The 288,358-nt window shown below is 32.1% G+C and overlaps 6 protein-coding genes and 2 long non-coding RNA genes across 22 annotated transcripts; 3 read left to right on the top strand and 5 right to left on the bottom strand.

Moving 5' to 3' along the window:
• Positions 1-46,447: 46,447 nt before the first annotated feature.
• On the top strand, positions 46,448-93,381 carry LOC127698553 (uncharacterized). 11 transcript variants are annotated; one of them, XM_052202048.1, is made up of 16 exons: positions 46,448-46,510; positions 54,978-55,126; positions 60,772-60,812; positions 67,572-67,736; positions 72,411-72,556; positions 72,845-72,951; positions 73,424-73,563; positions 74,276-74,312; positions 74,977-75,042; positions 79,102-79,370; positions 79,871-79,978; positions 81,029-81,112; positions 81,387-81,535; positions 82,099-82,245; positions 83,033-84,883; positions 89,194-93,381. In XM_052202048.1, the coding sequence occupies exons 2-16, from the start codon at positions 55,072-55,074 to the stop codon at positions 89,405-89,407; spliced, it is 3,579 nt and encodes a 1,192-aa protein (XP_052058008.1). In that variant the 5' UTR covers positions 46,448-46,510; positions 54,978-55,071; the 3' UTR covers positions 89,408-93,381. The 11 variants fall into 11 exon arrangements, with proteins under 11 accessions (XP_052058008.1, XP_052058007.1, XP_052058006.1 ...); XM_052202047.1 differs by lacking the exon at positions 46,448-46,510 and adding an exon at positions 47,561-47,691; XM_052202046.1 differs by lacking the exon at positions 46,448-46,510 and adding an exon at positions 85,849-85,885 and having other exon boundaries at positions 54,537-55,126; positions 89,194-89,354.
• Positions 76,965-77,848, bottom strand: LOC127698592 (uncharacterized). The gene is made up of 2 exons (XR_007980897.1): positions 77,803-77,848; positions 76,965-77,655 (listed from the first exon to the last, which is right to left on the bottom strand). It is a non-coding gene; the product is annotated as an uncharacterized LOC127698592 (long non-coding RNA).
• A 6,230-nt stretch (positions 93,382-99,611) lies between the features above and the next one.
• Positions 99,612-156,828, bottom strand: LOC127698551 (uncharacterized). 4 transcript variants are annotated; one of them, XM_052202036.1, is made up of 23 exons: positions 156,725-156,828; positions 150,674-151,348; positions 149,756-149,981; positions 138,442-138,862; positions 133,947-134,204; positions 130,150-130,352; positions 128,987-129,089; positions 128,209-128,353; positions 127,547-127,671; positions 124,610-124,789; positions 122,487-122,945; positions 121,928-122,161; positions 118,892-120,302; positions 118,152-118,236; positions 117,300-117,349; positions 115,657-115,743; positions 114,025-114,128; positions 109,724-109,799; positions 108,553-108,641; positions 107,421-107,672; positions 106,601-106,735; positions 105,782-105,960; positions 99,612-105,207 (listed from the first exon to the last, which is right to left on the bottom strand). In XM_052202036.1, the coding sequence occupies exons 2-23, from the start codon at positions 151,296-151,298 to the stop codon at positions 105,066-105,068; spliced, it is 5,589 nt and encodes a 1,862-aa protein (XP_052057996.1). In that variant the 5' UTR covers positions 151,299-151,348; positions 156,725-156,828; the 3' UTR covers positions 99,612-105,065. The 4 variants fall into 4 exon arrangements, with proteins under 4 accessions (XP_052057996.1, XP_052057997.1, XP_052057998.1 ...); XM_052202037.1 differs by having other exon boundaries at positions 121,928-122,158; XM_052202038.1 differs by having other exon boundaries at positions 124,625-124,789.
• LOC127698589 (uncharacterized) lies at positions 112,009-113,981 on the bottom strand. Its single transcript, XR_007980894.1, has 2 exons — positions 113,414-113,981; positions 112,009-112,417 (listed from the first exon to the last, which is right to left on the bottom strand). It is a non-coding gene; the product is annotated as an uncharacterized LOC127698589 (long non-coding RNA).
• Positions 156,829-157,126: 298 nt separating the features above from the next.
• Positions 157,127-196,183, top strand: LOC127698564 (atlastin-2-like). 2 transcript variants are annotated; one of them, XM_052202070.1, is made up of 13 exons: positions 157,127-157,243; positions 161,470-161,681; positions 169,121-169,255; positions 170,164-170,268; positions 176,656-176,706; positions 182,249-182,311; positions 182,935-183,027; positions 184,559-184,697; positions 186,234-186,361; positions 186,736-186,792; positions 187,496-187,567; positions 188,106-188,537; positions 191,493-196,183. In XM_052202070.1, exons 1-13 carry the CDS (start codon positions 157,219-157,221, stop codon positions 191,586-191,588), a joined length of 1,608 nt encoding a protein of 535 aa, XP_052058030.1. In that variant the 5' UTR covers positions 157,127-157,218; the 3' UTR covers positions 191,589-196,183. The 2 variants fall into 2 exon arrangements, with proteins under 2 accessions (XP_052058030.1, XP_052058031.1); XM_052202071.1 differs by lacking the exons at positions 157,127-157,243; positions 161,470-161,681 and adding an exon at positions 164,134-164,187.
• A 3,777-nt stretch (positions 196,184-199,960) lies between these two features.
• LOC127698562 (WD repeat-containing protein 25-like) lies at positions 199,961-213,151 on the bottom strand. The gene is made up of 6 exons (XM_052202069.1): positions 213,003-213,151; positions 203,428-204,373; positions 202,932-203,101; positions 202,150-202,287; positions 201,077-201,217; positions 199,961-200,196 (listed from the first exon to the last, which is right to left on the bottom strand). The coding sequence occupies exons 2-6, from the start codon at positions 204,371-204,373 to the stop codon at positions 199,975-199,977; spliced, it is 1,617 nt and encodes a 538-aa protein (XP_052058029.1). The 5' UTR covers positions 213,003-213,151; the 3' UTR covers positions 199,961-199,974.
• An 83-nt stretch (positions 213,152-213,234) lies between these two features.
• On the top strand, positions 213,235-229,029 carry LOC127698574 (tryptophan--tRNA ligase, cytoplasmic-like). The gene is made up of 8 exons (XM_052202085.1): positions 213,235-213,438; positions 219,602-219,710; positions 220,294-220,413; positions 223,038-223,220; positions 225,244-225,457; positions 225,923-226,096; positions 227,007-227,147; positions 228,353-229,029. The coding sequence occupies exons 1-8, from the start codon at positions 213,306-213,308 to the stop codon at positions 228,509-228,511; spliced, it is 1,233 nt and encodes a 410-aa protein (XP_052058045.1). The 5' UTR covers positions 213,235-213,305; the 3' UTR covers positions 228,512-229,029.
• Positions 229,030-234,188: 5,159 nt separating this feature from the next.
• Positions 234,189-238,757, bottom strand: LOC127698575 (leucine-rich repeat-containing protein 73-like). Its single transcript, XM_052202086.1, has 4 exons — positions 238,413-238,757; positions 237,390-237,550; positions 236,970-237,193; positions 234,189-236,137 (listed from the first exon to the last, which is right to left on the bottom strand). Exons 1-4 carry the CDS (start codon positions 238,679-238,681, stop codon positions 235,622-235,624), a joined length of 1,170 nt encoding a protein of 389 aa, XP_052058046.1. The 5' UTR covers positions 238,682-238,757; the 3' UTR covers positions 234,189-235,621.
• Positions 238,758-288,358: the final 49,601 nt, after the last annotated feature.

Below are 288,358 nucleotides of genomic sequence, written 5' to 3'. Positions count from 1 at the left end.
GTATATTTCTATTTCTTATCAGTATCATTACAAATCTTTAAACCTTTATATTTTTATTTCCGTTTGAACAGCATCTTCATTTCCTTATACAAATATTCTTTTAATTTCAACAGAATAGAAAATTCTATAAACTAGATTAAAATTGGCACCGTTTAATGCTATAACTAACAGAATGTTGATACCTCTACTGGTGGACAGTTAGTGCTCATGCGTATCATAAGTCCAGTAGCTAAGTACATCGGTACTTCGATGAAAATACACCCTCGTGCTTAACTCTTGTCCGTGTTTGTCGGAACTTTTGGTTATGTTTGTATCAAGTTTTTATTTGTCGAAATGAACATCTGGTACCGTAAAATTGATATAATTTAATCTTATAAAATCAAATGTTCTTAGGAAGCAACCAACATTTTAGGTAACAGTAACAATTGATATTTCTTATCATACTTCTGTTCAAAGAGACCAAACAAAGTAAAGATATCAGAAGAAAGGTACGATAACGGAGGAGGAGAACATCCAACTACTCCAGAGGTGATTCAACCAGTTATGGAAAAACTCATACAGAGCTGAATCCAACAGATGTTGAAAGACCACTACAGATGTGTGTCAACCAGCCATAGGACGACTACTACAAAGCTGAATCAACCAGCTTTAGGAAGACTACTGCAGCCGAATCAACCAGCTGTAGGATGGCTTCTGCATCCGAATCAACCAGCTGTAGGATGACTACTGCAGCCGAATCAACCAGCTGTAGGAAGACTACTACAGAGCTGAATCAATCAACTGTAGGAAGACTACTACAGGCCTGAATCATCCATCTTTAGGAGGACTACTGCAGCCCAAGACATCATCGTTTTTATGTGTAAATCACATCAAATAAACTGTTTGGTAAATGAATTATCGGTATAGGCAATTCGCTATAACACTTACCAAGGAGAAAATCCTGCATAATCATAGATGTGTTCTATGTCCCTTTGGAATTTCAACCAAAGATTAAGAACTGGATCTTCCTTCACTGTGTTGGATACCTAAGTTCCATTAATTTCCTTACTAACAAGGTTATATTATTGGGTCTTACAGGCGCTCCACAAAACCTCTTTCTAAATTATTAATATCAATTTTATCAACAACCAAAGCCGGGCTTCGAAGTTATTGTGAAACTATATATTCCAGGGGCGGTGTAAATCAGATGTAGATACTACAAAATCTAACAGTAATATAACCTTGTTTGTAAGGACATTTATGAAATTTGTGAATTGCCAATATCTATAATTCTTTTATCAAGCAGTTTATTTAATGCAATTTACACAAAAAGGTCTGTTAGAGTACATACAATCAAAGTCTCTTTCATCTTGCAATAGTATTAAAATTTTTACTTTTTACCCTTACACAATTATTCCCAATTCAAAACTAAAAGAAAATTTGAAAAATATTGTCCTACTTTGTTTCATAAAAAAAGAATGGCCAACGAAGATACATGTATCTTCTCTACGGGAGGGATAAAAATAATATAAAAGTGTTAGCCTACTATTTGTGTTGTATTTAAAAATGCACATCTTTTGTGTGGGTATCCTATCAATTACTTACTATGTTGAAGTTCGGGTATAGAGTTAGATGCTTCTAACATCATGTGGATATATTTTTTAAACTAATTGTAAATCTAAGGTAAAAAGTGGACTACATTTCTAGCCTTCTATTATCCCTGGACATATGGCTCACTTTGTAAACATGGACCCTTGGTCTGTTACCTGGACGACTAAGGTAATTGTATCCAGGAAATATTTAGGAATAAAACGTTTGTATGTGTTAAAAAAATAGATGCTTGATTTCTTGGCACCATATTTTTTACGTCTGAAGGATTCTCGACAAACAATCTGCATTCATATGGTAACTAATTGTGCTCCTCTTCTTGCCGACTTGTTCCTTTATTCATACGAGACTGACTTCATACAGGTGCTTGTTATGAAGAATACAAAAAAAAAAGCATTATCCTTTAACTTCACTTTCCACTACATAGATGATGTCCTATCACTAAATCATTCAAAGTTTGGTGACTATGTTTAACGCATCTATCCCATCGAACTTGAAATATAGGATACAACAGATACAGCTATGTCTGCCTCATGTCTTGACTTATATCTAGAAATTGATAATCAGGGTCGGTTGAAAACAAAACAAAACTTGAAAACGACAAAAGAGATGATTTCAGCTTTCCATTTCTATACAACAACATTCCAGCAACGCCTGTTTTCATTTCCCATCATGATTTCCTTGATAGAGGCTTGCTGTTCACATGGAAGCTATTAAAACCAAGAGTTCAAAGTGGTGATTATCAAATCATCCCTTCGAATATTTTACTGACGCAATCACTAGTTGGTTGACCGTTATGGAATATCTGTTTCACAGGTTACGACGGATATGTGCAACATATGGAGCAGGATCTGCTCACCCTCCCGGAACACCTGAGATCAACCCAACTTTTGGTTGGGTTCGTGTTGCTCATTTTTTAGTTTTCCTTGTTGTATTTTGTATACTGTTGTTTGTCTTTTGGTCGTTTTTCGTTTTTTTTCCATGGGTTTGTCAGTTTGTTTGAATGTCCCTTTGGTATCTTTTGTCTCTCTTCTAAAAACCTGAATCAACCAGCTTTATGAATAATATTACAGAGCTGAATCAAACAGCTGTGGGAAGACTAAATCAGAGCTGAAACAATATGCTGTCGAAAAACTACTACATATTTGAATCAACCAGCTGTGAAAAGAAAACCACAAAATCAGCATTTACAAGCTGTCGAAGAGATGTGGAACAATATACGGCGGATCGATACACGACGGACAGTAACTAGTCACATTATTATGCAGAAAGAATATGATTTATTTGGACTTTTAACCTAGTGCTGATATGTTCATATTGGTTTCACTTAACTGTTATGGATTTTAATTAGTGCTATTAAAAATGCACTCAGTATTATTTTATTTTTTATGTTTAGTTTATACATAAGGAACCAAATCAGGAATATGACAGTTGTTTTCGATTCGTTTGATGTGTTTGAGCTTTTGATTTTGCCATTTGATAAGGGACTGTCCGTTTTGAATTTTTTCCTTGGAGTTCGGTATATTTGTTATTTCACTTTTTATAAACAAATTTATAGTTAAATATACTACAAAAGTAGTGTATAGAAAATCATACTCAAATTGATTTCGGTTCAACAATGTTTATGAATATCATTTGACAAAATTGAGAAAAGTTCATCACGATCAATACGCAAATAACTGTCATGACTTGCTACAGGTCTTCAAGAGAGTGGTGGGGATAAACAGGTTTTCACACCTTACTTTATTGCTTTCTAATTATAAAATATTTCAAAGTTGATAAATTCGTCAGGCTTTATCCAACGAATGGTCACAGGAATGCCTATTGTTTTGTTGAACTTGCAATAAAAACCAGATTATTTATGATCTCAATCCAAATAAAGGTTTTTACACAGGTCCAACTTATCCCTTTATATACCGTATAAGTCTTGAATAATTTACAATATTCCACCAGTATCAGCATCAGCATATGGAGTATATGACGATATAGCTTGCTAAATATGTGAATAATTTAATTATTACAAGATATTACTCAACTATATTACCAACCTGCAAATATAATATGCATCTTGGAGGTTTCCACGCAACAGATTAAACATTTTAAGAGTTTTTATGCCCCACCTACGATAGTAGAGGGGCATTATGTTTTTCGGTCTGTGCGTCCGTTCGTTCGTCCGTTCGTCCGTCTGTTCCGCTTCAGGTTAAAGTTTTTGGTCAGGTTGTTTTTGATGAAGTTGAATTCCAATCAACTTGAAATTTAGTACACATGTTCCCTATGATATGATCTTTCTAATTTTATGCCAAATAAGAGTTTTGACCCCAATTTCACGGTCCACTGAACATAAAAAATGATAGTGCGAGTGGGGCATCCGTGTACTATGGATACATTCTTATTTATATCATTATTTGCACTTAAAACATTTTTTATATGGTTATAGATTGGTGCAATATGTGCTTTATATAGCATCTCATAATTCTTTTAAGCATGTTGCATAAATCAATATGTATGTTTCTAGTTTTATACAGGTGTGCTGTATATCTTGTTTTAATGCTTGATGAATGTGATGAAACTTTAATAAATTATCTAATCAAATTATCAGTGATTGATATCAAAACTGTTTAACTCCTGTACTATACATTTTGTATTTTTGTACTATAAATTATGCATAGATGTATATATAATCACACTGCATGATAAATGGCTTCGGAAACTTGAATAGTACGTTTCTATAACGCAAGCGTGAAAGATCATGTTTAACTAACTATAACCAGGAGAGAACAAAATGAAGTGGATTGTCTGTATTTGTTTTAACTTATAGGACCTTTTTAACATTTTCACTGAACTTCATTTAAAACACAAAAATTCTTCTAACATGTCTTACCATCTTAACAAGTAGAGAAAAAGAAAAGAAAGGAATGTATTATCATATGTTTTGTAATTGCTATCCAAAGACACTTCTGCTGACATGGGCTTTTTAGCTGAAATCTTAGCATCTCGACTCAACATTCGGCTTCTTTGCTACTGCTCGGACCGAAGAGTTCTGTAATTACCCGAATAAGGTTAATGCAGTTTTGGCTAATTATGCTAAAAGTAGAATATCTTGAGCTAACCTTTGGCGCGTGTCATTCTAGTTTGTAGATTTGTCGGGCGATTTAGCAATCAAGGTAAATCAATCGTATTCTAAAAAACATACTTTGAAATAAGTGTAGGTAAATGTCCTGTGATGACATAACGATAGGACATCCATCCAAAACATCAGAAAAAGGACTTTTATCTAAATTGTATTAGTTGATTACATCACACAGCCGATTTCAGATCTCAGATACCTGTGTTCACATGCCTTGGTGTATTATTACATCTAGGGGAGTAAACAAACATTCCACAGAGGTGCGCCACTCTGAACTGAATGTAATCCTTCCCTGGCTCACACTAAGTTTCCATTATATAAAGTTTCCCATTGGAAGTTCAGATGCCTGATACAAATCAAGTGACCTTAATTATAAAACATGGCGCAATAATGCATTATGCTGAGTATAGCAGCCTGTTATAAAAAGCTAGCAACTCTAATCTCTGTTTTACAGTCCAAGTTCATTTCTCATGTTTACCTGTCCTTTTAACACCAAATTCATTAACTTTAATAATAGTTTTTACGGTTTAATAAGGTTTTATCGGGCAAATTAATACACGAGGAGAACATTGTCGATTACGTATGTTTTTTTAATTGCTAGTATATGAGGTGATTGATAATAGATAGGCTTGTTGGTTTTAAAACTATTTAAAATAAGAGGAAAATTGGAAAGACTTTAAAATTTTATAAAAGCATGTAAAACGTACAACATAGTTGGAATTACTTTTTCACACTAAGGGTCGATCAGAAATTTTCTGTCGTGCGTGTACTTATGACACGTGCACTTAATCGTGTCACGTCGATAAGTTTGTTTACGTTATTTTTAAACTACAGAATTCTTAGCACGCTTATCTAAGAGTTCAAAACCGAACAAGTCAGAGACGAACCCTAAAGTGCTTAAAATTACTGGTATGACGATAGACACATTCCTGTATGAGCTGTCAAGTGCAAATTCAAGTCCATTTTTAAAAAGTCGTATACAAGACAATAATATTAATATCAATTGCATATAACCACAACTCAAGAATAGAATGGTTAATGATCTGTTTAAAAAACATTTCCTTGTCAATCACATTACCTTGAACGCGCCAACTGCAAAACAGTTTGTTAAAGAATTAGGTATTGTCATGCTTGTTGATATTTCATCAAAGTGAAAAGACACAATGAATTATCCAGAAATTTATTTGATGGTATTTAAGAATACCTATACACAGCAATCTAACAAAAACGGGAAAATATAATACAATATAAGGCAGTGGCGGATTTATAGGGTCCAGCCCACCCCTCCAATATGGAGCTAAATATATGTGTAATGCATAGACTCTTAACCTAATTCCACTCAAAACGTTGTTTTGTTTTGCCGGTGCCCCTTCAAAAAAGGGCATACATTTTCCCTCTTTAACTTGACATTTGAAGCGAACAATCTGCGAAAATAAACGTTAGCTCCGAATTCAGAAACAGATGTCATCCAGAAATACTTATTGGAGTATTTCCTCGAAAGATCCTTGAATTTCAGACCAAAACTTTTACTAATACGTAACTAGAATATTTTTTTGGTCAGCCAAAATTATACAAATCTCTAAGAGTGAATCCGATTTCGAGATTCTTGTTGGTAAATATTATCAAGGTCTGTGTATCAAGGGGGAGGTATCATAGAAGCCATTATCTGACCCCTCAAATTGCAGAAATTGTAAAACCATTCAACCTTAAAAAAAGCCCTGTTATTCTCATTGATTTAGCTACTACAATCTTGTCTTTTTCATGCTGAATTTTCACTTGAGATGCCCAGATAATGTTTTTCACATTTTGAAATGACATATCTTTCATAAAATAGCCACTGACTTATAGTTTTTGGAAAAAATAATAATATAAAACCCAAAAAGACATTTAAGTAATAGTATTATAATAATAGTATTACAATAGTATTAAAACATTTGACTTTTCTACACTTAACACAAGTATTCCCCATTCAAAACTAAAAGACATATTGAAAGAGTTGGTCATGCTTTGTTTCATAAAATAGAATGGCGTACGTAGATACAAGTTTCTTGTCTTAGGGAGGCATAAATCGTACTTTGTAAAATATTAAAAAATTCTCTGAAACTGACATTTTCAGTATTCTTGATTTCTTTATTGACAACAAATTTCTAACATTTGGAGAACTTGTTTTCAACAAACAATCGGCATTCACATGAGAACCAACTGTGATCCTCTTCTTGCCGACTTGTTCCTTTATTCATAATGAGGCTGACTTCATACAGGAACTTCGTAGGAAGAAAGAAAAGAAGTTAGCAGTATCATTTAATTTCACCTTCCGCTATATAGATGATGTTCTCTCACTAAATAATCAAAATTTGGTGACAATGTTGAACGCATCTATCCCATCGTACTTGAGATAAAGGATACAGTTAAGTCGGCCGCATATTTTAAATAACATCTAGAAATTGACAATGATGGTCGGTTGAAAACAAAACTTTACGACAAAAGGGATAATTTCAGCTTCCCAATTGTAAACTTCCCATTTCTAAGTAGCAACATTCCAGCAGCACCTGCATACGCAGTGTATATCTCCCAGTTGATACGATATTCCAGGGCTAATACTTCCTATCATGATTTCCTTGGTAGAGGGTTGCTGCTCACAAGGAAGCTATTAAACCAAGAGTTCCAAGTGGTGAAGTTGAAATCGTCAAAAGACATGATTTCAGCTTCCCAACTGTGAACTTTCTATTTCTATGTAGCAACATTCCAGCAGCGCCTGCATTCGGAGTATATATATCTCCCAGATGGTTTTTCCAGGGCTTGATGTTTCCTATCATGATTTCCATGATGGAGGGTTGCTGCTCACATGGAAGCTTTTAAACCAAGACTTCCAAGTGGTGAAGTTTAAATCATCCCTTCGTAAAGTTACGGACTCCATCACGAGTTGGTTGACCGTTATGGAAAATCTGTTTCACAGATGACGACGGATATGTTTTAATTGTCGTAACTACAATCTCGTCACATCACCCGAATGTGACCTACAGAATTAGACATATCACCGGGTTTGTACTAACATGAGCAACACGACGGGTGCCACATGTGGGGCAGGATCTGCTTACCCCGCCGGAGCACCTGAGATCTTTTTCTTTTTTAGCCATGGCGTTGTCAGTTTATTTTCGTCTTTTCGATATCACAAACTAGTCAAAACATTTACTAAATTTTATCATATGTACAAGGAAATCATTCGTAAATATAAATCAACATACAGAATGTCGGCATTCACCTCAAAAGCTAACCAAACCTTTAAACAGACTTATTCGGAAAGGATATAGTTACGATACTGTTGTCAAGTCATTAAGGATAGCATATTTTGGTATTAATATTGATTCATTTATAGGATCTCTGCATTGGAAATAAACACATTTATTCTCAAACCAGTTGTTGGCATGATACGGGTTTTGTTCTTCTCATATATTTTATAATGGTATGATACTAAACCCCTAACTGGAGGGATTGTACTTGATTTTCATATGATGAAGACATAATCTTTCAATCAGTTTAATTGAGGTCTGGAGCTGGCATGTCAGTAACTGCTAGTAGTCCTTTGTTCATTTATGTATCATTGTCATTTTGCTTTGTTTCTTTTGTTACCTATTCTGTTATCGGACTCGGACTTCTTTTGAACTGAATTTTTACTGTGCGTATTGCTATGTGTTTCTTTATTCTACATTGTCTAGAGGTATAGGGGGAGGGTTGAGATCTCACAAAACATGTTTAACCCCGCCGCATTTTTGCGCCTGTCCCAAGTCAGGAACCTCTGGCCTTTGTTTGTCTTGTATGTTTTTTAATTTTAGTTCGTTTATATGTTTTGGAGTTTAGTGTGACGTCCATTTTCACTGAACTAGTACACAATTTTATTTAGGGGCCAGCTGAGGACCACCTCCGGGTGCGGGATTTTCTCGCTGCGTTGAAGACCCATTGGTGGCCTTCGGCTGTTGTCTGCTCTTTGGTCGGGTTGTTGTCTCTTTGACATATTCCCCATTTTCATTTTCAATTTTATTGTAGAAATTTTCGTATTTACTGCATACGTTTTAAGATTGTGAATATCAATACATAACAAAAAGTTGTCATGGTAACCAACGTTAGGACTACCTGCCTAGATACAAAAATTAAAAAAATAGAACTCTCCCAAAGGAGTAGGTATGATGGAACCATTTTAGCACCTGAAATAAAGAAAATAAGAACTACATCTGTATTGTAAAAATTAGCAATGTTTCAATATTAATCCTTTTTTTTTGCTCATGAATGTATACATGGACACACACGTGTAAGCTTGATACATCTATAACTTGACGAACAAATGTCTCTGTTATTTAGTCGATCCATACGACACTTGCAATTGCGAACGGTCATTGTTTAATTCTTCATTTATTGGAACAGGCTCAGATAACACGAGTATTGATCTGTATTGAAACACCTACTTGTGGTTAACATATTTAAGTACCAAGGATTCTATGATACCACTTTATTCATATTTCTAGTACTTCCGGCTGGATCATATCCAAAAGTTGTCACTATTCTATTAAGAACAAGCAAAAAAGGCAATCGTGTCATTGTTGATTAATATGAGTCGCTTGATAATTAAAATGCATAATACTGAAATCAAAATTATGTCAAGATAATCGCAAAAAATTAAGATTCTTTATGTTTATGAGTGTGATGCATATATGATTCCTCTAAATGTTTTCAAGTGCACGAAATTTGCAGTGTACTGAGTCCAATACACATAATGTCTAAGATAGAAAGAAATGTGAATGATTTGAAAGTTTTACAAATTTAGGATTGTTTAAATTGTTACTGATATAAATTAATCTATTAGCAAAATATAGTTGCATTTTAACATATGCATTTACTAAAAGTAATTGACAAATCCACATGAAAAGCGGACAAGAAGGCCATTTTCCTGCCCCTTAAATTCAACATTATGAAAACTCTATGAGATATATCATCCATTATACATTTGAGTATGTAAGATAGCATTACAAATATTTCCGAACTTTGTCTTTCATATTTTCTTAAAGGCTCAACACTTCATACACTTACAAAAGGGCAAAAAATTGCCGACTTTGAGATATTGTCATTAATATTTTAATAACCAAAAAAAGATATTTCGCAACGGGATGCCTTATAAACAAAGATATCAAAGTTCGGTTAAAAGAGAGGCGAAGGATACCAAAGGGACATTCAAAATTATAACTCTCCCAAAGGAGTAGGTATGATGGAACCATTTTAGCACCTGAAATAAAGAAAATAAGAACTACATCTGTATTGTAAAAATTAGCAATGAAAACCCTGTTGTAATAATATTTCAGTAATACAGAGATTTTTTCGTTGAAATCAAATACGTTGTTACATGCACGAGCGAATCGAACAAGTTGAGATATATAAACACCATAAGGTGGCGACATGGGAACGTCACCATCTAAAAATGGATAACTAACAATAGGAAATGAAAAATCATCTCTTTTATCATAAATTTTATTATTAAGCTTCCCGTTAAAGATAAAGATATCAAGATCCAGGAAAGGGCAGTGTTCATTGTTAGTATTAGCTTTATTTAAAGTCAGTTCGGCAGGATAAATCTCTTTAGTGTACATACTGAAGTCGTCATTATTGAGAGCCAATATATCATCTAAATATCTAAAAGTGTTATTAAATTTTTGAATCAGATGTTGTTTCGATGGGTCTTTGCTGATTTTAATCATAAATTGTAACTCATAACAATACAGAAACAGGTCCGCAATAAGTGGTGCACAGTTAGTCCCCATTGGGAATTCCGATAACCTGACGATAAACGGAATCTCCATAGCGAACAAAAATGTTATCTAGTAAAAATTCAAGGGCAATTATAGTATCAAAGCAGGTCCAATTGACATAGTTCTTTTGTTTGTTGTTACTAAAAAATGACCTGAAAAAGTTTGAACATATATATTCGCATTCCGACTTTTTTAATGCCCATTCAATTAGGTGTGTGAATTTTTTCTTAATAAGATTATGAGGCAACGTGGTGTATAAAGTAGAAAAATCAAAACTTTGAACAGATTCGAAATCACCAATATAAGCATGCAATTTATCAAGTACTTCCAACGAATTTTTGACACTCCAAAAGTAATTAATTCCACTATTTTCAAAGGCCTTATTTGAACAATTTATTACCAAGTTTTTGATTGTACCAAGTGTACTAGTAAGTAGAATAGATAGTTTAGTAGTGGAAAAATGGCTTATAGGAACTTATAACCTTCTCTTTTCATTTGTCTTACCAATTAGTGACCCCTAAATTTTCTCAAGCTCATTAAATTCTTTATCAAGGTAAGAGATAATTTCCAAATGCTTGTAGAGTAAGACTTTCTGCTTCCTTTTTTAGTACAAACGTTTGCTCAAGCATTGTAATTAAGATTGACATCTGCAAACAATATACATAGGCGGAATTAAACCTGTATACATTATATTCAAATTTGATTGGAGTTTATCCTGGAGGTAAGGAGCACCCAATTGTACATGTAAACATTACATGACAAATATTGTTCACACACAATATAATTCGTCTAAACAACAGCCCAACAATGTTAGATCTGTAAATTTGCGGAAGCAAATTTTTTGTTCTTCCCTGGCCGGGATTCGAACTCATGCTATTGAGATATCATGGCACCAAATCGCCTTGCACTATGCCCGACGCGCTAGACCACTCGACCACCTAGGCTCTATATAATAAAGCTTTCGGTGGCTGGGTGTTACCTTTATATTTAATAAGCTGGATCTTATAACATTACAAAAGTTATCATTTAAATGGGAAATTGATACAGCCTGTGTGTATACTTATTTAATAGGGTATAGACAAGCGCTCCTTTGTTGCCCCTTCATTGCTAAAATGTGAATTGGTATTTGACCAAGTTCATGGCATGAGTAAATTGTGCAATTCAAACCAACTTGTATGAGGATTTGGGTGTGGTTTACAGAATAGACAACAATGGGCAAAAGGTGCAGAATACAGGGCAAATAAAATAAAGAGAAGAGAAAAATAGGCAAAAATAATTAAGAATAGAGAATGATGGGGTGCTAAAATATAATGAATAGAGAATATTGGGCAAAATAAATAAGTAATTGAGAAAATGGTCTGAAAATTAAAGAATACAGAAATAAAGGACACCCATCCAGGCCCATCATATAGTTTGGTGTAGCTTCCTTATGATTGGTTAATGTAATTATCAACACAAATGTATTGTTGTTTTGTAAATTTGTGTAGGATTTTTTTATTCATAAGACCAAAATTATTTCCTTCTCAAAATTGGTTCACAAACGATAATTTATCTAAAACATTATATTTGGTGCATTTATTATTGGTAAGAATATAAGCCAACCAAATAATCATTCAGTTTTAACTTTTTATTAACTTAAAACAAGGTTCAGAACTTACTGGAGATTCAATTACAAATAATAAGAATGATGATTTATGTAATGCTTTAAAATCCAGCTTATTAAATATGTGTGAATAATATTTGTCCTGTAATGTTTACATGTACGATTGAGTGTTTCTAACCTCCAGAATAACTTCCAATCAAATTTAAGAATAATGTATCAGGTTTAACTCCGCCTATTTATATTGTTTGAGGATGTCAATCTTAATAACAGTGCTTGAGCAAGCGTTTATGCAAAAAAAACTGCAAGCAGGCTAACCAAAGTCTTAATCTTCAAGAATTGGGAAATTATTTCTAAATGCTATAAATATTTTAGCATTCAGCACCGCTCTTCTTCAGTATATATCACTATTTAAATACTGTGAGTTACCTTTTTATACATTATGTAACCAGTCCTTTTTTATGAAAACTATAAAATAAAAAGATGTGGTATGCTTGCTAATGAGACAACTATTCACCAGATAACAAATGACTTAGCTGTTAGCTATTGTTGGTCGCTGCGCATCCTTCAACAATTAGCAAGCTACAAAAGGCTCCGATATCACAAAATGTAAAACAATTCAAATGAGAAAACTATCTGTCTGGTTTATGTAAATACAACAATCGAAAAGAAATATATACTATACAGTAACAATCGACAACCACTTAATTACAGGCTCCAGACTTGGGACAGGCACATACAGATTGTGTATTAGTATATTATATTAGTTGCAGACATGTGTCTGGGTTTTAATAAGTGCGGAATATCAAGGGATTTGATATTCAAGATTTCGCATTCCGTATGTTTTCCTATGCACTTCATGTATATTTAATTCTTATTTTGAACATTTCTATTAACATGATCAAATGCTCAAGTAGAATACAAATTGTGAATTTGTAGTGTTCTTCATTAGAGTTTCCAAAAGAAAAGAAGACACTAAGGTTCAATCGCAAATCACAAGTCCAATAAAAAAAAGACAACACAACCTAAAAGTATAAGCGACGAAAGGACGCATAAAAAGAAGCATTACACAGAAAACAAATGATTGAACAACACGACGACCCCCTTCTAATCCTCTAAAAAACTCTAAAAATAACAACCAAAATGGTTAGTAGTTCCTGCTCCACATGTAACATCTGTCATGTTACTCTAACAACACATTGATAAGTCATGTCATGAGTATCTTACAATAACGGATTGACAAATGTCTCTTGTTTATTCCTGATACATCACCAAATACAAAAACCATCGATATACACTAAGACTTAATCGAAAGTGAAAATGGAAATTACACTTAATAAATATTTCCCAGGAATTGTTTTAACTTTTGGCAACCTTTATCAGGAATGCTCAAAGCCAATGATGTATTTGTACTTGAAAATAGGAGTAGCTATATAACCAAAAGGGACCTAGGTAAGCAGATCCTGCTCCCCATGTGGCACCCGTCGAATTGCGCATGTTAGTACAAACCCTGTGAAAAGTCTAATTCGGTAGGTCACATTCAGGGAAAACGGGACGGGACTGTAGTTACGACAATAGAAACATATCTGTTGTCATCTGTGAAACAGATATTCCATAACGGTCAACCAACTCGTGATGGCGTCCGTAAAATTTACGAAAGGACGATTTCAACTTCACCACTTGGAACTCTTGGTTTAATAGCTTTATTGTGAGCAGCAACACTCTATCAAGGAAATCATGATACGAAGTATTAGCCCTGGAATATCGTTTCAACTGGGAGATATACACTCCGTATGCAGGCGCTGCTGGAATGTTGCTACATAGAAATGGGAAGTTTACAATTGGGAATCTGAAATCATCTCTTTTGTCGTAAAGTTTTGTATTCAACCGACCATCATTGTCAATTTCTAGATGTAATTCAAAATATGCGGCCGACTTAACTGTATCTTGTGTATCCTTTATCTCAAGTTCGATGGGATAGATGCGTTCAACATAGTCACCAAATTTTGAATTATTTAGTGAAAGAACTTCATCTATATATCGGAAAGTGAGGTTAAAGAATACTGCTTTCTTCTTTCCTTTCTTCGTAAAAAGTTCCTGCATGAAGTCAGCATCATACGAATATAGGAACTAGTCGCCAAGAAGAGGAGCATAGTTGGTTCCCATGTAAACGCCGATTGTTTGATGAAAAACAAGTCCTCCAAACGTGACAAATATGTTGTCAATCAAGAAATCAAGCATCTTGATAATGTCAGTTTCAGGGAATTTTTTGTTTGATTCAGAGGTGATTTTTTTACACAGTACGATTATCCCTCCCTAAGACAAGAAACTACGGAGGTCATTCTTTTTTTATGAAACAAAGCAGGAACAATTCTTTCAATTTGTCCTTTATTTTGGAATGGGGAATATTTGTGTAATGTGTAGAAAAGTCAAAAGTTTTAATACTATTGCAAGAGGAAAGAGTCTTAGATTGTATGTACTCTTAAAGATCTTATGATGTTTTTTAGTATCCTCATCTGATTCACGTCCCCTCAATAACTTTGAAGCCCGGCTTTGATTGCTGATAAAATTGATTTCAATAATTTGGAAAAAGGTTTCGTGAAGCACTTGGAAGACCCAGCAATATAACTTTGTTTGTAAGGACACTAAAAACCGAACAATCCGAAAAGTTGTGCAAAATACGGCAAAGGCAATCTATGCATGGAAAAAATACGTAATCGTTCCGAATAATTTAACATTTTATAAACAGTAAAATTACAGAAAATGGGCATATGAATGATATTTCATGTCAACACAAAAGTGCTGCTTACTGGGCTGGTGATACCCTTGCGAACGAAACGTCGGCCCAGTGAAAAAAATCAAATTTTCCATGGAACTAAATATTGCCAAATAAAATAGCAAAAAGGAATTTGGAAAATACCGATTTTGGTCATAATATGGATGTCACCTATTTAGACGGCACCGTGACATTACAAGTAGGTCTAAAATCGATGGTTAGTATACTGTTGTTCCGTTCGGTCAAATGCACTATTCCTGGTAAAAAAAAAAAACAGACCAAACAATAGAAACGACATGAACTCTAAAAGACAGAGTGCAATATATCAGTACAAATGGAAGTCGGTAAGCATGGGTACACAGTCAGTACAAATCGCAATATTATACCGGCAACCTATTGGAATATCACTCTGCAAAATTCAGTAAATAAGTTGCCCATTCAAAAAACAACTATATTTTGATAAATTCTATTTCGGTATATTTGCTATCGAAACCAGTGTGGTAATTTACAGTTTATTTACCTAAAACTGTTGTTGCGTTTGTCATTTTAAAGAAACTAAATTGCTATTTAATAAGAAATTGTTGACAATCTTCAAATCTAAAATGCAGAAAAGTGATGAATAGTGTAGAAAAGTGGAACGTTGTTTGAAAATACTGTTTACAGTGAAGCTTAATCATTACAACCATGAGAATAAGTTTTTCAATGGCAACAAATAACTTTAAGATTTGAAATTTACAATACCCATGATACCGATGAGCAACACCCAATTGTCGTATTTGTCTTTCGCTTGTCATTGTATAACAACATAGAGAGGAATTTCATAACGAAACTTAATTTAGTAAAATTACCAATACTAGTGTTTCTGGTGGGAAATGGTTAAAACTTTGAAACGACGTTTTGGAACAGATGGATTTGAGTAAGCTACATCATACTTATTAAAAGAACGACAACTAGCGAAGGAATTTCTTAATGCATGCTGTATGTATGCTGTTCATACAGCATTTATAACCGTGCAACTTATCGATTTATCCAATACTTATAAGCTGCTGTAATCAAACTAAATGATCCCAAAGGAAGACTGTGGAATAGAAATACAGTCACGTTGATCTTCTTCCGACCATTAGTAAAAATCTAGCCAGAGTGGGGCCTCCGTTTAAATGTACGGGATGTATAAGTACACAGCCACGTCCGGTAAGAATGGGGATGTTAAATTCGATCACTCGTGTAGAGAGAGTGCCACGCTCTCTGCACATTACGGACCCTTGCAACAACTATTTGAGGGGTCCGTAAGTTGTCTGTTGCAAGGCGAAACTTCTGTCCATATCCAATATATCCTCATTTTCCTGTGGCAGTCCAAATTCCCCCCGACCTTCATTCCGGACAGCCTCTATTACCTATCTATCGTAATTATTGTTAATTTGTTCTCGTTCTGAACATGCCGATGGCATACTTGCCACTGGACGTTTAGCAAACAAATTAAATGAATTTCGAATAATTTTACTCATAAAATTCTAAGAAAAGAAGTATCTACATATACACAGCTAATTGTCTACTTTCGATCATTTTTGTAGTGCAAACCATTTTTTCATTGAATAATAATAAACATTATTTTTGTATATATCGCACTAAACCATGCTCATATAACAAAGATCAACATAGGAAATCTTGGCCAAATATTTCATCCATCTTTAGACCAGTCACATCATATTAATAAATGTCGTAATATTAACACATGAGACTCAGCTTGCTGTAGTAACAAACCAAATTACAAACAAAAATGCTAAATACAAAGTTATCAATATTGGCAAAGTTATTATGACATATGTTAATATTAATGCTATCAGTTCCCTTTTTATTCGAACTCTTCTTCGTAGTACATCCTGTTCTGTTTTCTCGGTACGCAAGTCCATACAATCATCATACATAAACATTATCATCCGCCATTTTTCTTGTAAAGCTTCAAGAGTCTTCTGCACACCAGTATCGGCCATTACTTTTTCACATATTTTGTCGTATTCTTCTGCTTTGTTCCCATATTGTTTATTTTCAGACAAATCATCTTTAGATACTCTCCTCTGCAAAAGAGGTGTAAACTTGGACATGTAAATTATATTTATTAAATACTTATTTGAAAAAAAAAGATGAAAGATTTAGTCAACAATAACATAACACTCATAGAACCATCATTTAGTTTAACAGTTGCAGAAAGACTTAAACTAGCAAACTGTATATCAACGTCTGACATTCTAAAATTGAGGTCTGATTTTGACTAATTTCAATAGATAGTGTGTAGAGTTTCATAATAACATGTGCATTCGGTCAACTACATCTTGCAAGTGTTTATGACTGGAGACAGCAATAAAATAAATTATTTATAATTACTCTTAAAAGTTTTGGGATAAAACGGGACTCATGCATCCGTTGTCACGTTGGATACCAGCTCTATATGTATTTGTGTTTAATTTATTCAGAAGAAGAGAGGCGAAAGAAACCAGAAGGACATTCAAACTCATAAGTTGAAAATAAACTAACAAAGCCATGGCTAAAATGAAAAAGACCAACATACAAACAATAGTACACAAAATACAACATAGGAAACTAAAGATTGAGCAACACGTACTCCACCAAAAAACTGGTGGTGATCTCAGGTGCTCCGGAAGGGTAAGCAGATCCTGCTCCACAATGTGGCACCCGTCGTGTTGCTATTGTTAGTACGCACCCGGTAATGAGTTTAATTCGGTAGGTCACATACGGGAAAAGAGGGACAGGATTGCATAGTTACGACATAAGAAACATATCCGCTATATGAAACGAATATTCCATACCGGTCAACCAACTCGTGATGGCGTCCGTAAAAATTACGAAGGGATGATTTCAACTTCACAACTTGGAACTCTTGGTTTGATAGCTTCATTGTGAGCAGCAACCCTCTATCGAGGAAATAATGATAGGAAATACAAGCCCTGGAATATCGTATCAACTGGGAGATATATACTCCGTGTGCAGACGCTGCTGGAATGTTGCTACATAGAAATGGAAAGTTCACAACTGGGAATCTGAAATCATCTATTTTGTCGTAAAGTTTTGTTTTCAACCGACCCTCATTGTCAATTTCTAGAAGTTAATGCTCAGTGTATATGTTGCTTACCTACGTGCAGTCATGAAACTTTTTGGCACAAACCGTTGAATTGTTGTTTTGGGGAGATGCAGCATGTTTTTAAAAAAAAATATGTTAGATTCAAAATTTCTTGAAAAAAAAAATTTCAGAATGGAAGATTAAAAATAGTTTTTCTAAGACTAGCTTTTAAATCCATCCACTTTAGAATCTTCTTTCCCTTTTTCTTATATTAATAGGAAGTAATAGGCAGTGTATGGACAATTTATTCCTTATTGAATCACGGCTTTTTACCCCTTCTTTTTTCAAGAGTCAAATTTTTCAGTTCTTCTGATAAATTATAATAATTTTATGATAGCAGCATGAGCCACCAAAAAAACAGGAAAATCGCATCCATAAGGCAAGATAAAAAAATATTGCTATAATCGAAACAACCATTCACTTTTTAAATTAGAACGCATTGTGGTTGTTAACACATAGAAGTTTGCTTTGACAGACAGCCAGAGACTCTGGCAATTCGATCAGTTTTAGTATTGAAAGAAACTATATTATGTTGCGTAAATGTTTCCCCATCTCAACTTAGAATAAGGAATGGCAGTGTAGAAAATTGTTTAAAATTTACAGCAAACATACTAGGGCGTGTACAACGAACAATGAAGTTAAGTTTGCTTGATGGTAGGTGGACCTTCACATCCTAAAATTTACGGTAATATTGTACTAAAAGCGCGGAAATCACTATGTGATCATCGAACCTTTAAACAAACTTATTTGTAAAGGTTATCTTACCAATGTTGTAATTAGATCTTTGGATATAGTTTACATTGGCAAAAATATCGGTTTTGTCATCAGCAAATTAAAACATGATAACTAAATTTGTATTCTTTTCAAACGGTTTTTTGGGACGTATAAATACACATCTACGTTCATTTTCTATATAGAGATTACTTTATCTATATATTACATTATACATAGTTATCAACAGGTTAACTCCTAACTATCCTACTTCCTGTCGATACTTTTATTTTGGCATTGCACAAGTCATGTCTTCTTGGGCTTCCGTACTTCTTTGACTGTCCATGACTTTAAAACACTAAATCCCTGAGATGTGTTTTAATTGATTTTAGTCTCTGATGCATGATTTTTTTTATTATTAATTGTTTTTGGCTTTTAACTAGCTTTCAGTAACTGGGAGTACTCTCAAATCGTACTTTCGTGTTAATTTAACCTGTTGATACAATTTGTAATGTATTTTTTTTATTTAATGTTTACTTATTCAGTGTTATATCTAGCTCACTATTTTTAATATATACCACCTTTGATAAGTGTTTAGTGTAACGATAAATTTTCACTTATGTTCTCGTACTAGGAACAACAAAATTATTTATTTTGTAAAAATTATTTCCGTACTCCATGTATACATTACAACAAAATTATTTTTATTTACCTGTGGACGTTATTTTATTTGGCTGCATTTTATCCAAGGTTATGGTTGTCTTTCTGATATTGTTTTACATCTAACCCCCTTGTTTTATTAATTTTGTATTTACATTGTGTCATAGATCAAATTTATTCGTTCAGTGTATGTTCACTTGTTTTTGTTAATAAGTCTTTTGATTGAGTTAAGCCATTTCAATTGATATTTTATAGTGTTTCTTTCTATGTTGTGATGTTACACTACTGTTTCAGGTAGGGTAAATGTTGGCGCCTTTTAAAACGTTTAAACCCGCTGCATTTGTTTGCAACTGTCCTAAGTCAGGAATCTGAAGTTCAGTGGTTGTCGTTTGTTGATGTGGTTCATAAGTGTTTCTCGTTTCTCGTTTTTTATATAGATTAGACATTTGGTTTTCCTGTTTGAATGATTTTACACTAGTTATTTTTGGGGCCCTTCATAGCTTGCTGTTCGGTGTGAGCCAAGGCTCCGTGTTGAAGACCGTACTTTGACCTATAATGGTTACTTTTACAAATTGTGACTTGGATGGAGAGTCGTCTCATTGGCACTCATACCCAACTTCTTACATCCATTAAATCAATATTGTCTCTGTTAACTACCAATTAAAAATGTATCTCAATGTACTCAACCGGCTGTTTAAACAAACATAAAGTAAGTTTACAGTCCAAATCCAACTTTGAGTTAAAGGATATTAACTCTAGTTTATCGTGGATTTTTTTTATTGACAATACATATAACAGAAGTCCAAAAATACCAACATGCGGAAAACACCTTATAAATGAGTATTTATTCAAACCTACTATACATAATTATACTAGCGGAAAAAATAAATACTACATCATAAACAACTGGTAAAATTTACATACCTAAAAATCATAATGTATCAAAATATTGGTAAAACAATACTTTTGGTGGGGTTCGTGTTGCTTAGTCTTTAGTTTTCTATGTTGTGTCATCTGTACTATTATTTGTCTGTTTGTCTTTTTATTTTTGGCCATGGCGTTGTCGGTTTGTTTTCGATCTATGAGTTTGACTGTCCCTCTGGTATCTTTCGTTCCTCTCTTTTTGAAGTTATCCGATGATACTCAACACCACACGACGGATTGTTTGCATGGTTTTGAAAAAAGGGTTAAAAATTTCTTTAATCGGTTATTAAAGGGTTACACATTTTTTGTTTCAATGAACAGACAGCCACGAACAAACGAAAATCAGTGTTTCTATGCTCACATAGATCTGATGTATAGTATTGCCCCAAACTCTGCGGACGGACACTGCAGAAATAACCAAACATTAATCCGTCTTTGTGGTGATGTGTTTCTTAAATTTGGGTTGAGAGTCCGCAAACAATGGTTTTACACTAGTAATTTTTGGGGCCCTTTATAGCTTACTGTTCGGTGTGAGCCAGGGCTCCGTGTTGAAGACCGTACTTTGACCTATAATGGTTTACTTTTTTAAATTGTGAATTGGATGGAGAGTTGTCTCATTGGCACTCATACCACATCGTCTTATATCTATTAGTCAGCCACATTCTGTATCTGACTGTCCCAAGTCAGGAGCCTGTAATTCAGTGGTTGTCGTTTAAAATTAACATTATATATCACATTTGTTTTGTACATAATCAGGTCGTTAGTTTTCTCGTTTGAATTGTTTTACATTTGTCATTTCGGGGCCTTTTATAGATTGCTATACGGTATGGATTTTGCTCATTGTTGATGGCGTAAGGTGACCTATATTTGATCATTTCTATGTCATTTAGTCTCGTTGTCTCATTGGCAATTATACCACATCTTCTTATTTTTATATCAAAATCTGCATTTCATGTTTCAAAGTATTAGACAGTCAAATGCAATAATATAAATTCACAAACCACTTCCAGTAGCAAGTAAAACGTACGAAAAGCCGTAGAGAGTATCAAACGTCCGACGCAAAAACTATAAACATACGAACTAATGGACTGGTGGAAAGAATAATAAAAAGATGACAGTCATATTCTATCCTGGCTTTAATCATTCAATTAAAACGTTTGAGATAAAATAAAACGTAACTGAACCAAACAAATGTGAATCCTGTAAAATAATAAGTATTAGCACAGAAATATCTTATACATGAAAATTAAATATATAGGCTGCGCAGTTCAAGCTCAAAATCTAGTTTTTCGACAAGTTTTAGCATTTTAACTACATATTTGTTATATAAATACTGTTTGAAAATTATTAGCAGTGTGATCGGACATAAGTGGTGTTAAACAGCACTGTGTCATATACATTTATAAATATATTCTAGTTTTCATACTTACCCGAATTGATGTTTTTCTTATTAGTACACCTGATTCAGCAACCCCGGTGGCTCTTTTCTCCTTTTGTAATTCTGTTGTTGATTTATCCATCTCGTTATGAAAAAAACTTCCAAAAATGATCAGAAGACAACCCCTCCAACAACAACAAAAAACAATAAAAAGCTGATACAAATTCAATTAATTATCTATCCATCATGTATGTACGTACACGAGCACTGCATCTGGTAACACGCATCGAAACTATTAGTTACATGCAATATATAATAAAAGAAAATGGTACTGCCCGCAGCCAAATGCTGTAAATGTTACACTGCTGTTGCTATTTATACTACTCTATCCTCATCAAACTTTTCTACTATATATCATACTCTAATGAATTATATGTATGAAGATTTAAACAACTTGGTAGTAATGCTTTTGGAATAGATAACAAAATTGAATTACAAGTGCGTTTGGGGTTAATGAAGGGTAATTAGAGAATGACCGTAATGAAAAATATATTACATTTTCTATCGAATTACCAAGAATTGTCTGAAATGGATAAAAATAAATGGAGTATGAGTGATTCTAGATCGATCAAATACTAATCAACAGCTGTTTGTAGCAGCTTATTTAAATCAAGTGTCTTGTCATATTAAATCAATAGAGTACCTAGCATTTTTTTCAACTAAGTACTCTGTGTTTTCTTTTTAAACTGCGGTCGTCGGGTAAAGATGTGTATCAAATTCTAGTTGAAACAATATGAAACATTTTATGTGTTGATATTTAATAATAAACTATTACATTAATACCACAGTGCTCTTAACTATGATATTAAACCAGAGCAAACTATATATTTTGTTGACCCCCTTCCCCCATTATCATTAAATTGATCTTATAATCAATTGATTCAGATGCGATAACATTGTTCATGTTGGATCTAAATATACATACTGTAATTCATTAAAAGAAATAAGTGCTGATAAAATCCGAACAATTGTAATTACATATGCATAGTTTTAAAGGCAGAGTGGTGATCGTCGTCACTCCCAGGTTAAATAGGATATACCTGACTATAGCGTACCCAATGAGTTTTATTTTCTTATTTGTATAATCGATTTTCAATACACCATTTTTTGTAGGTGATTTTTATCAAAGAAAGAGGAATAGGGTACAGGAGTAGGGCATATTTCACCTGTATCTGTTTCACTCACGTAAAGGATGATTGTCTAAAAACTGTCAAATTCTCCTGGAAATTATCGAATAGTTTTTTTGCTATAAACATTTTTGTAACAATTTTACATATTTTGATAATACTGCAAGCTGATATTGAAGGCATAATTTTGATACAAAAAAAAATAATTAAATTTTACATGTTTTTGTAAAATTTATCATCAAAAGACATCCCTATTAACCAACATGAAATAATGTGCATCAGAAAGACAACAAAAGCTTTACCTCCTACATATTTTTTTTCTGGTTCATAGACTTTTTATATTTATATTCAAAATGTGCTAATAATGTGTCATAATTGCAGTTTTTAGCTACATTTAGACATTAATTTTTTGGTCATCTATTTGGAAATTAGAACCATAATTTTTATAACATAAGAGTTTACATATTAGGGCAGTTATACAATGAATTTACGTAAATATTGAAGGACTTTTGAAAAAGACTCTGTTGTGAACTAGGTGGTGTTAATTGGCCCGACCTCTTTCGCATTATTGTTTACCAGAAGAGTCGTTTTCAAACAGCCTTTTAATCTTTACTATATATGTATGTTCTTTTATATAACAGTTGTATTATCCATTTGCTAAAACCTAGAACTGTCTATATAACGAAGTCCGTTTAATGTTCACATGCTTAATCATATATATAATCTTCATATAACAGTACATGTATAATAAATATTCACAATTATAATTTCCAATTAACGTTCGTACATACAACTTGGTACTTCAAGCTACTACTGACCAATATAATATTTCTCACAAGATCGTGCTATAAACATCTGTTCTTAATTTAGATTAAACATTTCTTTATGGTCTTAGAGTATTTTGAAAAACTTATAAATGTTATTGCAACTCTACTGTGCAACTCATGTAACGTATAAACTGTCACATTAATCAAGATGAAAGATCATTAAACTGATTAAGTATTGACCACGCCACATTAGCCTTGCTACATTCTACATGTGCCGGTTGCAAGTCAGTAGTCTATAATTCAATTGTTGTCGTAGTTTGCTGTCTGTTCAGATAAGTATTTTTTTTTATTGCTTAAGCCTAAATCAGGCCTTTGGTTTAGTCTTTTAAAAGAATTCACTTTTTGTCATCGTTCTTTAAAAGATTACAATATAGAGTTTGTTTGCAATTGAAAACCCATGAAAGCATATGATAACCTACAGTTGTTTACATTCTCGTCCTTTGGTCCTGCTTTGTTTCATAAAAAAGAATGGCCAACGTAGATAAAAGTCTCTTGTCTTAGGGATGGATAAATCCTACTTTGTAAAAAATCACTCGGATTCTAACAAAAAAATCATTCTCTGAAACTGACATTATCAAGATGCTTGATTTCTTGATTGACAAAATATTTGTTACGTTTGAAGGACGTGTTTTTTTTCAACAAACAATTGGCATTCCCATGGGAACTAACGGTGCCCCTCTTCTTGCCGACTTTTTCCTTTGTTCATAAGAGGCTGACTCCATACAGGAACTTCTTATGAAGAAAGAAAAGAAGTTAGCAGTATCCTTTAACTTTACTTTCCGCTTCATAGATGATGTTCAAAATTTGGTGACTATGTTGAACGCATCTATCCCTGGTCCTGTGATTATCCCATCGAACTTGAGATAAAGAATACAGCAGATACAGTTAAGTCTGCCTCATATCTCAACTTACATCTAGAAATTGAAGACGAGGGTCGGTTGAAAACAAAACTTTATGACAAAAGAGATGATTTCAGCTTCCCAATTGTGAACTTTCCATTTCTATGTAGCAGCATTCCGGCATACGGAATATATATCTCCCAGTTGATACGATACTCCAGGGCTTGCATTTCCTATCTTGATTTCCTTGATAGAGGGCTGCTGCTCAATCCTGTCCCCTTTTCCCGAATGTGACCTACCGAATTAGACTTATTACCGGGTTTTGTACTAACATGAGCAACACGACGGTTGCCACATTTGGAGCAGGGTCTGCTTACCTTTCCGGAGCACTTGAAATCACCCCCAATTTTTGTTGGGGTTCGTGTTGCTCAGTCTTTAGTTTTCTATGTTGTGTTTTGTGTACTATTGTTTGTCTGTTGGTCTTTTTCTTTTTTAGCCAGGGCGTTGACAGTTTATTTTCGACTTATGAGTTTGAATGTCCCTTTGGTATCTTTCGCCTCTCTTTTTGGTCTTCAGTGGATAGTTGTTTTGTAGGATTAAAGTACAATTACGAAAAAGCACTATTTTGTATGCAACAAATCGAAATGTTTAATAAATGACGTCGCAATTGACAGTTTACTTGTAAAAAGCGGAAAAATTCGACATTAGACATTCTTGCAAGACATTTGCCAGAAGCCGTTGTATTTTTATTTGTGGTGTGAGTGCTGTAAAAATTTCGTTTTGAAATGGTCCATCTATATATATATGTACTATTGTGAGCATAATTTATGAAAACGAAATTTCACATAATCCTATATTTTAAAAACCTATAAATTTCGATAACTTCCATTTTCCCGAAATCTGACCATTTATTTTTGCAAAAAATCAGCTTTGCCATTGCATCAACGCAAATTCCATGATGACGTAATACATGATATAATGTGATGCATATCATTCATGCGAATTTTCGGGGATTTTACACTGTTTCGAAGAGCAGAAACACCCCTATAAAAGATATTATGCGTATAGTCTGTTACGTCTGACACGCATATTTTTGACGTTTTGCCAATATTTTTGTCTTTATTTTAGACTATTGTAAAAAATTATAAAACAATTTGTTGATTTTTCAGAATTAGTAACACCTGCCTAGTCTATGGACATAAATTTTATATAGCTTGCCTGTTTTGATTTTATAGAAAAGCTGTGTATCAGTGTGGACTGGTTGATTTCACGGAATTGACGCAATAACGTGCGTAACTTTAGTTATCCGTACTTAGTCTCGTATTCAATACTTGTCATCATGTCACACCTATCAATTCGATCAAGGACGACCCATAGAACAGCACAAGTCTTTACACCCTCAATGCTTTAACCATGTATAGAAAATAAAAGTGAAAACACACTGAACAAAAAGAAAGCATTAAAAAAAATTGAAGCTTCTGAAAGTGAATTTTCAGTAGTTGCGATTTTAAAAAGGGGCAATTTAGTTATTGAACGTGATACCGGATTATTTGAGGTCTTCAAAGCAGAACTTTATAAACATTTTAACGACCCGTCTTGCTCAAAAGTTCACTCTACTACTAAAACTATAGATGAAGAAGGTCTGACAGTGGAAGAAAATATCTCTGTAAAACTAGCCAACCAAAAAAGACAATTGTATAAAATCAATCTCTATAACACCAGTTCTTGGAATTCGTGAAGGTGGACCTACCAAAAGTGCTAGAGGCTCCTGATAAAAATCCACTACTTAAGGAAATAAATGAGAGCATCAATTAGAAACATCATCAAACCCCAATATTGTTCATGATACACAGCCCGAGGGAAATTGGGGAATTACTACACCAAAATTAAACAAACTGTTAATCTCTGATATGTCTTATAATGAACTAACTAAAGAACTCAAAGGTGATCAGATTCGAGTACCCCCACTATCAGTATCTGAAATTCAAGATGTCAGCAGTGTAAAATCAAAGTACTGAAGTACTGAACATCGGATGACCGCAAGTTTTTGTGGATGGTCACAACCACTTGTCTCAGAAAAATAAATCACATCTCTATACCTGAAATTGAGGTTTAAGGTACATAGATATATTTTTTTCTGAGACAAGTTAGTGCGTGGATGATTAATTAATGACAGGGAATTCAACCTCACCGTAATAACTATTATATTGTAGTGATACAAATCAGTATACTCTGGTTTGTTGTTATATATTATATTAATATTTGTATGTAACAGTTACATGTATATATAATTTTCATCCATTTGTATATCATTCTATTCTACTATTCTAATAATAGTGCAGTGCAAGTGCATGGTGGGCACTCTTCTGTAATAATTCAATTTTTCTAATAGATTGGATTGGAGTAGGCATTCATATTTTCCGGCAAAACGTTCTTGAGATATTTTTCCGCATGCGTTAATACAAGTTTTCTGTATTCTTGATTTGTTATTGATATATATATTTCTCACGACAAAACATTTTCATATCAATTATCTATGTTCTTAAAAATTATTTTCATGAATATTTATTGATGAAATTGATATATAACAAGCGATAAGGAATGTTATTTTGCGTTCGGTTATCAGTCAAAAACGAAAGTCACGTGGGTAGAAATGTCTGTTGCAACAATAGACCGGAAAGCCTTCACGGTCATCCGATGTAAAAATTGGTTCCCTATCTGTTAACACGTCGCCTATGGACATAGATTTACTACAAGGTACAAACTCTGACATTATGTATTCTGAGGACAATCATGTACTGCCTTCTCCAATAATCTCTGAACTAGCAAAGGATAATGATGATACAATTTTTTTACGAAAGTCGTGATACTGATGTTACTATATCTGGGCCTAATGTAAGACCAAGTCATTGTAATGTCATTCAACATATTGCGTCACCAACGCCAACCTTTGTAAACTCTGAACTAACTATTCTCGAACAACAGCTAAAAAAGAAGGAAAAATAAGTTAGACAAGTGGGAAAAAGAACTAAAGGAACGCGAATATGACCAAAAAGCTGTAGCAAAACAATGAGCTCTATCTCGTTCAAAAATCTTAGCATTGGAAAGAACTTTGACTGATCTAGTTCATTCAAATAGATTACTTAAATCCCGTTTTCTAATAGAACAGAACAAAAACCAAGAAAATCAAAGCAATGAAACGTCTATATTCTAGTCCGTTGTTAAATCCAGATCATACTTGCATGTCATCTCAATATTCTGCAAGTCATAATTTTAATAACTCAAACATTCAAACTCAAAAGTTACTTGACACTCAAATGGAATACATGAGAATGCAAGCTACTCAGTCCAAAAGGTTGTATGAATTTATGTCCAGAATTTGCTCTTTGGAAGTAGAGAAGGTTACAATGAAGCACGAAATTGAAAAGATAAACAATAAACTTATAGTATCTAGTAGCTCAACAAAATATACATCAAGCTTACCCCAATATGAGCCAGCATTTTAACATTGGGAACTTGACTACCTACTACTGTACCAGTAATTCATCATCAGTAGTTTGCACCTACTCAAGGCACTTCTGTTGTACGACCATATTGTAAATGTTCCTACAGCTCAGCCTAGACCAGAGCAAGTCTTCCAAATGCACACAAACCCAAATTTTTACCCTATAACAAGGAACCATTTACAATTCAACTCGACGCATAACAACAAAAACATAGGACCACAGGGAGTTCATGTGGGGGCAAAAGCCAAAAGTAAGAAGCATTTTACTAACTAAAAAATCACTAAGAACTTACCCATGAAAACGGAATTCGTATCAAATAATAACACTCCAAACAACACGATAGCGAGTGCAGTAGACGTCGAATGTAAAACTTTACCCACAAATCATTTTTTAGAGAAAGGCCAAACATCAAATCATCCGCCGAGAACCCAAGGAACACACATGAACAACTGAGTTTTGTAACACTGAACATTGAGTGCTTTAGAAATTTAGAAATTGTTTTATCTATACATAACATCATACATATTTATTGTAAGGTTAAATCCTAACTATCCTTCTGCCTCTCGTTACTTTTATTTTGGCATTGCACAAGTCATGTCTTCTTTGGCTGTCCATGGCGTTAAAACACTTTATTCTTGCCTGGGATGTGTTTTAATTGATTTTAATCTCTGATGCATGATTTTTTTATTATTAATTGTTTTTGGTTATAAACTAGCTTTCAGTAACTGCAACTACTCTCAAATCGTACTTTCGTGTTAATTTGACCTGTTGACACAATTTGTAATGCATTTCTGTTTTTCAATGTTTACTTATTTTGTGTTATATCTCGTCTTACTATTTTCAATATGTACCACCTTTGACCAGTATTAAGTATGACGAAAAAGAATTTCACTTCTGTAAACGTACTATGAATAACAAATTTATTTTGTAAAAAATGTGTCTGTGCTCCCAACAACAAATATATCATATTTAAATTTACCTGCGTACGTTACTTTATTTAACGCCATTTTATCCTAGGTTAAAGTTGTCTTTTTGACATTGAAACATATTTTTTATTTATATTGTGTCATAGATCAAACTTATTCGTTTAATGTATATTTATGTGTCTTTATGATCGAGTTAAGCCATTTCTATTGATATTTTAGTGTGTGTCTTTTTTTTGTAATGTTATACTACTGTTTCGGGTTAGGATGAAGGTTGCGGCGCCTGTTAAAACGTTTAAACCCGCTGCATTTTTATGCACCTGTCTAAAGTCAGGAGCCTGTTTTTCAGTGGTTGTCGTTAGTTGGTGTGGTTCATAAGTATTTCTCATTTCTCGTTTTTTATATAGATTTGACCGTTGTTTTTCCTGTTTGAATTGTTTTACACTAGTCTTTTTGGGGTCTTTTATAGCTTGCTGTTCGGTGTGAGCCAAGGCTCCGTGTTGAAGGCCGTATTTTGACCAATAATTGTTTACTTTTTACACCTTGTGAATTGGATGGATAGTTGTCTCATTAGCACTCATACCACATTTTTTTTATTTATCTTTACATCCAATAAGGCATATTTATTAACTTTAATGAAAACCCATTCAATAATTGCCATTCAGGAACATTTTCTGTATAATTGTGAAAAACCTAAATTGAAGAGATTTTGTGCTAAAAATAACTGGAGTTGTCTTCTTAAGTGTATTGATGATACAGATCCCATTTCAAATTATGCAAAACCGCGAGGTATGGCAGGTACAGCAATTTTATGGTCAAATCAAATAGCAGAGAAAATGTTTGTTTTGTTCACACATCGTTATCAATATAATGGAATTTTATGCGACTGTCATACAAGTGAGAGCTAGCTACAAAACCAGGTTTAATCCACCATTTTCTACATAAGAAAATGCCTGTACCAAGTCAAGAATATGACAGTTGTTATCCATTCGTTTGATGTGTTTGAGCTTTTGATTTTGCCATTTGATTACGGACTTTCCGTTTTGAATTTTCCTCGGAGTTCGGTATTTTTGTTATTTTACTTTTTACTGTTCTGAATGATGGGAGTCATAGAGTTAGTGCAGTGACACTTAGAACTGATATTTTAGAGTTTTAACTTGTATTGTGTTTATATACCATGTCAAAATTATTCAATGGATTTATTTGAAAGTACTTTGGACGAACTAGGTGAAATTATGACAAAGTATAGTAACTCAGCAACTATACTCTTAGGTGACAAAGTCAAAGTCAAAGTCAAAGTCAAAGTCAAAGATTTTATTGATATAAAATCCAAAATATGGATTGTCATCAACACACAAAGAACAATCATTAAACATTACAATCAATTATATAACAATACAGAACATAAAAAAAAAAAAAAGAAGAAAGAGGTGTATATATAATTATATAATGAGTATTTTTATTTTCCCCTTCTATCTATTTGACTGAGGAGGTACAGTTTTAGATACTAGTATTACAATTTATATAATATAAACATAAAATAACTTAAGTTAGTGAACTTCTGAACGTGTACATCTCATTAATACCTTTAATGCAACATTTACTGACATCATAATCATTACTTCGAAATATGAAATAGAATTTTTCAATGTCTGAAAGATTATTGAAAGATGGTAAAATATCAGAAATATTCTGAAAAAATTTATTCCTCAGATCATTGAGTTTGGTACATTTTATGGTAAAGTGTAATTCATCTTCAACTTCAAATTTACATAGGGGGCATAATCTGATTTCTAAATCAATCTTTTTATGTCTGCCTTTTTCAATCATAAGGATACTATTACTTATCCTTATTCTTACAAAGTTTGAAATATCAGCTCTGTCTATATCTAATTTTAAAAAGTTCTCCATATCAAATTTCGTCTTCAAGTCCTTGTAGGTTCTTAATTTGTTTCCTCTTTTATCATTAACACTTTTTGAAATGGAATTCTCCCAAAATTTTATGAAATCATTTTTCAGTTTTTTATTTATAGCAAAAGTTAAACGATTTTTACTAAGTGAATTTTGATTTTCCCAGACATGTTTAAATCCAACTTTTTCAAATAACAATTTAATTTTTGTTCTATACATGAATGCCAGTGTGAATAGGTCAAAGGGTTATCGCCAAGATAAAATTTTAAAAACATTTTTGGAAGAGAAACTTCTGTCTGTGCTAAAGGACTACCCAGAAGACCATACTTATTACCACCATAACGGGAAACAACCTTCCCATATTGATTATATATTCATATCCTCTACTCAAATAGATAACCTCTCAGATATAAAAGTCTTGACAGATGAACCGTTAACACCTCATCTCATAGGTCAGTGCAGGCAAACTTGTCATGTTTCTTTTCTACTAAAACTGTTAAGTCTGGAAAATCGATTGCAACATTGAAGAAAGTGAACTGGAAAAACTTGACTATGAAAAATATGAACAACTACTTCAACAGAGATTAAGCTATATTTTTATCGATAACAGTATTTTTTCAACTATCGAAATGAGCTGTGAAGAACTTTTAAGTATTTTTACTATAACCGCCCTTGAATGTGCACCAACAATTTCTTTTGGAAAAAACGGAAACTCTCATGGAACTCTGCGCTACAACAACTCTGTAAACAAAGCAAGGATGCACATTGGAAATGGAAAGCCCTTGGATGTCCGTCTGACAAAAACGACCCTTCAAATAAAAAACGTTTAGACATGAAAAGAGAACTTAGAAAATTTCAAAGACAACTGAATGCCGAAGAACGACGGTCTCTTTATGAGAACATTATGAACGCTCATTCTGGTGACAATGCCACATTTTATAAAATTATTCGCCATCAGAGGCAGAGTGGAAAACGCTTACTCGACTCTCTGATCATTGATGACTTTCACTTTGATACGCCTGATCTTTTCCGTGAGGCATGGACAAATTATTTCACTGACTTATCTACTCCTTATGAAAATTGCCGAATCAACAGTACCGTTCTCAAGTTGAGCTAGACCGTATTTTGTTTCAAGACATATTTGAGCATGAAGATGAAAAAACTATTGAATTTGATATTGAAACTATTAAAAAATGTATTTCTAAAATGAAAACTGGAAAAGCTGCTGACCAATTTGGAATTTCTGCTGAACATTTTAAATTTAGAGGGGAAAAACAGCCAACATACTTACAAACTTGATAAATGAAAGTTAGCATTCAAATTTAAGCGTGTACCGCAGTGTTTCAAAAAAGGTATTGTTTCACCGTTGTTGAAAGGTCATGGAAAACCTAGTTACCTACCAAAATCTTATCAAGGTATAACAGCTTCTCCTGTAATTGGAAAACTTATGGAATCGGTGCATTTTTCTTTAGAGGAACCTTAACTACTAGAGGTTCAGAGCAGACTTCAACGTGGTTTTACTGCCGGAGTCAATCCTACTTTTGCGGCACTTCCCCTTACTGAGGCAATCATATAGAAGGTAAAGAATTAGGACATACGTTATATACTACTTTTGTTGATGCGTCATCGGCTTTTGATGTTGTTTGGCATGCCTCTCTGCTAAAAAGGATATTTCAAAGTGGAATTTCTGGACAAAGTTGGCAAATTTTAAATGATTGGTACACAAATATGAACTCCGCACTCCGTTGGAAAGGCAAGTTATCTGCACCGTTCTCTGAACTTCAAGGTGTCCGTCAAGGCAGCTTATGGTCACCTTCCGTCTACAAACTTTCCGTTGATCCACTAATAAAGAAGTTAGAAAGTGACAGTTTAGGTTTTAAAATTGGAAATGTTTTTGTGGGTACTCCAATGTGTGCAGACGATCTGCTACTTGTCTCTTTCGAACCTGATGAACTTCAGACTATGATAAATTATACTTCCCATTTTGCAGATACAGAAGAATACAAGATAAGGAAAAAACTAAAATTATGATTTGGAACTCATCTTTAAATTGTAACCGTTGGTATCAAATGGAAAAGTTCCAATTCGGCTCAGAAGCATTAGAAACTGTAGAAAATTATACACATATAGGAATTAATAGAGACTCTCGTGAAGTAGAGGCAACAAGGACAATTGTTGGAAATCGTCTAAAAACTGCAAGGCAGACTTCTTACGCACTGATGGGCTCAGAAATACATGGTTTAAACGGACTTAACCCAGAGGTGTCATGTTAACTCTGGTCAACGTATGTGGTTCCACGTTTGTTATTTGGACTTGAAATGGTCAATCTTAGTGCTAAAGATATTTCCCGTCTGGACATTTCCTGTAATAACTTTCTGAAACAAATTCAAAATCTTCCAGCTAGAGCCTCCAACGCTGGAGCTTATCTACTTCTAGGTCAACTACCTATCACTGCACTTCTACATAATAAGATTCTGATAAAGTTTGGTACCCTAGCTAGAAGCGACTCAGTTGAAAACAATCTTGCTAAACGTCAACTGTGTACAAAAGGAAAAAATTCAAAAATCTGGTTTATTAGGGCTGACAAGATTTTGAAACAGTATAATCTACCATGTGCCTCAGAGGTTTTACTTAAATCAGAGTCCAAATTCATGTGGAAAATGAAAGTGAAAAAGTCTGTTGATGCCTTCTGGTCTGAAAAGCTGTTTACTGAAGCCAAATCGAAATCGTCACTGCGGTACTAAAACATCAAAAACTGTAAAATTGGTGCTGTCAATTCTATATGGCAGAGTGCAGGTTCAGAACAAATGTGTATACGTAAAGCCTGTTATAAAACCATAATGCTTTTGGATACATACGTTATACAGTTCCACCACTCAAAATTTTCGAATGGTCATAAACTTCAAATTGTCCACTGTGTGAGGAAGGAATTGAAAATTTAGAACATTTCCTAGTCTTATGCTCTGCTTTAACAAGTATAAGAGTCATTTTTTATCACAAAACTTTATATATACAGATTGGAACCGCTGCGTGGTCAGACATATGTGTTAGCAACTCTAAAATGTTACAATTAATCTTGGACTGTAGTCTTTTTGAATGGTACTCTGTGTTACAGAAAAATGACGTTACTTTGGTGGAATCAATTACAAGAAGTCTGTGCTACTCTCTTCATGAAAAACGAAGTGCTCTACTTGAAAGTAAATAAAACATTTATATGTTCTAAGGTCTACCAAACTCATAGGTTGTACATAGAAAAATTGTTAACTGTAGAGTGACTGGAAACAGACTGTAAATATAGAGAAAAAAAATACTGGATGAACTCCAGGTTCTCCTGATAGAGGAGGAAATTACAGAAGGTAACCTGATTGGAAGATATTACTGACTCTTTCATAGTTTTAAAAAGTCTGTTGATTGGTTGGGGCAATTCGAAACCTAGTAAATGTCCTTCAATCCCGCAGAGTGTCTGGTTTGAACTCTTTATTTTAGTTATTAAAGTTGCATCGTGATCAATCATTCATATCGGTACACAGGAACAGGATTCTATATATAGCCGAAACTCCTTGCAATTTTGTATTGTATAAAAACACACACGTGATCATTCCACATTTTATCCTGAGTCGCTCGTTGTTATGAATGTTTAGAGTCATTATAGTTGAAACGTATATGAAAACCTCAGGACACACCGCGCGTGCTTTTTATGCCCCCACAACTAATGTTGGGACATATTGTTTTACCCCTGTCCGTCCGTCCGTCTGTCCGAACGGACTGACGGACGGGCGCCTGGGGTTTCTATGTCCCTCGAACCGCGTTGCGCCGGGAATAATACAAGAATTTTTCTTCGGAAAAACGGTTAAAATTAAAACGGAAAAAACACTTTTAAAATCAAATCCTCAGCATTCAGGTATATATGATGAAAATTCGTAAAGAGTACCATATGTTTCCAGCAACATTATTCGAAGTGGTACTTTGATATACTCATGCAGTCAGGTATTTACCGTTATATATAACTGGCCACAAGAAATCATATATAATAAATTGATGTCGGAAGAGTACATGGCTTCAGGAACAATGAGCAACTCACGATGATGTGAATATGTTTTTAATTCTATTTAATCTACAATGCAGGAAAGAGCTAGATGTTAAATTATAAACATAATGCGATCTAACATGTGTCTATAGACTATGGATATATGGTTCAACACTACCGTCACCTATATTAAAGTACGACTCATTTAAATGACAATATCTCTTCATCATTGTTATATTGAAACACATTAGCCAGTCACAATTATTCCTTTGCTTTTATTTTATTCAAATAAGTTTTCCACATAAAAATTATTCAGTACAGTCAGTTTTGCTACACTGTTCCTGGTCAGAGTTCTCTCTCTTTGTCTGTCGACCATTACGAACTTGTTGCTAAAACAATACTTTCCCTGTTCTTCTGTAATTTACTTAAAAGTCTCTCTTCTTTACTTTTCAGATATCTTATCCTAAGTCCTTTTAATTTATAGCCAACAATAACACCAAGGATAAATGTTATTCCACCAAAAATAAGCGCACTTTTACCAGATACTCTACCCGGCGTATCCGACATGTTTCAGCTAAGGGGAGGTAAGCAAAACAATAAATAAGAGAGGCTCCTTCAGTTTAAACTTCAGTAGAGATTATGCTTTCTAAAGTTGAAGAAAATAAACAAATACTTATAATAATTGTTCTACAACAAATCTTGCAGTGCTTTTAACTATTTCCTGTAAAACTACCAAAGAATTTATCATAAACTTTTGTAATAAAGCACAATAATTATTTTTGGATAGTAAACAATTCTTTGTATATTTTACTAGTATATCAATTACGTGTTTTTGATGTTCCTTTTAATTCGGCTGAAAGTAATGACTTTTCTGATCTTTGCACTACACTCTCAAAAAATGTGATTACAAACTTATCTGCAGCAACTCATATAAATTCTTCTTCTGAAATGATAAGGGTAAATATGCTACATTTTCTTAGGCCACAGACCACAATTAAATTCCTCTATTAGTTCTTTATAACGTTTTGTTTCATTAAAAAAATTGCACCATGCACTTTTGTCAAATCTTTTGTGTGTGTAATGTATAGTACTAGTCCAAAAATATATCAAAAATTCAGAAAGATTGAACCAATCACTCTTACAAATTTAGCCAATACACATCCATACCCCTATGGACAAGTCAAGAGATGTTCCAAAAACTGTAAATATCACCTTTTTGCACCTAGCTTAATCACTCTTTCCATATCAAAATCAGTTAAAATATAACATCCAAAAGTTTATTTCACCTCTCTTCTTTCATTTCCACCCCAAAAAACCTTAGAAATGAGTGAGGAAGGGAAAGAAAAAAAAATAAGAAAAAATACACTCTAATTAAAAGGAACTATATGGACAACGAAAAGCGGGGTCATTAATTGTGGTCTTGGGCCTATACTTACTGGACGGTGGATGAGATGATTAAAGAAGTGAATTGTATCCTTGACATCTTCCATGTACGTTTTGGCAATGGTGTTTGTCGTTTGTCGACATGCCCCTTGTTGTGGGTATTCCAATGGGAACTAATCGCGCCCATACACTGACGCACTTGTTCCTACGCCGGTCCTATTGATTGTAGTTTCTTTCCAAGCTCGGTAGAGATCCGTCCCCTCATGTAATATTGGTTTGCCGCTGCTTTGGTGGTGTTTTTGAATAATCGGGTTCTCTGAATGTACTGCCTATAACCGTAATTTTTGAATACCACAAGGTAGTATTCTTTTTCCTTTCTCATATCTTTCTAGTTCTGTGTCTGGTTTTATGCAGATGATACTACTGTTCATTATTCATCTACTGTTCATTATTCGTCTAGATCAGTAAATGAAATTAATTTCATGTTATGTAAAGACATGCAAACTATTAGAGAATAGTGTACAGATAATGATGTGGTTATAGATTATCGTTGGTTATCTCAACGAGATTGATTTTCTCGCTTGAGCCGGTACGGCGAAAGCGAGAAAAGCAATCGAGTTGAGATGACCAATGATAATCTGTTTATCGCTATTTTACGTATGAAAACGTTGTTAATTCCATTGACAACCGATTCTAACATTGAAAAACTATATAAATTACAAAAGCGTGAATCAAGAATTATTCTTACTGCTTAACATGGTGCGCCATTATTACAGCTATTTCAACCACTAGGTTGGTATACAATTCATCGTAGAATGTAATATCACAAGGGGGTTTTTAATGTTTAAGTTTATAATGCATATTAATGTAATATCTTTACACCATTTGCTTATTTTACAAAATATTCTTTGAGATCGTCAACTAATGGAATTTTTTTTTCCAAGACCCGATTTAAAGTGTATTAGAAAAAAAATACTTCCATTAATTAGTCTTCAGGCAACATATATTATGAAATAATTCACCACCTGAATTAAAGTGTGGATACTATTCATTTAAAGAAAGAATGGAGAATATTTCTTGGACAAGCAAGAAAATCATTAAAATATTTTATTTCACAAGATGTATGTTATAGTTTGGATTTGTACAGTTACATTATTTATTTCAGAGTAATTGTTTGAGGGCCTCAGTGAAGCCTTATTGTTGCTAACTGTGCTAACCTCTTAAAATAAAGTATTGACATACTTACTTCCTTCCTAACATACTAGAAATTTCAAACCAAAGGGAATAAAGGGTGCTTAGGTATGATCCCTATGGTGGACTTATATATTACAATTTTATAATAAAATATATAATATCGAAATTTTACTGTTATATATTTTTTTTAAGTTTTCAAAATATTACACAATTCTTGACTTGTAAAACAGTGTACTAATAGATAAAAGTTGTACCTTGCACTGTACTTATGGCAGTTCAAACTTCATCATATCAGTACTCGTCTCTTATTAAAATCAGATAACATGATCCTAGGTATACTAAATTATCACTGTTAATTGAACTAACACTAGTGTATCTAAAATGCATCCACAAGGAAGACATGTTCCTGCTTTTGATTTTGAAGTTGGAAAGAGAGGCATTGAAATGCAGGTGAAAGGTCGTGCACTATTCTGGATTGTAACAATAACCTTCGGCATTGGAGTTTGTGCGGGAATATATATTTACAGAAAAAAAGATTTATTGAAAAAGAAATAAGAATATTTTTGTGCGTGTACATTGTTTGGGACTTATAAAGAGTTTGTTTTCTTATTTCTTTTTGGCTCCCCTTTTGATCCTCATATGTTTATGATCTTATTCTATATGATTATTTCCGTTTGTTGTGTTTGTAAACAAATCGATCTCCATTTACATTAGATTCATCTTGTATACAGAAATGTCTGACTTGGATATTGAATTCGGGAAGCATGGACTAGAGGTAGAAGCTAAAGGAAAAGCAATATTTTGGATAGCGACATTATCATTCTTAGCTGGATTAGTTATAGGAGGCGTGATAGGATTTAAAGTGAGGGACAAAGGTGGAAAAATAGCTAAGAAGTTTAAATAATAACGGAGAAACGCTGACTAATCAAGTGTTTTATGCTACTACACACTCATGTATATATGCAAAACCTTTAACGAGTGTAAAATTCTTCAGACCATAGGACCATTATTCCAGTGATTATGTGTGCGTATAAACTTCCGTTTACAGATATTTCTACTTACCATACTTACATTTAATGCAATAAGTACTTTTGTAATTAATATTTTTTATATATGCTTAACAAATATACATTGTGCATATTGTAATTATTGTATACTAGTATATATACAGACACAAATCCTGTAAAACTTAAGTTCTCTGCACAATGTTAACTGAAATCTGAATTTATCCAACATCTTTGTATCAATATATCCATCAGCCAACAGGGTTTTATTTTATATTAACATTAAACGAATGAACAAGAGGTATTGCATGAAATGTAGAACATAAATGTCAATGAAACAGCCACCCAACAACCAAATAAGATCATTTTAGATAAACCTCCATCCTGGTTTTCAGAAGTGAGCAAGTGGTCGTAATATTAATTCAGCTTTTAAAAAAAGTAGATGATCTCGAAAAGTGACAAATAAAAGATGAAAATTCTTAAGAGAGTCGAAGGATACCAAAGGGACATTCAAACTCATAAGTCGAAAATAAACTGACAACGACATTGCTAAAAAGAAAATGACAGATAAACAACAGTACACAAAACACAACATAGAAAACTAAAAGATCGACTGAGCAACACGAACCCCACCAAAAACTGGGGGTGATCTCTGGTGCTCCGGAAGGATAAGCAGATCCTGCTCCACATGTGTCACCCGTCGTGTTGCTCATGTTAGTACAAACCCGGTGATAAGTATAATTCGTTAGGAGTCACATTCGAGGAAAAGGGAGAAGTCCTTATAATAATCATGCAAAATCCGAATTTTGTGATACACTTCATGAAAGGCTACAAATGTATAATTTTATCAAGCATTTGCAATATCGGTGAAGATGAAAGGAATAAGTAATATTTTCCATTTATTGCCTAACCAGAACAGATCATTGGCATACATTTTACAATAGATTGTATACGATATTATTAAAGTTATCTCCCCGAAAAAATAAGTTTTGTAACTCTATAAATAAGATGTGGTATGATTGCCAATGAGACAACTCTTCACAAGAGACCAAAATGACACATAAATTAACAACTATAGGTCACCTTTCAGCTTTCAACAATGAGCAAAGCATTCTATAGAATTTTAGAATTTTATATTTCACATGGTAAAGGTCCAAATAAAAAACTAAACTAAGTATATGAATTTCAACATGATTTTATATCCTAAATAAGATTAAAAAAAAAAGTTTGTAGGCTTTCCACCCATGAATCACATTTTGCATGATTCTTATATGTACTGGTCCGAACACTTAAATCTGTCGTCGGGAAAAAAAACGAAACAAATATTCCACTAATGTGTTTGGTTCCCGACTTTAGCCAGACATTCATCTTGTGGCAGGTTTGTCTAGTTTAACTTTTGTGAATTCAACTACGGGCTTAGTCAGTGACAGAAGTAAATACAAAAAAAGGAAAAACGTTCTAGAAGAGGCATAATCAGCGCAAGGCAAAACAAATCAACAAAACCTTTCATAAACTAGGCATTATAAAGAGGTTAAAAAGTTAACATCAGCTATCAGTTATTGAAGCCATCTGCTATTAAGGATATTAAAGATAATTGGCAAGGTTTAAATGTCCAGCTTTAATGACACAATCTCTATTTTTATAGGTACTAAAATCTAGGTCTAAATACACAAAATACTCCAAGACTATCATGAACTTGCATGCCACCTCAAAGGATATGTACAAAATATCAGCCAAGAGCTACAATGTGAACCTTTTCGGCGAGCGCAGGGAACGAGCGAAAAAGCTTCACATCGTGTCGAAACTATTTCATAAAATTACAATGATTATAACTAAAATATATAAATATATATCCGCTAACAAAAAGGCGAGTTCCTGTGTTTTTGACCTCTGACTAGAACTCAAGGAACGTCAAATTGACTGGTACAAAACTATATCTTTTGTATTTTCTATGGAGCTTTACTTAATTAATACACGGTGATATAAAAAGGAGAGACCATGTTTACATTCTATTTTGCAAATGTCAAATAATTAATATTCACTCCCTTTAAATAGTAATTTAATAGGTAAATGCTTTTATACATATACGGATGTGTTTTCGTCAAAATTTGTACAGGATTTATTCAATTGAAAAATTAAAATTAAAATGTCTTTTCATTTGCAAATTCCGGTTGAATTTAGATAACTGATTTAATTTCACTTGTCATTTCTGAAATACCTGCTAACACAGTTAGTTCACATTTTGACATACGGATTTCAACAATTGCAAACATGTGAGTATTGTGAATAATTAACATTTATATCATCTTAAAAAACTGTAATCAGTCTATTTCATAAAACCGTCACATTTATGTCCTGTATGGTTCTTCGAGCCGAAAACTAGGGTAAGCCGAGGTTGTTCTGCATACCAGTAAACATTATAGCAAACTCGTATATATGTCATATAAATTGGCTTACAAGTTTACAGAACAAACTCATCAGGCTCCTGTGGAGTCGAGCACACGACATGTATATAACAAAACGAATACTAGGGTATCGTATATTCAGGAGTTTGATTTTTTCTGTCTTATACCAATATCGGACATGACGGCAGGCATGCTTGGGGGAAGGGGGAGAGGTCAAGGTCAATTTCATGATGGGTCATCATGACTAATTGACCGAAAAAAAACCTGAAAAAAAAATATATTTCTGTCCCTTTACATTTAAAAAATCCCATAGGCAAACTGGTTTGGATTTCAAATATAAGTGTTTTTAATTCGAGTACGTTGCACGCGACTCCTAACACATGCAGACCACTTATAAACCTAGTATTTACAACAGTGGCCTCACTTATCAACTTTTTCATCAACACATCCGACGTATTTATAGACTCGCTCGAAAGCATAAAAATCATTTGTCTTTCTTTGGATTTATTCCAGTTTGCATTCACAAAGACGTATATAGTATTTATGATCTGGAGATTTCTGTGTGTTGTACTGTGATATTTATGCTTTCGAGCGAGTCTATATATATATAAATATGGCGGATGTGTTGATGAAAAAGTTGATAACTGAGGCCACTGTGATGTAAGGACATGTAACAGCACAACATAAGAACAAACTATAAAAATCAGTTGAAAAGGGCTTATCAGATCGATAAAAAATCACAAAAACAAATCTCAAAAACACAAAAGACACACATTATAGATAAGAGAGTACTCGCATTTACTGAGAGCTAGTTTGTCAATGAGACAATTAAATATCCATTGGAGACCAAATGACATGGATGTTGGCAACTGTATAGGTCAACGTATGGCCTTAATGCAGGCGTCAAACTGTCCCGAAATTGACACCAGATGGCCATACGAATATGGAATTTTGAATTTCGTGCGAAGATGGTCCCGAACTTGGTCAACAGCCAATAATCAGCCGATGCAAGTACGATGCCTACAGAAGGTCACGCGATGGCACCCGAACCACACACGAAGGCAACACAAAAATGTGAATTTTTTACAATGTTTATCCGCAGGACACACGAGGGCAACACGATGGCTATACGATGTCGTATTGAGAGTACGATGCGTTCGAACTCGGCGTCACGAGACCTCTCGATCGTATAAAATTTTCGGCCGACCGTGGAAATTTGATTTTGTTACCTAATTTTTGGGAACTTTATCCTTATTTTACAAGTTATTTTAATTTCTATATTAAAGTAATTTTCAACCAAACTTTCAGAAATAATATTTATTATTTCATACACAGTTTGCTTGATTTGAAAATTACAATGCAATATGAGAAAATAATTTGTTCAAATCTGAAAACTGGCTGCTAGCGAGTTGCTGCTAGCTTGGGCCCAGCTCATCATCACAATGTTAGTGATTTTACTGTCACTGCATTGTGGGAATAGTTACTGGATCATCTTGTCCTGCCATGACACCGAGCAAACCTTTGAGGTAAAGTAGTTACCCAGGTATATTCTAATTTGCCTCATCTCCTGGGTTCTAGTGTTCCTTGCCCTCTAATTGTAAACATCAAGAAGTTCTTTGTCATTTCTCCAAGCCCCTGGAATGACATTCTGGTTCTGGTCCTCCAAGTCCATCAGGTTGTTGTCGGTGGCTGAATATCTGTCTGATCAGATTGTGAAGGCTCACACAAGTTGTGATGATTTTTCTGCATGTCTCTGGCCTCTGGTTTATGATCCAGTGCAAAACTCAGAACTCGTGTGCCAGAATACCAAAGACATTCTCAACTACACGCCTGTCTCTGGAGAGTCTATAGTTAAATATTCTCTCATGGTGCTCCCTTTTTGTTGATGGAAAACGGGTTCATCAGGCGCTTGTTGATTCCAAAAGCATTGTCCCCTACTATGTAGTATAGGACAGTAACGTCATCACCAGGTAGGGACTTCTATTCAGGGAAACTGAATATGTTGTTCGGGCTTTCAAGGCAATTCCTTTAGTTCTGAACCATTGTAGATACTGACAACGTTGCTGGAACCATCAGAGCCGGTATCAATCCATAGAAACGTGTAGTCTACGTCGACCAGGACCATGAGAACAATAGAGACGAAGCCCTTGTAGTTTCTGTACACAGAGCCAGTATTCCAACAACAGGTGACCGCCATATGCTTGCCATCCAGAGCACCACAGCAGTGTGGAAATTTCCATTTCTCAAACTGCTCAGCGATGGCGGTCAACTCCTCGGCTGTAGTAGGACAACGGATCCCCTCAACAGCAAACTCGGCTTTGGTGGCTTCGCAGACATCATTGATGATTAGGGAGATTGTGTTACGGGCAACTCTGAAGTTGAATGACAAACTTGGATACTAGTACTAGTAATTGTCATCACAGGCCAGGTGTCGTTGATTGATGGACAGCTTGAGACGAGGAGGGAGAAAATTTCTGTACCATGTGTCCTTCTCTATTCTGCATTATGCCCTTCGTAGGACCTCATCGTAGACGCCCCTGTGAAGTCTTGTGTAGTTGTAAAAGGCCTTCTCATCTTCTGCCTTATGCCCTTCGTAGGACCTCATCGTAGACGCCCCTGTGAAGTCTTGTGTAGTTGTAAAAGGCCTTCTCATCTTCTGTCTTCAGCTCCTTTATATATATATAGTAGAGTGCTATAGTGGCCATAGTGTTCTCTTCTTTTGTCAGACAGCCATTTTGTGACCCACATATACCTCGGTTTTTTCCTTCGTTTCAGTTTGTCCCTGCACTGGAAAATAAAAAGCAAAACAAGATAAGGACATTGTCGAATATAAGAAAGGCAAATAGCAAAATGCAAGATATGACAAAGTGAAATAAGACAATTTTGACCTGTAAGAGGAGTTGCTGGGCATGTAAGAGTTGTTCATCATTTTCTCTGAGATGCATCAAAAGAAGTTGCCTTTTTCTTCTTGATTGTCTCATCAAAATATGCCATTCTGCATGAACTGAATTTGTAATTAATTGTGATTGAAGCTTTGTGAGTTAGACACGCCTCTGTTCTGAAGAGATGCTCAGGACTGTCTGCGCAAGATGCTCCGAAGCTTGCCTTTTAAATGTTTGCGTTACCATGACACATGTGAAACGTGAGCTACTCGAATTCGGCTGTCTTCCTCGACACCGTTGTCCCATCTCGCTGTCTTCGTAGTTGAGAAGAGTCTTAAGAAGGCATCACGATCACGTGAAGCCCTCGCAATGCCGTCGTATAGTCATCGTAATATATGACTATACGACGGCATTGCGAGGGCTTCACGTGATCGTGTTGCCTTCTTAAGACAATCGGGCAGCTTCTTGTTTCTTTCGTACTGTCTTCGTGAGACAAAAAAAACCCGATGGCACCACTGATCATACAAGGTAAAGACGAAGATGACACGACTTGACAAGATGCCTTCACGATGGCCTTTCGAAGGGCAAAATGGACATACGAATTCAACACGAAAATTAACCTTCGCAAGGTCTTTCGGAAATTTTTTGGCATACCAAAGATTTTGCCACCGCTCACGAAGTTGCTGCCGTAGCCTGAAAACTCAACTGGCGGTCATACGATGTCTTAAGATGCCATCACGAATGGCCCGATGTTTTTACGATCGCTCTCGAATTTGAACATTTCCTCTACCGTGTGTCCATCTGATGTCAATTTCGGGACAGTGTAACGCCTGCATAAGCAATGGGAAAATTACCAGTAATAAATAAATTATGATTCCCAAGACTAAAATAACAATCAGTACATCTCCTGCAATGATAACGAAATTTTATGGTCAGCGTTCAAAACAACCCTATTTAATATCATAGATGACCAATGTCCATTGAAAACATTCAAACAGGAACTCCAGTAGCCTTGGGTAAATCATACAAGCACTCATGAAATTTCTTCGTATTTAACACAATATCAGCAATCTCGCAAAAGAAAAAAAAAATGGTCATCCTGTATGAGGGTGTGGATAGGGGTTTACAGAATAGAGAAAAAAGGGCAAAAAAAAAATAAAGAACAGAGAAAATTGGACAAAAAAATAAAGAATAGAGAACAATGAGGTCCTAGAATATAAAAAATAGAGAATAATGGGCAAAACGTATAAAGAATAGAGAAAAGTGGCATAAAATATTAAAGAATACAGAATTTATCTGTTATAATATAAGATTTCCTTATTTTGAGCATCCTTCATTTCTTCTATCAGTATTAAATTACCCAATTCTTTTATTTTCCACAGTTATTCTTTATACTTTTGCACCCCATTAGTTCTTTATTTTTATTTTTTGCTTATTTTTCTGTATTCATTATATTTTTATGGTCCTTATTCTCTATTCCGTATTTTAGATGGGGTATCTAGACCCTCATAAGTATTATGGTTAATAGAAAGTCCAATTTTATTATTAAATGCATGTAATACATGAAGTTTACATTGTACATTGTAATTCAAACACTGCTGAAAATGCAAGAAGCCCACTTTAATTGCCCTCGGGTTAGGGTAATCTTTGGGGTCTGCACTTGTCTCCAAAAACTTATCACCCGAAAAATTGCAAACCTGATTTTTTTTTAATTCAGTTTCAAAATAGTTGCGCTACAGTTACATGTATCCCCCTTTTTTAATAATGGCCGTTAAAAAAGAAATGAAGACGGCTAATGTTCTTCAGATACCTACAAGAATAGCTTAATGTGCATGTAACTCTGAACACACTAAACATACTTCATGATTGCCTATCTTTAATCAGAAATATACATTAAAGGTCCACCTTAAGAATAACTGGCATAATTGTAACAAAAACATACCTTTTTGTTCATTGCTGCTATTAAATAAGATGCACATTTCTTAAAGAGTGGCAACATTCGTGATTTAGCATATTGAGGTTTAATTTTTGAAAATATCTTTAAACATGGCCGATTTAGTAAGAAGATAGAAAAAAAACTAAAAATTAAAATTTATCTAAAAACAGTCTAAATAATACTGAAAAGATTTTGCGACAAGCATGCCTCATTTATAATGTACATGCCTTAAGACAGGGGCCTGTAATGCAGTAGTTGCCGATGGTTGTTGTCAGTCATATTTGTTTTTCCTTCATTGTTGTCGTATAAATGAAAATAAAATCAAGCCATTTGCTTTTATTTTTTAATTCTTTCCGTGACATTTTGCCGATTATAGCTTACAGTACTGATACCGAATCCGTTATATTCATTATTTAAGGTCGCACAGAGACATGTACATCTTAGTCATTATTTAAGTCCGTACAGTGACATGTAAATCTTAGTCATTATTTAAGGCCGTAAAGTAACATGTAAATCTTAGTCCTTATCTAAGGCCGTACAGTAACATGTAAATCTTAGTCATTATTTAAGGCCGTACACTGACATTTAAATCTTAGTCCTGTTTTTAATGCATGAATAGTCGTCTCATTGGTATTTCATCATAACACAATTATTGTAATATAAAATAGCTAATAAAAAGTGCATAAATGGTAGAAAGGTCAACGTTCTTCAAAATACTACATATAGGAACCTAAAGACTGAGCAACACGAACTTAACAAAGTGTGACACGGGTGACCAGTTGTTTTGCTCTGGTAAGTGATACGTCTCAATCAAAGATGTTACTATTGACGGAAAGAGGAAATTATTGATTAATTGTAGGATAATTGGAACATATCCGAGAGCATAAGTCAGATATTTTCCCCCCATTTGTATATATTTGTATTTAGATATTATAGCCTGTATCACTTTATATCAATATTTTAGGTGTATTATATGAATGTCATGTAAAAAACTGTATGTTGAAAAGATTTTAATTGTTATATGTGTATGCCCCACTGGGGACCTAATTTGGCATAATAAAATATCTTACCTTATCTGTATATCTGACAGCCAAACAATATGAATGATTGATTGTTGTGTGTTTAACTAACGCCTTTTCAGCACACTTTTTTATATCACAGCAGTCAGTTTTTATTATTATTTGTTGGAGGAAGCAAGGATTTGTATAGTAAGTACTTACTATACAAATTCTTGGAGGAAGCGGGAGTTCTGGGAGAGAACCAGGACATTCTGCCGAAAAAACTGGCAATCATAATCAATTAAAATCAATCGCACGCACCTTGCCTAAAACAGTGTTTCGAACTCATAACATCGGTGTTGACAAGCAATTATAAAAATAAGAATATGTGCTATGATTTCCAACGAGACAACTCCACTACAGACCAAATGACACAGAAATTAACAACTATAGGTCACCGTACGGCCTTCAACGATGAGTAAAACCCATACCGCATAGTCAGCTATAAAATGCTATTTTTCACTGAAGATGACCACTAAGTTCACTCAGTCATTAATGCCCCTCCTGAAAGTATGGTGATAAGTAAACAATCATGCAATCTAAACCATTTCAAGCATTTATACCATTAAGCTTCCGAAACAATATGTAAATGGATTGCCCCAAGTCAGGTAGAACCTGTCTTATTTAGCTTATCATTTGGTAAGCAATTATTGGATTCAAACAAATAAGATTAATTGTTTAAATAATCGCAACATAGGTTTTGCTTAATAACATATTATGTTAATAAAAATCGAAAGAAAAGCAACACTTTATCAAAGCAGTTTTAAATCACGTGGTTTAAAAATGTTTACATTAGTTATCGGAAATGAACTATAGTGTCAACAAGTCTCGTGTCATTCGAGAATAAAGAAGTTTTCAAGTTTCCAGTTTCTCCAAAAAGTTTACAACTTGCTAATTTATGTGATTGGAATTATGGTAAGACATTTGAGATTTCAAAATTTACAGTCAAAACAAGATCATACTGACAATTGACATTGTTGTTTCTGGAAGACCACATGGTTTTGTCTTCGTTCAGGTTCTCATATGATTTTATTGTCTCTGGCTGTAAAAAAATGAACTTCAACAGTTCAACGATAGGCTTACTGAATTATTTCCCGTCTTGCAGTTTACAGTTGGTGCAACCTATCCCTACCTGGTTTGAGAGGACGTGACAGAATGATTGTTAGTTGTCTGGTTTTCACTTTCAGATAATAATAGCCCAACAAATGGGGAGGGGGGTGTATATTTTTTTTAGATTAGAGTCCACATTTTGGTTATATAATATATATAATGGGAATATTTTCACTGGCACGACACAAGAATTTGAAGATCATAAAATTTACAGATGGTCATGGGGAGGGGTTAGTCCAAATAATTATGACATCTTGAAAGGCTATTTTAATTTTTTGCTGTGACGCCTACTGCTGCAGTAAGGCGTCACAGCTAAAATTTAAAATAGCCTTTCAAGATGTCATAATTATTTGGACTAGGGGAGGGGTATGATATCGCAGACCTGTCAACTATCCCGATTTTGGCGGATCATCATGATATCAGGATTGTAAGAAAGCCAAAATCTACCCGAAAATATTGTTGGTTACCGATTTTGAAGTTTTTCTGATCAATTTCTATATATCTATAATTTTACTTGGCAAAATATTTATGATAAGTTTACGACCCCAAGTTAATCAATGGTCACAACAGGTGTCATAATTTGTTGTTACAGGTAATCTGCTTATCCGATGGGTCATAATGATCCTAAAAAATTAATTAATTTGTAAATAGAATCGGTTAGTCTGCATTTCAATTTTAATCAATGTATCATACGATCACTATTTGCAACGCTTACCGTAGTATCATGAAAAAAATGGAATTAACTGAAAGGCATAAACTATAATGAACTCATTATGAAACATCGTTTATCTTGAAATCCGTGAAAATTTTTGAAATCAGACGTGTTTCTGTTCAGTTCTGATTTAAAATCGACACCATATTGTATACACTTCTACCTTGTATAATCCTCTGCCGGTAGGAGCACCTTGGAATACCAAGAAAGATATCTCAAATGTTATCCATTTTCTTACTACTGATAACCTAACTTAAGATCTGTCTCCATCCTTCTAACTTTAGGACATTTAGGTTTAGGTTGCAAGGATAAAAAAAGTCTTCTGAGGGGGAAAAGAGGGTTTTCATTTTGTATCCTTTATTTTTTAAGGCCATTTTTCTCTATTAAGTTATTTTGTCAATTAATAAGTACAAGAATCATGCAAGTAAAAGAAATCAAGGTGTATTAGCTCATCATCAGTTTACTTAAAGAAAAAAAAGAAGAGATATGAGACTATTTCAAGACTATAAAACAGTGCACGCAGAAACACCGCAAATATGTTAACCCTTAAAATTCTGGTCACACACTAAATCCCCCATGGGGATTTTCAAAAGTTAGCAGGTTTGTATTGCTCATTAATGACCTTAATTTTTATCAATAAGTGATCTAAATTTAGGAAAAAAATAACGTACAATATAATTTTACCCAGATTTTTGAATCATATGATTTTGTGTGTGGAAAAGAACAGGTAATTTCTCCCATATTCAAGTTTGTCCTGGGTCTATTTGCCATGAGACACACACACTAGACGTCTGGTGCCTGTGCATGAGAGTCCTTTTGCCACAGTTTGTTAATATGATGAAGTGTATGAGTCCCCGAAATAAGAAAGTTTTATAAGTACATGAACCTGTACAAAAAAGTAGAATTTTGTTTTAAAATATTTTCAAATCAAGTTTTGATATTGAAAAAGTTTAGTCTTAATTCCTAAACTTATTTAACTTATTATGAATAAAGTAAATAGAACCGATTGAGTCAATGTGTTTGTTGCTACAATTGTGTTGGGACTTCTCTATTGATATTTGATTTCGGTATTGAAACAATAAGTTAAAAATGCTTTATTTTATATTTGGACCCAAGGGACAAATAGAATATCCAATCAACAAAAAATTCTGAGGATTAGTGTATTTTGGTTTGTATCAATTTTGTAGATTGAGGAAAGATTGTATTTTCATGGGTACTTGATTTTGTGTTTTTTTGCCGAAGTTTGTTATATTGTACAAGCCTATAGAAAATGTGTACAATGTACTTAGTTGAACATTTAAGTTTGTGGTTTACCTATACCCACAAAATACATAAAAAGTGTATCGTACAATTATAATGAATCCACACTACTTTAATCACTTATTACCTATATTTACTTGACCAATTTTGACCAATTACTAATTTAGAGCAAACAAATTGCAATTTCAATAATTCCTATGGAATTAAAAATGAAAGACAGTCTATAATGTACATAAGCAGGAACATATATATTGACGGGACTTGACACTACCTGATTGTAGTCGATTTTATCGTCGTGCCATAGTTAATAAAGATACGATACAGAAACGGACATGTGTTAAAAACGGACTCGCTATTATCCTAATAATTTCTGATATTATCAATAAAATGTCATTCAAACTAGTTTTACAGTAATGCTAGTGTATCAAACTTGTATTCTGTCACTTCAAATTTGTTAAAATCGAAAGCATTTCATCACAGAATTGTGCAGAATGCAAACCAGGTAATAAAAAAATGGCGGCCATTGCCGCGATGATTTACAAATTCCCAAACTATTGTAAAACACTTCACATCAAATAAATCAAACTTATTTTGGTAATTTTATATAACAAAATATATCTACTAAATGATAAAACTTGTATTTATTTACAAGTAGAGTTATGTGGTTTATTAGTTGAGCAGTTCTGATAGTTTTTCAGTCAGACGCTACCAAAATCCGTAAATCTCGGGAAGTCTCGGGGAGTCCGAGATTTTATCAATTTTATACTGAAAAGCGTATCAGATTCATTTCCCGTTAGATATACTGTTCCCAGACATAAGTAACAATAAATAAAGATCAGTTAACTATATAGCTTTATTTCTCAACAAATCAGATTACATTGGTATAGAGATTCACACAATATATATTACATGTACATAAAGCATATGTACAGACATACATGTACAAAAGACATATAAAAGTAAGATCAAGCCAATTACGTTTGTAACAGTTGTTGTTAACATGAAACAGGTACAGTACATTGTTTACCCAGGAGAGTCTACATGATTATTATAAATCAATCTTATCAATTTGCACAAGTTGTTTCGATCAGATAGGTTTTTGCAGTTTATCAGTATTAATTTGTTTGGGTTTCCAATTTTATATTTACTAAATAATAACTGTTAATGGTCATCTCAGCATTAAATACAGAACATGTGAAAATATAATGAAATTCATCCAAGATGTCTCTAGAGTTACAAAGTAAACATTTTCCATTTTCGCTTGCAATATTTTGGTATCTATAAGTCTCAATATGGAATTTATGATTTCCTGTTTTAAACCTAAACAAAATAATAATTTTTTGATTTCTTAAATCTTAAAATATTATTCAAATTCGCTGTTTTCTTTATACATAGGATAGCTGATGAGGGTCTGGATGGGGTTTACAGAATAGAGAATAATGGCCAAACAAAATAATGGGTAGAGAAAAATGAGCAAAATAATTAAAGAAAAGAAAAATTCAGAATGATAGAGTGCGAAAGTATAAAGAATAACAACATAAAATAAAACAATTGTGTAAAGAAATATTGATTACATAAATGAGCGATGTGCAGAATAAAGAAATCATATAATTACAGAAAAAGTAATTGCAAAATCATTTTCATAAGAATTTTACAGATTAAGAGTTATTTTTAGAAATGAAGAAAAATACCCTGAATTTAAAGAATATAGAAATTAAGACCCCTCATAGCTCATTGCTTTTGGTGATTATTGTACTGTCTGTTTAAACTGGTCAACTAGATTTGATTTAACCAATCATAGTTTAAAGCCATGTTACAAGGCCCATGTATAACTTATAAAATGTTGGGTTATCCCACACAAACATGTCAAATGCAGTGTTCTCCCCAGGATTTTTAGATAGCACCAGGGTAATTAAGGCAAATTAGATACATGTGTTGAACATAATTTGGATCGCGTCGCAACACATTTCCTCTAAAAGACTATCCTCCTTAGGGTTAGCTCCCATAGAGTTAATCCTTCTTTCTTATTACCTTTTATCTGTTTTGATTGATTGATTGATTTTTGGTGTTTTAGCGCCACTTTTAAGCACCGGTTTTGGGCTATTTCGTGGCGACCAGTTTTTATTGGTGGAGGAAGCCGGAGAAAACCACCTACCTTTGATAGGAAAACTGACAATCCTAGTCAATTAAGATTGGAGTCTAGTGCACCCGCATGAGCGGTGTTCGAACTCACAACCTCAGTGTTGAATAGCTAGTGATTACAGTATTAACTACTTACACCACTCGGCCACCGAGGCCCCCTTTATCTCTTTTAAGGTTTTCTTTTCTTTTGTACTGTTTTGAAGGTTTATGCAGTAACTTAACTAAATAGTAAGAATTTCTACTGAAGGGATGAAGCCTTCAATATGTATGTTACCAGCACCAGGTCCTTCCATGAAATAGTTACATTTTCATATTCTCTTTTTATTAAGACAGTACAGTAGTGATGGAGAATGTGTGTCCAAATTAAGATTTCTGATTAGATCTAAAGTGTTACTTGGCCTGTCTCGCTGGGCTCTACGGTTACCACTGGTCAGCGCTTGGGTGGTAAGTGAAGCCATAAAATTGTTGTCAGAAGTCATTAATTATCTCCATATCAATTAAAACACAAAACTCGATTAAACCCAATCAACAAGGTTAACCTCATAAGGTAAATCGATCACGTGGTGTAAACAATCAACATACTGGTTAATTTTCAACAGGAATTTTATACCGCACGGAAAAGATTTAACAAGTTTAAAATTTTACTGATTTTTTAAATGAAAATTATACCACTGCGCTAAGACCGATAGAACCATGCTAAAAAATTATACCACCGCAGACCCACGGGCCTGGGGAGAACACTGAAATTGCAAACCATAATCATCAAGTATGGATTTTACATTTTCTATATTTACACAATAGATACTTATATGAAATTTCAGGAAGTTTTTCTTGTTTTCCAGTTAACAATTTTGTCCAGTAATTTATCATACAGAGTTTCATATCAATTATCCAATAATATCTGCCCAAATTACTTAAATATCTGATTTGGTATACAGACGTTTCTTTTTGTAAAAAAAAATGTTTATTTTGCAACTTTCAGTAAATAAAAATTTGTGACCAAACAACACTGATAATAAACTCATCTGGTCGTTTAAGGTTTATGACCCCTTCTGTAGCCTTGTATTACAAAATTTTTTAAGTGCAATAATAACAAAACAATAAAAATAATGAATATTTAGAGTGCAATTTTGTACATACATGTATACCAAAGGGAAACTTTGTTCAAAGCAATATTATTTATTGTTTTATTGCATTTGATAGAAAATGGGGACTTTGTGGCAATTAAGCCAAGATTTTTGCTGAAAATCCACAGACTTAAATACAGAGATTTTCGTTGTAAAATTTTATAGATTATTCACGTTTGTCCATGATGTTACATCAACTTACAACTCCCGTTATTGCCATGTGTCGCATTTGGCGCGAATGGTTCCATTTCGCGTTTCTGTAACTTTTTAGTTTTTACGAGGATAGGTTGTTGGCCTATCGCTCAATCCCCATTTTGAGAGCCAGAGAATCTTTACTCAAGGTTTCTTTCCTTTAGATCAGTTGCCGACCAAGGCTGACGAGTCAAATCTACCAGGAATTTTATATCAGAGTTATCTTCTCCTAGATGAATTGCCTTCCAAGGCTGACGACCTTCATCCAGCCGGCTATTAACCCATAACTCGGGCAAGGTTGATGAGTGCTAGGGCATGTCCACACGTCGATGGGCCTACACACTTCATCTCTAGGGTCCTTGCTACTCCGAGATCCTCTACAGTTAAGCCTAGGACACTAGATCCTAGTTACCATGTGCTGTAGTGAGAAGGCACTATAGAAGTCTTGTTAGTGCAGAGGCTATGTACTGGCAGGAAAGACTTACGCACTCAGCTTTCTTTTCACTTATGTATATAAGCTATCCAGCGGCAGTGTAAGAGTCTATGACTCCCAACCGCACTAGACGCATACACAAACCTGCGGTAACACCACAAGCACATTTGTCCATGATGTGCTAGCGTTTATTGTTTACAAAAAGTCCAAAACAACCTTTACATTCCAAAAAGCCTCGTGCTGAGTCACTAAAGTGGAGCACACCCTAGAAGGTGTGCTTGAATTGGTCCATATTTATATTTGTTTTAACCAATATCTTAATTTATAATTATAAACTTGTTTTAAGGAAACCATTGCTAGCACTGCATGCAATAATCCTCTATCTATCGAGCACCAAATTGTCAAATATAAGAGTACAAGGGGAAAGGCTGTGGATTTTCTATAAAATTTCCATATGTTTAGCATTGAAACAACAAAAGGGTACATAATCCTTAATATTTTTTTTATGAATTCTATATTAAATTTAAGTTATTTTTAATTCACAAAATTAAATATCAAAACATTACAACACTCTGTTAGATATTTACATTACTTCTCTTTACTATCACAAAGATATAATGGGGAGAAATATGAAGAATAACTGTAATATGCAGTTGTTTAATGATAATAAAATCTGGGAGAAGTTCTACAGATTGGCAAGATTGTTTGTATAATGCAAAAGAAAGCTAATAAATACTCTCACACCCTGGCCTTTTTCCAATGATGATCTAATATGCTATATTATTAGAAATCATAAGAATACCACAGAAACTGGAAGACATTATACACCTTACAATACATGAAATATATCTGGTTTTCTAAGGAAATGTGATATTGCATCTTATAAATATTTCAAGGAAATGGATATTCATATTATTGGAAAAATTTGAAACGGTGTTCAAAACATTAAGATGAAACTTGTGTAATGTCAAGGAAAGAGTGAACACATATAGCCAGAAGATTGACTGTCATAAATAGAATCTAAACTTTGGAAAATTATTAAATTATAAAATTCAATTATGAGAACTGATTTGATTATCCGCAAAACTATTACAAAAATGATGTGCTAGTTTGATTCTAGAAAAGACTAATTCATTTCAATTTAACTAACTGGCAAAAATATAGCAATGGGTGTAAAAGGGATTCATGAAAGAAGTGGTTCTACAGAAATATGGTGTATTTTCAGAGCTCCAGATGTAAAGAGAACTTGTAAATGTCAGACTGGGCCAAACAGCGACCCTGACACAGAAGACTTTGGTTGTCAGGTAGAGTTTGAAGATATGGATGAAAGTTTCCAATTGGCAGATACTAGTTTTTGTTCCATGAAAAGTACAGGTAAATTAAGACTTCCTAGAAAAACTTGAAACATTTTTACTCCTATATAAAGTAGGCTTTGTTGAATTGCTTTCTTTCAATGAGAAAGGGCTGTATCTGGATTGGAAATTGAATAGCAATTTCTTATATGTTAGATTATACAGCCAAATTGTAATCCTTACTTACAAAGAATTATCAAATCATCTACCTAGCACTCATTTCTAGATTTACTTCTTAGGATAAAAAGAAGAAATATAGCTCTTCTCTTGTTATTGAAAATGCTTCTAGTTTCCTTCAGGCATTGCATCCACACATTTCAGGCACATTATCTTGTTTTAGTATATATATATGTACAAAGGCTAACCTAAATATCACATGGAATGTCAGATTGAAGTGAAAACATATATTCACAAGTCTGTCTATTTACCAATTATCGATTTGATTCTGTTATTAGAATTTAAACACTTTAAACACAAGTGGCTTACGTTTGCCAATTGTAGGCTGGTTCTCTACCTGATAAAAAAGGCTGCAGTATATGCAAAGCATGATAAGTAAAAGTGATATATATATATAGGTGGTTCAGTTTCTCTCAACTAATGAGCTTTGAATGTCACTTTGGTACATTTTTGTATCTTCTGCCTCATTTTTTAAACCAATTTTTGACACAAAAAAATAACTATTGATGTTAAATTTTTTTTGATAACTTTATGAAAGATTAAATGTAAAATTTTAATTAACAGTTTTGAAAAAAAATTAACACATTATGTACAGATTAATTTATTCTTTCTAAAAGCTCTTCATTGTCAATGAAAAATTATGTTCCTCCTAAGGGAAACAACTCACAAAATGGATATTTAATTACAGGGTCAATTACAGAAAAGGCAAATAAACTATTGTGAAATAATTTGTTGTTCACATTCACTTAAGGACATATTTGTTGCCTCTAATCTGGTTTTTAGTTTGATTGTTTTACAATTGTCATTACCAGGCATTTTATAGCTTACTATGAGGTATTGGTTTTGCTCATTGGTGAATGCCATATGTTGACTTATAGTTGTTAACTTCTTTGTCATTTGGTCTGTGGTGGAGAGTTGTCTCATTGGCAATCATACCATATCTTCTTATATTTACATTTAAACCTAACCATAAACCATTTAAAAACTGAAATGTAAACTAAATCTAGTTCGACAGCGACAAATATGCCCTAACATTGAATTTTTAAATCTTTGAACTAAAGCAAAAACGAATGTATCGGAATGCTCTTTACATTTAATTTACTGTGAAGCTTCCATTATAATTGATCCTTTGATTTTGCTAAAAGACTCTTAGGGCAAAAATGTGTTACAAACAGTAGGTATATGGTGTCAGACCTAGGTCTCAGATTATCACATACTGGTTCATATATTGATATGAATGATTAGAAAATTTTGAGGTAGTCATCTTATTTTAGGGAAAAAATTCAAACACTTACTACTTCTTAATGGCCAACAGCCAAGTATACATATGATGGAACAGTTAGAAAAGGTTTTCACATCAATAGAATTGATAAAAAAAAGTTATTGATAATATAAGAAACAGTTAAATTATGTTTTTAAATAACTAATATTGAAACAAAATGGTTGGTGTCAAAATATTATGTATTTACATGGGCCTTGGCACATCTTACTGAAATTGAAACTGTTATGTTACCGTTGGATGCTATTAGTCATGCCTTTTCCAAAGTTAAATATTACATAACTTCACGTCTTATGTAATTGCATTATATATAAACATGTGGAAATTAGATTTTTGCAGAAATGGCAAAAACAAATGATGATTTAATCAAATAATTCATGAACATTCATTTACATGTAACTTTCTGTCTGCATGTAAAAACTATAAGAAACAATTTTATGTGTAACCGGTATTTTTAATCATGCATTATTGTTTAGGCATCATTTTTTATGATCTTTATACACTACAGATGTAGGATGTGCTAATCTTTTTCAATGACCAAAAGTGGTAAACTTGGACAATAAATTGGTTATTGATACAAGATAATCAAACAAAAATTGTATTGTGTCAATATCTGATATCTTAAGTGGTGATCTACATTGGACTTAATAGAGTGTTTTTTTTAGTTGATCCTCTTTGCTTCAGGCAATATAGTTATCCTTTCACAAATTTGTAAGAAGGTCAGACTAATTGATTGGTTTATTTTGATGACATTTCTATTAGAAGTTACATTTTGCAGTGGGTTTTTTTTTCTGCACTGGTATTTTGGGAGGAAATGCATGAAATAATTTGTTTATATAACCAGACATTTATAACAGTAGTATCAAGTGTTAAGTGTATTTCTGTGATTCACACATGTTGAAAAGTGTCTAAAAACACATGTAAGTTTTTCTTTTTCACTTATTTAAATATAATTTATACTTATACTAAAGAAATTCAGTGTTTCAGAAGTGTCTATAATAATGATTTACATTTGCTTCATTAAGAGAATAATTTTGATATGTTATTGGCTAAAGGAGTATCAAAAATAAACCTTATTGAAAATGCCATGCTCATAATTGTGTACGCCTGACACACGTTTTGTCTACAAAAGACTCAATACAATTCTTGCTCTAGCAGTAATCTGCTTGTTAAATATATATGACCAGCATATTTTTTTAAAAGTATAGTTAACAATCCTTTGATATAAAGATCATGAAATTATTTTTTCTCATCTATTTATCAAGCACCATATATCATCTATTCTAAATCCAGTTAATCCTTTGGCCTCAAGGTAGGGATGAATGTAAAAAATCTTCCAATTGCATTAACTTGTCTTGCCAAATGTATGAGTAATGGTAAAAAGTGTACACATAAAAACATGTTTCAAAATAAGGATTAAAATATAAAATACTGTTTAGAAATTTCCCAATGTGGGATTTTAATCTGGTTTAATTAGGAAAAATTCCAAAGGACATGTATAGTCATCTGTTGAATGTTACAATAGAAATTAGCAAAATTAGGTCAGTCAATAACTATTAAGTCAAAGGTTTCATCTGTTAATAATACACAGTCATGCCTTATAATATGTAGTAGTATGATGATGTACGACAACACAGGAACAATCCATATATTCTTCCTGCTTATTGGGATTTGAGAATTAACATAACTTCTGCATCAAAACATCTATTTTGACCGAATATTTGTGGGATATAAATAATTTTTCCTGTCTGTGATGATGGTTGAAGTGTTATAAAAATCGGGACTTGGCAAATATACAGTATACAGTAATAGGATGGATCTTTCAGATGAAGACAGTTTGAGCGATCTTATTTGTAAGTTGTTGATGGGATATCTGTCATTCAAGTATATCTAATGAGTACTAAGTAATTATTTTATAATGAGATACTGGGAGCTGTCTTGTTATCATTTATCATCTGTCTTCTCATCATTTTTTGTAAAGATGAAAGTAAAGAAAAGGAATAAGTAGAAGATAAGTTATACTTCAGTATACTTTTCATACTGTGCTGCAAAAAAAGCTTAAACTAAGGCAATGAGAAAAACTAATCCAATATCTCTTTAGAGTTGCTAGTTCTAGGACCTTTCCTTTTCATTGGTAGCATTACTTTGCTTGAGAGTAGATTTTGTAGTGTTATTAAAACATCTGCATCGCTAGTAAAGTGAATTTCATGAAAAAAATTTAAAACAGAATTTTGAATTGAATGTAAATACCCTATTTGTTTTTTCTGTTATGACATATTAATGATTTTATTGATTTGAAGGTTAAGTTGAATAGTATACCCTTTAGAACATAAAAACATTGAAGATGTCACTTGAACTGTTTTTGTGGAAAAACATAAAATTTATGTAAGATTTGAAGTATTTTATGAGCAATATTATTGAGAGCAATTGTTTTATTTATTAAATACTTCACATACATATTCTAACCAGGAAATTTGTTTACATAACACAATAGGTATTAAAATCTAATATTGATTTAAACTTATGTTTACAAGATTCCTCTTTTCATTCTGGTTTACATTATCCATTAAAAATTTATGGAAGTTATTAAAGGGGAGATGTAAAAAGCTGGGAAAGTCTGTCAATCTACCAGTATATATAACACATTTCTAAAATCATAACATTCTGAGCCTTGTGTTTATACTAAGGTAGGTATCCTTTAAAATTATAATACAATATATAAAACAGTTATTACAAGTATTATCATAATATAAATTGGAGTAAAGATATTTCAAATGACAGATGTTCAGTCACAAATGTAAAATTTTTAACCTTGAAAGAAAGTCATTATAGAATAAGACAGTGTTATATATTGGGAAGTTTTTTGTTCTTTAAAATATTGGCATTTCAAATTGTGTCTTCTTTTAACAAAAGACAAACGCTATTTAAATTTGCCAGCTTTTTGAAACTTTAAACAAACAATAAATGAATTCAGTATTAATATTTGCTTTTCCATATTGAATTTGCATGAAAATTGATTACACGGCATTTAAAATCCATTCATATGTACATCTTAACACACGTCACATTCCTAACTAACTTACACAACTGTTTACAACATGAGTAATCTCAGTTTTTCTAATCCACTTGAATGACAGAGATTTAGTTTATCATGCATTTCTAATGGTGATTTCAACTTTAGTCTGTGGAACAAAAAATTAGAATAAACAGATCAATGGAACAAATGTTTGGAATTTACATGTGTAAACATTGATATAGATAAAATGTAAGATAAACTGTGACACAAAGTAGATATTAAATTAAAGTGGAATTTAAATCCATAAAAAATAAAAATGTCATGCTATACTTGTTGATAAAGATTGAAATTCAAGGGAATATTATTTCTGCCACTACAGTAAGTCTGTATATATTGTTATACATGTGTATAATGTATATATATATTGATAAAATTTTGTAAAATGTCAAGTGAAATGAATAAAAATTTAAATCCATTTTCGGTGCTATATATGTCCAGGACTAGGAGTGTAGTGTTTATATTTCATGACTTGGAAATTTGCTTCTCACCTCATTAACTTTGTACTGCATCACACATTCAGCTTTTGAATTAAATTGTTTTTCGGCACATCTTTGAAGAAATCCATAAATTTACTTGGAATATATTTATTTATTTTCATCATAGACCCACTGAAATTTGTACTATATTTGGGATTTACAAATCTAGAAAAGATGGTCCAAGAAGTTCTTTCGAAATAAGTCCAATCATGGCATCAGTAATATTTTGAAAACCAGCAATTACCTTTAAAAATCTTTGTCTTCACCTTAGCTCCTGACTTACTGTATAAAAAGTGTGTATGGGAATAGGTATAACAATGTGAAGTAGAAGTAGTTATAAATCTTGAACAGCAATAACTGCTACAGCAAAAATGTACTTATGATATGAAATTACACATAGGAAGTGAAATAGACAATATCAGATGAAAAAAAATTCAAACTAGGACATTTTTACTGATTCCTAATCCGATATGTTTTATATGATTTTTGATTATTTTATCCAGTTTATATCAATGACCTTATTCTTGCATTTTAAACTGATTGTTAAATTTATATCACAGAAATTAGCCATACAATAATAAAGATGTCATGTTGTCATTTTTAATTGCCAGTTAGTGTATAATGAATATATGATATTGAGGTTTATGTTTATTTTTCAGCCAATATGGACCAGGGAGAACTTGCCGAACAGCTGGCTTTGGTAAGCTTATATTGAGATCATTTTTAATATCTTAAAAAATCCCCATGTAAAACTTTGGGTAGATTATTTATAACAGTGTTTCTTCTCAGTTTTATTAAGTCCTTTCCATGGTTTATCCATATATCATTCAGCTAAATGTTGATAACTGCTCTCTGACCAATACAATTTTGAAGTTTTTATTTACTATTGAAGGTCAATATATATTTGTTTAGGGCAAGTAATTGATAGCTTTGAAATGTGCCACTTTTAAGAAAGTTTATACTTTCCTTGTCATCTAAATGAATTTAAAATTTGGGCTGACTCTGGAAATTGAGGGTATCTTTGATAGAAGCATTAGGTCACCTTATTACCTCCTAAAAGAGTTGCAAGGTTTGGTTTGTGCAGAGAGAGTACTGCTTGCCCAAACTTTCTACCTACTTCAACAGGATATGGCTCATTAATTATTCATTCCACACAAGTTCAAGAAAAATGATCTCTCAGCTTTCAAAAAGTTTCTGTTGGACATGGTTTATGGTAATTTTTTCTTGACCACAACAGGAACTTGATTTCCTATCTTATCTGGGAACTGATATTAAAGTGTTACATGTCTTTATGTTTAGTGACAATAAAGACATTAATAATGTATATTAATGTGGGAAATTGTGTTTGACAAGAACAAGCTTGTTTTTTAAGGTTGTAACATGGGAAAGACTTTTTCTTCAATTTATAATTGAGGTTGTAAAATGGATTTCAGCCTACATTGTAATTAATATAATAATATCCTTAATCAATTAAAATCTTCAGCAAAAACATGACAGTAACACATACATTTCATTAGTTTACAAGCTCAGCTAGATCTAGCTTGTTTTACAGTTTTTCTGCCAAAGGTTGGTGGTTATCTCTAGGAAATCTGGCTTTCTTCACCAATAAAAACTGACTGCAACAATATAACCAATAGTGCTGAAAGTGGTGTTAAACATCTACAACAAATAAATGAATCAGATCTAGCTTTTTAAAAGGGAGAGTAAAGTGGTTTGTAAAATAATTTTGAGAGCTCAACCTTCCTCCATTATTAAGACAGCAGCAGCAAAATAAAAAAAAAATTACCTGTAGTAGAGGATTAGTACACTGTAGGAGGCATAGATTGATAGTGGATTTTATTGGTCTTCCATGTGCCAGTAACACCCTCATCAGCTCATGGTAAAATCCTATATATCACAGCTATAATCACATCATATGTATTTGATCAGTCTTGATAACCAACAACATAATACTTGACCCGAACTTATCATCAAGTCTACTTCCAGTTAGATAGTAAAAGAAAGAACAACTATTGTTTGATCATGAAAACCATTCAAATGCACAAAAAAATATGATAAATCGATTGACAGGTTTTCCTTACAGCTGCTGTGAGTCACAATTATGAAAGTTTTTTTTTTAATCTTTTTTGCTGTGGTAACAGTAACCTCCCCAAAAAAAACTTCATCAGTGGCGGATCAAGAACTATTCATAAGGGGGGCCCGCTGACTGACCTAAGGGGGGGCCGCGCTCCAGTCATGCTTCAGTGATTCCCTATATAATCAACCAAATTTTTCCCACAAAAGGGGGGGCCTGGGCCCCCCAGGGCCCCCCCTGAATCCGCATATGTTCATATTGTGACTTTCAGAGATAAGTATGAAAACACCTTATAAGCTATAATTATTTGATGGTCTACAAACTGTTGTTTCATACTTTGCAGCAATAATGACTTCTATAATAAGAAACGGTTATTTAGCTTCACAGTAGGTGCAAGTAAACCAATGTTCACACCAAAACAGTTATAATGAAAAACCTGATTTGTCTTTAGAGTTTGGACTGTGATAAAATAGTTGACAATGTGAAATTATTCAAATACAATGCAGGTCAAACATGCTTGTTTTGTTTGAATATGCAGCTGTTACATGTAGTTCATGAAATTGTGGGGGTGGCATAGTGTATTAATGAAGAAAATGAAATAATACTTTAATCAATAACATACATTATTAAAGATTTTTGAGATTTACATATTTGACAATTGTCGGCAGGGTTGAGTCATACAGAAAATGGCAGGTAAACTCATATTTGCAATTTATCATTTATTTTGTTGATATGGTTTTCCGTTGGCTAATGAAAAAATGTTTCAAAAGTACTTTTACTCATTCTGTGGTTTTGCTGAAGATTTCTGTGGTTAGCATTACCATCAAAATCAACATAAATCAATCAGTATCAATTTAATACTGATTCCACCTGGAGCGAAATGTTTTTTTCTTCTTTTTATGATCAGTTAACATATGTTTATGTTTAGTGACAAATTAATAAAATTAGGACTAGGCTTTGACTATTTTGTTGTAGGAATTTATTCCTTACTAATCCATAATTTAAGCCTTGTTGGTACATGTATTGAATAAGGGTGCTATTATTAAAAAATAATTAGGTTGGGGCTAATTTAATTTAAAAACTAGTTGCATGATTTTGAAGAAAATGTGATTTGGCTTGAAAGGTACCAAAACATATCCGACTTTGAAATTTTCCTGAATCAGCACCATTCAAAACTTAACTTAAAATATAATTCTATGTGCATCAGAAGATTAAAAAAATAAATTGCGGAATAAAGTTTAAGGTTGAAAATTAAAAAAATAATTATTGAGTTCAAAGGGAAAACATGACCACGAGTCCTCCTCCCGTAAAAAAGAAGCTTTGTCATTTAACATTAAATAACTTTCTGTACAGATCACCCCTGTCTATTACAACTAAGAGTATTATGTTGAACTGTGGTTCATTAGTTTGAAAAAAAGGGAAGAGATAGGGATATACCTGAGACTGGATATACTGGTTTGTGGTAGAATAAGTCAGTTATCAAATGTTGATTTCTTTTTAGTACTCCAGGAAAACTACCAATTTTCTTTAATTCTCTGAGAAAATTTGGGGAATTAAAATGTTTTGATGTATAACATAAGTGAAACAGCAACCCAAAAACACAATAAAACCCTAAAAAAACCTAGAGGTTGTTATATGGTATATAAGGATTTTTTTTAGGTTCAATGTTTAATATTTTTTTCATGTATAGTTGAAAAAATTGAAAAAATTGATTGGTCAGAATCAGTAAAAGATTATAAAAAAAAAGAAATGGAAATTATTCAACTGTCAGTCAAATGAAATAGGAATGATACAAACATTAGATTGTAAATACTAGTAAAATATTTGACTGATTTAAGATTAGGTCATGTATATTATAATACATTTCATAATCTCCCAATAATAAAGGGGCTATTAAAGTTAATCAACGAGTAATAAGAGAACATAACTTGTACAATAGTCACACTCTGGTATTATACTTTTCTTCCTAATTCGGCTTTATAACCTTGATAAGTCCAGTATTTAATCATATTAGTCACGCTGCATAGTTATTTTAATACCCAACACAACAATTATGAAATTATCTGTCACTTTGTCTGTAGGCATTGGAAAATTGTTTCCATTATAAGTTTTGGTCATCTAGTGCAAGGCTGTCTTTATTCAATTTAAGACAGATTTGGTAATTCTTTGAAGTAATATAATGTTTCTCCCTGAAAACGTTCAATAGTCTACTAATTTGAAGTCTATACATGAACAAATGTAAAGACATTACACTCCTGTTACTTGCCACTAAAAGAAACACTGTACCCCTGGTAATTTTATAAAACTTCTTCATAGTTTTGCTTTTGATTATATAAGCTCAAGGTCATGAAAAATGACATTTCTTTACAAAATATATAAGTGATCAATTGAAGCACTATAAGAAATTGTAAACACAATACATATATATATGTTTAAAAGTCTTTAAATTTTTCCTGTTTGTGTAGCATTGTCTACCCTAGACAAATCCGATCGGCGATGCCTTTGCTGGTTAGTTGTTTTTATGGACTTGAATGTTAAATCTTTTTGCACTTTTTCATTCTAAATATGGAAGTATTTTTTGTATTTTTTATTGCATTAGATACTTATGTCTACCATGTCCGACGTTAACTTAATTGACATTTCAGCTCTTAAACTGATGGGTTTATATGTGATACTTACAGAAAAAAAACAAGAGTGTATAATAAAATAGAGGCTTTTGTTGCTTGGTTTGATTATGAAATATATTTTCCTTATAATACCAGGATTACAATTTAAAAAATATTAGAGCACTGCTACAGAGTTATTGACTTGTACTAAACCATGTTTATGAAAAATACACCAAGTTACTAGACTATTAATTCAGCTGTACATATATTGATTAATGTTATCATAAATTATACTAAATCTTCTTTTTAAAGTAAGGAGTTTGATTTTTTTAGTTCAATAGACCTGAAGCAATTTAACCAAGTAAGACCAGCTAATTTAACCACATAACCCCATCTAATTTAAATGAAAATTTGACATGGTGCTTAGGGAGGCCTAGACTATTATACTTGAGATATATCATAAGTAGTCATCTATCACCCAATACATGAGTAGTTTGGTAATGTCACTAATTGGGAAGAAATTAAAATTCTGACACTGTTGTCCTCTTTAATGTAGGAAAGTAAATGTGACCTTATTACAAAATTTTAATTTACATGCTAGAAGTTTAAGACCTTGAAATTTATGTTCTATTGATTGTAAAGTTTATACATTTGTACCTCATGTGATTAAAACTTTATTATAGGAATAAAAAGAGAACTAAGTGGTATCAATGTATGTCAGTGGGAGAGCAACCCAACAAAAATACCATGAAAAAAAAGATAGGTCAACATATTGATCTTACATGATTTACAACCGTTCATTCAAAATTTGATTTTTTATATGACCTCAAAAAAATTTTGCGGTCGTGTATTGGTATGATGTTGGCGTCGTCGTCCGGTGTCGTCGTCATCCGAAGACACATTGGTTTTTCGCACTCTAACTTTAGTTTAAGTGAGTAGATCTCTATGAAATTTTAAGATAAGGTTCAATACCACAAAAGAAAGGTTGGGATTGATTTTGGGGGTTATGGTACCAACAGTTAAGGAATTAGGGGCCAAAAAGGGGCCAAAAATAAGCATTTTTGTAACTTCCAGACATAACTTGTGTGTTAGTGTATGGATCTCTCTGACATTGTACCACAAGGTTCAATATCACAAAGGGAATGCTGGGATTGATTTTGGGGGTAATTGCCTCAAAATTTTAGGAAATAGGGGCCAAAAAAGGGGCAAAAAACAAGCATTTTTCTAGTTTCATGACAATAACTTGTGTTTAAGTATATGGATCTTTCTGAAATTGTACTACAAGGTTCCATATCACAAAGGGAAAGCTGGGTTTGAGTTTTGGGGTAATTGCCCTAAACGTTTAGGAATTTGGGGCCAAAAAGGGGTCTAAAAACAAGCATTTTTCTAGTTTCCAGACAATAACTTGTGTAAGGATCTCTTTGAAATTGTACTGCAAGGTACCATAACACAAAGGGAAGGCTGGGATTGATTTTGGGGGTGATGAATCATAAGGGGGTTCAAAACATTTGGGGGAGGGATTTTTTTTTTTTCCTTTTTTTTTCTTTAAAATTTTCCATTTTAAATTGGTTATTTCTGATTTATATATATATAAGCAAATAATTTAATTTTGGATGTAACATGTCTTCCGATTGGCTGACGTTGTTTTGTTTATCAGATCATAGACATAATTTTGTCATGTGACCTTGACGTCATCAACGTTTTTTCATGATTTACACCGGTTTAAAATGGAATTAGGAAATAAATTATAAGAAATGACTAATATTTTATCTGTCTATTCGAAATAACACATAAAAAATGTGGTGCACACTTTAAAATAACCCGCTACGCGGGTTATTCAGTGTGCACCACATTTTTGATGTTATTTCTTCATAGACAGAAAAAATATTACAGTCATTCCTTAAATAATAATGAAATGGTTTGAATAGGTAAATTAAAATTTTTTAAGTTCTTAGACCACATTCATTCTGTGTCAGAAACCTATGCTGTGTCAAATACCTAATCACAATCCAAATTCAGTGCTGTATCAAGCTTGAATGTTGTGTCCATACTTGCCCCAACTGTTCAGGGTTCGACCTCTGCGGTCGTATCAAGCTGCGCCCGGCGGAGCATTTTATTAGCATTTAATATAATTGACTAAGTTTTGTAGATTTAAGGCAAAAAATAATATTTACATTTCAATAGATTCAAACAGGTTTGAAATGAGTTTTTGGAAATCAAATGTAACTGTGAAAAGGTCCACTAATATTGCCGCAGTAGGAAAGAGGGGGTATTTGGGGGTGGGGGGGTCAATCCTATAACAGCACAGTTAAAGTAAATGTATATCAAAGTGCAGGAGTGAACTAGTAATCCAAGTTGTTGTAGAATTTGTTTGAATTACAAAATTCAGTCCTTCAGAGTAGTTCTTCTTAGATAACTGAACCTAAAATTTACCTGTATGAAAATAGAAAACATGGCAGGTGTAAGGACCTAGTCTCCACTGCTATGGTTAGATATGCTAAGGTGTTAAACACGATGTAAATATTGCAGGTGCTCAAGATGAACCAAACCAGTGCAATGGATGGCTTTAAAGGAAATTTTATATTTTTCATTGGGATTTATCAGGTTTCAGAAATGGTACAGAAAAGGCTCTCCAGTTGTATTGAGAACATAGCAAAGATACAGCTTATGTTCCCCTTTCCTATCATATTTCAATTTCAAATAATAAAGCATAGGTTTCCAAATTCCATGAAGGATCATGCAGAAATAAAGTATCCATTCAAAATTTTGTGTATTTCAGGTCCAAGAAATGGTACAAGAAATGAAGCATGGGTTCTCCAGTGCCATGGAGGAGCTCGCTAAGATACAGTTTGGGGATCAAAAGCTACAACAACAAATGACCAGTGAACGAGACCAACATGAACTGGAAGTCAAAGATTTAACTGGTGCTGTCAATCTGTTAAGAGTAAGTTTCTCAGTGGCTTACAGCTGTTATCATAATGCTAAGAGCAAGTTAAAGGTTTGGTTGGTTTGCTTGCCTTGTTTGTGTTAATGTTTGCTCAAGCATTGTAATTAAGATTGACATCTGAATACAATATATAAAGGCAGAGTTAAACTTGTATACTTTATACTTAAATTTGATTGGACACTATCAAATAATCAAATTTAGCTAAAAATAAAGCAAGCAAGGCAAGCAAGCCAACCAAACTCTTACTCTGCATGCATTAGGAAATTGACTGTAAGTGAATTGCATTTAAATAATTACCAGAATCAGAACATAGATTATGAAAAAAATGAAGGTTCTTGATGATGAAAGTGAAAGTAATTGCAATCATCAATTCTGTTTACTATTGAAATACAAAACTGTTATGATTATTCTAATGCAACTTTGAAAATGTTGGCTTATATCCAGTCATTCCATCAGTATACCTAAAAAATATTTATATTTATATCAGAATCTGAATTACAATTTAAAAGAAAACAGTTACCTTATGAACAGTACCCTTAATGAAATGTTATACTCCTCTTGTAATAATGAAAAAGACTAAACAATGGAAAAGTCAAACACCACTGATGTGGACCAAAATGAAATAGAAAAGTTAAACTATTTCTTCTGCCTGTGTGGTCTTTAAGCATTTTGATGAATTGGTACAATGTTTCATATCTGACTTCATATACATATACTTTACTTGTTATTGCACATTATATGTTGTATCTTTCTGTGGTGGATCTAGGAGTTTTAATGAAAACGAGACCAATGTTTTTATATCTTAACAAATTGAAACATTTGTTAATTTATATTGGTAATTTCTTAGTTTTCACTTTGACTCTTTTTATTCTTTATGAGGAAGGGGATAGAGCTCTTATTCTGCCCCTGTTTATTAGTCCCCTACCGATGAAGTCCAAGGGAACTTTAGGTTTGCACTCTGTCTGTCTGTCTGTCTGTCCATCCGTCAGTCTGGCTAATCAGTTTTCCACAATTTTTTCTTAGTGCTTGAAGATATTGATTTGATATTTGGTGTATTGTTTTATCATGACAAGTTACCAGGGATGGGGTAATCGTAATCTGTAATCGTAATCGATTGTAATTGATTACATTTTTTCCAGTAATCTACAGTAATCTGTAATCGAAGACATTTTCGATTACATGTAATCGTAATTTAATCGATTACAGCAAAAATCATGATGTAATCATCGATTACTTTCGATTACATTTCGATTACTTTAGTAAAATAGTTTGATGAAATATAACCTATTTTAAATGAAAACATGTATGTATTCATCACTTTGAAGTACTGATATGACTTAAAGATTTTATCAACTGCCTTTATATTTCTATCTATTGTCTCAAGCTGCATTATGATCAACCAGATCCCCTACCATAATTTACTTTATATCTAGCTTTTGAAACAAATGGATTTATGTGCTTGTCAATAAGTCAACACCTTTTATATTAAAATAAGAAAATAGATTTAAAATAAGAAATGTGTCTTAAGTTCTGTACTTCCTTAAAGTAGTAAGCTTATTTGTATTAAATTTCCTAAAAGCATAATTTTCAATAAGATTTAAGCTTAGAATAGATAAACAGTTGATTTCTCATAATGTTATGATATACATGTATATAAAAGATAAGAAAGTACACAAAATCCTTTTAACAATGAACCAATGCCTATGCATTGAAATTCTTTTCAGAAAAAGATACATGTATCCCTCGTTGACACTATAAATATATACTGTTTATAATTTTATTAGAGAGTAAAAAAATCTTAACAAACTTCTTGTCTTTACTAATCAGATGATCAAAGTCTTCTAATCACTATATAAGACACATACTTTGTTTTTATTTCAATTACTGTTTGTCTAATTAAGATGGAGATTTACATTATTTTGCCCCAGGTTATAAATTGTACTCCATTGGCAGTTTTATAACCTATAATTAAGGTGGTTATCCAACAAAAGGATTAAATCATGTCTGTCATTATAATTATAAATTTTGATCTTTAAAATTAGCTGAACTAATTAATAACTCTACTTTTTATATTTTCTTCAGAGAAAACTTCCTACATTGTAAATAACCATGCTAAAATATACCTGCTTTTAATGAATAAAAACAAAAAAGCTAACTTAAGTCAGTACGAAAGCAAAATTATTAAAAAAACTTTAAACATATATATATAAGTGATTGATGGAATGCGATGTCATCTCTAATTCATGTTGAAAGTCAAAATTTCAAGATCTTTTTAATAATTCTGATCCTCAATAAGAGATTCCATCTAGATAACAACTGTCAACTCATAATTTGGAATCAATGCTTTAAATGCTGTTTTTTGGTAAAGTTCTAAATTTCCACTATACAAACGTTGATCAACATAATTGTGTTTAACTTACTTTATTTTTTTTTTAAATTTTGATTCAAGTAATTGACAGTAACCGAAAAGTAATGTAATTACTTTTGATAAAGTAATCGATTGCAATCGATTACATAAAAAAATCTGAGTAATCGATTATTAATCGATTGCACAAAATACCTTCATGTAATCGATTATTAATCGATTACATTTGTCAGTAATCGTGCCCATCCCTGCAAGTTACAGATCAAGTTCGAATTTTGTTCTGGTCTGACGATTTTGTGCAGAGTTATGGTCCTTGAACTAAGAAAATCCACTCAAATAATCAGTTTTCCACACTTTTTTTTGTCATGCTTGAAGATATTGATTTGATGATTGATATACAGTTATATCATGACAAGTTACAGATCAAGTTCAAATTTTGGTCCGGTCTAATGATTTTGTGCAGAGTTATGGTCCTTGGACTAATGATTTTGTGCAGAGTTATGGTCCTTGAACCAATGTATTTGTTTACACATCAAGTTAAATAACTTACTGCCACAGATCAAGTTCGAATTTTGTTCTGGTCTGATAATTTTGTGCAGAGTTATGGTCCTTGGACTTAGAAAATTCACTCAAATAATCAGTCTTCCTCACTTTTTTTCGTCATGCTTGAAGATATTGCTTTGATAAATGGTGTATAGTTTTATCATGACAAGTTACAGATCAAGTTCAAATTTGGTTCAGGTCTGAAGTTTTTGTGCAGAGTTATGGTCCTTGGACATTTTCCACATAATTTTTCGTCATGTTTGAAGATATTGACTTGATATTTGTTATTTAGTTTACACCATGACAAGTTATAGATCAAGTTAGCATTTTATTCCAGTACAATGAATTTTTAACCGGTTGGGGACTATGTATTGCCAGGCAATACTCACAGAATGCTTGTTATTTTATGTGTGGAAAATAAGTTAAAAGAAACCATTTTATACATGATTGTACAATTAGATATTGATGGTTAAAATGGTAATTTTGATTTATTGATAATTTTCTGAACTATTTATGAACCTTTGTATCGATCAACTAAAGGATGAAAACAATCTTTTCATGGGTGAAAAGCCTTAAGAATTACAAATAGTTCTGAGTGATTAGAAAACTTAGCAGTTGAAGGATTTTCTTTAAGTGTAAAAGGATAAGCAAGCTATGAAAAGAAACCAATTAATTCATAATAACCTCATAATCAGGTTTAATATGTTGGATCAAATTTTTTTTAAATATATTTGTTGCTGAGAAATACAAGATTAACTTGAGGAATCCTAAAGGCATGATGAATATATTTATTTTATTGATAAGTAAATGTGAAATGCATATTTGCATATTTAAATCACGTTTTATGATAGACCATTTACCCTCAACAAAAGCATAATGGTTTCCTGAGCTATGTCTATACCGGAAAATAAAAAAAAAAAAAATACTGTAAAAGTTTTTTTTTGTCATAATTTTTCATAGTTAGTTGAAAAATCATTGGTTCATGGGTTTCAAAATTTACAAATGAATAAAATTAGTGGAAAGTATGTACTTGGTTTTTTTACCAATTGCATATCAGTAATCCATGACAATTGACATTCAATGTACAACAGAACAGTCACAATACTTATGTATATGTTGACCCGTCTGTTTAAAAGGTTTTTAATGTTAAGTCAAAACATTTTTATGGACATTGTAAGTTTGAATACTGCAAAGTAAGAAAAAAATATCACAGTTTTTAATACATTTCTTTAGTTAAAATTTTAAAAGGCCTATTTGAAATCCAAAGTAGACTTTTACCTTTGAACCTGAGTGTATGTCATAGACTGTTACTTCTACATTTATTTCTGTAAAGCATGTACATTAGACTAACATCCAATTACATTTATATCTGTAAAGCATGTACATCTGACTAACATCCAATTACATTTATTTCTGTAAAGCATGTACACCTGACTAACATCCAATTACATTTATTTCTGTAAAGCATGTACATCTGACTAACATCCAATTACATTTATTTCTGTAAAGCATGTACATCTGACTAACATCCAATTACATTTATTTCTGTAAAGCATGTGCATCTGACTAACATCCAATTACATTTATTTCTGTAAAGCATGTACATTAGACTAACATCCAATTGTCCCCATGAATTGTTTCCATTTGAGAAATAGACTTGATATTAAACAGTAATCTGCATGTAAATATATTTCTGGTTACTGAAACATAATATGCATAGTATTCGAAGATATTTCTATACCTTTTTACCTCTTTCATTGTAGGAAGACATCAAATCTTTTTCATCTCAGTTGAATGAAGTGAGTGACACCCAGAAGAATTTAGAAGAAAAAGTAAACAGTATGGAGTGGAATAGTAAAAACTTTATTAAGGAAGAACTTGAAAGACGTGGAATTTCTGATAAAAACAGGTAATGTACAAATAAATCAACTTCGCTTTAATCATCATTCTTTCCAGGACGTAAATCTAATCATGGCTGCTGCTACTATAAACAAAACATTAAGAATGATAAGATGAAATTAATTCATAGGAGTGCAGATTGAGGAGGTTTTATTTTTTCTGTCTATCCTGTTCCAAATATTTTCTAATGTGCATCTGGGTTGTTTTATGCAAATTTCCAGTATGAAAATATACTGATAATATTAATTTGACAATTGTTTTAGTATTTTTATAATGATGGTACTTTTTTGTCTTCTAGGTCATCCCCAGCACCAGGTCGTAGTAAGCGGTCTCCTAGTCCAACAAAAGATGTATCCCCAATGGTTCATCCATACCTAGCAAGCTTACAGCAACAGCAACAGAAAAGTTTGTGTGTTTATAAATATGGTTGTATTTGAACAGAAGGGATGTGGTGTAATATATATAAATAAGGCAAATTATTGTGATAGACAGCATAACATATAGATATATATATTGATTCAATTATATTTTCTATACATTAACAAAAAAAAGTATCTGTGACCACAAATTAATTTAGAGATTTTGAAATTGCATTATGCCTTCTCCCAACAAAAAAATATAAATGATAAACTCAGATTGTATGTTGAAAATTATTTATGCCACAACTCTAGTTCTTGTATAAAACTTTACAGCTCATTACATTTAACTGTATAGTTGCCTTGCTTTTTATGAGGAAGGTTTTATCATGAGAACAAAAAAACAACAACAAACAAACAAAACAACCCAGTATCTGTCACAAAAGCTTGTAGCCTCTACTAAAAATCAATAAAGTTTACAAAACTACTTATGTATCCATGATGCTTCTATAATTATACAGATATTGAAGAAGATAACCAATCCATAACAGCATTAGCTTGTAAGAGTTTGAATTTGTCTCAGGCTCTACATGAGAAGTGTTTACATCTAGACATGTCAGTATCTACCAGTGATGAGGAGGAAGCTGTCAGAATGTCCAAGGTAGGTCAGGGTAGATAACTCAGCTTAACTTTATCACATTCCCACCAATTTAATGTGTAAAGCCTGATTTTACAGTTTCATGATTTATTATCTTTCTTTTAGCATATTTTTAATGCACACACATTTATGGATATATTTTGCATATATATATATGTATAAATTTTATTGGGCAATTTTATTCCTGTTGTTAATAAAACCATAACAGTAGTTATTTTTGATTTCCACAATAACTATAAATTGGTATGGTAAAACTTCTTGATGCTGTACTAGAAAAATAGTTATTTTAATGTGTCTTTATTTAAAACTGCAATTTATAATATTGAATACAGTCCAACTAGACTAAACCTGACTTGATGCAAAGTCCCTGTACATACCAACATTAATATATTTTTAACCTGTAAAAGCAGAACCCGGGTCTAAAACAAACATGATCCGCTGACCTTTAAGAAGTTTGGAATAGACAGGTTTAGGTTTCACTGTATAACATTATGATTATTTTAAATAAGTATTGAAAAGTGAAAAACAAAATATTAAAACAGAAATATTATTAAAAAATGTTTAGTTTTCCCTCTTACAGTTGCTTTTCTGAGGTTTAAACTAATGGTCAAGTTTCTGTCAAATAAATATTTTTGGATTGTGAAAATTTGCAGCTGTCAAAACAGGACATATATAATTACAACTTCTTGATAGTTTTATGGCATTACAATTTCAGATGCCTCCATTTCCTGTAGCAGTGAAAGAATCAAGCTGTAAGTTGCAAAGAAATCAGAAAAGATTCATATATATATATATATATATATATATATATATATATATATACATAAGATATAGAATATATTTATCTAAAATTATAACTAATTTGATTTCGTTGTGAAAAATGTGTGGAAATAAATGAAAAAGTATTCAGGTGGATTTAAATAATGGAATTTTAATCTGTATACATACATATTTTGATTAGGAGTTTAAAATCCTTTTGATTGAAATATAAATATTTTACATCACATATTTGTTAGCTTGTTTAGTGTTTAAATGTTCATATCAGTTTCTTTATTTTAAGTTAATGGTTAAAATGCACAGATTAGAATTAAAGGACAAATGGCATTACGGAACATATTTGACCCAAATATGGCTAAATAAACAAAAAATTTCCTTCATACTTTCTTCGTATGTCCTTGACAGATGTAAGAGAATTTAATCAACTATCTTGTTTCTTCATTTTAAGTCCTACTAGTGCAGATAATTATTTTGGGTTAGATACAGATATTAATGCCCCTTGTCCTATTTATCACAACAGGGAACATCACCACTATCTTACCTTAATAGCCATCATGTTGTTATACTTATATTCCAATGCATGCTTTTAATGTTGGTTTGCTAATTAACACCTGTTCAGTTTCACCTTCATTGTCACAGATTATCAGGAGACACGCCCATTTGCACAACAGAAAATCCCACCACACGAACAGCTTATGGAAGAAGGTAATACTCTTGCATGTTTTTCATATATAGTTTAGTTTTCATGCATGATGCTTCTATTTGTATTATACCATGATACCATGAATTGGATATCCTGTATCTGTAATGCCTTACCAAAAAAATCAAATTGCTCAAAGACCCCTCCTAAATTATTGGAAGCTATCGTATAAAACTGATTATTATATCTTGGTATGAAACCGATACACCCATCAGGTGTCCGCTTTTCAATACGCTTTACAGTTAAAATCAGAAATACAAAATATGTTTTTTATTCAAAACCTATACATTTAAGGTTGTGTGGGTTTTAATGGTTTAATTTTGCGAGATTATTATTATTATTCCAGGACACATGTCTTATTTACAATTATACACATTGTTGTTCAAGGTTACTTAATATGGTTGATGGTTCTATCTTTATCTAAATACATAACAGCAGAAGTATTTCTTATATTACAAAATAATATCCATGAATTTTTATTAATTAGTAATAATGATTGCCTGTTTTAACAGTCGTCAATATGATGAGCTATCTTAAAAATTCTCTAATTTATGGCTAAAATTCAAAATTAAAACTTAGCATTTCCAAGCACTAACTGTGTCACCTTATATGCATTGCCTATTCCATAGGACTTGACCTTTAACACACCATTGCTAATGGCTTCAAGATATCATAGAAGTTATAAAGTATTGAATATGTACTAACTTTCCTTTCACATTTCATTGCAGTTCTTAAATTGATACCATTACATCTCTCTAAGTATGAAAACACTTAGTGGAAGTTTTCCAGTAATTGTTTTCATCAATTTTCCATGTTTCGTATGCAACATAAGATAACAGTTTTTCAATGTGTGTGTTTTTACGTGCAATTGTAGAATGACAAACTCTAATAAAATTTGAACAAATGCCAATTCTGCAAACTAAGAATGCAAGTTTCATTAATTATTTACATTTGCAATATCCTACCATCAACATGTGAACAGAAGTTAAAATAATGAAATAACTTATAGAATAGGAGCTACAACCTTGAGTATACAATGACAACAAAATACTTCCATAGAACTTTATAAAAAAACTTCATTTTTATATGCCCGTTTATTATATACTTAGTAGTAAATACAGATAAATTGTATGTGTAATACAATCATTGGCAATCGTGCTGTATCAACCACCCGTGATGATATCGATATCAGCACGGTTGCAAAGGCTTTATCACACCTTTAATCTGTATGACATCACGTCATCGATTGCAGTGAAAAGGCTTTATCAAACCCCTAATCTGTATGACGTAATTTCAAACCTCCTTATCTGTATGACGTCATGTCCCATAAAAAACATCTACGTGAGGTATATGTATATAATAAAGTGTATATGATATGGCGTTTTCAATATCACACACCGTATCAACCCTCAACCAATATAATCCCTCGAGCAGAGCTCTTGGGTTGATACGGATGTGATATTGAAAAAGCCATATGATATTACTTATTTACGGGACGTATTATGGTATACTGTCGTCCGTCGTCAACATGTCGGACAATAACTCAAAAACGCTTGAACCAATTCGCATGAAACTTTGGTGAATTATTTATATCTATTGATGTGAGCTCCCTTTCATTTTTTATAAATTTAAGATTTTAAGTTTCCGAGTTTTGGGTTTTTTTGTCGAGCCTGCGACTTTTGTCGCAGAAAGCTCGACATAGGGATAGCGATCCGGCGGCGGTGGCGGCGGCGGCTACGGCGGCGGCGGCGGCGTTAGCTAACTTCTTAAAAGCTTTATATTTTAGAAGATGGAAGACCTGGATGCTTCATACTTTGTATATGGATGCCTCATGTTACGAAGTTTCCGTCAGTCACATGTCCAATGTCCTTGACCTCGTTTTCATGGTTCAGTGACTACTTGAAAAAAAAGTTCAGATTTTTTGTAATGTTAAATTCTCTCTTATTATAAGTAATAGGATAACTATATTTGGTATGTGCGTACCTTGCAAGGTCCTCATGCCCGTCAGACAGTTTTCACTTGACCTCGACCTCATTTCATGGATCAGTGAACAAGGTTAAGTTTTCGTGGTCAAGTCCATATCTCAGATACTATAAGCAATAGGTCTAGTATATTCGGTGTATGGAAGGACTGTAAGGTGTACATGTCCAACTGGCAGGTGTCATCTGACCTTGACCTCATTTTCATGGTTCAGTGGTTATAGTTAAGTTTTTGTGTTTTGGTCTGTTTTTCTTATACTGTATGCAATAGGTCTTCTATATTTGGTGTATGGAATGATTGTAAGGTGTACATGTCTAGCTGGCAGGTGTCATCTGACCTTGACCTCATTTTCATGGTTCAGTGGTTATAGTTAAGTTTTTGTGTTTTGGTCTGTTTTTTCTTATACTGTATGCAATAGGTCTTCTATATTTGGTGTATGGAATGATTGTAAGGTGTACATGTCTAGCTGGCAGGTGTCATCTGACCTTGACCTCATTTTCATGGTTCAGTGGTCAAAGTTAAGTTTTTGAGTTTTTGTCTTTTTTTCTAATACTATATGCAATAGTTCAACTATATTTGGTGTATGGAATGATTGTAAGGTGTACATGTCTAGCTGGCAGGTGTCATCTGACCTTGACCTCATTTTCATGGTTCAGTGGTCAAAGTAAAGTTTTTGAGTTTTTGTCTTTTTTTCTAATACTATATGCAATAGTTCAACTATATTTGGTGTATGGAAATATTTTATGATCTATATGTCAGTCACGCAGGTTTTATTTGACCTTGACCTCATTTTCAAGGTTCATTGCTCAGTGTTAAGTTTTTGTGTTTTTGTCTGTTTTTCTTAAACTATAAGCAATAGGTCAACTATATTTGTTGTATGGAAGAATTGTTAGCTGTACATGCCTGCCTAGCATGGTTCAACTGACCTTGACCTTATTTTCATGGTTCATTGGTCAATGTTTAGTTTACTTGGTTAATGTTAAGTTTATGTGACAGTTGTAATAAAGCTTTATATTTAGGACTATCAACATAATATCAATGATTAGTAAAGAAGGCGAGACATTTCAGCGTGTGCAGTCTTGTTTCATTAACATAGGGGGATTTTCTAGTTTTCGGACAATAACTCAAAAAGGCTTTCACCAATTTGCAAGAAACTTTGGTGAATTGTTTATATCTATTGCCATGAGCTCCCTTTCGATTTTTATAAATTTTAGATTTTATGTTTCCGAGTTATGGGGTTTTATTCATTAAAAAAAGGGGGGTTTTCCAGTTTTCAGACAATAACTCAAAAATGCTTTCAGCAGTTTTCATGAAATTTGGTGACTGGTTTATATCTATTAAGATAACCTCCCTTTAGTTATCATGAATTTATGATATGACAATTAGAAGTTATTGAACTTTATTCTTTGAAAAAGTGTTGGGCGTATCATGCACTCATGGCGCAGCTGTTTATTAAAAGTAGCTGATCAATGGTAACTCATTTGCATCAAGTTTAATATGAATTCAATTTGTTAGTTGGTATTCTTTTCCAGTACTGTATAGATTATGTACATTGTATCTTACTTAGATGTATGTCTGTTTATGTGATTATAAACAATTACTGTCTTTTGATGAGGCATATAAGTGGTCTTATTGATAAAAATAATTTTATTGAGGTCAATGTTTGTTTTAAACAATTTTTGAAGGCTGTTGTCAATACTTTAAAAAAAAGTTATACCAAGTTGAATGAAACTATAGTTCAAAAATAGGTTGAAAAGTTATATTTTGATGAATAAAGAATTTTACTTTTAATTGGTGATTTGTTGTGTATATCATGTATATCACTTCTGCTCTATCTTTGCACACCATTACAGATTTTATAAGAATATAGTTCAAAAATGTACTAGTGAACCTGAAGTTTTTCTTGTAATGGATACATAAACAGTTTTATTTGAAAAAAAAATGTCATGTACTTTTATTTTGCCCAGCTCTAAAAAAAATTCCAATTGAATTGATGTTTGAAACACAAACAATTGGCTAGATGTTTCTTGAAAAAAACCAATGTCATGTCTCATAAATGAAATCCATAGTATTTATTGTTTCAGTACAAAGGGAGAAGATAGCACAAGAAATGGTGGATGCTGAAAAAAGTTACTGTTCACACTTATGGACAATTATAGATGGCTACATGAACACTTTACGACAAGAAGAATTAATGAGTTCTAGAGAACTATCTGAAATGTTTCCTCCAGTCATTCCACATATTTATGAACAACATTGTATAATGCTCAGGAAAATGGAAGAACGTTTGTTAAAATGGAAATACAGTGGGATTATGGGAGATTTGTATGTTAGATTAACCGATCCACAAAATGTAAGAAAAACAAATATCATCAAAAGCATTAACTATTTTAAAATCTATTTTTAAAAAACTTTGAGTAGTTGGTTTTTTACATTGTTTTTTTAAGCCTGTATGAGTGGACATCGATAAAACTATAAATTTCATTGGACATTAAAATTCATGGTTTTGATGAATCTTATAATAGACAAAAATAAGTTCCCCAAGTGTTTTTCATTAGACTGGAAGTTTGTGACCGAGTTTTTATTTAGCTGGTTAACATCCAACTGTTCAGACTACACTAACTTGTCACTATTTTGATATGGATTGTCAAGTTGTTTGCAAAATCAACAGAATGCATTATCTTTGTACAGCCATATGATAGATTGTTTCAACTTATTATGAACTCTGGCTTTTTTTCCTAAGTTAAACACATCAGATGTTATTTATAATAAAGTCACATGTCTCAGTAAAGGGGAGATAACCCATAATTACAGATCACTTGACTTCAAGTATTATTAATTTTGTATTTACAGATAGATGGTTTAGCTTTGTATAAAGATTATATCACAGAATTCCCATCAGTTATCAACAGTATGAACCTATGGTTTGCTCAGTCAGCAAGATTCAGGGATATTATGAGGGTAACTAGTTTTATATTTCTTTTAACTAGCTCATTGTCCCATTCACAGTTTTTATAAAATGAACATTGGATTTACAAACAGAAAATAAAAAGGTGAGGATTCATTTATTTTTGTGTTTATCAATTTTTGGGGGATCTTGGATACTTGTTTTCAAGGATTTGCCAAAAATTGCATACAATCCTATAAGGAATGTTTACCTCATTGAACACTTATATTCCCCATGAATTCCAGGAAAATTGGTACTCCACAAATAATAATGAATCCGCAGAACACGAAAATAGGTTCAATTTGTTTATCAATAAACGTTGCACTAAAAGGTATACAACAAATTGGAGCTGAAGACCATTTTTAGAAATATTGTACGTGTCATGTATCAATTAAATACATGTGTATGTTCAATTTTGTTCAGAATTTTACATTATACTGCAGTAAACTTTTAAGATACTTTTCTCAAGTTTACAGAATAAAATCAACCTTTACCCAAGTCAGTGCTTTACTTTTTGTCTTTAAAGTAATCACAAGATATATAATTTTAAGAAAAAGCATTTGATCAGGATAATGATGATATTTGATAACTAAACTAAAATCTTAAGTATGATTTCTTATCAATAAAATAGTTTACACCCTATTTACATAAGAGAGATCAGTCTGTACATCCATCTGTTTGTTCTTTTCTTCTTTCTGTCTGTCCATGTACCTTGTTAGCAAACTCCTCCTAATGGTCTTTGTAGATACTGATAGAATTTTACACAGTTGTAGAACACTATCCCAGTTCAGCATGTTCATGGGGGAGATAATCAGATTTACTTACTTCAATATTGTTGTTAACTGTGCTACCCTCTTAAAACAAAAGTATTTATTAACTTACTAAGGTGCAGAAATCTTGAAGGGTAATTATAAGATTGTTACTAAGAGTATGTTACGTATGTTTTTAGTATTGTACTTTAGTATTATATATTGACTGATATAATTCGTATACAAGATTTATATTCAGGTTTATCTTTTAAGGGAAATTAAATATGTTCAGTAATTGAATATTTATATTTTCAGAGTTCATGTTTAGCCTCATCCAGTATAGTACCATTGTTATTAGCTCCATTGCAACAGATACCTAAATACTCACTGCTTATAAAGGTTTGTTTTATAGTACCATTGTTATTAGCCCCATTGCAACAGATTTATCAATTTCATCTTTTAGCATTTTTTGATAGAATTTCTGTGAATTCATAAGGTCAGAAATAGTCTATTTAAACCCTGTTATTCAAATATTTAAAGGAAAAAAAGAAGTATAACCGGTATTTGATACCATATAGATATAGGAAGATGTGGTATGAGTCATATGTCTTGTAGCAAACAACTGATCATAATATTGTATGCTGATAAGAGCAATAATATTTTTGTTTTTCAGAATATGTTAAAGTTCACCAGTTCAGACCACCCAGACAGATATTATTTAGAATCATCATTATCAAGGTTAAAGAACTTCCTTAATACAATGAATGATGACCTTGAAGGTGCCATGCAGTTTCTTAACATCGGTAAACCCCCAATATCTCGGTAAGTGATAACATACTTTTATACCTTCTTAAACCATTGTATGACCTTCTGGTATTTCTGTATTTAGACAAACTTTCATTTATCACTACTGCCAATAGCAAATGCTGTAAATTCAGAATATAGTTAGCAAATTATTGAATTTATTATCTTTGAAATCATGTAGATACATAATGTAAGGTTTATTATTGTGACACCTGTAAAGTAGTAGAATATTCCAACCATATATTTAAATGCAAGCTGTAATTATTGTTGGTTCTTTTCTTCTGCATTTTCTGCATTAGCAAAAACATCACCTTAATTTCTGAATTTGCAGTGTATATATCTAAACTACATATCCAATAATAAACTACTCACTTGAGATTGTGGTTTATATAAATATTTCAGGTAAATGTTTTTCAGAGGAAATCTGTCAGTCAAGATGGAAATATTTTTCATGCTATGTGCATAGCCTCAAATGAAAGGGACTGCTGTAGATATTCCTGTTTCAGGTCAAAAGTTAGTGATATCTGTATCATATTAAAGAATGGCAGTGACACTTATAATGTATTTAATTCTATTGTTAGGTCTAGAGATAGTGGGAACTCTGTGAGATCACAGTCTAGTGGTAGTAGTTGTGAAGCTAATCGAGTGTCTAGTGCCAGAGATAGTGGGATCCATTCTAATGGTGAAGATATGGGAAGACATGCAGCATCTCCTGCTACTACTAGGAGGTCAATTTCTTATAAAATACATTTTTTAATTGGATAGATGACACTGATGTTATTATAGATAAATTTGCATGAAGATATGTGTTATAAAACTCAAGATTACAGCTGTACCTGATTAAAACACCTGCTTAACATAAAAAAAACATTCATTTTTCCTTTGTAAATGACGAAACAAGCTGAAATTGATTTAATGATTTTCACTTTTCACACTTGGAAAAAGTAGGGGTAAAAAATGTTAAGAGATCAGTTTAAATTCTTCATCCAGTTTCATAGAAGATGTACAAATATTTTGGTCATCTTGCATGAAGTGTTAAACTGGCATATAGTATGGTAAATGTTTGGGGAGTGCAGAGGGGTAAATGTGTTGTGTAATCTACTCCTTCTTTATTTTTCAACCCAGAACATTCAAACTTTTTTGGATATTTGCATATACATTTTTTATACGTTGAGATGTGAACATCACATCTATACATTTAAATATTTTTTTGTAGATTTTCCAGATGGTAAAATTTGGTCCATTTTAGCAGCATCCTTTATTGAGGTTATCCATTTTGTGTTATTAACTCATTCAAATACATTTAGATGCTCCCTCAAGCATTTCAAATACTATTAACCATTTATATAGCTTTTCAAATTACAAATATAAGTATTACAACCCAGACATTTGTGTTTTGAATCCAATTTAATTTTACTTTGAAATTTCAAGCCATTCACAATAGTTTACAGGCTGTTTGTATATTTTTGTCTTGATAATAAAGAAAGTAAAGTCCATCATTTATCTATTTGACAGGTATGTCCTACAGGTGCTAAGAGACCGAAGGGAAAGAGAACAGACCGGTGAACATTTTCATAATGGACCTGCAGTGAATCCAATGAGGCCTAATGTTCATGCATTTGGAAGTCATCCTGATCTAAGTGTACCAGAGTACCATGATTACTTTGGTAACGTTCGTCATGTACCTGCATACATGCCATATCAAAATGGACAGAAAATGTACTCAAGTTTAACAAAAATTCCAACAAAAAGTCCTGAAAGGAGTCAAGATAAGCCAGCACGTAAGATTAAGATACGTAAGAGACCAGATAGTCAGAAAAGTCTACCACTGCCAAATTCAAACTATCTTAGACCTCTTACCCCTCATTTACCTATTGGTGGTTTATCAAGTCATGATAGTTTTGATGATCAAGCTGTTCCTAGAAAGAAACAACCTAGCAGACGACAGATGCGACCAGCATCCTCCATTGATTTCTCACATGCAGATATTGAAAGACGTGAAATGTTTGCAAAAAGTTTCACAAATTCTGGAAATTTTAATCAGGAAGACTCTTATCAGAGAGGGCGTAATGAATTTTCTCCAGATATTTATGAAAGAAAGGAAAGCCACCAAGAAAGACTTTATCGTCAGAGTCAACTGAATTCACCACGAGGGCAGCCTGGAGAAGGTAGAGCAAGGAATGATTTACACATGTCTCTTCAGAAACTGTTAGCTGAACGACAAAAAGCAGATTTAGATAAACAGAGACAAGATAATTATGAGGAAAACCATCCATATGCAAACGATCCTCCATTCAGGCCTCTGGCATCAAGTTCTGTAGAGGAAAACATAGACATTAAAAATGAACCACCAAAACTTCCTCCAAAAAATACAGATCAAGTAGAAGATTATGGAATATTTGGAGATGATGATGAGGAGGAGGAGGATGAAGATGATTATGAATATGATGATGATTATCGTGACAGGAAACCAGTATCAGAAAACCAAAATGTATCAAGAATGCAAGAAGTATTAGAAAATTCAGATACATCGTCACCAGAGCCAGTGACAATTGAAAGTGAAGCAAGTGTTTCTCAATCACGATCAAAAGTTTATCAAATGGATTCTGATCATGAAGAACAGTCACTAACAGAGTCTTTGTCTCTTGATCATACCATTAGTGGTAGTTCAACACATGATCAGAATCTTAGTGCAAAAGGTGAAGAAAGTGAAAAATTGTCAAGTGAAGAAAAAAGTACAAAAAGAGACAGAAAAATGAGACCTGAAAATTTAGTCCCTATGAAACCTGAAAGGAGAAAAACTGTGGCTAGCACTAATCCTACTGAGGTAAAAAGTGAAGAGATTGACAGTGGAAGTGAAAGAAGGCATTCTTTTGTTCAAGGTCAAAAGCCTCCAGAAGAATTTAGAAAACCAGAAACAATTAATTCTGAATCTGATAAAAATCAGTTAAGTATTTTTACAGGAGAATCAGACAAGAGAATGACTAAACCATTGTCACTTAAAGCAAGACAAATGGATGCATTTAACATTGCACCTCCAAAGGAGGCAACTTTTTCTGCTTCTCAATTGAGGAGTCGTGAAGGAACAGCTAGAAAATTGCCACAAGTCAATGGACGATTTAGTGTTCCAGTGTTTGATTCGTCATATAAATCCAAAATTCCTACACCTCCACAGAGTCCTACAGACAGTAAATCTTCAAAAACAGGAAGTGTTAAAGAAACAAAAATCCCCGTTTACTCTCCATTAAAAAAGAAAGGAGAAAAATCTTCAATTGAAAATATATCCCGGTCAACAGAAGATGTGTCCAAGTTAAAAAAGAAAAGTCACTTCAAGGATTCAATCAAAAGCTTTTTTGGGAGGAAAAGGTATGATACAATTTAGATTTTATTACCGGTACATCAAAATGTGGCATGAGGTAAAATGGCAATGCTTCCTCAACTTTATGTTTAGTCTTAAATCTGCTTGCATGTCCTGTCTACACATTTTATAAAGAATGGTAGTATTAAAAGTGAACATTTTTCTTGTTCACAGTTTAAACTACAGATTCTGTTGACAAGAAGGAGCGTTAGATTATGTTTGTTGTTGTTATTGATAACATCTATAGGATAAATTTAACACCTTTGATAAAAAAACTATTTATTGAAAAGATATCTCTTATGAAAACAGATCCAAATATATATTTATTTCAATTAATGTTACAAAAAGTGCAGACATCTTTGTTCACAGATTTTGGGTGTTTTTCCATATCACATGCACAGTTATTAAGGTATGCGGACTATAATTAAAATGGTGATAAGATTTTCATTTTTTTTTAAAGACTAAATCAAAACTTGAGTTACACATGTATTAACTTTAGTTTGGAAAAAATGTGTTGTTCAAAGTAATGGGAAAACTTTATTAAGATCATTTTAAAGAATAAAAGTTTCCAAAGAATTAATATAAGTGTTTTCAGATGTTTGTCAAAGTAACGATGATTGCTTCTCATAGAAAAAATAGGTCTTTTCAAATAATCACATGGTCAATTGAATTCTGGATGCTTTAGAATACTGTTGCAAATTTACAAGGTGTATATTACTTCATGAAGGTAAATTTTAAATCAAGATGTCACCAATACAGTTCTATGAAGATATGATTTTGTTTTAGGTCGTCAATATCAAAAGAAATGGATATCTAGGTACAGCATGATTCTATTTTCAGTTCTTTGGTTCAGGATTTTTGTTCTGATTCCTGATTAATCATTTCAGATTCCACACATCACTTACTAACCTGTTTTGTTACATTTGTTTTATTTAATTTTCCAAAATTGCTTACATTTATTTTATTTTTGAAGACCGGGGAATGCAGAGGACTCAGGAAATTTTGAATTTGTATGTATAGCCTTTTTCTCCGGAGCTTAGGTCTTTAGCTTTGCTATGTTAGTTATATCAGTTATTTAGAATGTATCCAAGTAGTTTTCTGTAATTTTCAAATCTGTTTACTTTGTTATATTATTCCATTTATTTAGAAATTCTTGTAAGTAATTTTTATTTTACAAATCCATTTTAAAAGTGTTTTATAATTTACTGAGCTTTAAAATGACTATTAAATTTAGATATGAGAATAAATTTGATGTTCTTACACAACCCTTAGTGATCTTCATTGTAAGGCATGACTTATTATTTATTTAGCCATTGCTTAATGCATTTGAAGTCAGAATTACCAATGGATTTGTGTAAATGATTTTCCTATTTCAGTAAATCATGGTTGCAGTTATTTGATATATCGTCCTTGAATTAGCATTCTCACTTTGCATGTATCTATAATACACTTTATTTCACTTCCCTTTATAACATTATGTTGCACAATCTAATACATTTTATCATATACTTAAAAGTAAATACAAGTAAGTTATTGGTGTAATACAGTTAATGGCAATCGTTCTGTATCAGCCATACAGCCATACATGATGATATCAATATAAGTTGCAGTTGCATAGGCTTTTTTACCTACCTAATCTGTGTAACGTGTAAAGTGTATAAGATATGACTTTTTCAATATCACACACTGTTTCAACCCTCAACCAATATAAAACCAAGAGCAGAGCTTTATCAGTAAGATTATATTGGTGCCTCATGTTGATACTGCTCTGATATTGAAAAAAAAACATATAATATTTTCTAACCATAAAATCATAAATGCATTATAAAAATAGCTTGTATGATAAAGATCAAAATATATTTTATAAACATCTTCTTTCTTAGAATAATGAATGTGCTACTCAAATAAAATACAAATGCTAAAATACGCTAAATGTTTTTTTTACTAAAATATGCACTACTGTACAGATAAAATACTTAATTGATATGCTGAAATACAAATATTTAGATATGTCATACACATTGAATTAAGATGTTTATATATATTTAATGTTCACAAAATATACAGCTGACAGGTGGGCTGTACACAAGAAATACAAATGTTAAAGGAATAAAGTAGGTTGGTCTTTGAAAAACAACTATTTTAAAAAATATTATTCACAATTTTTGGATGGAATCCTAAGCTTCTGATTAGTGGTGACTTAGTAAGAAAAACAGAAAAAATTTAATTAATTATTTAGAAACTCTAGCAATAGCATGATTGTTAAACCAAGTAGGTCAACCAATATCAGTGATGACAAAAGCTTTCAATTAACACTGACTTTATCATGTAAACAAAATTTAAGAGGGGGATGGGTGGTTGTGGGTAAAATAATGGTATATTATATAGAAAATATTGCAATTATTTGTGGGTAAAATAATAATATACCATTATTTTACCCACAAATAATTGCAATATTTTCTATAAAAATCGCAACTGACATGCCTTAAACAGAGAGTTTGCATAGGAATTTCTTTCATTGATTCATTGCTTCATCAGTGCAGAAAATGTCAGAATTTTACAGCTTTCTGCAACATAATACCATTATGTGTTTTACATGTTTTATCTGTTTTCGCCATCTTGAAGCATTTATACTATTTGCTTGAACTGCAAAACATGGCCTGATCTTGAGAATAGATTCAAATTGTTTAAAGGGACACCTAATTTACTGCATTAAAGATATTAGTTATGACTGAAAAATTGCCAAATCGCCAATTGAGTTTTGAAAAGTAGAAAAAAGAAAAAAAAAAGGTGAAAATTATTGCCAAAGCAGGAGATATGATTAGAGATATTATTTGATTTTTGTCGAGCCTGTGACTTTTGTCGCAGAAAGCTCGACATAGGGATAGTGATCGGGCAGCGGCGTTAGCTGACTTCTTAAAAGCTTTATATTTTAGAAGCTAGAAGACCTGGATGCTTCAAACTTTATATATAGATGCCTTATGTTACGAAGTTTCCGTCTGTCATATGTCCATTGTCCTTGACCTCATTTTGATGGTTCAGTGACTACTATATTTGGTATATGGAATGATTGTAAGGTGTACCTGTCCAACTGGTAGGTGTCATTTTCATGGTTCAGTGGTCAAAGTAAGTTTTTGAATTTTGGTCTTTTTTTCTAATACTATATGCAATAGGTCAACTATATTTGGTGTATGGAAATATTTTATGATGTACATGTCAGTCTTGCAGGTTTTATTTGACCTTGACCTCATTTTCATGGTCCATTTCTTAGTGTGAAGTTTTTGTGTTTTGGTCTTTTTTTCTTCAACTATAAGCAATAGATCAACTATATTTTTTGTATGGAAAGATTGTAAGGTGTATATGTCTGTCTGGCAGGTATCATCTGACCTTGACCTCATTTTCATGGTTCATTGGTCAATGTTAAGTTTTCATGGTTAAGTTTGTTTCTTAGATACTATAAGCAATAGGTCAACTATATTAAATGCATACATTGATTGTAAGGTGTACATGTCTGGCATGGTAAATCTGACCTCGACCTCATTTTCATGGTTCAGACTGTTTTCTTAGAAACTATAAGCAATAGGTCAGCTATGTTCGGTTTATTGAATGATTGTAAGGTGTACATGTATTTCTCGTTTTGACCTCATTTTCTTGGATCATGTTAAGTTTATATGTTACTTGTAGTAAAGCTTTATATTTAGGACTATCAACATAAAATCAATGGTTAGTAAAGAAGGCGAGACATTTCACTCTTGTTAAATGATTGCTACAATCTAAAATTCTACAACAATTTAATTAAAATTATGTTAATTTTGTTTATTACATGTTAAAGAGAAGGATATTATAGTCTTATCACTTTAGTGCAGAAGTGTTTATGTTATGTCACTGTGAAGTCATAAACATGTTATCATTGAAATATTTGACAAACTTATGTCTTGTGAAAAGTCTGAGATATTTTATTTGATAGATTAATACTTTTAGGTTTTGATGTAGAATATTGAAATTTCTTTGACTATCATACAAAATTTTAAAACAGTTGTTTGAAATTAATTTGCTTTCAATACCTACATGTACATCCTTCACAAACTTTTCCTGTTTGTTTGTAACAATTTATTAATCCTCCACACCTGTACCGAGTTAGTTAGTTACAATTATTGAAAGAATATAATTTACGATTAATCTATTTGAACTAATGCAATCATGATTATTTGGGCAGACTTAGAACAATAGATGCTTTATTATGTTTAATTTGAAGATATCCTTTGAAAAAGGTAAATGTATGCAGTCTTTTATGAAGTATATTCATTTATATTTACAGGAAGACAGGCAAATACAAGTTTAAAGATCTTTCGGCATCAACAAATGACTTGTGGATGGGAGGATTTGATAATGTGATAGATATTGATATTTCAGATGATACTAACTCTATATACCATGAAGAATTTCTATCCACCTTTCCACGTACAGCATCAGCAAACAGAAATCCACCTCCTTACAATTATTTCGTTGAAGAACCTTGTAGTGCTGTCTGAATCTTGTACTAATAGATTTACATCTTGCATGATAGGGTATCCATGTGTTTGGGAAGAACAAGACTATTCATAATTATATAATTTTGATCCACCCATAGAATACAAAATTCAATTTTTTTATGCCCTTGCTGTAGCAGAGGGGTATTAAGTTTTACCCTTGTCCGTCCGTCCGTACATCCCAAAGTTGGTTTCCGTTCTCTAACTTAAGTTTGCCTCCTCCAAATTTTATGAAACTTATACACAATGCTCATTACCACAAAACACAGATCAAGTTTGAATTTTGGTGGTGTCACTTTAACCGTTCTAGAGTTATGCCCCTTTACAAATGGAAAAATTACTGAATTTTTCGTTTCTGTTCTCTAACTTAAGTTAGCCTCAACCAAATGTTATGAACTTACACACAACGCTTATTACCACAAAATACAGATCAAGTTTGAATTTTGGTGGTGTCACTTTTACTGTTCTAGGGTTGTGCCCCTTTACAAATGGAAAATTTGCTGAATTTATCGTTTCTGTTCTCTAACTTAAGTTTGCCTCAACCAAATTTTATGAAACTTATACACAATACTTATTACCACAAAACTCAGATCAAGTACAAATTTGGGTAGCGTCACTTTTACCGTTCTTCAGTTATGTCCCTTTATAACTTTATATGATATGCAAGCGGGGGCATCATCTGTGTCCCATGGACACATTCCCCATTTTTTTTACTTAAACTGTTTATGATGAAAAATACAAACAAAGTTTTACATTCTTAATGAGTCTAAACATTTTGAAATTAAATTAATTCTTTACTTTTTTTCTTGTTATAATACATAGTTTTGGCCTTCCTAAACACAATACATAATCGTCATTTATAAACATTTGTTTGCATGGGTCAACTGCATTCATCTCTCATGAGGTCACAATGATTATAATAAACTTCCAGGGGGGCATCTTGTTATTATTAATCGGTTGTTATACAACCATTTCAGCTGACATAATTTACATTCTTTTGAAGTTGAAAGACTTATCAAAAGTACAGTAAAGTAAACAATTTATGTCACCTGTATGGATAACACAGATTCGTGATATTAACCAGTAACATATTAAGAATTTTGTTAGAATTGAAGTAGAAGACTTTATTCCTTTAAAAAAATCTTAAAAATATTTTATTTGGTTATGAAAACAAAATCAGTGACCTCTTAGCTAGGGTTGATTTGCATAGGTTTCAAAAATAAACCTAAGGAGAGGAAATGGTTTCTATAAAGATGTAAACAAACTGCTTGTTCTTTCGAAATCTTATGCAACATAGTCTTCAAATGCTCAGTGTATTGATGCAGATCTTTGGGGTGATGATATGCTGTCTTGTATCTATTTTTGCTGAAACAAGCCCTGTGTATGTTTGCCATTATTAAAGTTTGTAAAGTTATGTCAGAACCTTTCCTCTCCTTGCACATTTTACCTTTCGTTATTTCATTATTTTGCATTAAAAAAGCATAATAAGCCTCTTGCATGTATTTCCAATTTCACATGCTGTTAAGGAAATCACAATTGTTCCATTAATGTGCTACATAAGAGAGAAAAACTCACATTATAAACTGAAATGTTTATCTGAACAAATCTTTGCAAAGTATAAGATTCTTGGAACAAATGAACTATAGCTAATTTTGTGAATTTTTTTCACATATATATACATATTGTTATGTATTTTTTGGATAAGGAGAGATAAGCACCTGAAGCAAATTGAATCATGTACAATTTATGCTATATACATTTAATCAACAATTTTATTTTTTCTGTAAAAATAAAGCATTTGTAATAACTATGCATTTAGAACAGACTTAAATCATCAACCCTGTTAGTAAAAGACACCAAATTGTATACATGTTTATAGTGCAATATTTATCATTGTTTACCAGTATTTGTTTATCATCATCCGTCCACATTGGAATCTTGTTTTAATATTAATTTGATTGCAAAATCATACATTTATTCATGTAAATTCTTTTATTCATTATAAGATTTATTGAAATTCCTTGAGAATGAATAGTAATTTATGGAACAATTTCTTCATAGAGGAAACAAGATTTATGTATACTTGATATACATCTATTTTTATAGTAAAGATATTATTGTTTGCTATATTTGATATTGTACTTTAGTCTATTCTGAGATAGTGGATTCTTTTTTAAATTCAAGGTTGAAACTATAAATAAAATAAAATCAGGTATTGAACAACATTTACATAGTTCAATTTAAAACAATTAGAATGCAAAATAACTACTTCTTGCCTAAATCTTAAGTGCCAAATCTAAAAATATGTGTATAGGTTTTTGTTATGATGTGTGTACTGTAGTTTGTTTCTTATTTGTAGGGGTCAGGGTCTTTGAAAGCTTTCAGAAGAATTATTTCAGTCATTGCACACTATAAAAGCCATTCTAGTTACTGTATGGCCTTTTTGTTAATCTCTCCATTTTAAAGGGTTCCAACTTGTTACACAGTTTATACAATTTGTAATTTAACATGTGTAATATAAAAATAAGAAGATGTGGTGTGATTGCTAATGAGATAACTCTCCAGCAGAGACCAAATGACATAGAACTTAACAACTATAGGTCACCGTACGGCCTTCAACAATAAGCAAAACCCATACCACATAGTAAGCTATAAACGGCCCCGAAATGAAGAATATATAACAATTCAGACAAGAAAATGAATGACGTGATTTATGTACAAAAAAATTACTATGATATACAGCAAAAAACGACAACCACTGACTAACATAAGTTTAGTTGCGATGCACTATTACATTTCAGTCATTTATGAATTTTAAATTAGTTAAAATTTCACCACAATGTTAAAAGAAACAAATGCAAAAGACAATTTTGACAAAAGAAAAAACCGAAAGGGCCATATAAATCATTAGTCTATGGACAAATGAATTCATGGCCAAAATAATTAAGACGAAAACAGCAGTCAAATACACGAAATAGAAAACTAGAGATTGTGGAACACAAAGACTACCACTGACTTGGGGGTTAAAATACAATTATTATATATAAAGAAATATTTTGTTTGCAATGCAGCAGAATGTCTTGTCATCTGTTATATGCAAGCGGGGGCATCAACCTCCATTTATTTAATAAAAATGATACCAGCAATTGTAACGGTAGCACTTAAATAGGTCTTGCCTATTTGGCAACTCTTTATTGTCTCAATACTCTTCTTGTCCAGTTTACCTAAAATTTAATACTAGTGTATTGGGTTCTGTTTTTGTGTATGTATTGGTGGGGGGGGGGGGGGGAATTCATTTGCATACTATTAAAGCTACTGTCTTTTGGTGTGCATAAAATGCATTCATGAATATTACACACACCTATTTTGGCCTTTGAAACTTGAGAAAAAATTACTTCTTTTGCATAACACTCAGGGACTTTCTTGAAAATCCCAACTTGAAACTCAATAATATGTCCATCGAAAAGTGATTTTACACAAATATTAAGAATTGTTAGGTATAATAAATTTTAAGATTAAAACTAAAGATAGATCTGTTATCAAGATTCTCAAAACTTATTACTGAACATGAATTATTTTCCTCAGTAAATATGTTGTTTAAAAATCTTTCATTAAGAATATACATGGCACTGATTCACATTTATGCATTTATACATTTTCTAACTGAATTATCATTGTGAAGTATATATGTACATATATCATTGGACCAGGTCATTAAAATTTTTAAGCAAATAAAGTCACATGTAGGAAGAAATAACTGATCTTTTCTACATACAGTGCGGTATTGATATTTTTATATTTATACATTCTTGTCTTCCATATTTATTTTTAGAATGCTATGTCATCAAATTTTTAACATCGAATTATAAATTAGATTTGTATTTATATTTTACAAAATATACAAATTATGTATAAAAATAATGTCATTATTTCAATATATATGTAAACCAATGAATTGATAAAAAGACTGAAATGATGATGTTGTTGAGTTGTGTAACCCCCTAAAATTAGTTTCATGTGGTTGTCTCTTGAATCACATGCTCATTTTGTTTTCTGATTTTTTGCACCTCCTATGTGGAAGAGTTAGTAAATGAGTGTTGTTGGTTCAAAATTTACAATGAAAAATTAATGAGTGAAGTTAGGGATTTCGAAATTATGTGGCAAGAAATATACCTTGTTGGATAAAATAATATGATGCTCACCTTTAGCTCTTATTCATTAATCAGTCTACAATCATACTGAAATAGACCATTACAACATTACTTCACAAGTACATTGTATAAATCTCAGTAGACTCTGTTAAATCATGGAATGGGCAAGAGTCTCTACACACACTTGAGAAACAAAATAAATGCACATATTTGTTGTTCATCGCACAGTGAGGGTTCAAATGCTAAGCAAAAGCTATCACCTCTCTGTAAGTTCAAACTGTCATCAGCACTGGTTTCAGTGGAATATTTAGCTCTACATCAAATTACACCTATCCTAGGTAAAAACAACAAATTGTAGGCTATAAATGGCAAAGAAGTCCGTCAAATACAAATGTATCATCATAATTTGCTTGACAGTCTTATTATAAATTACAGAGACAATACAAATATTAGACAACCATGATCACACTAAGATAGTTGTTAAGGTAATTACATATTTTAATTGGGCCAAATAATTTCACTACATAAGATTTTGGTTTCTCATTTACAATCCATGTTCAATGGTTGGTGGTTAAATTGCCAAGAAGGAAATCCCAAGGATGATATAAGGCTGTTCAAATGAGTGAGAAGTGATTTGATTGTAAAATTGGACCTTTGAAACATTTTGGTAAAAAAAATTCCAAATGGAAAATAAATATTTTCTATATTTCTATGCTGTCAGGAAATTTTGAACAGAGTGACTTCATATTTGTTCAGCAGCCTGACAGTAGCGAGTTGTAATGTGTGAGCACTTTTCCAATCTGTCAGACATCTTGTTCCTGTTTTTTAAGTCATTGAAAATGCCAATTGACTTCCAAGGTATGAAACATTCTGCAGTAGTATTGGGTAGTAGTATGTTGGAAATAATCATATTGATAATATGTATCAATGAGAATATGATCTCTATGTTACATTAGCAGCACAGACCTAGGGTATGCATTGTTGAAGCATGTTTGTGACCTTAACCTTCAAAAGTAGAAGTTTATTCACAACAAGCTATAATAGTGCTGAACTAAAATCAACATATAATTTAAGATGCACAGTGGTAACAATTTGTAAACATAAAACTATAGTCTACTATACTAAACCAAGATTGTGACAGCCCTTCCAGCCAGAAATTTTCCAAGATAATAACAGATAGATGAATTTGAATACACATCACACAGTATGGCATGCTCACATATAGTCTTGATACCAAAATTCAGGAAGCTTTGATTTTTAGTTCCTGAGAAAAATGATGGAAATTTCATGAGTAGGACAGACAGACAGATGGGTAAAACAGGTCATTTCTGGGGTATTATAACAAGTATATTAAGCACACACAATTAACTCAAGGTAGCACTATAATTGTAGACAGAAACATGTAAACTATGTTTGACATGTAGTTTCATACTTGTTCATGGCAGAAATTAAAGACCTGCTCTGTCATCATTATGGCAGACAGCTAACTACTGAAAAAATGAGTCCGTGTGTGCTTTTAGTTCTTACAATAAATTTATTATGAATACTTATTATTTCCATGGCAGAAATGAAAAAATGTTTAAGCACTTTTACAATGTATAATATTAAGATGCACACCACCTACCAATGGCGGATCCAGAAAATTTCACAAGGGAGGGGGACCCACTGACTGCCTAAGAGGGGCCCGCTCCAGTCATGATTCAGTGATTCCCTAAATAATCAACCAAATTTTTCCCACAAAAGGGGGGCCTAGGCCCCCTGGTATAAACCCTCTAAATCCGCCTCTGCCTACCCTTGACCCCCATTCTTATCCACGTTCAATTTTCACTTTCAAACATTTATGTGGAGCAGGATTAATATACCATTATTTTATACACATCAGACCATACTGGTTATCGTAACTTTGGATACACCAAACCAGGTACTCCATATCTGAGAAACAGGCAATATATGCCCTCATTTTTAGAATTCATTCATACATTTTTGTACTTTTCAAAATTATCAGTTAAAAGTGTTCTACAAGGACCACCAGTCCTTCACCTTTCATCTGATACCTAAATTACCAAAATATATTATACATTATTTGATATTTACACCCATATGTAGGAACTATTTGTTTTAAATATGTACTACTTTCCAGTATGTTCTTTTTTGACCGGACCAAATTTGGTGGTATTACATCTTACAAAGTCTATCTGAATTATTTTTGCAAAGAACTCCCCCAAGTTGGTGCTTAAGGATCCATCTTGAACTTGCAGTGATGTGTCAAGGATGGATACCCCATATCCTTTGTTTTTCTATCGGATGACAAGGACAAGTCGTCCTATTGTTTTACTTGATGGAGAGGTCTCTATCCACATTCAGCCTGAAGGAAGATTTTCAATCAATTAGATGCTTCTTCAGCATTTATTTGTATGGATGTCAAGCATTTGTGAAATTTAGAAAAAAGGCAGTAAATTTCCATACAAAATCCTCATTTGCATTCTTTAAATATCTAATTCTTTTGCAGATATTTGGAATTTTAATTTTCCAATTTGAGAAATTGCACTAGAGTGCATCATTCAATAGAATTTAGTGGTACTTTTGCTCACTGATAACATCGTAATTTAGAACTATAGGGTCTCATTGATAGAAGGTAAAGAGAGAGCTACAATGAAAAGTTTTAGTCAATAAAAATGACACAATTCGTCCTGCAGGCTCATGGTTTATTTTTCATAAACTAATGATTTGGTCCTAGTTTTATTTTTTGTCTCTAGTATGCAAGACATAGGTATTACTATCCTGCAGCAGCATAAACTATTTGTATAAAGCTTTATAATTCAGAATGTTGAAGACCTGGATGCTTCATACCTTGTATGTAGATACCTTATGTTACGAAGTTTCCGTCTGACATATGTCCATTGTCCTTGACTTCATTTTCATGGTTCATTTACTGCTTGAAATTTTTTTAAAGTTTTTTTGTCATGTGAATTTCTCACTTATTATGAGTAATAGGATAACAATATTTAGTATATGGGTTTCTTGCAACATCTACATGTCCGTCAGACAGGGTTCACCTGACCTCGACCTCAGGAGGTCAACTATATGTGGTGTATGGAATGATTGTAAGGGTACATGTCAGTCTGGCAGGTTTCATCTGACCTTGACCTCATTTTCATGGTTCATTGGTCAATGTTAAGTTTTTAAGTTTGTGTTTTGGTCGGTTTTTCAAGGACAATAAGCAATAAGTCAACTTTATTTGGTGTATGGAATGATTGGAAGAAGTACATGTAGGTCTAGCTGGTATCATCTGACCATGACCTCATTTTCATGGTTCATTGATCAGTGTTTTTATGTTTTGATCTGTTTTTTCAAATACTTATAGCAATAGATCAACTATATTTGAATTTCTCACTTATTATGAGTAATAGGATAACAATATTTGATATATTTGTTTCTTGCAATGTCTACATATCCGTCAGACAGAGTTCACCTGACCTTGACCTCATTTCATTGACCAGTGATCAAGGTTAAAGTTACATGATTAGGTCTGTTTTTCAGATACTATAAGCAGTAGGTAAACTATATGTGGTGTAACAGTATGGAATGATTATAAGGGTACATGTCAGTCTGGCAGGTTTCATCTGACCTTGACCACATTTTCATTGTTCATTGGTCAGTGTTAAGTTGTTATGTTTTTGATCTGTTTTTCAAATACTTATACCAATAGATCAGCTATATTTGGTGTATGGAATAATTGTCAAGTGTACATGTCTGTCTAGCAGATATCATCTGACCTTGACCTCATTTTCATGGTTCATTGGTCAATAATTAGTTTTTGTGTTTTTCAATTACCTTAAGCAATAGATCAACTATATTTGCTGTATAGAATATATTGTTAGGTGTACATGTCTGTCTGATAGGATTTATCTGACCTTGACCTCATTGTCATGGATCTTTAAAAATGTTAAGTTTATATGATACTTTTAGTTAAACCTTTATCTTTAAGACTTTAAACATAAAATCAATGGTCAGTAAAGCAGGGGAGACATTTCAGCGTGTGCACTCTTGTTTGTGATTTCCAATAAAAATAACTGTAACACAGTATAAATCAACAACAAACTTGGGTGCTTTCAGTCAGGATTCTACTTCGTCAAAATTATCTCCCCATTACGCCAGTCAATTTTTACAATCGTAATAAAATGCTCTGCTGGGCGCAGCTTGATACGACCGTAGAGGTCGAACCCTGAACAGTTGGGGCAAGTATGGACACAACATTCAAGCTTGATACAGCACTGAATTTGGATTGTGATTCAATATTTGACACAGCATAGGTTTCTGACACAGAATGAATGTGGTCTAAAAACTTAAAAAATTTTAATTTACCTATTCAAACCATATCATTATTATTTGCTTTTATATATAAATCAGAAATAACCAATTTAAAATGGAAAATTTTAAAGAAAAAAAAGGAAAAAAAAAAAATCCCCCCCCCACAAATTTTTTGAACACCCTTATGATTCATCACCCCCAAACTCAATCCCAGCCTTCCCTTTGTGGTATGGTATCTTGCAGTACAATTTCAAAGAGATCCATACACTTGAACACAAGTTATTGTCTGGAAACTAGAAAAATGCTTGTTTTTTGGTCCAAAATTCCTAGCTGTTTAGGGCAATTACCCCCAAACTCAATTCCAGCTTTCCCTTTGTGATATGGAACCTTGTGGTACAATTTCATAAAGATCCATACACTTACACACAAGTTATTGTCCTGAAACTAGGAAAATGCTTGTTTTTTTTGCCCCTTTTTTGCCCCTAATTCCTAAAATTTTGAGGCAATTACCCCAAAAATCAATCCCAGCCTTCCCTTTGTGGTATGGTACCTTGTGGTACAATTTCAGAGAGATCCATACACTTGAACACAAGTTATTGTCTGGAAACTAGAAAAATGCTTATTTTTGGCCCCTTTTTGGCCCCTTATTCCTAAACGTTTTGGGCAATTACCCCCAAACTCAATTCCAGCTTTCCCTTTGTGATATGGAACCTTGTAGTACAATTTCAAAAAGATCCATACACTTACACACAAGTTATTGTCATGAAACTAGAAAAAATGCTTGTTTTTTGCCCCTTTTTTGGCCCCTATTTCCTTAAATTTGGAGGCAATTACCCCCAAAATCAACCCCTGCATTCCCTTTGTGATATGGAACCTTGTGGTACAATGTCAGAGACTTTTAAAAAAATTCTAATTAAATATTTCGTGGAAGGGCAGACTAAAATTTTTCAGAGGTTTAAGACTAATAACCATAGATAACACACACAAAAAATGAAGTTTTTTTGAAGATATGCATTTTTAAGATCCAACTGTAAAGTCGGTCGTCAAGTACATTTCGTTAAAAATTGTTATTCGAACACACCTACTCTGTTATGACTCATTAGAAAGATATTTCACTTGACTCATATATTTCATTCTTTAGTACTGTGAATTTTTAATGTTATCCTATCAACATGTAGCCTTAATATATAAAAATAATAGAATCTGAAGCGAGATGATGTTTCAAATATTTTTGCTTTCTACGTTTTCAAGACAGAATAGTCAACTAAAACACGCCCGAACATGAAAAGGTGCACTCGACTTTCTCTTTTCGGTGTAATTATTGCCCATTTTGGGAATTTTTTCCCAAAAAACTATCGCCCGGGGCAGAGGTGCAAATCAATGCTTCACAAAGATCAATCTATTTTCTATCTATGGAATTTTTACCGGCGGAATTGATGCCTATGCACAAAAAAGATCCAACTGGATTTGAACCTGCAATAATCGACTGTTTTATAAAAATTTGTCTTTAATTTCAAAGTTTACAAATATCTGGAAGCTCTTTACTACAATTCAAGTAAAAACATGTATATAAGATGCAAAAATCCTAAATTATGCAACTTTATTAAACTTTTCAAGCCCATAGAAACAGAAGTAAACAATTCAAATATACCAATTTGGCTTTTTTACCTTCTCTAACAAAGAGTTCCATTTCTTTTGTTTAATTTCAACTGGGTTTCCGCCTGTTTATTAATAACAAAACTTCATTATATTTGCTCATCTGAGCATTTATTCAGTAAAAATATGTTTTTAAATTTGGTTCCAATAGTGAAATGACAATAATGAAACAGACTATGAAATAAACTCTTTTGTAGGCATATATATAAATGACAATGACATGTAATGTACTTTTTGAAACAATGATGAAATGATGTGCACAATTGTACATTACAATTAATTTCAGTGCTAAATATAATTTTATTGTCATTTTCACAGTTAAATTCTTAAGTGAAAAAACATATAAGTATTCAAATCAAATTCTGAATAGTTTTAAGAAAACATATATTGAGATTTTAATTTGTTAGGTGGAGTTTACACGCCACTTTCAGCGACCTTGGCTTCATCATGGCAGCCGCTTTTTAATGTAGAGAAAGCTGGTGTTACCAGGAACAAGTACTGACCTATTGCAGGAAAACTGGCAATCCTGGTCACATAATCTGTGTTGAACACACCTTGGCACTAGCAAGGTTCAACCTCATGTTAGAATATCCCCCTCCCCCCAAAAAAGGGAAGAATTACAATAAATACTATTTTTTTTATCTAATGCACCAGTATTGCATATATCCATGTCATTTGGACTCTGTTGGATAGTTACTCATTAGCAATCATACCACATATCCTTATTTTATATTGTTCATCTGGATGTATGCCCATTGTTAACAATGCTCTCTCCAGTCCTATAAAACCTATTCAATTGAGTTTTTAGTCAAATTGTCTACTTGTGTTGCTGTCAAGAAAATGGGGTAATCAACCATAGCTCTTAAAGGGATCTAAGTTTGATAACAAATGGTCCATTACAGGATTTTTCTTTTATTCAACCCTTATGTGCTATTTTTTTAGCTGTAACAGCCATGTTGGTTTGATGATGGAGTCATCAGACATAACTTTAAAGACACCATTTGGTGTGCTAAAAATTAAAAAGAAATATTTCTACATATTCTATATAATTATGTGAAAAAATTAATGAACTGGTGTAAAATAGAAATATTTATGCTGTATCTATGGGTTGTGTGTGACCTAAGAGCTGTGTTGAAGTAACCAATTACAAACCACACATACAATATCATATGATGTTTGTACTCACTGTCAATTAAAACAAGTCAATCAAAATTTAGGATATTTTCAAGGTACAATCACCTGAATTCAGCTATACAGAAATATATCTATATATCAATAGAAACAAGGCAGACATGGTTGTAAGGAGATCTCTAATTTTTCATATCTTTGTCTCATTGGTAAACATACCACATCTCTTTATTTTTTTATATGTGGTTTTGTAATAGTATCTTCAAACATTTATCACATTTATTTTGTCCATCATCTAAAAATGTGCATCACCGAAAATATAGAACTTGTCCCTAAAATTCCCAGAAAGCACCATACCATATAAATTGTAAATCATAATGCCCAATTCAAATTATGCTCATATTATAAAGATTCTGGTAAAGATTGATTGTTGGTTGCTTAACATCCAGTGGCAAATATTTCATGAATTTCAAGACGATTCTGATGTAGAAAAAGATTTTTTTTTCTCAATTACTATTCACTATAAAAGTGTGTATTTTTTATTGATTTAATTTCCCCTAATTATTTATTATTATTCAATGTATATTGTAAATATACAAATAATCATGACAAACAAAATTGTTTTTGTTACGGCTATACCTCTCAGTTAAAGATTTATTTTACACCCTGCTTTGTTATCTAGGTAATATTACTTCTTCTACCCATTATAATATCAATTTCATAAATAAATCAAAGCTGTGGAAATTGTGAAGCATCAATTTGTTCATAAAAATACATGAGAATGTATAAAATTCTGTTGCTAATATAAATTTTTTGTAATTCACTTTCCCTGATGAGATTTTTAAAATACACATTTCTACTACTGAACATATTCTAATTTCTAAAAGTATATTGACATAAGGAAGATAAAAGTATCTTACTATTATTTCAATACACTAATAGAAAAACCTTTCAATTTCTTATAAATGCAGGAGACAGTATAGCCCTAACAAAACGGCACCTCCGCACCAAAATGTTAAAACAAATAATTGGAGTTACACAACCTAATATCCTTCGATGAGAATTTGACATAAAATAATAGGACGATACATGAATATTCTACAATGCAATTTTTGCAATATATTTAACAACCTTTTAACCGGTATTCTGAAAACGACCCATAATGTCATTCATGATTTAGTACATTTTATGTTCCTATACAGAAATGAGCATATACAACAATACAAGATCATCATAGCTATATAAATTCTTCATACATATATTCTATCATCCACAAAAAAAATTAATCAAGTTAGTTTAAATATATTTTTCATGATTACCTATTCTGACAGAGAGTTCACATTTAATTTAAATATAATTTTCTTCACAATTATCTTGTAATTAGAGAAATCTCTGCATGATTAAGAAAATCGTTACATAGTGACTTGCAAGTTATGTAAATTTTATATCCCTTATAGGGCATTATATAAAATATCATTCTAGGTATAGAGGCTATGTTAACTTTATATCCCTGTTAAGTCCCTAAAGATTTCATCCTAGGTAAAATCCTTTACTCGTCTGTTGCAAACTTTTCCGAAACTGCTGGGAGAACTTTTAATAAAATCTGAAAATGTCAAAGTTCGGAAATGTTTATTCTTCATTTTGGTAATTTACATGAGACTGGTCTTTAAAACTGCTGAATCAGTACAATATTAACAAATGGGCACAATTTTCAATCGTATTGCGTCAATAGTCAGTTTGATTTTAAACATGCAATATCAATATAAAGCATATACCTAAAAGAGAAATCATAATGGAATCATACATAGGGTTTCTCTCAAGTTATTAAATTGTTATATTTTTGTTAAATTTTATAAAAAAAAGAGTTATATAAGAATAAACTGCACTAAGATTATTAAAGGGTGACTCAGAATATCTTATAAAAAGTCCAACTTGGAATACCCAAAAGTGGTCAACGGCTCAACAAGGTTTGAACACCTTTCTATACTTGTCAACCACTGAGAGAGAAAAATCCAAATTTCCCCTAAAATTTGGTCTTAACATTCAAAAGAACTTTTGTGACTGGCTTTATATTTAACAACACAAATTGTATCATAAAGCTGGATCAGACCAGCAAATGAGCAAATCCAAAACGAAATATTTCATCTTTCTTTGACAGGGACTACATCCTCCTACTTCAATCCAAATTTACAAATCACAATTGATAACAGTTGGCATTTATTATTTAGCCTCTTTTCATGACATGACAGGCAATTAGATTCACATTGGTCAAGGGTTGAAATCCTGAGTATATCATGTAGCGTGAATTCATATGCAGGTCTCCAAAATGCTTCATAAGAAAATGTATTTTGTGCTTTACTGATTTATCAATGACTAAGATGACCATATTCCATTAACATATACATTAATTGTATATTGAAACAGACAAACAAAAGTAATTTCATGGTGTTAGTACTTTCCTCATAGCACTAGTTTCAATACATTTAGTTATCAAATGTAATAAGAATTTTCTTCAAATTGATCAAGCAGCATTGCATGATAATAATACAATGTTCAATTTTCAATCTATTTCTTTTTATTTACTACAATATAAGTACTGATGCAATTAAATTTTAAAGCCCAACACAGAATTTTAGATTATTTGAGAAAAAAGATGTGTGCCTACTAATTAATCATTAATGCAGACCTTCCACATAAAATGTTTATAATTTGAAGGTAAAGAAAATAGAAGAGGAGTAAAAGTTTCAACTGATTTTGCTTTAATTCATGACATCTGATTGTCTTATGAAAGATGATAGTTTATCTGTGCTCAAAGCTTCAATTTCTGTACATTTTGTGAATAGAAATGTAAGTATAACAGATGTAGATGATAAAAATTTGTAAACAATCTCGATGTAAATACACTAAACATCAATAGTTCTTCATTATAAAATATGATTATTTTCTTAATAACAAAATTGGGTTTTTTTACATCAATATAAAATTTTGACTACATAAAATGAAAACCATTTATAAAATTTTGTTCATGAATCACAATTAATACTAAGCCATTATATCACAAGCAAAAAAATGAGAATTTACAACAATATTTACAATATAAGTATTAATATATAATCTACATATCTTAGTATGAACAAATGATATAGTTTTAAGACCAGTATTTGAGCACTGTCTGATAGTAATTTACACAGAAGTAACAATTTTTACACATTTATAACAAATGATTGCACATTGTATAATAATAGGGTAAAATATAAATCTTAAAACAAAACAAAGGACGTCTCATCTAGATTCTGTCATAACTAGTCCATTCAGAACATTAAGATTTGCACCATTAAAAGAATAAAGAAGAGAAACTGAATTTTCTCAAGTCCTGATCCCATTTCTATAAAACATCATACGACTTACAACAAGTTGCAATTTCTTGATAAACTATATGAATCTATTTGTATTTTTTTTTTCAAAAGAAAGAGAATAACTGTTGTCTGTTTATTAAATTAAATTCACTGTAATTCAAATACATGCTAATTATTATTTTTCCATACAACATTGAAAAACAGTGTTTTAACATTCAGTTTTGTGTGGCTGGTCATTGATAAGATTAAGTAACACATGCTTGATAATCCATATAAGTAGGTCCTCATGCATGTCAGGCATCTGTTGTCATTGTATTAAATCAATTTTCACCAGACTGCTGGTACCTTCTCTAATTCATGGATTGAGCTGATAAGGTAAAACAATGTTAAAAACTACCATCTTATCTTGGAATGAATCTTTTATTTAAGGTATATAGCATAGACATAAGTACCTTAGCTGCCTGAATGAGTAACTGAATACAATTATTGTATATTACTTAAAATTTTCATTCATTTCAGCTTTTCTTTGTTTGAGTAGAGCATAAACTCATTAAATCTTTAAAATCTACAACACTGAAACAACTGAAAGTAAGCACTTTAGAAGAAAACAACGAGTTCATCTTAAAAAGGAAAAATAAAATTTTTGATTAAAAAAAAAGAAGAAAAAAAGCAATAACATATCTTGCTTAAATCAACAAACATAACAAGAAGAGGTAACAGTCATTCATAAACATCTTAGTTTCAGTATTTTATGTAAAACTGGAAATGGCAAATGAATTAAGTTAGAATGTGAACAGGTATAAATCTGGCTATTATGACCATAAAGAAGTTTTATGTAATTAAGAGGTATTTGATGCAAAACTGAGATCTGGAAGATTGCTGAATGGACTCCCTCAAACATTACATTAAAACAATCAAATTCTATTTACAACATCACAGATTCTTTCTTCTTTAGAAGTCACGACTAATAAGCTGCCTTATAAATACAAATATATTTCTGCCTTCTAAGAAAGCCCTAATACAGAATATAGTTAAGCACCAATCGTCACCCATTAGGTGTCACCCATTAGGTGACATTTTAGGCATGATATTGTCTAACACTGGTACTGGAACTGGTTTCTTGTTCACTGGTTTTTTATCAGATTCATTCATTCGATGACTCTTCATATGAGCACTTCTACTACGTACTTTTGCAAAAACCCTGAAAAGAATTGAAGATTACAAAAATGAATCTCTACTTCGTCTTATATAAATTTTGTACACATTACCAATTAAGTTAAAACATTTATGGATTTTTTGCACTTGTCACTGTGACCTATTTTACCAGTGCTCCCAATTAAAACTACCTAAGAATTAACTTCCACTAAATAGATCTATATAAAACTGAATCTATACGTCCCATTATCTATGACTTTAATATCTTTCTCAGTGGTTTAAAACTTAGAAAATAAAAGAAGAATGTGTCTATGTTCCCCATGTCACAAATAAACAAATATCTTTTTCACAGTTATTAATGGCATAGAATATTTTGCTATCTTAAGTTTCCTCATGTATTAAAGAAAGATGGTGTGTTAAATACAGATGACAACACTTCAAATGAGCAAGACAGTATTAACTGTTTATGAAAATTATATTGTAATATATAACTTTTAAACATAAACATTGCAACCTAAATAAATGTGCATTTCATTAAAAATCACTTTCTTAGATATTAGTAGGATATACTGTAACATGGTTTCATGTCGTCAATAAACATAGTCTAATGGATCACTAACCTGCCACAAAGTTTACATGGGAAGCCCTCTCCATTCAGATCCTCTGAACTTGCAGGTGATCCTTGTGGTTTAGGAAGTCTTGCTGCTGGAGGTCTGTATTCTCTAGCAGGGGAACTGCTTTTTGAACCTCCCCCATGTACTCTTATATGACCATTTAATGCTTGCTTGGAATTAAACGACTAAAACATAAAAATCAAACTGAACTTTTAAATAATGAAATACTTTTCAAAATTCATTTTATGTTCCAGACATTTACCATTCCGAAAGACATCAGCTGACTACCTTTTTCCCCCTGGAGAAACTGATGTACTTGAGTTTGTAATTATGTTCTGTTGACCTACTTTAAACAGAATGATACTTCTTTTTCAAAAGTTACTATTAGATGACATTGAGGACAAACCAAGACTGTGCAGCTAACTTTTTTTTTAATACTTTTGTAGTAACACAGAGTACATGTATGTAGTTTAACTTGGATTTATCTGTATTCTTGCCTTAAAACCTATCAAAATTACATTCTATTAACAGAAACACTATCAGTCTGTGATTTAAAATATACTTTCAAGAACAAAAATATTTAAATAAATAATATTTTGGTTTAATCACCAGTTTATGTATGGAATTTGAACTGTATCAGCATTGTCATACAACTTACTACTTTTAATAACAGTTTTATTTGTAAGAAGAACTAAAAAACAGACATATCAGTTCTGTAAAGCATGTAACCAACAAAAATTACGTCTGTGCTGTTCTGTGTCAAGTCTGTATCATTTAATACATATTTTTGGCTATAAGACATGCATGGTAAACAATTTTACTTACAGCATTGCATTCTGGGTAATCACATGTAAACATAGGAGCAGGCGATGTAGCTACAGAAGCTGGGGATGATGTAACTACAGACTTTACAGACTTTGTAGATTTTACAGATGAGGTATCATCCTCTTTATTATTTAACTACAATATAAAAGATGATGTATCAGTGAAATGCCACATTCCAAATTTGTTTGGTAAAATAGAAAAAATAAAATGAAATAAAGAAATCAACACATGATGATAAACTATGAACATTGCAATTGAATATGGCAAAATAAATAGATTTTAGGTTATCTGACCACAAGCTTATTGATTTTGACTGTTTTTTTCATTGTGGATCTTAACTTTATTTTGAATCTTCTAAACTACATCTCTTTTATCTATTACAACTTCATGTTTACATGTCTGAACTTTTGTGTCCTACTCAATGGTAGCATTGTGTTCTGACTTTTTTGTATGTATTTTATTTGATGAATAGGATGATAAACATTACACAGAAAATCTATAACAATGAAAACACATTTTTTTTGCTTTAATCAAATTCTCAGAATAAAAAAAAAGAAAAATGAATTAAAAACATATGTCAGTATAAAAACAGACATAGAAGATATTTTTCGTTTTAAGTGGTTATATAACCTTTCTGCTTAATAGATTTTAACAGACGAGGGAATATTAATAAATGAGTCATGAAATAAGCGATAAAGAAACTATAAAATTTATTAACCAATTACACCCCCAAAAAAGGTCAGAAATACCAGTCATTTATTTCATGATGGTATCCTGGAATAAGACGCTTTTAATATTATTCAATGCTAGTAGGATATACCATTATGTCAGTAGTATCCTCCATGTCAGTAGAACTACTAGAGTCTTCATCGAAATCGTTTATCTCCATCTCATTTTCTGGCTGCTCTGGAAGTGTTGCCGGCTGCTGTTGTTGCTGCTGGGATCTTAAGTTGTACAATCTTTCACGTTCTCTTTTATTACGAATAATACGCAGACGTTTGTGTTCATCTGGACACACTTTCTTCCATAAATAATAAAACTGAATACATTCTTTCACAGATTTACTTCCAATCTACAAAGTAAAATTTGGTTAAGATATACCAGACCATGTAAACTGATATTTTGATTTCAATTTTTTAATAATTACTTGATACTGATATCATGCTATTATGATTTATGAACAGAAACTGCAATTTTGGTAGTTCCTTTGCACACCTATATTACTACTTACTGTGGATTCATTTTATTTCGTAGGTACCAATTTTTACGCGGATTGAGGAAAATTTAATACATTTTTGTGGATATCTGATTTCACGGTTTTGCAAATGTCTACAATGCATACAAGCCTTTAGAAAATTTGTAATCCATTGAATATTTAAATTCATGGTTCACCTGTACCTACGAATTCTATGAAAATTGGTATCCCAAGAATAATAAAGAATCCACAGTATATGTTTTTTTATTATGATAATAAAAAATAATTTAATTTTGGATGTAACGCATCTTCTGATTGGCTGACAGTGTTTTGTCTATCAGCTTATAGACATAATTTTGTCATGTGACCGTGACGTCATCAACGTTTTTTCATAACTTACTCCGGCTTAAAATGGAATTAAGAATTAAATTATAAGGAATGTAGCGGGTTATTGAGTGTGCACCACATTTTTGATGTTATTTCGAATAGACAGAAAAAATATTACAGTCATTCCTTAAATGGAAAAAATTACATTGATGGAAAATAACCAAATAGCTTTTCTCCAGTAACGAATAAACGGTATATAATATTGGTGTACTGAGTGAGCATAGCAACTTCCTGCAAATAACCAGAATACAGGCCAAAAAAAAATGTAATAAGTAGCAGCAACCATTCTAACTATTTTCTAGATCACTTGTTCACTTATTTTTGGGGTCAAAATCTGACAATTTTGGTAAATAATATATCAAATACTTACTTCTTTGGAAACAGAGAAGAAGTCTTTATCACATTTCAATAAAGCATTTAGGTATTTTTCAGCTTCCTCTGTGGTCCAAACATCATTTTCTGTGAAACAATTACAGTGAAATGAATTTTTATATGAGATTATTCCTGCTGACAGTCATAAAAACCAAGAGAAATCTCTATACTGACAATAGTATCTTTTGCTTTTTCTAAAAATCACTCTTTAATAAATAAATCAACAACATTGTACCTTTAGAACATTTCTGAACGAAAAAAAAAAATTTGTTCAAGATGCTTCCAAGCATAAATTATTTTAAAAATTCTAATGCTGTTAAATATAAATTCAAGTTTAAACACTCCAATTTCCTTTTCACTGAGAAAAAAAAGTCAGATTTCTCTTTTTTTTAAAAAGGGATTTATATATATATTGCAATAAATTATTCAGAAGGAGGTACATTCAGTTTAAATTACATTTCTGATTCTGTGAGCACTTAAGAGTTTTATCAAAATTCTCCCAACGTACTGCTTTTGTATATTTTATAAATAAATTCAAACCATTTGAATTTTAAGGGCATCTAATTTACATTACAAAGAAAGACAATGAATAAAGACAAAAATTTATTAAGAAATAGTTCCTTTTATGAAGTAAAAACAAAATTTTCTTGTCTGCAAGATTGTAATTGCGTAACTTCAAGGTCCATTTCCTGTCAGAACAAGAATGTGTCCATAGTACACGGATGCCCCACTCGCACTATCATTTTCTATGTTCAGTGGACTGTGAAATTGGAGTCAAAACTCTAATTTGGCATTAAAATTAGAACAATCATATCATAGGGAACATGTGTACTAAGTTTCAAGTTGATTGGACTTCAACTTCATCAAAAACTTTAACCTGAAGCAGGACAGACTATCGTAGGTGGGGCATAAAAACATTGAAAATTCCGATTGTGCATGGTTTTGACAAAATTTTCCTGAATATTCTTACCCTATTTGTCAATTTATTTTTATATCAGATATTCGATTACACGATAAAATCAACATTAAACATATAGGGAAGGGTTTGGTGTTTTGAAATAATATTACAATAGCCAATATATTTGTTTAGCTGATATCCGATTAGGTGGAGTCTACTGTACTTAGAATAAATCTCCCAATATAAATTGTATATGACAATATATTTATACCTTGATATGTAAAAGATAGTAATGTATGGTGAGCAGGCAATTCCTTAGAAGTTTCCATTAACATCAGCATGGCTTTCTACAGAAAAAAAAACATATACTGTAAATTAAGAAGTTTTTGCATGCATTTATTATAGCCAATGTTGAATAATTGACAAAAGATAAAATAAAGCCATTTCAGAAAATTTAGAATGAACGTTTTTATGTTTGTGAAACCTATCCCATCACCACTTTCATAATAAAAACATTACAAAGATATCTGAATTTACTGTATACAATAAAGCATTCAACATATCTCTATGCTTACCAGAGTATTTATTTTAAAGAAAAAAATATCAACTATTAAATATGAATAATGCTGTTCCATTAAATTTATGTTGAAAGTGTATTGGTTGAGGAGGATTTATCTTCCTACCCTTCAACATCCATTTTAATGGAATAGCAGGTCTTTCTTGCAACTGTTTATTTTTGAATTTTTATTTAATTATAATCTACTATTGTTATCACCATTACCAACAATGAAAAGGAGAAAAGATACATTTGATTTTGTCTACATTTCATAAAAAATATGGTTTTCAAAATTTTCAATTTTTGTTATTCATCATAGACAGAAAATGGTATTGTTACTATACATTTTGAAAGTCATTATTTTCATGTTTTCTATTAATATTCCCTTTTCAAGTTTTAAAGTGCAGAGTGTGCCTTTTCTTAAATGTTGACTTAGATAATTGTATTGTATTTTAGGCTTGGCCCTCATAAAATGTAGATTTTACTGTAGCAAATTGAGTTTACCTAGCGATGTGTAGCGGAGCTAGGTAAACGAAAATTTGTGACAGTAAATCCAAGTTTACCAATGCCAAGCTTAAAATACAATACAGTTATCTCCATTTTGATGCCACAATTTGAAATAAATTCCATTTTAGTAAATAATTTGACTTAAAAATGATACAGCACTGAATTTGGATTGTGATTAAATATTTGACACAGCATAGGTTTCTGACACAGAATGAATGTGGTCTAAGAACTTAAAATTTTTTAATTTACCTATTTAAACCATATCATTATTGTTTGCTTTTATATATAAATCAGAAATAACCAATTTAAAATGGAAAATTTTAAAGAAAAATAAAATGCTCCGCAGGGCGCAGCTTGATACGACAGCAGAGGTCGAACCCTGAACAGTTGGGGCAAGTATGGACACAACATTCAAGCTTGATACAGCTCTGAATTTGGATTGTGATTAAATATTTGACACAGCATAGGTTTCTGACACAGAATGAATGTGGTCTAAGAACTTAAAAATTTTGAATTGGACATTCACCTATTATGGTCCAATATCCAAAATCTAAATACATGGTTACATTCAGCATATCAAAGAACCCTAAGAATTCAATTTTTGATGAAATCAAACAAAGTTTAATTTTGGACCCTTTTGACCTCAATGTGGACAAAGTTGATAACGGGGCCCAAAAATCAAAAATCTAAATACATGGTTAGATTCAGCATATCAAAGAACCCCATATATTCAATTTTTGTTGAAATCAAACAAAGTTTAATTTTGGACCCCGATTTGGACCAACTTGAAAACTGGGCCCATAATCAAAAAGCTAAATACATGTTTAGATTCAGCATATCAAAGAACCCTAAAAATTCAATTTTTGTTAAAATCAAACTAAGTTTAATTTTGGACCCTTTGGACCTTAATGGTGACCAATTTGAAAACGGAACCAAAAATTAAGAATCTAAATACACGGTTAGATTCGGCATATCAAAGAACCCCAATAATTCAATTTTTGACAAAATCAAACAAAGTTAAATTTTGGACCCTTTGAACCTCAATGTGGACCAATTTAAAAACGGGGCCCAAAATCCAAAAACTTAATACACGGTTAGATTCAGCATATTAAAGAACCCCAAGAATTCAAGAATAAAACCCCATTGAAATTGATCAAGAAATAAGCAATTTATACGAAGTATCTTCTTTTGCACAATACTGTGCAATTGAATATTTCTTGCTATTGTGCAATACTGCACAATTGACAATTTCTTGCTATTGCGCAATATTGTGCTATTGGATATTTCTTGCTATTGCGCAATACTGTGCAATTGAAGATTTCTTGCTATTGTGCAATACTGTGCAATTGAAAATTTCTTGCTATTGCACAATACTTATTATATAATTATTTACACATCCTGTTTGGTGTGTATCTCCTACCATATCATTATTATTTGCTTTTAAATATAAATCAGAAATAACCAACTTAAAATGGAAAATTTTAAAAGAAAAAAAAAAATCCCCCCCCCAAATTTTTTGAACCCCTTATGATTCATCACCCCCAAACTCAATCCCAGCCTTCCCTTTGTGGTATGGTACCTTGCAGTACAATTTCAGAGAGATCCATACACTTGAACACAAGTTATTGTCTGGAAACTAGAAAAATGCTTATTTTTGGCCCCTTTTTGGCCCCCAATTCCTAAACGTTTCGGGCAATTACCCCCAAACTCAATTCCAGCTTTCCCTTTGTGATATGGAACCTTGTAGTACAATTTCAGAAATATCCAAACACTTACACACAAGTTATTGTCATGAAACTAGAAAAATGCTTGTTTTTTGCCCCTTTTTTGGCCCCTAATTCCTTAAATTTTGAGGCAATTACCCCCAAAATCAATTACAGCCTTCCCTTTGTGATATGGAACCTTGTGGTACAATGTCAGCGAGATCCTTACACTTACACACAAGTTATTGTCTGGAAGTTACAAAAATGATTATTTTTGGCCCCTAATTCCTGAACTGTTGGTACCATAACCCCCAAAATCAATCCCAACCTTCCTTTCGTGGTATTGAACCTTATGGTAAAATTTCATGGGGATCCATTCACTTAAACTAAAGTTAGAGTGCGAAAACCAATGTGTCTTCGGACGACGCAGGACAACGACGACGCCAACATCATACCAATATACGACCAAAAAATTTTTAATTTTTGCGGTCGTATAAAAAAAGGAAAAAAAAATCCCTCCCCCAAATTTTTTGAACCCCCTTCTGATTCATCATCCCCAAACTCAATGCCAGCCTTCTCTTTATGGTATGGTACCTTGCAGTACAATTTCAGAGAGATCCATACACTTGAACACAAGTTATTGTCTGGAAACTGGAAAAATGCTTGTTTTTAGGCCCCAAATTCCTAAACATTTAGGGCAATTACCCCCAAACTCAAACCCAGCTTTCCCTTTGTGATATGGAACCTTGTAGTACAATTTCATAAAGATCCATACACTTACACACAAGTTATTGTCCCGAAACTAGAAAAGTGCTTATTTTTTGCCCCTAATTCCTAAAATTTTGAGGTAATTACCCCCAAAGTCAATCCCAGCCTTCCCTTTGTGGTATGGTACCTTGCAGTACAATTTCAGAGAGATCCATACACTTCAACACAAGTTATTGTCTGGAAACTAGAAAAATGCTTATTTTTGGCCCCTTATTCCAGAACATTTTGGGCAATTACCCCCAAACTCAATTCCAGCTTTCCCTTTGTGATATGGAACCTTGTAGTACAATTTCAGAAAGATCCATACACTTACACACAAGTTATTGTCATGAAACTAGAAAAATGCTTGTTTTTTGCCCCTAATTCCTAAAATTTTGAGGCAATTACCCCCAAAATCAATCCCAGCATTCCCTTTGTGGTATCAAACCTTGTGGTACAATGTCAGAGATATCCATACACTTACACACAAGTTATGTCTGGAAGTTACAAAAATGCTTATTTTTGGCCCCTTATTCCTTAACTGTTGGTACCATAACCCCCAAAATCAATCCCAACCTTCCTTTTGTGGTATTGAACCTTATGGTAAAATTTCATAGAGATTCATTCACTTAAACTAAAGTTATCGTGCGATAACCAATGTGTCTTCGGACGACGACGACAACGTCATACCAATATACGACCACAAAATTTGTTTGCGGTCGTATAAAAAGTAAGTGAAACTTACATCGTCTTTGGCATATAAACAATGTGACGTCATAGGTATGCTCCAGTGGTCAAACATAAACACTAGACGTATTATTCTTCTGATACAATTCAGAACAATTCAAATATAATTTGACAAAAAGAAGATTTTGAGGCACAAAATGAGATTTTTTTTTGAGAAATTACATACATGGCTTTCCTTAATTCTGGACTGGTAGAAGGTGGAATCTCACCCTTCAAAATATTTGTCAATGTCCAATGAAAATTATCATTATTAATGAATTACATTAGCATAACAAATATTACATTGAAAACCAATGCTCTGAATGTAAGTACCTGTATATTGCCCTTTGCCAAGTGAAGTAAATGGAGAGCATATTCTGTATTACAACCATTACCCCTAACTGCTGCACTGTTAGCAAACTCTTGAAAATATTGCACTGAAAGTAAAAGTAAAGTAAATATTAAACTTTCTACAAAACTATAAGTATTGAGCAACTGATTTGAGTTTAAAAGTGTTGGAAGGTGCTTTTTCCACTCAAGAACTTAAACAGTATATTTTTTGATATAATCAGAAATTTTATGCATTATTGTGTGAAAATTGTTTTGAATCCAAATACCCCATTATCATTAATATTAGGTGCCTTCCAAACTGCCATCCCCATACAATGAATTTTAATATATAACATAATTCAGTTTATTAAATCATTTGAGCAAATCAGCCCTTAAACGGATAAATCAGCATGTGCAATACAATTGATGTCGCCCTGTTGATATAAATCACGAGTTTATATTGCTTTTCGGCCTGGTCCAATAACTAAAAAGACCATATTAGCCCATCGTCTTATACGAGACATTCACTTCTGGTTTCAATTTTTTTACACTTCGCCTAACTTTGGACCTATCATTAAGCATAAGATATATTCATTTCACATTTTGAAACTTAAAATAACATAAAAAAAAGTTAAATGATGTTCTGTGATTTGTAACGATTTGAAACACAAATATTCCACAGCCTTTCCAAGTAAAACTTTTATAATCACTGTTTCATTTCCTTTGATCAATCATCAGAACGACGATGACTGAAGAGTAAGAATGCTTAAAATGAATTGAATAAGTATAAATTAAGTATTTGGACGAGAAAATATAAATTTCATCCATAATGACAAAAATGCATCATGACTGCTGAAAGACAAATTCAAATATGAATTCCTGTATCTTCTTCAGAGTAAGTTTCTTAGTTTAATAGAAGAATTTGAATCATTTAAAAAAGTGTTATGAACTGGCTGTTTCTGTATACACCTTATCGCTATTTGTCCGCCATTAATGGACATCACACAAGTTCCCGTAAAATTTTGACGTCATAATAGAAAATGTCTGACGCCACAATGGAAAAGTGATTGTTGTATGACGTCAAAAGTTCGAGCGGGACAGATTCTCGGGTCAAGCGGGAATAGCGATAAGGTGTATTGGTCCTGTTATAGATTCTCTATCAGATGTATTGGCCCTGGAATCTACCGAGTCACAGGGCCAGTACACTAACCTCGCATCTATAACAGGGCCAGAAACAGTCAGTTAATAGCACTATAATATTATATCTCATTTAAAAACTGTATGAATTATGTTACCAATAATCCAGTAACAAAACACATTTATACAAAATAGAATGGAAGTACAAGAATGTATTTCACTACAGCACTATCATTTCGTTTATCATACATTTAAATCAATGGATTGATAGGTAGTTGTTTGCTTAATATCAAGCAGAAAATATTTCCTGTATTCAAGATAATTGTTACTAGTGGACTGCCTGTGATGACATTGCACTTTATTATATCATTAATCAAGCCTAACATTGTCCAACAACAGTAGTATTTGGTCATACTGATTTGACTGAATTAAGAATTTGGATGTAATTTCAAAACAGATCCAATTTGCTATGACAATAAATCCTTCTACTTCACTTACCTTCATTATCAGAACAGTCCTTAATTCTTTCATGATCAAACACCAAATCTTCTTTGGATACACAAGTTAATGCCTCTTTTTTACGACCTGTATGTACATGATATATTTTAAAATATCCAATATTATTGCCAATCGTCTAGAGACATGCTAAATTTTAAAAATCTATGATTCTTTGAGTCATTGTCTCATTGAATATTTCCTACATATTTGACTTTTAACAAGCCAGCAATTTATATCTTGTTTTTCATTTATCTCTCAAAATATTTAGGTAATGAAGGATGTTTGCTCCTCCGTTTCAAAATAAAAAGCTTTTAAAAAGACTGTAATAAATTGATAGAATATTAATAAGGGAACATAAAAAGTAGTATGATTTAAGTCTGTGTCCTTGTTTTTGAGATATAATCAGTTGAATATTTGGCAGGAAATGATTCTCTCTAGATCTTTCATACTTCTAACAATGGTACCTTTTCCCTTTCAAAAACTATGAAAAAATAACAAGGATTTTATAAGATTTTCAAAGATGACATTTTAAACTATATGTAATCAAATTATGGAAAGAAAAATTCTGAATATTTGGCAAAAATTCAAAAGCAAGAGTAGCGAACATCCTTAATATAAAGTATAACAGCTTGTGAACAAGAAATTCAATGACTTATTTAGAGAAAAAAACTTAATACCGTAATCGGGCTTGTATAGTTAGCACTGGTACATAGTCCACACCCCCTTCTCCCCACGAAATTTCAGGTGAAAAAACTTTTTGTAACTGTTAGAAAAGGTTTAATGAAACTCCGGTAATTTTAAATCGTGTGTGGTTGTTTGCGGTATTTTCTTGGAAAAACCTATTTTCCATCACCAAACAGAAGCTGAAACTGCTTGTAAATGGTTCTAAAATTCTTCACGCTGGTTAAAATAAGTCTAAATCATACAAAAAACAATTTAGAAACTTGTGTATGTTTAAACCGGAAGTTTGAAAAGCACGTGTAAAAAAAGATGAAAAAACCCGGTGAGAGTCCAAATCCGTACATAATAGAAATCACTATAATACAACTTTGAAAGTAAAACAGTTCCCTCCTTATGTAAAACAGTGTTTAATATATCTATCACATTAATATTTGAAGGGTCTTAATCTAATTCAAAACATATTTGTCAATAGGAAACACCAAAACGGAACGAATAATAACCGATTACGTTTTGTAGTTTACACATCGTAAGCTGGTTTACGGTTGTCTTTTATTACTTTTTTGTAAGATTTCATTCAAGTAGATACCAGTTTATATTTAGCAATGCATTGAAAAGAAACAAGAATTTTGTAATGAAGCATTTAATTTTTAAATTTATCAGTATTAATTTGATATTGAATAAAAATAAACTATTAATATGGATTGGGTAAAATTATTGGTTTGAAAAATGATGAGCCCCCTCTACAATGTCAATAACAAACATGGCGGAACGTAAACAAACCACATCGCGAAATTGAAATTTTCTCTCTTATTTCTTGCTTATTGTACTCTATAGTCTGCACCCCTGCTGTCAGGGTCAATTTTGGAGAATAAAACCGTGGACTATACAAGCCTTTTAATGTAATTGAATGAATTGATAAGTACTGTTGCAGGTGCCAAATGACATTCTGAATACAAACTTACAGTTAAATGGTGGAATCTCTGCTTGGTACTGAGATCCAATATTTACATGTCTACAATAAACATAGAATGTATGTGTATCTTAACAAGTAAATGATTTTCTTATAAACAAACTTGACTTATAATTACACTAAATCCAATGGAAGTTGGATGTTTACAGATTGATATTTCAGTCTAAGATACATGATTTTATTTATATTAGTTGTTATTAGTTTTGAACTAGATTTCAGTAGCTGTGAGTACTCTCAGATCTGTACTTTGTTTTGTATAGATCTGATGAGCCATTTTTAACTGATTTGTAGTTTGTTCTTATGCTGTGCTTTTACACCACTGTCCCAGGTTAGGGGAGGGTTGGCACACCTGCATAAGTGTTTAACTCCATCACATTCTGTATACGTCCAAAGTCAGAAGCCTGTAATTCTGTGGTTGTCTTTTGTTGCTGTATATCACATTTGCTTTTCATTATTGTTTTGTACATAAATTGTTTTACATTTGCTATTTTAGTGGCCTTTTGTAGTTTACTATGTGGTATCGGTTTTGCTCATTGTTGAAGGCTGTACAGTGACCTACAGTTGCCTACTTCTACATTATTTGGTCTCTGGTGGAGAGTTGTCTCATTGGTAATGATACCCCATCTTAATTTTTTAATGACTGAGAATACTATGATTTATACTTAAACCTCACTTATCTAGAATTGTCTGGAAGTACTGAAAATGAAAATAAGGACTAAAAATATTTTCTTTTACACACATTTATATGCAAGTATATTTTGGTTCTATTAGCTTATTTTATGAAATCTTTTTAAGTATAGTTAACATGCCTTTACAAAGTATTCCTTTAATATATATAACTTACGGTAGAATATCAGTTTCTGGTGGTTCTTCATCATCTGGCAACTCTGGCTTGGAAACATCTGGTTGAGCACTCCCAATACTGCCATCTATTACATAAACATTTCGTAAATTTCTGTTTATTTGCTTCTGTATATATATTTACTAAACATTCTTGTAACATTTTCATTAAAACCTTAAACCCCAGAATGGTACTAGTTAGGTAATGGTTTGAGGGATTACCTTATCAAATCATCATTGGAAAATGTGAAAACCTGACAGAAAATCAGGCTGCAATATAATCAATTGAGGGTGGTAATACAGTTTTTAGTGTAATTCTATACTTCTTTGCCCAAGTAGAAAGTTAACTATATAAAGTGACTGTCTGTTTTTCATAGCAGAGATAATTGTTCAATTTGATAGCCAGGTGTTGTTTGGTTAATGTCGAATGTATAACCTGAACCCCATTTCCTGTTTAAACATTTTCTTCTACTTGTAATAATTTGCACATCCATAAATACATGTACTGTTATTAAATTTGAAAACATTTTCTAAGTAATGCAAGTTATTTTCAGCTCCTGGTATAAAAAATACTCATATGACTGCTAGTTGTTGAATGTTCAGTAGCAAATATTTCAAGCATATTCAGGACAATCATTTGAAGGTCACCTTCATAGTGTATAAATGTGGATTATCTAAAGTAGAGGTATCTAGTTACATATATAAATATATATTCCTTAGTATTGAATGTAAAATTTTACTTACTTCTGGACATTGATAAAATGCTAGTCCTAGGTGTGATAGGAGCTGTCATGGGTGTCATTGGAGGTTTCTGTATCGTCCAAAACAGTCCAGAACCACTACGTATAGGACTCAACATTGGTGGTGGAGTGTATGGAGGAGGCGTATTACCCTTGTGTTCACTAGCTGTTAATACTCGTGGAGATCTTAATCTACTTTGGAATCCACCATGTAGTGACCCATGTCTCGGAATGAATAATGGTGCTGGTCGATGCTTACGTTTCATTCGTAAATGAAGAGGAGTTGTGAGTGAATTAGGATTTCTGAACAGTCCAGCACCATCTGATTTTGATAAAGCCTGATCCCATGAATCTTCAGATTTTTGTTTATATTTCCATAAACATTCCTCAGTTTGACTTCTGGGTCTCATGAATGTATGATCCTCACTTTTAGATCTAAAGTATTTAAAATCATCACCAGATTTACTTCTCATCCGCGGTTTGACAGATAATATATTCTGAGCACTATTTGAAGGAAATTTAGCACTATAGCCCTTATTATTATTATTGATCATTCCTGGTAAAACACTAGAATTAAGATCACATTCACTACCTACAGACAGCCTTCGCTTCAATTCTGTATGTTGATTAGCGATAGGTTTGTGTCTGTGGTGTTTAGGATTTTTTATAGTGTCAGGATGTGCGAAGTCATTTTGAGCCCCATTCCCAACAGGGAATGCAAAAGGGTTTTGATCAGCTGCCTTCTCAGGTTTTATGGCCTCAGGTTTATGCAATGGGGGATCAGTTCCCATTTTATGTAAAGCAGAATCTAAAAATGGCACATTTTTAGGTCCAAAGAACATTTCTGCTCCATGTACCTTTTCATTAAATATCTGAGAATAGTTCACAGTTGATTTTCTTGCATCAGTCAAATGTCCATGATTAGTTTTAGGTAGGGTAGTCCATAAATTATCTTGATTTGGCTGTGAATGTTGAGGTAAAGTTTTAGCACTTGACAATGACGTCTTTTGATCATTATCGATTGTTTCCAAGATAAGAGACAAGTCCGGACTTTCAGCAGAAGTTGTTACAATTTTTGACTGTGGTAGTTGGTTGAATTGTCCCATACTTCCTATTTCAGTTGGAGTTTTCAATGCAAACAGAGGTATCTGAGCTATAGCTGTCTGTAGATTTGATTGAATTGATGTTGGAGTTAGGGAAGGTGGTGGAGATAAGTCCATATGTTGCATGCCATGAGAATCTGATAAATTATTTGGAGGCTGCTGACTATTAAGAGTGTCATTCCTTTGTTGCAGTAATTGTTGAAGTTGTTGATGAGTTATTTGTTGAGGACTTGTTAATTCAATACTGTGTTGTGGCTGATTTTGCATTTCTTCAAAAGACACCTGTCTTTGTAAATGCAATGGCCTGGGTACCTGAAAATGAAAAGACAAATATTAAAACATTATTACTTCAGTGTAAATACCTTAAGTGAATGATTTATACCTTATGTAGACTACATGTATAGAGCCATTCTAAATAACTCCAGTACTTTTCATAATTTTGTCACAAGTATTAAGCGATTTTAGATCAACAACAATGTATGTGTTGTCATGCTAAGCATGTCCCCACATGTATTTCAAAGTATCTGAAAACAGGAAGAAGGTGTCCAACAGATCCAAAAGCTTCACACATAATACAATAACAATAACAATTAAAAACCAATTGTTCAGAGAACAATTGAAGGTCTTTCCCCCTGAAACAATATATTTTGATGTGAAAAATATTAAAACTCGGTTAGAAATGTAATTTTCAGCGCCAAATGATAGCTTATTATACGCTGAATTTAAAAATATATGGTTTCTATACATTTTTGTTTGAAATAAGGGAGATAATTTGTTACTTCCTGTTTGAAAAAGGTCACTTCCGGTATCATTTGATAGTTTACTTGACACTGATTCCAAAAATATATGGTTCTATGTACTTTTACATTAAATATGGACAAGAAATAGCTACTTCCGGTTTACAAAAGGTCATTTCCGGTAGATTTTTTCAAGGTCATATGACTTGCAACTTAATGCACAAAGTACCATAGCTTTATCAGGCATACATTAAAAGTTAATGCAAGGGTCAAAATCTAGAACGTCAAATCTAACTTTGACCTTGACCCCAATTTCAAGGTCATGAAACAAGGGCCTCAAATCAAAACACTCTAGGTCTCTACTATATATTGTTAATGAGTTATATTACCATACAGCTAATATTAGATATAAAAGAGGCGAAAACTCCCATTAAATGTACACGTACCCTTTCAACTAAAATTTACGTGTTACAACATGTCGCAACTAACAATTCTGTAAAAATATTTTGTCGATATCTTATACAATCTCTGAAAATAAGTGATAACAAGCCGAAATCAAAATTTGGAATATGACCTTGACCTTTGACCTTGACCTTATTTTCTTTTTTTTTGGACAGAGGACCTCAAATCAAAAGACCTCAGGTCTATATAAATTATTGTTTTTCAGTTACAAATGCACATCACTTATATCAAATGCATAAGGGGAAATAACTCTCATATGGAGTCTCCGGATAGCTTTGGTCAAAATTAATCAAATCATCCTGAGCATATAATGAGCAATTTCGTAAAATAAATTAGTCGGTTTCTTATGCGGTTGCGACGTATAAGTAATAACAAGAAAAACAGTGTTTGGAGAGGTAACTCTTACATCGAAAAGTTTTTGGTTACGCGGTGTCAGTTTCAAAAGCGTATTAACTGTTCGATATCATATACCATGTCTAAGCGACATCTTGCGAAACCAAAAAACAGTGAAGGAAAAAAAATTAGGCGGAAGAAAAAAAAAAAAATAATAATAATAATAATAATCAGAACAAAACCAATAGGTCTTTCCACGGAAAAGTGGAAAGACCTTATAATCAGAAGAAAACCAATAGGTCTTTCCACGGAAAAGTGGAAAGACCTAATAAAACAAACAGTGATGCAAAAATCTAATAAAAGTACAGGAAACATACCTTCGAAGTGTAAGGACAGGAAACTCACCTGAGAAGTAGGGACGGAAGCAGTATCAAGTTTGGTTTCTTCTTTCACCTGAGGATGATGATGTATGAGAGTTGGTAATTGTCCAGGGTTATATGGCTGTTGTATCGTCTTTAACATCTGTTGCTGCTGTCTCTCTTGCTGTTGTTTCTGTTTCATCTTTTCCAAAAGTATACTATTTACATGCTGTGGCTGAGATGTAGGTGGAAGACTGGCTTTCTGTTGCTCAATCTGCTGCTGGTCAAATATCAAATAATAAAGATCAAGCATCAGATTTCAGCACAACAATAAAAATGTATTATATACAACAGAAATTGTACAAAGTTTTGTGTTTTGTGTTTTTTTAAGACAAAAGTATTTGCAGTATTAAAAAAAAAAAGTGTTTATTTAACCTGAAAAAAATGTAGATGTAAACAGGTCTGTAATAAATTTGTGTATACATCCATTTATTAGTCAGAAAGAAATTTTAATTCTCTTTCTTGTGTGTACAAAACTGATTTCTGTTATAAACTAGCAAGAAGTAAGCAGCCCACTACTGAAAGTATTTGAAGAGTCAAAGTACCTGTAAAGAGACAGCTGCCTCTGCAGAAGGATTGCCACCTTGTAAGAACAGTCTTTGTATCAAATGTTTTTCCATATCTTCTTTACTGATTGGCTGTTTTCTATTTTGTTGAGTATTTGTCTGATTTTCTGCTTCCTGTTTTAAAATAGCTTGTATATCATATAACTGCCTATCAGCTTCCTGTTTGGCTGCAAGGTTATGTTGAAAGGCTTGTAATAATTGTGTCCCTGTAGGGTGTTGTAGATTATGGAGAATTGATATGTCTGTATCCTGTGGCTTTGCCATTTTTTTATCCTGTAAGTGGTGTTCCTGTTTCATATTGTGGCTTTCCTGGGTTAATCCCAGAAGAATATTCTGTGCCTCCTGTTGCTTGAGTTGTTGTGTGTTCTGTAGTTGTAGCTGTTGTATCTGTTGTTGAAGTGCTGACTGGAGTTGTAATTCCTGTTGCATGGTCTGTTCCTTTTAAAAACAAATTGTCTATTAACATAATACTGTAAACCAACCATTTTTTGGCAAATACTTTTTTGTTTTGTTTAGCCCTAGCTGACTTGGTAAATACTATTTGCTCTACTGTGGATTCATTTATTTTCGTGGGTACCAATTTTCGTGGATTAGGGAAAATTGGCATGTTCATGGATATTTAATTTCGTGGTTTTACCGAAAGTCTGCGTACAAGCCTATACAAAATATGTCATTCGTTGAACATTTAATTTCGTGGTTCACTTGTACCCACGAAATTCACGAAAATTGGTATCCAACGAATAATAATGAATCCACAGTATTTTCCAATTTTGTTGATGTATTAGTATAAGAGAAGTTCCACGTATGACATATTTAAGGACTTATAACAGATGAAAAATCTAGTTTCTGATACTAGCATTCCTTTCTGTGTCAGAACATTTTTTTTAAAGATCTTAACATAAAAAGTGACGATGTAATAGGTTGTCGTCTTTTTATATCAAAAATAGTCTGAATTGATGTTTATGCATTTACATGGATTATTGATGCTTTTCTGACATGTTTAAATTGTCATTTTAATCTTCACATTGCCTTAGGACATTCTTTTTATTATTGCCTTATTCTTTGTTTTTTTTGTTGTTGTAGCTACTGCTCAACAAAATTTTGTATCTAAAAATTCGTAAGGGTTCCGCGGAACCCAGTGTCTCGCCTACTTTTGCCATTAGTCGTAGGCTCAACAAAAATAGGGAAAAAATTATTAAAAATTTTCCTCTAGATACTATCTTTTGATTGTAAGAAGCTTCTGTCCAAGTTTGGTAAAAATCCAGGATGGTTTATGAATCTTATAAATGTTTTAAAAACTTTAACTGCAGACTGTATGTAATGTTAACGTGAAGAACAAGTGAAACTGCTAGCTACTGCTCACTGATGATACCCCCAGCCCAAATATGCATTTGTTGTTGAGTGATGAATCTGAAAACGCATCACACAGTATAGCTGACTTATATTAACCCTGAAACCAAGTTTCAGAAATCCTTATGATGTAGTTCCTGAGAAAGATGCGACGAAAAATGGGACGGACGGACGGATGGATGGATGGATTGACGGACGGAAGGATGGACAGACAGAGGTAAAACAGTATACCCCCACTTTTTTAAAGCGGGGGTATAAAAACTAAGTCCATTTATAAGAAATATACGGAAAATCAGGAAATAAATTTTTACAAAATTTCCTTCTAGATACTATCTTATGATCATAAACAAGCTTCTGTCCAAGTTTGGTAGAAATCCAGGATATTTTAAGAAAGTTATTAAAATTTTAAAAACTTTAACCACAGAGTGAATGTAATGTTAACTGGCAGAAAAACTAAGTCCATTTATAAGTAAAATATGGATAAACAGGATTTTTTTTTACAAAATTTACTTCTGGATACTATCTTATGATCATAAACAAGCTTTGGTCCAAGTTTGGTAGAAATCCAGGATATTTTAAGAAAGTTATTAAAATTTCAAAAACTTTAACCACAGTGAATATTTGTGGACGCCAACGACGGAATGTAGGATCGCTATGTCTCGCTTTTGCGAAAAAAGTTGCAGGCTCGACAAACATGTTGTACTTGTCAACTGCCTGAAATAATAAGATTTATTTGTTTAGTAGTGGATTACCATTTGCTGTCTGACCTGTTTCTGTGTAAGCTGTTGATTCTGTTGTTGTAGTTGATCTTTCAATTGTTGTATCTTCACCTCTACATTTGTCTGTTCCATCTGAAGTACCTGTAACTGTTGTTGAAGTTGCTGCTGCAGTTGTTCCCCTTGAATCTGTTGCTGATGTATCTGAATTTGTTGCTAAATATATATAGATATATACATTAAATAAATAACAAATTCAAAAATACAATAAACTGTTGACACAGAGATAAGTCAAACTTTTGTGTAATTTTGATAGTATAATGCAAATGTTGAAATCAAAATGATAATACTTCAACATGTAAACTATATAAAGCATCCAAAGTCAATGAACCATGAATGAAGGTGCAGGGCCAAATAACCTCTTAATACAACTGCATACCAAATACCATTTACATTCCATCAGTAGTTCCATTAAAACTGACCTAAAGGTGTAACACCACTAATTCGGTCCCGGCCAGAAAGCACATACCAGAAAGTAGTACATATTTAACACAAAATAGTTCCTACGCATGGGTGTAACTTTCAAAATATGTAAAATATTTTGGTAATTTTGTTATCAAATGAAAGCTGAATGACTGGTGATCATTGTAGAACACTTTTTGACTTATAATTTTGAAGAATAAAAAAAATGCTTGAAATTTAATAAGGAGGGTACATTAGTGGTGTACTTCCTAAACACTCACTTTAACACTTGACTGATGTAAACTATGTGAAAGTTTCAAAGTCTATGAACCATGATGAGGGTGTAGGGAAATATAATCCAGGGCTTCCAAAACGATCATATTTTCCGGACAAGTCCGATAAATTATATAAATGACTTGTTGTGTCGAAGATGAAACGGACATTTTAATAACAACGTTCATTGCGAGTTTTTCCTGTAGAAATAAAGTGGAAAGAGCTACTTTAATAACTCAATTGTGCTTTGTAAACCTACACGGATTTTACTTGACTGATGTAAACTATGTGAAAGTTTCAAAGTCTATGAACCATGATGAGGGTGTAGGGAAATATAATCCAGGGCTTCCAAAACGGTCATATTTTCCGGACAAGTCCGATAAATTATATAAATGACTTGTTGTGTCGAAGATGAAATGGACATTTTAATAACATAGTTCAGGCAAAAAAATTGAAGTTCATGCGATCTTTTCAGTTTTGACCTGAACATTTGCCTTAAACAGCCACACATTTCCGGTCATAAAAGTGACATGATGAATAATTACTATCAAAACAAACCCTACTTTAATACCTTCTCATTACAATCAAGGCTAATTAGTTCTCTGACAGCTTATTTTACCTGTTCAGGCGACAGGTAAACTATTTAGTACCGGACATTGACCGGTCTATTGAAAGTTATTTTTTGAATTTCAGCCGTTTCCACTAAATAATTTAGTCAACAAGAATCAGATTACCAGAAAACATATATAATTATTATTTGATGAAAATTTAAAAAGGTAGTAGTAAAGGTCTTAAGTGAAAAATCGTCAGAACCATGTTGTTTAAACTAGTACACTCGTGTGTATGTGTGCATGTGCGAGATTTAATTATGCATCCGATTTTTCAAAAATGCAAAAAAAATCATTGATACCTTTATCTAACGTTCATTGCAAGTTTTTCCTGTAGAAATAAAGTGGAAAGAGCTACTTTAATAACTCAATTGTGCTTTGTAAACCTACACAGATTTTACGTATCCGTCTCTGGACCGTGTTTTACCATTGTCAAGTCAACATCCAGTACTTTTCAAAAACGAAAGTGAAGTTATTGACAGCGTCATTTTGCACAAATAAAGAGTCTTAAGCAGATATTAGTAAGCTGATGTTGCACACTTCAAATGGTGCACTGTCAATTTAACAGTTTACGTCAGAACATCAGAATAAGGAAATTTATATTAAAAAATCAAGTCAAATACCGTTTTTGTGTCAATCATAATTTATATGATGCTGAAATGATTACTATGGTTTCCTTTTGTTTCTGAGTCTTAAGGGATAGAAATCGGGGTGAGACAAAAAAAAATGTCCGGCTGGCTCAAATATTTTTTGGAAGCCCTGATATAATCTCCATGGAAATGAGACCTGCAACGGCCAATACAACTGCATACCAAATATCATTGACTTAACATTAGCGTTTCATCTTAATTTGACCTCACCACAAACTTTACATGTAAACTGTGGAAAAGATTCAAAGTCAATAGATCATGACCGAGAAGGCAATATCATTGAACTTCCACTAGTGTTTCCGCTTAAACTGACCTAATCACAAACTTATTCATTGTTAATGCCACAGCCTCCAGAAACAGCACATCCAAATCTAACCTTTTTCACTCTGTTGAGGCAAACAAAAAAATAGTGTCTATTGTTTGCCTCAAATTCATTGAAATACTGAAATGTGCATTTTACAGTATTACAGATATGTAATGTGGTTGTCTTTGTCATTAATAATCAACTGAAGTAAAAGGTTCCATTACAGCTAGCTCTTGACCAGATCTCCACACATTTTATGTTATACTAAATGAAAATATTAGTTTGTGGGTATCTTGTCTGGTATGCAATTTTACAGGATGCATAAAGGATGATTTACTCAAAAATTCTGTGATTTTAGAGAGGATATTAAAATATCAATAAAGAATTATGATGGGTGTAAAGTAACAACAATGTCTAGAACTATTTGAGCAAAGCCAGATATAACAATTCAGGTCAATTCAGATTGTATAATCTAATTTGACCCTTAATATACAAATAAGGAAAGTAATAAAGATCTACAGCTCTAAGAGAAAAGCATCATTATTCAGGAATCAATAAATTTCCATATAGATACAAGTAAAAGTTGAAAATGATAAGTGAATGAAAACAGATGAATAAGTAATGTGTAAGTATATCAGTGTTAGATGATGTCAATGAATGTAAATAGGATGACTACCCAGAATGGTTCTCCAACCTGTAACTGATCCAATCCAAACTGTTGTAGGACCATAGCTGACCCATCAATCCCTACTGGTGAATCTCCTGATACAGGGGACTGTAACTGGCTTCCATATGCAGAACCTTTAAAATTCACCATTAATGTTATTGTTAAATAATATGAACAATTCAGGTCAATTCAGATTGTATAGTCTAATTTGACCATAAATATACATATAAAGAAAGTAATACAGATCTACAGCATAAAATTTAACATTAATGTTGCCGTTAAATAATATGAATACTTTTAAATATTGCCTAGCCTCACTATTTTCATTGGACAGAAATGTTGACCAGTGGTCTGTAGGTGTGATAATATTAACCAAATCTAATGTAACACAAACATTGGATTTGTCTATTGCTGAAGTTAATCATATCTTTTGTATAAACATTTCCGATTATGGTTGTAAAACCATAGCTGATTAATATTCCTCCCAATGTCCTTGTATTGAAGTTCAAAACATGTAGCAAATCAAATGTTCTTCTGATTTAACTCTGCTGCTTTAATCGAAATCATTTTTTTTGTGGAGTTGATGATTCCTTTATTTCACAAAAATTTCAATGATTGCCTCAGAATAATTGTGCATCAGGTTCATTCTATAATATTCATATGATAATAACCTTGTCCTGACTGTGGTGATCCTACTTTGTCTAATGGTGAAGGATGAGGCATACTGGCTATCAATTTATTTCCCTTTGGTGCCACTGATTTGGGAGGTGCCATCTCCTTGGAATTCTTTTTGGTCTTTTTATCTTCCTTTGGTTCCTATGAAATAAAATCAGGTAATGGTTTTGATTGGCTTGACATTGGATACTGCCATTCATAAAAAAACAAAGTATTTTTTGAATATCTAATTTGCTTTTTCATGCTTTCATCTTAAACAATATTTTTTAGTAGTCTTTAATTTTTAAATAGGTTTTATAATTCCTACTTTCAATTATTAACCAATAAAACTTCCTCCAAGATAACACAATTGCATTTCCATAACTAAAGGTTTTAAATATGTATTTAAAATGGCAAGAAAGTCTGAAATTACACAAAGGTCCATTTGTTTGATATTTTAATTTTTCATCACTGTTCTGCATAACCATTTTCAAGGGTACATACGATAATTTCAGTTATATATATCCCAATAGAATATCTGTTCATTTTCATCAACTGTACTGCACTATCACATAAAAATTAACATGTTATAAAATAATTGATTAGTGAATTTCATAAGCATCAATTTCATAAAAACATTAGATTTTACAAGTTGGGGGGAAAAGGAGGTCTAATCATGTGAAAATGTTTGTATCAAATATAACTCAGAAATGTACTTGAGATAAATCTATATTTCTGCATTTTAAAAATTCGAATGATTCTTCACAAACGAGTTTCAACATCATGCATTCATACTTTCTTGAAATATCCTCCATGACATCGCATGTGACCATTTAAAGCTTGTACATTTTTAAATGTTCTTTCACATATTGTGCATTCTGCTGGTTTAACTTCCTCCCTGTAAAGAAAAGTTATAGATTGAATAAAACATTTATAACAAAAGAAATCCTGCCATCATTTATTTCTGTGTAGTAATATAATTGTGTATTTTACATTTTATAGAATGATTAAAATAAGTCCTAAACATCAAATTCTCTAAAAACGAAAATTTTCTTAATTTTCAAATACAATAAACCCAATTTCAACCCCAAAAATGACAAATGTAGCCTAATTTGTGAGACTGGAGTTTTAATTATATACCTGTAATCAAGGAAAATGACTTTGATGTTCAGTTTCTTATTCAGTTTTTTTTTCTAATGGCCAATTTGAAATTGACTAATCTCAGACTTTTTATCTTTTATTTTTTTGGATGAAATTCCCATTGTCACCACTAAAACACAAATTTCTCTGTAAACCCTGGATTAATTTCAGTGACAAATACAAGTTACTTAATATGTACTAATTAGCCTTGATAAAACATTACATAACTACCTGCTGATCAAAAAAATCAATAGAATCTTATCTGAGCAAATAACGTTGTATCTTTTTCTTTCTATGAATGGTGGCTGTATTGATTTTTCCCATATGTTACAATTGATATAGTTTATTAAATAGACCTTTATTTTGACCTCATTTTTTTTTTTAAGTAAATCATAGGTATTGAATAAATATGAAAGTGTTTGTTAAGGTGCTTGGTAGACGGGTTATACAAGATATATAGTTGTGAGTTATTTCCCACTAATTACACAATGCTCAATGTTGTTGATTAAATGTGAAGAAAGTTTCAAATATATGCATGACATTGTATCGAAATAAGCTTTCAACATATAGGAAGAAAAATATTGAAGGAAAATTAAAAAAACATGTCACACAGTATGCCATAACCAGATGAAGCTTTGTGCCATATATCAATGTGGTATGACCTGCACCTGCTTTGAAGAAATGTGACAGAAATGTGTTATGGACAGTCAGCTTCGTGGACAGAGGTAAACCAGTATACCCCCTCCTGAAGTGTTTGGGAATAAATAGCAAAACCCAAACTAACTGCAGTGTATCTAAACAATTACTAAAGACCATACCCATTTTTATCCACATTTGCAGGAGAAACAGTTGTATTCCATGACCTTTGTTGAGGGTGTGGCTGCATCACCGGACTTGAAGGTGTCAACTGTGTATTAGGGACAGGACTAATTGGGCTAACTTGCTGCAGATAACCTGGTGAGGGTTCTCCACTTCTTGGAGAGCTTGAATGGGCACTTTGAACACTGTTTACTTTAACATTCTGAAATAAAATAGACATGAAAGAATTATCTTTTACTACGTTTATCAATTTTATAAAAAATTATCCAAGATACAATATGAAATATGAATGTAAATTTTAAACTATATTTATACATAATTTCTTCTCTATAATTAGAATTTGATGCCGTATCTATTTTTAATTATGAATCAACTTACATGTCTTACAATTTCTATTAATTATGCAATACAGCTCTTGAATTTGGATTGTGATTAAACATTTGACATAGCATAGGTTTCGTACACAATGAGTGTGGTCCAACTTAAAAATTTGAAATTGGACATTTACCTATTATGGTCTTATATCCAAAATCTAAATACATGGTTAGATTCAGCATATCAAAGAACCCAAAAAATTCAATTTTTTATGAAATCGAACAAAGTTTATTTTTGGACCTTTTGGACCTCAATGTGGACCAATATGATAATGGGCCCCAAAAGCCAAAATCTAAATACACGATGACAACAATGTCATACCATTATACGACGGCAGAAATTTTGCAGTCCTATATAACACTTCTGGCAATCAAATACACTGAGATTTTTATGTGTAAAATGAATAACAGATACAATTCTCTGTATGTTTTACTTATCATTTCCATGTTAAACACCTAGTAGCAGTGTTCTCCCCAGGCCCTTAAAGGACCGCGGGCCCGCGATGTATAATTTTTTACCGTGGTGGTATCGTTCTTACCGCGATGTATAATTTTTCTCCGTGGTGCTAAAATTTTCAGTTAAAAAATCGTAAATCGGTAAAGTTTTAAACGACTTGTTAAATCTTTTCCGTGCGGTGTAAAATTCAAGGTGAAATTTGACCAGTTCAAACCAGTTCAACACGGATTGTTTACACCACGTGATCGATTTACCTTTATGAGGTTAACCTTTGTTGATTGGATTTAATCGATGTAATTAACACTTTTTACATGATTCTTTTGTGTTTTAATTTAGATATCATAACTTTATGATCAAAGATAACTATTTTAAGGCTTCACTCACCACCTGACAAGTCGGCAAATACTTTGTACACAAACCGTGTTGACCCGATAGTTGTACACACGACGGTACATATTTTGTACATTATAAAGTTAAAAGTTAGCTCAATACTTATATTATAGTTTTATATGTCTCTGATTAAACCATGGCCAAAATTATCTTTAATTATGACATAGTTATTGCATGATATTCCGGTTTCAAACTGTCAACAAGTAATTCAAAGGGGAAGGATCACATGACCCAGTTAGTTCACGTAAATATTCAAGATTATTTACAATTAACTGCAATCTATTCAATTTTATAAATAAAATGCATGACTGTACCTTCAAACTGGATATCTATATCCATATGATCATTAATGAATAACAGAAGTGATCTTGCAATTTTAATCCATAAGCACATGTTAAATCTATTTATATCTACTTCCTGTCATTTAGGCGGGAAAATAGGGAGAATTTGTTTTTGACATTCAAATATGGTTATACAGTCGATTCCGGTTATTTGCATAGCCTATTTGTCAGACAAAATTATGCAATTAAGCGGAGTATGCTTATATCCGAAATGCCAAATTACGGAGTCAAATAACATCGATAGTACAGATCAGTAAAGGAAATCCCTGAAGAAAGATGAACGTCCATAATCCACTTACAACATATTGAATGCTTATTTATTCTAATAAAAGTTATGTGTCTAGTGTTATACATGTTATTTTATTTTGTATTCTTTCAATAAAGTTTATAAACACATTTTGATTTAGTTTATTTGCGTGCCGACTTTTCCTTTACCTGAGATACGAAAATAAAACTAATTGTTCTAAAAATAGATTTGTTTCTATGACCCGGATGTACAATGTACATTGTTACGCTTTGATTAAATTAACTGTTTAACAATACTACACAGTTTATGATCATTTTAAACAATAAATGTGTACTAAACTGCCTTTGATATGCAGTATTTACCGCTTGCACAGTGATGTAACACTGTTTCTTTAACCTCGTTAGTTTCGTATATGCAAAGCAGTTTAAAACAGGTAATGGGGCCCTGTACGGGTTATTTGCAGGACACGAGTGTTGAAAGAGAGAAAATATAATAATTAGAAGTTGATTTTCTTTTCAAAGAATATTTAAAATTATAGATTGATGTATAAAATTCTTCAACTATATATAAATGCCCTGTAATATTTAACATAAGTGTAGATCACCCCAAGCCGAATTACGAGAGTACACATTGGATAATGATCGATAATTAACAGGGGTTATTGTTTTTAAAATTCACCCCACATGTAATCTATGAACAATGTTTGAAATCCAATCAATAATTAACGCCTTTTGAGATAGATTGGACGTGTTTTTACAACAATCACCTGTTTGACATTTTTTTTACCTCGAGGCTTAAAATAGAACATGGGAAACTTTACCTGTGTACACATCGAGGCTTATTTTATAATCATATAAACACGAAAGAAACTGTTTTAAAACTTTATTTAGATAACACAAAAGTAAATATGAAATAATAACGAAAATTATGATGCATTCAAGAAAAATATACTTACCAAATTGCCGTTTCCGGTAAAAAATCTCGTCCGTTTTAACTAAGCATATCTAGCTGGCGAATATTTTCTATGCAATTAACCGAAAGGCCACTTGTAAGGCTATGCATATAACCGGACAATTTAACATTAGATGAATGGGGAATGGTTTTGTGCAGGAGAAAAGTATGCAATTAACCGAATTATGCTATTAAGCGGTATGCAATTAAGTGGAATCGACTGTATATAGATCTATAGACCTAAGATAAATTTATAGATTTAGGAATTCTTTTTAAATGGATCACATGACAAATAAAGATTTAGATTTTAGTGCAGTATTAAGTCTGTATCTATGTTTGATAATCACCAAAGACAAGAAAGGTTAATATTTACATGTACATGAAATCTATGGCAAAATGTTTTAAAATTTATGAAAAATTTCTTTTTATTAAAATTTAAGATAGAAACTGGTTCAAATTATAACACAATTTTGTTCTTGTTAATTTTATATCTCCTTATGACAGGAATCCTTTCACATTCAACAACTTTCTTTCTAGAAACTAGAAAGTTTTTTAAATTGAACATTTTTGTTCACTTTTGAATCTGGGAACAGTATATCTAACAATATATATATTCCTGTTTAAATGATATTTTATTTTTTATTGATCATGGATTTTATAAAAGATTTAATTACTTTAAATTTAGATGAATATTATGTAATGAATCATGTTTTGTTTATTTTTAAAAAATATTAAAAGTATACAAACTGCTTATTGATCTTTTTAACCAATAATATTCAGACATAACACATTCCACAGTACTGTATTAAAACAAAACAAGAGACATAAAAACTGCAGTAACTAGAAATATAGTGACGCCATGCGACACAACTGATTGTATGAATCATTTCACCAAGCTGTTCACACGCGTTACCCTGGTGCTATCCAAAAATCCTGGGGAGAACACTGAGTAGCATAGCTATGGTTTATTGATGTATTCTTGTCACAATCTGCATTAAGGAACAAGGCAGTTTTAGTATGATTCACGCATGTTTACCTGGTCTTGCCACTGTCTTCCTGGCTGTATATGTTTCATTAACACATTACTTGACTCTATGGCTATGGTTTGTGGTAAATTGTCAGCTGATATAGTAACTGTCTGATTGCCCTGAGCACTGTGAAGTGTGATGGTCTCATCAGTGTTGGTCTGTGAAGCAGCAGCAGCCTGGTCTAGTAACATTTGTACTTTTTGTCCTACTGATTCTTCTTCTGATAAGGACCGCAATTTAGCAGTAGCTGTCTGTTTTGAATTAATCTTTAAAAGAACAAGTAAGTGAATAAATCAAATGATACAAATATTCACAGTATGAGAAAATAGTGCTATTGTATATATCCCCCCCCACCACCCCTCAAAAAAAAACCCTGTGCCTTAATGAGCTCACAAAATCTCCTACTAAATCAAATGTAACAGAACCCTTCTAATTTTTCATCAATCCTTATACTGATGAGTATGTCAGATGAATATGTGATAGTAAACAACTTATTGTCTGAAATCCTATTTTATGAAGATTGAAAAATTAGGGGTTCAGCAGAGACAATAAAATGCTCCGCTGGGCGCAGCTTGATACAACCTCAGAGGTCGAACCCTGAACAGTTGGGGCAAGTATGGACACAACATTCAAGCTTGATACAGCACTGAATTTGGATTGTGATTAAATATTTGACACAGCATAGGTTTCTGACACAGAATGAATGTGGTCTAAGAACTCAAAAATTTTTAATTTACCTATTCAAACCATATCATTATTACTTGCTTTTATATATAAATCAGAAAAAACCAATTTTAAATGGAAAATTTTAAAGAAAAAAAATGAAAAAAAAATCCCCCCTCAAATTTTTTGAACCCCCTTATGATTCATCACCCCCAAACTCAATCCCAGCCTTCCCTTTGTGGTATGGTACCTTGCAGTACAATTTCAGAGAGATCCGTACACTTGAACACAAGTTATTGTCTGGAAACTAGAAAAATGCTTGTTTTTTGGCCCCAAATTCCTAAACGTTTAGGGCAATTACCCCCAAACTCAAACCCAGCTTTCCCTTTGTGATATGGAACCTTGTAGTACAATTTCATAAAGATCCATACACTTACACACAAGTTATTGTCCTGAAACTAGAAAAATGCTTGTTTTTTTGCCCCTTTTTGGCCCCTAATTCCTAAAATTTTGAGGCAATTACCCCCAAAATCAATCCCAGCCTTCCCTTTGTGGTATGTTACCTTGCAGTACAATTTCAGAGAGATCCATACACTTGAACACAAGTTATTGTCTGGAAACTAGAAAAATGCTTATTTTGGCCCCTTATTCCTAAACGTTTTGGGCAATTACCCCCAAACTCAATTCCAGCATTCCCTTTGTGATATGGAACCTTGTAGTACAATTTCAGAAAGATCCATACACTTACACACAAGTTATTGTCATGAAACTAGAAAAATGCTTGTTTTTTGCCTCTTTTTTGGCCCCTAATTCCTAAAATTTTGAGGCAATTACCCCCAAAATCAATCCCAGCATTCCCTTTGTGATATGAAACCTTGTGGTACAATGTCAGAGAGATCCATACACTAACACATAAGTTATGTCTGGAAGTTACAAAAATGCTTATTTTTGGCCCCTTTTTGGCCCCTAATTCCTTAACTGTTGGTACCATAACCCCCAAAATCAATCCCAACCTTCCTTTTGTGGTATTGAACCTTATGGTAAAATTTCATAGAGATCCATTCACTTAAACTAAAGTTAGAATGCGAAAACCAATGTGTCTTTGGACGACAATGACAACAACGACGACGACGCCAATGTCAACGTCATACCAATATACGACCGCAAAATTTTTTTGTGGTCGTATAAAAATTGTCAAAATCAACACGAGCTTACTAAGTCAATGCAACCATCGATATTATGACCATTGTGCTTAATAATGAGATTCAAGTTACTAACTTATTACATAGGTATAAAACCACCAATTCATAGCCCTATTTCTTTCTATCTTAAAGTCTTATGATCCTTCAAAATTAACAAAACAAATGAATATGTTATAAATATAGTTTAACTATAAAAACAGAGATTTTCTTTTGAAAGAAAATCCTTTATTTTATCCAAATCTCCAGAAATGTACTGCTATTGAATTATTGTCTTCCAGTTCCCCAATACATCAAATTATTTAACAACTGTTATCAGGTTATGAAAATGCTTAATCAACAAATTGGAAAACATGGAAAATAAATGTGGATAGTGTCCACATGTGGACACAGATGATGCCCCCGCTTGCATATGATATAGTTATAAAGGGACATAACTGAAGAACGGTAAAAGTGATGCTACCCAAATTTGAACTTGATCTGAGTTTTGTGGTAAATTATATTAACATTGTGTGTAAGTCTCATAACATTTGGTTGAGGCTAACTAAAGTAGAGAATAGAAACTAAAAATTCAGCAATTTTTCTATTTGTAAACACGCATAACTCTAGAACGGTTGTGTATAAGTTTTATAACATTTGGTTGAGACAAACTAAAGTTAGAGAATGGAACATAAAATTCAGCAATTTTTATGTTTATAAAGGGACATAACTCAAGAATGGTAAAAGTGTTGCCATCAAATTATGTACTTAATCTGTATTATGTAGTAATAAGCATTGTGTATGAGTTTCATAACATTTGGTTGAGGCAAACTAAAGTTAGAAAATGGAAACAAAAAATTTGTACTTGATCTTAGTTTTGTGGTAATGAATATTGTGTATAGGTTTCATAATGTTTGGTTGGGGCAAACTTAAGTTACAGAATGGAAACTAAAAATTTTGCAATCTTTCGATTTATAAAGGGGCATAACTCAATAATGATTAAAGTGACACTACCCAAATTAAACTTGATCTGTGTTTTATCAGTGGAAGTCAAAATTAAACATTGCATTGTATAAAGCATTGATTGTAGTTGATTCAACTATAATCATGGACAAAAGAAGATAGCTCCAATTTTAATAAAATTACTTGATATTTAGAAGAAATACAATTTTGCAATTTTTCCTTTTCTAAAAGGGCCTTAACTCTAGAATGGTTAAAGTTACGCCACCAAAATTCAAACTTGATCTGTGTTTTGTGGTAATAAGCATTGTGTATAAGTTTCATAACATTTTGTTGAGGCAAACTTAAGTTAGAGATTGGAAATGAAAAATTCAGCATTTTTTCCATTTGTAAAGGGACATAACTCTAGAACGGTAAAAGTGACGCCACCAAAATTCAAACTTGATCTGTGTTTTGTGGTAATAAGCATTGTGTATAAGTTTCATAACATTTGGTTGAGGCAAACTAAAGTTAGAGAACGGAAACCAATTTTGGGACGTACGTACATACGTACGTACAGACGGACAAGGGTAAAACTTAATGCCCCCTCCGCTACGTCGGGGGCATAATAAACATTGCTCTAGTATCTTATTTATTTTTCACATGCTCCATGATTCTGTGTTCATTGTTTATCAAGGTTATGATCCCTAAATTTTGGCACCAAAACCTGAAATTAATTAGCAGTCAAAGTTATCGATCAACAATACCTTTTTTTATCCATTATACATTGTGGATTGGTAATCAATGAAGAAAACATACACATGGGTTCAAAGCTATATAGACATGCATTGGGCCTATAATTTCCTTACAATTATCATCCCCAGAAACTCGTTTCATGACTTCAAATTCTACAAATTTCAAGCATTCATAGCTATTTTGTTTAAAGTTTAAATAAAGGGAAAGTCATTTCTTGTCACAATACATTATCCTTGTTTGTGCTGAAAAAATCAACATACCTTTAAAGCTGTTATCCTAATACTAGCAATTTAAAAGTTTGGTTGGCTTGCTTGCTTTGTTGGTATAAATGTTTGCTCAAGCATTGTAATTAAGATTGACATCTGCAAATAATAGATAGGCAGGACTTCAGCTTGTTTACAGTATACATAACACCCAATAACATTTAAGTATCAATAATGTATACAAGCTGAAGCCCCGCCTATCTATTGATTGCAGATGTCAATCTTAATTACAATGCTTGAGCAAACATTTATACAAACAAAGCAGGCAAGCCAACCAAACCTTTAAATTGCTAGCATTAGGATAACAGCTTTAATTGCATTTAAAGGAAAACTGTTTCCCTGAAGTTCAAAAGTAGAAAACAGGTACTTTTGATCTGAGAAAAAGGACAAAATTTGTTGTTCTGTTTCAATTTCATACATTTTATTATTTATACAAATTAAGCATTCAGCATGTGACCCCAAGTCATTAATATGAAAATAACACTTATAACCCTGCTGGCATCCAGATTTTATTACAGTGAAGTCTATAAAAATCATTTTCATCAAAAGTATGCTTGCAAAGTACTAGTACTAAGTTGTCCTGACAATGTTTTGCATAAGTCGTTTTCAAGTCTGCATACAAGACTAAAAGGTACATATATAGATAGCTACATCGAAACTCCTAAATTTTCAGTTTAAAGAATTTGCAAAAAGTACTATAATACCTGGTTTTCCATGCTGCCTGCTGGAGATTGATCTATAGGAAATGATGGCTGATCACCATATACAGGACTAGTAACTGGTGTAGAGTTACCACTGCTGAATGATAATGGTTTGATGTCACTGCCCTGAGAGCTCTCATTAGATACTATAGAACTAGCCATAATGGGAACAGTGTTTGCAGTAGTGGAAACATTGACCTGGGCTGCCTTATTCTGAGCAGAGTTCGTAGCCGCAGCAGCAGCAATAACAGCAGCAGCATTGGAAGCTACCAAAGCAATAGCTCCGTGTATTTGCTCTGGAGTTTGGTTGTGGTGATTTTCTAGGTGACGTCGCAGTGACCTTGCATCACAATAACTCTTTGTGCAATTATCTACTGTACATTCATAAGGTTTCTTTTCTCTATGAGTCATCAAATGACCATTCCTAACAAAATAAAAAATAAACATACTAATTATTTGCACATCAGTATTTTTGTCTATTTTCCCACAAGACAATAAAGACATCACTTAAAAGTTGGTAATCTTCTGAAGATGTCTTAGCAATTTACAAGTTACAACAGGTAGACAAATGACCACAAGGGAAAGATGCTTAAGACTAAAGAATCAGACAGACCGAGGTTTAATAAGATACATCTTTAGGCTGTAGGACAACAGAGCTAGGTCTACATAGAAAACATGGAAATTGCAGTCAGACTTATGGTGGTAAGTTTCTGACTTGAAATCTAAATACATTTATTGTCATGTAAATAAATCATGCGGTCATTCATGCTCCATCCTGTTTGTTAATCTCCAGGAATATGTACTTTTATTCACTGACCAACCCACACCCCATGCCAGATAAGATGAAAACCGCAAATTGCCTCCTTTTAACATATGACTCTCACAATGATCATATACATAAAACCAAACAAAATTTCAAAGCGGTATAAAATAATGCAGTCACATGACAACATTTTCAAAGTGGAAGCATGTATCCAAAAATTGAGGGTTTAGGGGAATAAAACTATCATTTGTGCTACATGGGTATAGTTGGTCAATAAAAGGTACAAATGAGTATACATGTAGCGGTTAAGAAAATGAACTGAAGACTCTAAAGAGCCTGTGTTGCTCACCTATGTCTATGTGAATCGTCAACAATGAACACTCTAGATCTCCAACATTGAGGACTAGAATAGAATTCATGACAAAAATCTCTTTTATGTTGATCTCGAATTGCTTATAATTTTTTTTCTGTTAACAGTTAAAATAAAATGCTCCGCTGGGGCACAGCTTGATATGACCGCAGAGGTCGAACCCTGAACAGTTGGGGCAAGTATGGACACAACATTCAAGCTTGATACAGCACTGAATTTGGATTGTAATTAAATATTTGACACAGCATAGGTTTCTCACACAGAATGAAAGTGGTCTAAGAACTTAAAATTTTTTAATTTACCTATTCAAACCATATCATTATTATTTGCTTTTATATATAAATCAGAAATAACCAATTTAAAATGGAAAATTTTAAAGAAAAAAAGGAAACCCCCCCCAATTTTTTGAACCCCCTTATGATTCATCACCCCCAAACTCAATCCCAGCTTTCCCTTTGTGGTATGGTACATGTACCTTGCAGTACAATTTCAGAGAGATCCATACACTTGTACACAAGTTATTGTCTGGAAACCAGAAAAATGCTTGTTTTTTGGCCCCTTTTTGGCCCCAAATTCCTAAACTTTTAGAGCAATTACCCCCAAATTCAAACCCAGCTTTCCCTTTGTGATATGGAACCTTGCAGTACAATTTCATAAAGATCCATACACTTACACACAAGTTATTGTCCTGAAACTAGAAAAATGCTTGTTTTTTTTGCCCTTTTATGGCCCCTCATTACTAAAATTTTGAGGGAATTACCCCCAAAATCAATCCCAGCCTTCCATTTGTGGTATGTTACCTTGCAGTACAATTTCAGAGAGATCCATACATTTGAACACAAGTTCTTGTCTGGAAACTAGAAAAATGTTTATTTTTGGCCCCTTATTCCTAAACTTTTTGGGCAATTACCCCCAAACTTTATTCCAGCTTTCCCTTTGAGATATGGAACCTTGTAGTATAATTTCATAAAGATCCATACACTTACACACAAGTTATTGTCATGAAACTAGAAAAATGCTTGTTTTTTGCCCCTTTTTGGCCCCTAATTCCTAAAATTTAGAGGCAATTACCCCCAAAATCAATCCCAGCATTCCCTTTGTGATATGGAACCTTGTGATACAATGTCGGAGAGATCCATACACTTACACACAAGTTATTGTCATGAAACTAGACAAATGCTTGTTTTTTGCCCCTTTTTGGCCCCCTAATTCCTAAAATTTGGAGGCAATTACCCCCAAAATCAATCCCAGCATTCCCTTTGTGATATGGAACCTTGTGGTACAATGTCAGAGAGATCCATACACTTACACATAAGTTATGTCTGGAAGTTACAAAAATACTTATTTTTGGCCCCTTATTCCTTAAATGTGGGTACCATAACCCCCAAAATCAATCCCCACCTTCCTTTTGTGGTATTGAACCTTATGGTTAAATTTCATTGAGATCCATTCACTTAAACTAAAGTTAGAGTGCGAAATCTAATGTGTCTTCGGACGACGAGGACGACGACACCAACGTCATACCAATATACGGCCATAAAAAATTTTTTGCGGTCGTATAATAATATAGCATGCAAATCAAGAGTTTAAATGCCTTGCTTGCAAACTTTGTTTGGTTGTTTGCTCAGACATTGTTATCAAGATTGACACCCAAATTCAATGGGTAGGCGGAGTAACAGTCTGTTTACTATATAAAAAGATTTGATTGGACAAAGGATATTATATTGTTTCCAGTCAGGAACCTAAAGGGTATACAGAAAAAAGAATAGTTAGCTAAATGTGAACCAATTTTGAAAACTAATTAATAATAATACAATTATAACAGTAAAGCAAGATTTGATGGTATATGATTGTTTTTATTTGATATGATAATGAAAAGTTTTTTGCACACAATTGCTTTATTCTTCATATTGGAAGATGAAATTTGATCATTTATCATCATCAGATACATATAAAAATAAAATTGAGAATGGAAATGGGGAATGTGTCAAAGAGACAGCAACCCGACCATAGAGCAGACAACAGCCAAAGGCTTATATGTCTCTGTCATCATGTTAATATAAATACTTTTAATTTTTTTAAATTATCAATACAATTAACACGTAAAGATATAAGAGATATTACTGCATGAGCATGGATTATTTTGTTTAATTTGTGTGTGGTGTTTCATTTAGTTTTTTTTTTTGCTTCTTTTGTAGAATCATAAAAAATAAATTTGAATTGTTCACTGTTTCTCCTTCATCTTTCTGCTCATTAAAATGCAACACGCCACAACCCCCAAAAAAATATAAACTGCTGTAGGCAAATAATTTTTAAAGTTTTACTGGTTTTGGATTTCTCACTTCTTTTTGGATCGTAATGACGAAATAATATAGATTTTATTTCTTTCTCGTCAAAATATTTAAAGAATTTGATCGCCATAAAAGTTTAAATGGGAATTGTGAACCATTAATTTTCTAGATGGAAACTTGCATATCAAATAATTAATAATGTGACAGGAATATGGTTTCATTTCTTATTGCATTATTGTCAAATCTTAATGCACTAAGCAAATAAGAGAATGAGTTTTAAATAAATGTGTTACTATTTTTATTTTAAATAATAGCTAGTAAATATACAATTATTGTAATGGTCGAAGAGTGCCATTATAATATTGATGGTCAGATTCCCTTTATTACTACTACTGCATTGACCCTTAGAGCATTGCGAGCCACTGATTTCTCAAACAGTTTTCAACAAAGTGATCTGAAGTTATTTTTTTCTTGTAGAATATAAACAGTTGTTTAAAGTGCAAAATTTCAGATAATTAGCAGTAACAAGAAATAACATTTCATGTCAACATTATAGTTTGAATCAAAATATGACATTAAAACTGCTCATGCTTTACGTTTTTAATCCATTTTAAAATTGGTTAACTTTACCTTTCCTGTACCGCTTTTAGCCCATGCTTCTGTTTATATTTCAAGTGCCTAACTGGAAACAATTTTGATATTCATTGACCAATCAAACCTTTGTATATAGTAAACAGACAGTTATACTCCGCCTACCCATTGAATTTAGGTGTCAATCTTAATTACAATATCTGATTTGATTTGCATGCTATATCATTTAAACTGTAAAGCTTCTCCCTATTTTCTTAAGGTCTAACCAGGACTCACGCTAGCAGGTGACTGGGGCGACAAAGCCGCTTTCCCGTCCGTCACTTCTCTTTGTTCGACCGTCAAAAGCGATATCTAGTCGCCCTGGTGTTCACAATAGTCGCTTGCAATCGCTTTAGTCATCAACGATTTCCCATTTTTACCAAGTCAATGAAACAGCATATTTTTCATTTAAAAGTGAAGAAATTCAAAGATATAAACGATTTATTTCTTTAGAAAAGATGTTAAAGTATTGACTTTACAGATTGCTTGAATGTTATAATTTTCAAACTTTTATGAAGTATTATCTTTCACTTTCGGTACTTGTTACTTGAGATCGTATATCAAAACATTCTGATTTTCAGCAAAATAAGTTTGTTACTTCTTTAGAAAGAGATCAAAATTGCCTTTAGTTAATGTTTGATCCATTTATTGCATTAAAAGCGTCATATTCTCTTCCAAATCGCTTGTCAAACATTGTTTGTTTTCATAAATTTTCTTCGTCCGCCATAGAAATATTTATACAAACCGCCGATCCAGTGATCTGGAAGGATTTTTTCTCTATGGGCCCAGGGCCCCCCAAAAATAAATTCAATGGGCCATTTTTAGAATTAATGGGCCATGTTGTCAAATGAGTGGGCCATTCGTTTACAATAAAAACAAAAATTAAAAAAGTGTTTATTTCACTGTACTTACAAGTATGATTCTAATTAATATCATGGATATTGTTCCTGTGATTTTGTAATTTCAATTTCAATGAATATACAATAACTTCTTCCAAACCGGGAAATATTTACGATAACCTTTATTTACAATGTTAAAACTGGTACTGTTCCCTTGTTCATGTTCATGTTTTTTTTACATTAAATTTGGGTCTTCGTCGATACCATACTTATTCCAGACGTTCCGTATTAGAGGAAGTTTCAGGCATTTCCTCCGCACTTGTATTATTATTGCTTCATCACGATGACAAGAATAACAGTAGAGAGCAACGTTAATTGATAAGACACAACGACAATTCGCTGAAGGCATGTTTACAAAATGTCAAAACGAGCCAAAGACCAAAAAAAATGACAAGAGCAGTTAAGCCCCTTTTATGGAGACAAATACTATGCTATTCATAAAAAGGCTTTTGGGTTTTTCAATCGAAATAATAGCAAGCTTACTTAAAAGATTATAATTAGAGAAGAATTCTCGCCTGTACTAGCCAATTTTCACAAATTTAAAGTTGTTTATAAAAAATTATATCATGAATGATGGTTAATTACGTTTTTTAGGTCATCAGTCATACCGCATGTTGCTATTATTACCCTAGGAAAACACCCGAGACGTACCAAAAATATATAGGTGCTCCTATCATTGGAGTAACTACTAAGCACTACACAGTTGTGTACTCACACATGGCGGCACGAAATACGATCGGAAATCCATTTGACGATATCTCAACGTTTCAAAACGAAGTGAAAAATATCATGTGCCACGCGGGCGCTTACATTTGTCACTCTATGCGCCATTTCTGGTCGATAAGCGCAATTGGCGCAAGGCGCACGTCCTTCCCGATCACTGCGATCGGAGGCAGGATTCATCAGAAGCGGACCAGCTATGAACGAAATCCGTATTCTTACGGTAATAACTACAGACGCCTGAATTGAACAGCTGACAAAAGAATAATGATCCCAAAAGTGAAAATTACGACTTTTGGTTAGATCTCCTTGCTAAATGTATATATTTTCATGTAAATACATTGTTTCAATTTATTGATTAAAGTTGCATTACTTCGTTTAATTTATATATCTTTTATAATGAGAAACAATGAATTTTATTAACATGATAAACAGAATAGTCTTTTAATTGCATTTTAATTGATATATGATACTTTCTTTTCCTTTTTGATAGAAAAAAAGTTTTTTTTAGTGCTAGATATTTAGTTGGTAGATTCTGACAAGAGGACTAATATAACTGTGCAACTATAAATGACTATTAAGGACATAAACTAAAACAACTGTTACTTTAATTGTATGAATTGAACACCTACATGTATATAATAAACTGTTTCACTGAGCGCAGCTGGATACGCCCACAGAGGTCCAACCCTGAACAGTTTGGGCAAAAATGGACACAATATTCAAGCTTGATACAGGTCTAAATTTGGATTGTAATTAAATATTTGACATATTATAGGTTTCTGAATAAATGTAGTCAAAGAACTTGAAAAATTGGTTATATGAATTGAATTCATATTCAATTAAAGATTTCTTGCTGTTTTGCAATTTAATACACTATGCTGTTGCACAATACTTAGTAAATCTGGTGTCAGACTATAAACAAATAAAATTTATAAAACTCTGAAGGGAGCTTTCATCAATAGATATAAACAATTCACCAAAGTTTCATAAGAATTGCTGAAAGCATTTTTGAGTTATTGTCTGAAAACTGGAAAATCCCCCTTTTTTAATGAATAAAACCCCATAACTCGGAAATGTAAAATCTAAAATTTATAAAATTCTAAAGGGAGCTTACATCAATAGATATCAACAATTCATCAAAGTTTCATGAGAACTGCTGAAAGCATTTTTGAGTTATTGTCCGAAAACTGGAAAATCACCCTTTTTTTATGAATAAAACCCCGTAATTTGGAAACGTAAAATCTAAAATTTATAAAAATCTCAAGGGAGCTCATGTCAATAGATATAAACAATTAAACAAAATTTCTTGCAAGTTGGTGAAAGCATTCTTGAGTTATTTTCCGAAAACTGGAAAATCCCCCTTTTTTTAATGAATAAAACCCCATAACTCGGAAACGTAAAATCTAAAATTTATAAAAAACAAAAGGGAGCTCACGTCAATAGATATAAACAATTCACCAAAGTTTTATGCAAATTGGTAAAAGTGTTTTGAGTTATGTCCGACATGTTGACGCCTGACGGACAGAGGTATACCATAATACGTCCCGTAAACAGGCGTATAAAAATAGAAATAGGTTACATATGGCCCTTTATATTATAGTAAAAACCAAACATTGAGGAGCGAACGAGCACTTCTCTTTCAAATCTGACCACTTCTCCCTACCAGTTTCAAAAAGAGAAGTCACTTCTCCCAATGATTTTGAAGTAGTGTGAGCCCTGGGTCTAACCCTGAACAGTTGGGCAAATATGGACACTACATGAATTTGGATTGTGATTAAATATTTGACACAGAATAGGTTTCTGACACAGAAAGAATGTGGTCAAGAACTTAAAAATTTGAAATTGGACTTTTACCTATCATGGTCCAATATCCAAACTCCAAATGCATGGTTAATCAGCATGATCAGCTAATCACATCAAGACAATACAAGAATTCTTTATACATAAATTAAAAGCAGTGTAAGGGAGGTAATCAAAACATAAACAACATTGTACTTTAAATGTGTTTGGATTACCTCCCTTACACTGCTTTTAAATTGTCCATTAACCAGGAAACCTTTGTTTTCCCCCTTTTTTGCCACTACCGTCTTTTGGTATGTATAGTGCGCACATTTATACCCTGGGTCATGTTTCTTGTAAGAGGTGTGCTTATTATACATGCCTACAAACATTTTCTTAGCCTTTTTTCAGGTCTGAACTCCCGACAAAGAAAAAAAACAGGTGAAGTAAAGAGTACGGAATTTTTCGCTAATTCCTCGACTTTTATTATGTTTTACATGTTATATTTGTAATATGTATCTTATTGTACTTGATATGTCATTTTTATTCAAATAAAATATATTTTATATCTCTGTAGTTACGTTCGTTTATCGTGTAAATGTGTCCATCTGTTTGCAATCCGGAAGTTTGCCATGTCTTATTAAAGACACCATGAAGCTTTTGTTGTCGGTTAATTTAGGCTCTGTGTTTCTTGTGGTCATAACTTACTGTTTTGTATGTGTTCATCATGGAGAGTAGAAGATAAGTGTATGAAAATTGAATAAACCACGCTCGTTTTGAAAAGATAAACCAACAAACAACAAATAAAAATTATGAGATTTTAACAATTTATTTCAGCACTAATTCATAACATGAAATTAAATAATACAAGATAATACAATTCCGTATTAATTACATATTCCGTATGGAATTCACCGTCATCGGTGACCATTTAAAAAACTTCCAGTTTAGACTTCCTGTTTGCCAACAAACGACAAACATTAACTTGTGGGTTATAAAAAGAAGATAACTATTAAAATTCTTTCTTCAGCTACAATAAATTCTTTCCATGATATTAATCATGACTTCTCATTAATTCCTTGCAGAAAAAAAATCACGCTCAAGCAACATTTTACCGATTTTGGAGCTGTGACTTTTCTGAAAATGTCTATGTGTATTATACGAAGAAGAAACTTTTTTTCTCAAGTTTCTTGGACCATAAAGGGGGTGCGGTGCGCACAATACACAAATGCGCACTATGCATACCAAAAGACGGTAATTCCTAAACGGTTTGAGCCATAACCCCCCAAAGTCAATCCTAACCATCCCTTTGTGGTATGGAAACTTGTGGTATAATTTCAGAGAGATTCATACACCGTTCCACAAGTTATTGTCTGGAAACTAGAAAAATGCTTATTTGGGCCCTTTTTTGGCCCCTAATTCCTAAACTGTTAGGACCATAACCCCCAAAATCAATCCCAACCTTCCTTTTGTGGTTATAAACCTTGTGTTTAAATTTCATAGATTTCTATTTACTTATACTAAAGTTATTGTCCGGAAACCAAATGTCTTCGGACGACGCTGACGACGTGATACCAATTTACGACCACAAAATTTTTTGCGGTAATATAAAAACTGCATTTGACCCCTATGTTCTATTTTTAGCCATGGCGGCCATGTTTGTTGATGGATACAATTCATAAACTAGATACCCTAAGAAACATTCAGTTAACGTTTGGAAGTATTTGGCCCAGTAGTTTCAGAGGAGAAGATTTTTAAATATTAGCAAACATGATGAACAAATTGTGTAAAATCATCTTTAAAGGGCAATCACTCCTTAAGGGGTCAATTGGCAATTTTGGTCACATTAACTTTTTTGTAGATCTTACTTTGCTTAACATTTTTGCTGTTTACAGTTTTTTAGTATTTATCTTCAATAATATTCAAAATAATAACCAATAAAATGCTTCGCTGAGAGCAGCCTGATATGACGACAGAGGTTGAACCCTGTACAGTTGGGGCAAGTTTGGACACAATATTCAAGCTTGATACTGTCTAAATTTGGATTGTGATCAAATTCTTGACATAATATAGGTTCAGACACAAAATAAATGTGGTCAAAGATCTTAAAAATCTATTGTGCAATACTGTATATGTGCAATTGAAGATTTGTTCTTGAAACTTTTCAAAAAATTTGAAATTTCAAAAATTTTGAAGAAAAAAAATATGAACCCCCAAAAAAATGGAACCCCCCCCCTTGGAGTTATTACCCCCAAACTCAATCCCCGCCTTCCCTTTGTGGTATGGAACCTTGTAGTACAATTTTAGAGATATCCATCCACTTAAACACAAGTTATTGTCTGGAAACTAGAAAAATGTTTGTTTTTTGCCCCTAATTCCTGCATGTTGGGGCAATTACCCCCATACTCAATCCTAGCCTTCCCGGTACAATTTCAGAGAGATCCATACACTTACACACAAGTTATTGTCTGGAAACTACAAAAAAGCTTGTTTTTGGCCCCTGTTGGGTCCATAATTCCTGAACTGTTCGTACCATAATCCCCAAAATCAATCCCAACCTTCCTGTTGTGGTATTGAACCTTCTTGTAAAATTTCATAGAGATCCATACACTATAACTAAAGTTATTGTCCGAAAACCAAATGGGTCTTCGGACGGCGACATCATCATAGCATTATATGAACAAAAAAAAAAATTTTGCGGTCGTATAAAAACTGCAAAATTTCCTTAAAATTTAGTGGCAGCAACCCAACAATGGGTTGTTCAGTTCGTCTGATAGATCTTGACCTATTGAAAATTTCTACCCCATGTCATATTTGCTCTAAATGCTTTAGTTTTTGAGATATAAGCCAAAAACTGCATTTGACCCCTAAGTTCTATTTTTAGCCACAGCGTCTATGTTTGTTGATGGATCAAAACTTCGGATATGATTTATAAACTAAATACCCTAAGGAACATTCAATTAAAGTTTGAAGGTATTTGGCCCAGTAGTTTCAGAGAAGAAGATTCTCGAAATAGTTTACCGGTACATAGACGACAGATGATGGACGCCAAGTGATGGCATAAGCTCAAATGGGGCCCTTTGGGCTAAAAAGATGGTAAAATTCGTCAAATTAAAATAATAAGTCCTTAAAGACAACTTCTGACAGAACTGACTGAAATGGACAGTACAATGTAGGTAAATCTCAACATTTTGAAACATTTGTGTCCCCGTCAAGTTTTCTCTATCTATAGCAGTTTTCAAGATACATGTAATAGACAAAACTTGCATTTTACCTTTTAGCCATGTCGGCAATGTTGATTGGCAGGCGGGGGTTATTGGACAAAATTTTTAATTAATTATCCTTAACATGATTGTGGCAAAGTTTGGTTAAATCTAATCCAGTAGTTTCTTCAGAGAATATTTTTGTAAACGTTGGATGCCAAGTGATGAAAAAAGGTCACTTGACCCTAAAAAGGAAGTGAATGGTGTACGGTTTTACTGCTTGACAATAAACTTTTACCGTTTTTAGACAGAAACTACAAAAGTTTGGGTAGGCAACTTCTAAGTTTTCTTCATGAAATGCTCTCAGACTCCCCAATGCAGCAAGTCCTCAATACAGGTTTCTCTGATTTACTTACAGAGAACATATGATTTTTATTGGATTTTGTCAATAAGAAAAAATAAAATTTCTGAGCTACCGACCCTAAGCATTTGGAATGAGGTAGGAACTTGCATATATATTTCTTTGCCTAAAGGCAACTGAATCCAATGAATAACTGGCTTGCATCTATCTTACATGTATATCTACTTAGTATTTAGAATTGTTTCTTATTATACATATGTAAGTCCTTGCTAAAATAAAATGTCATTTTGTAACTTACAAATGATCCTGTCTTTTAAAGGCTTTCTGGCACAGATTACAAACATATTTCCTTTCATCGCTATGTGTTAATCGGTGTTTGGCCAAGGCACTAGAATTTGTAAAAGTTTTGCTGCAAGTAGGACACTGTAAACTTCCCAGTCTTGCTGGTGAAGTTTGTCCTTTGGCAGGTTTATGTGATTTAGGTTTCTTCTGTTGTTTTAATCCTTCTAAACCTTGACCGGGATCTATAATGAAAATATTTTTTAAGAAGCCATGTACATGTAGCTATTGAATAGTTGAGTATCAAATTTATACTTGTATTTCACTGTAATTTATACTTGTATTTCACTGTAACATCTAATGTGTCATTTCAGTATTGTCTTAGTATCTTCATTATCACCCATACATTATATATTTGTAGTACTGTGTATGTACAAATGTATGTATCATATACTCTACATGTACAAAATGTATGTCTCCTTACATTCCAAACCCTCAGTGTACAATTAACTGTTTCCTTTTACTGAACTGATTATGCAAATCTCAAAACAAACATCTACCAAACAAAGAATTTGAAAATCAATTGATATGAAACTTTTGCTGACCATTATTTTCTATTGCAGCTACTTGTATAAAGTAAAATATAGTTTCAAGAAGCTGAATTTATCATGTATCATCCACTGGAATGATGCAATAATTGAATTGTGTGTGATAGTTTTACACAAGCAAAATATTTTCTTGAAATAGATACGTCATGTACATGTACATTTAGAACACAAATGTCAACTTATAAATATCTAATAGCCAGAATAAATAAACTAAAAAAACCTAAATGTATCCATTTATCGTAAGATGCTCAATCATTATGACCAAATCAACAAAATACTTGTAGTATCCCAGCAATATCATGAATATTGAATAATTTTGAAAGCCTTACCTGCTTGGTTTGAAAGACCGTGGTCAGAATCAATACCACCATAACCATCACTACTAAAGCCACCAAAGTCATGTGATGTCTGGGGAGAATAATCGTCCATTGAATATGGGTCATTCACATTACCTTCACCATCAAACAAATCTCCAGGGGCACCCATGTTTGACAGAATACCATCATCAAGTTGTGGTAACGGTCCAGCCAGATTAACATCTAAAGCTTCTGGTAAAATGTCATTTTCATAGTTTATGGCACTTAACATAGCATCACCTGCTGGTACTGATGACTGTCTGAATGATAAAATTTGCGAAAATTGTGACGGTGTATTTGTAGACGAGTGGTCTGAATCCTGAAACGGCAAGGTGATTGCAAGATTTAACCCTTTAACATCAGGATACAAATCCAATTTAGAATCTTCTTTGGTATCCATGTCTTCATGTGTTGATTTTGGAGAACCGTGTGATCCAATTCCTAGGTCACCAAAAGGGTATCCAGTGTCAGGTATATATGAACTTGACGATGGTGATGATATGTTTCTGTGGCCTGAAAGGCCACCAGAGGTCTGTAGAAAATTGGAGGACATAGTGACAGTGGCTGTGGTGTATGGGGACTGCTTCTCATCTGTCATTGCTATGTTCTACCATCTGTTATAAATTTCTTTAGCTACATTGTTAAGACCTACAAAAGATTAAAAATAAGAATGTGAAGTTTCCATAAAATCATTTGCCATTCGAATTTTCAATACAATAATTCATTCTGAAAACTGTTATTAACATGTTACAATAGAGCGGTCACATTTACACAAAGGACTACTTTAAGATAGATTGATTGATTGTGTTTAACACCACTTTTGGCACTATTGGCTATATTGTGGCAGTCAGTTTTTATTTGTCAAGGGACGGAGTCCTGGATAGAACCACAACCTTTGGCAGAAAACCTGACAATCCTAGTCAATTAAGATTTGAGTCCAACTCACCTGCCACGTGCGGAATTGGAACTCACAACCTCAGTGTTGACAGGCTACTGATACATTAGATGAACTACTTGGATCACATTGCCACCAAGGCCCCAATTCTATTAGACATGTTAGAAGGTATCCTATTTTTAAAAGACTTTTCCTGATTGGGTAGAATGAATCCTTATATGGAACTCTCCTAAATTTTAACATTAAGCCACACTTAAAAATATTTTAGTTTGCCCAAACCCTACCCAACGGTAGAGACAATGGGTAGGTAGGTAGGCATTTTCTTTCTTTTTTTCGTCAAAGAGAAATTGAAGTGTCAGATGTTTTTTTAGTCTTCATTCCTATCTGATTAAAAAAAAACTTTTTCACACCAGGACAATAAAAGATTTTGAGTAGGCTGCTATTTTCTGGGTAGGTAGGGTTAGGACAAACAACCAGATTCTTTTTTATGGCCTTACTTTTCTCTCTTTTTAGTCCATTATCATAATCTACTGTTGTGAAAATTTCATAAGACCCAATCAAAAGTTTCTTTGTAATTTCAAATATGAAAAAAAGTAACATGCTAATTATACAAAATTTAAAAGTCAATAGATCATGACAGAGGGTGCGGGGCAAAATAATCTCCAGGGAAATGAAAAGTGCCAATATTTATACAACTGCATACCAAATACCATAGACTTAGCATCAGTGGTTCATCTTAAACTGACCTAATCACTAATCACAAATGTTAACATGTTAACTAACCAAAAATTTCAGTCAATAGGCCATGACTGAGGGGGTGGGGCCAAATAGTCTGCGTGGAAATGAGGTGTTGCAACAGGGCTTCCAAAATTATTTTTAGCCAGCCGGACATTTTATATATTATCTCGATTTTAATCCCTTAAGACTAAATAAACAAAAGGCAATTATGGTAATCAGTTGCCGAGTTGGCCATCCCAATGATTGACATTAAAAAAAAAAAAAAAACGATATTAAACTTTCTTTGATTCAAATTCGAAGTTCTGACGTAAACTGTTAAATTGGCAGTGCATCATTCGAAGTGTGCAACATCAGCGTACTTATATCTGCCTTAGACTCTTTATTTGTGCAAAATAACGTTGTCAAAAACTTTACTTTCGTTTTTTAAATCTAATACCGGATGTTATCTTGTCAATGGTAAAACATGGACCATGGAGACAGATACGTAAATTCCAGGTACGTTTGCAAAGCATGACCGAGTGTAAGTAGCTCTTTCTACTTTATTTCTTCAAGAAAATATTCGAAATAAACGTGAAATAAAAATATCAATGACAATTTACAATGATTTAAGCATTTTTTGAAGAAATTAGGATGCATAATTAAATTTTTCACCTGCACACATGTGCACACGTGTACTAGTTCAAACAGAGACATGTCTCTGGTTCAAACAACGTGGTTATGACAATTTTTCATTTTCACCTTTTTAATTTTTTCATCAAATCATATTTGTAAACATATTTCTGATAATTTAAATCTTTTTGACTAAATTAATAAGATGCAAACCGCTGAAATGTAAGAAAAACACTTTGAAAAGACCAATCAATCTCCGGTTCAAAATAGTTTACCTGTCACCTGAACAGGTAAATTTCAGCTGTTCGACAACTAATTAGCCTTAATTAAAATGAGAAGGTATTAAAGAAGGGGTTGTTTTGATAGCACTTAATGATCATGTCACTTTTATGACCGGAAATATGTGGCTGTTAAAGGCAAAAGGTTGGGTCAAAAAGATCGCGAATTATGTTAAAATGACCATCTCTCAAGAGAGCCTTGAAAAATAAAAAGTAGATGACCGTTTCATGCTTTGCCCAGCCGGACTTTTACTGAACATTATACAAATGTCCGGAATATATGACTGTTTAGCAGTCAGGGGAATTACTGAAATAAGTGATTTATTAATCACTCATTTAAGTAGCAAATTAGAAATTCTGTGATTTTGTAGTTTTACCAAAATTTTAAACATACAGGTTTAGATTATATCTAATTATTAGTAAAATTGAAAAAAATGAAACTTTTGCTTCTTTTAAGTAGCAAGGTTTATGCCTTTGATGCAATCATTCATCTGTAAATCCTATATTTGTTGAAAAATTTGCTATAATGAAGCTTTACATAATGATCTCATACTTTCCTATCAGATTTTTCACAGCAGTGGGAGTAATTTTTCTTTAAAATTCAAGGTTTCATCTTACAGATTATGTAATAAAATTTTACGGTTCGCGACCAAAATTTCACTGTTCGGGGGTGTTGAAATTAGTGGGGGTAATTAAAATAATAATACTTAAAGAAGTGATTTTTTTAAAGAAACTAGAGGTATGATTCTTAAACAAGTGATTATGTCATTATCTCAGATTCAGTACAAGGTCATCACCTGACATGACCGGTCATCCTATAAACACAGATGTTGGTTCTGATAATTTTAGCAACATGATTAGTCCCTGGATCATTAGTATTATATATTTAAAGCTACAATAAAATTAAATCACTTAGTCTAGTGATTTATTTGTACTACTTAAATAGGTGATTATTAAAGAAAGACAACTCTTACTTCCAACATTTCTGGAAAAATGTTACTTGAATCAGTGATTTCTTAATCACTCGTTTAAGTAAGTCCCCTGGCTTTTTAGGAAGCCTTGTGTTGCAATGCTTTTATATTTGCATACCACATAAAATTGATTTACCTTTACTGGTCCCCACTAAACTGACCTAATCACAAACTTTAACAAATTGTTAATTCCGCCACCTAATCTCTCTTTTTTGACTCCATCAAGACAATTAAGATGATCCCAATAATTTTTTAACGACAAAATAAACAAAATTGTGCATATCTAACATGTTCATTGTAAAGTTATGAAAAGTTGTCCAGAGTAAGCCTCGTTTAGACCCTAGCTCACACACATCTAAGTCTGTTTTGGTTTTTAGACTGGTAGAATTAAAAACTATAAATTTGCCAAAAAATGATGGTACAAACTAATTCTGAAAGTTAGCACATGACTTAGTATTACTCCTCAACATATTTAGCAAGGATATTTTAGCAACACTGTGCCCTGAAAATGCCAAACAAATGATGCCATGACTATTTTTTGTAAGTAATGCAGAACATGATGACTTCTGTTAAGTACAAAATATGTTTATAACTGACAGAAATATAAAATGTTCAATAAATAATCTAAAATCTGACTGCATCATGGCAGGTACTCAAGGAAGATAACCAGTTCCTCTCTGCTATTGGCAGCTTTCATGTTTCCCACAACAAACCAAAACCTGTGATATTGCCTTTGATTAAATGAAATAGAGGAAAAGAGGGAATAATTGTGGAAACAACAAATGAAACATGCACATGGATATATGTGAGTCAGATATTCCATCAACACTCAACCAAGTCATAGTGGAATCTATAATACTTCTCTCAATTTCAGACTTTTCTTTGTTTCTCAACTTATTATTCAAGTTTCAGTTTTTCATAAGTCTAGATGGGTTTGTTTTAAATTACAAAACAGAAATAGCTAAATTCATTTCGTTGTTTTCAATATTAGATTGGGCACAATGTACCATGTAGGGCCTCATTTTTAACTGTAATTAGAACTTTTAATTTTAGAATTCCATCAAGTTTACTTTTCAGAAGACATAATACAAAACTAAAAATACATGTAGGTGGATTAGGACAAGTCTTTACAACGAAACAAAAAGCCCTATGGTCCAGACCAGTAGAAAAGTTATTTAACAAAAAAATTTTCACATGAGGCCTCACAAGCAGGGTTGGCAAATTAAAGTATCACACAGGCAGGAAATCCCAGGATTGGTCAGTACTCCTAGGTTAGCTTATTTTTACACAGAATGGTTAAAAAATATTGTTGTTTTGTAGTATTACTTTTAAACATTGCATACATTTTATATAGATAAACCTTGAGAGTCATTTTCAGAGGATAAAAAAAATACAATTTCTTTCTTTTCTCCAATTCTGAATAGGCAGACCCAGAATGCAAGTTTTTTTAATAAAATGTTGTTTTCCCAACTTTGTTTGAATGAATCAAAAGTTTGATTCAAAAGCTTAACTCAGACTTATTTTGTATTAATACTGGTACAGCTTGTGAATAAGGATTTTTTTACCATTCCATAGCACCCAATTTCACCCCTGGATTTTAGTAAGTGTTGTTCAATCCTAAAAGTTATGTTTTTTGGGGATTGGTGGATTGTTGTTTCATCATTTTTTTTTATACTATCAGGTGCAGTCTTTTTCTTCCAACATATGATTTTTTTATTTTATTTCAAATTTACTTGAGTCTAAAGATTACCCATGATCATCAAATTTACAAATGACAAAACATTAATCTGACCTTGGGGACAGCCTACTTTAGTTCAAATCATCATTAGCATTCTTTTTGTCTTATAAAATGTCTATAATCTGGGGTTAATACAATATCCATTGGTCCCAGGTATAATGTTGACCATAGACATGTTAAAGAGTTGTGTGTAAATATAGGAGCCAAATTATTTCTAAATACATGAACGTGTATATCTTAATTAAGATAAAAGAATTGCTACATGAATTCCAGCATTAAGCAAGCACTGATTAGATTATATTGTCATAAGATAGCATTCATATAGACAGTTTTGATGTGTTTGCAAACATGTCAAAACTGTTAACAGGAATGTGACAGTATGTTCATTTCAACATGATATTATACTGTTGGTTCAAAATAATTATGGAAGTCTGACAATCATGTGAAAAAGCAGTTCGACTTCAAATGAAAGTGTACAGGTGTACCCTTATTCAATATTTCAATCTGAAAACACTTCAATATATCATATCATGTACATGTATATTGTCATCACTTTCAGTAGTATCATGCATGTAGTGCAATGCTCTGTTCATTGTCTTGACCAGAAATTTAGGGATATAACACCTTTTGTGTTCAATACTTGTATATTTATAATTTCCCCTGACACATGTTGTGGGTTTCATTTTGATGGTGTTGCTTGGTTTCTAATCAAATCTATTTGTGTAAACTCAATGCATCTATGCTAACACTGCAACAAACTTCAGGTTAATACATTCATGCTCTGACATACTTCACCTTTTGGGTATCTTAATTGTCAGATATGAAATAAGGCATTGTTGAAAATTGTTTTACACACAGTATTCCAAGTAACTGTACGTATTTACTCGGTGCCTAATTGCATATATTTATTTGCGGAAGGAGGTGGACTATTTTATCTAGAAAGAGCACAACTGTCTTTCATTTATCGCGATGAATTAGCGTGAATATGCTTCAAGTCATTAAAATATAACAGTTAATTTAATCTAATTAAAATTACAATAACCGAACGTTAAAGAATCAAACCGCGTTTGAATATTCTAAATTAGCCGGATGGTAATAAGGGTTAGAAATAGTGCGTGACGTCAGAAAGTGCGCGAGATAGCCGGAAATCTTTTTGGAATACCTTTGAGTTTTACATTCAATGTACATTGAGAGAGCAAACGGAAGCTTCCGAATTTCACATATTCTCTACTTTCACCTTTGAAGTTCACGGTTTTGAACTGCCAACAAACTTCTGAACAAGTAGCCAGATGGATCATGATATTTTGGCACCAGGTAAAAGACCTGTTGTTTTATTGATCATTTGCTTCCACTTTCACATAGCTTATTGAGCATTCTAAATAATAACATCTTGATTTTTATCACTTTTGAATGAATATTATCAGTTCGTTCTGTTTCTTAAATTACAGTTTTCGATACCTATTTTAAACCAGGTCTCTTTAAATTTGTTGTTGTATAGTTTCAATATTTCTTACTTTTGTAATCCTTTGATGGGAGTCTTTTAATGTTTGACCATTAGCCCCAAGAATACCATCTGCCTGGTTTAGTCGTTAATATATGTTAAGATTCCAATAGACGACTTTCAGAATCATGCACTTTCCGGTTAAATTATTTCCTATGTCACAATGTTTCTGTAATTATGTCAAAGTAAGAACCAATTGTTCGATGTCATTGTTTACCCAGATTGACCTCAGGTCAACTTGTGTAATTTATTCATAAAAAAATTCGTAAGGGTTCCGCGGAACCCAGTGTCTCGCCTACTTTTGGTGTTAATCGCAGGCTCAACAAAAATGAAGAAAAAAATTAATAAAAATATTCCCCTCTATACTATGTTTTGATTGTAAGTAGCTTCTGTCCAAGTTTGGTAAAAATCCAGGATAAATTATGAATCTAATAAATGTTTTAAAAACTTAAACTGCAGAATGTATGTAATGTTGACTGGAAGAAAAACTAAGTCCATTTATATGTAAAATACAGAAAAAATGGAACAAAATTTTATCAAAATTTCCTTCTAGATACTATCTTATGATCATAAACAAGCTTCTTTCCAAGTTTGGTATAAATCCAGGATAGTTTAAGAAAGTTATTGAAATTTCAAAAACTTTAACCACAGAGTGAATGTAATGTTTCCTGGCAGAAAAACTAAGTCCATTTATAAGTAAAATACGGAAAAATGGAATTTTTTTTTTACAAAATTTACTTCTGGATACTATCTTATGATCATAAACAAGCTTCTTTCCAAGTTTGGTAGAAATCTAGGATAGTAAGAAAGTTATTGAAATTTTAAAAACTTTAACCACAGAGTGAATGTAATGTTAACTGGCAGAAAAACTAAGTCCACTTATAAGTAAAATAGGGAAAAAATGGAATTTTTTTTTTACAAAATTTACTTTTGAATATAATCTTATGATCATAAACAAGCTTCTGTCCAAGTTTGGTAGAAATCCAGGATAGTTTAAGAAAGTTATTAAAATTTCAAAAACTTTAACCACAAAGTGAATATTTGTGGACGCCGACGACGACGACGCCGACGGAATGTAGGATCGCTATTTCTCGCTTTTTCCACAAAAGTCGAAGGCTCGACAAAAACAACGAGGTTGGTATATAAACAACTTTCAAATTCATGCACTTTCCTGTACATTTCCTATGTCATAAAGCTAATGTTATTACATATCACAGTAAGAACTGATTGTTCAATGATATCATTCATGATGGTGCCGCTCATCACAGACACTTGTCTCTTAAAAAAATACTTTTATACACTAATATATCACAAGGTACCCAACTCACATTTCTAAGAAATAGTGGTTGCGAACTTTTGTCATATTTCAATTCCACAGGTCACCCTTTTCCTTGTTATCTTGATGCCAAATCCTCCCTTTTTCCAACAACAATGTATACGGTTATTGAACCCTGATTCCCTTCCAGTTTGTTAGGCTTTTCAATATCTGACACATTTTAATTCCAACCTGCAAAATTAAGAAATAATGACAAGGGGAATATTGAAGTAAACTATGTGTGTGTACATTATTGTCTAAATTTGTGTGTGTGAGTTGTCTTTGATGTCCATTTGACTTTTTATACGACCGCAAAAAAATTTGCAGTCGTATATTGGTATCACGTCGTTGTCGTCAGCGTCGTCCAAAGACATTTGGTTTCCGGACAATAACTTTAGTATAAGTAAATAGAAATCTAAACACAAGGATTATAACCACAAAAGGAAGGTTGGGATTGATTTAGGGGGTTATGGTCCTAACTGTTTAGGAATTAGGGGCCAAAAAAGGGCCCAAATAAGCATTTTTCTAGTTTCCAGACAATTACTTGTGGAGCGGTGTATGAATCTCTCTGAAATTATACCACAAGTTTCCATACCACAAAGGGATGGTTAGAATTGACTTTGGGGGTTATGGCTCACACCATTTAGGAATTAGGGGAAAAACAAAGGGTTCCTGGTTAATGGACAATTTAAAAGCAGTGTAAGGGAAGTAATCCAAACACATTTAAAGTACAATGGTGTGTATGTTTGGATTTCCTCCCTTACACTGCTTTTAAATTATGTATAAAGAAATGTTGTATTGTCTTGAGGTGATCAGCTGTCAATTTATTCTTAGAAGTTACTATGAAAGGAATATTAATTTTAGCAATGATTATGTATGTCATTTTCTATTTTAAGACTTTTATGATGTATTTAAATTGGTAATTATGGTTGCAAACTCCATTGGAAATTTGAATTGAGATTATGACTATATCTTGAGGGAAAGAATTATTTTTTTGGAAAAAGGGGTGGTGGGGGGGGGGGGGGGGGGGGGTAAAAAAGAAATAGTGGGGGGGGGGGCAATTTTTTTTTCATTTCAGATTTCAGAATTTAAAAAGAAAATTTCAAATATTTTTTTTTTTTTACAAAAAAAAGGGGGAGAGGCAACAGCCTAGTGTATTTCACAAAAGCAAAAAAAAAGGGGGTCAATTCCCAACAGCATAGTGTTTTGCACAAAAGCAAAATTGAATATAAATTCAAAATCATATAACCAATTTTCTTTGACTACAGTTATTCGGTGTCAGAAACCTATTATGTGTCAAATATTTAATTACAATAATAATTCAGACCTGTATCAAGCACGAATATTGTGTCCATTTTTGCCCCAACTGTTCAGGGTTGGACCTCTGCGGTTGTATCCAGCTGCGCTCAACGAAGCATTTTATTCCTGATTATTGTAGATCGATCTGGAGCCTATAGCTAAGAGGTATCATTGTAATGATTTATAGATGAAAGCTTTAAATTTTGACTGATTATCTAAACTTATGGGGAATGAATTATTGAAAAAAAATTGTCCTTTTTTTATCATTCTTGTAGATATAGTTTTACAATAATAAATGGGTGTATTCTGTTTTATAATTTCTCATGTGTGTACAAATGAAAATAGGCAGATGTGGTTATGATTGCCAATGTGACAAATAGCCACCATATTTTCTTGATTATGACTAAAATTTAAAAAAAAAATTTGACCAAACATAATTTTTTAAAGAAATCAAACCCTATTTTTTTTTTCTCTCTAAATAGTAATTTTTCAATTTTTATTTGCATGATGTTAGTAGATGCATGTAGGGACATAATATAAAAGCTTTTGAACAAAGGAAAATTAATATTAAAAATTAATTTCCTAATAATGATAAAAAAAAGGATAACAGGAGATACCAAAAATATTGGAAAGTACAATAGACTACACCAACCACCTACATACACAACTCTTCCAAATAAGACTACAATAAAAGACGAGCAACACATGGTCCAAATAGCCTTGGTACAGGTGGTGAGGTTAAAGTAGTTTTAAGGTCACACAAACCTTCCCATTTGCCTATCTTGACTTTATTTCATAAAAGTAAAACATAACAAAAAAATCCTGCACAGTCCAGCTAAATGTACCAACAGGAATAAGGAAATTACAAAAGTAACATAACTTGGAAAGCAGGGTCCAAATGTGCTTGCTACTACAGTAATATAAGGTTAGGTACATGAAGCTATAGCCACAGCTGTTGGATGAAGAATCAAATTAGATATTTAAAAGCAAAAATTAAACTGGGGCATTCCATTTAAGTAAAAACGTCATATGTTTTAAATGGGTGCAGGCAAATTAAAATGAATAGGAACAATTTTACCTTATCATTGATCATGTTGATATCTTGTTAATATTTATTTGCAAAAGAGTAATGCACCACCCAAATTGAATATGGATCTAAATATTCTAAACCTACATGAATATGTAAAAAAAAAATCCATGCTTTTAAAACCTCATTTTTCAATGCTTGAATCCATAACCATTACATTTATAGCAAACAAAAAACCAGACTACATGTAAGTAAAAAAGTACCTCAAAATATTTTGATATAGAAAAAAGTCAAGTAAATTATTTTCAGTCTAGATCTGAAGTCTCTAGCTTTTGCTACACATGTACATGTTAAAAATTGTTATGGACTACATTGTTGTATTCCTTTTTTTTCTTCAGTGTCTGCTCAGGGTGAGCATTTAAAAGGTCAGCCTATACAGATTGTTGAAGCAGGAGAGCACACTTTTAAGCTAAACGAGGAAGCCTTAGAGAGAGTATTATTAAATCCTGATATCCAGGACAAGAAAGTTGCTGTAGTATCTGTGGCTGGGGCATTTAGGAAAGGAAAGTCTTTTCTCCTAGATTTCTTCCTTAGATACCTAAATGCAAAAGTAAGATATATTTTTTAATGGAATAATTGTCACCTAAAGTTCATTGGAACAGTTTTAAAGTCAAATGTTAATGTAGCCACGCACCATGCAGGTGATTTCCTTGTTGAAGTTAAGTTGATGAAAAAATTGTATATTTAGAAAGGTCTGGTTCTTACTGGCTAAATTGGTTACCAGAGTAAAAATAAATTTATGAAGGTCAGACAAACAATTCCAACCAGACAAGAGTCCAAAGTTATATGATTGTGAGACTATAAAAATACGGAGATGAGGTATGATTGCCAGTGAGACAACTATCCACCAAAGTTCAAATAAAGTGGATGTAAGCAATTATAGGCAACCGTACAGCCTTTAACAATGAGAAAACCAATACTGTATAGTTGGCTATGAAAGGCCCGGATATGAAAAATATGAAACAATTCAATTGAGAAAACTAACGGCCTTATTTATAACAAAACAATTATGACAGACATGAACTAACCATGCTAACGACAACCACTGAACTACAGGCTCTTGACTTGGGACAGGCACATAAAGAATGTGGCGGAGTTAAGCATTTTGTGAGCGTTCAACCCTCCACCTAACCTGGGACAGTGGTGTAACAGCACAACATAAGAACAAACTATAAAAATCAGTTGAAAAAGGCTTAACTCATCAGATCAATACAAAGGAGAAAAACATCAAACATAAACAGAAGGGAAGTGGCAGGATATTTATCCATCCCTCATCACTTACAACAAAAAGGATACTAAGTACAGATCTGAGAGTCCTCGCAGTTACTGACAGCTAGTTCAAAGCCAATAACAACTATAAAAAAAATCATGTATCTAAGACTAAAATATCAATTAGTACACATCCAACACCAATGGAGTTAGTGTAAAGACATCATTAACAGTCAGAGAAAAACATGACCTTGTGCAATGCCAAAATCGACAGATTGTAGACCGGTTAAAGACATATAATGTATAACAAAACTATTTAGTATGGTTTTAATTTACAGATAACAAAATCAATATTTATACCAATAAAAACAATATTCAAAGATCTAATAACCATGATTACAGTGTTGAATTGGTAACCTTTTAGAATAAGTTTATTTAAAGGATTGATAAGTTTACCTGGATCATATATAAATTTCTGGACTTGGTAAAATATGTCACTGTAAAATTTAGGATGTGCGATTCATTCTGAAATAAGTTTTTTACAGGTACACTACAGCCAAACATGCAACCAACTCTTTGTATCTATGGAAGAATTTAGTAAAGGTTTTAAGTAACTTGTGGTAACAAAATCCCTGACTTAATAATTTACCAGTAATACAAAGATTAGGCTCATTGAAATCCAAAACATCACTACAAACACGGGCATAACGAACAAGTTGGGATATATAAACACCGTAAGATGGTGCCAGAGGAACATCACTGTCTAAAACAGAAAAATTAACAATAGGGATAGAAAATCATTGTTTGATAAGATTGGGTGGAAGTGTAGTGTAAAGAGTGGAAAAGTCAAAACTTTCAACTGAATCAAAAGGACCATCAAAAGCACGTTTATTATCTAAAACATCCAAAGAATTTTTTACACTCCAAAAATGGTTAATTAGACCATTTTCCTGACTAACAAAAATAGGTCATGGTCTTACAAGACCTGTTAGACACATGCACCAACATTCCTTACAGCTGATTCAAAAACTACATACTGTGGATCCATTGTTATTCGTTGGATACCAATTTTCGTAGGTACATGTGAACCATGAATTTAAATGTTCAACGAATTACAGATTTTCCATAAGGTTGTATGCAGACATGGGCAAAACCACGAAATTAAATGTCCACAAAAATACAAGTTTTCATCAATCCACGAAAATTGGTACCCACGAAAATAAATGAATCCACAGTATTATTAATCTAATGTTTATGATTTACTAAAAAATGTGAATATTTCATAACCAGATAAGTGGCATACATTGTACCTGATATTTCTCTCTGAACACTAGCATAAATATGAGGGAATGGTAATGTCTGCACACTGTGATGTCCATTTCAAATATTGTTCAGCTGCATAAATTTTTGATAATTATTGAGACACATGCTGAATTTATGATTGAATAAACTCAGTGAAATTATGGATTTTATCAATTGAAAACGACAAGTTCATATCCTGAGATATATTAAATAACAACAACAATATCCTACCACCAAAGACACGAAGCAGAAAAGGCAAAACACAAGCACAAAGATATATAAAGCATGGAAAAAACTGTAATAAAAACATTTGTCTAGTAGGAATCGGCCAATCCCAATAACAATAAAGAGAAGTGCACCTAATGATTTTGCTGTAAAGGAAAGATTACAGATTCATTGCATTCTTGATGGAATGAACAGCCTTTGTCAGAAATTTTGAATGTCTAACATTTGTCTATTATATTGATACTTCAAAGGTAAAAATAACTGTATACAATTTTGATTGTTTTATTTCCTTTAACAAGCAAATGGGAACACTAAAAGTGGTAAGATTCTAAGAAATTCAAAGCCTTAATAAAGTATCCTTTTATGTTTTATTTCAAGTGGTGTCTGGACCGTTTTTATCATTTTACAGATAAAGACTGAACGTGTACAATCTGCTTTTATTTGTTATTTTTTTAAACAAATGGTGAAGGTTATTTTTATTTGTCAGACCTTTCCTGCTTTTTACTGTAGGGCACTCATGGTGGAACAAAGGCTTCCAAAAAATATTTGAGCAAGCCATCCATTTTTTGTCTTGTCCCGATTGTAATCCCTTAAGACTTAGTAACAAAAGGCAATCATGGTAATCAGTTGGGGCATCACTTAAACAATGATTGACATGAAAATGATATTAAATTTGACTTTTGATATAAATTCGATGTTCTGACATTAACTGTTAGATTGACAGTGCATAATTCGAAGTCTTTAACATCTGCATACTAATATCTGCCTAAGACTCTTTATTAGTGCAAAATTATGCTGTCAAAAACTTTACTTTCGCTTTTAAAAATTACATTTTCCTAAAAAAAACTGATGTCGATTTGACAATGTTAAAAAACAGACCAGGGACGGATACATAAAATCCATGTACATTTTCAAAGCACGATTGAGTTTAAGCAGCTTTTTCTACATTATTTCTTCAAGAAAATACTCGAAATGAACGGAAAAAAATAGATATATCAATGATAATTTTAGCATTTTTGAAGAATTTGGATGTATAATTAAATTCCCCTTTAATGATGATTTGTACTAAAAAAGTTGGCATTGTTGAAGATGCAGGTGAGCGACACAGTTTCTTTAGAGCTTCTTTTTTAATTTTTCATCTTTTATTTCTGATAATCTGATTCTTTTTGATTAATTAAATAGATGCAATTCGCTGAAATTTATGGAAATAACTTAAAATAGACCGATCTGATCAATGTATGGATAAATAAATTTACCTGTCGCCTGAACAGGTAAATTTCAGCCGTCAGACAACTAATTAACCTTGATTGTAATCATGGTAATGAGGGTATCAAAGTAGGGTTTGTTTTGATAGTACTTATTCATCATGTCACTTTAATGACCGGAAATGTGTGGCTGTTTTTCGTTTTGCACTCCAACTTTAGTTTGCCTCGTTCAAATTTTATAAAACTCTTACATAATGCTAAGAACCACAACAAGTAGACAGAAGGCCGTATGGTTGCCTTTTATTGCTTAAATCTACTTTATTTGAATTTTGGTGGATAGTTGTCTCATTGGCAATCATATCTCATCTCCTTATTTTTATAGAGTTGAAATTTGGGTAGTGAGTCATTTACTGTTCCAGAGTTATGCCCCTTTTTAACTTAGAAAATTGCAAAGCTTGAGCAGGGGCATTCATATCCACAGACACATTCTTCTTTTATTTTCTGAATTATGTTAAAATTGCAAACCCACGTTATATGTCCAGTTAAGGCTTGGTACAACAAGTCAAGAATATAATTTATAATTTATTTATCGGACAATACGATTGTTTTGGAAGCCCTTGGTGGAACACACTGATTAAATCTTGTCCATCCATGATTCATTCTTCTATTCAGTTAAGTTTTGCAATTTCTTTCAATTTAACAGAAATCTATGAATGAATACAAAAGATATTTCCACATTACAGTCCACTTTATAGTACAATAATAATAATATAGTAGCATTTTCAACACTGTTTTATCAAAATTTGAGTCACTGATACTTTTATTTTATGCTTGAGTATCTTTGTTTAAATTTTGAGTTCACATTTGTAGGTCCATTTTTCATAAAACCGATGGAAAAATTTGCCATTCCAATCAATGCCAATGAAAAAGACACAAAATCATGAAAATCTACAAAATTTCTGAAAAATATATTTAATGCTAACTGGAACTAGATTTGTTAATAAAAAGATTTTCCTTTCTAGATTTCATTGAGATTTATATAGTATGCTTAACACATACTGAAGTTCTTTCCTTTCAACCTTTTCTTTTTTTATTTAAGTAGTAATGGAAAGGTTGGTGAATATTGTACTCTGTATTGCACTTGTATCAATTTCTGTCACTGACTAGATGCAAACCCTTACAAACTTTCAATGGTGTGATATAAATTAGATATTGAAATACCTTACTGTCAACTGTCTATTTGTTACAAATTTACATTTATTGCTGGTTTTGACTACATGGTGTGTTAAGATAAGCATTCTGAATGATTTTAGGCTTCATACTTGATTAATATTATTTAACAATAATTAGTTCTTGAATGGTTAGTATTCAGGGTTCCTGAGGTTATCTTTACAGAGACTGCCAACTATTCCGATTTATGGGAGATATCCCCCATGAGAGGTGTTGACCTGCATTTAGAAATTCTTTATTATATAAACTTAAAACCTTTAATAAAACAGGCATTCAAATGAGTTAAAATGATATTCAAGCACATATATACTCATTCAAACAATATAAAAGTTGATTAAAAGCACTTATGACAATATAAGAGGAACATAAGGTCCTCTTGCGCTTAAAATCCCCATGGAGATTTTAAAAAGTTGGCAGGTATGTCTTTAGGTGACATGGTAGAAAAATATCACACCAATGTCTTATTTGATTCCAAAAAATAGGTAAAAACTAATGTGTCTAAAATTGCAAAACCACCTGAGTGATGTCATAGTAGCATTGCCATAATCATTTAGAGTGTTTGAGGTTGTGAGTTCAATTCCAGGCCAAGTTAAACCATATATAGACAATAGATTAGTATTTGCTGCTTCTCTGCTAAGCACACAGCATTTAGGATTTAGGGTTAAGTATGGTTGGCTAAGAGTCAGAAAGGAGTCCTTGTAGGGTGACATGTCCTCTGCAGATTTTCTTATGTTATTAGCATGTTATCGTTCTGACTATGCGTCTAATATATTAAGCAGCCAGCAATCAATCTGTCAAAAAAAAGATGCTAGAAATTTTCAAATATGTTATATTGTCTAATTGAGGATTTTATTGATATTTAGCCATTTCTGTCCTCTTGTATAGTGCAATATTTTTCAGCAACATCTAAGTCACCATCGCATACACATTTCATGCTTGAGTGACTGATAAACTTTTGCATTTTGATGCAATCCTGAAAAATCTGTAGAAACACTCAAACAAAATTTTTGTCCTACAATCTTCTTTGATATAGCTATAAATATAACCATGAAAATTATTAAGCAACATTTTATTGAATAAAACCTTCATTTCAAGAGTGTCTTTATCAGTCACATGTAGGTCAATTCCTTAGAAACCTTTGGAAACATGTCAATCAAATTTAAGCCCTATAAACGACCAACATTAAGTTAATTATATTGTCACCTGTGGTAACATTATTTAATTAAAGCCCATTGAAGATGTCATTTGCTGCTGATTAAAAAAATATCCATTCTTGGAGCCTCTAGTTTAGATTTGACCTAAACCTAAGTCAAAAGCCTGTACTTAACAGTTTATAGTTATTCTTCAATATTAACTAAGTTGGCTAGACATTTTTGGCATTGAAAATACGATTTAAATTAGATTAACATTTTAATAAGTTGTCCAATACCACATCAACATTCCGGTATAAGATGATATGCATTGTCTGAATCATTGCCAGGGATATTTGTTTTAACATTGAATTTACGTAAATTGTAAAGTCTATAGACCATGTACATGATGTAAAGAATGCACTTTAAATTTATTTTGTTGAAAAAAAGAACAGATTGAAAATGTGTTAGTCATGCATTCGAGAATAATACGTTGCAATATTATATCATATTAGATTTGAATGATCATGTGATATCCAGGTAAAAAGATCAATTTTAAAATGCCAAAATTTTTAAAGTTAAAAAAAAACTAAATCATGTACCAATTTCTCTAACCTTATCACCTTTTTTTATTTTTATTTTTTTTCAATGAATGTATTGGCATAAAGACTTTAGTAATACCGTAATTGGGTAAAATTTACCTGATTTTAGGTTGTTTTACTGTTATCTTATGGAAATATAGCTTATAAATAATTTTGACAACCACATAAACTGTTCTTAATGAGATACTACTGAAATTTATTCCCAATTAAGTTCTGAAATAGTGAAATCTATAGTGTACTAGAGGCAACATTGGAAAAAAAATTCAGTTTTAAACAATAAAACTGTCTCACGTGAAAGCACAAAAGGTAAAATTAAAGAAAATCACAACATTTTCCATAAACATTATAACTAAGTTTGAAAAAGTTAATGTGTGTGTTAAAAAGTTCAAGAAATTTTTTGTAATGTCTCTGATAAAAAGCATTCAAACTTGAAAGATGAATTTTAGAGGCAAATCTTGACTCAGTGATATGTATAAATACAATCTTCATTGACATTAAACATTACTTTTTCCATTTTATATTTAGTCCTTGTCACAACTTTTTGTCCATACTCAAAGACATCGATAAACCAACTAAGGCTGAGAAAGCATGACAATCTGGAATTTGTCCGTAACTGGTAACAAAAAATTCTGAAATATAATTATTTCTTATTTGCCACTAAGCAATAACTGTGCAGGCTAATTTCTTTAAGGGTTCACATTAAGATGAGGCCATGACTGAAAATCTGTCTTGAATCCTCATTTTCTGAACTGGTGAGTCCAAATTTAAAGATACAGAGAAATTGTATCAATTGGCTCAAGTTATCATTTCATAGCAAAATAATAAATTTAATCTTAATTTGATTTCATTTCCTTGCTCTATTTTGTCCTGAAGACCTAAAATACTAAATAAGAAATTGTGGCATTGATATTGTTTTTCTTCCCATTGTTGGATTCTCTATTTCCAATAATAATAAGTTCCTGCATTCACTTACATAAATCCATAGTCAGAGAGAGCTCTGTCACTGCTTACATGTATATATTATTTTTACTTGTAAAATTCTGCAAATTCACATTTATATATACTATACTTTGTGTACATTTTCAGGGTGATCCAAATTGGCTAGGAGATGACGAATCACCTTTAGAAGGATTTTCTTGGAGAGGAGGATCAGAAAGAGAAACAACAGGAATATTATTATGGAGTGAACCCTTTGTCTGTAAAACGTCTTCTGGAGAAGAGGTACAAATTTAGCTTGATGGATATTATGATTTCCTATACTGAAAATGTGATAAAATCATGCAGATGGGACATTTAACTATATTCATAACATAACAAAATTTTGAAAAAACACCGACATACATTATAGTTTTTTCAGTGCCAACTTTATCTCTTTACAAATGAATTCTTATCATTTCCTCAACCAACTGACCCTAAGATTTTTGGTGGCACCACAACAAGAGATGATTGTTCATATCATACTGTGTATTTATATTAATTGTGGGATACTAATTTCTGTTGATTTTGGGGGTAAAGAATGTAAAGGTTAACCACAAATATAAATGTTAAAAAAGTACAAACTTGCTATAGGCTTAAACAAAACTACAAATATCCACAAAAATTGAATGTTTCCTCAATCCACAAAAATCAGTACCCACGAAAATAAATGAATCAATAGTATTTAATAAACTATAAAAAGTAGACAAAATTAATTATTTAAACTCAACTCAGTTTTTGGATGACATTTAAAAAGATTTTTTTTTCAACCCTTTCCTTGTATCCCTCTTGAAATTCAGTTTGTGGTGATTCATGTTGTGTCTAGGAATGCTAAATGTTACTTATAATTTGAAACTCTTATGGTATCTGATTTCAAATAACGAAAGGAAACAGATTAGCAGTATACAAATAAAAGAGAAGGATGTATCTACAATACATAATTTAGATATGATTAAATGTAAATCTGCTAGTCATGGATGTTTGAAAATTTGAATGAGTTAGTCTCAAAAATTAGTTATAAAACTGTTCTGTTAAGCAAATTTTACATGAAGACAAAAGAACAAAAATCATTCACTGAAATATTTTATAGTTAACAAATCTTGAAAATATATGATTGATATGCTTTAATACTAATTATCATGAGTTTTATTTAGATTGTTGTATTACTTATGGATACCCAAGGAGCTTTTGACAGTGAGTCTACAGTTAGAGATTGTGCCACTGTGTTCGCCCTAAGTACCATGATTAGTTCTGTACAGGTTTGTTATTGAACTTTTCAAGGTTTATACTGTGAAATTGGATGTTTAATCACTCATCTGTTCTGACAGGGCTCACACTACTTCAGAATCGTAGGGAGAAGTGACTTCTCTTTTTGAAACTGATAGGGAGAAGTGGTGAGATTTGAAAGAGAAGTGCTCCTTCGCGCGCTGCGCTACAATGTTTTGATTTTACTATAGTATACAGGGTCATATATTAATAATGTTCTTTTTATATTGTTCAATTCATATCTGAGTATGCAATTAAATTAACAGTTCAAGTTCAAAGTTGTTTAAGTTTAGGTTCTTGTGAGAAACTACCAACTAAATATCTAGCAATAAAAAGAATTTTTTTTATGTCAAAAAGGTAAAGAAGTTATAAAATATGAATTACAATTCAATTAAAAACTTGTTTATCATGTTTATAAAATTCAGTGTTTCTCATCAAAAGATATATACAAAGTTAAGCTGGGCCATAATATATTGATATTAGTGGTTAAGCAACTTTAATCAATATTTTGAAACAATCCATATAAATTATATGGAATTATATACATTAATCAATTAGATCTAACCAAAAGTCTCTTAATGCGCGTGGAATGCGTAATTTTTCCTTTTGGGTTCAATATTCTTCAGTCAGCTGTTCCATTCATGCATCGACCGTAGTGATTATTGTAAAAATACGGATTTCCTTCATAGCTGGTCCGGTTCCGATCCGTAGTTAGATAGCGGTTAATGGCGGACGAAGAAAATTTACAAAAATAAACGATGTTTGATAAGCTATTTGGAAAGGAATATGACGTTTTTAATGCAATAAATGGATCAAACATTTACTGGAGGCAACTTTTATCACTTTCAAATGAAGTAACAAACTTATTTTGCTGCCGAAAGTTAGATTGATGTACGCTCTCTGAGTAACAAGTACCGGAAGTGCATGCAGTGATAAAAAGTTGTCTTTTTATTAAATAACCTACAACACACAGTAAATTCAATGCTTAAACCTCGTTTCTTAAGAAAATGAATCGTTTATGTATGCATTTCTTTAATAATCAATAAAAAATTGATGTTTTATCAACTTGGTAAAAATTGAAATTGTCCGATGACGAAAGCGACTGAAAGCGAGTATCGTCAACAACAGGGCGACTTGTTTTCGCTTTTGAGGGTCGGGCAAAGCGAAGTGACGGACGGGAAAGCGACTTCTTCGCCCTAGTCGCCTGGTAGCGTGAGCCCTGTGTTCACCTATATATGATATATGTGTAAATCCTTTTTCCTTCTGAAAAATGGAGTTTTATCCACACACACTAGTCATCTACACTGTGTTCAGTGTATTTGTTCACAATGTAGTAATCTACATTTTTGGTTCACATGAGGAGATAAACTACTGTCAGAAAAAATTTCAGTCAATATTCTATTACCATACACAGTACACAGACATTTCCAGTCTTACAAACATGTTCAAATCCGTAAGTGAATGTCAAATGACACATTTTCTATGATTTTTTAGCTCACCTGGCCCTATGGGCCAAGTGAGCTTTTCTCATCACTTGGCGTCAGTTGTCCGTTAACTTTTACCAAAATCTTCTCCTCTGAAACTACTGGGCCAAATTTAACCAAACTTGGCCACAATCATCATTGGGGTATCTAGTTTACAAATGTGTCCAATGAACCGGCCCGCCAACCAAAATGGCTGCCATGGCTAAAAATAGAACATAGGGGTAAAATATAGATTTTGGCTTATATCTCTGAAACCGAAGCATTTAGAGCAAATATGACATGGTTAAATTATTTTTTTTTTTTAATTTTTATTATTTATAACTTCCAATTTACAACATAATACAGTGTATACACAAATAATAACAATATATAATATATAAATCTATTGATATTATCTTAACAATACATCTTTTTATTAGGAAGCAATTTTTTTTTTAAATATACAAATATAAGATAAAGAGTAAAGCAGTCTGAACACCGGAGAGAGAGAGAAAGAGAGTGAGAGAAAATAGTGTGGTGAGTTTTCAATACAATTCATCTAGACATTGAATTCTATTTTAGCATAGTAAATACAGCATTTTCATTTATAACATGTATAATATTAAATTTAAAGTGTATACATTTTTGTACTTAACTAAGTAATCTATTAAAAATGTTCCATTCTCTGTGAAACTGATGTTCACATTTGTTTTTCATAGCAATATTTTTGTCAATTGCATACACATATTTCATCTTCTCTTTTACTGAGTTTATTGACAGTTTTTTTTTAAAACATCTGGTATTATAAACATATTGCTTTATGGTAAGAAAAAGAGTATTTTCTGCATTGCCTTTTGATATTTTTGCAATGTTACCAAACAAAAAAACTTCTTTTGTAAAAAATACACTAACTCCATTGGTCAGAAACCAATTTTCAATCTGTTCTAATAATATCTGTGTATGTTCACAATCCCAAAATAAATGTTCTAATGTTTCAATTTCTCTATTACAAAATGTACAATTTGGATTATCATAAATCTTAATTTTATGAAGAAATTTGTTTGTAGCTAAGATTCGATGATTGAATCTATACTGCAGCCACTGTAACTTAGTATTATTTGTGACAACAAATGGCATTTTATAAATTTTTTTCCAATGATTTTGATCAAAGCCAAAAATTTCAGTCCATCTTAACTGACTAGTGGGAACACTTTTATTTTTATTTAAAACAATATACATATCTTTAGATCCTTTTGAACTTTTAACAAGTCTTTTAATAGCAGATGGAATTAAAGGTAGTTCTAATTTGTGATTTTTTCCCACAAATGATTTTGATGCTTGATGTATAGCAGATATAATACTATTATATCTCATGAAATTCACATTTATCTGATACATTTCTTCTAATTCTTGATGAGAGAAAAAAGTCCCATCTTCATTTACAATATCATTTATAAATCTTATACCATTTTCAAACCAATCTTTATAAAAAATAGGTTTATTTGCTACCTTTATATTATTGTTAAGCCAGATTGGACTAGCAAGAAAGCATTCCCAACTGTCATATTCATCTTTTTCTCTGAGAAGTTGCCATGCTTTCAGAACATCTTGCCAAAATTTATTTTTTATATTTTGTTGTAATTTTTGTATATAAACACTTCCACAACCATAAAATTTTTCAATTGGTTAAATTATTTATCAGGTCAAGATCTATCTACCCTGAAATTTTCAGACAAATCAGACATTCCGTTGTTGGGTTGCTGCCCCTGAATTGGTAATTTTAAGAAAATTTTGCAGGTTTTATTGGTTATTATCTTCAATACTATTATAGATAGAGATAAACTGTGAACAGCAATAATGTTCAGCAAAGTAAGATCTACAAATAAGGCAACATGACCAAAATGGTCAATTAACCCCTTAAGGAGTTATTGCCCTTCATAGTCAATTTTTAACAACTTTTTGTAAATTTTCTCCTCAAAAATCTTCTCCTCTGAAACTACTGAGACAAATTTAACCAAAGTTTGCCACAATCATCCTAAGGGTATCTAGTTTTAAAATGTGTCCAATGACCTCGCCTACCTACCAACATGGCCGACATGGCTAAAAATAGAACATGGGGGTAAAATGCAAGTTTTGTCTATTATTTTTATACGCCCGTCAAATTTTTGACGGGACGTATTATGGTATACAAATGTCCGGCACCCGTCCGTCTGTCTGTCCGGTGTAAACATGTCGCACCATAACTTGAGAATGACTTATCCAAATTTCATGAAACTTAACATAGTTGTTTCTTATGATGGTCAAACGGTCTGTATACTTTTTGGTGAAAATAAGATTAAAACTTTTTGAGTTACAGGACTTAGTAACTAAAACAGGTGTGTGTTTTTTTTCACATGTCACGCAGTATCTCAAAAACAATTTATGATTATTGCTTAAAACTTTACACACTTCTTAGTTATATTAATCTTAAGATCTGTATACTTTTTGGTGATGATTCAAAATTTTATTTTAGAGATATTGAGTATTTTGTTAAAAAAGGAAGAGGGGTTTTTCACATGTCGCGCCGTATCTCAAAAACAGTTTATGATTATTGCTTAAAACTTTACACACTTCTTAGTTATATTAACCTTAAGATCTGTATACTTTTTGGTGATGATTCAAATTTTTATTTTTGAGTTATTGAGTATTTTGTAAAAAAAGGGGGAGGGGTTTTTCACATGTCGCGCTGTATCTCAAAAACGATTTATGAGTATTGCTTAAAATTTTACACCTTTCTTAGTTATATTAATCTAAAGATCTGTATACTTTTTGGTTTTGATTCAAAATTTTATTTTAGAGATATTGAGTTTTTTGTAAAAAAAATGGGAGGGTTTTCGCATGTCACGCCGTATGTTAGAAACTATTTATGCTTATTGCATAAAAATTCACACACAAGACGACGGGCGTATCATGCGCTCATGGCGCAGCTGTTTATTTGAACCGTTATAAATTTGAGAAAATCTGAAAGGAGCAAAAATTTTCAGAATAATGAGCTCTACCAATTGTCCATATACGTCAAAACTGTCAGACAAATTCTTATAGGAGTTATTGCCCATAAATGACAAATTTGACGGAGTCAAAAAGCGAGACATAGGTATGCTGTTTCCGGCGTCGGCAGCAGCGGTGTCAACAATGTATTAGTTTGTGATAAGGTCTAGTTTGTGGTGATCCACAAGTTGTAGGTCAATCATATTTGGTATACAGTTGTATTGGCACATCTCATTTTCATGGAGATTATTTGGCCCTGCCCTCTCAGTCATGGTCTATTGACTTTGAAACTTTTGTTTATTTTACATGTATTAGTTTGTGATTAGGTCAGTTTATGGGGAACCATTAGTGGTTGGTCAATGATATTTGGTATACAGTTGTATTAGCATTGGCACATCTCATTTCCATGGAGATTATTTGGCCCTGCCCCCTCAGTCATGGTCTATTGACTTTGAAACTTTTGCTTATTTTACATGCATTAGTTTGTGATTAGGTCAGTTTATGAGGAACCATTAGTGGTAGGTCAATCATAGTTGGTATGCAGTTGTATAAGCATTGGCGTATCTCATTTCCATGGAGATTATTTGGCTCAGCCCCCTTAGTCATGGTTTAATGACTTTGAAAATTTTGCTTAGTAAACATGTATTAGTTTGTGATTAGGTCAGTTCAAGGGGAACCATTAGTGCTAGGCCAATGTTAATTGGTATTCAGTTGTATAAGCATTAGCACATCTCATTTCAATGGAGAATATTTGGCCCCATTCCCTCAGTCATGGCCTATTGACTTTGAAACTTTTGCTTAGTTTACATGTATTAGTTTGTGATAAGATCAGTTTAAGATGAACTGCTAATGTTAAGTCAATGATATTTGGTATGCAAATTAATTGGCATTTGTAAGTATCGTTTCCATGGAGATTATATAGCTCCACCCCCTCTTCATGGTTCATTGACCTTGAAATGTTTACATAGTTTACAAGTTAATGTTTGTGTTTAGGTTTGTTTAAAGGGAACAACTTATAATAAGTCAATGATATTTGGTATGCAGTTGTATTAGCATTGGCGCATCTCATTTACATGGAGATGGTTTAGCCATGTACCTCATTCATGGTTCATTGACTTTGAATATTAGCCTAACTTGTTAAGTATTGCCATTTTAATTTCAACATTTGCATAATAAAAATTACAAAAAAGCGAGACATATCTCTGTGATGACAGTTTATTTTCATTTTTGCCTATTATCATGAAAACTATGATATTTAGAGAGAAACATTTTTTTCCATTATGCCTTATATGATTTAAATTATAATAGATAAATAAACACTTTAGATCACAAAAATGATCAGCAAGGCAAGATCTATAAAAAAGTCAAATTTTGCTGATATAGTTAGTAGACTGTCACTCTTCATAGGAGTGATTGCCCTTAAATGAGGATTTTGTTTACCCTCTTTTGTGTTTTGAGCAAAAACTAAAGAAGATAGAGAGAAACTAAACAGACTAAATGATCAGTAATACAAGATCAACAAAATAGAGATTTTTGTCATGAGTCTATTCCCGTCTACAATGTTGGAGAGTGCCCTTTGTTTGATATGCACATAGACCAAGGTGAGTGACACAGGCTCTTTAGAACCCCTAGTTTACATTTACCTTGGTGGATTTGATGAAGTTTTTAAATGTCGTAAATTATATTAAGCTTGACATTCCAAGTTCAGATCTCTTATAAAGATTAACTTGGAATATTGATGTATCTTGGGGACTTGAGTAGCCCTTCAAAATCCAGGTCGCTGTGACCTACATTTTATGCACCACTGACTTTAATCAGTTTAAATCTTAGTTTATATCTTAGTTTCTTAGTGACCTACATGAATGTAATGTTACACTTCAATTATTTTAGGTTTACAATATAACACAGAATATTCAAGAAGATGATTTGCAACATTTACAGGTAAACTTATACTTCAATTTCTTTCATTAGTATGAATAAAATGAGATGTGAAATGTATGCCAATGAGACAGCAATCAAACAAGACAATAAGACCAAAAGAGACATCTATAGGTGAACTAGATGTCTTCAGTAATAGGCAAATGGCATATCATATGTCACAATGTGAATTGCCCAAATTTTCGGACTCGGTAAGAATTATTAAACTGAGACTAAGTTCTGCAATCAACACTTAATTCTTAATTTACAAGGAATGGAGACTGATGAAGATTGTCTAAAGATGATTTTTGACGAAATTTAAAAATATTTATGTGAGCTGTATATGGGATGAGAAAAACAATCTATTTCTAATAGATCTATGAAGTATGACACCTCTTAGGCTGTGTAACATATGTTTTTGAAAAGTGATGATGAATGATAGGGTATTTTATTTTTGTTGGATTCATTCAACAATCTTGTAAAAATTATATATTGATTATAGAATATACAATTTTATGCATTTTTTTGTTTTATTCAATTGAATGACCTTTACAATTTCATATATCTCTATACCTTGATGTCTTTATAATAGAAGGCTGCTTTAAGAATTTGTCAAGATCTGTTGAATGTTTCATAAATTTCAGGACTGCCTCGGTGGTCTCGTGGTAGCATGTTCGCCTCAAGTGCGGGAGGTTGTGAGTTCGAACCCCGGCTGGGTCAAACCAAAGACTTTAAAATTGGTATTTGCTGCTTCTCTGCTAAGCACGCAGCAATAAGGAGTAAGAGCAAAGACTGGTTGGCTCGGAATCAGAATAATGTGTCCGGGTGACGTGACATGTCTTCCTGCAGACTGTTACCTTGTGAACTAGCACGTCAAAAATCCGGCTCAGCGTGTCGGTCTAGTACAAAGCATGGTTAATATTCATATTACATTAACATGTTCTCGTCCTGAATATGCATATTAATTTGCCGCTGGACATTAAGCAGCGATCAATCATCATCATCCTCATAAATTTCACTGTTAAAGTCATTCATTTGGAAGTGTGTAGGGTCATTCAAACAATTTTTAAGTGAATGAAGTATTTGGCATGCCCTTTGCTCTGACTGATGGAGATATAAAGGTATGGAAAATTTTCTCTCACTCCATCTGAATATAGCATTTAGTAAAATGATCTTTTTTGATTTTATGAATAGTGATACATTTTAAGGTTTATTATCCATCATTAAGGTAAGGTAACTAATTTAATTAGTGGTTTCCTGCTTTAGTACATAACACAATGCAGATGTAGCTATGAATACTACTTGCACTGAACTATTGTGAACTTTTAATCTTCTTCAGATTTGTAAATTCAGTGTGAAAATTAAGGCCAAATATAAGCAAGTTTAAATACAGGGGACCAGTAGTTGTTCACTTACTAGTCCTTTGGTGGATAGTTGACTAATTGGAAATCATACGGTCACATTCCTTGTTTTTATATCAATAGTACATTTGTGCTCATTTTTAGCTCACCTGGCCCCGAAGGGCCAAGTGGGCTTTTCTCATTACTTGGCGTCCGTCGTCGTTAGCTTTTTACAAAAATCTTCTCCTCTGAAACCACTGGGCCAAATTTGACCAAACTTAGCCACAGTCATCATTAGGGTATCTAGTTTAAAAAAATGTGTCCGATGATCCCGCCAACCAACCAAGATGGCCACCATGGCTAAAAATAGAACATAGGGGTAAAATGTAGATTTTGGCTTATTTCTTTGAAACCAAAGCATTTAGAGTAAATCTGACATAGGGTAAAACTGATTATCAGGTCAAGATCTATCTGCCCTGAAATTTTCAGACAAATCTGACAACCTGTTGTTGGGTTGCTGCCCCTGAAATGGTAATTTTAAGGAAATTTTGCAGTTTTTGGTTATCTTGAATATTATTATAGATAGAGATAAACTGTAAACAGCAATAATAATCAGCAAAGTAAGATCTACAAATAAGTTTCATGACCAAAATTGTCAGTCGACCCCTTTATGAGTTATTGCCCTTAATAGTCAATTTTGAACAATTTTTCGTAAATTTTTGTAATCTTTTACAAAAATCTTCTTCTCTGAAACTACTGAGACAAATTTAACCATACTTGGCCATAATCATTATTAGGGTATCTAGTTTAAAAATTTGTCCTATGACCCCGCCTACCAACCATCATGGCCAACTTGGTTAAAAATAGAACATAGGGGTAAAATGCAGTTTTTGGTTTATATCTCTGAAACTAAAGCATTTAGAGCAAATCTGACAGGTGGCAAAAATGTTCATTAGATTTAGATTTATCTGCCCTGAAATTTTCAGACAAATCCAACAACCGGTTGTTGGGTTGCTGCCCCTGAGTTAGTAATTTTACAAAAATTTTGCAGTTTTTTGTTATTATCTTAGATATCATTATAATATCTAATATCTAATACTATTAATTATGATTTTAACCTTATTAAGTCTCCCAAACGAAGTTTGGGAGGACTTATTGGTTTTGCTCAGTTCTTATAATTATTATTATTCTTCTTCTTCTTCTTCTTCTTCTTCTTCTTCTTCTTCTTCTTCTTCTTCTTCTTCTTCTTCTTCTTCTTCTAACCGCTTGTCAGATTAACTTAGGGTTTCACAATATGTTAGACTAACATGTCTAGTGGTGCAATCAGGGTTTTGTTTGTGCAATGGGGTTTATAAAGGGGTACTTTGAGGGGCAAAAAGAAAGGAGGGTTTTACTATAGAACCCTATGGGATTTTATTTTTTAAAATTTTCAAATGATTAAAAATTGAAAACCATTTGTGATAGACACAATCTTTTTAATTGAAAATGTTCTAAATGATGAAGCACATTAAATGAAATACAGGGTTAGTCCCCAGGGGTCACCCCTACCCCCTGCCATTTAAGAAAGTTCTAATAACTTGTAAGTGGTCAAGATCCCCACCCCTAAACCATATATATTCTGGTTTGTCATGCTAAGATGGTTTGAATGATATACAGGGTTAGTCCCCAGGGGTCATCCCGACCCCCTGCCATTTGAGAAAGTTCTAATATCTTGTAAATGGTCGAGATCCCCACCCCTAAACCATATACATTCTGGTTTGTCATGATAAAGCACATCAAATGAAATACAGGGTTAGTCCCCAGGGGTCACCCCCACCCCCTGCCATTTAAGAAAGTTCTAATATCTTGTAAATGGTCAAGATCCCCACCCCTAAACCATATATATTCTGGTTTGTCATACCAAGATGGTTTGAATGATATACAGGGTTAGTCCCCAGGGGTCATCCCAACCCCCTGTCATTTGAGAAAGTTCTAATATCTTGTAAATGGTAGAGATCCCCACCCATAAACCATATATATTCCTGTTAATCATGTCTAGAACATTTGAATGACGTATACGGTCAGTCCCCAGGGGTTCCCCCCACCCCCAATGTTCTAATATCTTGTAAATGGTCGTGATCCCCACCCCTAAACCATATATATTCCTGTTCGTCATGTCTCGAACATTTGAATGACATTTAGGGTCAGTCCCCAGGGGTTCCCCCCCACCCCCAATGTTCTTGTATCTTGTAAATGGTCGAGATCCCTACCCCTAAACCATACATATTCTGGTTTGTCATGCCAAGATGATTTGAATGATATACAGGGTTAGTCCCCAGGCATCACTAATGCATATAACTTTACTGGACCAAACCAATTTTCACAGGACTTTGTCCAATGTCAGGTGACCCTGGGAATTACGAATTATGGGAGCTTCGTTTGGGAGACTTCGTAACAGCATCCTGTTACAATCATTTCTTGTTTTACATGATTTCCAAAGCATCAGTAAATACAGGTGAGCGACACAGGCTCTTGAGAGCCTCTAGTTTTCTGAGACACTGTCAATCTGTTTTTTAAGGTTGAGACAGCATCATTGATAATATATTTGAAAGATAGTATAACTATTTCATGTTATTTGCTTAGAACATTATATTCATGTGAGAATAGTTCTTTTTTGAACTCCTTATCATCTAAAACCATTATGAGATTCTGTAATGATTTTTGCTGAAAGTTTTCTTTCCTTGAGCTATCTTATCATTAATGAATGAATCCTCAGAGTTTGAAGAAATACACAGTTAACTGCCTGTTAGTACCTTACTGGCAAAGCTAAAGCTACTTCATCAGTCCAACACACTTTTAGATTTTTGTGGAAGTTGTTGCCCTCAGAAATAGAAAAATGTATGAAAATGAAATTAGCTACATATGGTATTAAGTTATATCATAAGAAGTTGCTGATTAATTTTGAGTTTTGTACTGGCCGAGTTTGGGTGATTGCATTACCATTTAAATGTTTGTTACTGTTAATAAGTTGCTTAAATTTAAAACAGTGTTGTTTACTTGTATATGTTTAGTCGGTAACAATATCTGAGGATGGACAGACAACATAACAGTTAATGCCAGCAGTGGGCTTCTGATTTGATGGCTTGTAGTTGACTTTATCATTAAGTTACCAGGAAAGTCTTTTAAATAAATACAGTAAAGCAATTGAAAGTTTTTATTTCTTTATTCAATATTTTGGACAAGTTAAAAAAAAAGTGTTTTAACAAGCAACTTTTTTGACAGGGCTCTTCTGATGTTGAGAAAAAAATGTTCTTACTTAACCTTTATATCAGTGATATTTTAAAATTTCATTTTCTTTACATAGTAGAATACATTTTTGTAGAAAAAAATATTATTGTAATGAATGTGTAATACTTAGGTTATTTTGTTAAGATTTATGGTGAAAACCATTTCTGACTGAAATCTTGACATAATATTAGTTATATTTTCCAAATAATGTCTTAATACATGTAATACCACAGTTTAGGTTTTGTACTGATATTGTTAGAAAAAAATGTCATTACATGTACCATTATGGGCACTATGACCTACATTTGATGTGTGAATTTATTTTATTAACCAAATTTTCGAAGAAAAAATCAGTTATTGATTTTTATACCACTGCTCTGGAAGTTGGTGCTATGTTCCAATCACCTTGTTCCTCCATCCATTTGTCAGAAGCTTGACAGTGAAAATTTGTAACGTGTGAACACTTTTCAGATCTGTCAAATTCCTACTTCCTGTTTGGCAATACTTTTTTTTTCTCAGTATGTTGAATGAACTTAAAAGTTTTTGTCACTTATTTCTCCAATACTACTGAACAGAATGACTTCATATTTGGTCAGCAAGCTTAACACTGGTGAGTTGTAACATGTGTTTCTTTTTCCAATCTGTCTGGTACCTACTTTCTGTTTTTATCGATACTTTGAATTACAAGTCAGGAAATAGTAATCACCACAACATATTCATTCTTATGTGTTTGACATGAATCTCAATTGTTGACATCAATATAATATTAACTATATGCTATCGTATGATATTGTTCTTTGAAGATTTTAATCATCATCTCTTACATTTAATGTCTGGCCTACTCATATTAAGACATGCTTTTATACCCAAGTTGTAGCTTTTAACATTAATCTTTTAAGTCATTGCATTCTTTTCTTAGAAACATTATTTAATATTACATTTGTTATCTGTGTTGGTAGCTGTTTACTGAGTATGGAAGACTTGCTCTAGAAGCAAACGATAACATATCAAAACCATTTCAGGTATGTACTAAATATTTTACATAATAATAACATCTCCTTAAGAAACTCTGTTGAACGTTATTTTTTTCTGTTTTGTAGTATTATGAATAAGTTTTACCGCTATTTTCTCAAATTTTTCTTTTTTTTCATTGTTCAAAATAACAAATGGATCAGACACCATCAAATAATATCTTTTCATAACTCATGAGAATTGGATATCCCTTGATATCAACTTTGTTGTTTAATTTCAATAATAATAATAAACTCTTGCAATTATTATTAAATTGAAATTAAATAACTCAAGTTGATATCAATAGATATCCAATTTTACTCGTTATGATACCTATGATTATTGATTCAGAAATAAAATCATTACAATTTGATTCTGGAAAATCATAAATAGTAAAAATATTATTGGATTTTAGAGGATGCTGCTTTATAACATTTTATTCCATCACAAGTTTGATTTGAATATGACCACATAGTGAATTTAGTAACAGTTTTTTTTTACAGAACATAATACATTGTTCTTTATGTTGAACAGATACTTTGCTATTGCCTTAATTTTACACCATGTTTATTTACATTGTTTGAATCATTTAGTATGAGTATTTATAGTTTATTGTATGTTTTAAATTTATCAGTGTTTAGAATTTTTGGTGAGGGACTGGAGTTTTCCATATGAGGCAGATTATGGAGCTGCTGGAGGAAGAAAAATACTTGAAAGAAGATTGCAGGTGAGAAATTGATTTATCTTTAGAGCTATTTTCTTAATACTTGTAGTTTATAGGTTTGGTTGGCTTGCTTACTTTGTTTGTATAAATGTTTGCTCAAGCATTGTAATTAAGATTGACATCTGCAATCAATAGATAGGCAGAGCTTCAGCTTGTATACATTATACTTAAATACTTAATTATATTATTTTACACCTCGCTAACTCTCTGTGAAGATGTTGACAAATATAATATCTACCCATGCTAAAATAAGCATAGAGCAAGACATGAAAGAATTATTTATTATATAATACACCACATGGCTAACTAGTAGTGAAAGTATGTTTTCAACCCCGCGCAACGAGTTGCGCAGGGTATAATGTTTTTGACCCTTCCGTTCGTCCGTCAGTACTGTTTCTTGTCATCGCAACTCCTCTCAAACCACACAACAGAATTTCACGATACCTTTTTAGATAATAAGGACATACAATGTAGTTGTGCATATCGACAGGAAATTACGATTCAATTCTTTTTCTAGGAGTTACGCCCCTTTGAACTTATTTACTTTAATGTACTACTGCAACAGTTTGTCATCGCAACTCCTCTCAAACCACACAACAGAATTTCATGAAACCTTTTCAGATAATAAGGACATACTACGTAGATGTGCATATCGACAGGAAATTACGATTCAATTTTTTTTCCAGGAGTTACGCCCCTTTGAACTTATTTGCCCAATATACTACTGCAACCTTTTGTCATTGCAACTCCTCTCAAACCACACAACAGAATTTCATGAAACCTTTTCAGATAATAAGGACATACAACGTAGATGTGCATATCGACAGGAAATTAAGATTCAATTTTTTTTCCAGGAGTTACACCCCTTTGAACTTATTTGCCCAATATACTACTGCAACCTTTTGTCATTGCAACTCCTCTCAAACCACACAACAGAATTTCATGAAACTGTGTAGATAATAAGGACATACTATGTAGATGTGCATATTGACAGGAAATTATGATTCAATTTTTTTTTCTGATACAATTTTTTTTTCTTACACTTATTTTATTTCTCAAATGACAATGTGGGGACGTGGGGTATGTGAGCGCGCTCACTAAGGTTCTTTCATTAAGTTCATAAACGAATATGATAGATGATTTTCGATTACCTTTCAAATTGGCTAACTTTGAAAAACAAATTTTTGTTTTCCTGACCGCTTTAATATTTGCTGGCTGATTGCAAACAAATTTTTAGCTATATTTACACCAAAAACATTATGATTGATGTATTTATTTTAATTATAATTAGTCAGAAACACCACATATTACTAATTCGTGTGGCAGCTAATTCCATTTTCATAACAACTTATATGTGTGTTAAGTTAGAAAACCCAACCATAGAGATATTTTGGATTTATTTTTTTTATATTTACAGAGATTTAAGATTTGATAAACTATAAATTGCTAACAATTTAAAAGTATCTGTCCTTGGTACCTTATGTTTTTATAGAACAATCTAAACAGCTTGACAGTTCAATCTTATCTTTTTCAGATTTCAGATAAGCAACATAATGAGTTGCAACAATTGAGATCACACATAAAATCCTGTTTTGAAAATATTGGTTGTTTTTTAATGCCACATCCTGGTCTTAAAGTTGCCACAAATCCAAAATTTGATGGAAGACTGAAAGGTAAGACAAGAGTACAGATTGATGTCAAATGCTGAAAATGGAAGAAAAACATTTACTAATTCTTGACTTTTCTTATTCATATTGGAGATTATGTAGTGGATGTTTTTAATATTCATATTTGATTTAATGAGATATTTTATGAAATTTTGCAAAACAATTACTGAATGAATGTTGCTCATGATCTAAGGCTATGTTAAAGTCAAAGTCATATCTGTTTTTATGCCCCCGCCATAGCGGAGGGGGCATTAAGTTTTACCCTTGTCTGTCTGTACGTCCGTACGTACCTCTGTCCGTCCGTTCGTCCCAAAGTTAATTTCCATTCTCTTACTTTAGTTTGCCTAAACCAAATGGTATGACACTTATACACAATGCTTATTACCACAAAACACAGATAAAGTTTGAATTTTGGTGGTGTCACTTTAATGGTTCTAGAGTTATGCCCCTTTACAAATGGACAAATTGCTGAATTTTTCGTTTCCTTTGTCTAACTTAAGTTAGTCTCATCCAAATGTTATGAAATTGATACACAATGTTTATTACCACAAAATACAGATCAAGTTTGAATTTTAGGGGTGTCACTTATACTGTTCTAGAGTTATGCCCCTTTTCAAATGAAAAATCAGCATTTTTTCGTTTCCGTTCTCCAACTTAAGTTTGCCTCAACCAAATTTTATCAAACTTATACACAATACTTATTACCACAAAACTCAGATAAAGTACAAATTTGGGTAGCGTCACTTTTATCATTCTTCAGTTATGTCCCTTTATAACTTTATATGATATGCAAGGAGGGGCATCATCTGTGTCCCATGGACACATTCCCCATTTATTTTCAATATAAGAACAAAGCTTTCTGACTGTCCTTCTCACAGTAGGAGGTGCTCTAAGAGCCCCTTGTCGCCTAAGAAAATAAAATACTTTAATATCAGGTGATTAAGATTTAAATGTAACTATTAAGAATGTGCAAAGTTTAAACTGTAAGATCTTTAAATCCTTAATATTAGTAGTGATTTTACAGTTAAAAGATGGGAAAATTTCATTTTTTCAACATAATTTGCAAATTCTGACGTATATATGTTTTGGGAAATAATACGTACAAGCAAGTACCACAAAAAAATTTACATGAATGGTATTGTTCATATAGATAAACATTTTGGGGAATTATTTAGTTGGTATTTTGCATTGGCTCTGTATTTTGAGCCCAAAACTATCTGAAAATGACTAAAATTGATGTATTTTTTTCCAGAATTTTGGTGATGTAGATAGTCACATCTACATATACTTTCACCTCCTGGATTGAAAACTACTCTTTTCTAATTTTGTATTACTTCAACTTTTAAACAGACATTTATGAACACCTCAAATAAGAAGTCAAATTTTTATAGAAAAAAATAGGCCAAAAGAGCCCTTATGGCACTGTCTCATTTAGGAACTAATGGAGAGCACAAAATAGTTTTCATTGATTTATGTTATACATATGTTGAGCTGTCTATTTAATTTAACGTGGTGTTCTCAAATGTTTTTCTTCTGTTATAGATATTGAATCAGATTTTAAAGACAAACTTCAAATATTAGTGCCATTGCTATTGGATGAAGATAACTTGAAAATAAAAGAAATGAATGGATCAAAGATAACCTGTAGAGAACTTGTAGAATATTTCAAGGTAATTTTCAATTCTTGAGGACCTCAGAGTTGAGTGGTTAAAGTAGTTCATCAATAGCAATCACTAGCCTGTCACCACTGAGGTTATTAGTTCAAACTCCGCATGTAGCAGGTGCATTCGACTTCGATCTTAATTGACTAGGATTGTCAGTTTTACTACTGAAGGTCTGTGGTTCTCTCCAGGCACTCCAGCTTCCTCCACCAATAAAAACTGGCCATCATTATGTAGCCAATAGGGCTGAAAGCTTTATATACATAAAAAAAAGACTTATATGAATGGAAAATTGTGAACATGAAAGGAATAGAGAACTAAAGTAGGTTCTTATTGACAACATTGGCAACTTCTATATTATTCCATACTTTCAATTTTTTCAGGCTTACATCAAAATTTATCAAGGAGAAGAATTACCAGAGCCCAAGTCTATGTTGCTTGTAAGTATACAAAGGTGGCAGACAATATAATTATGTAAAGTTCTTCATTAAGTTTCATTTTGGAGCGGTTAATGAAAGCTTTACAGAGTTAATAATTACAATGAGCAATTTCAAATTTGAAAAAAAATATTGAACAATTAAATACCAAATGAAGAAAGACTATGTCTTTGGTTTTTATTTTTTTGGGTTATTGTCTCATTAACATAAACCATACATTTTATTAATATGAAAATGAATATAATTGCATAAAAGGCAATTGGAATTTTCTTGATTCTGTTGATAACATGGATATATTGGTTTAGCAGTACAGCATAAGAACAAACTATAAAAATCTGGTGAAAAGGGCTTAACTATTCCGATCAATACAAAGCATGAAAAACAACAAAAATGCAAAAGACACAAAGTACAGATCTGAACGTACTCAAAGTTACTGAAAGCTAGTTCAAAGCCAAAAACAAAAATCATAAAAAAATCTTGTATCTTAGACAAAGTCTGAATCATATTGTTACTTATCTTCTCTTTGAATGTTGCGGTATGGACTAGCAAACTAAAATTCTGGCACAGATGTTGGTCTAGTACACTACTGTTCATATCACATAATATGTCCTGAATATGGTTGAAAGATTTCTTACTGAATAATCATCATCCATTCATCCTCCAAATATTTATGTAACTATTTTCATATATATCTTTTATTCCTTAGGCAACAGCAGAGGCCAATAATCTAGCAGCTGTTTCAAGTTCAAAGAGTCGGTATACCAAAGAAATGGAAAAGGTAGGAAGAATAATGATTTAACACTTATAAAACTTGATGAAATGTAGAATTTTATACACCCAATCGCAAGGTGGGTGGTACACTGCAATGACCTTGACTACCTGTCTTCCATTACATATTCCTTGTCTTCTGTATAAGGAAAATTTGATATTTGGTCTTGAACTTTACAATGTGCTGTATAAGAGAATTTCAGATCTGCTGGGCAATCAGTTCATGTGTGTTGTGTTAGACTATGCTTCAGTTTAGTTCGAAGATCTTTTTTATTTAGATTTGAAAATATCAACACAATAGTTAAGAACACAGAAAATTTGGGGTAATTTGACACTTTCATTCATATTTTTCATGAAAAAAAAGCTCGGAACAAAAACAATAATATTAAGTTAACGAAACTAAGTTTTACTATCCTATTTCTAAATGAAAAAAACAGCTTAAAATTAAGAAAAAAGTTTTAATTTTTGTGCTGTCCTTATTTTGTAACTCATTTATTATAGGTAAAATGTTTTGTAGCTTTTTGTAATTATGTATTATATTGTTTCAGATATGTGGTGGTGACAAACCTTACTTACATCCAGAGCAGCTAGAACGAGAACATATAAGATGCCTTACCATTGCCATGGATTTGTTTGATGCCACCAGGAAAATGGGTGGGCAGGAATTTAGTTCAATCTATAAAGAACAGTTACAGAAAGACATTGAAGAGACAAATGATAATTTTAAAAGTCATAACGAAGGAAAAAATATTTTCAGTTCTGCACGGACTCCAGCCGTATTGTTCTCTGTGATGGCAATTGCATATTTTTTATCAGGATTTTTCGGAATTATAGGAATGGAATCATTTGCCAGCTTGATGAATTGGGCCCTTGGAATTTTCTTGATTCTGTTGATAACATGGATATATTGTAGATACAGTGGAGATCATGCATCAATAGGACAACATATTGACCAAGTTGCCAATGTTATTTGGGATAAGGTAGACTGTTTTATTTATACATTTTATTTAAACATTTTGTACACATGTAACATAACACTAAGGTAAATAATTTGGACAAAGGATCTGTTATCCCTGTTTTGAGTAAAAAAAAAGTAAATCATCTATCAAATCTACTTATAATTTATGCACTAATGAGTTTGAAGATATTGAATTTTTTATGCCCCCACCTACGATAGTAGTAGGGGCATTATGTTTACTGGTCTGTGCATCCGTTAGTTCGTCCGTCCGTTCGTCCATCTGTCCATCTGTCCCGCTTCAGATTAAAGTTTTTGGTCAAGGTTGTTTTTGATGAAGTTGAAGTCCAATCAACTTGAAACTTAGTACACATGTTCCCTTTGATATATTCTTTCTAATTTTAATGCCAAATTAGAGTTTTGACCCCAATTTCACAGTCCACTGAACATAGAAAATGATAGTGCGAGTTGGGCATCCGTGTACTATGGACACATTCTTGTTTTTTGTGTTTCTAATAGACTTCTTTATGACACTATGTAATCCGTCTTCTGTAGTTACCACTGGTACATTGTCTGTACCCCCTTCTTGCCAGGAGAATTCATGTAAAAAAACTTTTTGTAACTGTTCCCTGCTAACTTATACACTTTTTTCATTCCGTTAAATACAATTGGTTTCCAGTTTATGTTATACAATGCTGTGAAAAGAAACAAGAAATTTGTAATGAAGCATTTAATTTTGAAATTAATCACTTTATAATGGATTTTGAATTAAAATTGCACATTCATATGGATTAGGTAAAATATTAGTTTTGAAAATGATAAGGGCACCCTCTACAATTTCAATAACAAACATGGCTGAACGTAAACAAACCTTGCAAAATCAAATTTTTCTCTTAATTCTTGCTTATCATACTCTATAATCCGCACCCCTGTCTGGCAGGTTTAATTTTGGAGGATAAAATCGCGGACTATACAAGCCTGAATTCGGTTAACACTTTATAGGGGTCACAACTACACCATTGATATTTGATATGCTGTTGCATTAGCACCCTTTCATTTAAGCTATGAGACAATGAGTATGAGGGTTGGCCCCCTTGGCCATGCTTTATTGACTTAAGGGCATACAATACTGTTTTGATCCCACAGTAATTTTTTGACGAAAATTTGCATACAAGCTATTTTTAATTAAGTTAATTCAAATATGCAATAAAAAATATACCTTCATATGCTACTTTTAGAGATAAATGGGGTCGAAATTTTAGACATTTACTCAAAATTTTGGTTTCTATGACATTTCTATCCTTTGAACAGACACATCTAACTTTTTGTTCCCTGCCGTAGCGGAGGGGCCATTAAGTTTTACCCTCGTCTGTATGTACGTACGTCCCAAAGTTGGTTTCCTTTCTCTAACTTTAGTTTGCCTCAACCAAATATTATGAAACTTATACACAATGCTTATTACCGCAAAACACAGATCAAGTTTGAATTTTGGTGGTGTCACTTTAACCGTTCTAGAGTTATGCCCCTTTACAAAAGGAAAAATTGCTGAATTTTTCGTTTCCGTTCTCTAACTTAAGTTTGCCTCAACCAAATGTTATGAAAATTATACACAATGCTTATTACTACAAAACACAGATCAAGTTTGAATTTTGGTGGCGTCACTTTAACCGTTCTAGAGTTATGCCCCTTTGCAAATGGAAATTGCTAAATTTTTCGTTTCTGTTCTCTAACTTTAGTTAGCCTCAACCAAATATTATGAAACTTATACACAATACTTATTACTACAAAACACAGATCAAGTATGAATTTTGGTGGTGTCACTTTTACTGTTCTAGAGTTATGCCCCTTTACAAACGGAAACATTGCTGAATTTTTTGTTTCTGTTCTCTAACTTAGGTTTACTTCAACCAAATGTTATAAAACTTATACACAATACTTATTACCACAAAACTCAGATCAAGTACACATTTGGGTAGTGTCACTTTTACTGTTCTTCAGTTATATGCCTTTATAACTTTATATGATATGCAAGCGGGGGCATCATCTGTGTTCCATGGACACATTCCCCATTTATTTGTTTCAAAAGATAATCATCACCATTGGATTTTTGTAAAAACATTTGGAATATCGTCTTTACATAAGTCTACCCTAAGTTTGTGAAACAATTCTTTGAAAACAATATATTTCTATCATTTTTTCATGATTGTAGAAAAAAACAGCATTTTTTGCTGTATTTTTTTCCCAATTTAAGAAAAATTCATCTGTGATTTTTTTATAAAAATTGGTACAAATAATTGTGATACATAATCTGGCCAAATGTCATTTTAAAAATGAAGGGTCCATGAACATGTTTCAAGCTAATGAATAAAATCAGTCGAAAAATGCATATTTACCCTATATTTCACAGTTTGACCTTTCAAAAAATAACATTTTACATTAGCAACGTCATTACCTCCCCTGTAACTGTATCATATGCCCTCAAGTTTTTAAACTGTTAAGTTTTCTTAGAAACTAAATCAGCATTTTTATTAGACTAATGGTAGTTGGTGTGCTGTTGCATTATTCTCCTCCATGTGATATAACATTTTTGTGCAGAGGCAATGTAAGTCAATCAGTCAATCAATCAAGCATTAACCTCATTTCTTATCAGTTCAGCATATTTTATGCTATGACTTATCATGATTCGTTGACTGAAATTTTTGGAAAAAATCATAAATGTGTTCACTTATTTTCTTGCAAATGTTATGTTATATTTGAATATGATTAAGGAGTATTTTAAACAAATGTCAAATTGTTCTGGTGTAACCTTGGTAAATCTATGGTAAATCCCCATAAACTGGCTGTTTTACATGAGCAGTATTGATTTCAATACCTAATTATTGTTGTCAGAATAGAACCAATCTACCAATCACTCCTAAGAAAATCCTATAACAGATGAAAATACCAATGAATGATCTCATAAATTTATTTTTTATTTCAGGCGTTATTTCAAATTTATACCCAAGCAGTACAGCAAGGTTTTAAACAGACAGCAAAACAAGCAGTACGACAGAATTCAAGACCTAAAAGTGACTAAAATTTGAACAGCTTGTTTTATACAATTCTTTATACTGATGTAATAGATGGTGAATGGTTTTATAATGATAACCGTTGATTAAATTTATAGTACTAATTTTGTCAGAATACTCTCAGGTGTATAATTTCATCAGTTTGATAAAGAGATATTTTCACAAAGTATCATTCAATTCAGTTACCATTATCAGAATTTGTATATGATTTCAGAATCTTTTGAAATGTGGAATGATAAGTTTTGTTGAGTAGTGAGGATATTTTCCAATCTTTGAAGTTGTATTTCAAAGAAAAACTAAACTAAGGAAATATCTCTACAACTTTATAATGAAAAGTTATTGGGATTGCTTAAAGAACAAAAAAATTATAATATGTATATATTATGGGTTGACTTTAAAAGGCATTCTGACACTTCTATTTTTTCTTCTTAATAACCTCACCTACCATAGCTTAATTATTTGTTATATATGTTTAAAACAGCCTAATTATAGGGTTGAAATATGTGATTTAATTCAAATTTTATTTTTGTAAATCACCTATTCATTGTCATTTTTTGTTTCCTTGAAATACAGACTTTTGTGTATTTAAATTGTAAATATTGATTATTGTTATTTATTTAGTATGAAAAAATCACTTAAATTAGCCGAATATTTTCATTTTCTCACATGCATCCCTCTGTAAATGGAAAGTACAGAATGATGAATCAAAATCTGTTCTGGATTATTTGGTAACACTTAATTCATATTGGATAGTACTTATTCAACATGACTAGTATTACTAGGTCAGAATGAAATTGGAAAAATAAATTATTTATGGCCAAGTAAAAAATAGGTTGTGTTTCCTTTTACCAACCTGAGTATGAATAGGGTAGGTAGGAAGATTTTATTATTCCAAAATTTATTCATTTGAATTTTTTTTTTTGTAGATATGAAATGTGAACATATTGATGTTTTTTTCTTTCTGACAGTATATCAGTTGTTGAATTTCTTGGTAGTGTTTTTTTTTATCAAATATAATATATGGGAAAGTGTTGAACATAATATTTTATCTTTGATAATAACCTAATTTCAGACATTAGATATGAGAAAGTTTTGAGAACCAAAAACAGATTAGATATGTCTGTTGATTTTATGTCAAACATGCACATGATTCTTGTTTTAACATTTTATTTGGCTGTATACTGTTCCAAGCCTTAACTATTATGTTTTCCTTTCATATTTTTACAGATATTTATTTGATATTATCGCCAGCAAACTCATATAAAGTGCTTAAAAACTCTCAGCTTATAGCTTCATGATTTGGTGCTATGATTTGTGTGAATAATCATATATATTTCAGCATTTAGAGATTAATAGTTAGATAATAATTTTTTTAAACATAGTGCATCTCTTTCTCACAAACTATAAGCAATCGGTCATCTATATTTGATATATGGAATGTACCAGTCTGTCTAGCAGGGTTCATCTGACCCTGACCTCATTTTAATTGTTAACCATAAATAAAAGTTTACCGGTATGTGGTACCTGTAGTAAAACTCTGATCTTAAAGACTAAACATGAAATTCAGTCATAATCAGTAAAGCAGACAAGACTTTTCAGTGTGTGTCTTGATAAAAAAAAACATGACATATGTTTTAGAATTTATGTCAGAATCCTTGCAGTTGCTGTTGAATGGCCATTACAGTTGAAAAAGATAAACATGTATTGAGAAAAATTCCCATTGGTGTAAACAGTGATTTTATTTCAATTTACAATGAGAATAAGTTAAATATTTGTAATAACTTGGACAGATTGGTTTTTTATCAAGTTGCATGGATGAAAAAAATTTGCCAGTAACGGTTAACCTACCCTTATTAAGGTACTTAAAGGGCAAATAATAATCATGCCTCCTTTACCTTCAATGATCAAGTGCTATTACTGTGAACACCAGTTATCTGTTGTGCAAATATTTAGTGGAAAGAAAATCTCACATTAATTTATTTTCTCAGGTAGATATTACAACCACGACTGTTTATTGCTCACTGTATATTGTATATATAAGGTGCATATTAATGTAAATAAAAAGTAGGAATTTAATAATTAATATGTAAACTGTTGACTTAAAACATTGTTCAAAATAGCAGAAAAGTCATGTTTTATGAACAAATTAATTTAACCAGTAAATAGGAAGGAAATCATAATTTGCATATTTCTATCCAATCATTTTTGCTCTAACATGGAGATCTTGAAGAAAAAGTTTATGTGTCAAACTCTTAAATCTATTTTCACCTAAAAGTACTAACACTCAGTTGAACATAAAATTTGATGTGATATATTTTAATCTTCTTTAACTTATTCAATGGATCATCCAATGTTTTTAGGTACCATTACATAACATTTAGAAACATTTAAATTTTAAAACCTGCATCAAAGGAGTGGAGTTCCTTATCTGTCCTTCATTTCTTCTTGAAATTAAGGTATTGAGGTTTATATGCAAAATTGTATCCTCTATAATAGGTGATCTGTTGCAAAATGTATTGCATTCCTTCAATTGACATGGAAAAGCCTTCATTTGTTTTGTTGGGTAATATTCTAAAAAGTCTTACACATCACTGTAATTCAACTGACAACCAATTTCACATGTGAATCAAAATTACAAGATGCCAAAATTAATATTGAGGGTCTGGATGGGGTATTCATCTCTTTATTCTTTATTTTTTTAGGCCTTATTTCTCTCTTCTTTATAATATTTTGCTCATTACTTGTATTTTCTGTTCTTTATATTTTATCACTCCATTATTCTCTATTCCTGATTTTTTTTTTTAAATATTCTTAAATTTTTATTTCCTGTTCTTCTCTTTTTATTTACCTATTACCGGTATTCTCAATTTTGTAAATCCCGTCTAGATCCTCTTATGATACACCATATTCACTTTTGGTAAATTTATTTTTAAACAGTTGAACCAGTGAAATACATGAATTTTTTTTTTTTCCTTTAGCTTAAGTATGGATGTATGTAATAGTAGGAAACATTATTTGTCTAAATCTGCTTTTCTATTGGAATAAATGGGCATCTTAATATTTTTTATTTTTACAAATGTATTCTTTTGCAGTGTATTTGATTTAAAATTGCTTGTATTCTTATATCTCGATTTATTTGTACACTGCAACCTATAATATATGTGTTCTTTGAATTGAGGACTTGAATGGAAAATTTATTGGTGAATCTATGTAAAATGTCAGACAATTTGTAAGCTTCCAAACCATGTACCACGTTGAAGACCCATTGGTAACCTTGGGCTGTTTTCTGCCCTTTGGTCAGGTTGTTGTCTCTTTGACACACTCCCTGTTTCCATTCTCTACTCTACCATTCATTTATCATTCTAACATGGGCAGTTGGCTTACCGATAGTAATATAATGAAACATTGAATTGTCATACATCTATAGATTTTAAAATATTTATGTATGAAATTATTTAAAATAAAATCATAAATATAATAAATTTTTCAAGTTTAAAATTTTGAGGATTAATATTAGAAATTGTCAAAGAAATTTTGTATTGCTACTCTATTTTGTTTTTAAAAAAAAAACTATAGACTTCATAAGTGACAAAATGAAAAATTGTGGACTTGATAGTTTTAAAATTGGGCTGGTATCTACCTTTAAAATTATGCAAGTAAAATACTCTCAAATGCAAGTTCAAAAAGTATAGGGCAAATATATATATTTGTAAAATTTCGTAGTGATCTGCTTTTTTGGTTAAGCAAACAAGATTGCAATGGGTAAAAGGTTTTTTTTCCCAAGAAATCAAGGATTTGTATAGACAATAGATATTGTGATCACAAAACAAATCCTTGAAGAAGTAGAGAAAAAAAATCTCTGACTGAATAAACATGTCGTGATTTTGTTGTGTGTGTGTGTGTTTTTTTGGTTTTTTTTATATAAATGAAGTATTTTCTTTAGATCCAAAAGGGAACCAAAAAATAAGCTTAAAAAATTTACAAGAGAGCAAATATCATAAGTACAATGTAATATGATAGTCAGATGTAAAGAAATATTGCTAATTCTGTAGGATTGTGGTAAATAAAATTCTTCATTTTGTTAAAATTAAATGAAAAACATAACCATGAAAGAATATTCTTGATTCTGATTTTCTGAGTCTTAATTTATTGGTTAAACCAATTAATGCTACTTTTCTACTGATTGAAAATTCAAAATGGCCTCAGTAATGGATAAATTGTGTTAAGCTTGTACCCTGATGCTTGTTTTTTGGGAAAAAATTACGCATGATCAGTAACAAGCTCATGTAAAACAACAATACTACCCAAACCTATGTGTGGTATTGTATCGTATTAGTGAAGTGGTTTGTGTAGATGATAGATGACAAGATCCTTGTCAATAAGGTTGACTAATGTTGAGAACAATGTTTAGACACTTAAGAATCATAGATTTATATGTTGTGCAGAAAAGAGGTCATTTAATTGTATATGTAAATGAGGTTAATTTATTGACAGGGTTCTTACCTACCCAAATTAATTTGTAATGACCATGTTTTTCATATTTTAATTATATGTATATTTGCATGTTACATTTTGAAGGAAAATAATAAAAAATTAAATTAAATTGGTCTTTTTCATTATTGCTTTGAGCTTTTTATTATTTGATGCATTCTACAGGAACAAATAGAATGGAAAACAAGAGTGCACACGCTGAAATGTCTCGCCTGCTTTGCTGACCATTGATTTTATGTTGATAGTCCTAAATATAAAGTTTTACTACAAGTATCACATAAACTTAACATGATCAAAGAAAATGAGGTCAAGGTCAGATAAACCAAGCTGGAAATACATGTACACCTTAAAATCATTCCATACACCAAATATAGTTGATCTATTGCTTATAGTATACAAGAAACAGACCAAACCATAAAAACTTTATACTGAGCAAAGAACCATGAAAATGAGGTCAAGGTCAGATGAACTCTGCCAGACAGTCATGTACACCTTACAATCATTCTATGCTTTAAATATAGTTGACCTATTGTACATAGTATCTATGAAACAAACTTAACCAGGAAAACTTAACATTGATCAATGAACCATGAAAATGAGGTCAAGAAAAACAGACCAAAACACAATAAAATGCTCCGCTGGGGCACAGCTTGATACGACCGCAGGGGTCGAACCCTGAACAGTTGGGGCAAGTATGGACACAACACTCAAGCTTGATACAGCACTGAATTTGGATTGTAATTAAATATTTGACACAGCATAGGTTTCTGACATAGAATGAAAGTGGTCTAAGAACTTAAAATTTTTTAATTTACCTATTCAAACCATATCATTATTATTTGCTTTTATATATAAATCAGAAATAACCAATTTAAAATGGAATATTTTAAAGAAAAAAAAATCCCCCCCCCCCCCCAAATTTTTTGAACCCCCTTATGATTCATCACCCCCAAACTCAATCTCAGCCTTCACTTTGTGGTATGGTACCTTGCAGTACAATTTCAGAGAGATCCATACACTTGAACACAAGTTATTGTCTGGAAACTAGAAAAATGCTTGTTTTTTTGCCCCTTTTTGGCCCCAAATTCCTAAACGTTTCGGGCAATTACCCCCAAACTCAAACCCAGCTTTCCCTTTGTGATATGGAACCTTGCAGTACAGTTTCATAAAGATCCATACACTTACAAGTTATTGTCATAAAACTAGAAAAATGCTTGTTTTTTGCCCTTTTATGGCCCCTAATTACTAAAATTTTGAGAGAATTACCCCAAAAATCAATCCCAGCCTTCCCTTTGTGGTATGGTACCTTGCAGTACAATTTCAGAGAGATCCATACACTTGAACACAAGTTATTGTCTGGAAACTAGAAAAATGCTAATTTTTGGCCCCATGTTGGCCCCTTATTCCTAAACTTTTTGGGCAATTACCCCAAAACTCAATTCCAGCTTTCCCTTTGTGATATGGAACCTTGTAGTACAATTTCATAAAGATCCATACACTTACACACAAGTTATTGTCATGAATCTAGAAAAATGCTTGTTTTTTGCCCCTTTTTGGCCTCTAATTCCTAAAATTTGGAGGCAATTACCCCCAAAATCAATCCCAGCATTCCCTTTGTGATATGAAACCTTGTGGTACAATGTCAGAGAGATCCATACACTTACACACAAGTTATGTCTGGAAGTTACAAAAATGCTTATTTTTGGCCCCTTTTTGGCCCCTAATTCCTTAAGTGTTGGTACCATAACCCCCAAAATCAATCCCCACCTTCCTTTTGTGGTATTAAACTTATGGTAAACTAATGTGTCTTCGGACGGCGACGCCGGACGACGACTACGATGACGACACCAACGTCATACCAATATACGACCACAAAAAATTTTTTGCGGTCGTATTAAAACTTAACATTGAGACTGACATGTACATCTTAAAATATTTTCATACACCAAATATAGTTGACCTATTGCATACAGTATTAAAAAAACAGATCAAAACACAAAAACTTAACTTGAACCACTCAACCATGAAAATGAGGTCAAGGTCAGATGACACCTGTCAGTTGGACATGTACACCTTACAATCATTCCATACACCAAATATAGTAGACCTATTGCTTATAGTATCTGAGATATGCACTTGACCACGAAAACTTAACCTTGTTCACTGATCCATGAAATGAGGTTAAGGTCAAATCAAAACTGTCCGACAGGCATGAGGACCTTGCAAGGTATGCACATTCAAAATATAGTTATCCTATTACTCATAATAAGAGAGATATCAAGAATACTAAAAACCTTTTTTTTCCAAGTAGTCACTGAACCATGAAAATGAGGTCAAGGACAATGGACATATAACAGATGGAAGTTTCATAACATAAGGCAAATATATACAAAGTATGAAGGATCCAGGTCTTCTACCTTCTGAAATATTAGCTTTAAAGAAGTTTGTTAATGCCGCCACCACATCACTATCCCTCTCTCACTTTCTGACTCGACAAAAATGATTCAAGCAGTTGATCGTATTAATGATTATTATTCATGTCAACTAACTGCAACAAAAACTTTGATCAATTCAAAGTGGAAATAAGAGTAACATAATAGCAGAATATGATCTCTTGACAAGAAAATGATCCGAACTTAATGTTCAAAAATAATGATTGCAAGGACTTTTTATTTATTTCATTTCATTCTGATCCAGCAAAAAAACATGGCATCCAGAGGCAAGTTCTGATTCTCATAGATGAATTTTCAATTTTCTCTTCCATTGAAGCTAAAAATCTAAAGGCTTTATTGATGTTTGTTGTTGACATTCATGGCAGTATTGATGCAACATAGGTTTGCATTGATGCCTATGGAAATCTCAGAAAGACATATGACTAGACAGAACTGAACTTAGCAGATATAATGAAATATATGTGGATTTATCTTAAGAAAAAAATAGGAAGCTCCAATCATAGCCAGAGGTTTTTACAAATTCTGATTGATTATAAAATCACAACACAAAAAACACTGTAAAATGACAGCAAACCTGGTTATCCTTATGTGTATTAAATCAAGTGTCATTGATTTAAAAATTAAGGGCCACAACTTCAATCACATTAGCCTAATAAGAAATAGTCAAAAACACACATGGCCTCATTTAACATCAAAAACAACATTAACATTTGAAAAAAAATTGGTTGAATAAGGCCATGTTCTATAATCAATTCAGTACCTTTACTCCTCAGCAGCAAAGAGAAAATCATCAAAATAGATCTTGACCTCCATTTAGTCATGGGAAGCAGCATATTAAATTTAAAAGGGATTGGTTCAACAGTTTTCAAATTATTATGTAGAAAGGCATAAAGTTGCATTTTACAATTAATCAAAGACCATAACTCCTGAAAGACAAAAGAAAAGTTGGTAATTAATTGAAATTTACCTCAATTTTGTAATGAAAAACAACACATATAAAAGTCTAAAAAGTATGGCTACACAGTTCTCGAGTAATCACACAAAAAACAACACAAAAGCACTATTTTCCATCAATCAAGGACCATAATTCCTGAATACATGTAGTCAAATTGAAAATCAGCAATATCAATCTTAACCTCAATTTTGTCATAAGAAATTAAAAAGGATTGGTTGAACAGTTCTCAAGTTATTGTGGGGAAACAGTTTTAAGCTGTCTGGCTCTAGTACGTTCCAAAATCAATATTCAAATGTTGTCAAACTTAAGAGAAATTGATAAGATTTGATTGCATTAAATTGTGAATTTTGACATTTGGTCAGATAAACAAAACAGCCTCTCAAGAACCTCTATTTATTAGTAATCATTCTTACTGTATAACCAATTTCTCATTTTTTATACACTAACATATTACTTTTGAAATTAAATAAAAAGAAGCTGATAACTAAACATATTTTAATGCCATAATTCTATAAAACCATTCCATCCACAACAAGCCAATGTAGATGGTAATAATGGATGAAAAGCTACATTAAGGTTAACATCTAATTGAGTATGTAAAGTCTGGATTAAATGTCCACTTTTGTAATTGTAACAGTATAATTTCCCTTCAGAATCTCCACTAACAATATATCTTCCATCTGGCGACATATCAAATCCTACTTTGTATCCTCCAAGCTGCAAGACAAAACAAATAATTCATCAGAAATGTAGCATTAATTTTCATCTTTCGAAAGTAGGATATCATTTCTGGTTTCATCAAATTAATAGTTTTAGTACATTTCAAGGTTTATTTTTCTCCACAGAAGATATAAGCCACACTCTTGGATCAAATAACTGATGATACAGAATGATATATATGGGTCAGTAACAAATTTTAACATGAAATCCTGTTGAGCCATGCACATGGCTGGTATATTCTATATAAAAAAATGTGAGAATTTAGGTTGGCTGAAATTATGATGCTATAATGACAACATCATTGATACTAGGAATTTTGTATGGCATAAGTATGTTGGCATTCATTTATGTGACCATTACTTAACTGTAATTTCAATGCTATATTGACCCTTCTTTAAACTATCTTTTAGTACACTAATATTTGGTATGTTTAAAAATACCGCAAGTATTTGCATTCATGCTCTAACATTGTTTTCTTGTCTAAAACATGTAACTCGTGTTGTTGGCCAAAAAAGAAATAAAATCCCTACCTACCTACCCAAACTTGTCAGGCATGGGTAGGCAACATCAAACAAAGAATTTGTTAAGGGTGGCCCTGCTGACAGATGAAATTTCCAAATGAATACCAAGCATAAGGAAAAATAAGATGTTAATATATTGTTGTACATTTGTCATGTCTGTGATTTTTATAGCTAGCTATGCAGTACATGTATGGGATTTACTCATTGTTGAAGGCTGAATGACTACAGTTGCTAACTTCTACGTCATTTGGTCTCTGGTGGAAAGTTGTCTCATTGGCAATCTTTTTGACCATTGACCATTATGGCAATATATGAATGATTTGCAAGTATAATAATGATTATAATAATGTGATTACTTTGTGTCCTTCATATCTTATACTTTTACACATCTTGTATGGTCTAGATGCAGAGAATGATGCTATATAATTTCCATGTGACTGAGCTAGGAAGTTGAACTCTGTTGGATGCATCTTCAGACATGTACAACTGTATCTTTCCTACAACAACAAAATCAAAAATTTTACAAGTTTATAGCTTTATACATGTATAATTATATGAGGTTCGTAATGGGGGTACCTTCATGACGAATAACGTTAAAAAATCTTGCCAAATTTTTGGTGCATGACGGTAAAATGTACATGAAAAATCCACTGATTTTGACGAATCAATTCTTACCAAAAATAACGGTAACGGATAATATTTGAGACCTCTGACGAATCACAATAAAATATTAACCAATTTGACGCTAACGGTAGCAGAAAATGACCGTTTGACACCTGACGGTAGAGGGCGTTCCTACCCTCTAATATGCATATCAACTTATACACATATAAGAGGAGCATTTACTCAAAATATGTATATTGTATAATGCTTCAAAGTTATTTATTTGGTGCTGTTGGAATATACCGGTATATATTTTTTCTATAAAATGTTACAGAAAAAAAAAGAATCAAATTTAAAAGTCTACTAAAAGCCATTTTTCAGGTGGGTTGAGTGTCAAAAAAACAAGGGTGGCAAACTAAAAAGCAACATTATTTTCAATCTCATTTTGAGAAAAGAAAATTACAATCTCAGTGGCAGATCCAGGGGGGGGGGTTCCAGGGGTTGGAACCCCCCTTTTTTAGGATGATCAATGCATTTAAATGGGGACATATGGTTGGAACCCCCCTTTTAAAAATGGCTGGATCCGCCCCTGAATCTAGACAATAATTTTGACTATGGTACAACTATTTCTTGGCCACTGTATTTCCAATGTGTAAACATTAGAAAAAATCTTCTCTGAAACCACTAGAACAAATGAAACCAAAGGAGTAGGTTTCAATAAAGCCCTAATAGGGCCCCTACTATTTGATTTTTTTTTTCATGTTCACTGGTATTTTCATTTTGTGCTTTAATATTTTTTTTTCATGAGAACAATCAACATTCTAACCTGATATATCTGGTTTGATTTTACCACAGCATAATCAAAGTCCCAAGCCATGATATTTCTGTCAGCTGAATCGCGGCTTACAAGGTCTCCTGTAGAAAAAAACTCACTTCCATCAATACTGAAGATAACATCTTGTATCTGAATTAAAAAAGCACATACAATAAATTATTCATTCCTTTTACTTTATGCTATTTCTGAGTATACTTTTGGAATGTTATCTAATGCTAATGCTGTGGTGAAGCATTTAAAGCAATCCTTATGTTTGAGTTATAAGGACTGATCTTGTTTTAGATGTAAGTTCTTGGGCAATATTGTTGAGGACCATAAAGTAACTGTGAAGATGAACAGCAACAACAATAAAAGAGCTCTTCCTTTAATAAATGACTATTTCCAAAAGATCTTCACAATATCGTCTCAGGTGCATTTACCTCATATTACTCTTTCTAGAATGTAAAAGTAATTTTGACATCTATTAGAAAAATGTAGTAAATTGTTTAAATCACCAGTGATACACATACAATTACAAAATAAAAATTAAAAGAAAGTATCCTGTACTTATTTAGTTTAGATATAAATGTATGATATATTGTACCATTTTGAGTGTGTATGAACTACCTCCATTTGGTAGTACACTTAAACACTAGTATGAGAAGCCATGCAAATACATCAAACTTTTGGGAACTTCAAAACCAAAAAGGTATAAGCAGAAAAGAAATAAGTTTCTAACTACATAAATAATTTAAATAATAACTATATGCATTACTTTGTATGTTCTGATATACCTGTCCTATTTTGTCTTTGTAGCTATATCTATGGATTGGTTCATCACCTTGTCTGGTATCCCATGCTGTTAGTTCATCAAGTGAACCAGTAAGGAAAATATTTTCATTGACTGGATGAAACTTTCCACATGTTACAAAATTCCTATGCTTACATTTCACAGTAGATACACCTGCAAAAGAGACAATACTGTAAATTCAGAAATAGTTGCAAGTTTATTAACATGTGATTAATGTGAATAATGTGACTGGGTGATAATCACAATAATAAGAACTCACATTCTGATATCTGATACATACATGTATATCTGTATCCAACTTTTGCTCAAATCACAATAATCAATCTTGCAACTTTGTCCATTTTTCAAAAATCAAAATACTAAATGCATGCAATAATCTATGAATTTACAGTATAACATTTAGAATTTCTTATAATATAAATGTCATGTGAAGATTAAGTGATGTTGTGAAAGAACACTATAGTTTTTATTGTACATGCCTGTTTCAATATCTGTTACAACAGCTGACTTGTCATAACTGCAGGTTAAGATATGTGTTCCAGAATTATTCCAATCACCATCTTGAATACCTTTACTGTGTATGTTCAGTAAGCGAACACAAGGCTCTAGTCGGTTCCAAACATTCCATATTTTAACTGTGGTATCCATAGAAACAGACAACAATAAATGGCTGAATTTTGTAACATTCCATTTTAAAGTGCTGACAGAACCAGTATGAGCTTTCCAAGATTTTTCACATTCCCTTGGAATTTTACAAATAAGGTTTTGTCTTTGTAACCATGGTTTTATTTTTCCATGGATATCAAATAATTTTATAGATGGTTTGTCAGATTTACCAGAATAAATGTTGCAATTTTTATCATCATTATTTAATTTTTGATCTACTTCATTTGCTTCATTGAAATTTTTAATATTATTTCTTCTAGAAGATGTATTAGAATTTTCAGAGTTGTTCCAATTAATTTTGTTTGAATCAGTCTTAATTAATTTTTTATTTTTGTAACTCTTCCTATAATCACTAGCAGACATCTGATCATAAGTATGACTAAAATCTAATTCCCTGTAGCATTCTTTTTCTATAGACTGATTTATATCAAAATCATTTGACTGTTTGACCTCTGTAGGTAAAGGTTCCCAGAAACAGCCTTCTGGAACAGTTATAGTGTCACCACTACTCACAATAATTTCTATATTTTCCTTCTTTCTGATCTTAGATTTTGTTTCAGGTTCATGGTCACTATCCGATTCTTGTAAGTTAAAGAAATCATGTTTGAGTTTTTGTACATATACCCTTGATGAATCTTTTATAATGGATAAGCCATCATCTTTTATCCTTTCCCCACAATTTTTAGTTTGGAAATTATCTTTGTAATCATCAGAATAACTATCATCACTGTCATCATCATAATTTTTTAATGCTTCCATCTACAAAATGTATAATGATACTTTAAGAAATTAAAAAAATAGGAATTGTATATTTTTTGTATTTCTTAAAAACATAAAGTAATCAATAAAGTATGAACAAGGTGTTCTAATGAAAGAGTGAATATCTAAAGCACAGATAGATCTTTTTTACATACTATTTACACCACTAAATAGGCAAAATAAAAGCTGATAGACAGTAAGCAACCATGACCAAGCAAAGATTGATTGAATTTATTAGTTTTATTGAGTTCATATCTAAATTACTTAAAATTTATCACTAATGAATATTGGCTTTGAAAAGTTTGCATAATATCTATTGAAAACTGATAAATAAAGTAATTTAGTGCAGTTACAATTTCCTTACCAATGTGCTCTGTGCAATAATTGGAAGACAAATGTTTTACACATTTTCAAGTATGATTTCTGTAACTTTAATCTATTTTCTCAAGAAAAAACAATATGATGACAATCAGAGAAACTTTTAGTACTGTAAATTCAGAAATTATTGCGTGCATTTATTATTGCGAATTTTGAAGAATGGACTAAAATGTGTTATATGTATCAAATATCAGAATGCGAATTTTTATTATTGCGATACTCATTCATTCGCATTATTCGCATTAATAAAAACCTCGCAATAATTTCTGAATTTACAGTAATATAAATTTGATTTTTAACTTGCTTTTAATCTGGGACATATAATAGAGCAGATCCCAGTATTGAAATAATCTCTGCTGCTAGTTTCTTTTTTTCTAATATTTGTTTTATGGAATTTAATATTGATTTGCAACTTCCACTGTGCCACAGTCAACATTGACCTTAGATAGCTTTAGTTATTCTATATTGTTTTTGTGTTTTCTAAATATTTTGCTGTATCTTTTGCTTAATTATATGTTAGAATTCATTTATTGGTGTTTGCTTTATGCTAATATAAATATAGTATTATATTGCTAAAAGCTTATAGTTATAGTCAAAGACAAAATTACTTTTTTCAGTTCAAAAGAAATTAGAGGAGGAATTCAAAAAATCCTGGAAACAAGCTCTTTTTTGTGACTCTAATAAAGATAGTCATGGTTATAAACATAATTTAGGAACGTATCGCAAAGTTAAAAATAATTACGAATTAGAAAAATATCTCCTACTGGACCTTAACAAAAATTTTAATTTCTAAAATGGTAAAAATTAGAATTAGTAATAGCAAATTACTAATAGAAGTTGGTAGATATACTAGAACGCCTTTAGAACAGAGAATTTGTCCACTTTTGAAGATGAATTCCATTTCCTCATTAAATGTAAAGCGTTAGAATTTAATAGAAATATACTCTTTTGTAATTTAAGTGATATAGATCCATCTTTTGTTAATATGTCTGAACAAGATAAATTTAGTTTTATTTTGAAAAGTAATGACATGAATGATACTGACATTTGTACTGTATGTGTAGCTGGAATAAGCGATATGTATGATTCTAACATTCATTTAAAGCAAACATAATGTTGTTAAGAACTGTTGTAGTATTAAAGCTTATTGTAATAGCTTGAAGTGATAATATAGTATAAATAACACCTACACGCAATGTAGATATAAAATATGTGTCTCTTATCATTGAGAAAATATATCTCTGTATATTTGTTTTTTGTTTATTTTTGTCTGTTTTTGTATTTTGTAAATTTCAGCTGGTATCATTCCTGTATTGGAATTTACACCAATAAAATTGTTTGATTTGATTTTATAGTTACTTTTCATAAGAATTCCATATAATTCAGTTCAGCTAAAATGCTTATCAACTGTTTGGTGTTATTTGACTTGGAAGTTGGATATATCTCATTTTTTCTAGTTTAGGTTCAGCGACTCTTTTCACAAAAAAATCTTAAGAGTAAGAATACTCATAATTAAGCTAAGTCATACACATTTCAGAAGTTATAAATCTCTAGAAATGGTACAGAAGGGCAGTCACAGAACCTTCCCATAAATATATTGTCTTGCAACATGGAAGGAAAAGGGAATTCTCTATTTTTATCAAGTCTTGAAAAAACGTCGGACATCATTTGCATACAAGAACATTGGCTATACGAATGTCAAAAACAATCTTTAGGGGAAATACTTCCAAATATGGATTATGCTATACGATGTAGTGACACCTACGACAACATCCACAACTTTAATTTGCCAAGAGGAAAAGGTGGAGTTGCAATTGCCTGGAAAGAACACTTATCGCACAAGATAAAAGAAATCAACGAGGGAAATGAAAGAATTCTAGCTGTAGAGATTACTTCTCCTTGCAACATCTGCATTATCGGTGCATATATGCCATCTAATAATTCTAAAGACTCGTATATTGAATATATGGAATGCCTGGATATTATAAACTCCATTATCTCAACATATTCTGAATCTCACCAAATTCTATTGTTAGGTGATCTAAATGGAATATTATTGTCACCCCGAAAAAGCAACAAGCACGACAAGCTCTTGCAATCTTTTATTAAGGAAATGAAGCTCAACGTATATCCATCAGACAAGCAAACCTTTTTCCACCACGCTTGGGATGCTACATCTCAAATCGATTACATTCTTGACAACTCCACTGAAGGATCACTTTGCAACTACATAATCCACGACAGATGTATGGAAAACATCTCTAGCCATGTTCCGGTTTCAGCAACTTTCACAGTGGTACTTGAGCGAGATAAACAGTATACTAACCAGAAGAAGTCAGTAACTCAAAAACCAGTTTGGAACAAAATCGATCTAGAAAATTTTCAAAACATTATAGAAGTTAAAATAAATAATTACCAACAACTCTCTAACTCATCTGAAAAAGATGTGGTCTTTTTATGTGAAACTTTAATACAAGCTGCAACATCTGCTGTACCATCTAAAAAATTGAAATTATCCGGACCTAAAAGGAGAGGCTCCCAAGAAGTAATCAACCTTTTGAAAACCGCAAAGGAGAAACACTGGCTATGGAAACAAAATGGAAGTAAAGAAGACTCTTTAAAATCAGATAAAATCATCGCTCAAAGAAACTTGCGACGCCAAATGCGTAGGGAGCAATATACAGAAAAAGAAAACTTTTATAAAGAGCTGATGGATAACCCGGATTCAGAAAAATTTCATAGATTAATTAGAATGAATAGGGCAAACCGCAATAGCCAAGCTTCATATATCTCTTCCAACAATCAAAATTTATACAATACAGATGAGCAAACCAGATGTTTTGCACAGTACTTTGAAGACTTGGCCATCCCTAAGGACAACAATTATGATAATGATTTTCAGGAACTCTGTAATGTGCGCCACTCACTCATACAGCAATACGAGGAACAATCCTGCTCTGAACCTCTGGACATCACGTCAGATGTGATATCTACAGCGATAAAAAAACTCAATTGTAGAAAAGCTGCGGATGAATTTGGAATCTCATCTGAACATCTTAAAAATTCTCCGTACTCTGTTACAACGTTTCTCACAAACCTGTTTGGAAAAATTCTGAAAGAACGAAAAGTCCCTGGCAATCTCAAATCTGGAATTCTTACACCAGTATTGAAAAATGGAAAAGAAGCATCTATTATGGACAATTACAGAGGCATTACAGTGACGCCTATTATCTCCAAGCTCTTTGAAAGTTCCATCCTCCCAGGTCTTTCCAAAATCTTCTTGCTTTCTACTCTCCAATTTGGCTTTACAGAGGGACTTTGCATGCTAATGGCCGCTTTTATCATCAATGAAGCGTGAGCTGAATCCAAACATACAACATTAGATTCATTATTTCTCATGACAGTAGATAGTAAATAAAATGCTCCGCAGGGCGCAGCTTGATACGACCGCAGAGGTCAAACCCTGAACAGTTGGGGCAAGTATGGACACAACATTCAAGCTTGATACAGCTCTGAATTTGGATTGTGATTAAATATTTGACACAGCATAGGTTTCTGACACAGAATGAATGTGGTCTAAGAACTTAAAAATTTTAAATTGGACATTCACCTATTATGGTCCAATATCCAAAATCTAAATACATGGTTAGATTCAGCATATCAAAGAACCCCAAGAATTCAATTTTTGATGAAATCAAACAAAGTTTAATTTTGGACCCTTTTGATCTCAATGTGGACAAAAATGATAACAGGGCCCAAAAATCAAAAATCTAAATACATGGTTAGATTCAGCATATCAAAGAACCCCATATATTCAATTTTTGTTGAAATCAAACAAAGTTTAATTTTGGACCCCGATTTGGACCAACTTGAAAACTGGGCCCATAATCAAAAATCTAAATACATGTTTAGATTCAGCATATCAAAGAACCCTAAAAATTCAATTTTTGTTTAAATCAAACTAAGTTTAATTTTGGACCCTTTGGACCTTTATGTAGACCAATTTGAAAACGGAACCAAAAATTAAGAATCTAAATACACGGTTAGATTCAGCATATCAAAGAACCCCAATAATTCAATTTTTGATGAAATCAAACAAAGTTAAATTTTGGACCCTTTGGACTTCAATGTGGACCAATTTAAAAACGGGGCCCAAAATCCAAAAACTTAATACACGGTTAGATTCAGCATATCAAAGAACCCCATATATTCAATTTTTGTTGAAATCAAACAAAGTTAAATTTTGGACCCCGATTTGGACCAACTTGAAAACTGGGCCCATAATCAAAAATCTAAATACATGGTTAGATTCAGCATATCAAAGAACCCCATATATTCAATTTTTGTTGAAATCAAACAAAGTTTAATTTTGGACCCCGATTTGGACCAACTTGAAAACTGGGCCCATAATCAAAAATCTAAATACATGGTTAGATTCAGCATATCAAAGAACCCCACATATTCAATTTTTGATGAATTCAAACAAAGTTTAATTTTGGACCCTTTTGATCTCAATGTGGACAAAGTTGATAACGGGGCCCAACAATCAAAAATCTAAATACATGGTTAGATTCAGCATATCAAAGAACCCCATATATTCAATTTTTGTTGAAATCAAACAAAGTTTAATTTTGGACCCCGATTTGGACCAACTTGAAAACTGGGCCCATAATCAAAAATCTAAATACATGGTTAGATTCAGCATATCAAAGAACCCCATATATTCAATTTTTGTTGAAATCAAACAAAGTTTAATTTTGGACCCCGATTTGGACCAACTTGAAAACTGGGCCCATAATCAAAAATCTAAATACATGGTTAGATTCATCATATCAAAGAACCCCATATATTCAATTTTTGTTGAAATCAAACTAAGTTTAATTTTGGACCCTTTGGACCTTTATGTAGACCAATTTGAAAACAGAACCAAAAATTAAGAATCTAAATACACGGTTAGATTCGGCATATCAAAGAACCCCAATAATTCAATTTTTGATGAAATCAAACAAAGTTAAATTTTGGACCCTTTGGACCTCAATGTGGACCAATTTAAAAACGGGGCCCAAAATCCAAAAACTTAATACACGGTTAGATTCAGCATATTAAAGAACCCCAAGAATTCAAGAATAAAACCCCATTGAAATTGATCAAGAAATAAGCAATTTATACGAAGTATCTTCTTTTGCACAATACTGTGCAATTGATTATTTCTTGCTATTGCGCAATACTGTACAATTGACAATTTCTTGCTATTGCGCAATATTGTGCTATTGGATATTTCTTGCTATTGCGCAATACTGTGCAATTGAAGATTTCTTGCTATTGCGCAATACTGTGCAATTGAAGATTTCTTGCTATTGTGCAATACTGTGCAATTGAAAATTTCTTGCTATTGCAAAATACTTATTATATAATAATTTACACATCCTGTTTGGTGTGCATCTCCTACCATATCATTATTATTTGCTTTTAAATATAAATCAGAAGTAACCAACTTAAAATGGAAAATTTTAAAAGAAAAAAAAAAGGAAAAAAAGAAAAAAAAAAGAAAAAAAAAAATCCCCCCCCCAAATTTTTTGAACCCCCTTATGATTCATCACCCCCCAACTCAATCTCAGCCTTCCCTTTGTGGTATGGTACCTTGCAGTACAATTTCAGAGAGATCCATACACTTGAACACAAGTTATTGTCTGGAAACTAGAAAAATGCTTATTTTTGGCCCCTTTTTGGCCCCCAATTCCTAAACGTTTCGGGCAATTACCCCCAAACTCAATTCCAGCTTTCCCTTTGTGATATGGAACCTTGTAGTACAATTTCAGAAATATCCAAACACTTACACATAAGTTATTGTCATGAAACTAGAAAAATGCTTGTTTTTTGCCCCTTTTTTGGCCCCTAATTCCTAACATTTTGAGGCAATTACCCCCAAAATCAATTACAGCCTTCCCTTTGTGATATGGAACCTTGTGGTACAATGTCAGAGAGATCCATACACTTACACACAAGTTATTGTCTGGAAGTTACAAAAATGCTTATTGTTGGCCCCTTTTTGGCCCCTAATTCCTTAACTGTTGGTACCATAACCCCCAAAATCAATCCCAACCTTCCTTTCATGGTATTGAACCTTATGGTAAAATTTCATGGAGATTCATTCACTTAAACTAAAGTTAGAGTGCGAAAACCAATGTGTCTTCGGACGACGCCGGACGACGACGACGCCGGACAACGACGACGACGCCAACGTCATACCAATATACGACCAAAAAATTTTCAATTTTTGCGGTCGTATAAAAAGCGTTTGATGTAGTAGACCACATTATAATGATGGACAAATTCTATGAAAATATTCCAAATAGCTCATTATGGACAGTTATCAAGGATTTCTATTTAGGTCTTACAAAATGTACATCAAAAGTCAAATGGAAAGGTATCCTCAGCCACTCTTTTGGCATCAAACAAGGAGTAAGACAAGGAGGAGTACTGTCACCCTTTCTATATAAAATGTATGTGAATGACCTCCTTGAGGACCTAAAAACACATAATATCGGATTAAAAATTGGAACAACCTACGTAGGCTGCCCAACATGTGCAGACGATATTGCTTTCTTGAGTAGCGACCCTGGTAACGCTGCACCCTGAAAAAACTAAAGCTGTCATTCTCAATAAATCCGCAAAAATGGATAGATCAACACTAAGTTGGACATTGGACAACACCACCATATATCCTTCCAAAGAAACAACCCATCTGGGAATCATAAGATCAAAACTAAAAGAAAACGACCTTAATATTGATGCTAGAATGAGCATAGCCAGGAGAACACTTTATTCTCTTATTAAAACCGGAGTACATGGAACTAATGGATTAAACCCGGCAACATCTTATAAAATCTACCAGTGCTATGTTTTACCAAGACTGATTTATGGATTGGAAATTTTACCACTAAACAATTCCCAGATGGACAAATTAAATATATTTCATTTAAAGAACTTGAAAAGCTTCCAATCTCTACCTATCAGGACAGCAAACTGTGCAGTATTATTACTTATCGGAGCATTGCCCCTTGAGGCAGAAATACACAAAAGGCAACTGACATTCCTCCATAATATACTTTCATGCGAAAACAGTACAATTAGGGATCTCTCTGAGCGTCAAATCCTCATGAATATGCAAAATCCAATAAGCTTCTTTAACAGGATCCAACCGCTTCTATCAATATATCAACTACCAGAGATAACTGCTCTCCAACAACGCTTGCCCACTAAACTATCGTGGAAATCTACAGTCAAATCATCTATCCGAGAGTTCTGGACACAAAAATTAAAATCTGATATATCACAAAAATCTACCTTAAAACATTTAAGTCAAAACTGCCTAACCTTTGGATCCACTCACCCATCCTGGAGCAGTCTAAATTCAACTATCTCAGATATAAAAAAAGGCACTGTAAAAGCACGACTAATTACTGGAACATATCTCTTACAAAGTCTAAAATATAAATATTCTGGAGGAAAGGAAGCACCTACTTGTAAATGCTGTGGATTGAGCGATGAAGATGAGATTCATTTCTTGCTAGACTGTCCGGCTCTATTTAAGCAAAGAAAAGAAGCTTTTCAAGAACTGAAAATGTATACAATAAACATCATTGGGCCACAAACTTGGAAAAACACTTTCTCAAAGAAACAAGATATTGTACACCTTGTAATCGACTGTAGCCACTTCTGTGCATTATTCAAGAAGGAGGACATTATCAATATCCATAATCTTTCGGCAAGTCTATGCTATAAACTTCATACACATAGAATCAGACTTTTAAAGTAATAACTCAGATATATAGGATACAAGGAGATGATCATAAACTGACATTGTATATAATGTGGCTACTGAACAGTGCTTTGCCAAATTTTTGTATGTATGTATATAGACAGATAAACAGGGAGAGACAGGGTATTCTTCCCGCTTAACTTATACTGTATAAAGTATCCTTGTAGATTTTAAGTTTATTCCCGTTTAACTTTTACAGTACAAAAGTATCCTCTTAGATTTTAAATTTAGTCGTATATATAAATTTTAAAATTAATTCCCCCTATTTATACTGTTTAAAAGTGTCCTTTTAGATTTTAAATTTATTAGTATAAATAAATTTTAAAATTGTGTGACACATTTCAATACACATACAGAGCTGTATGTGGTGTTTCATGAATGGAAGGATATCCATGCAATAGAAGAAGAAGAAGGTATATACTACACTACCTCGTGAAATATTTATTTCAGAGTTCAAAGTTTGTTATCTTATTCTTAATTGGTATAATTCAACTTGGTGCAATCAAGGATTTGTATAGTAACAAATCCTTGATGCAATCAATTGAAATTTGTCAGTAGAATAGTGTATAATGACTGTTGATGATGCAATCATAACCCGGAAGTAATGTTGCACTAATCAGAATTTTGTTCACATAAATTTGGGGACTTTAAACCAATGGAAATCGTGGTTACTCCGGTATGATGGACTACACGTGGAACTAATGTAAACACATTGGCATTTGACTTGTGAAAATGACAGAAGAAACAAATGGTTTAGAGACAAAAGTAGAAAATATGACTACCAAAAATTTGGAAGAGGATGTTGTCAATCCATGGGAAGTGGCGAGTTCTTCAGACAAAGGAGTAGATTATGATAAACTGATCAGTAGGTCATTTGTACACGTCTGTTACTTTTCTGTTGAAAAATATTGTCAGAAGTTCTTTTTCTGTTAATGAACTTCTGGCAATGTTTGTGTGATGTACATTCAAAATAGTAGTGTCATCATTGTGCAAGAAGATATTAATTGTATAGTCCCTTTTATTTGAGGATAGAAAAAAAACACAATCTAAAAAGTAATATTTCTTAAACTTAAACTCCAACCCATAAATGCCTTCTAAATAAGTTTTTGAAAAATGTGTTATTACAAATGTATATGAAATATCAGACATATATTATTTGTCTCCTGAAATACATGTATATAGCCAAATTCTGTAGGTGATGAATACTTATTGCATAACACTGTACATATAAATTAATGAAATAATTGTAAAGCTTCCAGACGTTGGTTATGTTATAATATTACTTATACATCAAATCATATTCAGTGTTAATTTTGATAGTTTCAGGTAATCTTTTTCTAGCATTAAAGAATAATTTATAAATAATCTAATATTTATTTTGCTAAAAACAGATGTAGGTATATAACTTGGTGTGTTATTAATCTGCATTTACTTAAATTTGCATTATCACATGAATTTTCCTAAATATTCTTTTTATATGTGAATCTGTATTATACGTAAACAAGCAGTGGATATTCAAAAAATTAAATGTTTCAAGAACTTTTGTGATTGTAAGCTCATGCAATCCTGAAAAAAAATGTGCACAGACTGGAAGTGAAAATTTTTTTGGTATATAAAAATAAGATAGCAATTAATTTTAATCTTAACCAAAATAGTATGTCATGGTGTCATGTTCTTTTTTATTGTTGGCATAATTCCCCTTTTCTTTTGTGTTGTGTCTTTTTTTTGATAAGTTTAATGCATTTTCGTAACTTATAAAGCCTCAGTGTGCCTTTTTCCTTTTGTCCCTTCTATTTAAGTTGTCAGTAAGATTCGTGATATTTGTTTTATAAAATAACTTTGTACATTTAATGTTCCTGTCGTCACCTGAGGGGGCATTAAGTGTTACCCTTGTCCGTAAGTCCGTCCGCCCATACTTACGTCCTGAAATTGCTTTCCGTTCTCTATTTTTAGTATGCCTCAACCAAATGATATGAAACATAAACACAATGCTTAATACCACAAAACACAGATCAATTTGAATTTGGGTGGCATCACTTTTACCATTCTCAAGTTATGCTCTATTATGAGGTTTATATGCAAGCGGGGATTTTGTTTTTTAAATCATTTTTATAGAGCCTGCTACAGTTATGTTGCGAAAAACGATACATAGAGATCCTAGATTCCAGCGTCATTATTTAGTTTCAGTCAGCTAAAGCTTTTTAGACATAAATAACTTTGTCAAACTTCGCAGAATTTTATAATATTTGAACAGAAGCTTGTTTATGACCAAAATACAGTATCCAGAGCAAAATTTTGAAAAGTTTTATTTCATTTATTTCATTATTCCGTATTTTATTGATAAATGGACTTAGTTTTATACACTGACTAGGGTTAAGTTTTTTTAAAGTTAACAAGTAGATACTGTCTAGGGTTAAAGTTTCTTACACATCAATTACTTTGTCAAACCTACATTTTGTACCTACAATATTATGAAACTTTGGCAGAAGAGATAAATGTCTGAAGCAAACTTTTGAAAATATATTTTTTTCTTTTTCAGTATTTTTCTGATAGATGGAATTAGTTTTTACAGTAAACATTTACAGACCGTTTGGGATTAATTTTTTTTTATTTGATAAATTTGTAAACCTTCATCATTGTTCATGGATCGTTATGAAACTTGGACAAACTTTGCAGGGGAAACACAGGGTTTCGCAGAACCCCTTACCACTTTTTTGTAGAGCCTGCGACTTTTATCGCAGAAAGCTCGACATAGGGATAGTGATCCGGCGGCGGTGGCGGCGTTAGCTAACTTCTTAAAAGCTTTATATTTTAGAAGGTGGAAGATCTGGATGCTTCATACTTTGTATATGGATGCCTCATGTTACGAAGTTTCCATCAGTCACATGTCCAATGTCCTTGACCTCATTTTCATGGTTCAGTGACTACTTTAAAAAAAAGTTAACATTTTTTTTAATGTTAAATTCTCTCTTATTATAAGTAATAGGATAACTATATTTGGTATGTGCGTACCTTGCAAGGTCCTCATGCCCGTCAGACAGTTTTCACTTGACCTCGACCTCATTTTATGGATCAGTGAACAAGGTTAAGTTTTGGTGGTCAAGTCCATATCTCAGATACTATAAGCAATAGGTCTAGTATATTCGGTGTATGGAAGGACTGTAAGGTGTACATGTCCAACTGGCAGGTGTCATCTGACCTTGACCTCATTTTCATCGGTTCAGTGGTTATAGTTAAGTTTTTGTGTTTTGGTCTGTTTTTCTTATACTGTAAGCAATAGGTCTATTATATTTGGTGTATGGAATGATTGTAAGGTGTACATGTCTAGCTGGCAGGTGTCATCTGACCTTGACCTCATTTTCAAGGTTCATTGCTCAGTGTTAAGTTTTTGTGTTTTGGTCTTTTTTTCTTAAACTATAAGCAATAGGTCAACCATATTTGTTGTATGGAAGAATTGTTAGCTGTACATGCCTGCCTAGCATGGTTCATCTGACCTTGACCTCATTTTCATGGTTCATTGGTCAATGTTTAGTTTACTTGGTTAATGTTAAGTTTATGTGACAGTTGTAATAAAGCTTTATATTTAGGACTATCAACATAATATCAATGATTAGTAAAGGAGGCGAGACATTTCAGTATGTGCACTCTTGTTTTTAATTTTGAGCTATTACATGTATATGAATTACATAAAATATAACTCAGAGAAGGTGGAGAAAACAAGAACTTATCTGGGGAAAATCTGATGAAGTTTTAAAGAAATATAATGGAGTTTTTTCACTTAAAATTTCCTTCCTTATAAAATAAATGATATTTGACGTTCAAAAGCTTTTACATATTTATTTAAAATATAAACTGCTGCTGATAAAAGTTTTTAATTAAATTAAAAGACAGATTATTCTTGTGTAAGAAAACAGATAAAGGGGTTTCTATCATGAAAGTGATGATCATTCAAATAGCATTAATAAGCAGTACATTGGACAGAAGAAGCAAACATTTAGATGTTAAATTTTACTATAATCTGCTCAAAGTTTTTCAAGATATGAATACAAATTTTTAATTGAACATGTGATGTTCATTTCTTACATTTCTAGGAATTTGAAGAAGAAACAATAAGATGCATATATAATTTAACAACCCAAGTCTTTACAAGAAATGTTACATTTGTCTTGAAGATGTATTTTTCTGATGTTTCAGTCTCGTTGAAATCTCGTTCTGGAATTATTTCCAAAACATGTGATACAAGTGGAAAATATCAATGAATTTAAAAAATATTATAATCAAACTAAACTCTGTGAAAAAATTGTGTTTTTACAATTAAATATTTTTTTAGTAATAAAATTTTCAAATTTTATAACCAATCCAGTCAGTCTCATCAGCCAAAATGTTGAGAAAATGGATGAAGGGTACAAGAAAATGATTTTACCAAAAAAATGTACATCCCATATCAATTTTATCTTTTCAAATTTTTCAGATATGAATTTTTTCAATCATTTATAACAAAGAAGTTGAAATGATATGCTATTGGTTCTAAAAAAAGTGAAAAATCCCAAATTTACAAAATTTACAGCATGGTCAATTTGACACGATAAAACCACAAAATTTTATAAAACTTTCTAATATTAACACCTACCTCTATTTTTATGCCCCCGCCGTACCGGAGGGGGCATTAAGTTTTACCCTTGTCCGTCTGTACGTACGTACGTACGTCCGTCCGTACGTCCCGAAATTGGTTTCCGTTCTCTAACTTGAGTTTGGCTCAACCAAATGTTATGAAACTTATACACAATGCTTATTACCACAAAACACAGATCAAGTTTGAATTTTGGTGGCGTCGCTTTAACCGATCTAGAGTTATGCCCCTTTATAAAAGGAAATATTGCAAAATTTTTAGTTTCCGTTCTCTAACTTAAGTTTGCCTCAACCAAATGTTATGAAACTTATACACAATGCTTATTACCACAAAACACAGATCAAGTTTGAATTTTGGTGGTGTCACTTTAACCGATCTAGAGTTATGCCCCTTTATAAAAGGAAAAATTGCAAAATTTTTATTTTCTTCTAAATATCAAGTTTATATAATATATTTTTAAAATTGGAGTTATCTTCCGTTGACCATGATTATAGTTGAATCAACTACAATCAATGCTTTATACAATGCAATGTTTAATTTTGACTACCACTGATAAAACACAGATCAAGTTGAATTTGGGTAGTGTCACTTTATAACCATTATTGAGTTATGCCCCTTTATAAATAGAAAGATTGCAAAATTTTTTAGTTTCCATTCTGTAACTGAAGTTTTCCCCAGCCAAACATTGTGAAACCTATACACAATATTCATTCCAACAAAACTCAGTAAAGATCAAGTATATTTTTTTTGTTTGAGTTCTCTAACTTGAGTTTGCCTCAACCAAATGTTATGAAACTTATACACAATGCTAATTACTACATAATACAGATTAAGTACGAAATTAGGTGGCAACACTTTTTCCATTCTAGAGTTATGTCCCATTATAAACATAAAAATTGCTAAATTTTTTAGTTTGTCTCAACCAAATGTTGTAAAACTTATACACAACCGTTCTAGAGTTATGCGTCATTACAAATAGAAAAATTGCTGAATTTTTAGTTTCTGTTCTCTACTTAAGTTAGCCTCAACCAAATGTTATGAGACTTGCACACAATGCTTATTACCACAAAACTCAGATCAAGTTCAAATTTGGGTAGTGTCACTTTTACCATTCTTCAGTTATGTCCCTTTATAACTATATGATATGCAAGCGGGGGCATCATCTGTGTCCACATGTGGACACTATCCACATTTATTTTTAAGCTAAATTTATTCAGATTGGTCCACTTCATCTGTAGTGAAAGTATGAAAAAAAGTTTAATTGTAGAACTGTGATTTTTTCATGATAATAGCCCAAAAATGGGTAAAAATTGGGAAATCATTAAAATTGTGTACTTTCAAATGGACGTAGCAAAAAAAGAAGTGCACCACTATATGATTTTTTCTCCATCAATTACTTTCTTACAGTCATAGAAACCCAAAAATCAGGTTAAGAAAAAAGATTGATTCTAGAAATTTTTGGTGCAGAAAAATTAATACCGTTAATGTAGTTAGCTCATCAGATAAACATCCTTAAGAAAATTGTTTGTGTCCCTCTGCTGTCAACATCTCCCATAAAGTGTCCCTTTCATGAATAAAAAAAAACATGTAACATGCCCTTTTTAAAAGTAAGTTGAAACACTTTCAGATATACAATTTGTGAGAAATTGTATTCTTCTTTATGTTGTTTTACAAAAAAATGCTGTAAAAAAGGAAAACAGGAATGGGATTACTATAATCTTTTTATTTTTAGGACTCTGGCAGTACAGAAGCATACTTGTACTATTATCTTGAAAACTATAATAAATAGATAGAAACTTGAATAAAATGTTCAGCATTTAGAAAAGATCTAAAACCAAGTTGAATAGCTGAAATCGTCAGTTCAATCATGATTTGAGTTATGGCCCTTTAATGACAATTTTACCAATTTGTGGCGTTTTTGCCTATTAGTTTGAAAATTATAATGGATGGATAGCAAAAATGACCAGGAAGACAAGATATTCAAATAAGTCAGTATTACTGAAATCATCAGTTGTCTTCTTATAGGAGTTATTGTCCCCAAATAACAATATTTTTTTTTACCCTTTTTTGTCTTTTGGGCAAACATATAGAATATGGAAAGAATTAAAGAGAAAAAATTATCAGTAATACAAGATCAACAAAAAAAAGAGATTTTAGTCATGAATAATATCCCAGTCTATAATGTTGAGGAGTGTCTATTGTTGAAGATGCTCATAGACCTACATGTAGGTGAGCAACACTTAAGAGCTCTTTAGAGCCTCTAGTTTCAGTTGTAATACATTTGAAGGTATATTATGTGATTAAAAAAAATCAGTTACTTGTAGATCAAACACAATGATTATTTGCTGTTGTGAAGGATCCTTTGTATAATTTAATTGTGTAATGTATTAATTTTCAGAGAGATTTGGAAGTTCAAAGGTTGATGAGGAACTCATAAAAAGAATAGAAAATGTTACTGGAAAACCAGCTCATCATTTTCTGAAAAGAGGAGTATTTTTCTCTCAGAGGTAAGGTATTATTTTATCACCCACAAGTAAGAAAAACATTTTTTTAGGGGCTTTTATATTTATATTATATATAAATGTAAATATAAATGGCATACCACAGTATACCGTACCATCCATCAACAGCAAAATTGTCCTAGTAAGAAAATTCACAAACAATAGACAGTTGGACGGTCTGACATTTAGACATTTGTATGCATGTCTACAGAATGTTCAAAATTATTTGATTTAATATGTTAATATGAGTTGTTTTGTTATTATTCCACTAAATTATATGTATGAATTTAAAATAGTTAATGAATGTCAGTTTCACGAAAGTATTGGCATTGAAAATTAATCATTCACATATCATTCAATGCAGACAACTTAATACATTCTGACATTTGTTAAAGACTGATGCATTTATTACAAATATATTCAGTGAACAGTGGAAAGAAATGAAATATAATAGTTACAGGGTTTCAATACTGTTATACATAACATCACCAACAACCTTTTTCTATAGTCTATTTGAAACTACTGATTCTTCTAATATTTAATGGAAAAATAGTAGTAATGAGTAAAACATAACAATTTTATATTTCAGAGATATGCACCAGATATTAAATCTTGTTGAACAGAAGAAACCATTTTACCTCTATACAGGTCGTGGGCCTTCATCTGAAGCAATGCATCTTGGACATTTAATACCATTTATCTTTACAAAGTAAGAAATCAATCATTAAATTATGAACATTTTTTAACATAACAAATTAGTTATTATACATGTACAATATTATTGCATTTACACTGTAGAAAATCTATGTTTATGTGTCAGCTTTTATGTAAGTAAGAAGGATTAAAACATTTTCAGAATGCTATCATGTTAATTTTCATATCACATACTCTGCTTTCTACTTAACGAACATGCTGAGTCAAATATTAACATGTTTACTGCAAAAGTACATGCAGCATTGAGGACATGTCTTCCTTCTCAAATACAGTATTTTGTATACTGAGTTTTGCAACAAATTATTTTGATATCTGATTTTAAAAAAATAGTTATACTTCTAAACAAAACAATAAATCAATTAATGTAACGAAAGAAAATAAATCATCAGATGCAAATTTTTAATTGACAAATTCAAATTTTATTTCAAAGATTTTAAATTAGAATGTATGCTGCTTAACCTTTTTTTACTCAGTATATCTGATACAACTCTAATTTGATCTACCACATAAATGAAGTTTGTTGGATGATGAAGATTGATTGTTGTATGGTTTAAGTCCAATGGCAAATATTTCGTGCATGTCCAGAAAGAGATTGAATTAATAATAAAAACCAAATTTAGATCCTGCAATAGAGGGTGAAGTGGCATATTTTACGGGAATTTGGAATGGCACTGAAAGAAAGGGTACTGTGGATTCATTATTATTCGTTGGATTATGTTGGATACCAAATTTTGTTGATTTCATGGTTACCAAAAAACCAGGAATTCCAATGTCCAAGAATTTTCTATAGGAATTTGTGCAGACTTTGGCAAAACCACAAAATCAAATATCCCCGAAAATGTAAGTTTTCCTCAATCCACGAAAATTGGTACCCACGAAAATAAATGAATCCACAGTATATTGGATAGGGTCAGAAATTAACCCTTGCAACAGGTCACTTACAGACTCCTCAAATAGTTGTTGCAAGGGTTCTTAATGTGCAGAGAGCTTGGCACTCTTTCTACCTGAGGCATTGGATTTCAAATCCCAAATCTGACTTAACGTTTCTTGATATATTACATTCTGCACAGCCAAACAGACGCCTCACTTTAGCAAGGGTTTTACTGCTGGTTGGAAGAAGACCACGGGATGCAGATGGAGAAGCATCAATTTCCAATTTCAATGTCTTAATATGGACATCCACGTTAATTATGCCCCCGCTGTAGCAGAGGGGGCATTAAGTTTTACCCTTGTCCGTCTGTCCGTACGTCCCAAAGTTGGTTTCCGTTCTCTAACTTTAGTTTGCCTCAACCATATGTTATGAAACTTATACACAATGCCTATTACCACACAACACAGATCAAGTTTGAATTTTGGTGGTGTCACTTTAACCGTTCTAGAGTTGTGCCCCTTTACAAAAGGAAAAATTGCTGAATTTTTCGTTTCCGTTCTCTAACTTAAGTTTGCCTCAACCAAATGGTATGAAACTTATACACAATGCTTATTACCACAAAATACAGATCAAGTTTGATTTTCGATGGTGTCACTTTTACCGTTCTAGAATTATGCCCCTTTACAAAAGGAAAATTGCTGAATATTTCGTTTCCGTTCGCTAACTTAAGTTTGCCTCAACCAAATGTTATGAAACATATACACAATACATATTACTACAAAACTCAGATTAATAATAAATTTGGGTAGCATCACTTTTACCGTTCTTCAGTTATGTCCCTTAATAACTTTATATGATATGCAAGCGGTGGCATCATCTGTGTCCCATGGACACATCCCCCATTTATTAGTCCCTTACCGACGAAGTCGAAGGGGACTTTAGGATTGCACTCCGTCCGTCTGTCCATCCGTCAGTCCAGCAAATCAGCTTTCCACACTTTTTTTCTTCATTCTTGAAGATATTGATTTGATATTTGGTATATAGTTTTATCATGACAAGTTATAGATTAAGTTTAAATTTTGTTCCGGTCTGATGATTTAGTCCAGAGTTATGGACCATAACTCTGGACCATATCTAATGTTAGAGTACTATGTTAAACCATATTTCTGTACAAAGGGAGATAACTCATTTTTTAAAAGACATTCTTTGTTAAATTTTTGAAGAATTTTTTGTTAGGTTTGTTTGTTATTTAGTATAAACTAATTTTCTATAAAAAAAAATTATGAAGAGAAATCCTTTAATTAGATAATAATCTATTTTTTTAATGAATATATTTCAATACATTACATTGTGTAGATAAAAGTTGTTGACATTTTATGGACAAGTTACAAATCTATATTAGTTTGTGACAAATGAAAGAAAAAATATTTTGAACTATTAATTACATTTGATTATAATTTGAAAATAGATATACACTGTATTACATCATATCTAATTTTAGAGAACTATTAATCATATCTAATGTTTTTTTCACTCATATAATCAGTTTTCCGCTCTGTTTTTAGTCATGCTTGAAGATATTGACATGATATTTACTTTTTGTTTACACCATGACGAGTTATAGAACAAGTTAGCATTTTGTTCCAGTAAAATGAATTTTTACCCGGTAGGGGACTATGTATTGCCATGCAATACTCTCAGAATGCTTGTTTATTCTATAAATTTATTGAATTTAAAATTAATTTTAGATGGCTTCAAGAAGCATTTGATGTTCCATTAGTTGTTCAGTTGACAGATGATGAAAAGTTTTTATGGAAGGATCTTACTTTAGAAGAAGCTAACAGACTTTCCTTTGAAAATGCCAAAGATATAATTGCCTTAGGTTTTGATGTTGAGAAAACCTTTATATTTAGTGATTTAGAATATATAACGTAAGTATGTGAAAACGAATGGTTAAACATAACACAGAGTTTACTATCATAACACAGTAGTTTATCATTACACTAATCTTGAATCCTAACATTCTCTTTCTCGCTAAAATCTTAATCGTTTTATCGCCATTATTACATGCCAAAGTTGACTACAAATATATTACTTTAAAAAAGTTCCCATTTTTTCAAAGTGGCACTTTGCTCTTGTTTGATGATGGCATCTATGTCTGTGGTCATTATAAAAATAAGGCGATGTAGTATGATTGCCAATGAGACAATTATCCACCACAGTTAAAATGAAGTGGATGTAAGCAATTATAGGCAACTGTACAGCCTTCAACAATGAGAAAAACTCATACCGCATAGTTCGCTATAAAAGGCCCTGACATGGACAAGCACATATAGAGTGTGGTGGGGTTACACATGTTTAAAGGGGCCAGCCCTCCTTTTAACCTGGGACAGTGGTGTAACAGTACAACAATAAAAAAATCAGTTGAAAAAGGGCTTAACTCATCAGATCATTACATAGCATAAAACCATCTAACAAAAACACAAACCGAACCTGACGATGTAGTTATACATCCCTAAAACAAAAAAGACACAAAGTACAGATCTGAGAGTACTAGCAGTTACTGACAGCTAGTTCAAAGCTAATAATAACTAATAAAAAAATCATGTCATGTTGACATCAATTATTGTTGTGTAGCCAGAAAGAGATGCTGTAGCAACACATGGGGATCACTTCTGTCTTCTTGTGTTGAAAGAGTCATCTGTATCACTTTTTGTTAATGCCCAATTCCTTGAAAATAGTTTGACAAAATTAAACTAAACTTGCAAATATTCTGTTAAAGGACATAACATTGTTGTGCATCTGCTATTCTGTTGAAAAGCGTTGATTAAGTTTTTAGATTTAAAGAACAGTTTGTTTCAGAAGAGTTACATTTCAGATTTAAACTTTAATTTGTATTGTAATTGTTTAAGAGAACCAACACCTGAGGTGGTGATCATGCGGTAGGGTAAAATAGAGTGGATACCTCTAGGTATTCACAGTTGTTGTCTTTCAAAAAGTAAGAATATATCAACATTAAAGACAACAACACTCATAAATTACCCCAAAGTAATAGTTTTAATGGTCAACATGTTTCGCCAGCAAGCATGGCGTATTCAGGACAAGTATATACATATGAAATAAAACAGTGAAATACAAATTTTAGGGTTATTGCCGTAAATAGGAAGCAATGTTACAATAATGGTTGTTATGAAGACGTTATCCATAAAAAAAGACAGTGAAAGTAAAATAAAAATAAAAATAGTTAACTTGATTAGAAAGTAGAAGTAAGTCAATAAAGTTATAAATTGTGGTTGGCTGCTATTCACACCCGTCTTGTACAGTCTCATTGGAGGTTCCTAGTGGTATTGTTATAGAGATGATGAAAGGGGATGATAAAATGTTCAGTTTAATTTCCCAAATGGAAATCACCTCACTGGTATTTCCGTACCAATTCAACTGGCTTTGCTCTAGGAGGTACTGCTTCCAATTGCATTGTGAATATTATGAGATGTATGATTGCTGCTGGTATTGGAAATTATAAAACTCGTGGTAGATCTGTAAATATTTAATTTGTTAATAAAGTGTCAACGGATCAAATTTGGCATCATAAATATTGTGTGTGGTTCCTGTGGTTCATTCTGTTTTCTTTTCTCTGAATGGGTTGCCTGGTATTCCAATTACATTTGACTACCAGGATTGTGTACTAATGTGTTGTATGTTAATTTTCCGTAATAGAGGGCTCCTTATATGTATTTTCCTATGGTTGCATCTGTTTCCATATCTCTCCTTCTTTCTTCTGGTGGTGTGTAAAATTTTGCGATCATTTCATGCAATGATCGAGAATCTTTCGATAAGGTCTGTGTATTCGTTCATTCTGGTTGGTAGTATTGTACAACGCTAGTGTGGCATAGGTGGATCCTTATGGATGCATGGTTTCATAGATTTTATTTGTATTGTTCATTTGTTTTTCAGACAAAGTCCTGCTTTTTATAGAAATATGTTAAGAACGCAGAAGTTAGTGACATATAATCAAGTGAAGGGTATATTTGGTTTTGATGACAGTACATGTATAGGAAAGATCAGTTTTCCTTCCATTCAGGCAGCACCCAGCTTCAGTTCATCATTTCCACAGATATTCAACAACAAAACTAATATTCCATGTCTCATCCCTTGTGCAATAGATCAGGTAAAAATTATTCTATTTATATTATGAATTGATATATATCTATATCAAGACACTACATTATTTTGATTAAAATTGGTGTTCCCTCACTTGTATAAACATGAGTTCCTCCCATTTCTGTAATATTTGCCGTCATAGAAAAAGAATTTTTGACGCCAAGCATTAAAAATGCAGTACATGAGAGGTATCTCCAAGAAAACATGCTGGATGGGAATAAACAATTCAGTGAAAAAAGAAATCCATTTATAAATGAAAAAGATATTTGATAAATGAAACAGCATTCTTCCAACTTTAGCTGGTGATCATACTACCGGTATATATATCTTTGATTGTAAAAATATAATGGGAGATGGCAAAAGATTGAAGTACTAATGAACCATCTTTAAACCTGAGAAAGTCATGTTTTGATATTACATGATTTAAATTTTTTTTATGATTTCTCATGTAATTAGTGTATTTATTTTCTAGGATCCATACTTCAGAATGACCAGAGATGTAGCACCAAGATTGGGCTATTCAAAGCCAGCTTTAATGCACTCTACTTTCTTCCCAGCCCTACAAGGAGCACAAACTAAAATGAGTGCAAGTGACCCCAATTCATCTATTTTCTTAACAGATACTGACAAGCAAATTAAGACCAAGGTAACTAATATGGATTCAAACCTTTTTAATAACAGATAAAAGATTTTTTATTGATTAAATGTGGAGATTATAACGCACAAAGTTTTAATAACATCTTTTAATTGTAAAAAAAAAATAGCACTGTCATAAAACTTAAAACTTGGCAATGGCATTATTTACAAGTCAGTTAGGGCTTGAAATTTAAATCCTAGGCTTCTGACATAATTTAATATTGATTGATATTTCCTGCTGGCAGTACCGCAAATGCTAGTCCAGGAGATTCTGTTTTCTTCTCCTTGTCTGTTCGGCTCTGAGGTGCATCAATATTCAAACTCCGAATGTTGATGTAAGTCACATATTGTAATTTGACAAATATATTTATTTTAGAAACTTACTCTTTTTTTCTTACTTTTTAAAAATATTTTCATAATTCATATAAAAGTATCACATGAAAATTTGCTCAAACATCCTATTTGAAAATCCAGGAATCGGTTTCAAAAAAATACTTACGACTAAGATTGATCGTAAGTCATGAACAATTCAGTATACTTACGATCAATCTTAGTCGTAAGTTTTTTTGTGAAACCGACTCCAGGTCAGGTTAATATTACGGCGCTAAAATGTACTATGATGTTGGCGCTCAAATGACCCTATGTGCATTTTTTATTTTCGCACAAATGTCCTATGCCCGTAACATATTTTAATATTTCAGATTTCTTTCATCATTCTGCTCAACTCATCATAATGTAGTCAATTATGACTTTTGAATGTTGTGACTTAAATATGATATTTTATGATGTCAATATTAAGAAGATATCCTGATAATCTACATGTATCTGACCCAATTTATTTCTCCTTTTTACATTTGCATCTTCCTATGTGAGTTTAGCTAAAAGGCATAGTTATAAATATGTATCAATACCTTTTACAGATAAATAAATATGCATTCTCTGGTGGTGGCACAACAGTAGAAGAACACAAAGAGAAGGGAGGTAACTGTGATGTGGATGTTTCTTACCAGTACTTAACATTTTTCTTAGAAGATGACAACAGACTAGAGGAAATTAGAAAAGTAAGTTATTGAATTACTATTACTAATAACATTTTTAAATAGCAAATATTATTTGGTAAATCACCTATTTTCTATCAATTTGTTTATACAGGACTTTTCAACTGTAACCAGTTTTTTACCCAATGATGAATGTCATGAAGCTTGATAAAAGTGAGTCGTTGCGGGGGACAATAAAAATATGGGGCATCTGTCTGTCCATCTGTCGGGTCTTGTAAGCGATCTCACATGTACAGCACAATTCTTGCCAGATTTTAATGAAATTCATATCAAAGGTGAAGTCAACTATGCCCCTTGGAAATATTAATTATATGGAAAGTTGCATTGTAAAGGCTCTCAAGCCTCCATTTTTCTTAAGATATTCATAAAATGATATAACATACTAAAAAAAATATATTTGTACTTATAGCCCTCGGACAGATAAAATATGTGCAACACAGGGACATTGGATATCTTTTTTTGACAATTGGTTTACAGGTGCAGAAGTATTGCTGGTATCCCTCCTCTCAACCATGCTCAAGTTACTTAGAAATTTGTAATGATTTAAATATTAAGTTATCTAATTATTGTTCATTTAAAATTAAGTACATGGGACCGTTTGACTTTTTTTAGTTTTTGTGTAGAACATTTAACATCTAAACTAACTAACAATGTTCAAACGAACATGAATTATGTTTGTGCCTATATTGTCTTGTACATTTCTATCCCTCTTGTCTATTCTGGACTCATATATTTGTAATAAGAGTTTGTCTGCAAGTTGAGTGGTCACTACTCAGTCTTTGATAAACTAAAAATCTGTTTTCCAATCTATAAAATACCTAGCTAATTTGCTAGTGTTAAACAAAACACAAAAATTAATCCATAAATAAGTATATGATCAAACATGAAAGGTCAAAATTCAGTTATGAGGTCAGATTTTCTTGCTTTCCCTTGAATTTGCTATTGCGACGTCATGAAAAAAGGCAACTGTGTCTGATGACGTTACATAAAAAGAACACATCTTATTGTATCACACTCAATGCAGTGGTAAAATCTATATATACACCATCAAAGATTGCTTACAGTTACTGTTGGCAAGCACAAACTACTTAAACTGCTGCTAGTATGAAATCTTGCAATCCTTCACTGTATCCCTGGACTAAAAAAGATTAAAATTTAACATGTATTGGCTTTATACTTTGTGATAAAATAATGTACTTATTTTTCAGACTTACACAAGTGGAGAACTTTTAACGGGTTACTTAAAGAAAGAACTGATAGAAATATTACAGAAAATAGTAGGTGAACATAGACAAAGAAGGTCCCAGCTGACAGATGACATTGTTAAACAATTTATGACTCCTAGAAAATTGAAATTTGATTATTGACCATGTGTGTTATTTGTGTCTATTTATTTTTTGATAGAACTTTGTAATAGGGAAATGAAATAACATAGGTTAGTTTTGGATGGTGTATAATCTTCCATACTAAAACTATCAAAACCCTTCAAACAGATTTGTCTTTATTTATTTCAATCTGAAGGCCTTATAAATTAATCATTAATTATTTTCTGCTTTTCATTAGTTTCTGTTTAACTGATATCCAAAAAATCTATCATATCAGCTGTATTCATTAGAAACATGTGCATCTGCAGGTTTTACTGGATTGATTTATGTTTAAAGTAAGGTTAACATCATCTTTACAAGAATCATTGTTTTATGAATAAGATAATTGACCTTTAAAGAAGATATTCTGAAACAGCTTACCAACTTTACCAAAAATGGACATGATGGTTCAAGAAATATCTTTAATAATTGATATGTTGTCTTTTATGATTATTTTGATTTTTAGAAGTATTCAAAATTCCATTGGAATTGTATGAAAATAAATATATGAATAATCTTCACTGTTCTCATTATTTTTTCACAGAATTTGAATTTACATTTGATAAATATTGTAATTTAATGCACAACAGCTTCTGGAATTGACATTAATATGCATGTAATATTTGCCACTGAATAATAAGCTTGCATCAATCAATCCAGCTGTTACAGGAGGTTATTTGCACATTCATAGGTAATTGTTTATCTCTTCGTTATTTGAAATATTAAGAACTCGTAGTATATTTATGTTGCACTGTACAAAAGTTTTTATATATTTATATGGAAACAATAAGTACTGCCTGTATTATAACTTACAATTTTAAACTTCTATAAAATTTGCTATTATAAAGCATTTGATATGTATATATCTTGAATTTTAAAAAAGATATATGACTAGTTGTTAAAGAGAGGCGAAAGATACCAAGGGGACATTCAAACTCACAAGTTGAAAATAAACTGACAACGCCATGGCTAAAAAAGAAAAAGACAAACAGACAAACAACAGTACACATAACACAACATAGAAAACTAAAGACTAAGCAACATGAACCCCACCAAAAAAGGGGGATGATCTCAGGTGCTCTGGAAGGGTAAGCAGATCCTGCTCCACATGTGGCACCTGTCGTGTTGCTCATGTTAGTGCAAACCCGGTAATAAAAGTCTAATTCTGTAGGTCACATTCGGGAAAAGGAGATGGGAATATGATTACGACATTTGGAATATATCTGCTATCATCAGTGAAACGGATATTCCATAATGGTCAACCAACTCGTGATGGTGTCGTAAAATTTATGAAGGTATGATTTCAACTTCACCACTTAGAACTTAAAAGCTTCCTTGTGAGCAGCAACCCTCTATCAAGGAAATCATGATAGGAAATACAAGCCCTAGATTATTGTATCAAATGGAAGATATATACTCTGTATGTAGGCGCTGCTGGGATGTTGCTACATAAAAATGGAAGTTCCCATTTGGGAACCTGAAATCATCTCTTTGGTCGTAAAGTTTTGTTTTAAACAGACCCTTATAGTCAATTTTTAGATGTAAGTTAAGATATGAGGCAGTCTTAACTTTATCTGTTATATCCATTATCTCAAGTTCGATGGGATAGATGCGTTCAACATAGTCACCAAATTTTAAATTATTTAGTGAGAGAACAACATCTATGTAGCGGAAAGTAAAGTTAACGGATACTGCTAACTTCTTTTCTTTTAAGCTCACCGGGGCCCAAAGGGCCCCATGTGAGCTTATGCCATCACTTGGCGTCCATCGTCGTCTGTCGCTGTCGTTGTCTGTCGTCGTAAACTATTTCAAATATCTTCTCCTCTGAAACTACTGGGCCAAATACCTCCAAACTTAGGGTATCTTGTTTATAAATTGTATCCGAAGTTTTGATCCATCGACAAACATGGCCGCCATGGCTAAAAATAGAACATAGGGGTCAAATGCAGTTTTGGGCTTATATCTCAAAAACTAAAGCTTTTAGAGCAAATCTGACAGGGGGGTAAAATTGTTCAATTGGTCAAGATCTATCAGCTCTGAAATTTTCAGATGAATCGAAAAACCCATTGTTGGGTTGCTGCCACCGAATTGGTAGTTTTAACAAAATTTTGCAGTTTTTTTGTTATTATTTTGAATATTATTATAGATACATAATTATTAACTGTAAGCAGCAATAATGTTCAGCAAAGTAAGATCTACAAAAAAGTTAATTATGACCATAATTGTCAATTGACCCCTTAAGGAGTTATTGCCCTTTAAAGACAATTTTACACAATTTGTTCATAAAGTTTGCTAACATTTAAAAATCTTCTCCTCTGAAATACAGGTGAGCGATTCAGGCTCTTGAGAGTCTCTTGTTTCCTAAGAAGCTCCTGTATGAAGTCAGCCTCATATGAATAAAGGAACAAGTCAGCTAGAAGAGGGGCACAGTTGGTTCCCATGGGGATGCCGATTGTTTGTTGAAAAACATGTCCTCCAAACGTAACAAATATGTTGTCAATCAAGAAATCAAGCATCTTGATAATTGAATGGAACAGTCAAAGATATTTGTATGTACAGTAATTTGTTTTAAGCACACACATCATAAGGGAAATAGTGGTAATACTAATGAATAACAGTTTTTAACCAGACTTTCGAAGGAAATATCCTTTATTGATTTGGGGATGTACGGTGAGCGGGCGGGCGGACGAGTGGCTGCCAAACAGTGTCTCTTCAATAACATGAAAACGCTGTGGATTTTTTTTCAAATTTAGATATGTTGTTTCTTGTGACTAAATGAAGATCAAGTTCAATTTTCACGATTTTAGTATTTCTCCTTTTTGAGTTATCGCCATTTTTAATATCCAAAAGTGGTATTTTTAAATATTTTTCTCTTGTTATCATATTATGACTAAGCATTAAGTAAATGTCTTATCTCACAATAAAAATTGGAGTGACAGATTTATTTGAAAATTTTCTATTTCCTAAGTGGTGATGATTATAAGCTATTTGATTAGACATTCTGAAGTAAATTACATTATTAATTATTATATATGTAATGTTAGAGTACTATGTTAAACCATAGTTCTGTTCAAAGGGAAATAACCCTTCAGATTTGCAAGTATGATTTTCATTATTAATTAGATATCTTAGCATATGATAATCATTGGTGTGACAGATTTATTTGAAAATTTTCTGTTTCCTGATAAATCTGTAGGACTGTATATATAAAGTTTGAAATTTACTAGTAGGACTGTATAAATGAAGTTTGAAATTTACTGTTCATTATTAGACATTTTGTAGATAATTAAGTCTCCCTAAACCATATATATTCCTACCCCCTTCCCCCTTCAATTTGAGAATGTGCTTTGATCTTGTAAACGGTCGAGATCCCCACCCTTAAACCATTATATCCTTGTATGGGACAATAAAACAAATCAAATGAAATATTGGGGGAGTCCCCGGGTTCATCCCCCCCCCCCCCTTCTTTTTGAAAACTTGTATAAACGGTCAAGATCCCCACCCCAAAACCATATATATTCTTGTATGGGACAATAAAACAAATCAAATGAAATATAGGGGAAGTCCACGGGGGTAACCCCTACCCCCTTCTTTTTGAAAACTTGTAAACGGTCGAGATCCCCACCCCTAAACCATATATATTCTTGTTTGGGACAATAAAACAAATCAAATGAAATATAGGGGAAGTCCAGGAGGGGTCACCCCCACCCCCCTTCTTTTTGAAAACTTGTAAACGTTCAAGATCCCCACCCCGAAACCATATATATTCTTGTATGGGACTATAAAACAAATCAAATGTAATAAAAGGCGAGTCCCCTGGAGTCACCCCCAACCCCTCCTGTTTGAGAACTTGTATACGGTCGAAATCCCCACCCCTAAACCATATATATTCTTGTATGGGACAATAAAACAAATCAAATGAAATATAGGGGAAGTCCACGGGGGTAACCCCCACTCCCTTCTTTTTGAAAACTTGTTAACAGTCGAGATCCCACCCCTAAACCATATATATTCTTGTATGGGACAATAAAACAAATCAAATGAAATATAGGGGAAGTCCAGGGGGGTCACCCCCACCCCCCTTCTTTTTGAAAACTTGTAAACGGTCAAGATCCCCACCCCGAAACCATATATATTCTTATATGGGACAATAAAACAAATCCAATGTAATAAAAGGCGAGTCCCCTGGAGTCACCCCCACCCCCTCCTGTTTGAGAACTTGTAAACGGTCAAGAAGATTTGAATGACATACAGGGTCAATCCATAGGCGTCGATTATGCATATCACAAACCAATTTGTACTGGACTTTGCCCAATGTCATGCGAACATGGGAATAACGAATTATTGGAGCTTTGTTTGGGAGACTTTGTAACAGCATCCTGTTACAATTATTTCTTGTTACTGATAAGTTTTATAGATTTTGAAAAGACATTGTATTAATGATAAATAAAATTTTGGATTTTTTTCTTCTTTTCTTTGGTAAATTGTTTGAAGAATTTTGTGGCAAGTTTGTTTGTTATTCTGTAAAAACTAATTTTCTGAATGCTATATATTTTTTTTTGATGAAGTCAACTCCTTTAAAAACTAAGCTTATATTGTCTATTAATAAACATATATTTAGATTTCTGATTTTGGGCCCAGTTTTCAAGATGGTCCAAATCGGGGTCCAAAATTAAACTGTGTTTGATTTCAACATAAATTGAATATATATAGGGTTTTTTGAAATGCTTAATCTAAACCTGTATTTCTTTTCATTATTAATAAGATAATACCACATTGAGGTCCAAAGGGTCCTAAATTAAACTTTTGTTTAATTTCATCAAAAATTGAATTCTTTGGTTCTTTGATATGCTGATTCTAACAATGTTTGAGTGTTAAATCATATCTAATTTTAGAGAACTTAGTCATCACTGGTTGTTGTTATTATATTATTGATTATAATTTGAAAAATTGCATCATTTCTTATTTTAGAGAACTATTTATCCAGTTTGAGTTATTTCCCTTTGCACAGAAAATATTATGGATAAAATTAACCTGTGTTTCATTTCAACATAAATTAAATATATATAGGGTTCTTTCAAATGCTGAATCTAAACCTGTATTTAAATATTAGATTTTTGGGCCGTTTTCAAGTTGGTCCAAATCGGGGTCCAAAATTAAACTTTGTTTGATTCAACAAAAATTGAATTTATGGGGTTCTTTGAAATGCTGAATGTAACCATGTATTGAGAGATTTTGGATTGTGGGCTCCTTTATCAAATTGGTCCACATCGAGGTCCAAAGGGTCCTAAATTAAACTTTTGTCTGATTTCATCAAAAATTGAATTCTTGGGTTTCTTTGATATGCTGATTCTAATATGTACTTAGATTTTGGAAATTGGACCATAATAGGTAAATGTCCAATTTCAAATATTTCAGTTCTTTGACCACATTCATTTTGAGTCACAAACCTATGCTGTGTCAAATATTCAATCACAATCCAAATTCAGAGCTGTTTTAAGCTTAAATGTAGTATCCATACTTGCTCAACTGTTCAGGGTTCTACCTCTACAGGAAAATTCGGTTTGCTGTCACTCTGACAGCCTCATGTTTTTTTCTGTTCCTTGTGGAATAGTAGGAAACGCCTAATAAAACCAGATGGCATTTATACATACAGATATCCTTTCATTGAAACACTGAACACATTTTCAACACTTTACTTTAAAACATTAATAGTGTAACATAGTAACATTTAAACAACATTAAATATAAAAGAATAAATATCACATAAATCTAACAATATGCATTATACAGTAATAAGTCACTAATTATATGACTTAATTGCTCAATGAAACATATTGCAGATCTGGAAGATTTACATTTATATGAAATAATATTAGTTGAAAATTCCATTTACTATTTGATAAATTATAGAGTGAAGTGCAGCAGTAATAAAAATATTGTCATTATAGGATATTAATTAAGAACCCTGATGGACTCGATTTGGTATCATGACATTCTATTAATCAACACATTCACTTCAAATACAACTATGATCTTAATTGCCATCAATTTAGTCTTAAAATGTGACTATATATATAATAGATGGAAGGTAATTATAAACCTAGAGGGTTATGTCTTTTTTCATGCAGCTTAATTAAGGGTTGTAATACATGTACTGAACATGACTTATAGTTGAATGGAGATGGTATTCCTATGCAGTTCATCTTTTCAAAATATTGTACGGATTACAATGCTACTTGTTTGACTGGGTATGGCTTTAAGATGTATTAGAAAATAGATGTCTTGCAGTAACTGTACTGATGTACCATTTTACTGCTACAGTTTTAATTTACTGTATTACAAACCAGAAAAAGCTAACTACTGAAGCAATAGTTTTATAGCCTATATTTGTGTGAGTTTTCTTATAAACTGTTAAAGTTTACAACAGCGTTACTATCATTTATGACTAGTAAAAAAACAAAATGCATTATATTTATATACTTTATGTACTGTGATTCCATACAGTTGCACACTTTAACAAATTTTAGCATGCAAGAAAGCAAATTAAGAGCATATTTTACTTAGGAATCTAAGTGCCCAAATTATTCCTATACTAGGGGTACCCCATCTTGATCAACAAGTGCAAGTGAAAAAAGACAACAGAATTAATAGATCTAATTGTACATGGTTAACTGCAATTTAACAGAATTGGTGTATATTTATTACTGTGTCTGATATATAGGACAAAAAATTATGTCCCATTGACATCAAATTAATAAAAGGATGAGTCCTTTTAGTAGAGACTATTCCATCAGATTTTGTTTATCAAAAGTTCACATTCCATCTCATTCTGTTTTTCAAAAGTGCACATTCCATCTCTTTTTTTTCAAAAGATAATAAAGTTTAATATCTTGATAGATTTATAGTAGATCAGCCTTTGTAAGAAGCTACTTTTCATAGTAACTTTTACTGCAAATGTTAATATAGAAGTACAAAAAGATGATAGCACTAAAAACAACAGAATTAAAACTGTTTTGCTGTAGTGTTTTACATAGTCTATATAAAAGTTTACATTTTTTTGAAATGTGTTTACATCATAAGACAGATAAATAGGCTCTAGTTCATCTGTGTTCAACAAAGTGAATCGTGTTTAACTTCCTTAAGTTCTTCATCAGAATGGTCTTGTTCTGGTAAAGTCCCTCTACCTGATGACACACTTACTTTTTGACCTAAATTTACACCTGTAAAATGTTTAAATGTTGGTATTGCACTGATTAAAGGTGGTTCTGTTATTTCGATTAGTTCATCTCCATCCCATAGAGAGTCACTACTTTTAGTTGTATCCTCAAGTTTTGGTTTATGCTTTCCTTTCAATTCTGGGTTTGTTTTGATTTCAATTGTTTGGACCTCAGTTTCTGTTGTTGCATCAGTAGTTTCTTCTGGTTCAGCATCACTTGTTTCATTAGAATAAATTGGTGATGATTTCACTGAACTTGCATTATCAAGTTTTTCTGACAGTTCAGATTCTGTTTCAACATCTAGTAAACTTGACTTAATAGACTTTAATAGTCTATATTTAATGTTATTTTCCCCCAAATTAATCTTCTGTAGTTTTGTTGGATAGTTCTCAATCAGATACAATAGTAACTGTAAAGAGATAATAAATGAATTGTTAAATTCTGTGTAAATATTTCCAGATAATGAATGTATTTGGACTTTTTTTGTTATAAGTTAAAAATTTCAAACACAAATAATTTGATCAATTTTACAAAAGTCAAAGTTAGTCCTGCTCACAGACACTTGATAATAAATTTAAAATTATTTTCTAGTTCCATTTAAATGAGGTAGCCTAACAAAGAGCAGTTTAATTTACTGTTAATTGTATATTTATTTGGATTCAAGGCTGAAATAACAAGAATATCACATTTCCATTTAAAAAAGTTAAAGGTTCAGGACTATCTTTAAGAACGTGAACAATTACCTAATACATAAATTTGCAAAGGGTTATGCTGCTGTCAGTGTAAAAGCGTAACACTGACTTGCCAAAAAGGTCAATTTATTAGTAAAATACAAATACAATGTATACCTACAAATTTAAATGAAAAATTACAAATTTAGCTCTGGGTGCTACATTTTGTATCTTGATTATGAAGAAGCTTCCATTCAAGGAAGGTTCTGTCCAAGTTTCATAAAATTTCATTAAAGTTTTACAAAGTTATTGAGGTCTTAAAATACTTTAAAACCAGACAATCTAAAGTTTTGGGCAAAAACACTATGGTTAGTCCATTTCAATAAAATACAGAAAAATGAAAAAAAAGATATTTTTTTTTAATTTTGCTCTGGATGCATGCTTGTATTTGATCAAAAACAAAGCTTCTGTCCAAGTTTCATTATTTTTTCATCAGATTTGAGTGAATGCTTTAACATATGATATCATATAGTTCAGGTTAAAAGTGTTACGTGAGCTGGTACTACAAACCTCAGCAAACCTATCAGTGATGCAAGTTCCTTCCAAATCAAGAACCTGGAGCTGACTATGAGATGCTAAGCCAACCAACATAGAAGATGCTGCTAAGTCACCTATCATGTTGTAATCTAGATACAACTCCTGTAAACAACTACTGGCTGCCATGGAAACACTCAGTTTGATCCATCCTTGTTCTGTTATTTTCTGATTAGAACTCATTGTAAGGTCAATTAAACCTATAAAAATAAAATAGACCAATCAAGTAAGATTTCTTTTCCATGACTGTAGTGATATAAGAATGCCTTGAAATAATTACATGAACTATGAAGACTCGTATTATATAACATAGAAAAGGAATGAGACAGCAATTCAACAACAGTAGCCAAATAGATCCCATTTCTCTCAAAACAGTAAGTAATGGACAAATCATACCTGACTTTTTTCCACGAGGAGGTAAAAGGTTACAAATGGTCTCTATAGAATCATCACTAAGGTCACAATCACCAACATCTAATGAAGCAATTGTTGGATGATGGAGCAGTGTCTTGGCTATTTTCTTCATTCCTGCATCTCCAATACTGTTTCCATGAATACTATATTTTAAATAAAACATGAAAAAATAATAATAACATTAATCCACTTCCAATAAATCAATTACTTTACATGAACAGTTTTATTTTATAATCCATAATTATATAGACAAGTTATTTATTACATTCTTTCCATTATACATGTAGTTTTGTTTTAAGTTTTTTTTCCCAAAAAAGATACTATTAAGAGTTCATTTCTTTCTACAGAAAGTTTTTAAACAGTGTGTGCCGTTTGTTATTGTTTGATAAACACTACAAAAGCAGAAAAAATATATTGTTTAATCAGAGTTTACTGACCCTGTTTGAACTGTCAAAAATGCATGTGCATGTTGTTGGCAAACAAACTTATTAAGCGGGAAAATTGCTGCTGCGGAAGATGATTTAGACACTCAGGTGGATATCGCCCTTCGAACTCTTTTATGCATTGAAAATTCTATTGACAGTTCATCATCTTCATCTGATGAAAGTATGGAAAGAGTGATGATGAAGCTCTTTTATTAAAAACAGCAACTGCAATGGAAGAAAGGAGGGCAAAACCTAAATGAATGGGTCATTTGTTGACATTGTTTTGAGTTTTGACAATCGGGAACATACATGTACCTCCTTTCCTTTTGTCAGATCCATCTTTGTTTTAGCGGGAAAAACCATGTTTAGATAATTGATTCACAGCAATGAAAGCCTAGGTACAAACAAATATATGATGCAGATCCTCCTTTTATTATGCCAAACTGATATTTAAATATTTAAAATAAAAGCTAACTAAAGCAATTTAAGGCAAAGGAGCCTTACTAGTGCAAAGAGACATTTATCTTATGTGTAGTTAGGACTGTAAGAAAGTATGATAAATAATTAATTTCTTTCTTACAATAAGGCATGTAGTGATCGATTGGCTTTTATGGTTCTACATAACAAGTCGATTCGACGTTGATCTGTTATAATTCCAACACATAGACATAGCTGCAACAAGGATTCCGAAGATTCAACCAATTTTAAAATGTGTTTCAGCTTTGCAAATGGCAGTTTACAATCTCGTATTGATAAAATTTTCACCTCATCATTTTGAAGGTCTTCACAGGCATTTTTTATCTGTTCCTCGTTTAAAGTTTGTTCTGTTATAAGAATTGTATTTGTCATAGTTTTTCAATCAGATATATAATACATCCACAATATGCACATTCAAGTCCATTCAATGAATTAAACATATGCAGTAATTAGGGGGTGCGACTTTTTACCCCAATATACCCCAACATACCCCAATATACCCCAATATACATCAAAAAACAGTTTCAACAAAATATTATTGAATAATAATAACATTTTAGGCATTTCCATGTTATTTTAACACCAACAATACTTTATTTTATAAATATATTTAATTTTAAATCACTTTTTTCATTGAAACTTGTTCCGTTCTTGTCAGCCGCTTACGATCACAAAATGACTTTTTACCCCAATATACCCAAATATACTCCAATAAAACGTTTCAGTGCAACATTCATGTTCTGGAATGATATTTTAACCATATTTATTTCAAAAAAAAATCCTGTGCACATTTGTGTGCATTTAGAAGCTTTTTAAACTATAGTTAACTCGAATACTGATAATGGTAGCACTAAAGACCAGAATGGACATGAAAATATACTTTTGTTATGAGAACAGTATTTTGAATAAAATAGAATTAATTATACATGTTCAACGATGTTTTTGAGTTGTTTCTGAATTGTTCCATGTTATTAATACTTTAAGGGTAGTGCGTTTTTGTGATTATGGAGAACAAAATATATGATAAATGATAGAAACAAAGAGGAAAACAGAGTCAAATTCATTTTTCAAAATTTATTTTCACATTGAAATATACTATTCATTGATTCTATAAACCCCATCAAGACCCTCACAATGTTGATTGAGCTGATGCGTTCTGTATTTTGAGGTATGAGAGATAACTAGTACTGCGTGCGAGTCCTGGAAAATAATGCGGATTGGTCTGTTAAAATTGTTTCAACAGATGAATTAATCAACAACATCCTGTCATTGTTTATTGAACCTGAATGACCACCTAGGGTATACATCGATATCCTGTGACACGAGTGTAATCTATTGAATAACTTATCAAATTGCACATCACTAAGTTTATAATTACAATTAGCAGTACAATTCAACTAATTCAACATTTTGAAGTCTGATGATAACTCGACCTATCAGAATTTAAAACAAGACACTTGATTAACGTCTCTATAGTATGCAAGAACATAAAATACCATATTGCAATTCTGACAAAAAGAAACAAACTATACGAATAACAACAGCAACAAATAAAACAGATAACATAACAATTATCATAATGCATCAGTAGCAGGTAAACAATAAAATAATGAGACTACAATAAATTGCTTTTTTTCTTTTAAAAACATTGAAATATAGCTGTAAATCACATGCTGATATCATGTACCATAGATTATACATCTAAGCATGTACTTAGTTTTGTTTCGTTTGGTTTTCTGCTATTTTATATATCGGAATGAAATTATTTCTAAGTACAAATATTTTTTACATACAAACAGATAGTGAAGTTAACCTCCTTTAGTGTTTCTCTATAGAATGATGATTAATTCTGTTCTCTGAAAGGAAATCCGACAAGTACACTGTTTCAATTAGAAACTAGTTATTTAAGAGTATGTAAATTTATATGATTAAAAATTGGAAAAACGATTTTCTTTCTCAAATCTTGTGGAGTCCCCTGGATATCTTCAACTTTCTCCTCTTTTAACAGAACATCAAAAGCATTTTCCTCGGACAATTGTATCATTCAAGTTGTTTAATTCTTATAGAATAGCTATATATACCTTTGTAATAGCAAAAATGCGAATTTGTATAGAAAATTTTATTTTAGAAAAAAAAATCAAAATCATTCGAAAAAAAAACACCAATTTTTTATAACCCGATTAATTCACTCCTCACCATATCGATATCTCCTACTTATGATGTACCCGTCATAGAGCACAGAAATATAAAGATTGAATTAGCAAATATGTGTCTTCATTTTTTTCCTCTTCAGTCAACGATTAGTAAGACACAAGACACAATTCAAGTTTCTTTTCCTGATTTTAAAAACAATTTTAAAGCATTCTGAATATTAATAAAGTAGATGTGAGATATTCAATGAAACAGCAATCAAGATATATTACAGATTTTCAACATTCTTCAATCATGATAAATAAAGCAGCCAAGATATTTGAGTGCACTCTTTTTTTTTATTGATAAATTTTTGTGCTTAATTAAAGATTGTAAAGTGCCGATTTTTTTTCTGCATAATACTTTTGATATGTTCGCAATTAAAAAAAAAACCCTTTGCCTCAGTAATTTCAAGATTTTATAGTGTATTATTTCGCCATAAATACAAATTTTATTGTCAATTAAGCGGTATTTCTAACATTGCCTATAAGAGAGAGATTTGGCTTGCCATAAAACCAGGTTCAACCCACCATTGTTAAATTGAATTGGATTCACTGTAACTCCATTTACCGGTAAATTTCATTAATCTCTTTGACAAAAAAAAAACACCTTTCTCCGACATGGATTTTTTACCTTTACAAGCTAAAAAATTACCATAGAGCAAATTACATGGATGATTAATATTGACCATTTGGTATAGGCATATGTCCGTGTTCAAAGCGATACGTACATGCAGGACATACATTATTTTGTTGAATAAAATCAAATCTACAAATGGGTGCCGTAGGAGGACCACTGGAGTTTTGAGCAAGGATTTCGTGGCATGTAACAGATCGAAAACTCGGGGTTATGATATTTCATGTATATTTTGAACACATGGAGGGTTACCCCGGCATCCTTTGCAAAAAAAAAAAAAAAAAATTCTTCTATGTGCCTTCGGACTTTATGTTTTGAATTGTAGTTCCACTTTCCATATTCGGTATTTATTCTGAGTCAAGTGCCTGTGCGGAGACTCCAAGCAGACAACACGCATGTGTATAACGGCATTGTAGATTTTCTTATAAAATAACGAGAGTTGCCGGTCCGGTACATGAATAGATCGGTTAGAAAGCTAGGTTTTAATTTTTAAATTAATTAGATTGGAAAGCTTAATTCGAGGGTTGAAAATAGAGAGCGCAAAAAAGGGGGTTGGGGGTGTTCCACAGGGAATATTTCTATTTTATAAACGCTACATTTGAAAGGTTTATATTTTTCTATTTAATCTTTAACTAGTAATGGATGCCGTAGGAGGTCCATCGGAGTTTTGAGCAAGGATTTCTTGGCATAACAAACAATTTCAGATGTTGGTCCGAGAAGCGTGAACACACCGACCTGACCAACATAGAATTTCCGCTGACTAATGTCCTAACTGAGTGAAAGATACAAACATTTTATAAACATAAAAAGAAAACTTTAAATGTTTAACATATAAGGATTATATATTATTTTCAAAGAAAACAAATATTTGAGAAAATATTTCCAAATTTGAGAAAAATTTCGAGTTTTATTTTAGAAAAAACATCATATAGAAAACAAAACACAAAATGCATTTACAATCTCAAAATTTTAAGGGAGAAAAAAGAAATTGCAAAAATTTACCGGTATATTTTTAGGTTCGTTCGTTCGGGTTTTTAGTGTAACCTTCGTCAATACATGAATAAAGAACCCGTGTTTTAAAAGCCTCTAAATGCACAAAAAATGTAAACAGTTGTGTTCAATTTTAATATATCTGCTTGTTATATCATTCCTTATCGTGGAAATTGTGTTGAAACTGTTTATTCGAGTATATTTGGGTATATTGGGGTAAAAAGTCATTTTGTGATCGTAAGCGGCTGACATGAACAGAACAAGTTTCAATGAAAAAAGTGATTTAAAATTAAATATAGTTATAAAATAAAGTATTGTTGGTGTTAAAATAATATGGAAATGCCTAAAATGTTATTATTATTCAATAATATTTGGTTGAAACTGCTTTTTGAGGTATATTGGGGTATGTTGGGGTATATTGGGGTATATTGGGGTAAAAAGTCACGCCGGTAATTAGGTAGTAATTGTTTTGACAGGTGCCCGTTCATCTGTGTCACTCAGGTAAACAAAAGAGATCCGCAGTGTTGACTTTATAACAATCTGATTGGTAGTAATCACAAAACTGGTTCGATAAGACCACTGGATACCAGCAAATCGAGGCGCTGGATATGAAATACTAGACTGGGCCACTGTGAACAGCTGGTGAAATCCTATTTCACAAAACATACACATTTAAGTTAATGATTGTTAAGGTATCAAATCCTTGGTTGAATGTTACCCTGTATAAGTGATTAATTATTAAATTATTATAAGTAGAACTTTACAACATAATTAAATAGGAAATTATGCATTGAAATAAAGACATAAAGAGGTTGAACCAAGAGGTGCACACAGGTACTAGACAATATTTTTTAAATATATGTATATAGTATATTAAAAATCTCGTCTTGTACCTGTGGAGGTACAGATAAGCTGCTTGCTTGCGTTATTACACAATAAAAATAACAAATAAATCCAATTCATTAGTCAATTTTAAACCATCAAAACCCAGTTTACAGAGTGGAGAACCCAATTACATGTCAGAACCATGCATTTTTTACTTCATATAGGGGTTGTCAATTTACCCTATTAATTGATATAATTCCCCGGTAAACATCAGTTTATATATTATTTTACCCAACCACTAGATGAATCAATCATAAAAGTAGCATCAAGTCGTATAACCTATTGAATAATGTGGCTTTCTAAAGCACAGTTAATACCTCAGTGATCCCATGGTAGCATTCTCGCATTGAGTGCAGGAGGTTGTGGGTTCCAACCCTGAATATGCCAAAGACTTAAAATTAGCATTCGATGCTTCTCCACTTAGCGCACAGCATATCACTAGGAGTATTAGGAAAGACTGGTCACTTAGGAGTAGGAAAAGTGTGTCCAGGAAAGGTGAATTGTCTTCCTGCAGACTATTACCCTAGTTGTGAACTAGCATCTTAGCATGTTTAAAATCCTGCTCTGTGCGAGTCGTTTCGGACGCATGAAATTTATAACTTGTTGTTCATTTTTTTACATGGAAATGAGCTTTACCCTGCTGCTGATGCATATTGATACCATTAAAGCTAAAATAAGAGATCAAGGGGCTGGACGGTTGGGGTGAGGAGGTAGCTGAGTGGGCAATAATTTGCACCAAAGTTGGTCGTCAGGTGCAAAAAGCATCAATTTTGACAATTTTTCGTCCTATTTCTTTACCAGGAAGACCGTGGGATGCTGAAAGATGTATCCCCCTTGTAGTCTACATGTAGAGTGGACCCCAGTGAACACATTAATTACAACAAAGCTTATGTCATAGTGAAACTGACAGCAGTCTAAAGAAGGTCATTTTGCACAAAAAATCCAGGTTTTCTCAATTTTTTCTGATTTTTGGCTTCAACTGGACCTGCAACGGAAAGTAGTCGTTCAATATAATGTGTATTTCAATAATAAACATGATCAGTGTGTCAGACACTGAAGGGAAGCCCACCCCTCCAGAAAAACCAGTTTTATCCGATTTCAATTTCCCAAGTTCATATTTGAGCTCAAAATGTACCTTAAAACTGAGAAACATGACAATAAATAGCATTAGGTTGAGGGAACATGCATCAAATATGCAATTAATGTCATAAACTTGACCTCTAAAAGTATGGAGACCCATTGGAGCCAAGTAATACAGTCACTGCATGGTAAGAGTTAAATGAAGTTTATTAATCCGTCTGTCTGTCTGTCTGTATGTCCGTACGTTAGTCCGGCAAATCAGTTTTCCACACTTTTTTTCTTCGTGCTTGAAGACATTGATTTGATATTTGGTGTATTGTTTTATCATGACAAATTACAGGCCAAGATCAATTTTTTGTTTAGGTCTGATGATTTTGTGCAGAGTTATGGTCCTTGGACTTAGAAAATTCACTCAAATGATCAGTTTTCCTCACTTTTTTTCGTCATGCTTGAAGATATTGATTTGATAATTGGTATATAGTTTAATCATGACAAGTTACAGATCACTTTCAAATTTTGTTTTGGTCTAATGATTTTGTGCAGAGTTATGGTCCTTGTCTAAGATAACAGTTGATGAAATAACATGTCCTAATTCAGTAACTGAGTGATGAAAAAAAAAACCAGTACATTCAGGAATGTTACGGTGCCAAATCCAAAATATTCAGGAGCTTGGTGGTGAAACACCCAATTTAATCTTTGTCTAAGGGCTAAAAATCCAGCCAGGATAAAGCAAGCTACACCTATTAGCACCAGGGGGATAATAGAAATAGGATTTTAATTGTCAAAAGAGATGTTTTTTGCAGGAGATAGCCAACTGTGGGCAGTTTTCCACCACCCATCCCTCCTCCTTTCATGTATAAATGGTTTAGAGGTATTGGCAGTCACTACTGGGAGGTCTTATATGTGTATGTGAGATCATTAGGTCCAAAGGTCACAGGGACAAATTTATCTTAGTTCTTTTATCAAATGAAGTATTGCTTTGTTTTTAGGGAAATATGAGCTTTGACATTAATGACAATTAGCAATACATTGTATTACAAAATCCATAAATACATGATCTTCCAACTGTTGATTTTTCCCACAAGGGAAATATCTTAACGTCACAATGTCTTATGTCCTGTTTCTCCCAGAATGACCACAGGTCAACCGGGGCAGTTCATTTATAAGATCTAAATTGAAAACTTGTCTATTGCCACTGCCTAATATGAATTATACTGATATATATATATAGGACTAACAAGGTACTGATGATTTTTTGGAAAATGACGCTGTTAAAGCGTCAGTTTTACTATACCATTGACCAGATTTCATTTTATCGCTTCCGGTCGCTTCCAAGCCGCCTTCCGAACTCGGTTCCGTATTTAACATAACTATATCCTGTACAGAATTTCATTCTTAACCTGTCCATATGTTTATTGTTATTAAATGGTATTTTGAGCTATCCCTTTGGTATATTTTTCATATTTATATGAGCTTTTGCTTTTTTGTGCATGACTTTCCATCCATAAAAAAAATCAGAATATAAATAGATCCGTATTGTTATGGTTTTGGACTTTTTACATACCAATGATAACAAATCGCTACCTCTAGAAAATAGTTCTTGAAAGAATGTTCACCTTTCTTGTCAGCTGAACTTTGAAATCATTCAAAAAAATAATAATCGGAATCATCTTGAAATCATACGAAAGATAATGGTTTTTATCAAGATTTAAGAAGTTTTTAAGAATCGAAAATTAGTAATACGGTTATATCCACACGGTGTGTATGTATTTGTAAGTTACTGCTGCAGACATAATATAGGTCAAATATCGCAGGGGCCAGTTCTATTAAAGAATACAATGGCGATAATTGCAGAAGTTTTTCTGTAAAAAAGACTTTATTTCTTTCTGGATTTATTTACTTTAAAAAGAATTATAAGATGCAGAAACTTTATGAAAGGAGTAGGCAGTGCTCAATGAATCATACCAAAAGTATTTAAGGAAGTTTTACCCTTTCTCTGACAACGTGGTCTCGTCCATTTTGAAACATTACGATTATTTCATTACATTTTCGAGTTAACAACTAAACTATTGAACCTGTATTGTTTTGAGAAAAGCATTCCCGTTCATTACAAGCCCGTATTTTACGATTACTTTTTCAAAATCGGATACGAAAATTTCTTGAAAATAAATAAAAAGTATTGAGATTTGCCATCCACTTTTCAATAACTATTAATAAAATATTAATTTAAAATCAATGTTAACTGTGGATGACTTGGATAAGGAAGTGCTTAAAAACAAGTATTGTCAAATCTTGTAAAATATTTCTGGTGGCAATAATTCACATATTCATAAAAAAAAAAAAAACACAACTTTTAAACGTGGTTGTTATGTTTCAATTGGCAAACATTTATTTATTGATAATCCACCTTTTTATAATATAAAAAAAACTTCTTAAAAAAAAAGATTTCTATCATATTTATCTTGAAATATGATCAAATATGTTAGTCTATTTTAAACATGCCTCTAATAACATTTCAGTACTTATGGAAAGAGTTATCCCATTTCACCTTTGATATTTAAGGATATACCAATTTTAATTGCTAAATTGTAATTTGATAAATGTAAATAAAAATTAATTAAGAAATTCCAATTTTGTCATTGTAAACCATCTTAAATATGTGTATAAGTAAATTATGAAGTTGTAAAGGATATAACTACTTTATAAGTCAAACAACTGAAAGTGAGAAAAAAAGACATACCTACTGTGCTAGATTTGGGGACGGGTGGTAATAAAATCAAATTATTTAAGTTATCTAGGCATTTTAATTAACATCAAGTCACAAACATGAAACTTAAGGCGAATCAATCTTAAATCGGGCACTAATACCACAGCACTATAAAAAAAATCCTGGGAAGAAAGACTGGATTGTATTGCTTTCAGAGTTATATAATACACCTTGCCTAAGAAAAAGGTCTAGCTAGGTCTTTTAAAAAAAAAAATGAGGCTATAATGATGTAAAGTGACTTATAACTGCCAACAGCCACATTATTTAGACTCTGGTGGATAGCTAGCTAGTTATCAGACTGTTATCTCATTGGCAATCATGTAACCACATCTCCTTATTTTAGTATGGGTTAATTTATAATTTGAAATAAATGACTCACAAACATTAAATCATTTGAAAAAAAGATAATTCTGCAATAATTTATGTTGTCATTTAAAGATTTCAGTTTATATATATATAGATATCAACAATGAAATTTGGTTGTATAAATGGTGTCACTATATTTGTAATTGTCAAACTAGTATAACAATACTATTGTCTTTATCTACAGAATGTGATCATCCTTTAAGTAACAGAAATAACAATGTCACTAAGTCACTTGTAACTTATCTCTTAAATAAGGACTATGTGGGGTATAAGAGCTTGCTTACTGCAGGCTTTTCATCATCATTTTGTTAAATAATTCTACAAAGAAGGGGATTGTCTGTTAATGTATCCTTGACTAAGAATAATGAAATTGCAAGAAACAAATTCACATATTACTTTGAATATTTATACAAAAGAAACAACCAGTATATAAATATAGTCATGTTACACCACTGTCCCAGGTAAAGGAAGGGTTGGGATCCCGCTAACATGTTTAACCCCGGCACATTCTGTATGTATGTGCCTGTCCAAAGTCAGGAGCCTGTAATTCAGTGGTTGTCATTTGTTAATGTGTTACATATTTGTTTTTCGTTCATTTTTTTGTACGTAAATTAGGCCGTTAGTTTTCTCGTTTGAATTGTTTTACATTTGTCATTTCGGGGCCTTTTATAGCTGACTAAGCGGTATGGGCTTTGCTCATTGTTGAAGGCCGTACGGTGACCTTTAGTTGTTAATTTCTGTGTCATTTGGTTTCTTGTGGAGAGTTGTCTCATTGGCAATCATACCACATCTTCTTTTTATATTCACTTCACACATATAAACATATATCTTGACAAACAAATAAAAAAAACATAGACATTGAAAACAATTCATTTCTATTCTATTGTCAGTCAGCATACCTACCATGAACTGAAAAGTCTCTTTAAGATTCAGTAGGTAAATCATGTGAAAATCAAGACTTGCATCAAAAATATCCCAATATTAGAGACAATGGCGTCATTTTTCCTCAGAGCTTAAGCTCTTTGATTTTTTAATTTATGCATTTCTGCCTACTATTCTGAAAACAATTATAGATAGAGACTGTAAACAGCAAAGATGATCAGTAATACAAGATCTTCAAAGAAGGCAGCAAAGACAAATTTATAATTGTTCATTGATTTTTAAGCCACACCTAGGGGCATTATGTTTTTTTTCGGTCTGTCCGTCCGTTCGTCTGTCCAGCTTCAGGTTAAAGTTTTTGGTCAAGGTAGTTTTTGATGAAGTTGAAGTCCAATCAACTTGAAACTTATTACACATGTTTCCTATGATATTTATTTTTCTAATTTTAATGCAGAATTAGAGTTTTGACCCCAATTTCACAGTCCACTGAACATAGAAAATGATGGTGAGAGTGGGGCATCTGTGTACCATGGACACATTCTTGTTTTGCTTTATATACAAATGTTCATCTATTTTGAAAGAAGTTATTTAGTAATATTTCAGAAATTAAAAGCAGTTAATGCATTATTTTTTGTCTTGCCTGCAAAGAAAGTTACAGAATGCAAGACATAGGGATTACAATTGTATAAAGCTTCATATTGAAGAAGCCAGGAGACCTAGATGCTTTATACCTTGATTGCAGATACCTTATGTTAAGAAGTTTCCATCTTTCATATGTCCATTGTCCTTGACCTCATTTTCATGGTTCAGTGACTGCTTGAAAAAAAATACTGTTTTTTTTTTAAAGTGAAATACTTTCTTATTATAAGTAATAGGATAACTATATTTGGTATATGGGTTCCTTGCAAGGTCTACATGTCCTTCAGGTAGGGGTAACCTGACCTCAACCTCATTTCACGGATCAGTGATCAAGGTTAAATTTACATGGTCAAGTCCGTATCTGAGATACTATCAGCAAACTATATTTTGTGTAAGAAATGATTGTAAGGTGTACATGTCCTACTGGTAAGTGTTATGTGACCTAATTTTCATTGTTTATTTGACTATGTTTAGTTTTTGTGGTTTGGTCTATTTCTCAGATACTAAAAGCAATAGGTCAAGTATATATTTAGTGCATGGAATGATTGTAAGGTGTACATGTCTGTCTGGCTTGGTTCAACTGACTGTGACTTCATTTTCATGGATCATTGATAATGTTGCATTTATGTGATACTTGTATAGTAAAACCTTTATATACATTGTAACAAACTTTCAACATAAATTCATTTATAAGTGAAGCATGCATGTGCGCTCTTGTTTTGATTTTCAGTAAAGTTCAACAAGCCAAAGTTGAATAAAAAATTTTACCAAGTTCTGTGACATAATGTAATTATCAAAGTTGTACAAAATTCGAACATGTAAGAGTGTTGGTTTGTTTATAGTTAACACGTGTTTGGTTATTTATAGTAAGGTCGGTTTGAATGGGGTTTGAAGTTTCATGCACGAGTGAATTTAGGTAGTTTAAAGTCATTCGACCCATTGCAGTCAAAGTGAACAGTAGCACTTTTCTAAATAAATAATATAATAAATTTATATTATTTATTTTCAGATTTTTTGACCACTAATATGCGGCAACCAGTACCAGCTGAAAATGTTCGGTGTATTTACACAAAAATTTTTGATTTCATTACACATATATGAATAATAAAATGTGCACTTGTCTCTGCAAGTGGCGTCTCCCATGTGAGAGTTTGTGGTTATTTGATAAATATTTTACGTTCGTTTGAGTTTACGAATTAGAATATAAGCCTGTTTACTGTAACTTGACCTTTAGTGACTTGTTTGCCCATTCCCTTAATAGGGAGCAAAGTAAGATGTTTTTTGCATGTCTTCCATTATGAGGACATTCATAATCATATCGCACAGTGAGCTGAATAAGGCAAATTAAACTTGTTTGAAATAAACCCATATATGCACTAGAGCCCCTTTTGGACTGTACTGAACTGATGTGTTTAGTGATTGAAATTGTTTACTTCTATACAAAGCTCTACTTTTATATAAGTACTAACTCTTGTTATAGTTTTTTAAGATGTTTTATTACTATAATGGTAAGTATAAGCAGTACTAAACATGCTGAAATAACAGAAAATATATCACTGCCTTTCTATGATATATTTGTACTAACAGTTTTATTGTAAATTCATGGAAGATGGTAGATAATATTGAAATGTATAATGTTTAAAAAAGACAATTTTTTCTGTTATGTAGCTAAGTAGAAATGAGTTTTTAAGATGGAATCGTCATCAGATGACACAACAGAAACCAAGAGCAGCAATGATAATAGCCAATTGTCTGTTATAGAAGTCATAGATGAGACATTACATCTTGGTGAAAAAGACAAAAGATATGGGTTCTCGATCATGGGAGGAGTGGATGAGGGTTTCTGCCCCAGGATAGAGGATATTGCTGAAGGCAAGTTCATCTCTGTTGCTCAATTATATAGACTAGATACTTAAACATGATGTATAGGTGTAAGATACTACTGGTACTCAAAATATATTGCATCAAAATTTAGTTTTTGTGAAAAGCATTTTTGTAAATCATAAATTTTGTGCAACATCTTTTTGTGCTAGTATTTAAACAAACAAAAAACGATATTTATTTATAATATATACTATTCCAATTTCATTCATGGAACCAAATTTTGGTTAAAAACTCATTGAAACATCTAAATATATTTCAATGAAAATTTATATGTATGTAAATAAGCTATTGGTGTTAAAAAAATTTTAAATTGTGTTTTACGATTTTGGAGAAATTTCTTTTTTTCATCAAAGATTTCAACAAATATTGATGTACCAGTATTTGTGGGAAAACAGAGTTTTTGTTGAAAAAAATCACTATTTTAGAATTTTTTTTGTGGTAAGATTTCACCAAAATTGATATATAGTTAAAATATGCAACTAAAAATTGGTTCCCAGTGTAAAAAAATATTGGTCTGCATCCATTTTCGAAATGGTTGCAAAATACATAAAAAATCATAGTGTTTGGATTTGAATGAAACTTTTTACTTATGTTGAACTGTCCTGCATTAATTCCTGGTGTCAAAATTTGTGAAAACAGATACCCAATTAGCATGTACCACTATTGCCTTGTTTGCATCAGTATTGATCACATAAAAATATGCAATTGGTCCGGGTCCTTGCTGACATGTCAGTTTTCTATTTTGTTTTCAGATGAGCTCTAGTGTTCCTCAGCTGGTCTTTTTTCAAAATTGTATAAAATTCATTGTAAAAGAAACAGATTGAAACTGTTTAAATAAAGAGTTGGCAAGGGATTCATACATCATATCATATTTTAAGCTACAGTAAGCATCAAATGTAGAAAAAGGTTAAATGTACAGTGGTGTATAGGAGTTGATTGAAAAAGTGGAGGGCAAACCTCTAAAAGTGACTAGTTAAAAAAAAGCTTTTCTATTGTCAAAAAGGTACATGTAGTAGGTGTCCTCTTTCATTTTCATATTTTATTCTCAATAAAACATGGCCAATAGTGGAGGGGGAAAACATAGAATTGCCCCAGCCCCAGCCCTCTATCCCCATACAGACACAAACATGCCACACTGTTGAAGAAAGGGGGATAATCCCCCTCACACCACCACCACCGCTACACTGTTGAAAATGGGGAGGTGGGGGTAATGCCCCTGGCTGCTAAGCTAATGTTGTTTATGTTAGTTACATTAACAAAAAATATACCATTTAATAATATTCACATTCCCTCATATATTCTCACTTGCACATACATAAATTCTGCATTTACTAAGCACAAGCAAGAATTGATTTATTTCATTACAAGCTGTAAAATTTGACCAAAAAAATGCAATTTAATGAAAAAAATTGAATTTAAGCAATATGATGTTTCAGAGAGAATCAATTAAAAACTCACACTTATTAGTAAGATTTTATGCATTTATATAATAATTCTGGTTTTGATGTCCACACTTACATGGTGTTTCTAATTTCCAAAACCAACAAAATAATTTAGCTATGATATAAATATTGTTAAATAAACAAATCTGTAGAACGATAGACAGTTTAGTGAGTCGAAGATATTACAACTTTTCTATACTTTGGGTGATTTAGATTATATATATTGTATAGACACTTGTCTGTTGTTGTAGACCATATGCTGACCTCTGAATGTATTTTGGTCTTTTGACTCATTAGGTTGCTGTCTTATTGACATTTACCCCACATTTTGTGACATTTATCACAAAGATAAGGAGATGTAATATGATTGCCAAAGAAACAACTATCCTTCAAAGGCAATAATGGAAAAAAATAAATAACCACTTGTGTAATTATTTACTATATATTAAGGAAGATGCAGAGATGTTTCATTGATATGGTCTGAGATGTGGACCAAAATGTAAAATTATATTGATGTCACTGTCATGATAAACAAGAAGGTCATGCTGTCCAAAATGTTACTTAATTGTGTGTACTGTATAAAAATGAAAGATTGTAGCAATGAAATATCAATGTTATATCATCAAAGATTAATCAGAAATGGGACCTTAAAACCTATTAAACAAACATACGGTAGTCACAGAAGTTTAAATTTGAATGTACTATAGTGATCAATGTTTAATGAAACTTTTCCAGTTGTTATCCACGTCAATGTCATTAACAATACATAATACATGGTAGCCAGTGCTTATTTAATGCATGAAAACTGATTATTGAATTATTAAGATACATTTTGTTACAAGATACAAATTGGCAAAATTGTTTTATCTGCTTGGAAAAATACATTTGACGAAACATAGAAATCAATTTAACAACAAACAACTTGATGGCAACAGTTTTAGAAATTCATTAATGATTAATATTTAATTCTTCATATCTATTATGATTTATTATTGTATAGAATGCTTTTATGAAATAAATATTCCCCATGAAAGTTATTTGTTTTGCAGACTACCTATTTGAATTATGATTGAACTGATTTCCCTCAAAAACTACACCTGATCAGCTTTTTCATTACAAAAGAGTAATTGACAATTATGTCTCCTATACCAGCAAAAAAATAAAGATATTTTTCTTATTACAACTTTGGGTTTGTATGTTTCTGATGGTTTGATAAAAAGACTATTTTTTTTGCTTTTGATCTCTGTACTGAGATCCATCATGATTTAGGGTAACAATTAAACATACAACTTTGTTACTTAGTTTGTACCATTTATGCTTAAAGAAAAAGGAAATGATAATTTTTAAAATTTGCCACGAATGTTTATGATGGAAATATGTTTAAATAAGGAAAATAATATCAGTATTATCAATGTATATATAATTTAAAGTTATGTGTGTTAGATACTAAATTTCGTCAAATACTGTATCAACCACTGTATTTCCCTGTGCACTGAATATTGCTATAAATAGCCAAGTGGCACCCATGAAGTTGGTAGCTGCAAGAAGAGATTAACATGACAGTTATGTAGTTGTGTGGTCCATATTGCAACGGTGTACTAACTCTTTTTGATGCCTTTTATGTAATTGTGTTGCTGAAAAGATTGGGGCATCAGGAGAAAGCTAACATCATTCTTCTGTGTTACAGATACACATTGATTACTTATAGTTCTTTAATAATACCTGTAGAGGATTAAACATAATCTTCTTAAATTCTTATTTCTAAATTCCATATTGGATCATATTGGGATATAGCAATTAAGTACAGCAATTTTCAAATTATGCACTTTTATTTCATTCAAACATTTTTATAGAATTGGGAAATATTTTACATTATTGTCTTTCAAGTTTTGCTATAGCTAATATCTCATACAATATTCAAAATAATTGGCCTTTCACTTGCTTATTATCTTAATTGATAAAGATGTTACAAGTGCTATTCTCATTGAAATAATTACTAGCATTATTTTATTTTCTGGTAAAACAAGACACACTGCCAATACTGTTTTATATAAGAAATGTGTGATCATTTCTTCCAGATGTATAGAACATAACAATCTGACCTTTCGAAAGTTATTTTTGTAACAGTTACCAAGTAGATACTCTATACATGCCATTTCATTAACCTCAAAATATAAATATGTGATTTGTTTGTTGTTTGCTTAAATCCATTTGAAATTTTCATGCATATTCATGATGAGAACAAACAAACAAGCGTCTTTGGTATTCCTCAGATCAATTGAATATATTTACTTTTTGTCAATCATTTCATTTATATGAAGGATCACTACCAGCTGTGAAATTTACATAGAATTTTTTATGTAAAATAATTTCATTTCTGACACTGTTCCTAAAGTCTTTAGTTTTGTATGTTGTGTTTTGTATACAGTTGTTTGTCTTTTTGTCTTTTATTTTGTTTGCCATGGTGTTGTCATTTTATTTTAGACTCATGAGTTTGAATGTCCTTTTGGTATCTTTTTTAAAACCTTTTTAAAGAATAACATTTATAACTTAAATCTTTTCAAAAATTTATCTGCAAAAATCCATCTTAATCTGTCATTGAATGGACCTGTATCCAATGTAGCCAAGCAAAATAATGTCAACAGTCTTCAGTAAAATGTTTGTGAAACATTTTTAGTACTATGGATTCATTCTATTGCATACTAATTTTTGTGGATATCTTTTGACCCATATTAAATGGTTCATTGAATGTGGAAATGTAATAGGAAAAAGTTTTGGTTTAAGGTAGGTTAAAGTTTTGGCTTAAGTTAGTTTGTGGTCACATCAGCTTGAAACTTAATACAAATGTTCATTTATGTTAAGTGAACCGTTCCATATACATGACAAATTAGGATTTTGGTCAAGATTTCAAAGTTTACTCAACATGGAAATGACCCGAGCAGGGTATTGTGTCCTATAGACATATATTCTTGTTCATATTTCATAAATATTGACAACCAAATACCCACTACTATAAATGACTCCATTAGAGGATATGGTAAATTTAAGGTAAAAATGGCTATAAAATTTGATTTATGAATGTACTGCCAAATGTGTCAACTCTACAAAAATCAATGACTAATTGCTGGAAATAAAGTGGAAAAGGGGTGTTAGTGTATATAACAAAGGATCAAATTGCATTGGTGAGGTTTCAATTAATGACATAGTTACTTCTTTACTCTTTGCTTTTCTTACTATTAAATCAGTTGTTGTTGGAATTTTGAAGAGTAATCTTCATTTTGATTATTAATGCAATAAATTCCAATTCATCTTTTTTCAAATATTTAAAAAACAAACTTAAATGATTGTCCTACAGACATAAAAATTTATCAGAAATTTTTAGTGTAGGACGATGCAACACTTGCAGAAGAATAGCTAAATTCTGATATATTGTGACTCTTTATTAGCTTTATTATGGCTTAGCTGTATTTTACGCATGAGAAGTTTGGCCTAATCCAATGGCCCATTATAGTTGGCATTACTTCTCATTGTGACTGACAGATCTATCAATCAGACGAATTGATTTATTTTCCCTTTTCTGCTCAGTATCAATCAGTTTATGATGAAAGAAATATAAGAAAAAACATGTGATTTGATATTTATCAGCGATTTGTTTCTATTATCCTATTGTTGATTCATTAGGACAGCTCTTATTTGCCATTTGGGATCACAGTGAGACATTCTAGACTAGAATAGTTTTATTAACACAGTCATTTTGGATTATGATGACAAAATGTAAAGACTCTGATGGAATACTGATGGGACACATTTTCTATTATGATGGAATTAACTGGCTATGTTATTTTACTTGTACAAACCATTGATGATGAAATGAAGTTATATGGTGAGTTCATTAAAAGACGTACTCCATCCATTATTGACAATGTTAAGAATATAGTGGAGGAAATGAAGTGGCTTAAGGGAATTCTTTTTCACAGCAGTTAGATGTTTCATCTTTATCTCCTCAAATTATATAATTTTGAAGAGTTTAAAAGCTTTTTAAAATAATTTCTCATTCATTTTTAGAAAAAAAGTTTTCCAAAAAAAGGAATAGAACTGCTTGTGCTTTTATTTCCATGTAAATGGTATTGACAGTTGTCTATTATGAAATTATAAAAGCTGTTACACTGAATTAAGTCAAAAGTGACAAAAGATATTAAATTATCAAAGTCTTAAAATACAACTCAGGGATAGTGGTAGCTAGATGATATTCCATTAGCTGAAGGTTTATTGAGTTTAATATTCTATCTGCATTTGCTTTTCCAAGTCATTAATTTCTGCTTTATAAAAAATACAGACACAAAGTTTTCCTGGTAGTTTTGATTGTTTTTGTCATTGTTGTTTTTCAGCTTTTAGAAATAGCATTTTCAACCAAAAAGAAAAATTATAATTTTCCTAATTATTTCTTATAATTACTAATCTGCATGTTTTTATCCAGATGATCGAGTTTAAAAAAAATACCAATATCAGTGTGCATAAAGCATGTTTCTTGGATAGCTAAGTTTGGAAAGCCAAAAATATGAAAAGTATGAGTGCATAAAATCCAAAAAACAACCTAAAACAGCTCAACTTTATTATAATGTCAAATCTCTCTGAGGGAGTAAAATAACAACCTTAGTTTTTAAAATGGTAACATAATTCATGAATTGAACATTTACATTCAAAATGTATCCTAAACCATGCCATTTTTGTTTCCTTACAAATTGTGCAAAATGTTTCAATTCAAAACAGATTTTTTTAAATTTTGTTTCAATTGAATGTTAACCATGGAAAGAAATCCTGTATTGCCACATATTATTGTCGTTATTTGTTTACCCTGTAATTTTTTCTTTTATTTAAAATTTAATCAAATTTAGAATTACGAATTACATAAACCCAGACAAGAACTTCTTTATGATCAGAGATACTTTTAAAAGTAAAAAAAATTTTGGTAAATAAATTTTTCATTTTTTAATACATGTAGATTATAAATGTTGTATTTTGACTTAAAACTTTTCCATTAATAATCATACTTAAAAAATGGACACCTAATCATGATATAAAACTATTATGATCTCCTCACTTAGAGAGAAGCTTTTTTTACAATTTAGTGAAGAGATTATATCAAAATCGAAATATTGAAATACTTAGCTCTCGATTTTCCATATTTTTCTTGATAATGCATGATAATCTAACTTTTAGAACTCTTATTAAAGGGGCATTAGCTATGAGATGTAAAAAAAATTGAAATATGATTTTCTTTGTTCAATCATTAATGAAAATGAAATAGTTAAATAATAATTCACTTTAAGCAGCCAATTTGGTTCAATTTTGTCAAAATAAGCTAAGAAACGTCGCTGATGGATTATTCACTTGCAAGTGAATAATTCGACCTCATTTAATCCGTATTCATGTGACCTTTAATTAACCCCTTAGCTGGAGATGGGTTAAGCATATATTCAGCTATTAAAAGGAAAAGAATGTCAACATTGAAAGTGACATTTGGTTGACCGATTCGATCCACAAAAAATCATTCTTGGAACAAGTAAAAATGATGATAAACATACTTTTTAACTTACAATATGAAATCAAACAGACGTAGAAAAATCCAATTGCACATGGTTTCTATCTATTAACATTTATGATTATATCAGGTTATATGACCGTCGGCAGTCTTGAGAGGTCATCTCCATGGTTAGTTAGATGACGTCTAAACAAAAATACACACAAAATGTTGATACATATTATCGAGTCCATGCATTGTTAATTGTTTATTTTATACTTTTAGTAATTTGGATATACGTTTTAGTATGTTATATCAAATATGAGAATTTGAGTCAAATAGGTGAACATGGATTTTAAAGCTAATGCCCCTTTAAGACATGTAAATTGATTCATGCAATGATGTGATGTCTCTGGAAAAAAATTTATCTTCAGATTTGTTTTTAAATATTGTTAAAGGAATACAGACCGGAAAAAAATCTTAATTCTCTAATTAGTTGTTTAGATGCATACAAAATAATCCAAATCTACAAATTTTAGTAATCTGAGATTGTCGCAAAAATTCATAAAAGTACAACTACCATAAAAGTAGCTTTATATTGGCACATTTGATTTGAGAGTTCTTTCTACGGCAACCTTTGATTTCCATATTCATTTCTACAGTCAGTTTTCCAAAATTTTGATTATGGACATTTAAATCAATTTGAAGAATCTGATAATGTGTCATAAGAATAGGTCATTTTAATATTATTACACTTATCACTGGTTTTGTCCATTTTAGTTCAGATACTAACATATGTGCAAGGAAATACCGTAGATTCTGAAATGTTTGTGTGCTTTTATTATTGTTGAACTATGGACTGAAATGCCAGCTATATATTATAAAAATGGCACAGAATTCTGAATTTACAGTTTTAAGGAGGGTTATAATTGCAATAACCACCATTTAGCTTTGAAAGTTCCTGATGAAGTAAAATCTAGAAAAGCTCTTCGGATGCATGAAATTTATAATGTGTTGTTTTCAATTTTTTTACAGCACTGGGTCGATACCTCTACTGGTGGACTCAGTCCCTGAGGGTAACATCAGCTCAGTAGTCAGTACTTCGGTACTGACATGATTTATAACAAACCTTTCTAAAGTTGTCCATTTGTAAATTTTGAAATTATAAAGAAACTAAGGTTTCAACTTCCTCAGGTAAAGTTTGATTTGGCAATTTTTTTTTTGGTTTTTGGTTATATAGCTCTTAAATTGTTTTAGTTCTTATACATCCTCGGCTTTCAAATATTCAGCTTTGAGTATTTCTGATGAAGGTAAATCCAGAAAAGCGCTTAGGATGCATGAAGTTTATTATAACGTGTTGTTTTCATTTTTTGTTTCATTCCTTTAGAACAGGCTATAGAGAAACTTGTAAGATTCAAACTCTTTACTGATCATTTCAGACTTGTGTTGTGGGGCGTTGGCACAGTATATATGGTAATCACTATCACTCATCCTGTGTTGCTGTTGATCCTCATCAATAATAACTCAAAAACAAACAAAAGGGAATTCAAGAAAATTAATGCAAATGCTAAATTATTAATTTTGTGGAAAGTTAATTATTGAGTGCAGATTTTATGTAGTGAATGATTTATGGAAAATAATTGACTTATGTTGATTTACTTTGCTAATGTACCTTGGAGAATCTGACCCTGTGCCTTAAGAAATTAATATAAAAGTGTTCACTGGTTTATGTTGAGCCTGTGACTTCTGTTGCAGAAAGCTCAACATAGGGAAAGTAATTCTCTCTTATTATGAGTATAAGGATAACTATATTTAGTATGTGCGTACCTTGCAAGGTCCTCATGCCTGTCAGACAGTTTTCATTTGACCTCGACCTAATTTCATGGATCAGTGAACAAGGTTAAGTCCATATATCAGATACTATAATCAATAGGTCTACTATATTTGGTGTATGGAATGATTGTAAAGTGTACATGTCCAACTGACATGTCATCTGACCTTGACCTCATTTTTATGGTTCAGAGGTCAAAGTTAAGTTTTTGTGTTTTGGTCTTTTTTCTAATACTATATGCAAAAGGTTAACTATCTAAGGTGTATGGAAATATTTTACAATGTGCATGTCAGTCTGGCAGGTTGTATTTGACCTTGATCTCATTTTCACGGTTCATTGCTCAGTGTTAAGTTTTGTGCTTTGGTCTGTTTTTCTTAAACTATAAGCAATAGGTCAACTACATTTGGTGAATGGAATGATTGTAAGATGTATATGTCTGTCTGGCAGGTATCATCTGACCTTGACCTCATTTTCATGGTCGATTGGTCAATGTTAAGTTTTCATGGTTAAGTTTGTTTCTTAAATACTTTAGGCAATATGTCAACTATATTTGGTGTATGGAATGATTGTAAGGTGTATATGTCTGTCTGGCAGGTATGATCTGACCGTGACCTCATTTTCATGGTTCATTGGTCAATGTTAAGTTTTCATGGTTAAGTTTGTTTTTTAGATACTATAAGCAATAGGTCAACTATATGTAATGCATAGATTGATCGTAAGGTGTACATGTCTGTCTGGCATGGTTCATCTGACCTTGACCTCATTTTCATGGTTCATTGGTCAATGTTAAGTTTTCCTGTTATAGTTTGTTTCTAAGAATCTATAAGCAATAGGTCAACTATATTTGGTGTATGGAATGATTGTAAGGTGTACATGTATTTCTCATTTTCTTGGATCATGTTAAGTTATGAAGTACTTGTAGTAAAGCTTTATATTTAGGACTATCAACATAAAATCAATGGTCAGTAAAGCAGGCAAGACATTTCAGCATGTGCACTCTTGTTTATTTAATATCAATTTCATTTCATACAAACATAAATTGCTATAAGGATGCATTAAGAAGAGTTTTCCACCTAAGCTTTCCATATGAACAGACTGCAGACCGAAATGTGATTTTACAACAAATTGCCTGCATGGTCTAATAACACCACTATGTTTTTAGTTGTGTTGTTTTGTAGGATATACTCGGGTATCTCAATCCACTATCCTACATTATTTTACCGGTAATCATTATCCTGCTCCAAAGAAAGGATTATTCTGGTTTACCTATTTCTGTCAATCGGTCTTAAACACATTTCCATGGTAGAATTCTCGGCAGCTATTCATAGCTTCTTGATTAAAGATAAGTGTTGAGAATTGCGCTAACGTTAAAGGTACCCTTTTGCGGTGCAGCCCCTATCTTTGTGACATCGCATTATTGTGATGTTCGATTACGTTATTATTGAATAGAAAGTTATAATGGCAGACATATTTATATCTATAACGCCTTAACCAAGCTTACGATCATGATTAACAATACACAACGCAACCCATTAATCTACATTGGTGCCGTGATTTGAGGTTTGTATGTAATTTTTAATTGATTCGGCTAGTTCTGGATCATTTTGTTCTTTAGCGTCAATTCCCAACGATTTAAGCTTCCAAAATTTTTCTTCTTGTTTGTGACATACTAGTATTTTCATCATTGAGAAAGATGTATTACTGGTTCTTGTAGGGATTATAAGGACCGGAAAGTAAATATCCAATTTTCGAGCGGTTGGATTGTTCCCAGCCACTAATTTGTCTTGAACTATGTCCCAGTAAAAATCGCCTCCAATTGATAAGGATATGTCAAATTGTCCTCCTTCCATGACAAGTCGTGCTAATTCTAGACCACGTAAATATGGAAAATTCTGCATCATTCTTATGTTGTGAATATGAAGTGGTGAAGCAATGGTTGGTACAATTAAAACTTTAATAGGAATTAATTCTCCTTCGGTCGACTTTAGATTAATTGTAGTTTTATCAAGATTTCTCACCTTTTTTGCAGTGCTTCAAAATGTAGCTATACTCAAAGTTTCAGATCCCTCTTTTTTAATGTCCAATTTAGCTGCTAGTTCTTCGGTAATAAATGAGCGCTGAGATCCCTCGTCAAAGAGTATGTTTGCATCTATACATGTATTCTGGTGAACGACTGGACTAAATGCGGTTTTCAATAAAACAGTGGACCTTTCTTCGCTAGCGGTATAAAACATAGAAGTTTCTGTGTCTCTTTTGTTTTGTTGTTGTTCTGCTTCAAGAGGATGTTTATTTGAGTATGAGTTCTTTTTGCCTAGTGACGAATGATGCTTTCGGTGGCAACATGTATTCTTGGATTTGCAATCGGCTACTTTGTGCTTACCTAAACAATAAAAGCATAGTCTCTATTCTTTTATAATGGCGACTCTTTTATCGTGATCTATGACCTCTTTTCATTTGTTTGACCAGTGGTTTCCGTCACAATATGTGCATTGTTTCTTCCGATTCGAGTTTAATGATTTGTCTGTTGAGTTTATAGGACGGGTTTATCTGTATTTACTCGTTAAAAGTCTGTTATGAAATTTGCGCTAGGGGTAGCGGTTGAATACTTGTGTGTATAATCCCCGTATCCGGACTCTTGAATAGAAATCTCTTTACCTATTGCGTTTCTAAGCGATTGAATATTCCAACTGTTGCTCCTGTTTTCGCGTGTAATATTTTTCCGTACTTCTGGTGGTAACTTCCCGAGAATCACTGGTATCAATAGCGATCCGACCATTTCTTGACACTGTCCAAGAGACTCTAGACCCCATATGTATGCATCTGATTTATCATGAAATGTTCTCAAACTGTCTAAAGTATCATGCAGTGCGGGTATATCAAGTAGTGCTCTCATATATGCATTTATGATTTTGTGTGGTTGGCCATAGAGGTCTCTTAATAATTCAATTGCTTTGTGACAGTTCGGATTTGTCATGGTCAATCCTTAATTTACGTTTGCAGCTTCAAATTGTAGCAGTCAGTTCAAATACAAAAATTTCTGAATGTCAGTTAATGTGTGATTGTGATGAATTGTGGTTTCGACTGAATCCCAGAAATATTGCCATTCTAAAATATCTCCACTAAAATTGGGAAGCCATAACTTTGGTAGGCGATGGTTATTACTTGAGGTCGAACTTGATTGTGATAATTCCCTACTTGCATGTGTGAATGGGTTTGTTGCCAGAAGATCTATTCCAAGGATTATGTTGTCCGATAATGCAACAACCTTCTAGGCAGCCGCCGAAAAGATAACAAGATCGAACCGGGACAACCATATACAAGAAAATCTTGCCGATAATAGATCTGATTGGAAATTCATACCTAACAGAGCACCGTGGTTTGGAGGCTTCTGGGAACACCTAATTGGACTCACGAAAAAGCCAATTAAAGCAATACTAGGAAAGTCATGTGTCACTACGGAAATGTTAAATCAATCGTAATGGAAATCGAGGGAACTCTAAACAATTGTCCGATAACTTATATTTCTACTGACATTAAAGATCCTGCGTGCTGATGCCAGCGCACCTGTTATATGGTCGCCGACTTGACACCCGATTGGAACAAAATATTGACAGTGTTACATATGAAGATTTACACGTTAAACTGAATAAAAATCTGCAGAGACAAAATGAACTCATCAACCACTTTCGATCAAGATGGAAACACGAATATCTGACGTCACTCCGTGAATTCCACCATACATCTTGAAGAAACGAACAAACAATACAAATAGGAGACATTGTACAAGTACACAATGATACAAATCGTATAATGTGGAAATTAGCAGTTGTTCAAGATTTAGTTCGTGGAAAAGATGGACTCATTCAATCCGCTGTTGTCAAGACCAACACAGGAATTACCAACTGTCCAATTGTGAATCTCTACCGGCTGGAAATACGCAATAAAAATGGTGACAGTGAATGAACTTTTTCCGCCCGGGAGAAATTAGTTTATATATAGACTGTTCAAATTAACTACGGTTATAAGATTGACTTGTAGAAGTGTTAAATAATTCTAACGTGAACAGTGAAGTTTTAAAGAATTATTGAGAGACTTTAACTCTGATTTTATTTTATTTTGTGATGCAATTGATCAGAAACATTTAATTTTAAACTTAAGTAATTTTCAAATTGTATTTCACATTTGATTTAAATATCATTTTCTGTGGCCAGAATGTTAAGAATTGCGCTAACGTAAAACTATCCTTTTGCGGTGCGGCCGCTATCTTTGTTACATTATTGTTGAATAGAAAGTTGTAATAGCAGACGTATTTATATCTATAACGCCTTAACCAAGCTTATGATCACAATTAACAATACACAACGCAACCCATTAATCTACAATAAGTTAAGATAAGATAATCTTTATTTCAGACTCGAAAGGTCCATATAAAAATATTCTGTTTAAACAGGATACAATGTTAAAATATTTACAGTATTAACTATAATGTTAAATTTAGATATCACTCATTGTACCATATTCTTAACAATGTTGAAGAATACAATTTATCACTTCTGAGAATTGTATTAACCAACTGATTTTCAGATAATTTCAAGCTTTGTAAGTGATATATAGCACAAGTCTGTCTGTCTGTCTGTCTGTCTGTCCTTCCCATTTTCATTTCCGCACTCTAACTTTTTAACTTGGAAAATTGCAATTTTTTTTCATTTCCGCACCCTAACTTAAATTTTCTCATCCAAATTTTATGAAACTCATGCACTATGGTAAGAACCAAAACTATTAGACAGAGTTCGAATTTGGGCAGTGAGTCACTTACAGGTCTAGAGATATGCCTTTATAACTTGGAAAATTGTAATTTTTTTCGTTTCTGCACTCTAATTTAAGTTTATCTCTTCCAAAATTTATGAAACTCATACACAATGCTAAGAACCACAAGACAAATGGACAGAGTTCGAATTTGGGTTGTAAATCATTTACTATTCTTGAGTTATGCCCCTTTTTAACTTGGAAAATTGCAAAGCTTGAGCGGGGTCATTCAAGTCCTTAGACACATTCTTCTTTTATTTTGTCATGGCATTGTCAATTTATCTTTGAATTATGAGTTTAAAAATCATATACATTCCAGGGTATATGAAATTTTCATCACAGCTTCAAGTCATACCTCTTTGATATATATGGTATAAGAGGTATGGTTGCTCTGATTAGGTGTATTGAAAATTTACTACCTATTCAATTTCATATGAATAGATATTCAACTCGAACATCTATAATATAAGTCTTTTAAAAATGAGAGTTTATTTCTCCTATGACCAAATCCTACATCATTGAATGGAATGCTACACAACTTTTATAAGCACTATTCCTTTTATTGTTCCATTATATCAATTCTTTTCTATGTGAGGATCTGCTTACCCTTCGGGAGCACCTGAGATCATTGCTGGTTTTAGGTGTCAGACGGTCTGACTCAGACCACCAATTCACTTATTTCAATTTAGAACATTATGTAAAAGTAGCCCTTCCCTGACAAAGAAATATTGCTTTTGATGTCACTATTTACTTGTGAAACTTTTAATGAAAAAGAAATGTATTTAGACCATTTTGAGCCAAATTGACCTATACGTGATTTTGCATTAAAAATTGAGGATTAATGCACTCCATAGTTTACTTATTTAAGATTTCAAGAAAACTAGGGGTTATTTTTAGTAGCAGTTGACTTCCAAACGGTGGTGTTTCACTGCAAAACTTTAGACATTGGTTGAAAATATGCATATATTATATATTAGTCTCTGATACATGATTTTTTATTATTAATTGTTGTTTGGCTTTTAACTAGTCAGTAACTGTGAGTACTCTCAAATAGTACTTTCTTGTTTATTTGACCTGTTGATACTAATTGTAATGCTTTTTTGTTATTTAATGTTTACTTATTCAGGGTTATATCTGGTCTATATACCAGCTTTGATAAGTGTTTGGTATGATTATAAATTTTCACTTCTTCGTACTATGAACATCAAAATTATTTATTTTGTAAAAATATTTCCTTTCTCCATTTGAACTGTACATGTATACCTAACAACAAAATTATTTTCATTAACCTGTGTTTAAAGTAATTGCAAATGGCTGTTATTTTTTTTCAAGCATATTGTTTTTCTTAAATTGTTTAACATTTCACAGCGGTATAACATGTTACTTTAATTATTCTTCCCTTAGTTTATTTATTTTGTATTTACTTTGTATCATAGATCAAATTTATTTGTTCAGTGTATGCTCACTGGTGTTAATATATCTTTTGATTGAGTTGAGCCATTTCAATTGATATTTTATAGTGTGTCTTTCTATGTTGTGATGTTACACTATTGTTTCGGAGGGTGAAGGTTTGGTACCATTAAAACGTTCAAACCCGCTGCAATTGTTTGCACCTGTCCCAAGTCAGGAATGGGATGTCCAGTAGTTGTCGTTTGTTGATGTGGTTCATAAGTGTTTCCCGTTTCTCGTTTTTTATATAGATTAGACCCTTGGTTTTCCCGTTTGAATGGTTTTACACTAGTAATTTTTGGGGCCCTTTATAGCCTGCTGTTCGTTGTGAGCCAAGGCTCCGTGTTGAAGACGGTACTTGACCTATAATGGTTTACTTTTATAAATGTTGTCTTGGATGGAGATCTGTCTCATTGGCACTCATACAACATCTTCTTATATCTATATAAAAAGGTGATACATGTAAAAATCAGGATATACCTGGTTTCTATGAAGTTTAAACTTGAGGTAAAATATTTAGAAAGCTGTGAAAATTGGAAGAATTTGGTTGATTATTTAGGGGTTTCGATTGGTGGTCTGACACTTTATGGAAGAGTGGAGGGGGGGGATTTGTGTGGTCAGTCTTTGGTTTTTGTCGAGCCTGCGACTTTTGTCGCAGAAAGCTCGATATAGGGATAGTGATCCGGCGGCGTTGGTTAGCTAACTTCTTAAAAGCTTTATATTTTAGAAGGTAGAAGACCTGAATGCTTCAAACTTCGTATATGGATGCATCATGTTACAAAGTTTCCGTCAGTCACATGTCCAATGTCCTTGACCTCATTTTCATGGTTCAGTGACTACTTGAAAAAAAAGTTATCATTTTTTGTAATGTTAAATTCTCTCTTATTATAAGTAGTAGGATAACTATATTTGGTATGTGCGTACCTTGCAAGGTCCTCATGCCCGTCAGACAGTTTTCACTTGACCTCGACCTTATTTCATGGATCAGTGAACAAGGTTAAGTTTTGGTGGTAGAGTCCATATCTCAGATACTATAAGCAATAGGTCTAGTATATTCGGTGTATGGAAGGACTGTATGGTGTACATGTCCAACTGGCAGGTGTCATTTGACCTTGACCTCATTTTCATGGTTCAGTGGTTATAGTTAAGTTTTTGTGTTTTGGTCTGTTTTTCTTATACTGTATGCAATAGGTCTACTATATTTGGTGTATGGAATGATTGTAAGGTGTACATGTCTAGCTGGCAGTTGTCATCTGACCTTGATCTCGTTTTCATGGTTCAGTGGTCAAAGTTAAGTTTTTGAGTTTTGGTCTTTTTTTCTAGTACTATATGCAATAGGTCAACTATATTTTGTGTATGGAAATATTTTATGATTTATTTGTCAGTCACGCAGGTTTTATATGACCTTGACCTCATTTTCACGGTTCATTGCTCAGTGTTAAGTTTTTGTGTTTTGGTCTGTTTTTCTTAAACTATAAGCAATAGGTCAACTATATTTGTTATATGGAAGAATTGTTAACTGTACATGTCTGCCTGGCATGGTTCATCTGACCTTGATCTCATTTTCATGGTTCATTGGTCAATGTTTAGTTTTCTTGGTTAATGTTAAGTTTATGTGACAGTTGTAATAAAGCTTTATATTTAGGACTATCAACATAATATCAATGATTAGTAAAGAAGGTGAGACATTTCAGTGTGTGCACTCTTGTTTATGTAGTGTTTTGTAGACTGTTGTTTGTCTATTCATTGTTTTTCCTTTTTTACAAGGAATTTGTCAGTCTCTCTTTGACTTATGAGTCTGATTCTCCCTTTGGTATGATCTTCCTCTTCTTTTTTTACAATGTTTAAAATTGACACACTTTCATTTTATTCATCAATTCACACAGTAATTGTACTGAAAAGGAGAAAAGTGGAATTTTCCTATTCATATAGCCTTCAATCATGGACAGGAGTTTATACTGTTTTGTGAGCCTAAAACAGTATCAAGTTTTCAGTATGTTCAAAATAAATGACCTGTCTCAATCAGCAATCTGTTTCTGAATCAATGAAACATATGTCTGGTTCAAACTTGTCTTGCTAGTATATTTGTTTTCCCATATTTTGTTGATTATATAAGTACTATTTCAACTCAAAATGAAAATTAACAATACAGATCAAAGCAGAAAAATTAGGTTATTCAATTTAATTGATATATTACAGAATACCAAAACAAAAAGAAATATAAAACTACCATAAATATAAATGATATTGTATCAACCTATAAATCTGTTGGTTATCATTGTATGCCATCTTTCATTCTTTTGTTCTTCATATAACAAGGTTATTAATAGTATACTAAAAAAACATGTCAGGATGTAGTAGTGCTATGTCCATGATAATTTACTGCAAAAATTCCTATTATAGGACATTTGTTATTCCAATCAAATAAATTATTATTTTTTAATGTTTTGATTTGTATGCTTTAAAATTGAACAGAATGAATGCAATGCATCCTGTCTCCTTTGTGTGAATTTTAAAACCTGTCTCAAACTTTGGCATTAGAATGCTGACACATAGTTTTGTCTACAAAAGACTCATCAGTGACGCTTGAATAAAACAAGTTGAAAAAGCCAAATAAAACACTAAGTTGAAGAGCATTTAGGACTGACATATTATGAAATTGATATAATGCAGTAAATAAATACAAATAAAAATGCTATAACTTAATAAGTAACAAAAATAGGAAAATATAATACTGTGAAAATTTATACATAAAGAATATGAAAATAACATTAAACAAATCAACATGCATAGATAAGGAGCTGCAACTTTGCTTTCCTTAAAAAAAAAAGATAAATAGAAGAAACTTTTAGCTTGTAAGTTGAGTAATCAAATAAAAGATTATTTAAATGAATAGATTATTTGACCCATTAATAACTTTATATCTATGCTATTTCATTGTTGTGTTTTATTAATTTGATTATTACCAGTAATGACTGCAAGAAAACTTCTGACCAGTTGAGGATTTCAACTTATAAAACCAGGGGCAATACACTAACATGATTTAATCTATTAATCTTTTATTAGCATCAAACTATATATAAAATTATCCTTTCAAAATTACAATTCTAATTTTATGAATTTGGGTTATAAGCCAATAAGACAGCAACCCAATGACACGGAAAACCAAAATGACATTTAGAGGTCAACGTATGGTTTTAGACAATAGACAAGTGTCTATATAATGTACAAACTTTAAACTGCCCTTTTGTTGATTTTAAAAGATCACAGGATGCAGTATACATGCACCCATATGATCATATTTGGTACTAATTAAAACAAGGTTTTATCAGACATTTGCAGAGTCATTGATATAGATATAAGATGTGGTATGAGTGCCAATGAGACAACTCTCCATCCAAGTCACAATTTGTAAAAGTAAACTATACCCAAGTCTCCATCAATAATATGTGACCATGAGATTATTTAAATGATAACACATTTCTGAAAAAAAAAACTTAAAAGTTAATTGTGTGAGTCTTCATCACAGTAATATTGATAATAACTCCAATAAAATTAAAAGATTCCACAATTATTTCAAATCTCAAACATTTATGATTTTTCACAATGTCTTTAGTGTTTGAGCAATGTATTTGTGAAAGTTGTCTGATTCAGTTTTATCTAAAAACAAATTATTCAGTTTATTCCTGATATATGATAGCATTTATGTTATATGTACTTAAGTATATATGGATTTGTTCAAATGAATTTCGCAAGCTGTTTTGTGTGAAAAGCCAACATCATGGTAATTTGACATGAATTTGATTCACAGTAAAAAGATTTGGTTTGAAGATTTTGATCGCTGAGACAATTCAATTTCCAGATATGAAAAATTCTTCAAAATTTCCAATAATCATTTTACATTACAAACTAACAGAGAGAGAAAGTTGAAGGTGAAGTCTGGTAATCAGGTCGGACTTGTGGCAACATGGTTACATTTAGCAATAAGGATTTTGATTAGATTGTGTAAATTGCTGGAAAGTCTTTGCACAATTATTGACAAACCAACTGGCAGCTGGATTTTCTTTTTATTGTCTATTTAGCTGTAAAAGAATGACCTTGGTAGATGAAGTGACAGATTATACAGTTGGGTGACAAAGGTATCTGTAGAAATCTTTGATGATGTGTTTTTATTGAGGATCTTAGTGTAAATCTATATGCAGTCAGTTTCTAACATCCATACCAATTAAGATAAATAGACAACTGAATTAGAAATATTGTAAATTTTCATGAAAGAGAGTTAAATAATACCATTCATATTTTCAAGGAGCAATTACATTCTTCTTTATAATATATACTGGTAAGCATTGGGAAATTCATGCTTTTGTTAAGAAAGCAAGTACCGTTTCTATGATACAATTTAATATAAATACTTTTCGAAGAAATCATTTTATCAATCACTTTAAGGATAGAAAATGAGGTTTTGATCACATGATATTTCAAGAAATAATTTTTATCAATCACTTTAAAAAAAAAAAAAAATATAAAATGAGGTTTTGATGTCTTGATATTTCAAAAAATAGTGTTTAACTACTGTTAATTGGTTTTCAGTAAAGAAAAATCTTCCATTGCTCAGTGTAACTCTAAAAAATATAAAGAGTATTTTTTCAGCACATGTATTTCTGTAAAATTGATAATCAATTCTTAGTTTCATCTACATATATTCACAAAGGAAAAAAACTATTTTGATACCAATAAAACCTAGAGGCTCTAAAGAGCCTGTGTCGCTCACCTTGGTCTATGTGCATATTAAACAAAGGACACAGATGGATTCATGACAAAAATGTGTTTTGGTGATGGTGATGTGTTTTTAGATCTTACTTTACTAAACATTCTTGCTGCTTACAATTATCTCTATCTATAATGAACTTGGCCCAGTAGTTACAGTGCAAAATATTTTGTAAAAATTTACAAAAATTTACGAAATTTATGAAAATTGTAAAAAATTGACTATAAAGGGCAATAACTCCTTAAGGGGTCAGTTGACAATTTTGGTCATGTTGACTTATTTGTAGATCTTACTTTGCTGTACATTATTGCTGTTTACAGTTTATCTCTATCTATAATTATATTCAAGATAATAACCAAAAGCTGCAAAATTTTCTTAAAATTACCAATTCAGGGGCAGCAACCCAACAACATGTTGCCTGATTGGTCTGAAAATTTCAGGGCAGATAGATCTTGACCTAATGAACCAATTTTATCCTGTCAGATTTGCTCTAAATGCTTTAGTTTCAGAGATATGAGCCCAAAACTGCATTTTACCCTATGTACTATTTTTTAGCCATGTCGGCCATCTTGGTTCGCGGGCGGGGTCATCGGACACATTTTTTAAACAAGATACCTTGATGATTGTGGACAAGTTTGGTTAAATTTGTCTCAGTAGTTTCAGAGGAGAAGATTTTTGTAAAAGATTACAAAAATTTACGAAAAATGGTTAAAAATTGACTATAAAGGGCAATAACTCCTTAAGGGGCCAACTAACCATTTTGGTCAAGTTGACTTATTTGTAGATCTTACTTTGCTGAACATTATTGCTGTTTACAGTTTATCTCTATCTATAATAATATTCAAGATAATAACCAAAAATGGCAAAATTTCCTTAAAATTACCAATTCAGGGGCAGCAACCCAACAACGGGTTGTCAGATTCATCTGAAAATTTCAGGGCAGATAGATCTTGACCTGATAAACAATTTTACCTCATGTAAGATTTGCTCTAAATGCTTTGGTGTCAGAGATATAAGCCAAAATCTACATTTTACCCCTATGTTCTATTTTTAGCCATGGCAGCCATCTTGGTTGGTTGGCCGGGTCACCGGACACATTTTTTAAACTAGATACCCCAATAATGATTGTGGCCAAGTTTGGTTTAATTTGGCCCAGTAGTTTCAGAGGAGAAGATTTTTGTAAAAGTTAACGACGACGGACGACGACGACGGACGACGGACGCCAAGTGATGAGAAAAGCTCACTTGGCCCTACTAAAAATGAACAACATATTGAAGATGTTTACCTTAGCTGTTTCTTATAGCACGCCGTTTTACTAATTTTTCTAACTTCAAGATATCTAATAAACTTTATAAGATATCTCATATAGTTTATAAGATATCTTATATAGTTTGTTAGATTATCTTATAAGTTACATGAGATATTTATAAACTATATAAGATATCTTATAGAATATATGAGATATCTTAAAAAGTATACAAGGTATCTTATATAAAAATATTTATAAGATATCCAATAAACTTGAGAAGATATCTTATAAACTATAAGATATCTTATATAATATATAAGATATCTCATATAATATATAAGATATCTTATATCTTATATAAGATATCTTGTATATTATATAAGATATCTCATATAGTTTATAAGATGTCTTATATAGTTTATAAGATATCTTATATATTATATGAGATATCTTGAAGTTAGAATAAATAGTAAAACGGCTTGTCATAGTTTCTACATATAATCATCAATGAAGCTTTTAAATTCTGGTAATTGTAGAAAATGCATCAATTAACCATTTGACAGCCTCATTGTGAAATGAAGTGGTCACAATTAAATGTTTTAAATATAATGATTTTTAGCTCACCAGGTCCAAAGGGCCAAGTGAGCTTTTCTCATCACTTGGCGTCCGTCGTTAACTTTTACAAAAATCTTCTCCTCTGAAACTACTGGACCAAATTTAACCAAACTTGTCCACAATCATCATTGGGGTATTTTATTTAAAAAATGTGTCTGATGACCCAGCCCGCCAACCAAGATGGCTGCCATGGCTAAAAATAGAACATAGGGGTAAAATGTAGATTGTGGCTTATATCTCTGAAACCAAAGTATATAGAGCAAATCTGACAGGGTAAAATTGTTCATCAGGTCAAGATCTATCTGCCCTGAAATTTTAAGACAAATCAGACAACTTGTTGGGTTGCTGCCCCTGAATTGGTAATTTTAAGAAAATTTTGTAGTTTTTGGTTATTATCTTGAATATTATATAGATAGAGATAAACTGTAAACAGCAATAATGTACAGAAAAGTAAGATCTACAAATAAGTCAAACATTACCAAAATGGTCAATTGTTCCCTTAAGGAGTGCCCTTTATTGTCAATTTTTAACAATTTTTTGTAAATTTTTGTTTGTAATCTTTTACAAAAATCTTCTCTGAAATTACTGAGACAAATTTAACCAAACTTTACCACAATCATCATTAGGGTATCTAGTTTTAAAAAATGTGTCCAATGACCCCGCCTACCAACCAACATGGCCGACATGGCTAAAAATAGAGCATAGGGGTAAAATACAAGTTTTGTCTATTATTTTTTTAACCATTATAAATAGAGAAAATCTGAAAGGAGCAAAAATGTTCAGAATAATGAGCTCTACCAATTGTCCATATATGTCAAAACTGTTAGATAAATTCTTATAGGAGTTATTGCTCATAAATGACAAATTTTACCATTTTTTTTTTCATTTTTGCCTATTATCATGAAAACTATGATATTCAAAGAGAAACATTTTTTTTTCGTTATGCCTTATATGAATTAAATTATAATAGATAGATAAACACTTTAAATCACAAAAGTGATCAGCAAGGCAAGATCTATTAAAAAGTCAAATTTTGCTGATATAGTTAGTAGACTGTCACTCTTCATAGGAGTGATTGCCCTTAAATGAGGATTTTGTTTACCCTCTTTTGTGTTTTGAGCAAAAACTAAAGAAGATAGAGAGAAACTAAACAGACTAAAAGATCAGTAATACTAGATCAACAAAATAGAGATTTTTGTCATGAAGTCTATTCTTGTCTACAATGTTGGAGAGTGTCCTTTGTTTGATATGCACAAAGACCAAGGTGAGCGACAGAGGCTCTTTAGTGCCTCTAGTTTAAGGATTATTATTCTAAAAATGAGTACTTAGTAAGAGTTATAAGGTGGACAAATTTTATTCAGATTAGAAGGAGTAGAGCCAGTATTATTCCAATAAATGGCACTGTAAAGGTGTATTTTTCAAACTTATATATTATATATCTTTATATCTTTATTCTCATCACAAACTACATAGGTACAGAGAAGACATGTAATACGTAACATTACACTAAATAGATAAACATAAATATTATACAACAACAAGAAAAACAAAAACAATTTCAATTATTCAGGACGACATACTTGCTTGTTTATAATCCTTATAAACTTACATAAATCTATGAGATCTTACCTGTCTGTTTGTAGAAGACATAATTTCAGTAAATAGTACAAAAAATGTATAGTATTTTCCTTCTATTTGAATTTTGTTATATAAATTTATTTCTCTCTTCTATAAAATATGAACAATTAATAATGTAATAGAATTCATCCTCAATGTCTAGATTGCATAAATTACACTTTCTATGTTCCCTTTCTATATTGAACCATCTTCCAAGTTAGAATGGAAGTTTATGGTTACATATTCAAAATTTACATAAAGTTTAAATTAATCTTTTTCATCTAAAATATTAAAATACTCTTCAAAACAAAATAAATTCTTTAAGATATGATAATTCAAGGTTTTCTAACCGTTTTGAATAGTTTCAAGCCAAGTTTGTTTGAATTGATCACACAATCTTGCTTTGATATTATATTTCAACCATATATCATTTAAATAGTACTGTGTATTCCAGATATAAGAAAATCCACATTCATCAAATATATGTTAAACAAATCTTTACCATTTAAAATCTATGTTTTTGGTACAATACAAGTGGTACAGTAGTTTATATATAATACAAGAATACTTTGACTGTTTTCCCATAATTAATTTCGACCAGTAGGATATCATCCTTAATTGTACATCAATATTAAGTGGAAAAAGTCCTAGCTCACCATATATCATACAGTTGGGAGTGGAAGTTTCAGATTCATGAGCAACTTACAAAATTTTTGATGAACCTTTTCAATTGTATCACAGTTACTGAATCCCCATATTTCTTATCCATATAACAAAACCAGTTTGACTATCAAAAAGATCTAACTGACAAGAAACTGATAGGCTATGAAATGTTCTCCTTAAATCGTTTTTGTCCCCTTTTCAACCTGTGATTTAATTGCTTTTTTATAATTTCCTGTTTTTTGTCAATAAAATACTCAAATAGCTAAACTCTTGAATGATTTCTATCTCTTGATTATCTAAAACAAAGTGAAAATTGTCTGGTAATCTTCCACATGAAAAACATAATACTTTGGTTTTGGATACATTAACTTTTAATTTCCAGTTTTTACAGTATTCATGAAAAATATCTAACTGTCTTTGAAGATCTTGTGGTGTTCCGGACATCAAAACAGTATCATCTGCATATGATAATAAAGAAATTGAGAAATACATCAAGTTCATGTTCTATTTCTTCAGTTATTTGAGTAAAACTTATTTATATATTTTACTAAATGTACTATTTTTGAAAGTATAAAAAGTAAAATTGTTTATCTGCTTCATATATTATAAAAATATAAGCCTGAAATAGGAATGGATTTTTTTTATGGCCCTGCAACAAAGTTGTCGGGGCCATATAGTTTTACCCTTGTCCGTCATTCCGTCATTCCGTCATTCCACAACAAACCATTATACAGACTTTTTTCTAAACACCTTCAGATATTGGGCTGATTTTTGGATATATGAGTTAACCATAATGAGTTACAGATCAAGTTTAAGTTTCGTTCCGCTCTGCTAATTTTTGCCGAAATAACGGGCTTTGGACTTTGATAAATTTTTGAAAATCACAGTTATACAGACTTTTTTACTAAACGCCTTCAGATATTGGGCTGATTTTTGGTATGTGAGTTAACCATGATGAGTTACAGATCAAGTTTAAGTTTTGTTCCAGTCTGCTTATTTTTGCGGAAATTACGGGCTTTGGACTTTGATAAATTGTTGAAACAACAGTTATACGGACTTTTTTCTAAACACCTTTAGATATTGGGCTGATTTTTGGTATGTGAGTTAACCATGATGAGTTACAGATCGAGTTCAAGTTTCGTTCTGCTCTGCTGATTTTTGCCGTAATTACGGGTTTGGGACTTTGGGTATGTGAGTTAACCGTGATGAGTTATAGTTCAAGTTTAAGTTTTGTTCCACTCTGCTAATTTTTGCAGAAATTACAGGTGTTGGACTTTGATAAATTGTTGAAAATCACAGTTATACAGACTTTTTTTCTATATGCCTTCAGATTTTGCGCTGATTTTTGATATGTGAGTCTACCATGATGAGTTACAGATCAAGTTTATGTTTCATTCCGATATGCTGATTTTCATGTCGTTTCAACACATCTTCAGTACATCAACTTCCTGTTTGCTGATAGTTTGAAATTTAACTACTCATTGATCAAGGAAATTTTTCATCAAACTAGTATTGGTCTTGAGAGCTGGATACTATCCATACATGTTTGTGTCCACATGTGTTGTTGAAATTGCAGATTTTTCAAATTTTTGAGGTGGGGCCATTCGTGTCGTTCCGACACATCTAGTTTTAAACTAGTACATATTTCAAAAAATGAGTAACCTATTTCGACCTCATATCTAGATTTAATATGTGACGCCACTCCTTGTCCATTGAAATTTAGATCGTATGGTAAAGTATAAAGTATATAATGAGATTTTTTGGCGAGGGTGCTAATAGTAATTTTCAGAAAACTGTCATAAATTTTACACAATAGTGCAAAGCAATCATGTTGTAACAAAATTCACTTATTTTATGACATCACAATCACATCTTTAATGACACAATTGGTGAAAATCTGCTTTAAATGAAACAATTGGACATTTAAACATATGTGATAATTAAATTTTCACAACATTATCAGAGTAAAAAATTTCAGATTTAAGGACCAAAATTATAAGTTTAAGTGAACCAACTCCTTTTGAAAGATCGAATATAAATTTATCTACATCTTATGTAATCTAGAAAGTAACCATAAAATGTAGAAAGTTTATTCCTAAAAACAGAAAACATAGTGATAATGAATCATATTAAACTATGGCTGTGTGCATCTGAATGACTTGTAAACAGAACCACAATTTTTTAAGAAACTATCCAATGGTCATTCACTAAGTTTATACAGGTAGCTTTATTGTCGAGCCTGCGACTTTTGTCGCAAAAGCAAGACATAGCGATCCTACATTCCATGGGCGTAGTCGGCGGCGTCCACAAATATTCACTCTGTGGTTAAAGTTTTTGAAATTTTAATAACTTTCTTAAAATATCCTGGATTTCTACCAAACTTGGACAGAAGCTTGTTTATGATCATAAGGTAGTATCCAGAAGTAAATTTTGTAAAAAAAAAATCCTGTTTATCCGTATTTTACTTATAAATGGACTTAGTTTTTCTGCCAGTTAACATTACATTCACTCTGTGGTTAAAGTTTTAAAAATTTTAATAACTTTCTTAAACTATCCTGGATTTGTACCAAACTTGGACAGAAGCTTGTTTATGATCAAAAGCTAGTATCTAGAAGGAAATTTTGTAAAAAATTATTTCCTGTTTTTATGTATATTACTTATAAATGGACTTAGTTTTTCTTCCAGTTAACATTACATACAGTCTGCAGTTAAAGTTTTTAAAGCATTTATTAAATTCATAAACCATCCTTGATTTTTACCAAACTTGGACAGAAGCTTCTTACAACCAAAAGATAGTATCTAGAGGAAAATGTAAAAATTATCTTCTTTATCATTTGTTCATTCAATAAATTTATGTTTCAACTCTTTTATAAATCTGTAGATTTGATTGCATACTGTATTCATTTTTTACAAGCATAACTTTTTTCATACATTTCAAACGTTTTATTTCATTAACTGTAAATCTATTAATTGCATTCCCCTATCACACTGAAGACATAGACAACAGCAAAAGTAGGCGAGACACTGGATTCTGCAGAACCCTTACGAATTTTAGTTATTATATTGGACAGTCAGTGAAACAATACTGTTACATGGCAGTTATGTTGGATGCATATGTGACAGAATGAGTATCATGTTGGAAATAACCTATTCAATAGAAACTGGGACTATTATACTAATCGTATAATAGTCCCAGATAGAAAGTACTTTTAAAAGTTGAAGGGAGGCAAAACAGTTTCAGGGGAGATAATTATGAACATGATAATGAACATTCAACCTCCCATTTTTACTTGTCGTAATAACAGAATCTTATCTCAGGACTTCTCATACAGGTACCAGTCTTGTATTACAACTCCAGTTTCCAGTGCATGTCAAAACATGGCGTGAAATAAAATAGTCCATTTTTTTCTGGACTCAATTTTTTCTGTTTGATTAAAAGTTTATGCTGAGTTGAAACATAGATTTAGATTTTTAAAAAATCTTGCATCTTTTTGGGGATATCAAACCAGGAAAGTGGAAGGATATCATTAAATTGAGAATGGAAATGGGGAATGTGTCAAAGAGACAACAACCCGACCATAGAGCAGACAACATGTTTACTGGAAGTGGTGCGGCCTTGTAAAAACAGCAAACAGAAAGTAGAAAAAAATAGTTTTGACTTCAGGGTTACATAACTTTTTATTCTTCGTGGCATGACCTACTTTTTTTTTCAATTAAATCACAATTTCACATTACTACATACATGATATGCACATGAAAAAAAATATCTATGTAGCATTTTATTTTAAAATTTTTTCAAAGATCAGCTGTTTTTGCATGTAAGCCTATGGAGCAGTCAATTACTAGACTGCAACCTACAGAACTAACCATCAATCAGATACCAAGGACTTTTTTAGTCATTTTTAATGCTTTTCATAAAGGCTTTGCCTTTCTCAATACCAATTGCTTAAATATTTTTACCAAATTGCAGTTTAAATTCATCTGATCAACTAATAAAACAGTTTAGGTCATAGCTAGTGAAAGGTCGTTAGTAATGTTTGGTCCAAATTTACTCAATTTTTAGTTAAATTGTACAAGACCTGTTAGCCAGACAGGTGTGATCCAAGGCAACTTGGAGGTTTACAGGATCATTGTAATTGAGACTGCAAGAAAAAATCATTTACATTTGAATTATACTTAAATTATCATAACTAATTGGATGATGGCTGAAGGGGATGCCTCTTGACTACAATTCTGAAATAATTTATAAAATGCCTAACCCTGACAAGCATTATATAAAATGACTCAAAATATCTAATCATTTTGAAGAATGGCTGAAAGTTTAAACAAAACTGAATAAATTGCATGTTCAGTTTCAGGTAATTTGTAGAAAAATGATATCACCGAGATACATAACCAAAAATACAATATCCTGCAACAACAAAATATTGGTTCAGTAAAATAAAGTTTATTCTTCCAATACCCACAGGGAAAGTTTTAATGGAAAGGATGTCTTTCATATATATTTCATGGATAAATACTCAAAATTTACCAAAATCTGTTAACATGATGTTTTGGTCTTTCTCCAAACATTTATAAATCAATGATCTGTATAGAGATAAGCCTTTATATTGTTAGAACCTCAAAGTATATACATATACTCTGAATTTTAGTAGTGAACAACTAGTAAATGGCCCAATTGTGAAATGAAGTCAGGGGGAATTGACTACCTCTTTCACAGATCACCATAAAAGGCCAGGTTTGATTGTGATCAGTATTGTGATACACAGAAAGGTCAGATTGTCTTCATCTTTATTATGGTGCCTCAGGAGATTCTTGGGTCTACAATCTCAAGAAGATCTGCTTAACCCTCTTGAACTATCTGAGGGGGCAAAAGATGTAAGTCAACCTAATCGGGTTAATGTTACTTTGAATCTTTTGGGAACATAAGAAATAGAAGTAGATATTCATGTGTGTACTGTTTGAGAATCCCCTGTTTTATCAGTAAAGTACTGACAGAATTATTAGATGGTCAGTGTTTCACCAAATGTGGTTGTAGTGCTGGTGCCAAACCTTATCTTTGGAAAATAATCTGGAGAAATGTGTCACAGTCAAACATTACATGAAATAAAAAAAATAATTGTTGAGTTCATTACTTGTTAGAATTGTAAATAATTGAATAAATTTTTATTTTTATTATTAATACTCTTATGGTGTGTGCTGTTGAATTCAGTAATTATTATAAAATAAACTGCTATATGTTCAAAACTTCCCATGGATCAGTTTTTTAAATGCCTGAAAAAATTTAAGTCAATATATAAATTACAAAATGCCTGAATCTGATAGGCTTTAACATTTTTATAAAAAATCCTAAAATTATGAGACATTCTACAAAATGCCTAAATTTTGGAAAATTTCTGTAACATTATATTTACAAAAATGGAGAAATCCTTTGCATTTCACACATTTTATTTTTGTACCGGTAAGTAACAGACTTTTAAATTTAAATCCATAAATAGCGGCCTTATAATTACCAAGTATATAGGAGTTTATGTGATATTTTTATGTATGGGAAATTTGATGGAGTGAGTATTTTAATATTTACAAGTAAAAATCACAGTTTATTTCTGATTGAAATAATGTACTTCAACAAGTGCAGGAATCACATTTATAAATTTCCCATTATTGCCCACTATTGGAAATTTTCAATGATTAATGGATGCGTTAAATTCTGAAGCAGCACAAGCTGACATCTTTAGCTTACCTAAGTGCACAAAATAATAATGATGTGGGTTGGACAAACAATTCTATTCAGAAAATAATAAATTAACAATGATTCTGCCAGCAGGAAGAGTATTTGATAGAATGCATCTGAGTAAAGTTATTTTGATTGATATGTCTATTAGACTTGCATCAGGTGTAATAAACTACCTGTCGCACAAAAATAAATATTGTTTTATTTCCCCAGGCTCCCCAGCAAACAGTTCGGAGCTGGAAATTGGAGATGAAATCATGAGCATTAATGGGAAGAACTTGACCAATTGTTCTCACCTGGATATCATCAATCACATTCACAAGGTATAATTCATACAGTTATTGCAAGTAGATGATTAGAAAATGATCAGCTGATTTATTTTTGAAGATTTAATTAAAAATGTTAGAGGGAAATCAATCTTAAACTGACTTGATTACCAGAGGTTATCAGTTTTGACTGGAAATAATGAAGAATTAATTCAAATGCAGAGAGATGACTGTAATATCAGCTAAACAAATCAAAATATTGAAGAAACAGTCAGGAGCACTTTAAAATAAGATGCCAAAATAACTTGTCTACCTGACAATTTAGTAATTAAATCTGATACAGATCCTCTGTCGTGCTTTGCTTACAAGGATTTGACACCATTCTGTTCTACTTTTGTTCTGGTAGTTATAACATCAGCCAGTGAAATTCCTGCTACAATTTTTTGAAGATGTACATCATTATGACAAATCCAGAGTATCCCCAAAAGTCTTAAAAATAGAAAGTAGAGCAGAGCATTTTCAGATCCTTGTACCTGTAAGCAAAAAGTGAACACAGGCTCTGTATATTAATCGATTGATTAATAGTGGGCAAACATTATGAAAAGTCTTGGAAAAGATATAGTTGTGAAACTTTTGGTGTCCAGTCTTACATACTTTATCAACTGTTTGACCACAGGGATAGTACTTCCCTCATTATTGACAAGGTCACAACCTAAGACAGGAGGGTACATTTCGAGATTCATTCATACACTGAATCTTAAACATCATTCATTTCTTGGCCATGGGAGAGCTGTTTAACCCTTATTAATGTCGAGCTCAAACAACATGCCATTAGGAGATTAAAACTTGTTGGTAACTTAGAGCTCTAATCTTGTATAAACAAACATCATTCAATGCCTAAAATTGGGGAAGAAATTGAATCCAAAGTAATTCTAAGGTCAATGTTACAAAATGGCTTAGATTAAGGCTTGTAGGCACCTTAGAACTTTAATCTGTATTCAATACTCAATTAAACAATGTCAAAAATGGGAGATAGTAAAAGCTTGATGAATACCAAAACAGTTTGATATGGTGATAAACCAAATATCTGTTTCATAATATCTAAGACAATTAAAAGTAAAGGTATTCTTACATGTAACTCACTAAGAATATGTAATAAAATGTTTGACAACTTATAATTTGCACTGACATGGGTCTGTGTCCAGATATGGGTCCGATTACTTTCAATGTATTTGATTAAATTACAATTATTTCGTCAATTGTACGATTAAATTAAATTAATGATTACATCATTTCTCAAAGTAACTAATTAAATTAATGATTACATTGGTAAGTAATCATGATTACATCTGATTACAATGAAATTCAAAATAACCCCATTTGAATGATGTTAATAAATAAAGGTTATAACTGTAGCACGTTTTGAGAAAGGATTTTATTTGATATAATTTTCTACATAAGGAAATGCCTGTACCAAGTCAGGAATATGACAGTTTTTATCAATTCATTTGGTGTTTGAGCATTTGATTTTGCCATTTGATAAGGGACTTTCAAGTTTGAATTTTCATTGGAGTTCGGTATTTTGTTATTTCACTTTTTGGTATGTTATTAAATGATAACTCCAAAATTCATCAATTTAATATACCACAAAGATTCACAACATATACACATGGACATTTTGTCACTGGTTATGACCCATTACACTTTATCATATTAATCTCTGAAATATTTTGACTTCAATTGAATAAAGGTTTGTAAAGAGGCTTGGTTATTGTCTTTCTGACATCTTACAGATTTTATATGTATTTTAGTTACCAGTCAAAAACATATCTAAAATTGTAATAGTATTGTTTAAAAATCATTGCATTTTACATGTAATTATATATACCAACATTTGTTTATTTTAAACAACATATTTGTCACACTTTTTGTTTGTGCTAATTAGAAAAATTTTCTTTTATTTTTAATCATATTGCCTTATCTTTTATGGTTTCCGTTCTCTAACTTTAGTTTGCCTCAACCAAATGTTATAAAACTTATACACAATGCTTATTACCACAAAATACAGATCAAGCTCGAAATTGGGTGGCGTCACTTTTACCGTTCATGAGTTATGCCCCTTTATAAACATAAAAATTGCTGAATTTTTCGTTTCCGTTTTATAACTTTAGTTTGCCTCAACCAAATGTTATGAAACTTATACATAATGCTTATTACCACAAAACAATGATCAAGTTTGAAATTGGGTGGGGTTACTTGTACTGTTCTTGAGTTATGCCCTTTATAAATGGAAAATTGCTAAATCTGTCGTTTCCGTTTTCTAACTTTAGTTTGTCACAACCGAATGTTATTTAACAATGAGAGCACTCAAACCTGCAAGCAATTTCTAATGAAAACATGTAGAAATATATGTCATTAACTTTTAAAGAAAAGAAAATGTCAATAATTAGTACATTGACTCATGCATATTTACAAGCGGGGGCATCCATGGCCCAATTAGACACATTCTCCATTTATTTTTTGGTAAGATAAACAATAATTTTACCTGGCGTATTCGTGTGTAAAATGTATTTCGGTATTTCTCTTTGATAAATGACTTGTTTAATGGAATAAAACGTCTGATTTGTAAACTTTCTCTTTTTTCTCCAGAATAGACTATAGATAATTTATCTACTCTATATGTAGCAAATTTTGTGAAAATATAAGAAGTGGCAAATCTTACCTTTCATACCTTATAATAATCATAATAAGTAAAAGGGGTAAACTGGGTAGGGAGAAAATGACATATATTTTAAGTTCATTTTTTGTCTTGCCTGCGACGTATGCGAGACATAGGTATTACTATCTGGGGGTGGCAGTGGCATAATCTATTTCTATAAAGCCTTATATTTCAGAAGGTAGAAGACCTGGATGCTTCATACCTTGTATGCAGATACCTGATGTTACCAAGTTTCTGTCTTTCATATGCCCATTTTCCTTGACCTCATTTTCATGGTTCAGTGACTGCTTGAAAAAAAATTACAGTTTTTTTGTCATGTGAATTTCTCACTTATAATGAGTAATAAGATAACTATATTTGGTATATGGGTTCCTTGCAACATCTACATGTCCGTCAAATAGGGTTAAACTGACCTCGACCTCAATTCATGGATCAGTGATCAAGGTTAGAGTTACGTGATTAGGTCCGTTTCTCAGATACTACAAGCAGTTGGTCAACTATATGTGGTGCATGGAATGATCGTAAGGGGTACATGTCAGACTGGCAAGTTTGTGATTAAGTCTAGTTTATGGAGAACCACTAGTGGTAGGTCAATGATATTTGGTATGCAGTTGTATTAGCATTGGCACATTTCATTACCATGGAGATTATTTGGCCCCGCCCCCTCAGTCATGCTCTATTGACTTTAAAACTTTGCTTAGTTTACATGTATTAGTTTGTGATTAGGTCAGTTTATGGGGAACCACTAGTTGTAGATCAATGATATTTGGTATGCAATTGTATAAGCATTGGCATATCTCATTTCCATGAAGATTATTTGGCCCTGCCCCCTCAGTCATGCTCTATTGACTTTGAAACTTTTGCTTAGTTTTCATGTATTAGTTTGTGATTAGGTCAGTTTAAGGGGAAACGTTAGTGGTAGGTCAATGATAATTGGTATGCAGTTGTATAAGCATTAGCACTTCTCATTTCCATGGGGAATATTTGGTCCTTACCCCTCAGTCATGGTCTATTGACTTTGAAACTTTTGCTTAGTTTACATGTATTAGTTTGTGATTAGGTCAATTAAAGATGAACCTCTAATGTTAAGTCAATGATATTTGATATGCAAATGTATTGGAATTTGCAAGTTTCATTTCCATGGAGATTATATAACCCCACACCCTAATTATGGTTCATCGACTTTTAAATAGTTCACAAGTTAATGTTTGTGTTTAGCATTGTTTAAAGGGAAAAGTCAATGGTATTTGGTATGCAGTTGTATTAGCATTGGCACATCTCATTTCTATGGAGATCGTTTAGCCCTGTAACTTCAGTCATGGTTAATTGACTTTGATTATTTGCATAACTTACATGTTAAAGTATTGCTATTTTAAATTCAACATTTGCATTATCAAAATAACAAATAGGCGAGACATATCTCTGTGTTAACAGTTTATTTGTGTTTTGGTCTGTTTTTCAAGAACTGTAAGCAATAGATCAACCATATTTGGTGTATGGAACCATTGTAAGGTGTACATGTCTGTTTGGCAGGTATTATCTGACCTTGGCCTCATTGTCATGGTTCATTGGTCAATGTTAAGTTTTTGTGTTTTGGTCTATTTTTCAAGTACTATAAGCAATAGGTCAACTATATTTGGTGTATTGAATGATTGTAAGTTGTACATGTCTGTCTAGCTGGTGTCATCTGACCTTGACCTCATTTTCATGGTTTATTGGTCAATGTTAAGTTTTTGTGTTTTGGTATGTTTTTCAATTACCATAGCAATAGGGAGGCTTGTTTAGGGGGGATATCAATATCCCATATCCCATTAAGTTTTTGTCCCAATATCCCATATCCCTATAATGTTTACCCCTAATATCCCAATAAATATTTTTTACAAATATCCCGTATCCCTAAAACTATTTTGAAATATCCCAAAAAATCATTAATTCATTCCCAAACCCATTTTTGTATGCAACATTCGTAAATACATGTTGTATGCGTTGTAGTAAGGATGTGGGCTTTTTCACAGAGAAAAGTTAATTATTTATTTGACATTTAAACAAGAGGCACAACTCTGTCTTTATCGCTCACCTGATGAATAAAAAAAAATCGCCAGTTTGCTAATGAGGACTTTGATATGCACATAATTTAGTTACTCTTTCTGTTGCTGATCATTTTTGCAATTAACATGTTTAACCTAGCTCCTATAAGTTTTTAGAAACCAAAAGCCAAAACTTCAAAAACAGTTAAAATCAACATTTCAGGGGAAATACTTCTAAAACTTGTTGCCTAAAATATCATAGTACTTAGGTCTTGTTATGCTGATTATTATTTTTTTTATTTACACTTTTAATCTAGCTCATATAGTTTTCATGCTAACAGCCAACAACTGCTAAAAATTATAAAAATAGACATTTCAGGGCCAATAACTCAAAAACAAGTGGTTAGATTTTTCGAAAATTTTCAGGGTGGATACATGTCATCATGTTGATTATTTTCCCAAATTCCTTTTAATTTAGCTCCTAAATTTGAAAAATAAAATAGCAAGGATATGTCAAACAAGGGCAATAACTCCTTTGAGAGCTCGATTGGCAATTTCGGTCATGATAACTTATTTGTAGGTCTTATTTTACTAAAGATCTTTGCCATTTAATGTTTATCCATGTCCAACATAGTTTCTCCAAAATATTAAACTTTTGGTAAATAATCTTTCAAGGGCAATTACTCCTATAAAGGATCAGTTGACCAGTTTGGTCATGTTAATTTATTGGTAGATCTAATTTTGTTGAAAATTTTTGTCACTTAAAGTTTCCCTTCATCTATTATAGTTTCTTAAAAAAAAACTTCAAAAATTTAATTTAAAAAAAAATGCTTTTAAAGCCAATAACTCCTATAAGGGATAAATTTACAATTTCGGTCAGTTAACTTAGTTGTAGATCTCAACTTGCTGGCCATTTTTGCTGTTCAAAATTTCTCTTTATCAGCATTTAAGATAATAATAAAAAAAAACAAAAAAAAACAGAGATATTTCGTAAAATTTATAATTCCAGATGCAATAACTGCAAATAGGGTTGTCCAATTGTTTGAAAAATTATGTGGCAGATAAATCTTAACATGCTTATTATTTTTACCCTTATAAAAATAAGGAGATGAGGTATGATTGCCAATGAGACAACTATCCACCAAAGTTCAAATAAAGTGGATGTAAGCAATTGTAGGCAACTGTACGGCCTTCAACAATGAGAAAAACCCATACCGTATAGTCGGCTATAAAAGACCCCGACATGAAAAATATGAAACAATTCAATTGCTGAGAAAACTAACGGCCTATTTTTGGCAATTTTATAAAGTGAGATGTAACTATTTCTGTACTTAACTTTTAAATTCCACATTTTTTTTTTCATGTTCAAAATTCAATATCCCTAAAAATGCATCAATATCCCATATCCCATTTATTTTTAGGACAAATATTCCTAAAATTAAAATGGCAAATATCCCATATCCCTAAAATTAAAATGGCAAATATCCCGTATCCCAATATACCCAATACAAGCCTCAATAGGTCACCTATAATTGGTGTATGGAATGATTGTAAGGTGTACATGTCTGTCTAGCCAGTATCATTTGACCTTGACCTCATTTTCATGGTTCATTGGTTAACGTTAAGTTTTTGTGTTTTGGACTGTTTTTCAATAACCATAAGTAATGGGTCAACTGGTACTTTACTAAATGGAAACTCTCAGTCAAAATACATCTTTAATTAAAGAAGTCTTGCATTTTATTCGGAAAAGTGAAAGTTTTGACCTTTAGAAAGATATTTTTATTTTTTTTTTTTTTTAACTGATATAGTTAAGTATGTCGATGCATAAGCTTTTTGACGTAGGACTGTTGTTTATCTTTTTGTGAAATTGTGAACTCTCTTCTTTTTTTTATAACTATTGTACAAATCTATAATTATCTAATGTTGTTGTTGCATGTCTTTATATTTATATATTTCTAAGTTGTGATAACTTGTGTCTGATCCTTTTTGTTATATGTAATAACAAATAAAATATGTTTAAATAATGGGTCAACTATAATTGGCGTATGGAATGATTGTAATGTGTACATGTCTGTGTGACAGTTTTTATCTGACCTTGACCTCATTGTCATAGATCTTTAAAAATATTAAGTTTATGTGATACTTGTAGTAAAACAGGCGAGACATTTCAGCGAGTGCACTCTTGTTGAAATAAAGAAAAATAATTTGTCAACCAAAAGTTTTGATATAATTTCTAAAGCATGTTGTTCTGTATTGGTATAGTTTTCGGATCTTTCATTTGTGTATTTAAGGCAAAAGAAAGTTTGGTCTTCAAAAGTCTTCATAATTATTGACTTTATACAGAAAATTCGCCCTTTTAAAATATTTAATGTTACACAAATAATACATGGATACAAAGTAAAATATTTTATTTTCTTATAACACTGCAAAAAAATTCATTCTGATTGGTATAGTGGTTAATGGTCATAAAGTGCTTTCAAATTAACCGTGGTATAGCAAACATCAAATTCCACAAAATGTTATCACACACTATAAGGTGTGCTGTTTCCTGTGGTGGTGTGCTGTTTCCTGTGGTGGTGTGCTGACCCATGTAATAGTTTGTGATAAGGTCAGTTTAAGGGGAACCACTGGTGGTAGGTCAATGATTTTTAGTATGTAATTGTATTAAAATTAGCACATCCCATATTTGTCTCGCCTGCGACGAAAGTCATGGAAAGTGAGACATAGGGATTGCTTTGATGGCGACTGCGACGGTGACGGCTGTGGCGGTGGTGGCTTCAACAATTGTTAAGTTTTCTGCTTAAGTTAGTTTGATAGGAACTACTTATGATAGATCATTGATATTTAATACAAAATTGCATTACTATCAGTACATAAAAGTCAGGAATCTGATGGTCAGTAGTTGTCGTTTGTTGATGTGGTTCATAAGTGTTTTTCGTTTCTTGTTTTTTATATAGATTAGACCGTTGGTTTTCCCATTTGAATGGTTTTACACTAGTAATTTTTTGGGGCCCTTTATAGCTTGC

This window comes from Mytilus californianus, unplaced genomic scaffold (assembly GCF_021869535.1).
Source record: "Mytilus californianus isolate M0D057914Y unplaced genomic scaffold, xbMytCali1.0.p SCAF_4, whole genome shotgun sequence".
Lineage (NCBI taxonomy): Eukaryota > Metazoa > Mollusca > Bivalvia > Mytilida > Mytilidae > Mytilus > Mytilus californianus.
This window is presented reverse-complemented; position numbering and strand designations above follow the sequence as displayed.

Bases quoted from the DNA above. Each gene is read 5' to 3' on its own strand.
- LOC127698553 (XM_052202044.1), top strand. From the start codon at position 54,919: ATGGGTGTAAAAGGGATTCATGAAAGAAGTGGTTCTACAGAAATATGG. The intron at 60,813-67,571 runs GTAAGCTTATAT...TGTGTATTTCAG, and splicing joins TTGCCGAACAGCTGGCTTTG to GTCCAAGAAATGGTACAAGA. The intron at 73,564-74,275 runs GTAGGTCAGGGT...TTACAATTTCAG, and splicing joins AAGCTGTCAGAATGTCCAAG to ATGCCTCCATTTCCTGTAGC.
- LOC127698551 (XM_052202036.1), bottom strand. From the start codon at position 151,298: ATGACAGATGAGAAGCAGTCCCCATACACCACAGCCACTGTCACTATG. The intron at 120,303-121,927 runs GTGAGTTTCCTG...TTTCATTTTCAG, and splicing joins CTTCCGTCCCTACTTCTCAG to GTACCCAGGCCATTGCATTT. The intron at 105,208-105,781 runs GTTAGTGATCCA...AATTCTTTTCAG, and splicing joins CCATGTAAACTTTGTGGCAG to GGTTTTTGCAAAAGTACGTA.
- LOC127698564 (XM_052202070.1), top strand. From the start codon at position 157,219: ATGGATCATGATATTTTGGCACCAG. The intron at 157,244-161,469 runs GTAAAAGACCTG...TTTTTTCTTCAG, and splicing joins TCATGATATTTTGGCACCAG to TGTCTGCTCAGGGTGAGCAT. The intron at 184,698-186,233 runs GTAAGACAAGAG...CTTCTGTTATAG, and splicing joins ATTTGATGGAAGACTGAAAG to ATATTGAATCAGATTTTAAA.
- LOC127698562 (XM_052202069.1), bottom strand. From the start codon at position 204,373: ATGGAAGCATTAAAAAATTATGATGATGACAGTGATGATAGTTATTCT. The intron at 201,218-202,149 runs GTTAGAATGTTG...TTGTTGTTGTAG, and splicing joins AATCAAACCAGATATATCAG to GAAAGATACAGTTGTACATG. The intron at 200,197-201,076 runs GTAATCACATTA...TTTGTCTTGCAG, and splicing joins TAAGATATGAAGGACACAAA to CTTGGAGGATACAAAGTAGG.
- LOC127698574 (XM_052202085.1), top strand. From the start codon at position 213,306: ATGACAGAAGAAACAAATGGTTTAGAGACAAAAGTAGAAAATATGACT. The intron at 220,414-223,037 runs GTAAGAAATCAA...AATTAATTTTAG, and splicing joins ATACCATTTATCTTTACAAA to ATGGCTTCAAGAAGCATTTG. The intron at 223,221-225,243 runs GTAAGTATGTGA...TTTGTTTTTCAG, and splicing joins AGTGATTTAGAATATATAAC to ACAAAGTCCTGCTTTTTATA.
- LOC127698575 (XM_052202086.1), bottom strand. From the start codon at position 238,681: ATGACAAATACAATTCTTATAACAGAACAAACTTTAAACGAGGAACAG. The intron at 237,194-237,389 runs GTATGATTTGTC...TTATTTTTATAG, and splicing joins TCCTCGTGGAAAAAAGTCAG to GTTTAATTGACCTTACAATG. The intron at 236,138-236,969 runs GTTTGTAGTACC...ATCTCTTTACAG, and splicing joins TCACTGATAGGTTTGCTGAG to TTACTATTGTATCTGATTGA.